This window comes from Pipistrellus hanaki (assembly GCF_964339955.1).
Source record: "Pipistrellus hanaki genome assembly, chromosome: 6".
In the NCBI taxonomy this organism is placed as follows: Eukaryota; Metazoa; Chordata; class Mammalia; order Chiroptera; family Vespertilionidae; genus Pipistrellus; species Pipistrellus hanaki.
The window spans coordinates 34,191,631-34,476,209 of NC_140508.1; the positions used below are offsets into that span (position 1 = coordinate 34,191,631).

The 284,579-nt window shown below is 47.6% G+C and overlaps 8 protein-coding genes and 1 long non-coding RNA gene across 16 annotated transcripts; 6 read left to right on the forward strand and 3 right to left on the reverse strand.

The window, feature by feature from the left end:
- Positions 1-14,116: 14,116 nt before the first annotated feature.
- XKR7 (XK related 7) lies at positions 14,117-39,779 on the forward strand (the record flags this gene model as incomplete). Its single annotated transcript, XM_084886975.1, has 3 exons — positions 14,117-14,700; positions 36,880-37,082; positions 38,292-39,779. 3 exons carry the CDS (start codon positions 14,117-14,119, stop codon positions 39,245-39,247), a joined length of 1,743 nt encoding a protein of 580 aa, XP_084743101.1. The 3' UTR covers positions 39,248-39,779.
- Positions 39,780-51,199: 11,420 nt separating this feature from the next.
- CCM2L (CCM2 like scaffold protein) lies at positions 51,200-66,844 on the forward strand (the record flags this gene model as incomplete). 3 transcript variants are annotated; one of them, XM_084887712.1, is made up of 10 exons in its annotated part: positions 51,200-51,270; positions 51,745-51,909; positions 54,703-54,786; positions 54,882-55,065; positions 56,092-56,540; positions 60,314-60,449; positions 62,100-62,163; positions 64,642-64,771; positions 65,290-65,428; positions 66,534-66,844. In XM_084887712.1, exons 1-10 carry the CDS (start codon positions 51,241-51,243, stop codon positions 66,842-66,844), a joined length of 1,692 nt encoding a protein of 563 aa, XP_084743838.1. In that variant the 5' UTR covers positions 51,200-51,240. The 3 variants fall into 3 exon arrangements, with proteins under 3 accessions (XP_084743838.1, XP_084743839.1, XP_084743840.1); XM_084887713.1 differs by having other exon boundaries at positions 54,885-55,065; XM_084887714.1 differs by having other exon boundaries at positions 51,223-51,270; positions 51,775-51,909.
- Positions 66,845-70,885: 4,041 nt separating this feature from the next.
- Positions 70,886-122,517, forward strand: HCK (HCK proto-oncogene, Src family tyrosine kinase). 2 transcript variants are annotated; one of them, XM_084887907.1, is made up of 13 exons: positions 70,886-71,258; positions 99,026-99,143; positions 102,755-102,797; positions 103,393-103,492; positions 104,449-104,547; positions 105,475-105,578; positions 106,017-106,166; positions 106,490-106,642; positions 108,234-108,413; positions 109,424-109,500; positions 115,719-115,872; positions 117,362-117,493; positions 120,639-122,517. In XM_084887907.1, the coding sequence occupies exons 2-13, from the start codon at positions 99,027-99,029 to the stop codon at positions 120,839-120,841; spliced, it is 1,512 nt and encodes a 503-aa protein (XP_084744033.1). In that variant the 5' UTR covers positions 70,886-71,258; position 99,026; the 3' UTR covers positions 120,842-122,517. The 2 variants fall into 2 exon arrangements, with proteins under 2 accessions (XP_084744033.1, XP_084744032.1); XM_084887906.1 differs by lacking the exon at positions 70,886-71,258 and adding an exon at positions 79,763-80,037.
- On the reverse strand, positions 121,361-127,349 carry LOC311624559. The gene is made up of 4 exons (XR_014795336.1): positions 127,259-127,349; positions 126,882-126,990; positions 122,754-122,910; positions 121,361-122,045 (listed from the first exon to the last, which is right to left on the reverse strand). It is a non-coding gene; the product is annotated as an uncharacterized lncRNA (long non-coding RNA).
- A 156-nt stretch (positions 127,350-127,505) lies between these two features.
- TM9SF4 (transmembrane 9 superfamily member 4) lies at positions 127,506-170,659 on the forward strand. Of its 3 annotated transcripts, XM_084887886.1 has the most exons (19): positions 127,576-127,628; positions 141,217-141,270; positions 144,709-144,819; positions 147,113-147,212; positions 151,352-151,520; positions 151,616-151,745; positions 152,529-152,652; positions 153,860-153,978; positions 154,080-154,191; positions 155,481-155,551; positions 157,297-157,429; positions 158,560-158,641; positions 158,736-158,811; positions 160,863-160,946; positions 162,796-162,971; positions 163,487-163,550; positions 165,027-165,146; positions 165,706-165,795; positions 168,721-170,659. In XM_084887886.1, exons 1-19 carry the CDS (start codon positions 127,614-127,616, stop codon positions 168,868-168,870), a joined length of 1,980 nt encoding a protein of 659 aa, XP_084744012.1. In that variant the 5' UTR covers positions 127,576-127,613; the 3' UTR covers positions 168,871-170,659. The 3 variants fall into 3 exon arrangements, with proteins under 3 accessions (XP_084744013.1, XP_084744012.1, XP_084744014.1); XM_084887887.1 differs by lacking the exon at positions 141,217-141,270 and having other exon boundaries at positions 127,506-127,628; XM_084887888.1 differs by lacking the exons at positions 127,576-127,628; positions 141,217-141,270 and adding an exon at positions 131,325-131,429.
- Positions 170,660-179,375: 8,716 nt separating this feature from the next.
- LOC311624702 (putative testis-specific Y-encoded-like protein 3) lies at positions 179,376-183,019 on the reverse strand (the record flags this gene model as incomplete). The annotated part of the gene is given in 5 exon segments (XM_084888274.1): positions 179,376-181,189; positions 181,192-181,338; positions 181,387-181,462; positions 182,369-182,455; positions 182,894-183,019. Coding segments are annotated over 5 exon segments (654 nt in total). The 3' UTR covers positions 179,376-180,971.
- A 2,336-nt stretch (positions 183,020-185,355) lies between these two features.
- On the reverse strand, positions 185,356-198,155 carry PLAGL2 (PLAG1 like zinc finger 2). 2 transcript variants are annotated; one of them, XM_084887908.1, is made up of 3 exons: positions 198,037-198,155; positions 192,189-192,558; positions 185,356-189,188 (listed from the first exon to the last, which is right to left on the reverse strand). In XM_084887908.1, the coding sequence occupies exons 2-3, from the start codon at positions 192,443-192,445 to the stop codon at positions 187,958-187,960; spliced, it is 1,488 nt and encodes a 495-aa protein (XP_084744034.1). In that variant the 5' UTR covers positions 192,446-192,558; positions 198,037-198,155; the 3' UTR covers positions 185,356-187,957. The 2 variants fall into 2 exon arrangements, with proteins under 2 accessions (XP_084744034.1, XP_084744035.1); XM_084887909.1 differs by lacking the exon at positions 192,189-192,558 and having other exon boundaries at positions 198,037-198,143.
- Positions 198,156-198,272: 117 nt separating this feature from the next.
- POFUT1 (protein O-fucosyltransferase 1) lies at positions 198,273-220,310 on the forward strand. Its single transcript, XM_084887930.1, has 7 exons — positions 198,273-198,474; positions 199,994-200,115; positions 203,656-203,838; positions 204,937-205,049; positions 214,174-214,366; positions 215,795-216,037; positions 219,063-220,310. The coding sequence occupies exons 1-7, from the start codon at positions 198,357-198,359 to the stop codon at positions 219,249-219,251; spliced, it is 1,161 nt and encodes a 386-aa protein (XP_084744056.1). The 5' UTR covers positions 198,273-198,356; the 3' UTR covers positions 219,252-220,310.
- A 19,306-nt stretch (positions 220,311-239,616) lies between these two features.
- On the forward strand, positions 239,617-284,286 carry KIF3B (kinesin family member 3B). 2 transcript variants are annotated; one of them, XM_084887882.1, is made up of 10 exons: positions 239,729-239,744; positions 242,642-242,749; positions 264,731-266,190; positions 269,433-269,534; positions 269,783-269,905; positions 270,011-270,129; positions 274,529-274,642; positions 275,258-275,363; positions 279,730-279,908; positions 280,561-284,286. In XM_084887882.1, exons 3-10 carry the CDS (start codon positions 264,787-264,789, stop codon positions 280,655-280,657), a joined length of 2,244 nt encoding a protein of 747 aa, XP_084744008.1. In that variant the 5' UTR covers positions 239,729-239,744; positions 242,642-242,749; positions 264,731-264,786; the 3' UTR covers positions 280,658-284,286. The 2 variants fall into 2 exon arrangements, with proteins under 2 accessions (XP_084744007.1, XP_084744008.1); XM_084887881.1 differs by lacking the exon at positions 242,642-242,749 and having other exon boundaries at positions 239,617-239,744.
- Positions 284,287-284,579: the final 293 nt, after the last annotated feature.

Below are 284,579 nucleotides of genomic sequence, written 5' to 3' on the forward strand. Positions count from 1 at the left end.
GACTTTTATTTAACCTCTGAGACCTCAAGTTTATAATTTATGAAATGGGAGTGAATAAAAATATTTCTCATGGTCTCTCTGCAGGATCAGAAGAGGCAGGAATCATTTTCAACTCAGTTTGACCAGTGTTTGTTGAGCCCCGTTGTTGGGACCAATGTCCGGAGTAGTTGACCTAGACCAGTGGTCGACGGTCTGCAAACCCAAATATCAACAGTACAACGATTGGCCGGGACCGGTTTGGCTCAATGGATAGAGCGTCGGCTTGGGGACTGAAAGGTTCCGGGTTCGATTCCGGTCAAGGGCATGTACCCTGGTTGCGGGCATATCCCCAATAGGGGGTGTGCAAGAGGCAGCTGATCGATGACTCTCTCTCATCGATGTTTCTAATTCTCTATCTCTCTCCCTTCCTCTCTGTACAAAATCAATAAAATATATTAAAAAACAAACAAACAAAAAAAAACAGTACAACGATTGGAATTTCTTTTGAGAGCCAAATTTTTTTTAAACTTAAACTATATAGATAGGTACATTGTTATTAACTTAATTAGGGTACTCTTAAGCTGGCCTTTGCTAAAAACTCAAGGGGCCAAACAGTCACATGTGGCTCGCGAGCCGCAGTTTGCCGACCACTGACGTAGACCCAAGGAAATGGCCAGAAAACCATGAAGTTCTGTCATTGCTGAAACGCTAATCAGTGTGGGCTGTAGGATCCAGCGGAACCTTCGAGAAGAGGCAGGTTGCTAGAGAGTGGCTGCCCTTTACAACCAGATGGTTCCCTAGAGATCACACCCCAGCCTTCATTGTAAAGCTGGAAACCCAGGCTCAGAGAGCATCCATGACTTTAAAAAGTCAACAGCAGGCCTGACATTAGAATTCTGACCTCCTGCCTGAGTCCAGCCTTTTGTTCCCTCCTTCTGGCCCCTGTGACCAAGTGCTTTCACACCCCTTCCCTCACTTGAACTTCACAACCTTTGTCTGGGTGGGTTATTCCTACCCCATTTCACAGCTGCAGACTGAGGCTGGAAGAGGGGTGATGCCTTGTCAGGCAGAAAGTCAGGAACAAAGGTGGGTCTAGAAGCTCTCTGGTGTTCATACCACGGCTGTCTCTAGACCCTGAATCTGTGGCCCCACAAGTCTCAGTGGCACCTCCTCTTGGCCTGGCCTTTGGCTGCCTTAACCTGCCAGAGGCAGAGCTAGTGTTCCCCGCAGCTGCCTGGTGTGGAGAACAGGAGACTCATTAAGGATTTCTCATTGAGGGTGAATTTGTTGCCAAACCCAGGATGTTTTGTGTAAACACCTTCTGGTTCAGAAACACACACACAAGCCCTGGGAAGGAAGGGGGGACATTTACCAAAGGAGGAAAAGGGCTCAGCAGGCCTGGCTGGGGTCTGGGTCCCAGACTGGGCCTCCTCCACCATGGGGCTCAAAGAGAGCTGGACCAGGCCGACCACTGAGCCCTGCCAGATGGGCCTAGACCGGGAAAGGCTGAGTTGTGAGAGGCTTCTAAATTGGCAGCTTGTTGGCTGTGACTGGCCCTCAGAGGGTAACCCTGCCACTGGAAGTGTTGGGGAGGTAATATCCAAGACAGACAGTCATAACTGGAAGGACTCTTGTTTCAGAACCACTTCTGTTTCAGAACCATTGATTTCACAAATATTTACTTGGCCCTATTTTAGGGATTCCACCATGAGCAAACCCAGACATGGTCATTGCCCTCAGAAGCTTCCAGTTTGGTGGGAGAGACAGAAAATAAACATATGAACAAGTAAATATGTCATATTAAGTGATGATAAGTACCCTGGAGAACAATAGAGCAGGGCAAGGCGGAGAGGAAATGGTGAATATATATTTAAGAATAGAAGAGTATGGTGGCTACATACCCCAGTTTCTTTGCCCCTCGGTAAGAGACCCAAGAGGAGACTGCTACAACCATCCAGGTAAGATAGGATGATCACTGAACCAGGGTGGCAGTGGGGATGGTGAGCACTGGTGGGATTCTCGGGGACTTTGCATACATTTCTCCATCAGCCTGGATTAATTTTTTACCCTTTGTACCCATGTAACTACTACATTGCTCCCATTTATCAGCTTGGTGTCACCTCCTCTCACAGTCAAGAGTCCCTCCGGCCTTGGCAGCATCTTGGGCTTCCCTACCACTGCACTCACCACACCGTCTTTTTTCTCTAGTCATCTCCCTCTCCAGTCAGGAGCTCCTCAAGGCTGGGAACCTTGCCCGTCGTGTTTGCTGCTGTGTCATCAGAACCTAGAATGGTACCTGACCCACAGCAGGTGCTCAGTCGATGTTTACTGAATGAGTGAGTGGACTCAACATGAAGCAGAACTTTCTGCAACCCAAACTGTCCAAAGGTGAACAGAGCTAAGGAGTACCTCATCCCAGAAGGTATGCAAGGCTGGACAGCCACAGGGTCAGGATCTTGCAGAATGTGAATCCCTCTGAGTCCTGGTTGGGAGGTGTGCCTACAGTCTTTTCTAACCAGAGAAACTCTACCTGGTCACATTGGGGTATGCCTCCCATCTTTACCCACCCGAGCCCGGGCCAAAAGGGCTGTGGTGCTGGGGCTCTGGTGTTTGGGGACTGGAGCCAACAAGAACGATGCTTCATCCATTCCCCTGAGACTCCTATTTACCACTTCTGTGAGCCTCCCTGGAGTAAGTGTTCAGCAACCAGCACTGGCTCCTCTCCTTGGGGAGGACTGCCCTCAGGCTTCTGGAGCCACGTGGGTGACTGACTATACCCCATCATTTCAGGGATTTGAAAGCCCACCATTTTGTTGTTGTTTTAATATATTTTGTTGATTTTTACAGAGAGGAGGGGAGAGGGATAGTTAGAAACATCGATGAGAGAGAAACATCGGTCAGCTGCCTCCTGCACACCCCCTACTGGTGATGTACCTGCAACCATGGTACATGCCCTTAACCGGAATCGAACCTGAGACCCTTCAGTCCACAGGCAGATGCTCTATGCACTGAGCCAAACTAATTGGAGCAAAAGCTCACTGTTTTGCCTGGGCTGCTGGCAGGCGTGTGGGTGGGTAACGCTGGGGTATAATTACACTCCAGAGTTCCCCTGTGGGATAAGGCTGAAGCAGCCACCTACAAGGCACCCTGCTTGGCTTCCTCTCCTTCCTGGTTCTGCCTCGCCTACTCCCTTATGGTCAAAACCTTCCAACACTCCCATCTCACTCAGTGAAAGCCAGACTCCTCACCGAGCCACACAAGGCTCCACATGAGCTGCCTACCTCTCTAGGCACCTTCTCCCACCTCTGTGCTGTTCCTCACACATACCAGGTGCGGTCCCACCTCAGGGCCTTTGCACTGGCTGCTCCCTCTGCCTGCACTTTCCCCTGGTGTCTACATGTCTTCCACCCTCACCTCCTACAAGTCTTTGCTTAAAAGTCACCTTCTCAATGAGGCTTATCCTGACCACCCTGTTTTGAAAATGCAAGCCCCCACTCCTCCCAGTACTCCTGATCAACTTCCTTTGCTTTAGTTTTTTTTTTTTTTTTTAATAACATTTGTCATTTTTGAGCATGCTATATAGTTTACTTATTTGTATTTTTTAAATTTTATTTCTTGATTTGAGAGAGAGAGAGAGAGATCAATTTGTTGTTCCAGAGAGAGAGAGAGAGAGAGAGATCAATTTGTTGTTCACTGAGAACATATTGATCTGAGAACAGATCAATATGTTCTCAGTGGTTGATTCTTTTATGTGCCCAGACCGGTGACTGAACCAAAGGCTTTGTCATACGGGGTCAATTCCCTAATCAACTGAGCTACCTGGCTAGGATACTTCTATTTATTGTTAACCTCCCTTTGCTATGAAGGAAGCTTCATGAGGCCAGCAACCTTTGTCTGGTTTGTTACTGATCTCTCCCAAATGCCTAGAACAGTACTTAGCCTCTATTAGGTGCTCAATAAACATTTTTGAATGAATAAAGTGTGGAGGGGCAGAATTCTATCCCAGACAGATTCTCTCTGAGGCCAGGATCTTTACCCCCATGCTGGAGGTGGATGATAATGGCAGATCATGTCTGACCTTGTTGGCTAGGGTAAAGGGGTGGGATGCCGGGACCTGATGTGGCAGGGGCCAGACATGGCGGGGATCTCCCTTTTCCGTTTCCCACACGGAGAGATAATGAACCGGTTCTAAGTGGAGGCGGCCAGGGATTGAGAAATAATAGAAATAAAGAGAGAAGATACAGAGATAGATTTCAAGCTGGGAGCTGGGTGGGCCACCATTCTTTCTGCTGGAGAGGCAGGAAGAAGACGACGATGGCCCCTCCCAGCGCATTTATTTTATACCCCCAATACCAGGAAGTTATCACCAACTTATTTGCATTCTTAAGTAGGCCCTAGCATGCCTGGATTTACATATCGAGTCCCGCCCCTGCCAACACCTTGGCTGATATGAAGGCCAAGCTGACAACATGTCCACCATCTTGGATGCGTCTTGAGTTCAGCTGATGATAATTAAGGATAATTGCCCATGTGCCTTCCCAGGGGCCCTCTACAGTTGGATTTTGTTTTTAGATCAGGGCATCTACTGAAGGGTTTGGAGTAAACTTGAGACATGATTGGATTTACTTTTGAAAGCCCCCTCTGGCTGTGGGGGTAGAATGGACTAAAAGGAATAAATGTGGTACAGTCCTGTGTGTGTGCGTGTGTGTGTGTGTGTGTGTGTGTGTGTGTGTGTGAGAGAGAGAGAGAGAGAGAGAGAGAGAGAGAGAGAGAGAGAGAGAGAGAGTGTGTGTGTTGTGGGTGGGAAGGCGATGATGGGGACTTGGAGAGGTGACAGAGCTGTGGCTGCAGGAGGCTGGGAGCAGCAAGAAGCATGTCATATCCATTTCTCAGGCAGCCCAGGTGGCTGCCCACAGGCTCTGACCTGTGTGCAGTCCAGGCCAGCTGCTGACAACATGCGCCTGGGTGGTCCCCAACCCCTCCCTCCGCTTCCTTTGTGTGCTTGTGGGCTTGGCAGGTGGAGAGGAGGCTGCACTCCCTGCCTCCTCTGACCCAGAGAATAATCCCTTATATTCATGGGGTTCTCTCCGTGCCCTCATTTCATCCTCCCACATCCCCTCCAACACAGAAAGCTAATTCCCATTGGGCGGATGAAGACATTGAGGCCCCGGGAAGGGGAAGGCACGTCCCAAGGTCATGAGCCAGATGGGGATGGCAGGTGGAGACCTGTCTCTCAACTCCCCATGCCTCAATTTCATTAGGCAACAGATGGTCCCAAGGCTTGACTTGAAAATTCTTAAATGACCCGAAAGAGAATACAAGCCCAGAATATTCCAGGCCTCCCTGAGCTGGTCTTTGCCACTACCTTCAACACTAATCCATTCCTTTTAAATTCCATGAATAGATTCTTATCAAAACTGAATTAAGTCTTATCAAGACTAAATTATAGAGAAGACTTAAAGTTCCTTTTGACACCCCCTTCCCCCCTACCCATCTCAGTTTTCTCCAGAGTCCTAACTGGGTGTGCCTTTTCAGAACTGTGATATTCATTTAAAGACGTAGTTAAGAATCCAGAGAACAGATTTGGACTATTCTGTGTGGCAGGGTAGGAAGGCAGAATGGAGGGCACGGCACACAAGTGTATCATTCTGCAGCCTGTTTGCTCTTGGGCGTCTTTAATTGGCATGTTTGATCTGTCTCCTGTTTTCTGATAGCTGCAGAGTATTCTGTAGTATAAGCACCATAGTTCCTTTGTTTATCTAACTTTCCAAGTTCAAGTTTACATGTATTTTTCATGCACTGAAATACAGAGGGTTCATTAATCCCACCCCTCAGCTCTTAGCAGATGGTCATGAGTTCACCTGCAAAGGCCCTCTCTTTTATATATATATTATTGATTTTTCTTACAGAGAGAAATGGAGAAGGATAGAGAGCTAGAAACGTCGATGGGAGAGAAACATCGACCAGCTGCCTCTTGCACACCCCCTACCGGGGATGTGCCCGCAACCGGAATCGAACCTGGGACCTTTCAGTCCGCAGACCGATGCTCTACTGCTGAGCCAACCCAGTTTCAGCAAGGCCCTCTCTTGTTTCTGTTGTTCTCTACTCCTCCCCAAACCCCCCTCATACCCTCTCTACTGTATTTCTTAAATATTTGAGATTTCTTCATAGTAATTGCATAGTAATTGCCTTATACATTTATATATTTTAAATTTTCTCATTGAAGTATAACACACAGAAGCATTAAACAAATCATAAGTGTCACAGTTCATGAACTTTCAAAAACTGAGTACACCATGTAACTAGCACTCGGATCGAGCAATAGCACTTCAGCCTCCCAACCACAACCGGAGGATAACCACTCCCCTGATTTCTAACTCCATACTTCGGCTTTGCTAGCTTTTGAACTTCCTACAAACAGAGTCACACAGTGCGAGCTCACTTGTGCCTGATTCCTTTCGCTCACCATTAATTCAGATGTATGTATCTCTATTGTTGTTTGTAGCGACAGATTGCTTACTCCACTAGATGACTACACTGCAATTAAACCTTTCTGCCTTTGGTGAACAAGTGGTGGTTTCCAGCTTAGAGCTGTTACACACAGTGCAATATGAACAGTTATCTATGTGTCTTTGGACACATACACCTATATATGTGTTTCTGTGTGTGGGATTGCTTGGAATAGTCAGCTTTAGTAGCTGATATGTACTGATAAATTGTGTATGTATTTTTAATCCATGTAAATAGGATTGTGCTGTTAAGTGGTGTTCATTTCCTACGTTGTTGCTTTCTGTTTGTGTGTTTGCTCATCTTGATGTTTCTTTGACTGATCCATGTGCTCTGTACACCTTTAGTTCCTTGCTCCTAGCTGCGGGTGCCTGAGCTCCATTTTCTCCCCATCAGCACACACAGTGCCACACTGCACACCCTGGTGAGCTAGTCCCTTGTCAGAGGACATGCATATACTTGTTTTTCCTAAATACTGCCACATTCCTCTCTGGAATGGCAGTTCTCAGTTACACTTCTACCAGGAATGCACATTCCCACCAACGTTAGGTGCTCTCTGTCTTCCTATGGCTTGCCGCGCGGTGGTGGTTAGTGTCACAGTTACTGAACGTTCTCTGGTGGATGGACATTTAAGCTGTTTTCCATCTTTCAGGATTAGAAGAAGCACTGCTGCGATGATCCCGCAGGGACACATCTCCTGGTTCCTGTCTGTGCGTTCAACTTCTCCACCTCATCTTCCTCCTCTTTTCTGGAACCCCAGTTCCTAGACACACCCTGACTTCCCCACCTCTCTGTCTGTGCTCTGGCTGTGCCCTCGGTCTGGAGTTGCCTTAGCTTTCTGTCTCCTCTCATTGAGTGCTTACTCCTCCCTTGTGGCCCCGCTTCATAAAGACCCTCCCTCCCTGGCCTGGCCCCCGGGAAGGTCACTGTCTCAGATTTTCCAGAGGGACTTTGGTCTTCTTTCTCTCTGGCATCAATCACTTTACTCTTTATATATATATTTGCCATGGTTTTGGCTTTTTTTTTTTAAAGTATATTTTATTGATTTTTTTACAGAGAGGAGGAGAGAGGGATAGAGAGTTAGAAATATCGATGAGAGAGAATCATCGATTAGCTGCCTCTTGCACATCCTCTACTGGGGATGTGCCTGCAACCCAGGTACATGCCTTTGACCAGAATCGAACCCAGGACCTTTCAGTCCGCAGGCTGACACTCTATCCATTGAGCCAAACCGGTTTCGGCCGGTTTTGGCTTTTTTATCACCCTGGTTGCCCATTGAGACCCAGGACCCTCAGAGAATGCTGAATGACTGAGTCAGGCCTTGACCTAAACATGCACTGGAGGAAACTAAGGGTCCTGTCTGTTTGTCTGTCTGTCTGTCTCTGTCCCTCTCCTTTTTTTGTCAGCCAGACCTTTCAGGAGTAACTCATTCCACTGGAAAGAGGGTAGAATATGGTATCAAGATTTCCCTTCTCTTGAGAGGGGGGAGTGACTTGACCCATCTGTAAAATGGTTGTTGGCAAGGTAGGAGAGACAACTGAGTCCCCATTGTACCTTTGAATTTTGAACCTTGTGGATATATTAACTATTCAATAAATAAATACATCCATGCTTGTTTAAAGGACTTTCAGATTCTATAGGGAAGAAAGTGACATCAGAACAGAGAAGACATCCAGGATTATTGAATTGAAAGTGTCTCGGTGACTTCCTTATTTTACAAATGGGAAAACTGAGGCCCAGAGAGGTGAGGTGACTTGCTCAAGGTCACCTGAGCAGGTAATGGCAGAATCAGGACTGGCTGTTACCTGAATTATAGAACTGGGCCTTTTCATGTGACAGCTGGCTCGGGATCACTAAGCATCTATGTGCCAAGCTCTGCTGGGTGCTGAGGACACAGTGGTGAACAATACAGGCATGATTGCTGCCTTAACAGATCCTATATTCTAGACAAGAAACCAATAAATGCATATTAAAGCATCATATAGTGGTAAGTGCTTTGGATAAAAAATAAGTAAGGCAGATGAGGGATAGAGTGTCACGGGAAAATTATCAGGAACACCCATCTGAGGAGGCAACATTTTAGAGAAGAAGATGGAGCCTGTGAATACCTGGGGAATAGCAGGAACAAAAGTCAGGTGGGAAAGAGAAGGCTGTAGTGTTAAAGGAATAGGAAAGTACCAGTGGCTGGATCAGAATGAGCAAGGGGAAGGCAGAATGAGGTGAGGTCAGAGAGAAGAGAGGGAGAGAGACTGTAGACAGCACTGAGGATTTTGGCTCAAAGTGAGGAAGGAAGTAGCCAGAAGGTTCTGAATAGACATGGGACCTGGTCAAATTTCCTCTTTCAAAAAGGCCCCTTTTACCAAAACTGGTTTGGCTCAGTGGATAGAGCGTCGGCTTGCGGACTGAAAAGTCCCAGGTTCGATTCCGGTCAAGGACATATACCTTGGTTGCGGGCACGTCCCCAGTAGGGGGTGTGCAAGAGGCAGCTGATGGATGTTTCTCTCTCATGGATGTTTCTAACTCTCTATCCCTCTCTCTTCCTCTCTGTGAAAAATCAATAAAATATATATACTTTTAAAAAGGCCTCTCTGGTCCTGGCCAGTATGGCTCAGTTGGTTGGAGTGTTGTCCTGTGCACTAAAAGATTGCCGGTTCAATTCCCAGTTAGGGCACATACCTAGGTTGCTGGTTCGATCCCCGGCTGATATTTCTGTTTCACACTGATGTCCCCCCCACCCCCCGTCTCTCTCTGTCTCTCTGTCTCTGTCTCTGTCTCTCTCTCTCTCTCTCTCTCTCTCTCTCTCTCGCCCTCTTTCTAAAAACCAATAAAAACATATATATTTTTAAAGGCCCCTCTGGGTAATGGTGGAGATGGAACATTAGGAAGAGAAAGAAGGGATGTGCAGTCCAGTTGTCCAGGAGAGAGGTGAAAAGACTATGGCCTGGGCGGTATGATGCAACAAAGGGGTTGGATAAGACAGTCCCTTAGGGCCTTTCCAGCCCTGGCATTTTTGTAATTTGGTGGATTCTCTCAGCACACACCTGGGAGGCGCAGCTAAGCCCCTGTTTTTCTTTTCTTGCAATTTCTCGGCTTCTTCTCTTGGATTCTGAGACTCAACAAAGCCCGATGATCTGAGGCTCAGAGTGGTGTCTCCTTCCCTCCTGCCAGCCCCATGCCTGTCCCCACCTCTCAGGGACAGATGGGTGGGCAGCGGGAGGCAGCTGGACCTCGATGCCTGCAGGGCCCCAGGAGAAGAAATTATCTGAGAGTTCATAACCCCTCTCTGCCTTCCAGATCTTGAGTTAAAAGCCCCAAGTGTCACAGCCCCAAGGGTGAGGGTTGAAAGGTGCCAGGAGAGGGGCCGGACAAGGCACAAGGTGCTTTTCTGTCTGCAGCTGCCCATGTGAGGGGCAGGGACCTGGGGTACTGAGAACTCCAGCCCTGGGAGCAGGAAGCCATTAGCACTGAGGCTGAAAACTGGTGGCCTTCAGGCCGCGGCTGACCCACTGACCTATTTATTTGGCCTGAAAAGTGTTTGACAGGGGAAAAAAATGAAGCCAATCTTTAAAAATGAAGAGATTTTAGAATACAATCCAGATTTCTGGCTTCTCTTGAATAATTAGAAAATTGGACCATACTGACTGTCTATTCCCATATGACAGCATTCGGCAGTAGCTGAGTAGCAGCTGTCCCCATTATTATATTATTTTACTAATAGGTAAATACAGTCACATGATTCCAAAAAAAAAAAAAAAAGTATAGATAGGCATATAATGAAGTCTCCCTCCCATCCTTGTGCCCCGTGTTGCCTTCAGTAATCTCGTTTTCTTATTATTACACTTCACAAGTACATATTATGCAAATACGGATTATGCCCCCTTTTCACTCAGCTTTTGTAACAGGACAAACAGTGTGTCTGTGCTGCCTGCCACTACTCTAGCCAATGAAGCAGAGGCAGGGTTGAATCATATATGAGCGTTGATTCCAATACTGCGGGCAGGATGAGAGAGCAGCAGGTCAGCCACAGAAATCTGCTCTGCACCCAGCATAGCCAGTTGCTTATATAGTAAAAGTACAGAGGAAATGTAGGAAAAAGGGCAGATTACAGATATGCAAAAGAGCTAGGGGTCTTTAAAGGGCTTAGTGATATGCAAGGGTTGGGTTACACGGGGAAATAGCCAAAGGAGTGCCAGATGGGCAGTTAACAGGGAAGCAGGCAGGAGGTCTACAAAGGCCTGCAGGGATGCAAAAGGGCTGGGGATCTTCAATGGGCTGGCGATTCTGGTTTCAAATCTTTGTTCATCTTTCCATGATAACAGGCAGCTCCAAATGGGGAGGAGGGGCTACACCTCCAGGTCAGCTCCAGCCAGAGTAGAATGTGCCTTTAACAGGATAAAACAATCACTGTTAACAGCAGATTGGGCCTAACCTAGGCATGTGCCTTAACCAAGAATCAAATGGGACCTCTCAGTGCATGGGACGATGTCCAACCAACGGAGCCATCAAAACTAGACGGGCCCTTTGAGATCTCATCCAGTTCCTCAAGCTCCTCCCTCGTTTTATAGATGGGGACACTGAGGCCCAGAGAGAAGTTCCATATCTAGCAAATGGCATAAGCAAATCTGGGAGCCTTTTCCTGGTCGCCAGGTGTATGGTCTCTGGGCTTCATTGGGAGTCAGTCTAGGGAACAGTTCTTGTCACATTTTCCCAGTTAATTGAGAGTTCAGTCCATGCCTACTGCACCCTCAGCGTGGACCAGTTTCTAATGATATTCCTTTAGTTCTTGTGCAAACAATGCACAAGATAATCGACACAGCATTGTTTATAACAGCAAATATTGGTAATGACCCAAATAGCCACCTGTAGGCGGCTGGCTAAATAACTCATGGACTTCCTGACAACGGAATAGCATGTGTCAGTAAAAGAGGCGATGAAGCTCTCTGTCTCCTAATACAGAGAGGCCTCCATGGGGAAAAGCAAGGGAGAGATTAGGAGACAAAGTGAAAGGGGGCAGCAATAGAATTTGGGGAACCAGCTAGTATTGTAAGAAATATTAATCATGCCACCACTGCAGCAGGCACCACCTCACCAAGCACCCCAACTTTGTGCAGGACATGATTTGAGAGGTGTGCAGCTTTGTGGAGACACATATCTGCACCAAGAAGAAGAGAAAGGAGCTGAGAAATGTCCTGATGGTCAGAAGGACTGAACCGCCTCCCCTCTGGGAGTAAAAAAAACCAAAACCTTTTCTGAAAAAGAAAAAAGATGAATTGTCTCAACTCTCACGGAGCTCCTAGGCAGTTCCAAACAAAACTAAAATAAATCGCCAGTGTACTGATGTTAATAAGGAAAGACTAATGTGTCATGGAAGCTCATAACAGGGGCGTGTCAGGGAGACTTCTCTGAGGGATAGAGAGCAGCGTAGAGCTGGGTGGGAGACCCAGGAGGGCTTCCTGTGAGAGACATCACCCCATCTAATAATTAACATTATTTATCCTCACCACACCCTTAGGAGGAAGGCACTAGCTACCCCCCGCCCTTCATTTTACTTTTTCCCCCTAAGCTAAGCGAAATTGTCTTTCCTAAGGTCATGGAGCCAGGAAGGGGAGAGTAGGTTTTGAACTTAGGTTTCCTGGCTCCAGAATCTCAGGCAGAAAAGTGTGTCTTGGACTGCCTGTCTGAATGGGCTGACCCTGAGCTTTAGAGAGACATGGGAGGTAGGGGGGCTCCCTCCTTGGGGTGGGGTGGGGGTGGGGCAGAGGGGAGAATCTAATCCTGTCAGGCCCCATCCAGGACCTGTGAGAGGGCAGAGATCCGGACACATGCAGAACTGTCCCGGGGCCATAAGACAGTCTGGAGGCAGACCTTCCCTCTACCCAGAGCGCTGTGCTCTCCATGAGTCTTCCTGCCTAGGATTGTAGGAGAGAAAGGAAAAAAAGATATTGTTCCCGCCTAAGTCACATTGGGTTTCAGACTCCCCTTTAGCCCAACCCACAGAAACTCCCACTAGTCTACACACGTCCTTGGATAGAGACTGTCAGCTTTGAATCCAGCCTGGGAAACTCCCTTAATCCCTAATTTTTCCTCCTCCATTTTCAGCTTTGGGCAACAGCTGCCACTCCAACCTCTTGAGCATTGCCAGGGCCAAATCAGTCCCTGGACATTAAAGGGATGCGGGCTACAGCACTGCAGATGGCTGCTCCTTCCTGACCCACGGCAGCTGTCTCCCTTCATCTCCCCCTTTCTGCCACTCTGAAGCAGGGTGGTCCTCACACTTCCGCTCCTCCCCTCTTCTTTCCGCCCCTTCTCACTCACCAGTAACTCTCCTCTCCCCTTGGAAGATAGAAAAACCTATTCTGGAGCCAGATTATGGGTTTGAATTTAGCTCTAGCTGTATGACCCCCGCAAATGAATTAACTTCTCTGGTTCAGTTTCTTTATCTGTAAAATGGGAAGGGAAAATGCAAATTACCTCACAAATTATCAGTAATTGTACAGTGCTTAGAACAGTCCTGAGCAAAGAGAGGCTGCTGTATATGAGTGTTGGCATAATAAACCCTGGTATAGACATCCAGGATGTCTGAAGGATCCTGCCCCCTCTCCTGGGTTACTGTTATGTTTTTCACCTGGTTTCTTCCTTCCCAGGCAGCTTCCCTGTGTGCACTTCTCTCCTCTGGCTGCAGGGTCTTCTTTCAAAATCCTGACTTGATCACATTACCCCCTGCTCAAATTCCGCAGTGGCTCCCCGTTGCTTCTTGGATAAAGCATATCTTCTGGCCCTTTAGCATCTCACCCCTCAGAACGCTCCGGCTCCAACTTTCTCAGCTTCCCACCTCCCTAGATGTGGGACCCAGACTTCCTTGAAAACATGTCCTCCAGTCTCAGGCCTTCAGGCCTTTGTACTAGCTCTTTCCTCCACCTGGTGTTCCCTTCCATCCCTTCCCTGCCCCTAGTTATGAGGGCTGTGGCCAGAGGAAGGCCGTTCCAGAGGAGGGAAAGGGGGGCGCGGGGAAGAGACAGCAACTCTCAGAGCTTCAGTTTTCTCAGCTTCAAAAGACAATAGCAAAAGGGGCCTCTCGAGATAAAAGAAGGGGGTGGAACAATATGTGAACACCCTGGAAACTAGGAAGTGGCCTGTCAGCATGGAATGATTGCTGAAGAGTTCCTGAGGTGCCCGCCTAAGCCGCCCCTTTCCAAGTTCCTGCCCGCCCCCACGCTCCTCAGACCCAGGCCGCCGGAGGTAAACACAGGACATAAATGAAAAGGGAAAGGGGCGCGGTGAAGAAAGGAGAAAGGAAGGAAGTGGAGCAGGGTGAGGGGTGAGAGGCAGAGAGCATGTGGCTGGAGCCCCCCACCTCCGAGGAAGGCAGAAGGTGACCTGGGATGCTCTCCCCCGTCCCCGGCTCCCTTCCCGGGGAGAGGAGTGCTCCCCTTGCGGCCACAGCCCGGCAGGTGGAGGAGGGGTGAGGGCGGCGCCAAGGGTAATGAATAATTGAAGTAGAGGGAGGAGGAAGACGAGGAGAAGGAGGAAGAGGGGGAGGCCGGAGCCGCCACAGCTCAGGGTCCTCCCCACTCCGCACCCCACCCCCTCCGCCTCCCGGAAGTCGCTCCCAGCCTCCCGCTCCGCCAACATGGCCGCGAAGTCTGATGGAGCGGCGGCCGCGGCCAGCCCGGCGCCGGAGGGGGCGGCTGGGGGAGCCCGGGGCAGCGCGGGCGCCCGCGGGGAGGCGGCGGCCGCCGAGGGCCCCGAGGTGGCCGGGCCGGGGGGCTCGGCGCCGCGCTACGGGCTGCGGGACTGCTGCTGGGTGCTGTGCGCGCTGCTCGTGTTCTTCTCCGACGGCGCCACGGACCTGTGGCTGGCGGCCTCCTACTACCTGCAGGGTCAGCCGACCTCCTTCGGCCTCACGCTGCTGTTTGTACTCCTGCCCTCGCTGGTGGTGCAACTGCTCAGCTTCCGCTGGTTCGTGTACGACTACACGGAGCCCGCGGGGACCCTGGGACCCGCCGTCAGCACCAAGGACAGCGGCGCCGGCGGGCTCTCCGTCAGCACTAAGGACAGCGCCACCGCCTTCCTGGCCAAAGAGGGCGGCTCCGAGCTGGGACCCCGGCCGCCCGCGCCCTCCTCGGCCAGCGCCCACCGCCGCCGCTGCTGTCGCTTCTGCGTCTGGCTGCTGCAGACTCTCGTCCACCTCCTGCAGCTCGGCCAGGTCTGGAGGTAGGAGAAGCGCAGGTGGAGGGAGCTGATTCCGAGGAGTCTGGGTTGCGAAGGGCCGCCTCCCACCCCAGCTTTCCTCTGATCTCTCTAGGTCCCCTCGTGTCCTGACCTCCACCACACCCCACCCTAATGTAGCTCTGATTTTTTTTTCTCTGCCAGCTCCTCCCTGCCCTCTGCTCTCAAACTCTGACCAACCCCAGAGCCATCCTCTTATCTGGCCATTGAGGGAGGAGGGGATGGAGCAAGAAGAGAGAGGAAGGGCCCTGGGTTAATGAACGTGAGTGTGAAGCTTGGAATAGAACTCCAGGGCTCCCCCCATCCCTGACCCACTCCTTTCTGCCCAAGTGCTGAGCCTGGGTGTAGGAAAGATCTCAGAAGTCCTCCTTTGCTCTCAAAGATTCTCAGTTCAGAATTGAAGTCCATTCTCAATCTCCCAGGAGAAGCATGGAATTTGAGGTAGCTAAATGAATATCCTGCTCAAACTTTTTAGACTTTTGGGAAAGGGTATGCCAGACCCAGCTGAGGAGCCATCTGGCTCCTGTTTCTTAGGACTTCTCCAGTGTCCACTTCCTGCCCACACCTCAACAGGCCCAAGGGGATTTTGGATCTTGAATCTGAGATTAGATGGCCACTAGCTATCCTGTAATCGCAGGGCAGTAAGACATAACTGACTTTGCACAAACAGCCTACTTCCAGGCTTACTCTGCCAGGACTAAGAGTGGCTGCTGAGCTGAGCTGAGCTGAGTTCATTGGAGAGGGGGGAATTCTGAACGGAGGGTTCTTCTTGAATCAGGATTGCTCCAGTAGCTTAGCCTGTCCTGTCCACTGAAAGAATTGAACTTGCTACTTATGTCATCTTAGACAAAACCTCTCTTCCTTCCAAGATTCAGTTTCCTCACCTGTGAAATATGGGAGAATTCCCTCCTCATCTCATTAATCTACCATCATAGTTTATTTACCTAGTGGGTTGGTCATGTGAGAGCTGGTCTGTGGGAGGCCCTGCAAACTTCAATATGTTTTAGTAATGTAGTAGATTACTAGGGTTATCACAGTTGTATGGAAAAAGTTAAAGTCACAGTAGCGATATAGAGGGTGATTATTGCTGATCTTATATTTATTCTATCTGCTACTTGTTAACACGTTCTGCCTAACTCAAGATTTAGTTCTTTGCTGAGGGTTGGAAACAGGACACCCACAGCTTGTTCCAGCTGCTCACTTGCTGTGTCACCCGTGTTGCATTGCCAAATCTCTCTCTGCCTTGGTTTCCCTCTCTATGCCTTGTCTGGAATGATGTGTATATTCCATTTATCTGTCTTGGGAGAGAAGGAGGGTGAAGTTGTATCCACCCAAGTTGGTGTTGTTATTATTATTAGCTTGACACATAAAAATATTCATGTCTACATCCAGGAACTAATCTGCAGTTATCATTCTGTGCCTGAGTGGACAGATGGTGAAAGATATTTTTAGATTTTGAAATGGTAACTTCCTATTCTTGATGGCCAAATCCTCACTGCCCTTTCCTTCAGCCTAAAGTGGGCCAGCTGCTCCTCAACTCACTGACGACCTAGAACCCTCCTCCCCTTGTTCAGAATCTACATGCAAGAAACTGATACTGCCTTCTTGAACAAACTGCATATCTCTCAAATACGGCAAAAAATGATCACGGAGTGTGGATGGGGGCCTCAGGGGCGTGGCTGGAGGTAGCTGACGGCCCATTGAGATCCATGGTTTCTTCGGTAAAAGGACTAGCTATTTCTCCTCTCCCCCATTTGTAAAGGGGGCTGGGGTTGCAAACTAATGGCCATTGAAAGCGTTTTGTTTGGCTTGAATAATATTTCAAAACTCTAGAAGTCCTAGCTTCTCTTTAAAAAAAAGATTAGATAGATAGATAGATAGATAGATAGATAGATATAAAGGAATCTAGCAGTGTCTGGCTTGTAACAATTTAGACAGAATATATGTGCTCCACTGTGTCCCGCTCCATTCTCTTTTGTCACCTTTGGGCCATTTCACATAAGCTTTAGGGGTACAGATCCTCTATAACAATTATTTTACTAAGCACTCACTTTGTGCCAAGCTTACTGCTTGCCTTTTTACCTGTTTCATTTCCTATATCCCTCCGAAGAAAACTCTGATGTGGTTGTATTATCATTCCTACTTGACAGGTGAGGAGATAGAGGCTCAAAAAGGGTACACCCTTGCCCAAGGTCACACCGCTAGGGAGTAGGAGAGCTGGGACTCAAGACTCTGCCTTCAAAGCCCACGTTGAATTTATCCACCTTGCAGTTCTGCCACTAATGTGTCCCTCACGCTCAAAGAATTATGAGTCTGAGATCCCAAGATTCTAGGATGATAGAAAGCCATGGCTCCTGCTGCACTGAGATAAGAATGTGAAAGAAGGGGGAGATAAGGATGTGGGTAAGGATGGGAGACAGTGTATATTGTGGGGAGAGTGCTGGGTTGGGGCACCTATGTCTTCACCCAGGTTTGTAACTAGCTTGTTAGGTATACTTGGGTGAGGCTCTCCCCACACCAGCCTTAGTTTCCCTGTCAAATGAGAATATTAGATTTGATGACTTTAACAACTTTCCTTTTCTGTAAATTCTAACGATGGTCTAGCTAGCAGAGCAAAAACCTCTGGGCACCTGTCCCAAACCTTTGGTTTCTGAAATGGCTGAGGGTCTGGCTAAATGGAGGAAAATCCAGACAAGATATAGAGAAGCCAGCAGGGCTGGTATTCCTAGAAGTTAAGCAATGTTGGCACAGCATGTTTGCTTACCACATGAAATGTTCCACAGTGAACAGTTTCTCTCTTCAGCAGGACTTGGTGCTGATGCTCTGAGTAGTGGGAACTGGAGTACTGAGGAAGGGATGCGTGTCTGAGCCCTCCAGGATCAAAGCTGACTTCTCTGAGCCTCACTTTTTTTCAAGAGGTGACAGGGTCAGAGAGGTCAGGGTTTGGACTTTAATTGGCTTGACAGCCCTAAGTGGCTTAACTGCTCAGAGGGTTGGGGTGGAGGGTGGGGAGGAATGAAAAAACAGGTTGGTGTCCAGCTCATGTCCCTCCAAAGGATCTGTGAGCTCTTCTCTTGGGGTTCAATCTGTACACAGCCAATGCTCTGAAACACCCTCCGTCTCCCTACTCAATGGAGTTATTCACCTCCTGATCTCATATCTCCAATTCTGAATATGAGAATTTAAGTCGTAAAGGTATCTTTCAACTCCTCATGTTGGTACAATACTGGATGAAAAGCTTAAATACTTTGAGAAGCAGGAAGCACAGACCTGTGTCTGTATGTGGCTGTCAGTCAAGAGGACATTTGGGGGTAAGCAGTGTCTTAGAGAAGGGGAAGCCACCGCCTAGCCCCACTGAGGGTGCCATGAGAAGTTGTGGACTCGGTATTGTCAATTCGTGATTTATCACGAGAAGTGGAAAATCGGGATTTTTGTGTGAATTCTTCCAATTTTCAATTATTAATTAATATTTTTTAAAACACGTCGACCAAAGTTAACACATTTGTGAGCTTGTCTTCTTTGTGACCTCTGTTCTAGCTCCACACGACTCATGAGGTGCTTTCTTATTCCAGTTCCAAACAACCTTGCAAATGGGTATTGGTATTATTATTTTAAACACAAAATGGGGCTCTGAGGAGGGAGGCGAGGGGGAGGAGTTCATGGATACCACGCACTCACTCTGTCCCAGTCGGCCCCATGTGAGGCACAGGATCTCTTTTTTTCCCCCTGAAACTGCCCCTATGTTGGCAAATGACACACGTTTACCAGACAAAAAAGTGAGGCTCAGAGAAGTCAAGTAACTTGTCCAAGGTCACCCACTAAGGAAATAGGAGGGAGGTGAGGTGCCAACCCAGTTTTGCCCAACTCGCAAGCCCAAGCTCTGTGCCTGGCACCCCCATGCTGATGGCATAGGGGGCAGAGGGAGGAGAGGTCTGACTATTGGCCGGGTGCAGATTGAACCCCAAGAGAAGAGCACACAGATCCTTTGGTGAAACATGAGCTGGCTGTGGGCTGGTCACCAGTCTGTGTTTTCATTCCTCACCACCCTCCACCTCAACCGTCTGAGCAGTTAAGCCACTCAGGGCTGTTAAGCCAATTAAAGTCCTAACCCGGTCTTCCTGACCCTGTGGGCAGCAGAGCAGTAAGCCATGACTCCTGCTTTCTCTAATCTTGAATTCACTGGGCTCCACGTCTGCCCGGATAAGCTTGGTTTGCTAAGCCAATTAGTGGGTGATGATCTGGCACAGTATTCCTTCTAGGCTGTCAGGATCTGGGGACCCCAGAATGGGGAGGGAGGGAGGCAGCCTGGGCTTTGAAGGCCCTCCCTCTGCTACCCACTCTGTGTCTAGGCCTGAGCACTGCTCCCTTTGACTCCTCAAGAGTCCTGCTTGGTGTGAAAATCAGGCCCTGTGTCTCTTCTCTGGGAAGCCATAGTCTTGGAATAATGGTTAAGTGCGTGGACTCTATCCCTAACTGGTTTGGCTCAGTGGGTAGAACATCAGCCTGTGGACTGAAGGGTCTCTGGTTCGATTCTGGTCAAGGGCACATACCTCAGTTGCAAGCAGGTCAGGGCAGGGGCGGGGTCGGGAGGCAACCAATTGATGTGTCTTTCTTTTTTTATTTATTTTTTTAAAAAAATATTTTATTGATTTTTTTAAAGAGAGGAAGGGAGAGGGATAGAGAGTTAGAAACATCGATGAGAGAGAAACATCAATCAGCTGCCTCCTGCACACCTCTTATTGGGGATGTGCCCGCAGCCAAGGTACATGCCCTTGACCGGAATCGAACCTGGGATCCTTCAGTCCGTAGGCCAACACTCTACACCGAGCCAAACTGGTTAGGGCTGATGTGTCTTTCACATCAATGTTTCTGTCTCTCCCCCTCCCTTCCACTCTCTCTAAAAATTAATGGAAAAATATCCTACAATTGAGGAGTAACAAAAAAAGAACATGGACTCTAATTCAAATGTCCTCAGTTCAAATCCTGGTCCTATCACTTCCTGTATGTGACCTTGATGAGCTATATAATCTCTGTGCCTGAGTTTGATCCCTTGTACCTAGAGACCATCAGGGTACACCTCTTGGGTTGTTTTGTGGTTTAATGAGATGATGTCTGTCCAGGGTTTGGCAAAGGGCTGGCCGCATTGTTAAGTGTTCAGAACCATTGGCAGTGCTTAGAGCCATCGGCCTGGGCTTTGTTCCCTGCAGAGGGAGGTTAGTTCATTGAGCAGGTGGCCAGGGAGGGGCCAGGAAGGCAAGAGGGCCTTCAAGGCCCCTGAAGCCATAAGGACATGGCAGCTGTTCATTTGATCTGCAATCATTCATTCAGAAAATATTTATGGAGCACTTGCTGTATACCAGGCACTGCGTTAAGTGCTGGAAATAGAGTAGTGAACAAAACTAAGGCCCCGCTCTCATGGACTCAGTAGTCAAATGGGGGCAACAACAAACAAAATATAGTGTGTATTATCTTGGGGGGGGGGGGCGGTGCAAAACTAATAACTCTCCTCCCAACTTCTAAGTTCTTCTAGCTGGGCTAATAATCAAGTTTAACAGACAGACTAACAGGAGAAAATGTCCAAAGTTTATTACAGATGTACATGCGGGGTGATGGGGATGTGCCATAGGATCTGAGACCCAAAGATGCATTGGGCAGCTGAGGTTTAAATGCCATTGTGAACAAAGGAGGCGGGCAGTGGCCTGGGATTTCAAAGGGAAGCAGGTAGTCCACAGGAAGACAGCAGGCGGTAAACAAGTTCCTGCTGGGCCATCCAGAAACAGTGGGACACAGCATCAGTGAACAGGTTTTTGTTTGGAGTCTCCTGGTCTGCAACACTTAATTCTTAGGTGTTAGGTGGATTCCCTTCCTGAAACAAATGCTTCTATCTGAATTCCTGCAGAAAGGCAAGGAGGAGGGTCAAAGTTTCTTTTTGAGCCTTTTGTTTCTTAATAATCAGCTTAAAATCAATATCCAAAATAGCATGTTTTGGGGTGACAAAACTTTGATCACCTTCACTATGCATAATATAGAATACTAGAGGCCCAGTGCATGAAATGTGTGCACTGGTAGGGTCCTAGCATCTGCCTGCTGCTGGCTGGGTACTCCCTCCCCCTGGCAGCCTGTGCGGGCCTCACCCCCCTGCATCTCTCTCACCCCTCCCGTTGTTGTCTGTGGGGGCCCGATTGCCCCCACCAATCACCCCACCACCACCCATTTCCCAGGAACTGAGAGAGCCAGGCAGCGCACCCCCCACCCCCCCGCCCTGCCTCTGGTCGCCTTGCAATTGGATCAGTGGGGCTTTCAGCCCCCGCCTGGCATCTGTCTTGGCCTGGCACCGCCCACTCCACCATCCCACCCCAGTCCTGCTCTCCTTGAGGCCCATTGGAGCCTGCAGCACCTCCACTGCTGTGTCACCAACGCCCGCCATGTTCTGTGCAGCCCCCTGGTGGTCAGTGCACATCATAGCAAGCGGTAGAACTCTCAGTTGAGGGGACAATTTGCATATTAGGCTTTTATTATATAGGTTAATGGATCAGCCCTGCCTGGGTAGCTCATCCTGATATGCCAAGGTTTCAGGTTTAGTCCCAAGTCAGGACACATGTAAGGATTAACCAAAGAATGCATAAGTAAGTGGAACAACAAATCTCTCTTTCCTTCCCTCTCTCTCTAAAAATCAATAAAAAATTTAATATAATGGATCAGATATCAGTAAGTGTATGGAAAAAGTGAAACAGGTAGGAAGCTACAGAGGCCCGGAAAGAAGGTGTGGGTCTTGGAGATAAGGTGGTCAGGGCAGGCCTCTGGGAGGCGGGGGCATGTGGGCAAAGGGCTGGATGAGGTGAGGTCTCGCTGGGTGATGGTCTCGGGAAGAGTGTTCCAGGCAAAGGGAAGGGAAGACTGAGGAGAAGACCCGTGTGGCCGAAGCAGAGAGGAAGGGGACAGCATGGTGGACAGGTTGGCTTGGTTAGATCACAAGGCCTCCGAGGCCACAGGGCTTTCACTCTGCAGGAAGCAGGAGTCCAAGAGGATGTGAGCAGGGGAGGAATAGGGCTTTACTCATGTTTACAGTGTGCACTCTGGCCGCTGGGTGGCAAATAGATTGGAGGGAGGCCAGGGTAAGCCCCAGGAGGAGGCTTCTCGGTGATCCGGGTGAGAGAAGATGGGGCGGGACCAGGGTAGTAGCAATGGGGTGAGGTCTGTTTCAGGCAGAGTGGACACGATATCTTTCCTTCTCTGGCCAGTTTCCCTATTGGAGCCAGATAGTCAATGGTTAAGAACCCCCATTCTGGAAGCAGCCACACTTAGTGTCACCACTTTCTGTGATTTTGGGCAAATGGCAAGATATGTGTGCCTTGATTTTCTCATCTCTGAAACAGACATCCTAATAATAATAATACCTATCATGTGGCTGGGGGGAGTAGTAAGTTAGATAATGTTTATAGAGTGTTTACCACAGTGCCTTGAATACAGAACATGCTCAAATCTCATCAGCCGTTACCATTTGTATTATTATTTATAAAATGGGACAAGGGTTGGATTCCATACCGGTTTCCAAATGTATTTCATGGCCCTCTCACCATCATTTCAACCTGAGTGTCTCTGAGCTCCTCTTTTTGCTTTGTCAGGTACCTGTCTAAGATTGTGGTCAGTCCCACCACTGAAGCATGTTTACAACCCCCTGCACTCGGTGACGTCCCAGACTCCTCCCTGCTCTCACTTTGCAGGCTTCTTCCTGCCCAGCCTCACCCCTCAGCTCCCGGGAGACACCTCAGGACGCCACCCACCACCCTCCTCTCCTTCCCCTGCCCATCTGCAGCCACCGGCCATTAGAGCTGCTCCCAACAGACCCGGTGGCGGCAGTGGGGCCCATCGTCCCCTGCTGGATGTATAAAGACCACACGGAAGCCTGGGGGGGAGGAGGGAGGCTGCCAGGAAATGGCTCCGAACCCAGCGCTAGGGCGAAGGTCCCTAGGGAGAGGAAGGAGGGTGTGTTGGGATCTACTCTGGCCTCTCCGTTCACTGCCCTGCCTTTGTTACAAGGGCCTCGTCATTCCTCCCCTGGGAAATCTTATCTGCCTCCGGTTCCCCCCCTCACCCACCCCATCCCATCTCCACTGGTGGCCAGAGGGTAGCTCTAAAGCTCGGGTCTGACCTGGCCACTCTGAAGCCAGAGGACTGGCACCGGCTCCCTCTGCCCCTCCAGCTAGTCCGAATGCTTTAGCCTGGCATCAGGCCCTTTGCCTCCTGCTCCTGAGTCTCCTTCCTGCTCCAATCCCCCTCTCCCCCAGTCCCCCCATCCCACCCCCCCACTCCACCCCTGAAATAAGCCACACACTCCTTCCCTCATCACATCTCTGCGCTCGGCCTACAGTCCTTCCTCCTTTCCCCTTCTCCTCCCAGTGAAATTCTGCACATCCTTCACGGCCAAGCTCAACGCCACCTCTTCTGAGAAGCTTTCCCTGAACAAACCCACATGTGCCGCCCTCTGCCCCTCCAATCCCACCTCCCACTCCCTCAATCAGGTCAACGTTGTGGCTTTTACCTAAAATGGAAATTGCTTAGTGGTTTTGTTTGTTTATAAAAGAGCTGTGCACTTTTTGTTGGAACCTCAGGCAGCACAGAAAGGAGCTAAAGAAGACGCCCCTCGGCTCTATCTCTGGGGATGGAGAGGGGAGGCGAGGGGAGAGTTCCACTTGCTAATTAGATCGTGTGTAGCTTGAAGATTTTACTCTGGTTTTTAATTAACCAAGAAATACATGCATGCATGCATTCACCTGTTATTGAAAAGTCAGATATTACTGAAAATTCTAGCTACCACGTATAGAGACTTAGGTGAGATCATTAGCCTTCACAGCAATCCTGTCGTGTAGGCTAGTGTGTTGAGGAAGGATAAGAACTGTGGAGCCCAAACTCTGGCTCTGCTACGTATGAGCTGTGTGGCTGTGAACAAGTCACTTTAACCTCTCTAGGCCTCAGTTTCCTCATCTGTGAAATGGGATAATAACATCCCTATACAAATGGCTATTGCGAAGGTTTATTGAATGAATATATGGAACATGCACTGCACATCTGTAATATGGGCCAATGCCGCTAGCTAACACTAGCTGAGTTGGTGGAAACTGAGACACAGAGAGGTTAACAGCCTCCTAGTTAGTAAATAGCCAAGTTCATGTTTGAAAGGACACAGTCCAGCTCCAATGGCCACATGGAAAACCACCAAGAGATACTGCCTTCTGCTAGTTAAGTGTATGAATCATGCATGTATTGCTTTGGGAAGAGAAAAAAAAAATCAGAAAAATAGTTCAAAAATTTGAGTTCAAGATGAAGGACCCACTGTTAACATTCTGGCTTCTCCTCTCAGACTCCCCCCCAGGCACAATTACTCATTCCTCTTCAGCCTCACAGCTCTGTTCAGATTCTCCTGTGATCGCCTGCTCACCTGCCTGGGTTTCCTACCAGATTACAAGCCCCTGGGGGTTGAGGCCTCGTCCTTTCCTCTCTCACGGTGACTGGCCCAGAGCGGACCCTCTGTTGCTGTTAGTGGCCTTGTACCCAGCCAGCTCTACAAGATCCATAGCAGGTTCTTAGGACGTGAAGCCTGTTGGAGCAGGCTTTGCATCTGTGCTGATGTAGGGGTGCTGAGGCAGTGTGGGAGCCCTTTACCTTGGTGGACATGGCACTGAGGTCTGCTAGGCCTACATCTGCAGCCTTCCACACGGTCATGGACAAATGCAGGTCAAGGGCAACGCATTTGTATTTGTATACCATGTAACGGGGCAAACCTGGGCTGAGTCTCCAGGAGGATGCAGGTGTGGCCTCACTTACGAGATGGAGGAAATAAAATTGCTTGCATGCAGTCGGTGCTCAATAAATGTTCGTGTGAACTGAATGGAATCGTTAAAATCAGAATCCTGAGCGAGACACACTTCATTGCCTGGAGTTCAGTTACCCCGTCTGTGAAGTCCAGCTGGGGGCTGGAGGATCCTGCATGAGTGTTGCCAGGACTCAGACAAGAGGGCAGAGTAGCTGAGGGCTGGGGCACTAGTGCAGCCCCTGGCTCCGTTACTTCCCAGCGGTGTGACCCTGGGCAAGTCACTTCACCAGCCGGCACTCTACCTCCTCTATGAAACAGGGATAATGACAGAACCTACATCTTCAGGTTCTTGTAGAGGTATCGGGAGATAATATAAATGCACAGGGCTTGTCACATACTGCAGGCTCAGAAAACGGTAACTACTCTTACTGTTATCATTGGCCCAAGTTGCAGCACAACCTACTTGCTTAGGAACAAGGGAGGGGGTGGGAGACGGGAATCAGGGATCCTAATGCTCACGAATGCTCCTCCACTGACACCCCACCCCCATCCCCTCTCCGGGAAGGAGACTTTTCTGGGCTCCAGAGATGGTGTGAGGACAGATAACAACCCAAGGTTAAAGGGAGGCAGAGTTCGCTTGAATAGAAACAAGAACGCCCTGACAATCAAGCTGCCCAGGAACAGCGGGCTGCTCCCCTGGGCGAGACTGCCACAGCACAGATGTGGGCAGACAGCCGTGGCTGGCTTTGGCAGGGAAGCTGTGGCAGGTCTCCCGGGTGGGACTGGGGGATAAACTAAATGGTCTCCGAAGCCCCTTACAGAGGAGGCTCCGTGGATCTAACTTGGGGGCCTTATGATGCTTGGAGGCCAGGCCACACGTGACACATCCGTAGCCAGTGGGGAAAGCCAGCCTGCGGATGTGTCTGGCCCACACAGGACCTTCCCCGCTACCGAAACTGTTGAAACGATTAATGGAACTATTTATTATGGAAAAATTTTAAATATATAGAAGTAGAGAGGACCTTTTATTTTCCATGTTCTGTTGAAATACATCTCAGACATCATATCATTGCATCCATAAATATTTCAGTACAGCTCTAAAGAGACAGACTTTTGAAAAATACAACTAATATTGTTATCACACCTTGAAAAAAGGAATAATTATTTCTTACAAATTCATATGGTATTTTTAAAATTAGTTGCCAACATTTCCAAATTGGGATAGTATCTTTTTGCATAAATATCCTAATTTCCAGCTATTCTTGGACAATTAAAATTCTAGCCCCTCCCTCATTCTCCAGTCCCTCATAATGATTTCAGCATGGCCCCTTTATCATCTAGGTCACAGGGGTCCTCAAACTTTTTAAAGTGGGGGCCAGATCACGGTCCCTCAGAGAGCTGGAGGGCCGGACAATACGAACTACTAATCCCTACTGTAACACCTTGGCTGCGCTCACTGCCCAAAAAACCTGGCGGGCATGATCAGACTCCCCTGGGGGCTGCATGTGGCCCGCGGGCCGTAGTTTGAAGACCCCTGATCTAGGATCTCACACCCAGGCCAGGGACAGATAGAAGTGGTGCTTCTTCCCAGCCCAAAGCCACCAGGAGAGTAGAATCTAGTTCCTTCTCCCCCAGCTAGCCCATGGCATCCAGCTCTGCACCAGATGGCAGGAAAAGAAAGAAGTGGCAGGTACAAAGACTCTTGATCTAGAGTATGGGGTCCTGGGTTTTAGTCTCTGCTCTGTACCCATTTCACAGATAGGGAAAGTGAGGCCAGAGAGGGGAGGAGATCTGGCTGCAGTAACACCGTTTAAGACCTAAGAGGTGAGAACCTGGTCCCAAAGCCTTTGCTGGAAAGGAACGGCCTGCTTAGCTGTTCAGCAAAAAGAGGACACTGGCTGGTGGCTGCTGGCAGTGGGTGGGATAGGAAAGGGTCTCAGCTTTTCAGCCGAGGCTAAAATTAGTGGTGGGGAAATATTTGGCTTCATCCCAGCAGAAAAAGAGGTGCTATGGCTCTCTAGGGGGCTGCTAAGGAGGAGGAAAATGGCCCAGCTCCCAGCACCACGCGAAATGGGATCCGAATGTGTAAAATCACTTTCTCTGCTGGCATTTATGACGCATTTGGCTGCCAACCCGGAGAAGGTCCTATTTTGAATCCGTGCAGGAGTGCTCGCGGCGGAGTGGGCAGGTAGGGAGGGGGCCTCATGGCCATTCCCACAGGGGCTCCTGGGCCACACGCAGGTGCTGTAGTGTATGCCTGGGGCCCGATGTTTCCCACAAGCAGCACCCGAGGCCCCAGGGCCCGGCTCAGCGTGGTGTGTGCCCTGTGGCGAAATGGGGGAGTTGGCCAGCCTAATTTAAGATGCAGCTCTGATATTCTGGCTGTTAACTTTGGGCAAGCCACTTCTCCAAATGCTCGCTAAATGTCTCTGGAGTCCATGGCCTTGCCTTCCGTCGTCATTCTCACCTCAGCTGGTACCTGGTCCGCCACCTCCCACCCCTGCCTCCCCCCAGCCTGTCTCCCGCAGCCAAGCACTCCCTCTACAACGCAGAAGGGCTGTCTCATCCCGTCTCCCCAGCAGGCTTACGATAAAGACCAAATGCTTCACCACGGTCACCTCATCTCTTGCTTTCTTACTTTCTCCTCTGAGCGACAGCCCTTTGACCACTTACTGCTTCTGGCCAACTCAGGACCTTCGCCCATGCTGTCCCTCTGCCAGAAACACCCTTCCCTCCTGCCTCCACCTGGCTAACTCCTGTGCCTGCTTCAGACCATGGCTCATAGCCACCTCCTCCAGAAAGCCTTCCCTGACTGCTACGCCCTTCCCATGCGGGGCCAGGCCCTTCTCCAGCAGCACCGCTTGCTCAGTGGGGGAGCATGGAGCCCTGGTGGCAGCACGTCTGGAACCCAAGGAATATGTTTGTGGTTCCGTATTTACATGATGACTTAATTAGGGTCCAAGCCCCCCACAGACAGTACCAGATAGCCTGGGTCTGTCTTTTGTTGTTGTTATTAATCCTCACCTGAGGGTGTTTTTCCCATTAAGAGAGAGTGGATGGAAAGGAGGGAGAGAGACAGACAGACACATAGACAGTTATCGATTGGTTGACCCCTACATGCCCCCAACCCAGCCTGGGAGCAAGCCCACAATCCAGTACATGTCCTTGACTGGGAATTGAACCCGAGACCCTTCAGTGCGCAGGCTGACACTCTAACCACTTAGCACACCGGCCAGGGATGTCTGGGTCTGTCTTGTTCACCGTTGTGTCCCAGCATTTCAGCACAGTACCTGGTGCGTTGAAGGTACTCAAAAATGCTGGGTGAATGAACCTCCTCTTTTCTGTGACTCAGTTTCCTCCTCTGGAAAATGGGGATCATGCCCCCAAAACCTCAGGGCTGCAGTGAGAATGTTAGCAAAGTACACACAGTAGGTCTTCAAAGGGTGGCAGCTATTTTCAGGGGGAAGACAAAGACCGCAAAGAAGACCCTGCCCTGTGAACTTGCCTCAGAGGGCCTTCTCTGTCCCCCTCTCTCCTCTGGACAGATTCAGTGAGCACCAGGGAAAGCCAGCCTAGGAGTGGGCCTCAGCTCCACCAGAAACCAGAAGGCCTCCTGTTCCTGCGGGAGCCTCGGAGTCAGAAGCCTTCCATTGGTCGAGGGCACAGCACCGGGCTGGACATTTTATATAAATCACCATTTTATTTCATAGCTACTTCAGAAGGTGGGCATTGAGCCAAGGGTTTCAGAGAGGGAAGAGCTTATCCAAGACCACACAGAGAGTAAATGATGGAGCCAGAACCTGAACTTGGGTCTCCCTGACTCCCCAGCCTGGGTTATTTCCCTCTGTATTTAACTGCCTTTACCTGGGGAGCTTACATAGCATATGCACACTCTTCATTCATTCATTCATTCATTCAGGAAACAAAACATATTGAGCATTAATTATGTGCCTGGCACTAGAGACATAGCAGAAAACAGGAGAGCCATGGTCCCCACTCCATCGCAGAGACGATAAATATGAAAGCAAGTAAATTAGGCCATTTCAGGTTGTGGTATGTGTTAAGAAAACAGGATAACATGACGCAGTGGCCAGAGAGGTGAGGAGCATGCTTTGGAAAGGGATCTGGGCGGGCCGCTCTGAGGAGATGACCCAGCTGAGGTGGAGAGGATAAGAATCTGCCAGAGATTGGTGGAGCCCTTTCCAGGCTGAGGACCAGAGGCTGGGATGAGTTTGGGGTGTTCAGGAAGCAGCAAGGCCAGCGTAGCCAGAGAGGTGCATGATGGGAAGGCAGAGGGAGGGAGGTCCTAGAGGCGGACAGAGCTAGGTTGCACTGGACCTCCAAGGTCCTGGTAAGAATTTTATTCTGGAGCAATGGGCAGTGGCATGACCGGGCCTAAGATTTTACAGCGTCCCTCAGGCTGCTGTGTGAAGAAGAAGCTCTTAGAGGGATGGGAGGAAGGACACTTAGCAGGGCGGATAGAGACTGCTTAAAGTTGGCTGACGTGGACCAGAGTGGGCGACATCAGAGTGGAGAGAAGTACCCGGGTTCGGGACACAGATGCTGGGCCTTACTGTTATAAGAATGGGATGGGTGGGGAGATGGGCCTGGTGGAAATTCCTTGGGGTAGGCAAGAATCAGGTCACCTGGGCCCATTTTATAGAAGAGGACTGAGGCCCACAGAGGGGTTGGACTTTTCCAGAAAGTCCAATGATTAAAAAATATATTATACTAATAATAGTTCAATGAAGGACTTGAGCCTGGGTCTCCTACTGTTGTCACCCCTCCCACATAATCCCAAGCAGAGCTTTGAGGTCCTCCCGGGCAGTGGTACCTCGGTGAGACTGAAGCACCTTCTCTGGGGCAGGGGCCCACGAGAGCCACCTCAAAGATTTGCTGTGAAGAATGGACAACACGGACCCAGCCAGTTTGGCTCAGTGGATAGAGCATCAGCTTGTGGACTGAAGGGTCCCAGGTTTGATTCTGGTCAAGGGCGTATGCCTGGGTTGCGGGCTCGATCCCCAGTAGGGGGTGTGCAGGAGGCAGCCGATCAGTGATTCTCATCACTGATGTTTCTCTCTCTCACTTCCTCTCTAAAATCAATTAAAAAAAATACTTAAAAAAATAATGGACAATATGTATAAAAAAGGTTTATTTAGCATAGCCTGTCATGCAGTGGGCGCTCAATAAATATGAGTTATTAACATTAGTATTAACACCTGCATGCTGTCCCCCTACAGAGCCGTAATGGGCCTGGTGGGGGGGGCCCTGCGCCTTCCCATCAGCCCTGCTTTCCCAGCTCCACCCTGCTCCTCTCCAGAGTTCTGGAGACCAGGAGCTAGCCGAGGCAGAGAGCGGGGTAGGGTGGGGGTTCCTGGATGGAGCGGGAGCGGGGGCGCCGCTGGAAGCTGCTGTGTTTTTGGCCCGGAGAATGAGGGGGAGTGGAGAGGGGGGGAACCACACTCAGAAACACGGAGACCGACAGATGGAGGAGCTGAGGATGTGAGAGACGCAGACAGACAGAGAGGGACCCAGTGTCGGGGAGAGGGGGGCAGGCAGGGGAGGACAGCCGGAAAACTGGCAGTCTCGCTGAGCCATGAGCTGAGCAACACACCAGCAGATGGACCCAGCAGCCAAGAGACTGACAGACAGCAGACCAACAGGCAGACCCGGTATCCAGGAGGACAGACAGGTTCTCCTGACATCCAAGCGACAGGCAGAGGGATGATCCCGGTCTCTAAGAGGGGACAGACCGGCTGACACATGAAGCCAGGTCAGGCGGCTAACAAATAGACCTAATATCTAAGGGACAGCCTGGGGGACTGACCCAGGGTCCCAGGGTGAGACTGGCTGACAGGCAAATAGATGGACTGACAACAGCAGAGGAACAGATAAATAGGCCGACCCTGCATTCAAGGGACAAACACAACAGGCTGATCTGAGCACAGAAGAGGCAGTGGCCCAGGACCTTAGGGCAGACAAAGGGACAGGTCCAGCGGGGACACAGGTCTGACCGTTTGCAGGAACCGAGGCCCTGGCCAGAAACCCTGACCCAGTGCCAGAGACTTGGGGCGACCCAGGAACAAAGAGTCGGAGAAAGAATGACCCAGACGCCGCACCCAGAAGCTTCCTGGCTACTCAACATGTGGCTCCCTCAGCCTTTCCCATTGGCTTCCTCATCCTTTCCCATCTAGGGGATGCTGGGAGGTTCCTGAAAAACCATCTCTGTCCATTTCTTGACCCTGCTGCCTGCTCACGGAGGCAGTGGGGCCCAGAAGAGACAGCTTTCTGGAGCCTGAGTGGAGGAACTGCCCATCCTAGCTGCTGGCTTCTCTCCTCTCCAGACTGGGTTTGATTTGCTCTCACTCATGCCCCTCCCACCCCCACCCCTTCAACAATACCCACTATCTGTTTTTCCATTTTTCTCCTGGACACAAGGCTGGGAGTTGGCAAATTAGATCCAAAATAGACCTCTGAGCTCCCCTGTTTCCTTGCCTGGAAAATGGGGGCTGGTAGAAGCTGTCTGTTAGGCTCTGGCTCACACTGGCCGTAGGCAGAGGCAGTGTAAGGCTGGGGCTGTCCACGCTGGCGAGGCCCAACCGGGCTGAGGAGCGCCAGGGAAAGCTCCCCGAAGGAGAAAGGACAGAAATCAGTCAGCTGGGTGTCCCGGCTCAGGGTAAGCTCAGGCAACAAAGCCCCAGGGCCTCCAAGGTCAGGAGAGAGAAGACATGCAAACACTCACATGTATTCATTCAACAAATATCTATCAAGTGCCTACTACATGTGCTGATGCTGGGGAAACCGTGGTGACCAAAACAAAGAAAGTCCCTAACCTACCAGAGCCTCGGCGGTAAAACAGAAGATAAATGTGTGAGTTGATAAATAAGGTTGTTTCATAGTGTACGTTAAGGAGATAGAGAGGGCAATGTGGGAGACCAGAGCCATGTGGTGAGAGCAGAGGGGCTGACATGGGAGGGGACTCTGAGAATGAGCTGAGCATAGGCCACCACAGGGTGTGTGGCAGCGGTGTTCCAGGCAGAGCAAGCAGCAAGGGCAAAGGCCCTGAGTGAGGAGCACGTGGGCTGGGTTTGAGCACGCCTGGGGGTACCGGAAGGCTGAGAACAAACGGCACGGGGGTGTGACAAACGGCACGGGGGTGTGAGAGGAGAAGGGAGAAATAGGCGGGGCCCGATGGTTTAGGGCCCGCAGACCAAGCGAGGAGCTTGGGTTTTGTTCCAAGTGTGGTGGGTGGCCCTTGAAAGGTTTTGAGGAGCGGAATGAGACATAATCTGACGGATTTTCAAAACACCCTGCTGGTTGCCATGTGGCTGCAGGGAGCCCACCGGGAAGACAAAAGCGACGGTGGCCTGGACCAGGGTGGTGGCCGTTGAGAGAATGGAGGGAAGGACTGGGGATGCGTTTTGGGGGAGAGCAGATACATCCCTTCCCACCCCCCACGACTAGGTTCCTTTCCCTGAGACGGAGCTTCCTTCTCTATGGGTGGCATCAGTCCCATTTGTGGTGAAGATTAATCTCTCCCAACTTCCTTTCAAGTAGAATGGGCTTCCTGGGGGAGGTTTTTATATATTATAAAATTATATAAAATTTTATATATATAAAATTGATTTTTTACAGAGAGGAAGGGAGAGGGATAGAGAGCTAGAAACATCAATGAGAGAAACATTGATTAGCTGGGGATGTGCCTGCAACCAAGGCACATGCCCCGGACCGTAATCAAACCCGGGACCCTTCAGTCCATCGGCCGATGCTCTATCCATTGAGCCAAACCAGTCAGGGTTGGGGGAGGTCTAAAGAGCAGCTGCTGCCGAAACCGGTTTGGCTCAGTGGATAGAGCGTCGGTCTGCGGACTGAAAGGTCCCAGGTTCGATTCCGGTCAAGGGCATGTACCTTGGTTGCGGGCACATCCCTGGTGGGGGGTGTGCAAGAGGCAGCTGGTCGATGTTTCTCTCCTTGACGTTTCTATCTCTCTATCCCTCTCTCCTCCTCTCTGTAAAAAATCAATAAAATATATTTAAAAAAAAAAAGAAAGAAAGAAAAAGTAAAGAGCGGCTGAAACCGGTTTGGCTCAGTGGTAGAGCGTTGGTCTGCGGACTGAAAGGTCCCGGGTTCGATTCCGGTCAAGGGCATGTACCTTGGTTGCGGGCACATCCCTGGTAGGGGGTGTGCAAGAGGCAGCTGGTCGATGTTTCTCTCATTGACGTTTCTAGCTCTCTATCTCTCTCCCTTCCTCCCTGTGAAAAATCAATAAAATATATTAAAAAAAAAAAAAGTAAAGAGCGGCTGCTGATGAGGGAGGAGCCAGCGGCCTCCACCTAGCTGGCATCCCTCCCCCTTATGTGCATATCCTCTGTGCTTTCCAAATGCTCACAGCGAGGATGAAAACGAGGCTCAGTGAGGCAGAGACTACCGAAGGCCACAGAGCATTCAGGGCGGGGCCGGGCAGCAAACCCACACACTCAGCGTATCGCCATCTTGCCTTTCTCATTCTCACCGTGGGAGCGGTGATGTAGACAAGGAGGGTGAGTGCTGACGCCGTTTCAGAGACAGTGAAACTGAGGTTCGGGGGAATTAGGACGCATGTCCTGGGCAGGGCTGTGTAAAGACCTCTGTGGGCCCCACACCTATGAAGCATATTAAAATGCAGCTATATCAAACATCAAGTGCAAATTACATACAGCCAGATAAAAGCCAAATTGCAGTTGACTGGCTGATATCATGTGCTGTTTCGCAGACGTTTAATTAAACATTTATTAATTTTGATTCTGCAGTTTTTCCCCTGTGTTATAGAGCCAATCTCACACCCCCCCTCCCCCCTCCCCCCCTCCCCCAGGCCTCACACATTGTCCTAGGCCCATAAAAACCTTGCAGGCCCTTGGCAGTGAGCATGCAGTGGGGCTGGCAGGAACAGCCACAGATCTTGCTTCTGTTGCCAAAGCAGGCAGAGGATTGCTGAACCTAAGCCTTTTCATCCCCCCAACTGTGACATGATCTCTCTACACTCCCTGCTGACCGCAAGTTTTGGGGTCTCAGAGGCCTTCTTTCTTCCCCTACCCCTTCCCTGATCTGGCCCGCTGTGGTCCTGGGCTGAGGGAGCCCTTTGTCTGTGGTTAGCTGGGGTGTGGGTGTTGGGAGCTGGCAGGAGTGGGCGGGGAGGGGGGCAGGCGGCCTGTCAGGTGGTGATGGATGCTGGCTGGGCTGGGGCCTCCCTCATGCTGACCAGGGCCAGGAAACAGATGGTCTTCCACCAGCCTGAGAGAAACTTCCAGGGTGTCGCCCTCCCCCAGCTCCCCAGGCCCCTTCATGTTGGACAGCTGGTCTCTCCTTCCTGCTCAAAGCCAGAGCCATGGGAACGGGGTCTGGAGGAGATGGGGGCTGAGAAAGGTGGTCTGTGTTCTGGGCCCTCAGAAGCTCTGGGGGCCAACCTGGTCTCTCCCCTAGGATCCCCACACGCCCCTCTGGCCATCCCCAGCTCTGTTCTCTGCCCCTCCTCTGTGCCCTGCCTGAGCGAGGCCCTGGCATTCCAGGCCTGGACCAAGCCCCAGCCTCTCCTGGCTTTCCTCCAAACCAGCCTCCAGACCAAGCTTTCTGAGCCACTGAGCTCATCCCATCACCCCTGATTCTGGGATAGAATTCAAATTTAGAATAAAATATGAACTCTTCAGTCCAGAATTTGATGCCCTTCGCAGTTCTAGTGTTCCTGTGCCCCCGTCCATAAACCCTCCTTCCTGACAAACCACCGGCCAGTCCCCTAAAAGGCCACATTCTCTCATGCCTCTGTGCCTTTGTTCAGCTGATTATTCCACCTAGAATGCCCTTCCATTGCCCTTGCCTGTTTGGCTCAGCGGATAGAGCGTCAGCCTGCAGACTGAAGGGTCCTGGGTTTGATTCCTGTCAAGGGCATATGCCCGGGTTGCCAGCTCCATCCCCAGTAGGGGGCATGCAGGAGACAGCCGATCAACAATTCTCTCACCATTAATGTTTCTTTCTCTCCCTCTCCTTTCCCTCTCCCTCTCTGAAATCAATAAAAATATATTTTAAAAAACAGAACACCCTTCCACCCGCTGTGTGCCTTAAAATACCTGCCCATGCTTTAAAACTGTTTCTTCCTCCAGGAAGTCTTCCCTGATCCCCTTAACCCCCCAGCCAGAGTCACCCATCTCTTCTCTGGGTTCCCCAGCTTCTCAGAGCATCTATTTCAGCTCTTACCATGTCTCTCCCACGGGAGTGAGAGACACTTAAAGGCACAGGACAGGGCACATAGCAAGTGGTCATGTTACACTTGCTATGTGAATGAGTGATTCTGGCTGCAGGGATCCTTATGTGAGGGTGTAGGTATAGAACAAAAGATACAGGGAGGAGACAAATGTCTGCTCATCAGAGAAACACAACCCGCCTGGAGCTGCTCAGAAGCAGGAGGCCCGCCTCTGGAAACAGGGACTCCCTACCACAAAGTGTGTGAGCAGAGCGTGTAAAGCACGCGGCCAAGAACTGCTAGAGGAAGGTCAATGTTGGGTGGGAGAGTTAGCTGAAGGATCGGGGATGGCAAGAACCCCAATTGGGATGTTTCTAGCCACATTTTCAGGGGAGAGTTTGGATCCGAGAACATTCGCTCTGAAAGGATCTCCAGAGTCATCAAACCCATCCCTATTGGAGAAACTGAGGCCCAGAGAGGGCCCACCATGCTAAGACCAGGATACTCACTGGAGAAGCTCTGGGTCTGTCAGTGGGTCCCTCATTTCAGGCAGCACTGCGGTTCCTCCCGTGGGTTGGCTGTACACAGTTGAGTGCTGTTGGCCTTTAAACAACACTCTGAAAATGCCAGCACTCCGTTTCTGGGAAATCCCTGGTTCCCCAACGTCTGATGGAGGCAACAAGGTCACTGACTATGTTGTGTTTTCCTCCCTGGTTTATGGAGAGATCACTTCTAAAGGAGTCCTCTCTGGTTTCAGCAAAGGGCATGGGTCAGAGAATTTGGGGGTTGGAGGGCCAGTGTCTATGGTTGCAACCGCCAGGGGTGGAGCTGCTGGGCCAGGCACCATCACGGAGAGGAGAGATCAGATGCAGAGACCTGTGTGGACAGTCCCTTGTCACCCAGTGGGCACTGCAGTTCACAGTGGCCAAGGATCTCACCCACTTAACCTCACAGGCAGGGCTCCGAGAGGGCCTTCTTGCTCAAGATGACACAACTAAGTGAGGAATTGATCTCAGGACTTTGGGATTCCCTCCATGCCCCCTACTGGGTTACCAGAGTTCCGTTCAGTTAAACTTTCAGTCACTCACACGTTCGTTCATTTATGCATTCAGGCAACACGCAGATCGAGCATCTCCGTGGTAAGAATTGGAAACACAGCAGTTAGCAAGCCGCCCCGATCATTCCCACAGAGATCACAGTGTGCGGGCGGTGGGTGCATAAGCAGACAGTTATACCCGCTGTGAAAAGTGCTGGGTGGGAGGGAAGCCTGGGAGAGGCCCCTACTCCAAGTGGAGAGTGGTCCGTGGAGGATCCAGGAAGAAATCATGCTTATGAGCTGAGCCTTGGAGCGGGGAGCAAGAGTTATCCTGTTTGGGGGCTGGCGTGGAGGTGTTACCAGGCAGAGAAAACAGCAGTTGCAAAAGCCCAGGGTGAGGAGGAGGACTGTGGGCTGGAGCCTGTGGCCTGTGCAGAGTAGCTGGAGGCATGACGTTTGTTGGGAGAAGTGAGAAGCAGCAGCAAAGTCTCCAAGGCCAGAGGGTCTCTAAGCAGCCTCCTCTAGCCCGTGGGAAGAACGGGCACTCAGAGGTGGGCTTGGCTACACGCCAGAAAGCTGCTGGTGGCCACAGAACTGGGGGTGGCACCAGGAGCTGCTCCTGCGTAGGCAAGCTTTTAGCGGCATGCAGGGAGAGGCCGAGTTGCTTAATGGTTAGAAGGTGAACCCTGAGCCAGGCTGCCTGGGTGTGAATGCTTCCTAGCTGTGTGACCTTGGACCAATGACATACCTCTCTGGGTCTCGGTTTTCTCATCTATACAATGGGGATAATAGCAGGGCTGTTGTAAGCCCAGGGTCCTGTAGGGAGCCAAGAATCCGGGGAAGAAAGCAGGCCCCCATGTGGCAGAGCAGCGTTGATGATGAGAATGCTGTGGGCTGGAGCCTGTGGCCTGTGCAGAGTAGCTGGAGCCTTTCCTTTGTGTCCCTGCTTTAAGCCGAAGAGCCCATCAGGAATTCCCCAACCACAGCCCGAGAACGGGGTCCTTTCCAAACGCCCCTTTTACGTTTGTGGTGTTAGGCTCTGAGTGGCACGGGCCAGGTTCGGTTCGGAGTGGGCGCCTCAGCACCGCGTCCCTCCGGCAGGTACCTGCGCACCATGTACCTGGGGCTGCAGAGCCGCTGGCGCGGGGAGCGGCTGCGGCGCCACTTCTACTGGCGGATGCTGTTCGAGAGCGCGGACGTGAGCATGCTGCGCCTGCTGGAGACCTTCCTGCGCAGCGCGCCGCAGCTCGTGCTGCAGCTCAGCCTGCTGGTGCACCGCGGCGGCCGCCCGGACCTGCTGCCCGGTGAGCCGCCCCTGGCCCTCCCGCCCGCCCGCCCGCCCGCCCTCTGTGCTCCGGGGATGCCCTGCGTCCCCGCCCCAGCCCCAGCACGGGCTCACTCCTCTCCAGTATTCCGTATTCTGACTGCTCCAGTGTCAGCTCTTCCTGCTGCAGGCCCCTCCCCGCTCCCTGCCGAGGTTTTGCAGCCCCTTCTGCTCTCACCCCGCTCCAGGCCGGTGAAGACCTCCATGTCCCCTGAGTTCGTCCCCCGTCGGACCCTCCTCCCTTCCCCATTGTCAGGGCAGACCAGACCCATTGCTGCCCAAGTCCAAAGAGGCCCTTGACCCCCTCGCCACACCTCAGGCCCTCCCCACCCACTTCATTCTCCAAACTATCCTGATCCCAGCGTGCACCTCTCCGGGGACTCCCTGACTCGCAGACCTGCCCAATCACGGTTTCCAGAGAGCCTGTCCATCCACCCTCTCCCTGCTCTTCGCCCCCTGGGAACCCGCTCCAGGCCCAGCTCAGGTCCTGTGCACCCAGCTCCTCCTTGCCCCTTCCCTAACGCCAACAGACAAAAACCCGTCCATGTCAGCAAAAAGCCACATCCCTCTCTCTGGGGCTCCCCATGCTCCTCCCACCAAGACTCTGCCCAGCCAGCCCTTAATGTCCTGAAAGACTATCACCTGGTCTCAGGCCCCCTGGGCATTCCCCGCTAGGGTTACGGGGCCCCCATCCAAACTCTGGCGGCTGTAGATTTTCTCTCCGTCCCCTCAGCTGTGCTCAGCGTGGATAGCCCTCTCCACACCTTAGTCTCAGCCTGGTGACCTCTAGCTTCTAATAGTCCTCTCCTGGCCTCTCCATGCCCTGACTGTGACACCCCCTCCCAACTCTGCACCTCCTTTCCCATTCCCAGAGCCCCAGACTCGAATTCCCCACCTTCCCACGAAGCCCCCGAACCCTAACCCTTACGGAGACCCAAACCACCCCCCTTCCCTCTCCTTTTATGCTCCCGCCCTGAAGACTGTACCCAACTCTATCCATCGCCACTCCCCACCATCACTCTTTAAGACCACCCACTGAGACCCTCCTCCCGCCCCCTGCCTGATGCACAGCCCCTCCCCTCACACCGCCTCAGAACCCAGCTCCTGACCCGCAACCCTCCCCTCCACCCAACCCCCACCCAGACCCACCCCTAACCCGGCCCGCCCCGCCCCCGCCCTGTCTCCGCAGCCCTCTCCACCTCCGCCTCCCTCGTGTCCCTGGCCTGGACGCTGGCCTCCTACCAGAAGGTGCTGCGGGACTCGCGAGACGACAAGCGGCCGCTGTCCTACAAGGGCGCCGTGGCGCAGGTGCTCTGGCACCTGTTCACCATCGCGGCCCGCGGCCTGGCCTTCGCGCTCTTCGCCAGCGTCTACAGGCTCTACTTCGGCATCTTCGTCGTGGCCCACTGGTGCGTCATGACCTTCTGGGTCATCCAGGGCGAGACGGACTTCTGCATGTCCAAGTGGGAGGAGATCATCTACAACATGGTGGTGGGCATCATCTACATCTTCTGCTGGTTCAACGTCAAGGAGGGCCGCAGCCGCCGCCGCATGACCCTCTACTACGGCATCGTCCTGCTGGAGAACGCGGCACTCACCGGCTTCTGGTACGCCAGCCGCAACTTCTCCACCGACCTGCACTCGCTCATCCTGGTCTGCGTGGTGGCCTCCAGCTTCGCGCTGGGCGTATTCTTCATGTGCGTCTACTACTGCCTCCTGCACCCCAACGGGCCCATGCTGGGCCCCCAGGCGCCCGGCTGCATCTGCCCGGAGGCCCCAGAGCCCCACGGCCCGCCTGCCGACGCCGTCACAAGCCCCCCGAGGTCCCTGCCGAGGACTACAGGCGCCGAGCGGGATCGGGTCTCGGTGGGGGGGGAGCGGGCGGGGACCCCCACGCCGCCTGTCTTCCAGGTGCGGCCCGGCCTGCCTCCCACACCAGTGGCCCGTGCCTTGCGGACAGAGGGGCCTGTCATTCGGATTGACCTGCCTCGTAAGAAGTACCCGGCGTGGGATGCGCATTTTATTGACCGCCGGCTCCGGAAGACCATTCTGGCGCTGGAGTACTCCTCGCCCGTCACGCCCCGGTTGCAGTACCGGAGCATGGGGACCTCGCAGGAGCTGCTGGAGTATGAGACCACAGTGTAGGCCACAGCTTCTCCCCCCAGAAAGGGATGGGCTTGGCTGACCTCACATCGACCACAGTGTTGAGCCTGGGATTTCAGGGCCGCCAGGCTAAGGGGAAGCGGATCTGCTGGTCCAAGGGTAGAGTGGCTCCACCACTGGGTTCTTTCAGGGGAGGGGGCAGCCTCATGGAGGCCCCAGCCCTCGGCCCTGTTTCCAGCCCTGTGGCCCATTTTCTAACACGCCCCCTCGACCCAGGGCCCAGGGGATTAACTGGTGCTACACGCCTCATGCGCTGCCCGCTTTCATGGAGGCCTCCATACCCCCTCTGGTGCTGGGGGCTCCACACCCTCTCCCCCACCTGGAGCTGCCCACGTATCACCCCGGTGGACTTGTCAGAGGAAGGGCCCCGTCTGAGGTCCGTGACTGAGGCCCTGTGCTCCTGAGGGGGTGTGGGGATGAAGGAGGCTATGGAAGATGGGGGTGAGGTGGGAGAGTCTGGTGGACGAGGTGGGTACAGTTCCTGTGGGGCCCAAGGTTTGGAGCTTGGGCCAGAGAGGAGGATTTAAGGGAGGAAGTTGGGGAGGGTGGGGAGTCGAGGGTGGGAGGTAGACAGTGCTAGAGCTGGAGGGGAGGGAGAACCCGAGACATCTGAGGGGTTCGAGCTAGCTGGAACGCCAAGGGTCGCAGATCCAGAGCATCGAGAATGCTCCCAGAGTGAACTCCTCCAGAGACTCCTGTGTCGTGGGCTGGGTTATGGGTGAGGTTCCAGACCCCTCAAGGGAAATGCTTCCTGGAGTCGTTCTTTGTTCTAGATGAGCGTCTAAAGCGTTCCTTGTAGAAAAAAAAGGGGTTTGAATGCAACAGGTAAAATGTCTAGGAAGATATCCTGTCTGGGTTCAATTATAGATGAGGTTCTAGCGCAGTTAGCAGAGGAACTGTTCTAGAGGGACATCCTTAGTTCTGGATGAAGTTCTAGATCACTTAGCTGGCCAGCTGTCCTAGGGCGTCACGGACCTGGATTCTGTGGTCAGGCTGAGTGCACTGGGGCCCTGTGCTGTGCTCCGGGGCATTGCAGCTCCTGCCATGGTGGTGGAGGAGCGGCCTCTGGAACCCATGTGAGCGGGAGATTGTAGGGATAGACACTCCAGTTCTAGACTTCTGGGGTTCATAGGAGTCTGTGCTCCTGTCCACTTTAGTCCATAGCCACCTTCCTAGGACATGGTCCTCGGGAACCCCTGGTACATTCCAACTTCCAGCTGGTTTCCAGCGAGAAAATATGAGCTCTAGGGACCTGACATAAACCTTGGCTCTCAGCCTCCCTGCAGAAGTGGCTCTCCTGGGCGGTGGCTAGAAAGCAGCTTTGTTTTGTCCAATCCTTGAGACGTGTGGTCGATTCCCATGTCCCAAATATCCCATGGTGCCAGGAGATCATTCCCCCTGGGCCTCTCCTCTCCACCTGGGACGGCCAGTCCTGGGGTGGGGAGTGCAGGAGTAGGCAGTCTGTGGGGTGAGGGGACAAAGCCTCCAGGCAGAGCTTGGAACCCCCCACCATGTCCCCACTCCCCCATGCAAACTAAGGCGTGTTCACTGCAAGGACACAGTGGGTGATGTTCAGGCAAGATGCAGGCCTGGGCTGGGCGTGAGGTACCCCGTGAGGATCCTAGACTATGCAAATGAGAGGAGCACTTAACCCTCTCTGGTTCAGCCTCCCTGGGGTTACAGATGGGAAACTGAGGCCCAGAGAGGCAGCTAGTCTCACAAGGTCCCAGACTCCTGCTGTTCCATCAGCTAGTGATGGGTGATAGGGAGTTTGCTGAGGATGAAGGGCGAGGGCCACACTGGGGGTGCAGGGTGACCCCAAAGGCAGACAGGACAGGACCACCCACATAAACACACACATATAAGCACACATGAAACCTGTGACACAAGTCACCTCACCCCCTGGCACACCAGCTGAGATGGTGTGTGCGTTCCTCCCACCAACACATGAAGAATGCTCCTCCCTCTTCCTTCTCCGCCCCTAATCCCTGAGAACGCTTGGGAACCAGGCCTCCAGGGGAGAGGTGGTGGGGAAGCCTGTGGCGGACCCAGCCTCCCTTTGGCTCGTTCACCCACCCTCCTGGATCTGCCCAGACCGATCTTTGGAGACGGAATTTCACGGCCAGTTACACACACTTTAGAGCCCTTTGTGAGGTGGCGCATTGAGGTTGTGGACCCAGATCCTCCTGACTGTTTCTCCAGGGCTGACCGTGCCAGTTTCCACCCCGCCTTGTTTCACTTAAACTTTCCCTGGCTTGCAGCTTCCCTAAAAAAAAAAAATAAGTGCTATCAACCCCTCTCACAGAGGAGGAAACTGAGGCTCAGAGATGTGACATGCGGTCACCCTTGGCAAGTTATTTTACCCCCCAGGGTCCTAGAATGGCTCATCTGGCATCCATTCTCCAGCATCCTAAAAGGAAACGTTAAAAAATAACCTCTCTAGGAGCTGGGAGTCCTTACGGCTCCGTGAGAGACCCAGCGAAGAGGGAGAACCAGAGCTGGCAGTGCTGAGGCAGGGCTAGAGGCTCTTGGGGAAGCCCTGGCCACAGTTTTGGACCTTACTCCATCCCCACCCCCTCAGCTCAACCCCACAAACCTTCCCTCTGAACCTCTGCTGCAAGACCTCTGACCAGCAGAAACGGCCCTCAGAGAGGGCCATGGCACCTCCTCCTGTTTCTCACCCTCAGGAAAAACCTTAGCCCCTTAAGGACTCCCCCGCCCTCACCCCCAGGAACTCAAGACCCCATCCCTCCAGGCCTGAGGTCCCTCTCCACCGGCCTGTCCTCCACTTCGTCTGGTCCTTGCCAGTCCTGTCTCAGTGGAGAAGGGCACAATCCCATCCCAGCTGTTGTTTTGTTTTTGTTTCTGTGACAATCTACCTCAGCCAGTCCCTTCCCTACCAGAATTGGATCCCCTGAGCCCCCGACTCCTGCTCCCCATTTTCTGCCCCCACCCCAGCCTAGCTGTTCAGTCCTCTCCCAGAAACCCTACAGGGTCCTTACAGTGAGAGCAGGTTCCAGAACCACAACCCAGTGGGGTCCTCATGATGAGCCATCCGCCCTCCACATCCAGGGTTCTGGTAAAGGAGAAAGGAGGCCCAGAGAGGGCTGGGGACTTGCTCAAGATCCCACAGGAAGTCAGTGGCATGGTAAGGCTTTTCCTGGAGCTGAGACAAAATTGGGTCTTTCCTCCCCTCCCCCCGCAGACAGGAAGGGAGAAGAGAGATAGATAAAAACATCAATGTTGAGAGAGAACCATCCATCAGCTGCCTCCTGCACGCCCCCTAGTGGGGATTGAGCGGGAAACCCAGTATGTGCCCTTGACCGGAATTGAACGTGGGACCCTTCAGGCTGTAGGCCGACACTCTATCCACAACCCAAACCGGCTAGGGCAGCTTAATTTTTCCAGGAATAGACGAGAACAGGATGCTCTGGGTACCCAATATGCCAGGCCCTGCCCTGTCCTCAGTATCTTCATCCCCAAGAGACAGGTGTCCCCATGTCCAGGACAGACTACTGTCTCCTAGTTTTCCGGAACCGACCCCTCAGGCTACTACTGACTGCTCCCCAGACCTCTCCAGGCACCACACATCCCTTGTCATACCTCCATGCACTGATGTACCATGTGCCTTCTAATCACCATCCCAGCCAAACACACAGGCCTCCACCCTCCACACAAGGGACTCCCAACAACAAAGTCTCTTCTGCTCCCCTCCTCTCATCTGCCTCATCCCCCAAATCTGCCTTTCCCCTAGCCAGCTCCCTGCTAAGCGTGTGTCCACAGAGTGTGTCACCCGTGAGAACTGGTGAAAGCGGAGTAGGGAAGGGAAGGCTGGGGAATGTCTGGGTCTCAGGTGAATCTCAAGGGACAGTACATCCAAGGAAGATCTTGCCTCGCAGCCCCGAAGTTCTGAAGGTCTTTTCCGTGGAGCTCACCTGGGCCTGGAGTGGACAGAAGCCTCAGACAGTGGGGAGAAGGTTTTCGGGAGTAGGGTGCATGGGTTGCAAATTCAAATGCCTTCAGGTGATGAAAATGATAACGTGGTGGTGCTAGACCAGAGGGTGTGGTGAGGACTCTGGCAAACAGGAGAGTGTATACCCTGCCTACAGGTACTAAAATTCAAATATTTGAAAAATCCTGAGCTGGCCAAACGAAACACTTGTATTTGGGCCATGGGTCACCAGTTTGGAATTCTGGGGAGCCCTACAGCTCCCGGATAGCCTCTGGGGGAGTTAAGGACAGAGGCCCTGGCTTCCTCTGAGACTTTTCTAGTCCAACCCTCAACTTTCACCGTCTGGCCACCTAAGAGTTGGCCCCTGAGTTAGGAATCACCATCTGCTAAGCCTAAGGGCTAGAGACCCCCCCAGTGCCTGATGAAGTTAGTTTGGGGGCCCCTGGTTAGGAAGAACCTGCATGGGGTGGGAGGAGAGTCCACGTTCAGGATGAGGACTGAAAGCCAGAACCCAATTGCCCTTTTCAGTGCTGGCCCCTGCCACCCTTTGACACCCATCTCCCTCCCAGGTAAAGCTGGAGGTCGGGCCCATGGGGAGAGGAACTACCCATTTTCATACTGAGGTGCTTTGTGATTTCTCAACAAAAGGGGCTGAGGGCCAAGCCATGTGGGCAGCAGTGGGGATGGGGCCTGAGTGCCCCCTTCCCAACCAGAGGGGCTTCTGAGACCCCGGGGCTGGCGGGGAAAGGAGTGGTGTGTGCCATTCTGTTTGGGGAGGAGCTGGGACATTCCCAGGTTCTTGGATGCTTCAGGCTGAGGCAAGGCGAGGAAGGGAAGTGGGAGAGGAAGGCTCTGTCTGGGATGGCCTGGTTCCTGGAAGCAGAAAACTCCCCAGGGAGAGAGGGGCAGTTCCCTCCTGCCTGCCACCTCCACCCTTCCCTTCTCACTGCAAGGAGGGGCTGCCTTCTCCCCAGGGATCCTGGCCTTTATTCTATGCACAATCATTGTAAGGGCACCGCCAGGCCAGGCCGGAGGGGTGAGGGCCTAGGGCACCCGCAATAACCCCAGAGTGGAGGGCAGCCTGAGGCACAAGGGGGTGAGAAAAGTACCAGGCAGGACAAGGATATTTCTTTGTGTCCCTCTCACCAAATCCCAGAATCCATCTCCATGGGGCTAACCCACCAAGCTTCGGGGGGCCTCGTACACAAAGCCCCCTAACCCCTTGGTTTCCCAAACGGTCAGAAGTAGCTGGAAAGGACCCAGCGATTCCCGGAGCCCCTGTTATTATTTTCACCCCTGAGGATCCTAGCATTTGGGAGATTCTTCTCCTGAACAAGCCTCGATTCTGGAAGCATAATTTATTTTCTCATATTCAATTAACGCAAGCTGAGCTTCTGAGTGCAAAGAAATGCTACCAAGACCTCAAGTTAGCTTCTGGGGCCTGGGGCTGGAGGGTTGGGGCATATCTGTGTTGTATCACAGTGTTTACACAATTCCCAAGAGCACTAGTGGGCCTGCATTCCTGCGTGCACACACCCACACACACACACCACCACCACCACCACCACCACCAGAGTTTCGGACCCCGAGGTGAGAATCGGCGTTTTAACCACCCAGCATCCTGATTTCCTGAAAGGATGAGCCCAGAGAGGCAGCCAGCCCAAGGCCACACAGTGAGTTGGGGGCAGGCTGGGGTTTTCAGGGTGCAAGGAGCACTCCCAGAGCTGACCCCGCCTCTCCAACCCAGCGTCTCCCCCCACCCCCTCCTCCAGGAACCACTAGCCATGCCCGAGGGGCTGATTTCCCTCCCTCAGCACAATTCCGGTGATTCTCGCCTCCCAAATTGGCCCCCACCCTGTCCATTTCTGTCTCCCATTCCTGTCCGACCTCCTGGTATTTACTACATCTGTGCCATCCTCAGTCCGCACCCCCTACCCCCCACGCCCGCGCCGGCTCACCCCTCTGCGCTTCCCCCGGAGGGGGAGGGGCCCCAAGCCGGGGCTTCTGTACTGAGACTCTTTTGTACACCACGAACTTTTTGTATATTTTTAATTTTGCTGCGACATGAGATATTAAAAGTCATTTCAGTACGTGTTGTCTGTGTCCCATTGTCTCAGCTGTTCTGGGTCAGAGGAAGGAGACGGGAGGCGGGACGGGGAGGAAGGACACCCTCTGCCACAGACAGTTTGCTGGGAGGGTTAGGCTCTCACACAAAGCTCCCTTCATTGGCCAGAGCCTCCATCCGTCAACCAGAATGGAGGGGGTGAGCAAAGGTCCTAGGAATTGGCTCCAAATGCTTCATTTTACAGATAAAGGGGGAAAAGAGATGGGGTGGGGGCTGACTTGCCAGAGGTCAGAGAATGAGTCCATGACAAGCTCAGGACCCAGGCTGAAGTTTCTAACAAATTTTATTGAGTACCTACTATATGCCAGGCACCTCTCTCTCTCTCTCTCTCTCTCTCTCTCAAAGGACATATCATCAAGTGAGGATTACAAAAAATAAAAGGAGGATTGTGCTCTCCCCTGGCTCTGTTTACCCTTCGCTGGCGAGACTATAGCTGTGTGGAGAGCCGCCTTGAAGCTGGGAGCAGCCCTAGAGCATGGAGCCAACTAGGAAGCCCCTGGCCCTGCACACCTGGGGCTCCCACACCGTCCTGGGCCACTATATATATATATATATCCCTTTATAGAGAGGAAGGGAGAGGGATAGAGAGTTAGAAACATTGATCAGCTGTCTCCTGCACACCCCCTGCTGGGGATGTGCCTGCAACCAAGGTACATGGAATTGAACCTGGGACCTTTCAGTCCGCAGGCTGACCTCTATCCACTGAGCCAAACCGGTTAGGGTCTGGGCCACTTTAATGATAGAAGAGATAAGCTTCCATCAGGTGTAGGCCACTGCTCTTTAGGTCTCTGTCACAGCCAAAATATATTCTGGCTGATCTAGCTGGTCCTTCGGTCCCTGAGAGGTCTTCTGAAGGATCTCTGCGGAAGGTTTTCCCTCACTGAGAAACACACAGGAAGGGGGAAGCCCTGGCAGGATCGTGGTGGATGTATCACTCCGAAAGCCGCAGCAGCCATCTTACCAGCCGTCCGGGTGTTCTAGAGCTGCCAAAACAAACGACGGCACGCCGGGGGACTTCCACAACAGACACCCAGGTCCTCATAGTTCTGGAGGCCGGGAATCCCAGGCCCAAAGGCCGGGGGGATCGGCGTCTTCCGAGACCTCTCGCCTTGGCGGGCTGATGGCTGCCTTCGTGCATTGTCCTCACACGGTCTTTCCTGTGTGTGTGCGCGCTCCGCTGGTGTCTGTCTGTGTGTACCAATTTCCTCTTCCTGTCAGGACACCGGTCAGATTAGGTTAGAGCCCCCTCTATGGCCTCATTTTAACTTATCTCCATAAACAGTTACACTCTGAGGTACTGGGTGTTAGTGCTTCAACATATACATTTTGGGGGACACAATTCAGCCCACAAGGCCAGCAAAGTGGAAATGTAAGGAGCTTGCTGCCATTTTTGAGCTGCTCAATTAGTCAGCCCTGAAATCACTTACCATTGAACTTCCTGCCTTAACAGAGTGTCCTTATGCCTAAGCCGCCTCTGGTAGAGCAGTCTGCTCTTTGCAGCCAAAAGCACCACAATCCAGGCTCTGTGTGTTCGTTCAAGCTGTTCCCTCTGCCAGAGTGACCTTCCTTCCCTGTGCCCTTCAAGGCTTGGCTTGGTGAATGGCTCCTGATTGCCTTCCCCCAACTAGTCGCTTGCCTTATATCGGAGTTCTTTACCTGTGTGAGTCTCTCTCTCTAACCAGGTCAGGGTCAGCATATGCACTGAACACCAGCTGCCACCTTCCCCCCTCCTGCCCCATGGCAGGCATTGATAATCAATCCCCTCTTCACGCTGGGAGTCGATCTGGTGTTTATAATCCTCTACACACACACACACACACACACACAGCCCCTGCCAATCAGCTGGAGGTGGCTCAGAAGTGGTGGATTCTATTTGCCACAACTGCTAAGTCTTTGAGAGCAAGGACTTTGTTTCACTCGCCTCCTTTATGATTCACGAGCTAATTTTAATAATAAGTATTACCATTGTGTGCTTCTGTTCCCATTTAATCCCTGCAGCTGCCTTCTGAGGCAAGCGCCAGCATTATCCTGCTGTGGACACGTGAGGACTCTGAGCTCCCAGAGAAGAACCAACTACCTGTTCAAGGTCATTAACATTTGAATGCAGGTGCACCTGTCTCCACCCACTTTCAGTGACATTTTCTAAGCACTTGATCTGTTTATGGCCCTGGGAGGGTGCCCAGGGGCCACTGCAGGGAATACACAGATGGCTCCCTGTTTCTAGTGGCACTCAGAGCATGTCTTTTCCTATCTGCGATTCCCAACAGTTCAGTGATGTTTGGAGTTAGTTCAGAAATAGCGGAAGTCCTAATTCTACAGAGAAAGGAAAAGGTTTGCAAAAGCCAGCCATGGGGCTGCCAGAGCAAGAAATCACCTTTTGCCCTAACAGGTTTGGCTCAGTGGGTAGAGCGTCGGTCTGCGGACTGAAGGGTCCCCAGGTTCAATTCCGGTCAAGGGCATGTATTGGGTCGGCAGCTAAGTAATTGCGGGTTTCACACATATATGGCTTCAGTTGAATTTTTAGTTTGCAGACGTAGTACAAATGTAAAACACATTTTGTTATTTGATAGTTGGCTATTCAGCTGTTAATCAGTAAAAAAAGTTTTTTGATCTGTTTTGTAGTTTTCGTTTGGCGTTCGTTGAAAAATGGAAAATCAAAAGGAACATTTTCGTCATATTTTGCTTTTTTATTTCTGCAAAGGGAAAACGCATCGCAAGCTCATAAAAAGTTATGTGCTGTTTATGGTGACAAAGCCTTAAAAGAACGGCAGTGTCAAAATTGGTTTGCCAAATTTCGTTCTGGTGATTTTTCACTCAAAGATGAAAAACGCTCTGGTCGTCCAGTTGAAGTTGATGACGCCCTAATCAAAGCAATAATCAATTCAGACTGTCACAGTACAACACGTGAGATTGCAGAGAAGCTTCATGTATCACATACATGCATTGAAAATCACTTAAAACAACTTAGCTATGTTCAAAAACTCGATACATGGGTTCCTCACGAACTGAAAGAATCACAGTTAACGCAACGCATTAGCAGCTGCGATTTGCTAAAGAAACGTAATGAAAATGATCCATTTTTAAAACGACTGATAACTGGCGATGAAAAATGGGTTGTTTACAACAATATCAAGCGGAAAAGATCGTGGAGCAGGCCAGGTGAACCAACTCAAACAACATCAAAAGCTGATATTCATCAAAAGAAGGTTTTGTTATCAGTTTGGTGGGATTATAAAGGAATTGTCTACTTTGAACTCTTACCACCCAACCGAACGATCAATTCTGATGTCTACATTGAACAACTAACGAAATTAAACAATGCAGTTGAAGAAAAGCGGCCCGAATTGACAAATCGAAAAGGTGTTGTATTCCATCATGACAATGCAAGGCCACACACATCTTTGGTCACTCGGCAAAAATTAATGGAGCTTGGTTGGGATGTTTTGCCACATCCACCATATAGTCCTGACCTTGCACCATCTGATTACTTTTTGTTTCGATCTTTACAAAACTCCTTGAATGGTAAAAATTTCAATAATGATGATGATGTCAAATCGTACCTGATTCAGTTTTTTGCTAATAAAAACCAGAAGTTTTTTGAACGTGGGATTATGATGCTGCCTGAAAGATGGCAAAAGGTCATTGATCAAAATGGGCAATACATTACAGAATAAAGTTATTTAGTTCCATGAAAAAATTGTCTTTGATTTTCTTTAAAAAATCCGCAATTACTTAGCTGCCGACCCAATAGCTTGAATGCGGACACATCCCCAGTAGGGGGTGTGCAAGAGGCAGCTGATAGATGTTTCTCTCTCATCGATGTTTCTAACTCTTTATCCCTCTCTGTAAAAAAAAAAAAAAAATCAATAAAAATAAAAAATAAAAGAAATCACCTTTCACTTCCTGTGCTGCTGGGAGTCCAAGGCTTACTCCGGGGGCTACGTGGGAGTTTTGATGTCAGGAGTAGGGATTGGTAGATAGTCTGGCCTCTTCCTGTGGGCGGGCAGGCCAGGCCAGTGGAGATCTTTCTTCCTGCTACTGGGAGATGACTGGCAGGATGTAGGGGAGCAGGAGGGTGTGGCTGTGTGAGCTTGCACTAAGCCAGTGTTTTTCAACCTTTTTTGGGCAAAGGCACACTTGTTTCATGAAAAAAATCACGAGGCACACCACCATTAGAAAATGTTAAAAAATTTAACTCTGTGCCTATATTGACTATATATAAAGTAATTCTCTTGAATAGGAATCAAATAAACACAAAGAAAGTATTTTATAATTACTTTATTATGAAATATTAAGTAAACAAAATAGTGAAAAATTATAAAATTCTTGTCTTGTCTGCACCTATGGCACACCAGGCAACATCTCGCGGCACACTAGTGTGCGGCGGAACAGCGGTTGAAAAACGCTGCACTAAGCAGTCTGGGCTGTTCCCCTCCCTGGAAAAGGGGAGGGAAGCAAGAAGGAAGGCAGGCTGGTAGCTGACAGTCTCCTGTTGCCCTCTCCCCCAGAGGCAGGGGGAGCTCCGACCCTCATTCCAACAGGCACTGACCCGGCACACCCATGCTTCCAGAAAACCTTCCAAAACAATCCTGTGCTTTGTTTGGCGCCCACACTTCACCATCTCCAGCCGCTTCCTCCGTCCGGAGCCTGATATCTTTCTTGGCACCCCTCTGTCCACAGGGCAGGGCTTTGGGGTTACTGTTCCCATTGGGAAGACCAGAAGCTGAGGCCCAGAGAGGTTATAATGAGCAACCTGCCTGGATCCTACAGCAACTCAGGTGCAGAGCTTGAGTCTCCAGAACCCAAATGTCAGGACTGGGCCAATCAGAGCCTTTCCAATAGTCGTGGGTGCGGCATGCAGAGTGGATAGGCCCTAGAGGTAAGTGACCAGGCTTCGGATCCAGACCAGGCAGAATTCCCCCCTCTTGGTCACTGTGACTTCCTTGGCCAGCCTCTCAGTTGAACCTTTAAAAAAAAAAAAAAAAAAAAAAAAAAAAAAAAAAAAGTCTGTATAATATTGTAACCCAGTGTTGTGAGGAATAAGTGAGACAAAATACTTAGTCCTCAGCACAGAACCACAAAGGGGGCTTTATCCAGGCCAGGACACAGACAGAGAGATGGGTAGTTAGTATTTACTGACCACTTCATGTGCCAGGAACTCTCCTAAATGCATTTAATCCTTACCAGGGCACTACGAAGCCAAACTGCCTAGGCCCATTTTATGGATGAGGAAACGGAGTCACGGAAGGTTCAAGGATTTGCCCAAGGTCATAACCCTAGTAAGGGGCAAAGGCAGGATTCAACTCAGGCAGCCTGTCTCTGAAGCCCATTCCATACCGCCTCCCTCAGGAATGATGATAAGATTTAATGATCATAACCTGCTTGGACACAGGGTTGTGTAGTTGACGAAGCACTTTCTCACCAACTCTTTCATGTGGTTCTCACCCCAGCAGCCCAGAGAGGGAGACAATATAATCCCATTTATAGTGGGGAGGGGGAAACCGAGGCTGTCAAAGGGGGAACTGACTGGCCTTGCCAAAGTCACACGGCAAGGTCAGTAGTAGGAGTAGGGGTACAATTTGGGACTTTCTGACTCCAAATTTAGGGGACCCCTAGCTTCACTCAACTCCCAAGCCCCCTCCACAGCAAGCCTCTGGCTGGAGGCCCTGAAGCTGTCTCCCAGGTCCGCGGCTCTGGCTGGCCTTCCACAGTTGAGCTGAAGGGTCGGTCCCAAGGCTACATCCCGCCCCCTCCACTCTGCTCCTATCGCTCAGGAGGGGCAGGAACTCGGGGCTGGTGGAGTTTCCGACCAGGCAGGAAAAAGAACAAAGGGAAACTTTCGGGGGGGAGGAGAGGGGGGAGCAGTAGTTACGAGGGCAGCAGAAGGGACGCTTCACCATGGACTATGAAGTCAAGAAAGGGAAAAAGGTAGGTGGGAGGCTGGGAGGGGCGCAGGATGAGAAATGTCCCTGGAGCTGGGGCAGTGGGAGGCCAGGGTGGGGCTGAGGGGCAGTGAGGGGCAGAAGCAGGGCCTCCCTTCTCATCTGGAAGGACTTTTCTCCTCACCCCTGAGCAGTCAGACATTTGGGTTCCAATCTCCCTAGCCTGCTCTCCCTGTTCTCGGTGGCCTCTGCAGTCCCTGGAATATGGACAGACAGACACCGTCCAGGGAAACCCAGACAGACAGATTCCAACCTCTTTCCCTGGTATCCTGGGGGAATCCCTACTGTAGCTTCTCAGGCCAAGGACCATGCATAGGCCCTTCCCCTGCTCCCTGCCTCCCAGGACAGAAGGCACTCTGCAGAGCAGTTCTGCGCTCTGGGCTTCCAACCTGGCTTGAGACACCTACCTGCTCCCCTGCTGGGCTCCACTCTACTGCCCTCCCCCCACGTGTTCACACAGGGCCCCCTGCTAAGGCTGATGTTCCCAAAGGCTACCCGCCGCGCAGGAACAGCCGTCCGGAGCAGCGTGAGCCGCCGGCCCCTGCACTCCATGCCCCTGTACCCCCCCGACTACCTCATCGACCCCCAGATCCTGCTCTGTGACTACCTGGAGAAAGAGGTCAAGGTGGGTGCGGAGTGAGGAGGAAGGGTGGGCCGTGCCCGGGGTGAGGGGTGTAGGGGGGTAGAAAGCGTTCCTCCGCCCTCTCGGGGTCTGGCTGGTCTGAATATGACACTGATAAACACAGAGTCCCAGGAGAAAAGCACCCGCGTTCTGTTCAAGTGCTGCACGTCCACAGGAGAATGAAGACCCCCGAGGAGTGCCCAGAGCAGGGAGCTTTTGTGCCTCTTGGACAAAGAAGCAGTAACTGTGTGAAGACTTGACAAGGCCGAGGAGGGTTTCGGCTAGGGCTAGGGACGGGGAAGAAGTGACAGGGTTTGTTTGTACAGCCTGCTCGGGCCCACGTCCCGTCTCTGGCAAGAAGGATGCCTGCCTTCCTCCTGTGCAGAGAGGAACCTTTCACACAGGTTTGTCTCCTGCTTTCAGGGAAGGGGAGGTCAGGTGTTTTCTCAAACTCCTTTGGCTTAAGATATTTCTTTTTAAAATATATTTTTATTGATTTCAGAGAGAGAGAGAGAGAGAGAGAGAGAGAGAGAGAGAGAGAGAGAGAGAGAGAGAGAGAACACCAATGATGAGAGATGCCTCCTGCATGCCCCACTCTGGAGATCAAGTCCAAACCTGGGCATGTGCCCTGACCAGGAATCAAACTGAGACCTCCAGGTTCATAGGTCAAAGCTCAACCACTGAGCCACGCCAGCAGGACAAGATATTCTTAATAAGGTGCCCTATTTGGGGGTACCATGTCCTGGACCCATCAAGAGAGACCTTACCTACCTCTCCCCACACCTACCCCTCAACAGCCCTGTCTCACACAAAGGAGACTCAGAGAAAGGATCCGGGGGGCCTTGCCCCTGCCTCATACTGTGGACCCTCAGCAAGCGACCTCCATGTGCTCGGTCTCAGTGCTTCCATCTCAACATGAGGCTCAGAACCTGCCCACCGGGGAGAGCGATGGGAGAGGGTTCTGTGTACTCAGAAGCAGCACCTTCCACTGAGATCTCACTGTAGGGGCGTTGTTGCTATTCAGTGTCCAAGTCCAAGGAATCCAGTTCAGCGAACCACAGGGGACTGAGACCACGCAAAGGCTTGCCTTCTATCTCAGGAACACCATGAAGGAGCAGCGAAGAATCCTCATTACCCAAGGAAGATTGATATGGGGTTAAGAGTGTCAGATTTAGCAAAAACAGTTAAATTTGAATTTCCGGTAAACAAGTAATACTCTTAAAATATACATTTTTTAAAAATTGATTTCAGAGAGGAAGGGAAAGGGAGAGAAGATAGAAACATCAATGATGAGAGAGAATCATTGATTGGCTGCCTCCTGCACATTCGATACTGGGGATTGAGCCCACAACCTGGGCATGTGCCCTTGACTGAATCGAACCTGGGACCCTTTAGTCTGTAGGCTGATGCTTTATTCACTGAGCCAAACTGGTTAGGGTAGTAATACGTTTTTAGCAATAATGTATGTCCCAAATACTGCATGGGACTAAAAAATACTAAAGCAACAACAACAAACATTTATTGTTTATGTGAAATTTTAATTTAACTGGAATCTTGTATTTTATCTGGCAATCCCATATGGAGGAAAAAGCTAACAAATAAATCCACTTAAAATTTGGGAACTGAAATAAAAAGAAAATTCAGAATAAGAAGAAAAGGTTTGATTACTTAATCCACCTAGAAGAATAAAACTAAAAGTAATAAAAGACTTCCTTCTTATATTGATGGAATAACATATAAGTAAACTGATAGCATTAAGTTATAACTAAGAATGAATGAAGAATCAATTTATTGATTTGGGCCATCATTTTTCTCACAAAATGATGTCTGAGTTGGACACAACATTCCTTCCTTCCTATTTGATTTCTGCAACAAGATCACATAGAGGGTGGGTGACTTGCACAGTCAGTTGATCCTGGTGTTTGGGGTGGACAAATCTACTCAGGTCAGTTCTTTCAAGCTTTTTAAAAAATATATATTTTTATTGATTTTTTTTACAGAGGGGAAGGGAGAAAGATAGAGAGTTATAAAAATTGATGAGAGAGAATCATCGATCAGCTGCCTCCCACACACACACACACACACACACACACACACACTGGGTATGTTCCTGCAACGAAGGTACATGCCCTTGCCCGGAATCGAACCTGGGACCCTTGAGTCCACAGGCCGACGCTCTATCCACTGAGCCAAACCGGTTAGGGCTATTATAGTGACTTTTGATTCCATCGCAACTAAATAACTGTGTTCAGGCAATATAAGCTAGCAGTGATAGGGTGAGCTGAGGTGGGTGGAGTCCAGTTTTGTCCTTTCTGGTGATATAAATTGGACATGTTTTTTACCTTTGCTGTGCCTTAGTTTTCTCGTGCTTAAAGTGAGGACGAGTCCTGGCCAGTGTGGCTCTCAGTTGGTTGAACATTGTCCAGTGCATTGAAAGGTCTCCAATTTGATTCCCAGTCAGGGCACATGCTTCTCTCTTTCTCTTTCTCTCTCTCTCTCTCTCTCTCTCTCTCTCTCTCTCTCTCTCTCTCCCCCCCCCTCCCTCTCAAAACAAACAAACAAACTAATAAAACAGATTTAAATAAATAAATGAGGATGCATGTGCACAAAACTCTCAGGACTGTGCTGTGTCTGGCTCAATAACAGTTACCATCAGGTTCTTATTATTAATTCAGATATTTCTGTCTGTCTATCTTCACTGTATCAGTGAGGAGGTCAGGGTCCTCCAAGGCTTCAGTGTGTCTCTTTCTGCCCTTCTCCCACCAATCCCCGCTCCCATCCCTTTTTGCTATCCAGTTCCTGGGCCACCTCACCTGGGTCACCTCCTCACTGAATCCCTCCAGCCGAGATGAGCTCCTGCAGCTGCTGGACACCGCCAGGGTAAGGCTCTGGAGAGGGGAGAGGCAAGGTCTGTCCCCTTCTCCGTCTCCCACCCAAGGCCCCGGGGGACTCAGGAGATCCGACCCACCACACAGCAGCTGAAGGAGCTGCCGCTGAAAACCACGGCGGAGCAGGACAGCATCCTGAGCCTGTCGGCCCGCTGCCTGCTGCTCACCTGGCGCGACAACGAGGAGCTCATCCTGCGAATCCCCACGCACGAGATCGCCGCCGCCTCCTACCTACAGGACGACGCCCTGCACTTGCTGGTGCTTAAGACAGGTACAGCGGGTGGGCCTGCCCCGGTGGGGCCTAAGGGAGGGCCAGGAGGCCAAGGGATAGAAAAGCCTCAACTGCTTGTTTTGGGAATGAGTGTGACCCGGGGCGTGAGCAGGCCTGAGGCTGTGTGACCGGGTGATGGCAAAGGCCTGACCACCCTATCCAGAGAGTAGGGTCCGGTTCTGGCCCTATGCCGTAAGACCGAGCCCAAGGCTGAGGCCAAAGAGTGGGCGGCCTGACCCACAATATGGTGGTGAAGGCAGGAGAAGCCGGAATCCTGAGGCCCCGGAAGAGCATGAAGTTGAAGGGCCGGTGAAGGGGGGCGTGGCCGCAGCGCTCCGAGGATAGGATAGGGCGGGACTTCGATGAGGAGCGGGGTCTGATCGAGGGGAGGAGTCTGATCGAGGGGAGGAGTCTGATCCAGAGGAGGAGTCTGATCGTGGGGAGGAGTCTGATCATGGGGAGGGGTTTAATTGAGGGGAGGAGTCTGATCGTGGGGAGGAGTCTGGCTGAGGGGAGGAGTCTGGCTGAGGGGAGGAGTCTGATCGAGGGGAGGAGTCTGGTCGAGGGGCCTGGCCAAACGCAGGGGGCGGAGCTCAAAGCTAAGGTAGCCAGTGGGAGATGTCAGACCTTGCAAATTAAGGCGGAGCCTGAGGCCGGGGGCGGGGTGAAGGGAAGACTGAATCCTAGGGGGCCCTGAAACCAGGGACAAGGTCCGAGTTAAGGGTACAGAGAAGGGACAGTCTGACCACCCCTAGGACCTTGGGCAAAGAGAGGAGCACTGGGGTGGGGTGAGGCGGGGCGGGTGGGAACGGCCTGCGGAGGCTGAGGCGGGGGATGGTGCCCCATAGTGAGCACCCGAGGGAGAGGGGGTCTGGCCTCAGGACCTTTCCGCTGAGGGCGGGCCTGAAGCCAGGGGCGGGGCCCGGTGCGGGGGACACCTGCGAGGCGCCCTCAGGCCCCCAGACGGCCTCCGGGGGGCGCTCTCAGCCCAGTCTCTCATGGCTGAAGTCCGCCCGCCTCTCCCAGGTCTGGGCGTGGACCCGGTGCCAGCCGGCGTGGACGCCAGCCCCGGGGGAGCCGGGCGCGACCCGGGCCCGCCGGGCGCCGCCCCCGAGAAGCGGCGGGTGGGCACCACGGAGCGGCGCCACACCATCTGCAGCCTGGACTGGCGGGTGGCGTGGGGCGGCGCGGCGGGCGCCGAAGCCCGGGCGGGCGGCGGCGGCAGCCTGGAGCGCCAGCGCGCCGGGCCGCGGGCGTCGGGCAGCTGGGAGCGGCGGCAGACCTTCAGCGGCGGCGCGGAGCGGCGGCCCGGCGGCGGCGGCGGCGGCCCCGGCAAGCCCGGCGGCAGCTGGGAGCGGCGGCAGGCGGGCGGCGGCGGCAGCTGGGAGCGGCGCCACCCGGGCTCCAACCCCCTGGACCCGGCCCCCAGCCCCGACGCCTACTGCAACCTCGTCATCCTGGCCGTGCCCAACAAGGTGAGCCCGGGGCACCCCGCGCCGCTGCCCCTGCCTCCCTGGCGCGTCGGGGCTGGGCTGGTGCCGCTTTCCCCCCTCCCCTCTATCCTGCCCCACCCACGAGGGTCCTGGGTACCTTCTCCCTCCTTCTGACTTCAGTTACTACCTGTGAGCCCGTGACACCAAACGGCTTCTAAACTCTAGCCCCGGACCCTTCCAGGACATTTCCCCCAGCTGTCCCAATAGGATGCAACTCAAAATAGACTTGACTTAATCCCTCCTCCAACCCTGCTCTTTCTCCAAGATCGTCAGTGTGCGAACTACATACCATAGTAACAACCATGAGGACTCGAATCCCCAGCATGAATCCAGTGTAAGGTGACTAGCCGTCCCACTTTTTGGCGGGACAGTCCCGATTTCTAACAAGTTCCAAAAAATCGGGACTTTTTTTAAAACACCGCGGGACAAATTGTTAAAAATCGGGACGTCTGGTCACCTTAATCCAGTGCCACCCAGTGCCAGACACAGAATCAGCATTAACTTATTTCATCCTAACAGTACCCGGTAGAGGGAAATACCTCAGTCATATCCATTCCATAGAGAAGGAAACCGTGACCCAGGACTAAGTAACTTGGGCAAGGCCACACAGGAATCAGGCGGTGATGTCAGCCTTGGTACCCAGGAAGCTCAGGGCCTGTTCTCACCGGGACTATGTTGTCACCCAAAGCCTTCTTGCCATTCTTTCCTTGCCTACCCTGCCCCACCCATTCTCCACAATCCCCCTTGCTTTCAGTCATTTGACCATATTTATTGAGTGCCAGCTTGTGCTGGGTATTGGGAGAGGTGCTGTGGGTACAGAGATAAAGGAGACATACTTGGTGACCTCCCTGAGGGAGCTAACAGTCTAGCAGACACCGTCAAGCCCTGTGGCTTCTAAGCTTTTCCTCTGGCCCAGGGTCCCCTGCTGAACAAAGCAGACACGTTGCCTGTCCAAAAGGAGGGATGGATAATAATCAGAAAACTTTCGCTCTTCCTTGAAACACTTTCTCACTTGCTTCCAGCTCTCCCCATTCTCCTGGTTCCCTCCAACCCCCCATGTCCCTGGCTGCTCCTTCTCTATTGCTGCTTCCCCCTCTTCTCTTCAGCTTCTTAAGGCTGGAGTGCTCCAGGCTTAGTCCTTGATCCTCCTCTCCCTTTTACCCATTTCCAGATGGTCTCTTCCAGTCTTGGGGCATTTAAAACCCTGAGATGTCCCCCAAAGTTTCTCTCTCATCATCAAATCTGCAGACACGTTTTTCCACTCTGCCCCTGCATTCGAAGGTCTAAATGACATACAAGTTGAGCTCCCAGTCTTCTCCCCCAAACCTGCGCCTGCCTTGGTCTCCCCATCTTGATTGATGGCAGCTCTGTCCTTCTGTTGCTTTTACCAAAACCTTGCAGTGATCCTTGGCTCCCCATTCTCTTCCACACAAACCATATCCACTCTCTCAACAAATCCTCTTGCCCTATTTTTAAAAATATAACCAAAACCCATCCATTTCCCCACTCTCCACAGTCCCTGCCCAGGTTCATGCATCTGTAGTCTGAATCATGCAGTCCCCCTCACTGGTCTGGCCCTTACTTACAATCTCTTCCCCCACGGATCAGAGCAGTCCTGTCAACCATTAAGTCACATTATGTCACTGCTCAAAATCTTTCAGTGACTCTCCATTTCACGCAGAATAAAAGCGAATGTCCCTACAATTGCGTATAAAGCCATCTGCCTTATATTAGTAGCCCCAGCCACCATCCCCATTACCTCTCTGGCCTCATCTTCTTCTACTCTCTCTCCCCCCTCTTCACTCCACTCTGTACAGACTGGCCTCCTTGTAGAGTGCAAGAGACCTGGGGGTCCTGGGTGGTTCACCGTGGTGTTTGCAGCTCCTAGAACAGTGTTTGGAGCATAGTGGTTACTCAATAAATATCGAATGACAGGATCAATTAAGTCACATTATATTATTATACCTTGTGAGAGGGACCAATAAGAAAATAAGCAGGTTGCAGTGATAATTAGGTAGGAAAATCTATTTCCAAATCCATAGGGAAAATGAGTTTGTGCCCTATGTGTCCCCGTGGACTGTGAGGGCTTTAGCATACAGACCTCATCTCATTCACTCTGAGACCAGAGCCTGGCCCAGTACCTGCCACACAATAGAACTAAGTGAGAATTTATGGACCAAATAAATAAATGAAAAGTTGTTTTCTAGGAGTTTCTTAGCCTCTGGCCTCCTGTCTGAAACATTGTGGTCCCAAGGAGGGTAAAGGACTTAGAGTAAAAACACCTGGTGTGGCTGGTGTGGCTCAGTGATAAACCAGGAAGTCATGGTTCGATTCCTGGTCAGAGCGCATGCACAGGTTGCAGGCTTAACCCCCAGGGGGGATGGTACAGAGACAGTCAATCAATGCCTCTCATCATTAATGTTTCTATCTCCCTCTCCCTCTCTCTGAAATCAATAAAAACATTTTTAAAAAATCTGGGTGCTAATGTTAACCAATGTATGAGCCTGCTGTGAGCCCAGGCGAGCCATTTAAGCACTCCAAGCCTCAGATTCTTAACTATAAAATAAGGATCCTCTCTTCCCTGTCCATTTCGTAGGGTTATTGTAGGGCTCAATCTGGTTTAATAGTACATTGCCCATCCCAAAATGCCTATCCTGAGTCACATTTTTACACCTGAGCTTTTTTTTTTTTTTTGAGAGAGAGAGATACAAAATAGAAAATGCCTTCATGGAGTTAATCTCTTCATCATTTCTGTGTCTTTTGCTTGAAGGCATAACAAGATCAATTAAAGAATCAAATTCTGCCCTAGCTGGTTTGGCTCCGCGGATAAAGTGTCGGCCTGTGGACTAAAGGGTCCTGGGTTTGATTATAGTAAAGGAGCATGCCAGGGTTGTGGGACTTGATTCCCAGTAGGGAGCATGCAAGAAGCAGCCAATCAAAGATTCCCTCTCATCATTGATGTTTTTGTCTCTCTCTCCCTCTCTCACTCTGAAATCAATAAAAAAAATTTTTTTTTAAAAGAAGCAAATTCTTCTTTATATTTTTAATCTCCAAAGAATTTCACCCAAGGACTTAAGTTCACTCCTTCTACCAGAGTCTGAACTTTATGTATTCATCCTGCTTCCATTTTTGCCCTGAATTCAAGGAAGCTCATATCTAACTAAGTAGTAACTATGTCGAACCTAACACTTTTATCCACTTCATTCTTGCTCCTCCTACTAAGTATTGGGAGACCTGGCTCCAGTCCTGGCCAATCACTTTACTTCTCTGGGTTTCACCTTCCTACCTGTAAACTAAAACAAATTGGGGCTTATTTAATTTTCAAAATATATATATATATTTTTTATTTCAGAGAGGAGAGGGAGAGAGAGACAGAAACATCAATGATGAGAATCATTGATTGCTGCCTCCTGCATATCCCACACTGGGGATTGAGCCTGCAACTCAGGTATGTGCCCTTGAATGGAATCGAACTGGGACCCGTTAGTCCACATGCTGATGCTCTATCCACTGAGCCAAACTGGCTAGGGTGAGGTCTTTCTTTTAGATAAGCTTCAGGAGGGCTAATGGCTCCCCCAGAAATTAGGTTGCATGTGTGCATTTTTCAGGGAAGAAGGGTTAGAATCATCATTGGATTCTATTATATAAAGGCGTCCAAAACCCAAAGATGGGACATATCCTCAAAGCCCTTTTGTTAAAAGGTATGTGTGTCTCTGAGAGCCTCCTCACACTGTGCCTCCTCCTCCCCCGGCCAGGATGCTGCCGAGGAGTCCTGCGCCCTCATCTGTCAGGTCTTCCAGATCATCTATGGGGACCAGAGCATCGAGTGCGTGGACCGGGCTGGCTACCACTACACATCCACGCCCGAAAGGCCGTGGCTCTGCAGCCGCAGTGAGTAGTCGAACCCCTGGCCTCCTCTCTTATGAAACATCTGAAAGGTCAGGGGAGGGAGGCTGCCCCAAGACTTAGGGCCAGTGGAAGCCTTTAGTGTACCCCAATATGTGGTTTTGTTTTGTTTTAATGTCCATTTTCATGATCTCAAACCTAGCTGCTTCCTAGATGTTCTGGTTGTCAGATTCAGAACAGCTGAACTTCCCTCTCCCTTTTGTTTTTGTGTTCCTTCTTTTGCAGAAACTTAAGATAGTGCATTGTCTGTTTATGAAGCTGGCTAGCCCCACTAGGACAGTAGGTCAAAGCTAAAATTTCAAGACTGGTCCTTGAATGCACTCAAGGGCTGGAATGAGAATGAGGCCCATAGAATATTCACTGAGCACCAGCCATGTGCCAAGCAACCTTGTCCGTCCTGTTTGCCACTAGATTCTGTGCGCTTCGCACAGGACCATGGACATCACAGATGCTCAATTTTATTTTTTGAATGAATGAAAGAACTCTCTATGAGGCCTTATGATTCCAGTTTTACAGATGAGGACATTAAGGTTCAGAATAGTCAATAAAGTAATCAAGTATACACAGCTACTAAGTATCAAAGTTAGGATTCAAACCCAGGTATGTGTGATTCTAAAGCTTCTATCTGCACCAGCTTCGCTCCCCTTGCTGCCTTCAAGACCACTAGGTGAATTTCCTCAGGCCCAGCCCCCTCCACATGATCCCTGTTTGCATAGTTCCAGCCACAGGGAGATGGCTCTTTACTTCTGGAGGCACTCCCATCTGTAGAAACTGGCTTGAGGAAGCTGGGATCATTCATTAACGGTCGCAGATATGACAGGCAAATAAATGAGGTAAGGCAATAAATATTTCAAGCAATTCATTCGACCAATATTTGTTGAGCACCTACTATGTGCTGGGCTCTGCAAATCGCCAGGATATATTGCTGAGCAAAACCAGATGTGGCCCTCCCTTATGAGGCTTGCATTGCCGAGGTAATGTGACAGTAAGTAGTTAAAGAGCTACAAAAACACAGTGTAACCACATGCTGCACTGTGAGAACATGTAATGAGGAAGCAGCCTGCCTGGGGCGTCAGGGAGGTCCTGAGGAAGTGGCACTGAGTGAGCCAAGGTCTGAAGGTGAGGCCAGTCCCTGGCTTCGATGACATAACAGGGCCAGGCACAGAGCCAGTTCTCTGTAAGCAGTGCTTCTTTACTCTCAAGACTGAGTTCCTTCCCCAAAAAAGTTCTTTCTTGTGCCAACTCCAACACATCCAGTTTACATAATGCTCCCTCACCTGTTCCCGCATCTGTTATACCCAAGACCCTCTGAGGTAGATAGGAACGTGATGTCCCCATGTTGAGGAAGTTGAGGGCCAGTTGACAGGAGGTGAGTTGCCCAAGATCATCTGTGCGTCAGGGGGTGAGGTGTGTGTGTGTGTGTGTGTGTGTGTGTGTGTGTGTGTGTGTAGGGGGGCCAGGAACCATGGTTAGAAGCTTCCAGTAGCTGCCCATTTCCAAGCAAAGCTAACATCCTTACAATTGCTTACAAAGCCAACTGTTCCAGCCACCATCCCAACCCCAGAGAGGGGCTGAGGTGGAGGCCTCAGAAGCTGGGGATGCTGATTCCTGACAGCCCCTCTGTCTGTATCCCAGGTGACAGCTGCCGAACCGATGGGACTTACGCCTATGATGCCGACTTCAGCTGCTGCAGCTCTTTGTGGGTACCACCCTTGCTGGGGACCCTACTCTCCACCCTCCACCCCCCCACACACACCTGTTCATAAACAGGGTTGTGCTTCTAGGCATTCTTGAGCCCCCTATGGATAAGACAGGTGGGAGAAAGTGACCCAACTTTGATTTGTGCCGAGGCAGTGGGCATTGAGGGTGAGAGGTAAACTGAACGCTGATGAGCTCAGAGGATCCATACCCCTGAGAGACCTAGGTGTGACCAGAGCCCAGAAGTGGGCCCACGTGGGCCTGTGGTCCTCTCCCAGTCATCCAGACTGAGTGGCCTGAGAGGTCCAAAATCACAGCTGACGCCAAAAAGTCGTTTTGGGTTATTTTAGTTGAAATAGAAAAAAAGGAAGAGCTTAAACAAGATGGGGCATTCTCCCGTCTTTTACATAAAAGATTAGACCAGTTTTTCATGTATGGTCTTGTGGTTGTTAGGGGCCCAGGCTTCTCTTTTCCTCCCTCCTCAGCACTTACTTCCATCCTGAAGGCCACCTCATGTCCCAGAGATGGTCAGAGCTCCAGCCATCGGGGCAGCACGCCAGGGGCCTCTTTAAAGAGCGTTGCTGGATTTCCCACTGGCATTGTTTGCTTACATCTCATTGGCCAGATTTGGTCACATGGCTACAAGTAGGAAGACTGGAAAATGTAGGATTAAAAAAAAAACAACACACACACCTCACCACCATGTTATAGAAATGTGAAGACCAGGAGGCAGGCTGGCTTTTTTTTTTTTTTTTTTTTTTTTTTTTTAATTATATATTTTTTTATTGATTTTTTACAGAGAGGAAGGGAGAGAGAGAGAGAGAGCTAGAAACGTCGATGAGAGAGAAACATCGACCAGCTGCCCCTTGCACACCCCCTACCGGGGATGTGCCCGCAACCAGTGTACATGCCTTTGACCGGAATCGAACCTGGGACCTTTCAGTTCGCAGACCAACGCTCTACCACTGAGCCAAACTGGGTTCAGCCAGGCTGGCTTTTTATTAAGCAATATTTATTGAGCACCTACCCAGGCACTGGGCTGTGTGCTAGGAATACAGTGGGGAGCAAGACAAGGACAAGACCCATGGCTAACACACAGTAGGTACACAACAAGTGAAGAAACACAAGTTCCCTGCTCTTGCATGGTTTACAGCGTAGCACAGGAGACAATGAAGTCATTATTTAATAGTGATGAGCATTAATGAGAATAAGCACTAAAGAGAAGTTCAGAATGCCGAGAGAGGCTGTGCGATCAGGAGGACCTCTCGGAGGCGATGGCACTTGACCTGAGAGACCCGGAGAAGGAGCATTCTGGGAGAGGGCACAGCAAGTGCAAGGATTCTGAAGCGGGATAGAGCTGGGTGTGTCTGAGGATCAGCCAGGAGGCCAAAGTGGCTGTGGCAGTGACTGTGGTGGGAGAGAATGTTCGGTGAGATCTGGGAAGCCCTTGCCTGTCATGAGTAGACTTTGTGACCTCATTGGACAGAGAGTCTGACCCAGTCTGGGGGGATCAGGGAAAGTTTTCCTGAAAAGATGACATTTAAAATCTAGGTACTCTCCCTCCCTGGAGCAGGCCCATGTGTCTCCTAAACTCTAAGGGACCCCAGGAGGCTTGCAACCAGGGAGCAATGGGCAGGGGCAACTTGTCCCAGGTTAACCCCCCGAGCCTGTCTCCAAGGCCTCTTTTCTCGTGACTCCAGTGAGTGGACAGCAGCCCCACCGTGGCTCACTTTTTTCTCATAAGATTTCTAGAGAGCCAAAGCAGCCCCTCCTAGTCTCTCTCCTGTTGCTTCTACCCTAGGCCCTTTCTTGTTTCACTGCCCCCAGCGTTAATAAATGTACTCTCACCCTAATCGGTTTAGCTCAGTGGATAGAGCATCGGCCTGCGGACTCAAGGGTCCCAGATTCGATTCTGATCAAGGGCATGTACCTTGGTTGTGGGCATATACCCATTAGGGAGTGTGCAGGAGGCAGCTGATCGATGTTTCTCTCTCATCAATGTTTCTAACTCTCTCTCCCTCTCCCTTCCTCTCTGTAAAAAAAAAAATCAATAAAATATATATTTTCAAATAGAAATTAAAAATAAATAATTAAATAATTAAATTTACTCTAAAAAGAAAACACACACATAAAATAAAATCCAATGATGAATAAGAATTAGCTGAGCAAAAGATAGGGGGAGAGAGCCGTTCCAGGATGATGGAACAGAATGTGCAAAGGCCCAGAGGTGAAGAGGCACTTACAGTATTAGAGGAAAAGAAGGCAGGGTGGCCTGAGCACAGACAGAAAGAGTGAGAAGAGGCTGGAGAGGCAGCCAGACAATGTGGAGCCAGGGAGTGTAAGGCCTTGGAAGAGAAGATGGGACCTAGGAGGAGGCCTCAGCCCAGAGCACGAGTAGCTATGCCTCCCACGTTCCACCCACGGCCGGGGAGGAGCTGGAGAGAGGTGAGTGAGGACCCCTTTCTGCTTATCCCTGCAGCAACGGCTCCCAGGACACATTTGAAGCGTGTTACAGCGGCACATCCACACCCTCTTTCCACGACTCCTGCTGCAGCGGCAGCGACCACAGCGCCGTGGGCCTGGAGCAGCTGCAGGATTACATGGTCACGGTGAGCTGGGCACCGGTGCAGGCAGCGCCAGCAAAGGCCTAGAGATGGGAGGAAACAGGTCATTTCAGGAACCGAAAGTAATATTGGACATCATGACTGAAGCATAAGGCCCAGAGTGGGACCTGAAGTGAGGAGAGTATACTGAGGCCAGCTTGTGGAAAGGCCTACACCAGGGGTCGTCAAACTCATTAGTCAACAGAGCCAAATATCAACAGTACAACGATTGAAATTTCTTTGGAGAAACAAATTTTTTTAAAACTGAAACTTCTTCTAACGCCACTTCTTTAAGGTAGACTCGCCCAGGGTGTGGTGTTTTGTGGAAGAGCCACACTGAAGGGGCCAAAGAGCTGCATGTGGCTTGCGAGCCACAGTTTGCCGACCAGGGGCCTAAACTAATGTCAGCAAGCATTTTCAGAGGAGGGCTGGGCCAAGGATGCCCTGCGAGAGGGCTCTGGGCCTTTCAGGCAGGGGCTGGGTCGGGTGCTTCCTGGGATTGATCTCCAACGGTGTCCCCGCAGTTGCGGAGTAAGCTGGGCCCCCTGGAGATCCAGCAGTTTGCGCTGCTGCTGCGGGAGTACCGGCTGGGGCTGCCCATCCAGGACTATTGCTCGGGCTTGCTGAAGCTCTACGGAGACCGGCGCAAGTTCTTCCTCCTCGGTGAGCCCCTCCCCCACCCCCCAAAGGTCAGCCCAGGCCCCTGCGCGGTCATGGCAGTCCTGGTCAGTCTCCAGGCAGGGAGTGTTTGTTCCTTATCTCTCAGCCTCTGATAAGGCCCAGAGAATGAGACCTGTGGAGCTTGTGAGAAGACCAAGGTGTAGAGAGGAGAAGGGACTTGCCTTCAGTCACAAAGTCAATAAGAACAAAGCGCTGGTATAACCATCCCATCTTCACGGCAAACCTGGGAGAGGAGCCTACCTTCCCATCCGACCCCAGGAGGAAGCTAAGGCTCAGAGAGGCCAAGGAGCTGGTTCAAGGTCACACAGCGAGTGAGGAAGGCTAGTGAAACAATCGTGGGAATGATAGTATTACTCAGTTAACATGCATTTGGCCATTACCATGTGCCAAGCATTCACCTCATTGAATGGCCTCAGCTCTGGGAAGTGGGGGCAATTATTTACCCCCGATTTTGCAGATGAGCAAACTGGGGCTCAGAGAAGCAAAGGGCAGAAGTCACAGAGTAGTTACTGAGGTGAAATGAGCGCCCTTTTATGGGGCACCCGGTGTGTGCTAAGTACTGTATTTAACCCTAACATGCCTACCAGGAGGAGATGGGTACTTACCTCCGTTTTCCCCGGGAGGAAAGTAAAGCTCAGAAGAGTTGTTCTTTTTTTTTCCTTTTTCTTTTTTTTTTTTTAATTTATTGATTTTAAACAGGGAGAGAGAGAAAGAGGGAGAAACATGGACTTCACAAATTCACTGGTTGACTCCTGCAGACGCCTTGATCAGGGATGGAACCTGCAACCCTGGCCTCTGGAAAACTCTCCAACCCACGGAGCCAGCAGCCAGGGCCCAGAGTAGTTACTTCATGAGGGTCACACAGCTCTGTAATGGGGATGTGACACTAACAAGCTAACCCTAATGCGCATGTGCCATGAACCCCGAGATCTGTCATTATTCTCTGGCTCAGCGTCAAGGCCGCACAGCAGCGCACAGTGCGTGAGTGGTGGGCGGGGATCTGAACCCTGATTTCCAACGGAGGCGATCCCCCTGTGGGAGGGGAAGGGGCCGGACCCCCGGGAGTCACCTGCCCCTCGGCCCGCAGGGATGCGGCCCTTCATCCAGGACCAGGACATCGGCTACTTCGAGGGCTTCCTGGAGGGCGTGGGCATCCGCGAGGGCGGCATCCTCACCGACAGCTTCGGCCGCATCAAGCGCAGCATGAGCTCCACGTCGGCGTCCGCGGTGCGCAGCTACGACGGCGCGGCCCAGCGGCCCGAGGAGCAGACCTTCCACCGGCTGCTGGCCGACATCACGCATGACATCGAGGCGCTGGCCCCCGACGAGGACAGCACGGACGAGGAGGCGCGGGGCTCCCCGGGCGGCAACGAGGCGTCGGAAGACAACTACCTGTAGCCGGAGGCTGCCGCCGGGGCGGAGGGCGGAGGGCGGAGCGCGTGGCCCTGCAGCCTGGCCTTGGACCCATCCTCTGGGCCCCTCCTCACCAGGCCACCACCCCCAATCCAGCCTGCATTCCCCGTCTCAGATCCTGCCCTTAGGGCTCCGGTTCCTACTGAAGTCCGAGGCAGGGGCTTGGGGCTCAGCTAGCCACTCTGCACGCCTTCCCGGGATGGGCAGCGGCCCCCTGGTCCCCTCCCCCTCCCAGGGTCCGCAGCAGGACACCCCCTCCTCCCTGGCTGCGCGGCTTTCTGAAGGCCCCGCGAGGGGTGATGAGTGGGCTCCACCTTCTGGCCGACTGAGAAAAGAATCCCCACAGCCCGCGAGACCGCAGTTCCTCCTCCTCCTCTACAGCCCGAGGAACCCAGGCTGAAAGAGGGAAAGGGACTTGAGGGAATCTCCTGATTCTCCTGCGATGTTATCTCAAACCGACCAGGCTTTTAAAGGCGTTTTAAGGCTCTAAATAGCAGGGACTCCCCCTACCCTCACCCCCACCTTCCCACCACCACTGAATCAGATCATCAGTGTGGAGTAGAGGTTTTTCTCTGCTGGGAGTTGACTCGGAGGAGGGTGATCTGGATCCCAGTCCTAAGGCTCCAAACAAGTTGCTTTTTCAGATCTTTGATTTGGAGCCGGACAGACTTAGGGCTGCCCTCTCCAACCTGCCTTTGGATCTCTTTGGCTACCCAAGACCCCTGAGAGGGGGTCTGGTTAGCGTCCTAGCCCCTGTGCCCCCATCTCCTCGCGTGTCAGATGACGGGGCCCCACCTCCCTCAGGGGGAGGTCACGGAGATTAACCAAGGTCAAGACCTTAGTGCTGAGTCTGCCACAGGATGAGTCCTCAGAAAACGCTGTTCCCTTCCGCATCTAACACGTCCTAACTCAGTTTACCTGTCTTGACCGCAGGTGCACTGGGATGGGAACTGAGGTGGGAGTGAGGTCTAAGAAGACCCTGAGGGAGCACCGTTTGGGAAGGGGAAATAGGACTTGCCCCTCACAGCTCCACCGCAGCCTGGCTTCATGCTGGAGCCAGAAAAGTACCCAAGACTCACAGAGCCATCCCAGGGGTCTTGGGCAGCCAAAGGAATCTAAAGGAAGGGTAGAGAGGGCAGCATTAGTACAGCGTGTGGCCCAGTCCAAGGACAGGCTTGGAGGCTAAAAGAAGTAAGTCCTGAAAGGAAACCAGACACTGACCTAGAACTGTGGTCAGCAAACTACGGTTCTCAAGACACATGCGGCTCTTTGGCCCCTTGAGTGTGACTCTTCCACAAAATACCACGGCCTGGGCAAGTCTATTTTGAAGAAGTGGTGTTAGAAGAAGTTTAAGTTTAAAAAATTTGACTCTCAAAAGAAATCTCAATCGTTGTACTGTTGGTATTTGGCTCTGTTGACAAATGAGTTTGCCGAGCACTGGCCTAGAAGAACTAGTAAGTTTATTTATAATAACATTACAGAGCCCTTCATGGCAAGACACATGGTTCTTACTAGGAGGTAGGTGTTATCACCCGTTTTAAAAATTGACTGAGAGAGAGAAAGAAACTGATTTTTGTTGTTCCACTTACGTATGCATTCATTGGTTGATTCTTATATGTGCCCTGACTGGGGATCAAACCCACAACCTTAGCATATTGAATGATGCTCTAACCAACAGAGGTACCCAGCCAGGGCTACTATTACCCATTTTTAAATAATAACATTATTGTTAGGGCTTCAGGTCCAGAGAGTTCCATGATTCATACTCAATTTGTAGCAAGTGACCATCTCAGCAAAATTGGTCTGTGCAAGACACTTCTGCTATTTTGTTCTGTTTTATTTTCCTCTTATACCTACACATTCCCATACTCCTCCTCCCCAACATGGGCACCCACTCCTATGTGTTGATATATGTCTTTGGACATAAAATATACAATGCTTTGTGTATGTGTGTGTGTTTACACTTCATAAATAGTATTGGGTAAGGATCTCATTTTGTTGCTTTTTCTTTTCTTTTTTTTTTCTTCTTTTTTTTTAAAAAATATATTTTATTGATTTTTTACAGAAAGGAGGAGAGAGGGATAGAGAGCCAGAAACGTCGATGAGAGAGAAACATCGACCAGCTGCCTCTTGCATACCCCCTACCAGGGATGTGCCCACAACCAATGTACATACCCTTGACCGGAATCGAACCTGGGACCCTTCAGTCCGCAGACCGACACTCTACCACTGAGCCAAGCTGGTTTCTGCTTGTTGCTTCTTTTTCACTTCATAACATGTTTTCAAGATCTACCCATCTAGCTTGTTGCAAAATATTCCAAGCTGAGCATCCGCTGTTTTATGTATCCTTTCCCCCAGTGATGGACACTCAAGGCTGTTTCCAACTCCCTCTTACCACAAACAACACTGCGATTGGCATCTCTGTGTATGTCTCTTATGGAGCTGCATGAAATTTTCTTTGGGCTCTATACTCAAGAGTAGAATTACTAGATCACAGGTCAGATAGGGTTTTAAGTGTCACTAAATTCTGCTAAAGTGACTCCACTAGCAACCTGAGAAGGATGCTCTCTCCCCACGCTTTCATCAGCTTTTACATGATGGGACTTTATAATTTAGCCTAGAGATTGGGAGATAAGGTGGCATCTCATTGTTTTAACTTGTGTTTCTCTATTAATCCTGAAGTTCAGAACCTCCTCCTATTCTTGTCAGGCATTTGGGCTTCCCATGCAGTGAATTGCCTGTTCAGATCTTTTGCCCATTATTTATTGGGTCTCTTGCCTTTTTCTTGTTGATTTGCAGGGGTAACTTATACATTTTAGATATTAACCTCTTGTTGGCTGTTGATGTTCTAGATACCTTCTCCCATATGCTGCCCATACGTCATCTATGGCAGTGGCTCTCAGCGTTAGCATGGGTTAGAATCTCCTGGAAGGTTTGCTAACACAGATTGAAAACTCCACCCCGAGGTTCTGGCTCAATAGAGCAAGCACGGGTCCCAAGAATTTGCATTTTTTTAAAAAATATATATTTTATTGATTTTTGTACAGAGAGGAAGGGAGAGAGATAGAGAGTTAGAAACATCGATGAGAGAGAGTCATCGATCAGCTGCCTCTTGCACACCCCCCACTGGGGATATGCCCGCAACCAAGGTACATGCCCTTGACCGGAATCGAACCCGGGACCTTCAGTCCCCAAGCCAACGCTCTATCCATTGAGCCAAACCGGTCTTGGCAGAATTTGCATTTTTAATAAGTATTTAGGTGATGGTGATGGTCCAGGGATCACACTTTGAGAACCACTGGTCTAGGGTGCTTTGCTTGGAGCAAATTTGTTCCATTGAACAAATCCGTAATTTTGATCTTTTCAAGTCTATATATCCTCGTTTTATGGATGAAGAAACTGGAACTCAAGGAATTGAAGCGAATGGCCCAAGGTCACACAGTGAGCTGGGATTTGGACCCACATCTGGCTAACCCCAGAGCCCATGCTCCTAGTTGCCCAGATATCCTGTCTACCAGACTTAGGGATGTAGTGGTCTCAGGCTGAAGCACTGGGACCTGAGACTACAAAAGGCCTTAGAGGGCTCCTAAGTGAGACAGCCTTAGAGGGAGGAGTCAGTTGGCTAGAAGTTGGGGCCAAAGACCTAGAAGACTCTCTTAAAGGCCTGTGGCTTTTGCAAGCTCCGAAATTGCCCAGTCCTAGCCAGGGCACAGTGTCGGGCTGCTGAGAGGCACTGGAACACTTCTTACCCCACAGCTCTGACAATGGAGCAATTTCCCTCCACCCCGAGGAAGTCCCCACCACCCCGGAACTGCCCTGTTACCAAAGCCACGTAACCTCTAGTTGCTGAAGTCCAAAGAGCTCTGACTGGGGTGGCACAGGCACTGAGCATGAGGACTCTGGCCACACTTCCTCCTATCATGTTCACAGACCCAGCCAGGATCACTTCCCACCATGGTCCAGTTCCTGGCACTGCAAGAGGGGAAACCCCCTGGGAGTAAACAGCTGATTCCCAAAGATTTATAGGGATGGTGTAAGAATGGAACTTCCCTACCAGCTGGATCCCCTGGGGAAAGAACTGCCCCATGCATGAGTGATGAAGTCAATGAAATTACCTTTACTCCCTACATTAAGCTCCTCCTACTTTGGGACCCTGCAACTTCCTACTCCCTTCTGGCATCCGACTGGAGACGCCTAGCAGTTCCTCACCACCGTGTGTTGGGGAGGAGTCCTGGGGCCAGTCATTTGGTCACCAAACATTTAGAGGGCACTCACTCTGTGCCAGGCACTGTGCCAAACAGCTCTCTCTGGAGAAGATGGAAAATGCTTTGCAGAGAAAGTGACTATGAGCAAAACTTTGAAGGAAGAGCAAGATTTGGGGCAGGTATACTGTACAAAGGTAAGCCTTCCAGGTGGGGTCAACATAAAGCAAAGGTCAGGGAGTTCAAAGGAGCACGGCACACTCTAAGACTAGTGGCCAGTTAGCACTAGAGCGTGGTTAGACCCTCTGCCTCCCGGGTCAGACTGAGTGAGTTTTGAATACCAGCTCTGACATCTGCTAGTCGGGTGACTTTGGGTAAGGCCCTAAATATCTCTGGGTCTTAGTTTTCTTATCTGTAAAATGGGAATAATAATAGTATCCCCTTTAAAGACCTCATAGATGATTGTGACACTTAAGATCATTCGTGTAAAAGTACATATAGTAAGTGTTCAATAAATGTGGCCATATTATTGCTGCTGGAGGAATGTGGGGTGAGTGAGGTGGGGGACAGGGCATCAGAGAGGAAGCTAGAGGAGTGGGGAAATGGAGAAGACCCTTTAGGAACAAGGAAGAGAAGGCAATGGGGATTGACGTCACGGCTTACATCTTCTGAAATGAACCTAGCTACCTGCTGAGGGAGGTTTGCTGGAGAATAGAGGTTGGCCTGGGTGCTGGGGGGTGGGACAGGAGGCTGGGACAACGCCCAGATAAGAGATGCTAAGACCTGACTCAGATGGGGTAAGAGGAAGTAAGAGGAGAGGGCAGGTCCCAAGAGGAGGGGAGGGGAAGAGGGCTCCCTCCTGGCTCAAAAACAGCAGCCTCTCACATCCTTTGATTAGACTCATTCATTCATTCCACCATTATTCATTTATTCATTAATTCATTCCACAACTGGGTGTTTTTTTTTAGCACTTGAACCCTGGGCACATGAAGCTTACTTTCTAGGGAGTTTATATAGCTACTAGAGGCCCGATGCATGAAAATTCATGCACTGGAGAGGGGTCTCTCAGCCTGGCTTGCCCCCTCTCACAGTTTGGGAGCCATCAGGGATGGGAGGCGACCAAGTAGAATATAGGTGGTGAGGGTGGGAGTTTCATTGTAAAGGTCTTTAAATTTTGCTGTATGTTTGGAAATTTTCATAATAAAATGGAGAAAAGCATCCTTGATAACAATATGTAACAATCCTCTCTGTTATTATTACTTTAATCACACAAATAAAAATGAGTGTAGTTTAGAGGGACAGGGTAGGTGAGAAGAGGTCAATGGGGGGAAGTGAATATAGCCTACCTGGCATTGCTCAGTGGTTGAGCTTTGACCTATGAACCAGGAGGTCATGGTTGGAGCCTGGGTTGCAGGCTCGTTCCCCAGTGTGGGGTGTGCAAAAGGCAGCCTTTCAGTGATTCTCTCTCATCATTGATGTTTCTCTCTCTCCCTTCTTTTCTCTGAAATCAATAAAATATATTTTAAAAAATGAATATAGTCTAATTAAATTTTTTTTAAACAAATAGAGAAAAAGTCACCATATCTTTCTTCCACATTATAATGCTCCTTTCTTCTTCAGTGGCAGCCTCTAAGACATGACCCAGATGGGGTAAGATGTGGGCTGTGTAGTTTCCAGACATTTTTCTATGCACTTGTTGTAGGTGGGGTCAGACCAAACCTGGGTTCAACAACCTTGGTACTTGGATTCTGGGTAGGAAAGAATTAGAGCCCAGACCCAAACTATAAGAGAACAGTTGTTGGGTAAATTACAGAGGAAGAAAAAGTAAATCCTAGAAGGAATGGGCTTACGTAAGACATAGAGGTAGTGGAAGGGCCCTTGGAGCTGGGGGGAGGGGGAAGGCATGGGCCTGCTCATGGGAGGGAGAGCATACTCCATCCTAAAGGTTTTAAGAGTAGAGACTTTAGGGGAGGTCCCGGAAAAATATCTTAATAGAATATTCCGCAGTTTTCCCGGCGAGTCCTGGAAACCTTTCAGAGTTGTGGCCTCTACTGATTGGCCAGCATCAGGTAGGGGCTCATCATTCAATGCAGCTGGTCCTGCTGTCAGCCAAAGCCATGGTCTGTTTAGTTCAGTGTTCCCCAACCTTCTCTCATGATGAGAATCACCTGGTGGAGTTGTTAAAACACAGATTCCTGAATCCCAACTAAGAAGTGCTAAACTAGGATTTTTGGGAACATATAGGTAAAATTGTATACTTAACTAGTGCTCTAAGACAGATGTTATATACAGAGCACTAAGTTAGGTATGCAATTTTACCTATATGTTCTCAAAAATTCTAGTTTAGCACTTCTTAGTTGGGATTCAGGAATCTGTGTTTTAACAACTCCACCAGGTGATTCTCATCATGAGAGAAGTTTGGGAAACACTTTAGTTGCTTACCTGGGCCTGGAGCTGAAATACAACTGAAGCATAGATGTTATCTCTAGGAAGGAAAGGTCAGGGGGGCCAAGCCATGTGACTATCCATAAGCTAGGGGAGGAAAAGTCACCCTGGGGCAAGGTCCCACCCTACAGATGATTGTCTGTTGCTAGGCACCTGGTGCTTTCCACCCTGGGGACCTTCTGTACCGGCCCGTCATCCTTGCTCTGCTCGTGTCTGTCTTAACTGCCTAAACACGTTTATACACAAACCATTGGCCCGGTGCATGAAATTCATGCACATTAAAAGAGGATTAATTAGAGGAAATAATTTAATGCTGCTATTTGCCCTTTCTCCATAATAGAGGTGTCAGAGATAAAAGAAAATTAGTAAAATGTATATGAAAACCTTCCTCCTGTCAGAGTCTGGGGCGCACCACGGGACCCAGAGTCAAGTCCCTGCCCACCCAGATGCACCTCAAAATTGCCTGAGACCCAGACCCGGCCTGCCAGCCCCCCATTAAGCTAGATCCAGACCCAGCCAGTCCTACCCTCGTCAAGCCCTGCTGGGCAGGAGGCATAGCCTCAGATCCCCTGGCCCTATGCCATGACAGGGGCGTGGCCTGAGGTTGCCCAGCCCAGACCTGGGCAGGGGGCGTGCCTTGAGGTTATCCATCAGACCCCACCAGGTGAGGGACACAGCCTGAGATCCCCTGTCAAGACCTACTGGGTGAAAGGCATGGCCTGAGGTCCCCCAACAACCCCCACCAGGAGGGGGGGGGGTGCAGGGTCAGGCCCCCTCGTCAAGCCCTGCTGGGCAGGGGTGCAGCCTGAGTTCCCCTGACCCTGCACTGGGGGTGCACCTTGAGGTCCCCTGTCAAGCCCAACCAGGCAGGGGTCGCAGCCTCAGGTCCCCTAGCCTGATGCTGGGGTTGGAGGCGTGGCCTGAAGTCCCCTGTCAAGCTCCACCTGGTTGGGGGTGTGGCCTGAGGTCCCCTGACCTGAGGTCTCCTAGCCCAGCATCAGAATGGGAAGCGCACCTTGAGGTCCCCTGTCAAGCCCTGCTGGGTGGGGGGCATGGCCTCAGATCCTTTGTCCTGGCACTGGGGTGGGGTGCAGCCTGAGGTCCCCCAGTGTGATGCCAGGTCAGGGGGCAAAGCCTGAGGTCCCATGTTAAGCCCTGCCAGGTGGGGGACACGGCCTGAAGTCCTCTGTCAAACCCCACAGGGGTGGGAGAAGGTGTAGCCTCAGGTCCCTGCTGATTGTTCGTTAAGGTTCCTTAGGGAACTTGGCCTCAGTGGGTGCAGCCATTATGTGACAGAGTGATGGTCAATTAGCACATTCCCTCTTTATTAGATAGGGAATATCACATTATTTTAAAAAATGAATCTACCCTCTCTACTATTGTGCATGTAATCTTAGGGATCTCTCCCTGTCAATTCATGCACATCGCCTCAGTTTTAAATCGCTGAGTAAGTTATGTGCCTCCTCATTCAAGATGCAAGGCTCAGAGAGGAGGTCTTGTGCAAGAAGGGACAGTAACTTAGAACTGCTGAGTGGAGAACCCATTCTCTTAGCACCCAGGCCTGGGCACACTCTGCAGGAGCTTGGACAACTCTGAATGGGGGTGTGGCTGAGGACCAGGCCTTTTTATTTCGGCGGGGGGCGGGGGGGGGGAATGCCAGAGGGTGGGCAGGTCCCTTCCCCGTTACTCCTCCCCCACCTGCCTGGGGTCCAGCGCACCAGGACCCAAGAGGAAGTCCTCTAAGCGCTTCCTCTTTTCTTGGCCTCTGGGGACACTGGGGGAGGGGAGGAGTTGTGAAACTGAGTCCTTTCCTCCCCCTCCCCCCCCCCTGCCCGGGAGGGGGGACCTGTCAGCTGGAGATGGCCACGCAGCTGGGGTCAGAAAAACAACTTCGTTAGCATCCCCAGAATCCCCATCTCTGCCCTGTGCCACCAAACCCCTGAGCTGGACGTTAACTGCCTTTAGGATGGCAAATCTCCCAGGTCACCGAAATGAGAAAACTCCACCCCTCATCAGCTGGTGCGGCCATCGCCAGCCTCATCTTCCTCCTGTCTGTGCCCCGGCTTCAGGCACCAGCCACACAGAAGTGTTTATGGTTCATCAGACAAGCCAGGCTGATCCTTCCTCAAGACTTTGTTAAGCTGTCCCTTCTATTTGGAATGCCTTTTGCCATGATCTTCTACCAGCATCCTTTAAACCTCAATGGATCACCTCTTTCAAGAAGTCCTCCTTGATGCCCTCCAGGCTGGGCCAGTGTCCCTCCTACATGGTCCTAGGCCTCTCTCTACCACAGCATTTCTCACTCTGTATCTAAGTTATTGGTTTAAGTTTTTGTCTCCTTAATTGGATTGGATGTTGCTTGAAGGCCAAGACTATCTTGTTCATTGTGTGTGTTTGTGTGTGTGTGTGTGTGTGTGTGTGTGTGTGCTCCCTAGCAGAGATGCACATAGTAAGTTCTCAATAAATATTAATAGAATGAATCAAAGAATGAATGGCTTGGCTCTCAGTGCTATCATTCATAAACCGTGGGCTTCAGTTTCTTCTTCATCTATAGAATGAGCAGGTGAATAGCACCTGCATAGAACTTGAAAAATGTAGAATAGAGAGATAATAAGCAGATTAATGAATACAGTGCCTGGTGGTGACAAGTTCTCTGGAGAAAAATAAGGCAGGAGGAAGGGGCAGAGAAGATGGAGGAGGGAGGGGCTTTTGAAGAAGCGGGTTAGGGTGGAGGACCTGCTGGGGCTGTTGGGAGTGTTTCAGGGGCTCGTCTCCTCAGATTGTCAGTTGCCTCTTGGAAAACGAGGGCAGTGGTGACCTCCTGTCTGGGAGGGGGTAGCTGTGAAATGAGCACTGGCTACTTTGCAAACAAAAGGGGAAATATCTGAGCCCTGAAGATCGTGGCCCTCTTCCCTATCCCCCATCCTGTTTTGAATATAGAATAATCATCAGTCGTCCCTCTGAACTTGAAATATGAAATGCAAATGCCCCTGAAAATAGGAAAATATAATTTTGAAAGAGCCAGCCTCTGGTCCCCTGTGAAGTGAAGTCTGCATTGTTTCTTCGCTCCTGCCCCCCTTCCAGGGCTGAACCCTGGGTCATGTCCTCACTCTCTCCTCCTCAACGTCCAGAACACACTCACTGAGTTTGTGTCGTCATTGCAAGCATAGCCTTTGGAGACTCACTGGGAACTCAAAGTCATGGGTTTGGTTCCCAGCTCTACTGCGTGCTGTCTGTGTGACCTTGGGCAAGTATCTTTACCTCTCTAAGCTATCCATTTGTAGTGACTCCTTTCTCAAAGAGATTAAATGCATTGATGTGAGGGCACAATAATAAGAGCTTTTCATGCAATAGTTCAGTGACCTGGTGAGGAATTTTCACTTTGCACATGAGAAAAAAAAGTCACAGTCCAACCTCGATGCCTTTGCTTCCATGGTTCCTCCCACCCCTGCACCCCTGTCCAGTGCACACCCAGAATATTTCTTGACTCCTTTCACCCTCTAAACACCCTACAATTCTATCTTGTCCATGAAGTTTCTGATTTAAAAAAATATATATTTTTATTGATTTCAGAGAGGAAGGGAGAGGGAGAGATAGAAACATCAACGATGAGAATTATTGATCAGCCGCCTTCTGCATGCCCCACACTGGGGATCAAGCCTTTAACACAGCCATATGCCGGTGACCTGGTTCATAGGTTGATGCTCTAACACTGAGCCATGCCAGCCAGCTCTGATTTTTTTAAAAACTGACTTTATTTTTGAATAGTTAATATATCCAGGTGGCTCAAAGTTCAAGAGTACAAAGGGTGTACTAGGACCAATCAGCCTCCCTCCCTCCTCTGTCATCCTGCTACACAGTTCCGCTCCACTGGGGCCGCGTCAGGGGAGACCACTCTGTGTGCCCCTCCTGATTCACACCAGGCTGTGCTGGTGAATTCCCACACGTGTTTGTGCTCTTGTTCTATGCAAATAGTAAGATACACTAGAAGCTATTGTACACCCTGACCCACCTCCACTTACCAACTTGTTCCCTATAGGGAGTTCCTTCATTCTTTTTAAGAAAACATTTTTATTGAATTATAATTCATATGGCATACATTCATCATTTCAAATGTACAATTCAGTGATTTGCAATAGATTCACAGAGTTGTGCAATATACCCACTACCTCTGCTTTGCTTTTCTTATAATACTCATCATCCTTGGGTGTAAGATGCTAGTTGATTCTCACAATGACTCATTGAGGTAAATACTATCATTATTCCCATTTGACAGATGAGGAAACTGAGGTCAGAGAGGTGCAATATCACTCAGTTGCAATATAGTGGTAGTTTGAACGCTAATCTGACTCCAAAGAGACAGCATTTAGCACCACCTCTTGTGATCAGCTTTATTCCCCACGACAATGAATGAATGAATGAATGAATGAATAGACAAATGTTTGCCACCTCAAATACTGGTAAGGCAGTGTTTTAGGATAAAATTTGTAATTGTATAAATATTCTTTGATGCTAACATATGGTGGTCATTACCCAGGGGTATACATTTGCCAAAACATATCAAGCTGAATACTTATAATGGTGTGTGTTGTTTATAAAAACATTCCAGAGTCCGTTGTTAAGAACGTTGGGAACATGTACAAGGATTTCTATCGCAGCATTACTTTAATAGGAAAAATCAATGGGCAGGGGGCCGGGGGGAGTTGGCTGTTAACAGGAGAATGTTCCCACTATGAACATTCACTATGTCATTATCACAATGACAAACTTATGGGAAAAGACACAGCTGATGCTGGGGATGACCCCCTTATGTCCCCGGAACCTGCATCTCTCTTCCTGCCAGCCGACTCCCCGCCCCCTCAGTGTCCAAAGTCCTCTGAACTGCCGGAAGCCCGCCAGAATGAATCAGGGCGGTTCCTGCAGGCGAGGAACTTTGCATGGCCTTTGTCTAGCCGGGGTCCTGTGCCAGAACCCGAGGGCCTGGAAGGCTTGGGAATGGGTGAGGAGATGGGATTGGAATTGGGGAGGAGGGGGAGAGGGGAATGATCAGACTGCTGGGGGAAGGGGAGACTAGAATCCTGTCAGGGTCGGGTTAGAATCTGGGATTCCTGGAGAACAGAGCTGGAATCTTCCAACGGGCTGGGTTAGAATCCTGAGGGGCGGATTCAAATCCCTTGGAGCGAGGTGGGGATCAGTTAGGAGCGGGTAGAGAATTCTGGGGTTAGGGTTATAAATCTTTTTCTTCTAATATATTTTTATTGATTTCCTAGAGGAAGGGAGAGGGAAAGAGAGAAATTGAAACTTCAATGATGAAATGCCCTAGCTCTGTGGTCGGCAAACTGCAGCTCGCGAGCCACATGCGGCTCTTTGGCCCCTTGAGTGTGGCTCTTCCACAAAATACCATGGCCTGGGCGAGTCTATTTTGAAGAAATGGCGTTAGAAGAAGTTGAAGTTTAAAAAATTTGGCTCTCAAAAAAATTTCAATCGTACTGTTGATATTTGGCTCTGTTGACTAATGAGTTTGCCGACCACTGCCCTAGCTGGTATGGCTCAGTGGATAGAGCATCGGCTTATGGACTGAAGGGTCCCAGGTTCCATTCCAGCCAAGGGCACATGCCCGGGTTGTGGGCTCGATCCCCAGGAGGGTGCGTGTCGGAGGCAGCCGATCAATGATCCATCTCTCCCTCTCCCTTCCTCTCGGAAATCAACATATACAGTATATATAAAACATCAATGGGCTGCCTGCTACCTCCCCACAACTGGGAACCGAGCCCGCAAACCGGGCTTGTGTCCAGACCAGGAATCGAAACCCTGACCTTCTGGTTCATCGGTTGACACTTCGAGTGGGATTCAAAATCATAGGGGGCAGAGCTAGGGTTTTGGGGTGCAGAGACGGGGTTGGGTGTTGGGGTTCTTGGGGACGGGTTGACATCCTGGAGATGGGTTTAAAATCTTTGGGGACAAGGTTAGCGGGTCGGGAGGCGGAAATAGACTCATTAGGAGAGGGGTTAGGATCTTTGGGGGAGGGAGATGGGCTCAGGATCTTTGGGGGAGAGGTAAGAACCCTTGGGGGCGGGGTTGTTATCCTCCAGGGCCTAGGGTAGACTCCTGGGGGGTAGGGTTAGAAACCTAGGGTGGATGGGGTTAAATCCTTGGGCGGCCAGATTCGGGTCCTGGAGGTGGGGTGGAGATTAGCATCCCGGGGCGGGGTTAGGACCTTCGGGGCGGGGTTAGGAGATTCGGGGCGGGGTTAGGAGATTCGGGGCGGGGTTAGCATCGCTCCAGTGCGGCTGGCTCGCCCAGATGGCCTGTGGGCGCCTCGGTGTCCCTGGTTCTAGCCCCGGCGGACCGCCCGGGCCCAGAGGCTAGTGGCGGGCCCGGACAGTTCGGATCCAGAGGAGCTCCCGAGGGCCGCCCTCCCGCTCCCCAAAGTCCGCCGCTTCCCTCCTGGCCCCCGGAGGCTGCGGAGCTGGGGGGGCGCTCGAGCTGTGAGGACCCGGGCTGCCCGCGGGAGGAGGAGCGGGCGCCCAGGTGAGTGCGCGGCGGGGGTCGGGGGCTGGGGACCCCAGGGAGGCGGCCTGAGGGTCCGGGGCTGCGGAGGGAGCGGGTGGGGGCTGGCAGGCTCTGTGCAGCGGGAGGGAGGGCCGTCCGGGAGCCGCGGACGGGCCGTGGGACGAGGGCAGACCGGGCAGCGGGCACCCAGGTGAGGGGGGCAGGCTCAGGGCCACCCCGGGAAAGGTGGACGAGGGGCGCTCGGGCCGCCCAGCGCCTTTATGCTGGAGCTGCCACTTCTCTTGGCCGTCCAGGTTCCCCTTCTGCAAAAGAAAAAACTTAAAAAACGAGAAGGAGGGAACGGGCTCAGCGAAGCCCGGGCCGGGAGCCCTCACGGTTCCCACTGGGGGTGGGTGACGGTCACGGAGGGTGGGCAGCGGTCGTGGGGAATGGGGACCGCTGGGCAGAGGCGTGACGTGCCAGCCACACCCAGGCGGAGTGCAGCTGGGAGCCCTCACTGCACCCTCCTTCTCCTCCTCCTCCTCCTCTCACCTCTCCCCCCCCCTCCTCCTGGGTGCTCCTCTCCTCCTCTACCTCCTCCTCCTCCTCTTCCCCCTCCCCCACCCCTTCCCCTCTCCTCCTCCTTTTTCTCCTTCTTCTCCGCCTCTCCTCATCTTCCTCCTCCCACCTCTCTCCCCTCCACCCCTCTTCCTCCTCCTCCCCCCCCTCCACCTCCTCCTCCTGGGTCCTCCTCCTGGCCATCCTCCTCCTTCTCCTCCTCCTCCCCTCCCCCTCTCCCTCCTCCTCCTGGGTCCTCCTTCTCCTCCCCCCCTCCACCTCCTCCTCCTGGGTCCTCCTCCTCCTCCTGGGTCCTCCTCCTGGTCATCCTCCTCCTTTTCCTCCTCCCTTCCCCCTCTCCCTCCTCCTCCTGGGTCCTCCTCCTCCTCCTCCCCTCCTCCTTCTCCTCCTCATCGTCCTCTTTTTCTCCTCTTCTTCTTCTTCCTCCTCCTCCCCCTCCCCCTCCCCCTTCCCCTCTCCTTCTCCTTTTTCTCCTTCTCCCTCTCCTCTCCTCCTCTTCCTCCTCCCACCTCTCTCCCCCCCCTCCTTCTTCCCCCTCCTCCACCTCCTCCTCCTGGGTCTTCCTCCTCCTCCTCCCCTCCTCCTTCTCCTCCTTATCCTCTTCTTTTTCTCCTCTTCTTCTTCCTCCTCCTCCCCTCCTCTCCTCCTCCTCCCCTCATCTCATCCTTCTCCTCCTCCCTCTCCCTCCTCCTCCTCCTCCTCCTCCTCCTCCTCCTCCTCCTCCTCCTCCTCTGTTGGGCCCTGATCCCTCCCAGGTCTCGGTCAAACCCCAAAACCTCATGGACTGACCGCAAGGTGCCTGCCCCTACACTTTCCTCACTCTTATCTCCGAATTCCAGTTTCTTCATCTGTCAAATGGGGCTGTTCATCCTCTCTCCCGAGGCTGCAGTGAGCTGGCTGTGCCAGGCCCACAGGTGAATCCAGTTTAGCGTCCTGGTTAAGGAAGCGGCGCGGGGAGCCACCTGCCAGGGGACTTGGGGCTGGGATATGGCCTTCCAGTGCCTCCGTTTCCAGAACTGTAGGATGGGGGTAATAACAATGGCTCCTGCCAGGGTTGTTTTCATTGATTTGAGAGAGAGAGAGAGGAGGGAGAGAGAGAGGAGGGAGGGAGAGAGAGAGGAGGGAGAGGAGAGAAACATCGGCTGCCTGCCTCCTGCAAGTCCCTCGCCGGGGACCCAGCCTGCAATGCAGGCACGCGCTCTGACTGGGAATCAAGCGCCGGCCTCGGGGTGGATGGGGCAAGGCCCAGCCCGCAGCTAGGGCTAACAGGGCTGTTGTGGAGATTAGACTGAGTCCCTGAAGGAAAGCTCTTCAAGCACCGCCTGCCAGGTTTATATGCTTGAAACATGCTAATTGCTGTCGCAGCTCTTACGGCCAAGCCTGTGGTCCTCAGCGCGAGGGGCACACCAGCATCTCCTGGAAGGCTGGCCAGAACACACTTCTGGGTCTGACCCCAGAGTTTCTGACTCAGTAGTTACGGAGCAGAACCCCGAGAATTTGCATTTCTAGTAAGTTCCTGGGGAAGCTGAGGCTGCTGGTCCAGGGACCACGCTGTGAGAACCACAGACAGAGGCCTCCATAAATATCAGTTCCCTATCGCGTGGCTTTCTCCTCGCCGATCGTTTGTGGGGGCTGGGAGGGTAGAATACAGACAAGGTGAAAAGAATAATGTATTAACTATCCCAGCGACCCACCACCTGGAATTAACAAATGTTAGCATCTTGCCATGTTTGTTTCAGATTAAATATGAAATAAGAGGTAAAATGGAAGCCTCTCCACCTTGGATCCCCTCTCCCTCCCTAGAGGACTGTCGGGAATTTCAGTCCTTCCAGCCTGTGCCTTTATAAATGTACTGCATGTAATGGATTCACATACAGTACATAGAATTGTTTTGTGTAGTTTAAAGATCTACATAAATGCCATCTAACTGTTAGATTCTTCTGCAACTTCCCCCCCACACACACACTTCTTTAAAAAAAAAAAAAAAAATATATATATATATATATATATATATATATATATATATATATATATTTCTTTATTGATTTCAGAGAGGAAGGGAGAGGGAGAGAGAGAGCAAAACATCAATGATGAGAAAGAATCATTGATTGGCTGCCTCCAGCACATCCCCCACTAGGGACCAAGCCCACAACCCAGGCATGCGCCCTCGGCCAGAATTGAACCCGGGTCTCCTCAGTCCGCAGGCCAGCGCTCTACCCACTGAGCCAAACCAACCAGGGCCACACACACACTTCTTATCATTAAGTGATCAGGGGCTGGCCAGGACGAGAAAGAGAGGTCCAGGTCATTCTAAGTGGAGTCCGTGCGGGTGGCCACCTCCCCTGTTTCTCACTCCCCGCTGAGGGACAGGCAGGTGGTGGCAGGTGTTCACCGCAGCAAACAGCGCTGTGGGGACCAGCCTGGAGGTGTGGCCTCGGGCTCCTGGGCAGCTGTTTCTTAGGGAAAATGCCAAGACCCTGGGTGGCTCCCCGGAAGGCGCACCTCTAGCCCTCTCCTTTTGTGGGAGAGGAGGATTGAGGCCTGGAGGGGTCACCCAGGGAGTCTGGGGCAGAGGAGAGAGAAGACTCTAGCTCTGCTGACCTCCCTGCTCTCTCTAGGCCCAGGGCCACTGTCCCTAGTCCCCTGTGCTCAGCTGCAGGAGAGCAAAGATCTTCATCTGCCTCTTTCATTGTTCTGACGCTTAGTAGACTATGGGTGCATACTTAAAAAAAATTTTTTTTGAATAATAAGCGTTTTAGTTTATTTTTATATAGTCTTCTTTCCTGTGCACTTTCTATTTAACGTAGTTAGTAAAATGCTGCATATACAATGTTTATCATACTTATTCACTTAGCATTGCATTGTAAGCATTTTTTCCATGTCATTAAAATACCCTTGAATTTTTTAAGGCTGCATAATATTTCACGGTTTGGATGTACCATATTTTGTTTAACCATCCTAGCAAAGCACTTTTACGTAGTAATATTTTTAGGCGAAATTTACATAGCATTATAAAATTAACCATTTTACAGTGAATAGAACAGTGGCACTTAGTACATTCACAGTGTTGTGCAAGCACTGTCTCTATGGAGTTCCAGAACATCTTCAGCCCCCAAAAGGAGACACCATTCCCAGTAAGCAGTTATTCCATGCCTTCCGCTCCCAGCTATCGGCAACCACCAACCTGCTGTTGCTACCTATGGATTACTTTCTCTTGGGCACTTCATAAGCGGGATTATACAAATGTGATCTTTGGTGTCTGGCTTCTTTCACTTAGTAGAATGTTTCAAAGGTCAACCATACCATAGCGTGTGTCAGTATTTCATTCCACTTTATGGTTGAATAATGCTTCATTGTATGTGTACACCACATTTTGTTTACCCACTCATCTGCAGATGGAAATTTGCATGTTTTCGCCTTTTGGCTAGTGTGAAAAATGCTGTGAGCACTCTTTCAGTTCTCATGGGTAGATACCTAGCACTGGAATTGCTGGGTCATGTGGCAATTCTGTGTTTAACTTTCTGAGGAATCTCCAAATTGCTTTCCACCGTTTTACAGTCCCATCAGCAATGTACAAGAGTTCCAATGTCTCCACATCCTCACCAACACTCACTATTTTCCTCTTAAAAATATTATTATTATTTTATTGATTTCAGAGACAGGGAAGGGGAGAGAGAGAGACAGATAGAAACATCAATAATGAGAGAGTCATCCCCTACTGGGGATCAAGCTCACAACCTAGACATGTGCCTTGACCAGGAATCAAACCACAACCTCCTGGTTCATAGGTCGGCACTCAGCCACTGAGCCACACCAGCTGGGCTAAAACTATCTCAGTGATTATAGGCACCTAGTGACAAAATGGCAGAGAAGCATGCAGACTGGGGCCTGGTCCCAGGAACGCTTAGTCTTCCAGGCTGCTGTCTGGGGTCCTTACCCCAGAGATAGGGGAGAAGGTCATTTGCATTCAGGGGACTGACCAGGGCTTGGACTGTAAACTCTTCTAGAAATTGAGTCCCACCGGGGCACAGACATGTTGTCTCCTGAACCACTGTATCTTTAACACCCGACACCTGGCACATAGTAGGGCCTCAAAAAGATTGAACACAGGAATGTTAACAACCTCTCCCCTTCCTTGACTGAGATGTCTCAGCACACAGGCATGTTTTAGTTGGTCCTACACAATGATTCTTTTTAATTCGTTGCTAACATTTAAAGGTGAGACAGCCCACATAAAGGCTTTCTGTCTTCTCTTGAAAACCTGGGAGAATTATCAGTCCTGAGACTATGGCCTCTGTCTCCATGCTGCTCTGCCATTCTCTCAGGACAGCATTGGTGAGGCTGAGGAGGGACTGCCCTGTACACTGCCCTGAGCTGTCCAGTGGGCACCACCCTTGCCTGGGGTGCTTTCCTCATGTAGCCCTGTGGGCTCCCACACCCATTTGAATTTTCAAGCTCTGCCCTCCAATCATGCCAGGGCATCCCTTTCTATAGAAAAGTCATGTCAGGCCCAGAGAGGGTCAGTGAGTTTCCCAAAGCCACACAGCAAATACATGGTACAATCTCTCTTAGGCATCTTTCTCAACAAACCCCCACAGCACTTTGATCTTTACCCCATTTCTACAGTGTTCTCTACCCCAGGAGTGGAGGTTCCGGTATTCTTTCAGAGGCTTGGGGGTTGAGGCAGGAGAGCCCTTGCTTGGATGTAAAATGCGCCCTTTTTCTTGGCCAGTGTCCATGGCCACCCATGCTGCACCCTCAGGATGACTCTTGCTCCCCTAATTCTGCCCTGAGACACCTGCCTGAGCTCCCACCAGCAGGCTTAGGCCCAGGAGACCTAGGGGCAGCCCAGAGAATAGGAGAGAGACCCTCCCTCATCACCACCAGAAAAATGAAGCACAGGAGACAGAGCACAGGCGACTTGAGTCTGATGCCTCCCTTGCCTCATTCGAGTTGTGATGCATCAGACACATTCCTTCCCTCTCTGAGTCTCAGCTCTCTCACCTGCAGAGCGGGACTAGAAGGGCCTCACGATTCACGCAGCACAGTTCTTGACGTGAACACACAAAAACCATGCTCCACATTTCCCAAGGCCATACATGTCTGAGCTTGAGGTTCCCCAGAAGCACACCCTAGAAAAGACTTCAAATGCAGTCCCTAGTCAACTTGGGAACTGACACTATTAGAAAACCCGAGTAGGGGAGTGGGGAGGCGAGACAGAGAGAGAAGGCAGCCCTAGAGGTCTGAGCAGGACTCTCCCCTGCAGGCACCGGGAGCTCTGGGAGGCCGTGAGCACACTCACACGGTGAGGGAACAGCTCTTCACAGCCCCTGGCTGAGGGCTCCTCCTGGGGCTGGGCTGATATTTCTCTAGCATTTCAGCTTGCCAGGCTCATGGGCAGAGCGGGTACCAGTGGCCACAGAGAAACCACATGGGCAAAGAGATGTGGGCACTGGCAGTTGGAAATCCAGTTACAGTGGCCTGAAATGGTAAAGGGCAGAGAGAGGGGTGGGCTTCCGTACAGGGTATGCCAGTGCAGAGGGAGAGGCTACCGGAGCGGGGCGGGGCAGCCGTGGAGGGCGCTTTCAGGGGAGAGTCCGAGGGAGCCTTAGATTTATCTGTAATGTCTTCATTTTTAACAAGGATGATGTACTGTTTTACTAGGTGATGAAAACTCATTTTAAAAACCACGCACACCCTCCAAACAATAAAGGAAATGGAGGCTTTATTACTTTCCAACTATTAAAAAGTAATTAAGGCCTGGCTGGTGTTGCTCAGTGGTTGAGCATCAACCTATGAACCGGAGGTCCCAGTTCGATTCCCGGTCAGGGCACATGTCTGGATTGTGGGCTCGATCCCTGGTGCGGGGCATGCAGGAGGCAGCCAATCGATGATTCTCTCTCATCATTGATGTTTCTATCTCTCTCTCTCTCTCTCCCTTCTTCTCTGAAACCAATAAAAATATTGGGTCGGGAGAAGTAACTGTAAAAGGGTCAGAGCATGAGTTACTGTGGCTTTGAGGTTTCCATTTGTGGAGGACAGATTGGGGGGGCAGCTGAGCTTGGAGCACAGTGGGAGGTTAGAGTGAAAAGAAGTGGCCACCACGTCTTGTCCGAAGGGACCACCTCCACTCAGATTCAGTCAGGGGTTCCTCTCAGAGCTGTTCTCAGTGTAAACACACACTCATCACTGTTGGTGAGGCAGGGACACTGGGGCACCCAGGAAGGTAAAAGGAGACTTCATTCAATCACTCAAGAATTTATTGAGCACCTACAGGGTTCTGCTAAGTCTGTATCCCAGAAGGACTGGGATCTCGCATTCTCTGGGGAGAGGGGTGATAAACAAACCTATGGGCAAAATATGAGGTGCGTTACCGCAGGTCCTTTGAAGGCAGACTCTCAGAGACATTAAATATACAAGAAACTTACTAGAAAGGATGCCTGTGGGAGAAAATAGGGGAGCTGTCAGGTGGCAAGGTGTTTGACTCCAGGTGAAGAAGAAGAGAAGGAAGGAAGGAAGGAAGGAAGGAAGGAAGGAAGGAAGGAAGGAAGGAAGGAAAGCTGGAAGTATCCTGGACTTCAGTGCTATTCTAAGGAAGCTTGAGAAGCGCTGCCCAGGACTCCTAGCCAAGTCTCCTGTCAGGCCCTCCATACTCAGTCACTGGCTGGGAGCGGCCGGAGGTAAAGGGATGAACTTCAAAGCGCAGCAGCTGGGACCATGGGTCAATTCTGCTCTCTGCTGGTGAGATGTGAGAAGCCCGAGCCTGGGGGCCACATTCGGTGGGGGTTGAAGCCGTGAGAGATGGAGCTGGGAAGGGGCTAGAGTAGGGGTGTCGAACTCAATCAGAGAAGGGGCCAAAATCTAAAATCCAGCCTAAATCGCGGGCCGAATGGTTTACTGAACAGTCATAAACTGACAATGTCATAAACTGACAGCGGAGTGCAGTGATGACAGCGCGGTGCGGGCCACATTGCAAGGCCTGGCGGGCTGGATTTGGCCCGCGGGCCTTGTGTTTGACACATGTGGGCTAGAGTGTGATGGAAGCCGGGGGCCATGTTCCTATCTTAGCTCTTAGCCAGGGGGGATGAGGGAAGGTGACTCTGAGAGAGTGGGGTCTGTGAAGAGACCTGGGCAGAGTGAAAAGGCTTCTGGGTGAAGAACACTCCAGAAAGCAGCAAGCGCAGTGGCCCTGAGGTGAGAGCATGGTTGGTGAGTTGAGGAATAACCAGAGGCTAGCGAGGCTGGAGTGGAAACATCAAGGGAGGGCCGTGAGAGACAGGACTGGGCAGCTGAGCCTTGCCCGCCACGGAGGGAACGTGAGCTTTTATTCCAAGTGGACGGGAGCCCCAGGAGGTTTTGAGCAGAGAAAGGATGTGACCCGGGGTGTGTGTGTGTGTGTGTGTGTGTGTGTGTGTGTGTATAGTTTAAAAAAATATATTTTATTGATTTTTCACAGAGAGGAAGAGAGAGGGATAGAGAGTTAGAAACATCCATGAGAGAGAAACATCGATCAACTGCCTCTTGCACACCCCCTACTGGGGACTTATATTGCCTTTATTTATTTATTTGTTTGTTTGTTTGTTTGTTTATTATTTGTTAATCACCTGAGGATGTTTTTCCCATTGATTTTGAATATAAGGGAGGGTAGGAAAGGAGAAAGGAAGGAAAGGAGGGAGAGAGAGAAACACAGATGAGAGAGACACATCAATTGGTTGCCTTCCGCAGATGCCCTGACTTGGGCCAGGGATCGAACCTGCAACCCAGGGAATTGAAACTGTGACCCTTCAGTTCATGGGCCAATGCTCTAACCACTTAGTAACACCAGCCAGTATCTCAGTTTTATTTTTAGTTTTTAATTTATCTTTATTGTTGAAAGTATTACAGATGTCCCCTCTCCCCCCCCCCCCCCATTGACCCCTCTACCTCACACCCTTTACCCACCAGGCCTTCACCACACTATCTGTGTCCGTGGATTATGCATAAATGCATATTAATTATTTGGTTAATCTCTTCTCATCCCCCTCCCCACTTCCCTCTGAGATTCGTCAGTCTGACCTGGTTTATATTTTGAAGGCTTACTTGTTTATCTGTAAAAGGCAGAATGAGGATTCAAACCCACGCCTTTCTGACTTCAAATTCCATTTTACATTTCCCCCCAAACTTCCCTGTCCCCTGCCTGCCTTAGAGATAAAACGGTTCTCGGGAGGTTCATAATTGCCCCGAATTCTGGAGCTGACCAGGTGACCCAGAGGAGACACTGAACATGAATTTACTACATGTCTGAAACAAGTTGTTGGTTATTGTTTGCTATCAAAGAGATATTTAAGTTTAAAAACTAATGTTTACATATTTGTATTCTGGAAAACATTTAACGGCTAGTTATCAATACTTTTGTATTAATTTCCAATTTGAAATAATACTAGTGAAGCCCTAACTCACAAACAAAACAAAACAAAAAGACACAAGTCTTTTCCTGGAACACAGGCATCTCAGCGCTAACCCAGGGGAGTCAGCGCCTGCAGCTGGAGAATGGCCAGAGGCCCCAGTTCCTCTCCAGCGGTGGCTCCGCCCCCTGCTGTTGTGACCCTCAGTAAGACAGCACCCGCCCTCTCCGGGCTGCTCCCATCTGTATGACGATGGTCTCTCCAGTCCCTTCCTGTTTGCAAAGTCAGAGTTTTGAGCTCTTGGATCAGAAAGAAGCTGAGGGTCAGAAAAGAAGAGAGATAAGGAAGTCAGGGGAGACCCTCCAGGGCAGGGGTCTTCAAACTACGGCCCGCGGGCTACATGCGGCCCGCAGAGGAGTCTGATCCGGCCCGCCAGGTTTTTTGGGCAGTGAGCGCAGCCGAGGTGTTACAGTAGGAATTAGTAGTTCATATAGTCCGGCCCTCCAGCTCTCTGAGGGACCGTGATCTGGCCCCCACTTTAAAAAGTTTGAGGACCCCTGCTCCAGGGGCCCTGACCAACGGTTTGGCTCAGTGGATAGAGTGTTGGCCTGGGGACTGAAGGGTCCCAGGTTCAATTCCAGTTAAGGGCACGTACCTTGGTTGCAAGCACATCCTCAGTGGGAGGTGTGCAGAAGGTGGCTGATGGATATTTCTCTCTCATCCATGTTTCTGACTCTCTGTCCCTCTCCCTTCCTCTCTGAAAAAATCAATAATATATATTTAAAAAAATTTTTTTTTAATGTACCTGAGGGACAACAGTCATGTGGAGGTTCGGGTGGCTCTCTCAGAAGACAGCTGGGAACAGGAAGAGAGGAAGCTGTAGGATTCTGCAGCCCTGGAAACTCCTCAGGGAATTGGCCCTTCATTGGGGAAGGCTTTCTCCCCACCCCCTAGGCTGAGCTGTTCTAAGAAGAGCAAGTTCCTCTAACTGGACAGCCTTGAGCTCTGGGCCCCTAGCAGCCTGCCTTCCGGGGCTTCCTGTTTGGGTTCCTCATGCCGCCTCCCCCTCCCCACCTTCCCTGCAGCCTCTGAGACTGAGCCCAGTGCAGGATGAGAGGCAGGACAACTGGGTTCTCATTCTACCCGCCACTGACCACTTGGGAACTCTCTCTGCCATGGGCCTCCATTTTCCCATCTGAAAAATGGGCTCATAATTCTGGTCCTCCTGACTTCAGCTAAATATGGTAAGGCTTGTAGAGGGTTGAACATAACGCATTCACTCCACAAATGTATGAGAAGGGCCTAATACATGCCAGGCACTTTCCAGGCATGGCTTCGATGCCGCCAGCTCAATGAGCCTTATACTCAATGCATCCTCGCCTACTCTAATGGGTCTAGCACCTCCTACTGCTCTTCTTCCAAAACCCACTATCAAGGGAGTCCTCGCCATAGCCATTTACACTTGGGTATACATTGCAATCAATCCCTTGTAAGAATTCCTTCCATACCAGGCAGGGCTCTTTGAGGTTAAAGGGGACAAAAAGGCAGCTCAAACTGACTCAAGCAGAAGGAAAAGCTTATTGGAAAGTCAGCGAGCACATCAGCTTCAGGGCTGGATTCAAGGCCTCGAGAATCTGTGTTTCTACATTTCTTGGCTCTGCTTTGCAACTGCAAGACTCTTCCAACCAAAAGGTAATATTTCCTTCTCATTGGCCAGGATTGACTCACATGCTCATCTCTGCTTCTATTTCTGCAACTCTGATTGGCCAGGCTTGGTCACAGACCCACCCCTGTTGTCAGGGTTGAAGTCAGCTCTACCACAGCCCATGAATTGAGAATGAGGGAGAAATGGTCCCCATAAGAAGCTTGGGGAGTTGTCAGAATAAAGAGAAACAGATGCTATGCAGAGAAAGGGTACAGCTGTCCCCTTCAGAGAACTTACCATCCTACATTTCACTTCGTATTTGGAGAGAGGTTGGGACTTGCCTGCAGTCACATAAGGAGCTTGTGGCGGCAGCGGGACCAGAATCCCAGGGCTCCTCATCCCCAGCCCTCGCAGGCCTCTGCGTGAACCTCCCATAAGTCATCTGCTGCCCACGGCACAGGATGCTCAGGCAGGGCCCGGCTCTCTGCCCCTTGGGAGTGCGGAGGAATCTCTGAGCCCATGCAGCTGGCATGGTGGCGTGGGAAGCAAGCTGACCTTTCTCATTTCCCTCCATGTGGCCCCAGCAGGAGCTGCGGGGGGTAAATAGAGGTTTCGGGTTCCAGGAGTTCGGCAGGGACTTGGGGAAGTGTCTTTGCCAGATGTCAGCAGTTCTAGGCTAGACTGAAGCAGAGGGGGTCACTTCTGCTCTTGCAGCCTGGTTTTGAACCGCACTGGTCAGGAACATGCTGTGCTCTCATTGGCTTTAAAAGCCTTTCACATCCCTGTCACACAGGACCTCAGGCCAAGCCCGAGAAGCAAGTGCCTTCTGTTTTATAAGGAAGAAAATGAGGCTTAGAGAGGGGAAGTACCTTACCTAAGGTCACATAGCCAGCCCATGTTAGAACCAGGAAGCAAATCCTAGGTCTGACCCCAAGTCTGGCCCTTGTTCCATCACATTGGTGGGTCTCAGATTTTAATGCTAGGAATTTCCTGAAGAATTGTTAGAAATGCAGATTGTAGGCCCTCGGCCCCAGAGACTGGTTCATTCCATCCAGTGTGGCCTAGGAATAGTCAGGAATCAGTGAGGACTGTTGGGTGTATGTGGCAGAAATCCAGCTCACACTGGCTTAGGCAACATTGGAAATTTATTTGCTTATGAACTGGAAAAATCCTGAATCTGGAAAACTCCAGGCATAGCTGGATCCAGCGTTCAAACATGACCAGGAATCAATTGGCCTCCCTTGCTCAGTTCTCGGTCCCCTGCGGTGGCTTCCCTCTGAGGCAGCCCCTTCCTTCATGATTCAGGATGGCTCCCAAGAGCTCCAGGTTTCTACATCTGCATCAACAGCCCTCTTGGAAAAAGAGTGCCTTTCCCATCATTTTCCCAGCAAAATCCCAAGGCAGATTCTGACAGCCTCAGCTCCTCGGATCATACCAGGGCAGCAACCGAACAAACCACTGTTGGCTGCCAGGGGGACATGGCCAGACCGGCACCAAGCTGTCAGTCCCTCAGCTTGAGGGTGGCGTTAGGCCTTGGTACCTGCCGCACCGAGGGGGAGAGGGCTGGCTTACGAGGAAGATCCCGGTGCCGTTATCAGGAGAGGAATGGATGCTGAGGAAACAGGTGCCAAAGGTGTTCCCTATATAAGTGCATCCCAGCTAGAACGAGCACAGGAATCGCCCGGGCCTTGTTAAAACACTCATTCTGACCTGGGAGGTGGGGCCTGAGATTCTGTATTTCTAAATGCTGCCGGTCCTCACCCTGGCCACACTTGGAGTAGCTAGGCATGCTGTCACATTTCTCAATTCACTTCAAGCCACCCCATCACAGAGCTTCTGCAGTCTCCATCCTGCAGAGAGGTCCTGGACTATGTAAACCTCTTTCCTCATCCCCTCCCACCTTCACCCCCTCTCATTGTTTTGAATGCACCAAACATCAGCACCATCTATTTGGGAACCACTCATCAGCCTATTAGACTCTGCTCCCATTTCACAGCTGAGGAAACTGTCCACTGTGACCTTTACATGAAGACACACATAATAAATTTGATTTTAAACTAGAAGGCCGGTGCATGAAATTCATGCACGGGTGGGGTCCCTAGGCCTAGCTGGTGATCAGGGCCTATCAGGCCATCTCACCTGTTGGATAGGGGGAGGGACAGGGGGAGGTTGGCTGTGGGAACGCATTGACCACCAGGAGGCAGCTCCTGCATTGAGCATATACCCCCTGGTGGTCAGTGTGCATTATAGCAACTGGTCGACTGGTCGTTTGGTTGTAACAGTTGCTTTTATCCTATCTAATAAGAGAGTAATAAGCAAATTGACCACACGTCCACTACACCCACAAGCCATGCCCACCAGCCAATCAGGAGCGAGTATGCAAATTAACCCAACCAAGATGGCTGTGGCAACAGAGCAGGCAGGAGACTTGGGTTTTCCTGGCGATGGAGGAAGACAAGCTTCCTGGCCTGCCCTGGCCTCCACTCAAGGCTACAAAGTTTCAATTATAGAAGATAAATAAATCCCAGATCCCAGGGCCTCTGTTTGGGTGACTAGGGGGTGTGGCTGGCCTGCAAACCACCACAGGTCCCTCGCCCAGGCCGCCCCACACCCCAAGGAAACCTCCAGGACAACCTTCAGGGCAAACCAGCTGGCTCCCACCTGTGCACCAGGTTTCTATCCTATCTAATAAAGGAGTAATATACAAATTGACCATCATTCCAACACACAAGATGGCTGCCCCCATGTGGACACAAGATGGCCACTACAAGATGGCCAGCAGGGGAGGGCAGTTGGGAGGAATCAGGCCTGCAGGGAAGGGCAGTGAGGGAAGTTGGGGACAACCGGGCCTGCAGGGAAGGGCAGTTAGGGGCATTCAAACTGGCAGGAGAGTAGTTAGACATAAATCAGGCCACCAGGGGAGTGGTTAGGGGTGATCAGGCTGGAAGATTTCAATAAAGATTTGGGGAAAGTCAAGAATGTTCCAAAGAAGCACTGACTTCCAAAAAGGATTTGAGGGAAGGCAGAAGTGGTTAGGAGCAATCAGGAAAGCAGCCAGGTGAGCAGTTGGGAGCCAGCAGTCCTGGATTGTAAGAGGGATGTCCGGCTGCTCATTTAGGCCCAATCCTACTGGGATCAGGCTTAAATGGGCAGTTGGACATCCCTCGAGGGATCCCAGATTGGAGAGGCTACAGACTGGGCTGATGGACACACACACACACACACACACAGACACACACGCACACACACATATGCATGAATTTCATGCACCGGGCCTCTAGTATATATGGATTAGAGCTCAAAAAATATTTTTGTTAACAAATTGCCATACTTCCTGGAATTTTATGGGGTGACAATGTACAAGTTCCCTTTTACCTTGGCTACTAGGAAGCTCAGAGATAAATCTAGTACACAGTGACTGTAGCAGTCACACACTAGGCTTCTGGTTCAGAAATCTTTCCTTTCCAACTGCTGTACCCTAACCTTTTGTGAGTTTTGAAGTGCTCTGTATGTGGTTTAATATTTTAAGTGCCCTCAAATCCTTTTTGGAAGTCAGTGCTTCTTTAAAACATTCTTGACTTTCCCCAAATCTTTATTGAAATCCTCCGCAGTCTTCAAAACCCAATTCGCCATTATCCTGCTGCTCAATTACTATAAACGGGTTGTTTTTTCTATCTATACTGACATACACAGTACCAGGATATAAATACATGGGACAAAAAGGACTTGATAACATATATGTTTTGCAAGTTGCTTTTTTCCGCTCACTAAGTATCTTAGCAATTTCTGCATGGCTCTGACTGTGCCAATCCCTACCAGCTTCTTTGCACGTGGCTTTGGAATGTAATTCCTTTCTCAACTTGGTTCCTGGATCAGGACCCACGTCTTGACGTCTGTGTTGGACCAACTACATAGAGCCCACGCTCTGGGCATGCATTTATTCACTAACTATGCATTATGTCCTACCATGTGCCAGGGAGGCCCTGAGTTAAACACTGAGGGACATAGACATAAGCAAGATCAGCATCTTGTGTGCAAGGATGGATACATACTGTATTTGTACCACTGAGTACAGTAGCTTTAACTACAGGCAGCGTTTGAACTCCTGAAACATGGCTAGTCCTCACTGAGGGGTGCTGACCATGTAAAACACACACTGGGATGGGAAAACTTAACATGAAAAAACAAAAGTACCCAACTGATGATTTTTATTTATTTATTTATTTATTTATTTTTTCCAACTGATGATTTTTATATTGATAAGCTGTTAATATGAATTTTGAGCCGAGACCGGTTTGGCTCAGTGGATAGAGTGTCAGCCTGCGGACTGAAAGGTCCCAGGTTCGATTCTGGTCAGGAGTATGTACCTTGGTTGCAGGCACATCCCCAGTGAGGGGTGTGCAAGAGGCGGCTGATCGATTATTCTCTCTCATCGATGTTTCTAACTCTCTATCCCTCTCTCTTCCTCTCTGTAAAAAATCAATAAAATATATATATATATATATTTTATTTTTAAAAAATATATATATATGAATTTTGACATTTTGGGAAAAATAAATATGTCTAAAAGTTAATCCACTTGTTTATTTTTACTTTGAAAAATATGGGTGGAGAAAATTTTAAGTTATATGCATGGCTCACATTACATTTCTAGGTCTAGCAGTCATGAAAATGAGCGTTTCTGAGGCCACTCCACCCTGGGCAGTGGGCTGGTTCTCTTGGTTTAAGCACATGTGTCAAACACAAGGCCCGCGGGCCAAATCCAGCCCGCCAGGCCTTGCAATGTGGCCCGCACCGCGCTGTCATCACTGCACTCCGCTGTCAGTTTATGACATTGTCAGTTTATGACTGTTCAGTAAACCATTCGGCCCGCGATTTAGGCTGGATTTTAGATTTTGGCCCCTTCTCTGATTGAGTTCGACACCCCTAGTTTAAGGGGACAATTTTATGCAAACTGGACTCCTGCTGGTATATCACTTTTTTTAAAGCACACTTTATTGTGCAAAAAAAAAAAAAAGAATTAATGGGAATTCTTTATTTCAAAAAGTTAAAATCTTAAATGTTGTGGTATCTCTAAGCTTATGGGCCAAAGGATTTTCAACCTGTGCTTGCTTTTGCTCCAGGCCAGGGCCATTATGCGAGTTAACAGAGATGGTTATGGTTAAGGTTTCTGAGCACCTACTGTGTGCCAGACACCTTTACACTTACAACTCACTCGGTGCTCACTAGCATCCTCTGAGGTAAAACCCCACCATCCTTTCTCAACGGTGGCCTTGAATCGTGCATGAACCGGGGCTTTCAGAGACCCATCCCTCAGGACCCCGTGGCCATCTTTATGTAAATTGTGATGAAATGATGCTTAATAGGTGCTCAGAGAGGTGGAAGGAGCTGCCCTATATCACACAGCAGTGCTCTTCCCAGAACACCCCCATTAATCAAAATATATTAAATGCAATACAATGCTATGCCATATAAAACCACACAGTATGCTGCTTTATTTCCCAGAACTGTGATACTTATCACCAATCAAAGAGGTGTTGGTTTGGTTTCTGTTTTAAATGAACACCAGCACAGTGGAAAGCAGTGAGTCTGAATTCCTTACTTTATTCACAAAAGGCAACTGAAACACAAACCCCTTAAGTGCTGGGGTGGTAAATTGTCCCCAATTCCCACCAGGACAGACAACACAGCATCCTTGTGAATGAAAATTTTTTTCAAATAACTCCCCTAAGCCTAAGAATTAGGATTTTTCCCCCCCTCCTTAAACCACTAACACATGCTTATTTTAACAAGTATAACTGCGTTCTGTGTTAGGAGAAAATTTCAATCGTGCACAGATGAGGAAAACAATGACTTCCTTATGTGGCTGCTCACAGCCCACCTCCCCAGCAAACACATGTGTGCATGTTGAGAAAAGAAGTGAAATATTTCTGCCACTTTTACAATGAACCTTGACTCTGATCGGGTGAATGTGTTTTCTTTAAGTGTCTTGAAATTAATTAACCAATCCATCAGCACAGCCTGTCATCTCTCCCTCCAAAATGGCCCTGGATCTGTGCCTGCTTCTGATCTCCTCAGTAGCCACCACCCTGGGCCGGGCCACCGTGATCTCCGGGCTGGACAATTGCAGTGGGCAGTGTTCCCTGCCCTGATCTTACAGTCCATCCTCAACCCAGAAGCCGGTGGGATCGTTTAAATGGAATCCTATCATTGTCCTGCCTAAAACTTCCCAATGTTTCCCATCACCCTTAGAATCTAACCCAAGTTCCTCACTTAGAATCTATAATCTAAATTCCCCACTGACTGTTCAGGATGTGGCAACGTCATTGCATACCATCCTTTCTCCTACCTGCGACCTCCAGTCCCACTGGCTGTCTTTCAAGGGACTCATTCTCTCCAAACACAGTCCAACCGCAGGACCTTTGCACCTGCTGCTCCCTCTGCCTGGAACACTGCTTCCTCAGAGTGTTTCATGCCTGGCTCCTTTGTGTCATTCGGACCCCAGGTCCATTATCACCTCCTCTGAAAGGCCTCCCCCAACTACCCTGTCTGAAGAGGCCCCATAGAGCCCCGTGTGGCTCAGTTGGTTGGGCAATGTCTCATGAACTGAAATGTTGCTGGTTCAATTCCTGGTCAGGGCACATGCCCAGGGTGCAGGCTCTATCCCTGTAGGGGTCATGCAGGAGGCGGCTAATTGATGTTCCACTCTCAGGTCGATTTTTCTCTCTCCCTCCTTCCCTTTCCCTTCCTCTCTCTAAAAATCAATTTTAAAATCTTAAAATAATTTTTTTAAAAAGCCCAGCTGGTGTGGCTCAGTGGCTGAATGTTGACCTATGAACCAGGAGGTCATGGTTCGATTCCTGGCTAGGACACATACCTAAGTTGTGGGCTCAATCCCCAACTTGGGGGAAGCTTGGAGTGTGCAGGAGGCAGCTGATCCATGATTCTCTCTCATTATTGATGTTTCTATCTCTCTGCCCCTCTCCCTTCCTCTCTGAAATAAGTAAAAATATATTTTAAATAAAATAAAGAAGCTGCACAGAGAAGTTCCCTATCATATCCTCTTTTATTATCCTCACACTTTTCAATAACTAAATCTCCCTTTTTATTTATTTGTTTATTGCCTGTGTCTCCCATTCATCCCAGTGTGAGCTCCATAAGGGCACGAACTTGCTTGTCTTATTCGTGGTTTTTGAAAAGTGCTCAGTAAATATTTGCTGAGTGCCCTAGCCAGTTTGGCTCAGTGGATAAAGCATAACCTGTGGATGAAAGGTTCCTAGCAATTCTGGCCAAGGGCACATGCCTGGTTTGCAATCCCCAGTAGGGGGCGTGCAGGAGGCAACCGATCAATGATTCTGATGTTTCTGTCTCTCATTGTCCCTTCCTCTCTGAAATCAATAAAGAAATATATAGAGCCCTAACTGGTTTGGCTCAGTGGATAGAGTGTCGGCCTGCGGACTCAAGGGTCCCAGGTTTGATTCTGGTCAAGGGCATGTACCGTGGTTGCGGGCACATCCCTAGTAGGAGGTGTGCAAGAGGCAGCTGATCGATGTTTCCCTCTCCACGATGTTTCTAACTTTCTACCCCTCTCCCTTCCTCTCTGTAAATATATTTTAAAAGAAAGAAATATATATAAATTTGCTGAGTAAATGAATGCATGAATGATCAGATTAAATCAATGAAACAAAAGAAGAGAGACCTATTATGAAGCGATTATAAAATAACCATAGGAACCTGTTATAAAACAATCATAAAATGGTGCCTTAAATATTACTTAGCTGGAATGTATGAGCCACATTACATGATCTATCTTTAGATAGAAAATGGTAATGTATTAGATAATAACAGTATAGTTTTACTTTCCTGTTTGCCTGAGCCTGATGCTGTGCTGAGTGTCTGTCTGCCCACATGCTTTCTCTCCTCCTTCCAACCCCCTGCAGTAGGTGGTGTTATCGGCTCCCTCTGCTGATAGGGAACTGAGACGGGAGCAGCGGGAGTGAGGAGTGAGGTGAGGGTAGTGTTGAGCAGTCTTGGGTCACCTCAGTCTTTCTGAGCCCTGAGCTGGCTGTGCCTACCACCCACTCTGTCCCCACACTCTACTCATTGAATTTCAACGATCCTCACGATTTTGTCTCTAAATATACTCGCCATAGTAAGGGTCCCTCGTAGCATGACTGTAAAAACGTGTCCGCTCTGTGTTGTGCATGGTTGACATGGACATGAAGAAGCCCAGAGATGGCAAGGACAGAGCGAGCTCCGTGTGGCAAGTGGGGGGGGGGGGGAGGGCCTGACAAGGGAGGGGTGATGGGGAAGGAGAGGAGAAGCCAGCCTGGGGGCAGAGTGCCTGGGACCCAGCATCAGAGACTCCCCTGCCTGGCCTCAGGGCCAGCAGGGCTCACCTCCCTTCTCTCTGCCGCAGGATGGGGTGCGTGAAGTCCAAGTTCCTCCGGGACAGAGGCAAGGTCTCGAAAAGCGAGGCCTGTGCCAACCCACACAGCCCGTTGTATGTGCCAGATCCCACGTCCACAGGCAAGAGGGTGAGTGGGGGAGGAGGGGGGTGGGGGGGCTGCCCTGTGCTGCTACAACAGCCTCCTGTTTTCCCAAGTGTGAGCAGGCATGTATGGGGTGAAATGGAACTGACCAGTCACCAGAAGCCTCCTCCCTAACTCTCCAGCACACGTCTGCTCTGAGCACCCAGCGCAAGGACTGGCCTCTTTTGTTTTCTTTTTTTAATCCTCACCCGGGGGTATTTTCCTATTGATTTTTCATCCATTGATTTTTTTTTTAGAGAGAGAGAGAAAGTCAGAGAAATATTGATGTGAGAGAACACATCGATTTGTTGCCTCTTATACGAGCCCTGACCAGGGCCTGGGCCAGGGAGGAGCCTGCAACCAAGGTATATGCCCTTGATTAGAATTGAACCCAGGACCCTTCAGTCTGCAGGCCGATCCTCTATCCACTGAGCCAAACCAGCTAGGGCCAAGGACGTCACTTCTTCTTCTTCTTCTTCTTTTATTTATTTTTTTTTTAAATATATTTTTATTGATTTTTGTACAGAGAGGAAAGGAGAGAGATAGTCAGAAACATCAATGAGAGAGAGTCATCGATCAGCTGCCTCTTGCACACCCCCCACTGGGGATATGCCCGCAACCAAGGTACATGCCCTTGACCGGAATCGAACCCGGGGCACTTCAGTCCCCAAGCCGACGCTCTATCCATTGAGCCAAACCGGTCCCGGCCTTTTTTTTTTTTTTTTAAATATATTTTATTAATTTTCCACAGAGAGGAAGGGAGAGAAATAGAGAGCTAGAAACGTCGATGAGAGAAACATCGACCAGCTGCCTCTTGCACACCCCCAACTGGGAATGTGCCCGCAACCAATGTACATGCCCTTGACCGGAATCGAACCTGGGACCTTTCAGTCCCCAGACCGACGCTCTATCCACTGAGCCAAACCGGTTTTGGCGGACGTCACTTCTTATCCTGCCACACGGCCTGGGCTGCAGTGACCAGATCCCAGGGAACAGGCCAGGCCTCAAGCCCAGGAAGTAGCAGAAACTGAACACAATGAGTGACCAGCAAGTAACAACAGCGGCTGAAGTAATGGCAGTGAGGATACTATCAAGGTTCCTAGAAATGGCTGTAGGAACAGTAACCGCTCTCCTCCCATTGCTAAATACCCGTGGGAGGGTAGCAGCAAAAAGACAGGTGTCACACTGGCAGAGGTATGGACCTACATTTGTCCAGAGCTTACCTGGAGCCGAGCACTCTCCTGAGTGCTTTATAGTTATTATTATAACACCTTTACTCCCCACAATAATCTCATTGTGGGTCACGGTTTTCATCACACCCATTTTACAGAGGAGCCGCAGGTTAAACCATCTGCCAAAAGCCACGTGGTGAGTAAGAAGGAGGACTAGGATTTAGACTTGGCTCATGCCACTTCCAAAGTGTCAGCAGTAGGAGCGGAAGTAACAGAGGCAGAAGCTGAGTGCTAACGATCGGAGCAGCAGCAATGGCGGCAATAGTGTGGGCAATGGAGGCAGAAGTAGTTATGGTAACAGCACCACTAGGAAGGGTAGTTGCCACAGTGATATCAGAGGGAGGTAACAGTAGTGATCGTGGTGGCAACCATAACAATACTGGTGATGAGATGACAGTAGTAATAGCAGCAGCAACAGTTATACTAACGGAGACTATTTTTGAACACCTACTGTGTTCCAGGCACCGAGTGAGGTGTTTCCACATCACTAATCCTCGCCAAAAGCTGTGAGGAAGGAGTTCTGACACTTCACAGCCAGGGTGACTAGGGCTTACAGTGGTTCAATGACTCCTTAGGCCCTAAGGGTCACAGGGCTGGGCAGAGGGAGCGCCAGGCCTTTCTACCCTGAAGGCTGGGTTCTCTCTCCTTCCGGGCTCCTTGAGTCCAACCCCTTCCCGGAGGCTGCCTAAGAAAGCTCAGAGGCAGAGGTGTCCGCCTTCACCTGCACCCTTAGAAGGACAGTCTAGCCGAAGCTGGTTTGGCTCAGTGGATAGAGCGTCAGCCTACAGACTGAAAGGTCCCAGGTTCGATTCCGGTCAAGGGCATGTACCTTGGTTGCAGGCACATCCCCAGTAGTGGGGGTGCAAGAGGCAGCTGATCGATGATTCTCTCTCACTGATGTTTCTAACTCTCTATCACTCTCTCTTTCTCTCTGTAAAAAATCAATAAAATATATTTTTTAGAAAAGGACAGTCTATTACCCCACACCCCCCTACTCCTTGTTCCCAAACCTGCCCCTCAGCCCGCTCCAAACACACCCACCCCCTTTGCCATGCCAGCCTGTGGAGATTGAAGGCAAAGATCTTACCCTAACCCACTTGTTTCTTCCACATCTTCTTGCTTATACCATGGCTTCCTGGCCTCTCTCCACCCCGCTGGCCCTTTGCTGGGCATGATGTCTGGACATGGGAGAGTCATAGAAGAGTCGCCTCCCTCCCTCTGGCACGACCTCTTTTGAAACAGCCTGAGGTGACATGAGCTTCTCACACGGGTGACGTCCTAAGCTGACATCCTAGACCCTGATCGCTCCTGGGTCTGCTCCTCTCCGACCTCCCTCACCGGGGCCCGTGCTGTGGCTCTCCGAGGCCCTCCAGCTTGTCCCCAGTGGGAAGTGGAGGGTTTTCTCCCCCCCGTTTTTGGTTGTCCTCTCTGAGCATCAGATTTAAGGGATTCTATATTCAGCCACTCAGGGTTCCCAGGTCAAATCAGTTTGGGAAACTGACGAGATCAGGCTCCTCCCCTGGAAAAGTCGGGGCTTTTATGACTCTTGGCAGCGGGCCTGGGGCTCTCCCAGAAGAGGGTTATACTTCACCGTGCTTCCCAAACCCGGTTCTTTAAATGACTGTTTATCTAAGCACGTGACACACAAAGGCATTCCCCTCGGAAAGAAAAGTCACACGTTACAGTTAACGCTACAGCTGCCTCTGACCAAAGACCCCTCCCCAGTGGTCTCATCCCTCTCCCCAGCGGCATCCACGGTGGCCAGCGTGGTGAGGACCCTCGCGAACCTTTGCCGTGAACATGCACTCACACGTACATAGTATGTGTCCTCAGGAAGTGTTTAGGGAGGGTGTGTATGCATTTCACGTCAGTGTATCCTGTTCTGAAGAACTAGCTTTGTTCACTCAACAATACATCGTTCAGGCTTAGTTGTGTCAGGAAGGAGGCTCGGCCTCCCTCTGACAAGGGCTGCTTAGAGCGCGGCTGTGTGGCTGCCAATTCCCCTTGAGACAGACACCGAGCTTCCTTCACTTACATCAGGGAGCCTTTCCTCACAGAGCATGTTGGTGGGCCAGGGTTTCTTCAAACACGCCTTGGAAAACATGGGCCTGGACCAACCCCCTCACTGTACGTCGAGGGGAAGAGCCAGGCCAGTGCCCCCCAGGATGTCCACAGCCAAGGGCAGAGCCCACAGCTCCAGATCTTTGTCGTGGCTATAGCCCATGTGCCATGGGACCTCAGGCATGTCCTCTGCCCTCACTTGGCCTCCTCCCAGGACACACAGGGCTGGGCGAAGAGGCCTGGGGGTATCCTTTTGGACACAGGCCTTCTGTGGCTCCCCACACATTATTGGCTTCATCCCCTTCTCTTATTTCTTCCCCACAGCGGCCTGACACCAACAACGGCAACCCCCCAGGGTCCACGGAGGGTAAGTATCTGGCGAAGGCGTGCGGTGCACTCTGGTGTTCTGTAGAGGTTGAGGTTAGGTTCTCAGTCAGAGCTTGAGGCAAAGGTTCATCAAAACCCACCCTTGAGCCCTGACCGGTTTGGCTCAGTGGATAGAGCATCGGCCTGCGGACTCAAGGGTCCCAGGTTCGATTCCGGTCACGGGCATGTACCTTGGTTGCGGGCACATCCCTAGTAGGGGGTGTGCAGGAGGCAGCTGGTCGATGTTTCTCTCTCATCGATGTTTCTAACTCTCTATTCTTCTCCCTTCATCTCTGTAAAAAATCAATAAAATACATTTAAAAAAAAAACAAAACACCCTTGAAAATCTCCTAAATTGCCACCCACATCCTTCGTACAGGCTGTTTTGTTTCTATATAGCACTGTTTGATAACATGAACAAACCACTGTTAGCTTTAAACTGTAGAATCGCACCCAGCATGGAAAGATGCTTCCTTATACAGACAGACACATCAGGGGGTCCAGGGCTGGGTGCCAGGGGTTGGAGGGGAAACCCCCAGGGCGGTTGGGGTGCTCGGATAAAGCCTCCCTGCCCCACGTGTCTCTCGTCCCCGCAGGTTCTAAGGACACCATCGTGGTTGCCCTGTATGACTACGAGGCCATTCACCATGAGGACCTCAGCTTCCAGAAGGGAGACCAGATGGTGGTCCTGGAGGAGTGAGTCCTCACCCCCTCCCCCGAGACATCCCTGCCCCCAACACCCAGCACACTCTATTCTGTCCTTCAGTCAAGACCCTTAGGCTAGGGCAGTGGTCGGCAAACTCATTAGTCAACAGAGCCAAATGTCAACAGTACAACGATTGAAATTTCTTTTGAGAGCCACATTTCTTAAACTTCTTCTAATGCCACTTCTTCAAATAGACTCGCCCAGGCCATGGTATTTTGTGGAAGAGCCACACTCAAGGAGCCAAAGAGCCGCATGTGGCTCGCGAGCCGCCGTTTGCCGACCACTGGACTAGGGTATATGTGACTGATGAGAATAGACCTGATTGTAAAAGAGGAGGAAGGGCTGAAGGCACAATAAAGGGGCTTGTGCACTTACTAACGGCGCCCTCCCGGGCAAGGAGGAACGGCTCGGAGAGCTTCCCGGGGAAGCCTTCCTCAGGCTCCTGTGACCCAGCTGCAAGCTGACCTGTGGGCCAGACCCTGAGGAGGTGACTTCGCACGCAGAAATCTTTGGATCTCTGAGTTTGCTGCCTTGAATCTCCTCCAGTTTTCACCATCAGCGAGTGTAGTGTCCAGTATGTGGGGAGGCGGGGCCCAAAAATGGCAGTGGTTATGCTTGGTCAGACTCCTGAGCCCACTCCCTCTGGCTCTTGGCCACAGCTGAACCCGTAGAGCCTGCCGTGGGCACAGGGCCCCACCGTAGGTGTGGCTAGGAAGGCCGAGGCCGCAAGACCAGGGAGCAATAGTGGGGCCACAGACCCAGGTCTGTAGGCTGTGAGTGCAGGGACAAACCTTGATTTCAGGCCGTCAGATGCGCAGTGGGGACTGTTGTAAAGATCCCTACCCCTAACCACGGGTATGCAGGGGGTACTCCAGGCCAAAGCTGAGGGCCCAAGAGGACTAGGGCAGTCCTGCCCACTGACCCCTTTGCTCCCTCCTGCTCTTAGGTCTGGGGAATGGTGGAAGGCTCGGTCCCTGGCCACCCGGAAAGAGGGCTACATCCCAAGCAACTACGTTGCCCGCGTTGACTCTCTGGAGACAGAGGAGTAAGTCTTCTATTTCCCTGCCCTCCAGAAGGAAGCGTGAGCAAGGCCGGCCTTGTTCCTGCCTCAGGGCCTTTGCACGGCCTACCTCACCTACCTGGCATTCTTTCCCTGGGGTTCTTTGGGTGGCTGGCTCCTTCTCATCTTTCGGGACTCAGAGGGGCCTTCTCTGGCCACCATGTCCAAAGCAGGTCCCCTTTGTGACTTTCCCTCTCATTCCCCTTTCCTCGCTTCTCACTAGCATTTCTTCCTTGTGCAAGATCTGCGAGGTAACTTCCCAGGGGCGGGATTGCCGGGGAAATGGTTCTTACTAAATATCCTGCTTGACTCTGTCACCGCGCGGCAGGAATCATTTTACAAAATGGAATCAAAGGAGGTTGGGGGAGGGAGCACAGCATAGCACGGTGGTTTAGAGTGTGGGCTCTGGAGTCAGACTGCCTGGATTGGAAGTGTGGCTCCATCACTTTCCAGCTGTGTGATGCCAGGCAAGTTCCTTGCTCTCTCTGTTCCTCAGTTTCCTTATCTATAAAATGGGGATAATAAGGCCCTGACAGGAATGTTGCGTGTTCTTGTGAAATTTGCAGAAGATTTTGACCGCAGTTGGGTTAAGACGTCTGTATTTTCACACTCAGCCTCTCTGTCCGTCACCTTACCGCTCTCACTGGGTACTTTTGGAATGACCTCTGGGCATTTTGTATTTGTAAGGCTGTGTTCCCCAATGTTCGTAAGTTTCTGTCAGTCTCAGCAAGCTGGATTCAACCCTGGTCAAATGTCTATATTAATATGAAAAGAATCATTGTTTTCCCCAAAAGAGTCTCTGAGGAAAGTCAGCGCTGCAGGAAACCAGGCCCTCGGTACCCTGGTGGCCCTGTCAGTGGGACAGGACTGCCCACCCAGGGCTCACACGCCGTCTCTTCCCCTTCCCACCAGGTGGTTCTTCAAGGGCGTCAGCCGGAAGGATGCAGAGCGCCAGCTTCTGGCCCCTGGCAACGTGCTGGGCTCCTTCATGATCCGCGACAGCGAGACCACCAAAGGTGACCCAGCAATCCCTATCTATCTATCTATCTATCTATCTGGATGATGATGATGATGATGATGATGATGAAGACAGCCAGCGTTTGCTGAGCGTTTACATCCTGACTGCTTCACAGGCATTACTTCTTTCAATTATCAGGCAATGTGATGAGATAGGGAGGTCTCACAACCAATCCCATTTTACAGATGAGGAAACTGAGGCACAGAGAAGTGATGCATTCACTTGTCCAAGGTCTCACAGCTGGACATGGAGGAGCCTGGACAAGAACCTGGCAGCCTGATTCCACAGCTCACTCTTACCCTTGTGCTCCACTGCCCGGCTGCCAGAATGGCGCTGGGGGTGGCTTTATAGGGGTGGCTTTGTCCGGAAGGGGTGCCTCGGGAGTGGCCGGACTCTGAAGTCCCACTCCTGAGCAGTTTCTCTCTGACCGATGCAGGGAGCTACTCTTTGTCGGTGCGAGACTACGACCCCCAGCATCGGGACGCAGTGAAACATTATAAGATCCGGACCCTGGACAACGGGGGCTTCTACATCTCCCCACGGAACACCTTCAGCACGCTGCAGGAGCTGGTGGCCCACTACAAGAGTAAGTCCTGCCCCGGGCCTCACCCCGAGCAGGGTGGACCTGCCTCCCGGGAACCCGGGTCATGGTGCACTGCGCCCTCTGAGGCCTGCTGAGCTCTTTCTGACTCTCCCCGAATAGTTGCTGTGGATTGTCCTGGAATCCTAGGCCTGTTGAGGAGGGCAGAGGTGGCATCTGGTCATGCTCTGCTCTCTGGGAATGTCCCTGATCATGGCAACCCCCCGGAGCAGTGGCCAACGCCGCCAACCGGGCAGGGAAGCCTCTGAGCGGAAGCCTCTGGCTGGCCGAGAGCTGGCCGCCCTCGCTGACACGCAGCTCTGTTCCAGAGGGGAGTGACGGGCTCTGCCAGAAGCTGACGGTGCCCTGCGTGTCCGCCAAGCCCCAGAAGCCGTGGGAGAAAGATGCCTGGGAGATCCCGCGGGAGTCCCTCGAGCTGGAGAAAAAGCTTGGCGCCGGGCAGTTTGGGGAAGTCTGGATGGGTAAGGACCCCAGGCCAGAGGGTGGTGGGAAGGAGGGAGCAGGGAGGGCATCACTTCCGGGAAGAGCCTGAGACCGAGTGGGAATGCCACCAAGGGTCGAAGGGGAGGTCTGAGTAACAACCACAAAGGAGCAATTCCTCTGAGAGCAAACCAAAGTGTCCCGCCATGCAAACACCCATGTACCTCTGCGGCCATTCACCTGGTGGAGTTAACAAGGTCCTCCTGGGAAGCAGGAGTCCTAGATGAGGAATCTGCTCCCTGACGCAGAGCCACGAGGCCTACCACTTGGGGGTGAGATCACCAAGGCCTCTTAGGATGATGGGAATTAAGAATGGGGAAATACAGCCTGGAGAACTCCAGGGGAGTTCAGTGTTGGTAACTGTGTGCCTAGCACCATGCCAAGGCATTGTGGGGCGCCCATAAGGCACGGTCCACCCCTGCTGTCCTGCCGCTAATAACTGGAGAACATCAATGCCTGGCCCAGTGCCTGGTGCAGCCGATTGTGTTTCCACCCAGCATGTTTTAAATGAGATTGAAGACAACTTACAGAGTCGCAAACAAGTTAGTCCAAAGAAAAAAATGTTTAAATAGACATATTCCAACTATCCTTGGTATATGCCAGGCATCTAATAGGAGGTTGTGGCAGGGAAAGTATGGAGAAGAAGGGAAGACAGGTCTGAGTAATGAGTTAGAAAACAAAACTATATTATATAAGGGTTTCTTCTTACTAAAGAAAGACCTCAGACTCGGATTAAAACTTCCTGGCAGCCAAGGCAAAAAGGGAAACACAAGCAATTTAGCGATTTATGCCCCGGAGTAGAAATGGGGTGAGGGAACATCACGCGGGACGTTCCTGGGTGGGAGGGGTGGCCGGGTCCCTGAGGAGCTGAGTGACATGCAGGCTGACTGTACACAAAAGTCAAGGGGAGTTTGGTGGATGGTGAAGCTGGCAAGGCGGGCAAGGCCAGATCATGCCGGCCTTGTAGACCATGATGAAACTGGTATTTATTTTAAGAGCCGTGTTAAGGTTAAAGCATTTTAAGAAGCGATGGTATATGTGAGAGGGAGAGACAAGGCAAAGTGGTCTGCGTGTATGAGGGACAGGATCTAAATCTCTTACAACAGCCGGGGCCGGTTTGGTTCAATGGATAGAGCGTCTGCCTGCGGACTGAAGGGTCCCGGGTTCGATTTCGGTCAAGGGCATGTACCTTGGTTGTGGGCATATCCCCAGTAGGGGGTGTGCAAGAGGCAGCTGATCGATGACTCTCTCTCATCGATGTTTCTATCTCCCTTCCTCTCTGTACAAAATCAATAAAATATATTTAATAAATAAATAAATAAATCTCTTACAACAGCCCTTCAAAAGCAGGGCTTATCATTCCTACTTGGCAGAGGAGGAAACCAGAGATGAGGGAGGATAAGTGACTTGCCCAAGGGCGTACCGCTAGGAAGGCGTGGACCATCCCTCCCAAGGGGCCGCGTTGGACACGGAAGACTTTGTGGAGGAGGCAGTTCTGCAGCTGGGCCTGCCTGGGCGGTGGGGGAAGGGCAGGGGCTCTGACCATCTTTCCTGCCTTCTCGCCCTCTCCAGCCACCTACAACAAGCACACCAAGGTGGCCGTGAAGACCATGAAGCCAGGGAGCATGTCTGTGGAGGCCTTCCTGGCCGAGGCCAACCTGATGAAAACGCTGCAGCACGACAAGCTGGTGAAGCTGCATGCCGTGGTCACGGAGGAGCCTATCTACATCATCACGGAGTTCATGGCCAAGGGTGCGGTGTCTGGGGGCCGGGGGTGCAGGCTGGGGGTGCAGGCTGTGGCCCATACAAGTTCACTGAACACTCAGAGGTCACTTTGACCTGGTTCTTGCCCTCGAGATGCCCCACGTCTGGCCAGGAGCTCTTCCCACAGGGATAAGCAGCCATTGCCCAGTCCTCTTGGTTAATGTGGTGAAATCATGTGAAGGGGATGCCGGTAGGAGGGGAGCACAGGAAGCTACCAGGAGAGGGGAGTAGGGCAGACCCCCATTGGGTGTTGGAAGAAGAGATGGATTTACGGTGTGCCTTAAAGACCAGGGGAGATTCTCCCTGTCGGCCATGTTCCCTGCATGGGCCAATGCTCTGGAAAAGAGACTCCACAAAGCACCCGCTCCAGGCTGTCCCCATCCTGCGCACCCATGATCCAGAATTTCTCAGGGACCTTTTTAAGCCACCATTTCACAAACATTTTCAATCCCTGCCCATTTAAAAAAAATATATTTTTATTGATTTCAGAGAAGAAGGGAGAGGGAGGGAGGGAGACAGAAACATCAATGATGAGACTCATTAATTGGCTGCCTCCTGCACACCCCTCCCCCAACCCCACCTCAACTGGGGATAGAGCCTGCAACCCAGGCATGGGCTCTGACAGAGAATTGAACTGTGACCTCCTGGTCTAGAGGTCAATGCTCTACCACTGAGCCACAGGCCGGTCAATACCTTCCCATTTTTTATTAATAGAAACATATCACCCAACCTCATTTAGTGTGATTTAAAAATCTCAAAAACTTTTTTTTCATTTTCTAATTACACAGTTACACCACCAGCCTTATAAGACCATAGCCCAAGTCACCTGGGCTCAGAAAGCTGTCTCAGTCAAAGAACCAGTCACAAAGTCACCTAAAAACACTATTTTTTTCTCAAACACTAGGCATGGTAAATAGATGTTTTATTGAAATCCCTGACTCTGAACAATTTTACCCCAAGTAGTGAGAGCGCTCATTGTTGCTTCCCCTCCCCCACAGGAAGCCTGCTGGACTTCCTAAAAAGTAATGAAGGCAGCAAGCAGCCATTGCCAAAACTCATTGACTTCTCAGCCCAGGTGAGAGGCTAGTGGGGAAGCTGCGGGGAGGTGAGGGGAGGGTAATTATTTATTCAGCACAAACTTATTGACATGCTATAATAACAGCAGCAATACTGGATAACATTATGCTGTTGTTGTTGTTGTTAACCCTCGTCTGAGAATATTTCCCCCCACTAATTATTAGAGAGAGTGGAAGGGAGGGAGAGAAAAACATCAATGTGAGAGAGACCCATAGACTGGTTGCCTCCTACATGTGTCCCAATGGGAGCTGGGGATTGAACCTGCAACCCAAGAATTTGCCCTTGACCAGGAATCGAAATCGCAATCCTTTGGTGTACAGGCTGACCTCTAACCACTTAGAAACACTGGCCTAAGCACATTTATTGAGCACTCGGTATAAAAGGATACTTTTAAAATGTGTCTTACATGTACTAGCTCATTAAGTCCTCACCTCAACTTTCTAGGATGGGATTTTTGTTATCTGTTCTTTTTTTAAAAATATGTTTTTATTGATTTTAGAAAGAGAGGAAGTGAGAGGGAGAGAGAAACATCTATGTGAGAGAGAAATATCAAGATGCCGCCTCCTGCATGAATCCCTGACTGAGGGGTGGAGGGGTGGGTGGTGAGCCTGCCACCTGGGCATGTGACCCCACCGGGAATTGAACTGGTGACCTTCCAGTGCTTGAGACAGTGCTCAACCAACTGAGCAACACCAGCCAGGCTATTTACTATTCTTATGTAACAAAGCTTAGGAGCTTGAAACAATAATTTATTTCTCATTATTCTGTGGGTTGACTGGAGTTGGCTTTGTGGTTGTCCTGCTCCATGTGTTGAAACTGAGGTCACTTACATGCCTGCATTCTGCTGGCGGCTTGCCAAGGGCGAGACTGTCCATGGTGATGTCTCATCCTCTGGATTTTATTTTTTCCATGTGGCACCACTCAGTAGTCCAGCCAGAGTTTGTGGCTTGGTGGCGAGGTCCCAATACAGAGTACACCAAGGGGCCAAACCCTAATGTGCAAATGCCAATTGATTTAGCCTGCATGATGCTTGCTAATGTCTCATTGGCTAAGGTAAGTCATAGGGCTCAGCCCAGAGCCAGTGTGGAATGGGACTGTCACCAATGTAACAGTGTAGCCACAGGATGGTAATTGTCATTACCTAAGAGAACCTTAAAGCATCGAGAAGATACATACAGATGAGGAAACTGAGGCCCAGCGGGGTTCAGTAGCTTGCCTAAGTTACTGTGTTCTTTCGATGGGTATGGCAGTGAACAAAATGGAAAGAATTGCTGTCCTCACAGAGTGAACAGTCCAGATGGGAAGACAGATATTAAATAACTGAATCTCTTCAAGAGCCATGACCCAGGAGGGATGGCTCAATGTCAAAAGGCTCATGTGCAGCAAAATAATCATGTGCATAAGTCACAGGAACACTTCTTAAAACCCCATCGTTCTCATCTTCCCTTCACGCTCTGCAGCTCCTCTCACCCTCAGTTGAGTGCTTTTTATTTCTGTCCTCTTTCATTCTTTCCTATTTGAGGGAAAACAGATAGGAAAGGGGAGCTATGGGAGTACAAGCTGGACTAGGAGCAACCCAAGGAGACTTCCCGGAGGAATTGGCCTCTCCGTTGAGTCCTGAAGAAGGAATAGAAGTGAGTTTGATGAAGAGAAGAAGAAAGGGTGTTCTAGACCAAGGAAATGGCCTGGGCCAAAGCTCAAAGGGAAAACACAAGAACTGGGCCTGGTTAGCTGGGGCCTGGGGCTGGGAAAGATGAAGGGAGTGTGGTTTGCAGCCTGGAGCATATTAAGGGAGACCTGCACCAGGGCCTAGACCTGAGTCTTCTGATGATGCCTAAGGCAGAGCCCATTTGAGTAGGCAAATCCTAGGTGTTGGGGGGAGGACAGAGGTATTAAAAAAGTCTTGCATTTCAGAGCCTGGAATGCCAGAGACATAAAGACATATGACTTTAATGGGCCTTGTCCCTAGAGAAACAGTAGTCCAGTGTGTGTTGCTAAATTATAGCCATCAAACTGGCAGAAACCTTGCTGGGTAAGGTCATCAACAGGTTCTTTGACTGAGACAGATTTCTGAGTCCAGGTGACTTGGGTTATGGTCTTATAAGGCTTGTATAACTGTGTAACCTTTCACAGATGGGAAAACAAACTAAGGAAGGAAAAGGGGCGCCAAGCCCTATGCATCCAGGAACAGAGGTGACCTCAGGGTCCAGGGACAAGAAGGAGCCAACCTGGTCTTTGCCTCCAGTCCCAGAGTCAGATGAGCACAATGCTGGTTACCCCAGGCCTGCTGCCACCTGGCCGATGGCTTTGGATCCACTGTGGGTCTCAGTCTCTCCATTTGTACTGGACCACACCTGTGGTTTTCAAGTTCAGAAGCTTTTTTTATTTTATTTTTTAAGGCAGAATTCTGTTGGTCAATGAAATCGTATACAGTAGCTGAGTATTTCAAAATAGGTCAAAACAGCTGTTTGATTGTAAGGTGGGACCTCATATGTAGCCTTTCTTCCCCCCCCCCCCCCCTTCCCTATACATACTCCTACCCACCTGGCTACCTTAAAGTATCAGTAGGATTCAGTTTGAAGGGCTAGAATATCCTACAGGTGCTTCCCACTCTGATTCTGTGATTCCTTGAAAGAAACCCAAGTTCCAATGCCTGACATCATGGCAGCCCATTTGTTGGTCATGAAATCTCACCACCTAATCCACCCCCAATTCTTAGACCAGCCCTGAGCCCAGTAAACCTATCCCTTAATTCATTCCATTAACAAAACCTTGAAAAGCAACACTTTGTGTATTGGGCTTAGGAGTTGCATAGCATTTTGATTTTGATCTTAGCTCTGCCTGTGTAGCTTTGAGCAAGTTGGGTAACCTTTCTGAGTGCCAGTTTCCTCAACAAAGAGCACTAATTGTCACCACTGAAGTAAATACTTAACATGCTAGAGACCATTTTTAGTTCTTGATGTAGGCTTGCAGACTTAATCCTTACTGAAGCCCTCAGAGGCAGGTTCTATTGTTGTCACATTTTACAGAGAAGAAATGTGAGGCATAGAGGTTGAAATAGCTTGATGGGGCTCAAAAAGAACTGGCCCAATTCCAGAGGCACGCAGGCATCATCCCCGACTGTTCTATGTGGGTTTTGTCCTACCTGCCCCACTGAGCTCATGTGAAAATCAATAGCATGACGGTCCGCCAGTGGTAACTACCAGCATTAGTGCCTGCTCTGTGCTAAACAGATGGCCAAAACTTCCAGTAGATTAATGGCTAAGTGCATGGACCCTGAGCATGGTTGTTGGAGTTCTAGTCCTGTTACTTATTTCTCTGGCTTCCAGCATTCTCACCTGTGAAACACAGCTGATCAGAATAGTGCCTCCCCTAAAGCAGAGAGTACTATTTGTTAAGTATCATCTTATAATCTATGTAGAAGGCTAATATGCTAAGTCCATTCAGCTAATGACATCACGTACGGATGCCTGGCTTCCTCTCCCTAGGGACTAGCCTCCTTGCAGTTTCTTCATCCCAGGAACACGACTTGTTTTATAGCCAGATGCAAACATTTTACACTTTTTAAAATATATTTTATTATTTTTTTACAGAGAGAAAGGGAGAGGGATACAGAGTTAAAAACATCGATGAGAGAGAAACATTGATCAGCTGCCTCCTGCACACTCCCTACTGGGTATGTGCCTGTAACCAAGGTACACAACCTTGACCAGAATCAAACCTGGGACCCTAGAGTCCACAGACCAACGCTCTATCCACTGAGCCAAACCAGCTAGGGCCAAATATTTTACATGTTAACCAAATGTCTGTGAAGCGTTTTCCTGTGCCTCATCTCATTTGATCCTCACAGAAGTCCTGGAGTAGGTAGATAGGAGACTCGGTGGAATTCTATTTTTATTAGCCAGAAAACGGAGATTGAGAAAGCTTAGACTCCTGATTCAACTGAAAAGAAGTAAGAAATGGTGGACCTTGAAAATGACTTCAGGTTTTCTCACTGCACAGAATATAATCAAATATTGCTGCAGTTAAATATTTTACTCTTTGTTCTCCCTGCGTGATCTACAATAATAATGTGCTGTGTTGCTGACAATTACCTGAAAGAGAAGTTGGGGTGCATAACTGGGCTGGAAAAAGTTCAGCTAAATCAGAAAGCAGGTCTAATTAAGCAAGTATATTCTATATATATATAAAAGGTTAAGTTGACTCACACACGCAAGATTCATATAAAGCTCTCACTGGGGCCAATCACACACGTGTGTTTCAATCTGTCATTGTCAATCATGAATTTGGTTGAGACTTCTATTATAGAGAAAGGGCGAATCGCAATATTAAAATATTTCTTCTAATTAATTTCCTTTCAATGTGCATGAATTTGTGCACCAGGCCACTAGTACATGAATAAACTATGATGTCTGCCATTAAGGTAATAACTGTTGTTAACTGTGCCTCTTAGGGCTCCTTATACATTTCCCACACACACACTCAGGCAAGACCTGTCTTACCTGACTCCCTGACAGGCTATCCCAAACAAAATTTAAAAGTCTGGAGTTTTTGTTGGAAGGTCTGCAGCCTCAGACCTCAGTTTCAATAGTCATGGGTGCCCCCTCCTGTCCACTTCCGGTAAGTGCACTGCCCACTTTTCCTCCAACCTTGAGCAGGCTGGTGCACTGGTTTGGTCTGTCTGGCGAGGCCCCCTATCCCTTCCAAATAATCTCACCAGATTACACCAGCTGCAGTCCTCCAGGACACTGGGGATCTGCAGTAATTAGAGGCAGCATGGTGCACTGGGATTGAGCACCCACAGACTGGTTTGAGTCTGACATTCAAAATTTTCTTGGTGCTATGATCTGGAAAACACAGATTGTGAAAGCACCTGACTCAAGGAGCATGAAGACCAATTTGTAAATTACAAGTGCTGTTTAGTGGGTGTCTAAGAGTTAATAATAAACCTCTTTCTAAGGGTGAATGCACAACCATTCTATGTAAAAGATGTCTCTAAGGAAAAGTACTACATTTTCCCATTAGAAACATCCAGGCCCCATTATGAATAAGAATCCTTAACACAGTCTAATTATTCACTTGGCAGCCATGATGACATTAAAATATATATCAGACAACATCACATTCCTCCTCGAAGCCTTCTACTATCTTCACATCACACTCGGAATACAGTCCAACCTCCTCTCCAAGCCTACAAGGTCCTTCACAATCAGCCACTTCTCTCTCAACTCCCCCCATGGTCCCTGTGGCAACTTCTTCTCAGCGACCTGTTCCACAAACATCCATACTCATTCCTACCCCCAGGCCTTTGCACATGATGTTATTTCTGCCAAGAACATTCTTATTTGACACACTATCATCACTGAGATCTTCACATAAATTTCACCTCCTCAAAGCAGCCTTCCATGACCACTCATTCCAAAAGCCCTCTAGGTTACCTCTCCTGTTACCCTCTTTATCCTTTCTTATGGTGCTTAATACCACCTACAGGGGTTTTGCCTGACTTAGCACATATTCAAGTAACATGTCTGGCACCCCCAAGGCACTCAGTAGATATCTGTGAACAAATGAATTTTCCCTTGTGAGGTTTGGGGATAAAGATGGCATAAGAGATACAGCAGAGCCCAGCTAGCATGGCTCAGTGATTAAGCATCAACTATAAACCTTAGATCACAGTTCGATTTCCAGTCAGGGCACATGCCCGGGTTGTGGGCTTGATCCCCAGTGGGAGGCATGCAGGAGGTGGCCAATCAATGATTCTCTCTCATCATTGATATTTCTCTCTCTCTCCTTCTCCCTTCCTCTCTGAAATCAATAAAAATGTATTTTTTAAAAAGAGAGAAACAGCATAATATGATGTGGGCCTAGATTGTCCCCAGAAAGAGAGTGGGGGAGGAAAGCTCTTCATAGTATCTGGTGTGAGTGGGTATACAGGTCCCGGGGAACAATGCCATTGCTTCTCCTCAAAGTGCTCTCCGGAACTCCCAGAACCCTAGAGAAGCCCCACACTAACTCAGGCCCTGTGGATCCTCCCAACCTGGAAGGGTAGACAGGGAAACGCCAGTCTGAGCTTAGGACTCTCCCACACAAAAAGAAGGAGCTGGAACCCATGTTTTCCTGTTTCCTCACACTTGGACACTCCTCTTCTGCCTTTGGGTGGAACTCATCTTGGGCTGGGCCAGATCTGAGGACAGGATATCTCTGTTTTGGTTGTAGATTTCCGAAGGCATGGCCTTCATCGAGCAGAGGAACTACATTCACCGAGACCTCCGAGCCGCCAACATCCTGGTCTCTGCGACCCTGGTGTGTAAGATTGCTGACTTCGGCCTGGCGAGGGTCATCGAGGACAACGAGTACACGGCCCGGGAAGGTAGGGGATGCTGCCAAGGGACTCGTGGGGCCCACTTGGGTTAGTGGTGAGTGGTGAGAGCTGAGCCTGTGAAAGTGATCAGTAAAATGCAAAAATCCACCCCAGTATTCGCTATGTGTTATTCAACTTGACAGAGTCTTTCTGGATATAGTGTCCCCGCCCCGAACCCCCCAGAGACTCTGATTTAGATTAAGTTAGGTGTGTACATGTTGAAATTAAGCGTAAGGTCAACTTTACGGATAATAGGCAAAAACAGAGGAGTCCAAATGTCTATAAATAGGAGAATGAATATGTAACTTGTGGTATATTCATACAATATAATGTATGCAGCAATGAAAAATTACAAACCAATGCTACATGCAACAAAGTGGTTGACTCTCATAAACATAATATCAAAATGAAAGACATCAGACCAGGAAAGTAGATGTTGGCGGTTCCATTTATATAAAATTCTGAAACAAGCAAATCGTGTATGAAAGTTCATAGAATCATTATTTGTAACAGCCAAAAAGCAGAAGCAAACCAAATGTCCATCAACTGATAAACAGATAAACAAAATGTGGTCTATCCATACAATGGAATATCATTCATAAAGGAATGAGGGACATGCTACTCATGGGTAAACTTTCCAAGCATCATGTTAGTGAAAGAAGGCAGATACAAAGGTAACATATTACATGATTCCATCTATATGAAATGTTCAGAACAAGCAAATCTATAAAGAAAGTAGATTAATGATTGCCGAGGGCTGGGGTGGGAAAAAATTTCATGTTTGTTAGGACATGACAAAAACAATCTAAATTAAGGGCACCCACTAAAAGACTTAAGAGTAGACCGTATAATCTCTAAAACAGGAGAGGAGAACCAGAAATAAAGAAAATTCTCTCAATGTCAAAGAGGGATGAAATGAAAAGAAAAAACAACAGAGCATTTTCAAAACTTGACCATGTACTCAGCTATAAAGTAGGCTCATAAAACTTCAGAGGACATGTATTCTTATAGAGCATATTCTCCAACCACAATGGAATTAAGATGGAAATCAGTAACCAAGGATTAACTAAACCCATCCCAGACGAGGTGGAAGGAGAGAAAGAGGAGAATGGAGACACCCAGCGCCAGGGTGCTAAGGCATTCGCTGCAACCTGGACTCAAGGCCCTGAAGTCCTGCTGTCCTGAACATTTTGTGACCTCTAGGACGCCACTCCTCAGGAGGTGTAGGTTGCTGGGGTAACCGCTGAATTAACAAGGTGGCCTTGGGCAGTTGGCTACCCAGCCACACCCAGACCCTCTGCCCACTCCTCCCCACTTTAGCCATCTGTCCTCAGCATGGGCGTTCCTTGCTTCTAGAGGCCAGCTGTAGATTTAGGGAAATTGCAGGTCTGCAGGGGGCTGATGTGGGCAACTGTGCTGTCCTGTTCCCTCACCCGAGCAGAGACCCAGCCCACTGCTCCCCAGACCCTCCCCGACTCTGCTCTTTCCAACTCCGCAGGGGCCAAGTTCCCCATCAAGTGGACAGCTCCGGAAGCCATCAACTTTGGCTCCTTCACCATCAAATCAGACGTCTGGTCCTTCGGTATCCTGCTGATGGAGATCGTCACCTACGGCCGCATCCCATACCCAGGTAGTGAAGGGGCCTCCGCGCGGGGCTGCTTCCAAGGCCCAGGCTGGCTTTCTTCTCTTGTCCGTGTCCATTCAGACTGAGTTCTTTGTCCTCCTCCCCAACCTGCCCGCACCTGCTCCATCTCAGTTCAAGGCACCACCATCCACCCGGTTTCTTAAGCCTGAAATATGGGGGTTTCCTCCGTCTTTCCTTTTCTCTCACTCCTCACCACATCCAAGCAGTCACAGGTTCTGGTATTTGACTCCAGAACACATCCCAAGTCTTCCCCTTCTAACTCCACGGTCTCCACTGCTCATCCCGGCCAACATCACCTCTCACCTCGATAACCAGCCTGCCTACCCAGCACCCTGCTTCTCCCCTCTCTCCTATAGGCCATTCTCTACGTGCAGCCAGAACGAGTTTTCTAAAATTGTGACTCAGATCTTGTCCCTTCTCCATCTCTAACTCTTTCATGCTCTCCCACAATTAGGACAAAATCCCAAACTTCTAATTATGCCTGCAGGTCTTGCATGATCCAGCCCCTGTCTACCTCTCCAGCTTCACTTTATGTGGCATCCCACCATCCAGTCATCCAAAGTACCACATATGTCCCCCATGCTTCTCATTCAAAACACGCTACCCTGTTTCCATCACACTTGGTAACCACGTGTTTGTTTAATATTTTCCCCATCAGACTCTGATCTCCGTGAGGCCAGAAATCATGTCTGTGTTCTTCACTGGTGTGTCTGCACTGCCTACCTCTGTGTCCGCCACATTTGTAGGTGCTGAGTGTTCTCTCTCTTGATCTGAGTGGGATTATAAGGTCTACCCATGTCAACAATGCATCGAGTTGTATAGGAAGGGTTTGTGCACTTTATTTCATGTTTGTTAGGACATGTGAATGCTTCCTAGCTGCTTGTGGAATAGACGAGTTTACCTACACGCCTGGGGGCAGCACCCTAGACTGAGTAGAACACAGGGGTATATAAAGATACACGCAACATACAGATTGCCTAGCACTCAGTAAATACTGCTGTGCTCTGTTCCTTTTTGGTTGGAACGTCTCCATGGGTATCCCTAGCCAAAACACTGGGAAGAGAGGACAAAGCAGATATAGTCTCATTTTTTTATAAACCGTCCTGAATTTGAATGGTGTCCTCATCAACTATTACGTTTTGACAAATTCACTTCACTTTTATCCCAGAGTTTTCACCTGTAAAAAAAATCATATGTGTCCTATCCGGTAATGATATTTATCTTACACAAGTGGTTGTGAAGGTTAGGAACAAGAGATATAGACATACCTTCCATGTGTGAGGCTCCAGGATACAGTAAGAGACAAGGTCCCTGCTTGTAAGGAGCTCACGGTCTAGCCTGAGCACACACCAACCAGACACACACTCCCAAAGAGATCACTGCTGAGAAGAAAATGAAGTGGAGGCATTTAAGAGTGAGTGACCTGGAGCTCCTGTGGACAGGGAGTACCTGTCAGAGCAGGTCACATTTGAGATGAGGAACAGCTGAGTGAGGATCTAGGGAAAAGATTTCAGGCAGAAGGCACTGCTAGTTTATAGGGCCTGAAGGACAGCAAGGAAGCCAGGCAGCTGGAGGCCAGGGATGGCAGCAGATGGGAGATGATGAGGTTGGCAGGGGCCAGATCCGGCAGGGCCCATGGTCATGGAGAAGAGTGAGTGGGTGTTAGTGTAAGCACGCGGAAGCTGGGAGGTGGCATCATCTCATGTTTAAGTGGTGCATGGCTCAGCATGGAGAGTGGATTTGGGGACAGGTGGGAGCTGCGGCAGTGGCATGGGCACAGGTGGTGATAGCAACAGAGATGTAAGTTGATGGATTGATGCTACATTTCAAAAGAAGAAAGGATGTGAGTTGCTGATGTGGAAGGTGAGGGAGAGAGAAGAATCAAGTATGATTCTCCTGGTTTTATTTGAGCAACTAGGTGGGCAATGGTCTATGGCAGTGGTCGGCAAACTCATTAGTCAACAGAGCCAAATATCAACAGTACAATGATTAAAATTTCTTTTGAGAGCCATTTTTTAAACTTAAATTCTTCTAATGCCACTTCTTAAAAACAGATTTGCCCAGGCCGTGTTATTGTGTGAGCCACACTCAAGGGGCCAAAGAGCTGCATGTGGCTCGCGAGCTGCAGTTTGCCAACTACGGGGCTATAGATAGAAATTAAAGAATTCTGTCTTAGCCCCATTAAATTTGAGGTGACTAGTAGACATCCAAGTAAACATGTTCAAGAAAGCATTTGGATATATAAGTTTGATATAAAATTGGGGCCATAGACAGTTAAATAGTTGTTCTTAAAATTAACAAATTCAGCCGGGACCGGTTTGGCTCAATGGATAGAGCGTCGGCTTGGGGACTGAAGGGTCCCGGGTTCGATTCTGGTCAAGGGCATGTACCTTGGTTGCGGGCATATCCCCGGTGGGGGGTGTGCAGGAGGCAGCTGATGGATGACTCTCTCTCATCGATGTTTCTAACTCTCTATCCCTCTCTCTTCCTCTCTGTACAAAATAAATAAAATATATTTATAAAAAAAATTAACAAATTCAATTAAATAAGGAAATGGTCCCATTCACACATAGGGTGTATCGAGTCTGGCCTTCTAACTGTTTTGTCTTGAGGATAGGCAAGGAAAAACCAGGAATGGCTCTGGCACTCTGTATCCATTAGGATGCGTTACCAAAAATAAAGATGGAGTGATAGAAACAAGTTATGGTTCCCCATAAGGAGTCTGACATTGGTGACTGATTAGTTCAGCCACTCAGCAGCTCTCAGGACTCTGGGTTAGTTTGGCTGTGGCCGTGGCCGTTTTCCTCACATAGTCCGATGGCTGCTGCAGCTCCAAGGACCACAAGGTCTCACAGTGCCCAAAGGAGTAAGTGACTGTCTTCTACAGTCCCTCTCAGGGAGGAAAACCTTGCCTGGAAGTCTCCCTGGAGATTCCCCCTGGGTGTCCATTGGCCAACCTTGGGTGCCATGCCCCTGACCTCACTCAGGGGAGTCTATGGATTTCACAGTCAGAGAGGCGGAGCTCCCACAGGAGGTGGGGAGTGATAGCTGCTGGGGAGGCAACTTTGCCTGCCTCCCCAGGACTGCCATTGCCAGTCCCTTCCTTGTTAATCCCATGGCTCCTTCTCAGGGATGACAAACCCGGAGGTGATCCGGGCGCTGGAACGTGGATACCGCATGCCCCGGCCAGAGCACTGCCCCGAGGAGCTCTACAACATCATGACTCGCTGCTGGAAGAACCGCCCCGAGGAGCGGCCCACCTTCGAGTACATCCAGAGTGTGCTGGACGACTTCTACACGGCCACTGAGAGCCAGTACCAGCAGCAGCCGTGATGGGTGGACCAGGGCAGGGCCAGGTGCTGAGGCGATGCCTGTGAGGTGTCTCCAGCGCCATCTGCTAGATGTCCGCTCACCCCCCTCACTCCCAGACACCCACCCTCACTCCAGCCACAGCTCTTCATTTGTCAGGTGGGTGGGCTGGACTGGACAATCTCTCTCTCTGACTCTTAGCAATCCACAGTCTGCCATCCTCAGGAGACCCCAAGTTCTATTTCTGTTGCCTGGGACATTTGGATACCAGTTACAGCTATGGTTTGAATAGGAAACTTTAAAAATAATGAAATAAATATTTAAATAAAAGATACAAGTGCTAAAGGCTTACTGACAGGCTAGCTTTTCTTCTAGCTCCTGACTATCTATTTACCTTTTTGCTGGACAAGTCAGAAATGGGGAAGGCCCCTCCTTGAGACCAGGAGGACAAAGAGAAGTGGAGTATGATATTCAAATTGCCCCAAATAGCTGCTGACTGTGTTAGTTTCCTCTTGTTGCTGCAACAAATCACCACAAACTTGGTGGCTTAAAAACAACACAAATTTATTGCCTTACAGTTCCAGAAGCGTGAACCGGGTGGGCAGGGCCACGTGCCTTTTGCAGGCACCGGGGGAGAATCCATTTCCTTGCCTTTTCCAGCTTCTAGAGGCTGCCCAGTTCCTTCCTGTTCTTCACTCCAAACGACTTCAGTCATCATATCTCTGCCTCTGAGTCTCCTGCCTCCCTCTCTCACTTATAAGGGCCCCTGTAATGACACTGGACCCACTTGAATAATCCAGACTAATCTCCCATTGCAAGATCCTTATCACATCTGTAAAGTCCCTTTGGCCATATAAGATGACATCTTCACCAGTGCAGAGGATGAGGATATGGACCTTTGTGTGTGGGGACCTCTGTGCCTATCACACTGGCACTGGGATGGGTTTCTGCCTGGGACTCTGGATGGGTTTCTGCCTCCAAGAAGCTGGGTCTGCCAGGTGACAGGAATGACTTTTCATGCTCTGGGACCCTGACTCTCTGGTCAACCCACACTGCTACACGAGCTGGTGGATCTCTACCAGCACTGGGGGCATTTCCCATGGCCAAGGAGCTACTATGGCTGCGAAGATGGTATCCACCATTGCAGGAATCCTGGGGTCTGGAGATGTGGCTGCTGCGAAGTATCTGGTTCCCTGCATGGGAAGCTCTCAGTGGAAGGGAGGGAGGCCTGGGAAGGAAGCAGACAAGACATGGAGGCAGGTTGTGACAGTTGAAAGTCAGCTTTTGCTGTGAGGGAAGCAATGAGAAGAGATAACAGGGATGGGCACAAATGATACCTTTCTATATTATTGCATTCCTTGAAGCAGGGGTCTTCAAACTACGGCCCGCGGGCCACATGCGGCCTGCAGAGGAGTCTGATCCGGCCCGCCAGGTTTTTTGGGCAGTGAGCGCAGCCGAGGTGTTACAGTAGGAATTAGTAGTTCATATAGTCCGGCCCTCCAGCTCTCTGAGGGACCGTGATCTGGCCCCCACTTTAAAAAGTTTGAGGACCCCTGCGAAGGATCCACATCACAGCACCCACCAGGGTCCCATGGAACCTTATACGGAACTGATTCTGTACCCCTGTGTAGCACAGAGCCTTAACCTTAGAAACTGGATATAAAAACAGTGTATAATAAAGCTATCAGTGTTTCAATTTACCTAGTTGGTAATTCCATTTTTCTCTTGTTTTCTGGTTTGGGATGCATCTTTGGGTATCTGAAGCAGAGCACAGGGCTCCGTGATAGGAATCTGCACTCATGATTGTGGTACGTTGAATTGCTGTTCAGTAATCCATAGGAGGAGTACCCTTCTCTACACCACTAATGTTGAGCTAGGCATGAGACTTGCTTTAGCCAATGGGATATTAGAAGATGTGTTGTAAGCAGAGACTTACAATGTGCTTGTGGGGCTGGCTTCCCCTCCAGCCTTTTGCCCTGAAAAGAACATGGTCCAAGAAAGATAAATGACATGTGGTGCAGATCTGAACCCAACCTGCAGCTTGGAGTTAAATCCAGCTGATCCCAGCTTCAATCAACTGAACTCCAGCTGACCTGTGGACATGTGAGAGAGGAATACATGCTTAATATTATAAGTCTTTAAGTTTTAGGATTGTTTTGTTACATAGCATTATTACAGAAATAGCTGACTGAAACATGATCTCAAGAATTTGCCCTAACCAGTTTGGCTTAGTGGATAGAGTGTTGGCCTGCGGACTGAAGGGCCCCAGGTTTGATTCCAGTCAAGGGCATGTACCTTGGTTGCAGGCACATCCCCAGAGGGGGTGTATGGGAGGCAGCTAATTGATGTTTTTCTCTCATCAATGTTTCTGACTCTCTATCCCTCTCCCTTCCTCTCTGTAAAAAAATCAATAAAATATTTTTTTTAAATAAAAGAATTAGAGCCCATTGCTAAATGGACAAGACCCAGGAGTCAACTCATGCCCTCCTGCTCTATCAGTTTACACTGCCCTACACTCTGATATTTCCCTCTGGTCACAGGAAAGACAGGTGAAAACATGGGGATAGAACACCAACAGCATGATCCATGAAAGAAAAAACTGACAAATTGGACTTCATTAAAATTTAAAAAACTGATCTAAGAGAGACAGAGAAATGAAAATGAAAAGACCAGTTCTGACATAAGAGAACTTATTTGCAAAACACCTATCTGATAAAGGACTGATATCCAAAATATACAAAGAAGTCTTAAAATTCAATCATAGAAAACAACCCAACTAACAAATGGGTAAATGAGCTGAACAGATGCCTCACAAAAGAAGATATATACATGTGGCAAATAAGCATATGAAGTGATGCTCCACATCTATGTCATCAGAGAAATGCAAATTAAAACAACAATGGGTATCACTACCCACCTATGAGAATAGCCAAAATCTAAAACACTGAGGACACCAAATACTGGTAAGGATGTGGGGGAAAAAACAGGACATCTCATTCATTGCTGGTGAGAATGCAAAATGGAGCAGTCACTTTGGAAAATATTTGACAGTTTCTTATAAAACTAAATATACTCTTACTATACAGTTCAGCAATGCAAATACCCACACAAAAACCTACACACTAATGTTTGTAGTAGCTTTATTTATAATTGTCAAAACTTATAAGTACCGGTAACTAAGATATCCTTCAATAGGTGCATGGATAGCCCTGGCCCGGTAGCTCAGTGGGCTAGAGCATCATCTGGATAAGCCAAGGTTGTGGGTTCTATCGCAGTCAGTATTCAAAACAAGAATCAACCAATGAATGCATAAATAAGTGGAATAACAAACCAATGTTTCTCTCCCACTGCCCTTCCTATCTCTCTCAAATTAATAAATAAAATTAATTTTTAAAAAAACAACAGGTGAATGGATAAACAAACTGTGGTACATTCATATAAGGGAATATTGTTCAATGATAAAAATAAATAAGCTATCAAGACATGGAAGTCTGGCCAGTGTGGCTCAGTGATTGATCATCAACCCATGCGCCTAAGAGATCACTAGTTCGAATCCTGATCAGGACACATGGCCGGGTTGCAGGCTCAATCTCCAATAGGGGGCATGCAGGAGGCAACCAATTGATGTTTCACTCTCACATCGATGTTTCTATCTCTCCCTCTCTTTTTCCCTCTCTCTAAAAATCAATAAAAACATATATATATATATATATATATATATATATATATATATATATATTTTTTTTTTTTTTTTTTTTTTTTAATGGAAGAACTTTAAATGCATATCGCTGAGTGAAAGAAGCCAATCTGAAAAGGCTGCATGCTGTACATTCCAAATATCTGACATTCTGGACAAAGTAAAACTATAGAGACCATTAAAAATCAGCAATTGCCACGGATTTGGTGGGGAGGGAGGATGGGATGAATAGGTAGAGCATAAGGAATTTTCAGGGCAGTGCAACTATTCTGTACTCTTAATGGCAGGTACATATCACTATATATCTGTTAGAACTTACCGAATGTACAGCACAAAGTGAACACTAATATAAACTATGGACTTTGGTCAATAATAATGCATCAATATTGGCTCATTAATTGTACCATATATACCATATTAAGGCAAGATGTTAATAATACGGGAAACTAGGGACTGGATGAGGGGGGATATGAGAACTTTGTACTTTCCACTCATTTTTCTGTAAATCTAAAACTGCTCTAAAACATAAGGTCTAGTAAATAAATAAATAAATAAATAAATAAATAAATAAAACAAAACATGGGGATAAATTCTGTGTTACCAATTCTTTGGGGCTCTATGTGCCCCATTGTTAATGACTTGCTTCAATCTAGCCTCTAGCTGTGGCTTTCATTATAAATATAGAGAAAGCACAGTTTTCCCCCGATTTGAAAAAACTGCCTCCTTATTCTCCAACCTGGGCCCTCAATTTTGTCATGGGTCTGTCCTCATCACAGTATATCTGACATAAGGCTATATTAACTTACATTCTGTTTGCATCCCTTCCCTTTTGAAGGTTGGCAATGACTACTAGCTATCCCCACCCCCATGTTTCCCCTTCTCCTGGAGAAAGAGAATTTTTATCAGGGACATGTGACCATCTAGAAAGAATGCTACATTTCCCTCTCCCTTTTGCAGCAAAGTGTGGTCATGTGCTTACATTCTGATCAATGGGTTGTAAAGGGAAGTGTGGTATAACACCTTCTAGGATCCTTTTTTAAAAGATGTGGACTCTTTGCCCCTTATTTTTCATCTCTTCCTCCATCATGCTGTCTAGAATGTGCATGTGAAGGCTGGAGCTCTACCTGCCATCTTGGACCCTGAGGGAAATGAATTAACTCTAGGGATGACAAAGCAGGACGGTGCCTGGATCTCAAGATATTTGAGGCATTGCCACCATACAGCTAGGACAATCCTTCAGACTTGTACTTCAGAGGGTGTGGCATGCATTGTCAGTATCCCTTAAAGTAGCCTAGACTTTTAGCTGTTATCATCTGTATCACTGTGCCTGAGGGCTCTTTTTCTAAAACTGCAAACACACACACACACACACACACACACACACACACACCTAACCCTCAGCTGCCAGCATTCCAAGGTGACTTCATTCACAATTCTACTGCTCAGCTGAAGTTTCTAGATGTCTTGAGGAGTTGCCTGGCTCCCTCCTTTTCCTTGTGGCTCTCCAGCAGGGTAGCCAGACTTCTTTAGACCCAATATGATAGAAGCAGAAGCTTCCAAGCCTCTTAACGCTAAGACCCAGAACTGGCAGTCGTTTGTACCATATTTTATTGGTCAAAACAAGTGATATGACCAGTCAGATTCAAAGGGAGGATAAATAAAATCTGCCTCTTTAAGGGAAAAACAGCATGCTCATGAAAAAATGGGAGGACTTGTTGGCAGCCATCTTTCTGGACAATCTACCACAATGGTGCTCATTTCTACTCAGGGAGATAGCAGAAATCCAAGTGCCATTTATTTGCCAACCATACCCAAGGGCAGATGGACTTAAGGGAATAAATCTCATTTTGGCACATCAGCCTAAACTAAGGAATAATCTATGAGACCTCCCCTTAACTCCCAGCCTTTAAAAAAATAAAAACCCTCAAACTGAAGGTCCCAGTGCACACCCTCTCTCTCCCAGGAGCATGTCCAGCCTTTCCCAGCCCCTTCGTGTTTCCCACAGACATGCATCTCCTACACTGTAAGGGACTCCAGAAGGCTTGCAACCAGGAAGCCAAGGGCAGCGACAGCTCCTCCCCAGCTAACCCTTGAGCTTGTCCCAAATGCCCCCTTTTCTCTGACTTCCTAGTGAGCTAAAGCAGCCCAGCCCAGGCTCATTTCCCCACCTAGTTACTCCCTCTACTGTTGCTTCTTCTATTCTAGGTCCTTCCCTGTTTTACTGTTGCCAGCTTTAATAAACATTCTTTAAAAATCACCTGGATTCCTGCTGTGAAATCTTTCCTGTGCAAAGTCAAGAACCCATGCAAAGTCAAGAACCCACGCAGGGCCAGGTCACGTTTGCGGTAACAAGAGTCACACACTTACCTAACACATGGTGAAGTGCACATGCAAAGATGTCTTCCTCCACTAAATATGGTGCTTTTCATTCATTCCTTTAACAAATAGTGCATTGTATTGGGCAACTTCCATATGCCTGAAGGAAAATACGAAAGAGTACAATGATAACTATGTGACCTTATGTCATTAAATCTTCATCACAAAATAATGATGACGGTATTACCATAATCCCTTCCCATTTTACAGATGAAAATGGGAGTGAGGTTAAATAATAAAACAGGACCCTACCTTACAGATATTAGTCTATTGGAGAGGATATAGAATAATTAAGTAATTAAATACATAATTACAAATTATTTTCAGAGTAGATCTCTGCTATTGGAATCTTGGTATCCGCCTCTCACCTATATCAAGGCCTCAGGTAACCCTGGCAACGGTTCTCTGGCCATTAGTAAAGATGGTGCCCAGAGAACCCTTGCGTTTAGGCACCACCCTTATTACCCACAATGCAGTGGGGAAGAGGGAGTAGCTGTCTGCCAGGAGCTAACATGGCTCCGAAAGTTACGCCGAACTCTCTCCCCCTAAGCAGCGACTTGACTGCCCAGACCAGGCTACGGATCAGGAGCTGAGTCTACTTCGATCCTCCATCCCGCAACTACAGGAGCGACTGAAGTTGAGCGGCGCCTCACAGAATCGAACTCCGAAACTGGGGGAAACACCACTTCCGCTGACGTCATCACGCCGACACGTGGACCCAAGATGGCGGCAGCGATGGTGAGTGAAGGAGACTCCGGGAGCCGGAGCTGGAGCCGGGTTCTCCGGGGGATCCCAAGATCTTCCGGCACTCCATGCCTGCCCCGAGCCGTCTCCGGAACCCCTGGCTCCGGCTTGAGGGGTGTCCCTGACTGGGCTTGTCTCTCCCAAAGTTCCCCTTCCGCGGCCCTGGCTCGCACTCAGGCTTGTCAGGGCCTGGGGTTTTGAGGGAGGCATTGGGTCGGAGGGAAGGTCTCGGGCTACCGCCTCTGCTGGTTCCTATTCCTGCTCTGGTCTCCGCTGTCTGTGACCCCCATTTTCCGATGTTCACTTCCCAGCTCTCTGAAGAGCCCCCCATTATTCGCGCCTTTGCTCCTCCCTCTTACGTCCAGATCCTGCTGTCTCCGCCTCCCCACTCTCCGGACCAGTCCGTGGGAGCGAGCTCGCCTTTGACCAGCCTCCCAGCCTCAAACCGGGGTCAGCTCCTGTCCTGAGCCCCGTCCGCACCTCTGCTCCCCCTGCTCCTCCGCGCACCCATCTCGACTGTGCTTACCCCGAACATGCCCTTTCCCATCCCCACCCCCATCTCCCGCCCCCAGACCCTTCCCTGATTATTTTTCCTGTCTTCTTTCTGCCAACTCTGCTTTTCCTGGGGAGCTTTTATCCCGTTGTTTGGGGGGAGGGGGTTGAGGAGAGGAAGGCCTGTTGAAAGTAGTTTCCGGGGCCCCACTCCTGAAGATTCTAATCTCTTACTGCTAGGCGATGCCCAGGAATTCTCAGTTTTATAAGCACTGATTATGAGGGAGGTGGTCTGGACTACGTTTAAAAATAAACGGAAACACTATACTAACCCCGCTTGTCTGTGCGCCTGCAGGGGCCACACAGCTGTTAGGGATGAAGGTGGTTAGGATGGAGGGAGCTCGTTGAGATGAAGCCTGTGTGTGGTTAAGGGTGCGGTGTGCCTGGAGAGTGGGTCAGGCCTTGGCTCCTGGTACAAAATCCTGGAAGTAGATCTGGGAAGCAATGGCCTTTCCTCCAAAGGCTCAGTTCACACTCTGCTTGTCAAGACAGAACCAAAATTTGAGTCGTTCAATCCAGAGTGACTTTCTGGGTCGTCTTGTATGTTGCTTCCTTAGCTAATAATCCGCTGAGAGTGAATGCAAAGGAAGACCCGGAGAAAAGGGTGTGATATTTGACTCTGACAAAGGAAAGTTCTTGTTTAAATTCTTTGGTGTTGGTTTTCTCCTAACAAGGGTAGGTTATTGGCTGATAACAAGTTTCCTTCCTTCTGTTAACCAATGGATAATTTATCTTTCTGTTTAATGAGAGATTCCTTATTGAGAACCTCAGAGACCAGGTAAAAAGGATTTCACAGCCTTGTTGCTGTCTAATTTCAGTCTGAATCAAGAGTGGAGGAAAATCCCCAAAGTGGCGTGTTAAAACCCATTTTTTCCCTGGACCGAGTTCAGATCAAGCGTGGCGTAAGAACTTAACCGGAAAAGGCACACCCTCTCTTGCCATAGGGAAAAAGTTCAATAAAGTGGCATTTATAAAATTGCATGGGAGACTCCTGCCCTGTTCAGAGGTTTTAAAGAGGTAATAAGTTAGCAATACATATTTCTGAAACACATTTATATAATCAACAAATATTTGTGTGCCTGCTCTGTGCCACGGCCTAGGGATGTAGCTGTGAGTTAGAGGTTCAAGGTCCACTCTTGTGGAGCTTTTCTAGTCTGAGGAGAAAGAGAACAAATAAACAAATACATGAACATGATAATGCCAGATGGTTTTAAGTGCTGTGAATATACCCTGTTTCCCCGAAAATAAGACAGGGTCTTATATTAATTTTTTGCTCCCAAAGATGCGCTAGGTCTTATTTTCAGGGGATGTCTTATTTTTCTATGAAGAAGAATACGGTACACATTTATTGTTAAAAGAAAAGAAAGGAAATTTATTACCTGTCTACGGTACGGTAGTACGGTAGTTGTCAACACAAACCAGACAAACTGTGAATCCTATAGTATCAAGAATTTACTCATTTATTCAATGACAATCATGTCATCATCTTCTGGAACATCATCATAACAATCCAATTCCTGAATTTCCTGGTGAATTTCTTGTGACTCCATTTCTTTCAGAATCAGTGGACCGAATCTCTCATGTTTAGCCTGGGGGGGGGGAGGGTGGGCTTATATTTCACTCAGAAGGAAACCTGTAAGTAGGTCTTATTTTCGGAGAATGTCTTATTTTCAGGGAAACACGGTAGTAACTGATTTAAAGAAACTGAGGATGTAATAATGTACACAGTGACCCCCAGAGGCCAGTGTGAAAGGGTGCACACGATTCAATAGTGAAAAGGCGTGGTAATGAGGTTGTTAAGGGTGCCTGTGTAATAGGCCAAGTGGAGTCACAGATAGACCTGAGTTTCCTATGTGTCAACTGTGAAGTCAACAGTCCCCACACCCTCTGATACACAGGGTGTTTCATAACCATTGGGGCTGTAAGCAAGTGGGTCTGCTTTGGGGTGTATGGGTTTCTGAGGCAAGTGGTACAACCAAAGAGGAACTGAGCTGGTGGGCTCAGTGACCGTGGGAACAGGCTTGTCCTTTTGTTTTGGATGTTAGGGTTGTAGGTACAAGTTTGAAATGGTAGCATTTAGGGCCTTTTCCCTCCCTTTTTTCAGTGAATGGCTCTTCCCCAAGGAGGCTGCCACCTCCCAGTTCTGCGTTAGCACAGTGGGTTCTCCCACCACAGGGGATGGTTGGTATAAACTGAAGTGCCCTCTGGTGTTCCTGCCTTCCTCCTGCCCTGGGTTTAGACTCTAAAGTTACAGGATACCAAGGTGAGCTAGCTGGGTCTGAGATGAGAGGCAGGCTCATCTCACTATGGAAATATTGCGCATATGGAATCTGCTTTTGGGAACATTATTATGGCGGAACTTGTGAAATATCCATTGAGTACATTTGTAGGCATCTCAGGAGTCTAGAAACCTCTATTTGGAGAATAAAATTCTTTGTACTTCTCTCACATATATCATTGTTCATGCTGTTTTGGGTTTTATCTTTTTCCTTTTTTATTGGATATCATTCATTTACCATAAAATTTTCCCTTCTAAAGTCTACAGTTTGGTGGTTTTTAGTGTATTCACAAAGTTGTGCAACCTTTACCACTATCTTCTAGAACATTTTCATCACCAAAAAAACCCATTAGCAGTCCCTTCCCACACAACCCCTCCCTGTTCTCCACAACCACTAATTTACTTTCTGTCCGTATAGATTTGCCTATTTTGGTTATTCTCTATAAATGAAATCATACAATATGTGGTGTTTAGTATCTGGCTTTTTAAAAAATATATATATACATATTTTTATTTCAGAGAGGGAGGAAGAGGGAAAGAGAGATAGAAACATTACTGATGAGAGAGAACCATTGATTGGCTGCCTCCTGCAGGTCCCCTTCTGAGGATCGAGCCCACAACCTGGGCATGTGCCCTTGATCAGGGAATCGAACCAAGAACTCCACAGTCCCCAGGCCGGCACTCTGGCACTCTGTCCACTGAGCCAAACCCAGCCAGGGCTAGTATCTGGCTTTTTTTTAAAAACATAGCATAATGTTTTCAAAAGGTAATTAATGTTGAAGCATTTATTAGTACCATTTCTTTTCTTTTTTTAATCCTCACCTGAGGATATTTTTCCATTGATTTTAGAGAGAGTAGAAGAGAGAGGGAAAGACAGAAACATCGATGTGAGTGAAACATCACTTGGTTGACTCCTGCATGATCCCTGACCAGGGCCCCGGCCCAGGGAGGAGCCTCCAACCAAGGTACGTGCCCTTGACAGGACCCTTCAATATGCAAGGCTGTGCTCCATCCACTGAACCAAACCGGCTGAGGCAGTACTTCATTCCTTTTTATAGCCAAATAATATTTCATTGTATGGCTAGACCACATTCTTTTTGTCCTTTTCTTTATCCTCTAGTAGCCCTGCACACGAATCTGTGTACCAGCAGCTCTCTGCCCACTGCTCCGCCCTCCTGTAGCTCCCCCTACCCTCCTGCCACCCGCCCCCTCCCCTCATAGCTTGCTGCTCTGCCCCTTCCTGTAGCTCTCCGCCACCCACTTGTAGCCAGGAGCTCCCTGTAGTTCTCTCCGCCCCCTCAATAGCTTGCTGTACTGCCCTCTCCTGTAGCTCTCTGCTGCTGCTTGTAGCTCGCTGCCCCACCCTCCTGCTGATCGGTGATCTGGTCGTTATGCGGTCGGTCATTAACGCTTCATGGTGTAATGACTATTTGCATATTACATCTTTATTATATAGGATTGATGGTTATTAGGGTTGTTTCCACTTTTTGGCTATTATGAATAACATTGCTGTAAACATAAGGGTGCAAGTTTTTGTGTTTTCCATTTTCTTGGATTTTTATCTAGTAGTGGAATTGGGCAGGAGGGGTAGACTCTGCCACCAGTCCCATGTGTTGGAAAATTGCTGTCTCCTCTGGGCCTCACATGTGGGGTGGGCGTTGGGGAAGGAGCACAGAACAGGAGTCAGCAGCCTATGCTTAGTCCTAACACTGCCACTGATCCACCGTGTGGCCTGGGTGGAAATCACTTTGGCTTTATTGGTTTGTTTCTACATATGGGTTTGGACTTGATGCTTTCTGAATTCCAGGTTGAAAATCTTGTGGTGTAGAATACTTGGATTTAAGGCGACTTTTGCCAACCTATATATATCAAAGGCTAATATGCAAAGTGAGTTCCACCAGGAGTTTGATCGCTCGCTATAATGGGTACTGACCACCAGGGGGTAGCGTGGAGCAAAGGAAGGCCCCAGCCCTGATCACTGGCCAGGCCTAGGGATCTTACCCGTGCACGAATTTCATGCACCGGCCCTCTAGTACACCTATTAAATCAGATGGATCCCCTCCCCCCCCCCCCCCCCCCCCCCATGATCATAGTTTCTGTAGTCTTTCCAAGCTCTTGTTATTTGGTCGTATTGTCTTTCTGATCTTGAGTTGCTCCACTGGCACATATTCTGCAGGAACCACTGTGCCCTTGGAGCTGATGCAGACACCAGGCCTTGGCTCAAATGTGTTTCTCTGAGGAATCCTTTTAAAGGAGTGCCCTTAATCCCCTCAGGAAGTACTGAGGAGGCAGAGATAGTGTTAAGTTGCCTCTTGGTTTCCCTTTTACAGCTTGGATAAAAGTTCCCCTTCGATCTTGGCATTAAAGATGTAGGTCACAGAATGCTGGAGAGGGTTGAGTTTGATCCCTGGCACTGGCAGGAGTGTGGGAAGGACCCAAGATGAGCAGGGCCATCTGGCACAGACAGTGATAGGAGCCACCTACCACCCCCCTACCTGCTTTGATCTCTGACCCATTTGCTGACACTAGTGTTTCCCAAATGGGGCATGGTTAAGTACTTCTGTTTCAGTCCTTCTCATTGCTTCCTTCTCTGCCTTCCTAACATGATGTCTCACCTATGCCTGAGCATTAAATTGACAGACCTCCCAGGGTTTGGGATCCCAAGGTTTTATATTCAAAAGGAATGCTAAGTTCAACTAGCAGTTACTAGACTTATTGGGGTGATCACATTGTAAGGTATAAAAATATCGAATCACGACGCACCTGAAACTAATATAGCCAATATAATGTTATATACCAACTATACTTTAATAAAAAAAATAATTTATAAAAAAAATCAAATCGCAAGTTGGAACTGAATTTCTTTTTTAAATAAATAATATATATATGTTTAAAATAATTTTATTAATTTCAGAGTGGAAAGGAGAGGAAGAGAGAGATGGAAACATCATCAATGATGAGAGAGAATCATTGATTGGGAGCCTCATACATGCCCAACTCCTGGGAATAGTTCCCCCAACCTGGGCATGTTTCCTTATTTATTTTTTTTAAATATATTTTATTGATTTTTCACAGAGCGGAAGGGAGAGGGAGAGTTAGAAACATCGATGAGAGAGTCATCAATCAGCTGCCTCTTGCACACCCCCTACCGGGGATGTGCCCGCAACCAAGGTACATGCCCTTGACCGGAATCGAACCTGGGACCTTTCAGTCCGCAGACCGACGTTCTATCCACTGAGCCAAACCGGTTTTGGCATGTTTCCTTATTTTTAAAGTAAGGATAATATTTTCTTCGAAAGGGTCATTGTGATGATTAAATGAAACATGAAAGTGCCCTGCACAAAGAGAGCGCTCTGTAACTTTTCCATTTCAAGGTTTGAATTCTTTCAGAGGTGAACCATGTAAACCTGTTGCTTGGACTGAGTTTCTTTTATAAATACTCAAGGCAAAGAGGGAAGGCCAATGCATTTAAGTTTTATTTCTGTACTTTCTGGCCTCATGATTTAGGTGTGGTGTCTGTTGCTGGGTCAGGATAGTCATTTATTTCATATTTCCACTGGCTGGTGCGGATTTTCCCTACCCCAAGAAACAGTTTTGAGTCTTTTTATGTATCTGTTCACAGCTACTCTGTGTCCGTGGGCTCTGAAATAAAGGCTATATTTTCAGTCTTTTGTGGCTAATTCAATTCTGGTTTGTTTGATTTTGTTGTTGTTGTTTTTCTCTGTGAGTTCTTTAGCTCCATGGGGCTGCTTGGTAAGTGTTCTTTAGCTGTCATTAACCATCCTTTGTGTGTTGCTGAATTCTTAGGGAGCTTTAGCGGATTGGGTAATTGATTTCAGTTAACTGTTGGCAAACTGTGCCCCAAAGCCTTTTTCTTTGTGCTTTTTCCCTTATTCTGGGGAGCAATTATTGTACTAAGTGACCTTAAAATGGTGACTGTATCTTAGAGAAGAAAAAGGAAGAATCTAGCTTACTGTTAAGGAAGGGCCTGCTTTCACAGCAGGAAAGACATGAAATGGGAACTAGAAAAGCTGTACGGATTGGCCACTGTATTGTTAGATGATAGGAAAGAAGACTGCGAGGCAGAGGACTCCAGAAAAGAGAAGTTAGCTTCTGGCCCAGAGAAATGTGAATGAATGAAATAATTTTCAGTTCTCAGAGGAAACTTCCTATTTTCTTTGGAAGTTAATTGTTCACACCTTTCAAATTGGGTGCTGCAAATTTGGGGGAGTGATGGGTCTCTTTAGTCCTAGCAGTCCTTCACAGGGGTGTTTGGGAGAGGTTTTTTTACACGCCTGCCTCCTGAAAGTAAAATAGTTTTTAGGAAGGCAAAAACCTTGATTCTTTTAAATTATAACTTTTCAGGTCACCCATATCTTTGCTAGTGGTGGGTGTTAGGTTACAGCACAAACGGCTTCTAGATTACCATCACCTTGTTCCTTGACATGCTACCTTTGCCATCACGTGACACGGAAACCAAATAAAGCAAATTACGTTGAATTGGCTGGTTCACAACTCTTAGGATTTCCGCTCCTTTCAGGACTCTGAACATACAAAGGATGTTTGCTTAAATACTTAATTGACTTTTCAGACTGAATCTCACATGAGAAGTCCTGTGGTGGTCAATTAAAAATTAAAGGAAAATACAATGGAATTTCCCAAGAAGCAAGTACTTTGCTATTCCCTAAGTTCCTTACAGAATAGAACTGTGGGTGGAACGTCATCATCGGTCAGGCTGTCAGGGCTGCAGAGGTAAAGAATTACAAAAGTTGGGCAACCCACCAGGGAGCTTTTCTGTAATAAAACTGCTTTCACTCACTTAAAAAAAAAAAAAAAAAAAAGGAATTACAAAAATTGAAATGGTGTCTGGTACCATGAACTTCTCAGTCATTAATCCTTCTGGAATTGTACATCAGATTCTGCATTTTGTGGCATTCTTTTCCTGGGAGCAGACTCTGCGGGTTTTATAAGATTCTCAGAGGGTGTTGCAACACCCTACCTGAGGTTAAGAATTCCTGATCTGGGCTGGTTACCCACACACCTGGTTATAGAACCCCTCTGCATTGTTCTTACTTTATAATTCCTATTTTCTGTATTTCTTCAGAAGTGCTTGCCCAAGTGTTTTCAGAGGCAACCAATTTCCTTCACCTTAAAATATAAATGTATTTATTTTGAATATGGGTGACTCATATATATGGCAAAAAGTTAGTATAAAAAATAGTTTTCGTTAAAACACAACATTTCTTCAGCCTTGGTCAGTGTGGCGTAGTTGGCTGGGGTAGACCATGCACCACGGGTTGCCTGCTCGTTCCCAGGGGAGGGACGGTGTGGAGTAGGGGAGGCTCTCACATTGATGTTTCTTTCTCTCTCCCTCTCTAAACGTCAACTTAAAAAAGTCTTTAAAAAATTTTCTCCAGGACATTTTTATGCATATAGAAATGCCTATTTTTAAAAACTTATATTAAAAATTACTAACATACACGAGAGTAGAAGAAATGGTATGATGAACCCCCACAACCCATTACCCAACTCTACCATTACCATTATAATGCCAAACTTGTTTCATCTGTACATCCCTCAGGTGTTTTTTGTTTTTGTTTTTTCCCTTCAGGGTTATGAAGGTACCATTTTTAATACCATAAATTTACAGTACAACGATTTTTAGTAAATGTGTAGACTTGTGCAGCCATCATAACAATGACACAAACTTTTAGAACATTTTTATTAACTTAACCCATTTCCTCACAAAGGATTGAAACTTGAAGTCAATCTCTGTTCCCACAACCAGCTAAACACTGATCTCCTTTCTGTCTATAGATTTGCCTTTTCTAGACATTTCACATAAATAGGATCATACAACATACAGACTTTTACACCTAGCTTTTACTTAGCATAATGTTTTTGAGGGCCATTGTGTTGTAACATGAGTTGGTAGTTTACTCTTTTTAAAAAAGTATATTACCTAAATTTACTTTTATATTTGATTTTGTTTTAAAATATATTTTTATTTTTTTTAATATATTTTTATTGATTTCAGAGAGGAAGAGAGAGGGAGAGAGAGATAGAAACATCAATGATGAGAAAATCATTGATTGGCTGCCTCCTGCACTCCCCCCACTGATCGAGCCCACAACCCGGGCATGTGGTATTGAACCTGAGACCCTTCAGTCCTCAGGCCAAACTCTATCCACTGAGCCAAACCAGCCATGCTGGTGGTTTGCTCCTTTTCATTGCTGAATAGTATTCCATTCTATGACTACACTATATTTTGTTTAGCTATTCACCAATTGATGGGTGTTCAGATTGTTTCCAATTTTGGACTGTTATGATCAAAGCTGTTAGGAACATTTATGTATAAGTCTTTCTCTTGGATAAATGCCTAAGATTGGAATTGCTCCATAGTGTGGTAATTTCTATTTAACATTTTAAAGATACTGCCAAACTTTCCAAAGTGGCTATACCATTTTACATTCCCACCAATATGTGAGGGCTTAGTTTCTCCACATCTTCGTTCACACTTGTTAGTGTCTGTGCTTCTGAGGTTAGCCATTCTAGAGGGTGTGCAGTGATATTTCGTTGTGGTTTTGGTTTGCATTTCCCTTATGACAAATGATTCTGAACATCTTATGTGCTTATTAGCCATTCCTATATCTTTGGTGAAATGTCTGTACAAATCTTTTGCCCATTTTAAAGTTGAATTGTTTGCCTTCTTATTATTAAGTTGTAAGAGGGTTTTTTTGTTTTGTTTGTTTTGTTTTGTTTTGTTTTGTTTTGTTTTGTTTTGTTTTGTTTTGTTTTAGATATTCTGGATACAAATCCCCTGTTCCCTATCAGATATATGATTTACAAAGGTTGTTGTTTTTTTCTAATTTGTGTCCTTTCATTTTCTTAATATCTTTTGAATTGTGAAGTGTTGAAATTTGGTGAAATCTATTTTCAAAATGTAGTTTGTGCTTTTGGTGGTATATCAAAGACATCTTTACCTAACCCAAGGTCACAAATATTTCTTCTAGAAATGTTATAGTTTTAGTTCTTCTGTCTCGGTCTATGATACATTTTGAGTTAATTTTTGTGTATGGTATGAGGTTCCTTTTCCATATGGCTACCAGTTGTCCAAGCACCATTTGTTAAAAGACTATCCTTTCCCTATTGAATTGCCTTGGCAACTTTGTTGAAAGTCAATTTACTTTACATGTAAAGATTTATTTCTGGACTTTTAATTCTATTCCCTTGATATTTATGGCTATCCTTACCGTACTATCTTGATTACTATCTATATATATAAAGTCCTAATACACAAATAGACCAAATGGTGGGATAACTGAACAGCGGGTCACTGTGACGTGGACTGATCACCAGGGAGCACGCGTAGAACATGGCAGGTGTCAGCAGTAGGCAGTAGGCAGCAGAGCGTGGTTCATGGTGGGCATCGGCTGCAGCAGGATTGTGGAGAAGGTGAGCGGGAGCATCAGACTGAGGTGGGGTGCCAGTCGCTGTCATCGGGGTGAGCTTCTGGTGGTTACTGAAAATTCTTTGCTCCCACGCACCATGGTCCCACCTAACACTCATACGTGCTGCCTGAGCCTGGCATCAGTCCTGATTGTGGTGCCATCAGTGGGTGTGAGCAGCTGCTGCTGGCCCAAATCACCCCTGAGGACATCTCCACCTCCCCCTGCTCCTGAGGGGCGATTAGGGCTAGCAGCTGCCGCTCACACCTGCTGCCAGCGCCTGCCATACAAGTGGGGCTGGCACTGTCAGCGCGTGGGAGTGGCAGCAACAGCGACAGCAGGGCTGCCCGCAAATAGGGGATGGGGGTAAGAGGCAGGGGGAGGACTAGAGGGTAAGGACCACGGTGGGAGGGGCCAGGCGGGGGCACGGAGAATGGGCCGAGGCCTGCCCCTGTGCCTACCACAGCCTCGAGTCTCACAATTCCTTTCAAGAAAGGTGCACAAATTCATGCACTGAGCCCCTAGTAACTTTTCTAATAAGCTTAGAAATTGGGAAGCATAAATCCTCCAATCTTGTTCTTTTTTAAAGTTGTTTTGTATGTTTGGGGTTCTTTGAATTTACATATAAATTTTAGAGTCATCTTGTCAGTTTCTACAAAAAAAAAACAGGCTGGGATTTTGATAGGGATTGCATTGAAACTGTAGATCAATTTGGGAGAATTATTATCCTAACAATATTGACTCTTCCAATTTTTTTAATATATTTTATTGATTTTTTACAGAGAGTAAGGGAGAGAGATAGAGAGCTAGAAATGTCGATGAGAGAGTAACATTGACTAGCAACCAAGGTACATGCCCTTGACTGGAATCGAACCTGGGACCTTTCAGTCCGCAGACCGACGCTGTACCACTGAGCCAAACCAGTTTCGGCGACTCTTCCAATTTTTTAAAGTAGGATGTCTCTCTTTCATTTCTCTTCAGAATGTTTTGTAATTTTCAGTATGCAAGTCCTTTTAAAAGTTCTATTTTATTCTATTTCATTCAAAAGTTTCATTTCATTCTAAAACTATTATAAATGAAACTATTTTCTTGTGGGTTTTTTTGTATTGTTAGTATGAAGAAATACAATTAATTTTTATATATTGCTCTAGTAGTCTGTAACCTTGCTCAGCTTATTAGTTCTAGTAATTCCTTAGGCTTTTCTAGATATGATATGTAATCTGCAGATAAAAGCACCTTCACTTCACCTGGCTAGTGTGACTCAGTCATTAAGTGTCAACCTATGAACCAGGAGGTCAGGATTCGATTCCGGTCATGGCACATGCCCAGGTTGTAGGCTCAACCCCCAGTGGGTGGTGTGGAGGAGGCAGCCAATTGATGATTCTCGTCATTTATGTTTCTAATTTCTCTGAAATCAATTAAAAAAAAAATATATATATATATATATATATATATATATATATAGACAGAGAGAGAGAGAGAGAAAGAGAGAGAGAGAGCACTTTTACTTCTTTTTAATCGGGATGTCTTTAATTAATTACTTGGTTTTATACACATTAGTTGCATTTATAAGCAATGTTGAATAGAATAGCAAGAGTGGACATCTTGTTCTGTTCCTCATCTTAGGAGGAAGCATTCCATCTCTTACCATCAAGTGTGATGTTGGCTGTGTTTTTCATAGCTGCCCTTTTTCTGATTGAGGAAGTTCTTTCTATTCCTAGTTTGTTGATTTTTTTTTTTTTATTACAAATGTGTGTTGGATTTTTTTCAAGTGCTTTTTCTACATCAGTTGTGATAATTATGTGGTTTTTCCTTTTTTTACTTATATGCTATATTACATTAATGGATTAAGCCAACCTTGCATTCCTGGGATAAATCCCACTTGGTCACTTTTCATATATTGTTGGATTTGATTTGCTAATCTTTTGTTAAGGATTTTTAAATCTGTGTTCATGAGCAATATTCGTTTATAGTTTTCTTTTCTTGTGATGTCTTTTTCTGGCTTTAGTACATGCTTTAAAAAATTATTTAGACAAATGAGATTGTGCTCTTCATTTATTGCTGTGCATCTTACTTTTTTCTACTTAATAACTTATGTTGGCAGTCCTTTAATAATAGTTTTGCCGAAACCGGTTTGGCTCAGTGGATAGAGCGTCGGTCTGCAGACTGAAAGGTCCCAGGTTCGATTCCGGTCAAGGGCATATACTACATTGGTTGCGGGCACATCCCCGGTAGGGGGTGTGCAGGAGGCAGCTGGTCAATGTTTCTCTCTCGACGTTTCTAGCTCTCTATCCCTCTTCCTTCCTCTCTGTGGAAAATCAATAAAATATATATTTTTTAAAATAATAGTTTTACCTCCCTTTTTTGTGTTAATAAAATAAATATTTAGAGAGAGAGCACTTTTTAAAAACTGCCTATTTATGTTCTTTTGGGTTATTTGTCCTTCATTGTTTTGTGTGAGCTCTTGGTATATTGAAGAAATTATTCCTTTTCAGGGGTGTGGTAAATATTTTTTATCCAAATTATCTTTTTCTTTTTCTATGGTGTTTATATATTTTTATTTTCTTCCATTCTACATTCCTTTTTATTTTATAGCTTCTGGGTTTTTTAAAAAACATATCTATATTTTCTTTTAGTACTATTTCTATTTCAATTTTTACATTTCAGTTTTGTCTATTTTCTTCAGAACCAGTTTGGATAGCTCTATGCACCCCTCCCCAATACGCTGTCCTTCGCTTCTTAATCCATAATAGCATCTGAAACCTAGTACTGTAATAGGCTGATGACCTGTCCCCTAACTGGCTGAAAATTAGTGGGCATGCATTCTATGAGGCTGGCATAATGCCAGGCACATAGTAGGTGCTCAGTAAATAGTGAACTAATTTCTGTACTGGTTAGAGAATGGACTGCCTGTATTATGTCACCTCTCTGAATCTCAGTTTTCTGATCTTTGAAATGAAAATAATGTCTCTACCTCACAAAATTGTTGTGAAAATTAATTGGATTATTGCATGAAAAGAACCTAGAACTGTACCTGGCAGACAATCAGCATTCAGTAAATATTAGCTGCAGATGTTATCAATATCATCCTTGAATGCTCATCATTGTTTAATGCAACTCACCTGCCTAAAAAGAGCACACCTGTTTTTCTACATTCTGATCTTGGGCAAGTTATTTATCTTTGAGTCTCGAGTTAACTAGCAATCATCTGAAATGATGACAAAAATTCCCAGTGTAGTTGTGAGGATGGCACAAATCAGTATTTGTAAAATGTCTGCCACAGTGCCTTGTACTTACTTTGTAGGTGCTCAGTGACACTGTGGCTTCCTGTTGCTTTTTAGTGTTGACTTCCACCAGGGTAAGTATTACCCTCACTGTTGGGTCCTTTTTGTTTGTTTTTATTTTTGTGTGTGTGTACTTGCTCCATTGGTTTGAGACTTTGGAATAAGTGTATTGACGTCTTTGAGTATTTGCATTTTATTCCTCTGCAACCTGAGCTCTCTGGAAGCCTCTGAGTTCCCAAGGGTGGTGTCTCTCTGCTAAGATTGGAGGATTCTAGTTGCAAAAGAAGGTAGGCCCTAGCCAGTTTGGCTCAATGGATAGAGCATTGGCCTGTGGACTGAAAGGTCCTGGGATGGATTCCGATCAAGGGCACATGCCTGGGTTTAGGGCTTGATCTCCAGTAGGAGGCATGCAGGAGGTAACTGATCAATGGACCGATGATGTTTCTCTATCATCAATGTTTCTATCTCTCTATTCCTCTCCTTTCCTCTCTAAAAATCAATAAAAATATAAAAATAAATAAATAAAACATACATGTGCAATTTAATTATAAAGAAAATGAAGTTTTTTTTAAAAGAGAAGATAGAACTTGGGTGACTTCTTAGATTTAATTGGCTTGATAACCCAGGAGATTGTAATCCTCTACTCTGGCTTCAAATCACATATCAGATAAGTTTTAAAAAGGGGAGGGGGGAGATTCTGATATCTTTCTTCTCAGGAGGGGAAATACTAATGTTTATATTATTAACCAGTGTCTCCCCAATAAGTTCCGTTAAAAAAGGAAATAATATTAACGGTGTACTTTTCATATAATATATGGCCTTTATTGTGTTGAGATAAGTTCCTTTTACACCTATTTTGTTGAGAATTTGAATCATAAATGGATGTTGAACTTTGTCAAAAGCATTTTCTGTATCCATTGAAATGATATGGGAGTTTTCTCTCATTTATTGTGGTTTATCACTCACATTGGTTGATTTGCATATGTAAGCCATTCTTATACCCCATTGATAAAGCCCACTCCATCTTGCTATATGATCTTTTTAATGTGCTGCTAAATTTGGTTTACTAGTATTTTATTGAGGACTAGAGGGCTGGTGCACTCGAGGGAGGGTCTCTCAGCCTGGCCTGCACCCTCTGGTAGTCCAGGTTCTCTTCCTGCATTGGGGGGGGGCGGGGGGGGGCGTAACTTGAAGGAAGGATGGAGCAGCTGCCAAGGCAAGGTGCTCAGGAGGCTGTGGCCAGTGTCCAGGTGGGAGGAAACGAAGGTCTGAAATGCTGCTGCAGTAAAAGGGGTGGAGAGAGAAGGCAATTGCAAAACCAAGATTGAGTTGGTCTGCAGCCATGTCAAATTCGGTGCCTGCCCTATCCATGGCAGACATTGGCCCAAACGGCTGCCATAGAAACACTGTGACTCATGGGCCCTGATCCCCTCTGCTGGGCCTCAGGGATAAATTTGGTTACAGACACCAAGAAAATAAATACAAAGAAGTATTGAGTTGGTGATTGAGGTATGGATGACAAAAGTTCCCTGTTCAGACCATGCAGAGAGAGTATCATGAAGCTCTAGTTCCTTAAGGGAGAAAAGGATGGTATTAGTGAAGGGAAAGCCATGCTTGCATGGGATGAATTTCTTGGGACTAATAGTTGATCTTTCTTGCCTTTGATTCTCAGATGACTACCCTGCATGCAGAAGTGCCTACTTTGTGCCAGGCACTGGGAATAGGAATGAGATGAACCAGGCAGACACCTGTGGGGAGGGCATTCTGTCAGAGGGGACAGTAAAGGTGATGGCCCTGAGGTGTGGAGAAGGGCTTGCAGTCAGGAGACAAGAAGACCAGTGTAGCTAGAGCTGAGTAACGAGGAGAGTGGGAGGTGATGAGGTCAGTACAACTTTGAAGAAGGCTTATAGGAAAATATGTTGGTAATAGAGGAGCTTCCTGACAAAGTGAGCCTGTTACTATATAGAGAAATAGGAATGAATGGAACACTGGAGCTTTATTCCCTTCTAGCTCTACAGGAGAGTAATCTTGTCTAGTAAAAGCATAATATGCAAATTGACCATCACTCCATCACAAAGATGGCTGCTCCCACAGCTGAGGCCAAGTTCCCAAAAGGAGCCTTAACGAGCGAGCAATCAGCAGGGACCTGAGGCTATGCCTTCTCCCGTCCCTGTGGGGGTTGATAGGGGACCTCATGCCATTTCCCCCTCCCAGCAGGGCTTGACAGGGGACCTCAGGCCGTGCCCCCCGCCTTGGCGTCAGGCGGGGGATCTCAGGCCACACCACCCACCCGCCCCCAGTGCTAGACCAGGTGACCTGAGGCCACGCCCCCCACTTGGTGGGGCTTGACGGGGGACCTCAGAGTGTGCTTTCCATCCTGGTGCTGGGCTAGAGGACCTCAGGCTGCTCCCACTGCCCCAGTACCAGGCCTGGGGACCTCAGGCCACACCCTCCACCAGGTGGGGCTTGACAGGGGACCTCAGACTGCACCCCCTGCCCAGTAGGGCTTGACAGGGGACCTCAAGGTGCACCCCCAGTGCTGGGTCGGGGAACTCAGGCCACACCCCCGCCCAGCGGGACTTGACAGGGGACCCGAGGCTGCGCCCCCTCCTGTTGCTGGGCCAGGGAATCTGAGGCTGTGCCCCTAGCCTAGTGGGGCTTGATAGGGGACCTCAGGCCATGCCCCTCACCCAGTGAGGCTTGATGGGATCTCAGGCCATGTCCCCACCTGGCAGGGCTTGACAGAGGACCTCAGGGCACGCCCCCTGCTCCGATCTGGGCTGGGGAACCTCAGGCCATGCCCCCTGTCCTGGGGCTGGGCCAGGGGACCTGAGGCTACACCCCCTGCCCAGCAGGACTTGACAAGGGTGGGACCTGAGGCTACACCCCCTGCCCAGCAGGACTTGACAAGGGTGGGACTGGCCAGGTCTGGATCTAGCCCACTGGGGGAGGTGGGGGGGCCATGGCCAGGTCTGGGTCTCACACGATTTTGAGGTGCATGTGGGTGGGTGGGGACTTGACCCTGGATCCCGTGGTGCGCCCCAGACTTTGACAGGAGGAAGTTTTTCATATACATTTTACTAATTTTCTTTCATCTCTGATACCTCTATTATAGAGAAAGGGCAAATAGCAATATTAAATTATTTCCTCTAATTATTCCCCTTTGAATGTGCATGAATTTCATGCACCAGGTCACTAGTGTATGTGTGTGTGTGTGTGTATAGCCAGTGACCAAAATGCTGTAACCATCAAAAAGACCGGAAGCTATGATGCCCATTGCAGCCAGCAAACAGGCCTGATGTGTGCGTGGGGGGGAGCAGGGGGAGGAGGGCCACAGGCCAACTTCCCTCAGACCCTCCCCCGCAGCTGGCCCTGCCCCTGATCAGCCTCTCCAACCCCAATTGAGGGTGGGGCTGGCCGTGGGGAGGCTGTGGAGACCCACCAACCCTCGCAACGTTTCCCCCAGGCTTCTTTCCCTCATTCCAACCTAGGCCTCTCTTTTTTCCAAACAGGCTTGGTTGCCGTGGTCCCTGCTGCTTCTCTCCATGTGTAGAACAAGAGCCTTCTATGTCCCTGGGGTCGCACCAATCAACTTCCACCAGAACGACCCTGTAGAAATCAAGGTAAGTATTCCTGGACCATTGGAGCCTCTGGGCAGTGTGGTTGAAGACCATGGTGAGCTGGTCTTATCCCTCCTGTGGTTGCAGAGAACAACGACCAGTGCCGGTTAGGAACTCTGCCCCTCCCCTCTTCATTTTTTTCTGTCTCTTTTCATTCTTATCTTCATTTTTTTCTGTCTCTCAGTCTGCCTCTTCTATGACATCTCTACCTTACTCTTTTATCTACTCCATCTCCTCTCTTACCAGCTTTCCTGCCTAACTTATATCGTTTGTACATACACAGCCTATTGTGACCTCTGTTTTTTCAATGTTAGCTTCTGCTACCAGCTGACTTCTCCAGTTCAGTATCTCCAAAATGTGTGCTGCATATCTGAGTGGTGGTATATGAGATGATTTTAAGTGGTTGACAAATATATTTTAATAACTTTTGTTTTAACATATATTAGAAAACATAGCTATTACTTCAACTCATGGTTTTATGGCTATCGATTTTCTGTCCTTAATACTGATATATAATGTTTGCTTCTTAAGTGTATTTATGAAAAATGAGTCAGATGCAATAGTAGAATAAGAGGTAAGTAGATAGGGCAAGTTGATATGTGAACAATTAGGATTTGAGGAGCATTGCCCTAAGCCAGGATCCAGAGAGAGGCTTTCCAACTGGGCTACCTCACATTTTCAGGCTGGATGCCAGCCTGAGGGTCAGTCAACTGTGGTAGGGTGGAGAGTGGAAGGGAGTCACTTAATAAATGGTTGACCAGGGGCAGTGGGCAGGTTGACATCTTGATTACGTCTCTAAAACAGTGGACTCTTGGTGGCATTCTCAGAGCCCCAAGCAGGGCTGAGGGTTGGTGGTGGATTTTCTTGGATATGGTTTCCTAAGAAACAAACTGAAAGGTGGAGATTTGGTGCAGGAGATGTTCCCGGGAGACTCTCAGGGTCAGCATTTGGTGGGAGTGAGGGAAGTGGGCTAGGCAGAGGGAATGTTGAGCTATGGTAAACTGAGGTGTGTGGGAAGCACTGGAATGGGAATGGCTGGTCCTTCAAAGTTGCTCTAAATTGAGGCAAGAGAACCAACCACCTCTTCAAACCTCCCAATGAGCCAGTCATCGGATACAGACAGCAACCAAGGAAGGGGTGTAACCTTGTATAAGGCTCCCACCTAACCGGACTCTCCTCTATCATCACCCAAATAAACATTCTTAATACTTTGGTCTGTTTTTCTTAGTCTTTTTTTCTGTGCAGTGTTTACAGTATAGGATATTTAGCATTCTCACACCTCTGTCAGTCCCCCATAGACAAAATAATGTGTAGTTGAAATTTGAGTCATCCTTCAGATTCTTTTTTTTTTTTTTTTTTTTTTTAATATATTTTTATTGAAATCAGAGAGGAAGAAAGAGGGAGAGATAGAAACATCCATGATGAGAGAGAATCATGGATTGGCTACCTCCTGCAAGTCCCCCACTGGGAATCGAGCCCACAACCCAGGCATGTGCCCTTGACCTGAATTGAACCTGGGACCTTTCAGTTCACAGGCCAGCACTCTATCCACTGAGCCAAACCGGCTAGGGCATCCTTCAGAGTCTTAGTGATCCTATGAAACAAAGCTAGCAGAACTTACAAAGTTAAAATAAATTCTACTTCTAAAATAAATGTATATTTCTTGCTTCATTGCCATGTTGATGTGAACCACATCTTTACTGCTCTGTACAAAAGCAAGCAGTGAGATTGTGTGAAAATAACATTTTTATTATGTCCTAAGCATCCCAGTGTTCAAAAGGAGAAGCAGAATATAAGAATGTCACAAAGGGCTGTCCACATGACTTGCTTTCATGAATATGTCCCTTACTTTGCCACCAAATTTTAGGTATTATCAAAATTTCAAATTGCTACCCATCATGCTCATTTGGGATCAAGAAACTAGAAGTAGAGACCACTATGGTTATGACAAAGGAGTAAAACCTCTTTGTTCCTGAAGATTTGTCCTCATTTGGAGTTATTTCCTTAGGAAAGATGCCCAGAAGTGAAATTCCAGGGTCAGAGGATAATCAGTATGTTAAAGACTTTCAATTTATATTGAATTTGTTTGTGATTTTTAAACCAAGTCTGTAATGTAATCTAATAAACAATGAAATATGAAATAACTCAGAATTGTGGGCAGTAGAGTATATAGAACACTGTAGCAGTTCATTTGCCTTCTAGATAATACTGTCAAGTATGCCAAAGATGGTGGGTACCAGGGAGGATTATTGAAACTGTCTGAACTGAAGAATAATGGCCTCTCTTCTCCCATTAGGCTGTGAAGCTCACCAGCTCTCGAACCCAGTTACCTTATGAATACTACTCCCTGCCCTTCTGCCAGCCCTTAAAAATAACGTACAAGGCAGAGAACCTGGGTAAGTTCTCTCTCACTGTTGTCAGCCTGTCCCAATGGGAACCCAGATCTTTTCATAATGATAATAGCAGTTAACTCTTATGTAGCACTCACTGTGTCCTGGACACTGTCTACATCGTTTACATACATATTAGCTTAGTAAATCTTCATAACAGCTCTAGGGCGGTAGCTGTTATTTTTATACCCCTTTTCCAGGTGAAGTGACTTGCCTCTGGTTATACTGTTAATCAACAGGTAAGCTAGGCAGTCAGGCTTCAGACTTGGAGCCTTTGGCTACTGTTCAGATTGGTTCTCCCTTGATTTCTAAATAGCGTACCTTTCTCCCTCCCCCCCCTCTCGGTGGCTTCTGTAACCTGCTCTACTTTTTTTTTTTTTTAATATATTTTATTGATTTTTTACAGAGAGGAAGAGAGAGGGATAGAAAGCTAGAAACATCGATGAGAGAGAGACATTGATCAGCTGCCTCTTGCACACCCCCTACTGGGGATATGCCCGCAACCAAGGTACATGCCCTTGACCGGAATCGAACCCGGGACCCTTCAGTCCCCAAGCCGACGCTCTATCCATTGAGCCAAACCGGTCTTGGCAACCTGCTCTACTTTTAATTAAAAGAAAGTGATCACCTCTGGCCCTAAGGAAGCAGGGACATCACTGTAGTTCTTGTTATGCTGTGCAAGACTCACCTCAAGTAATGTGTGAGGCACCAGGGCAATGTTTGGCACAAATATTCCATAAATAGCAGTCGTTTTATTCTAATTCAAATAATTCTCTCTATTTGGCAGAATTTCAAGCTTAAAGGAAAAGACATTTGGAGGCATCTATTCAGGACACAGCTATTAGTACTTATTTTTATGCCTGTCTCAGTGTTAAGGCCTGGAGATGAAAATGTGGAAAGATCGAAGGCTCTGCAGTTGGGCAGACTTCTGAGTGATCCTGGGTGATCTTAATTGAATGTGGACCCTTGAAGCTGGGGAATGGTCCTGCTTCCTAGAAATAGAAACTTGTGTGTACAAAAGTTATCCTGCCATAATGTATGTCTTCCTGCCTTTGTGTAGTGCTTCTCTTCATGGACTAGGGGCTATTTGAGCAGAGGGATCATGTCTTACATTCCCATCTCTCTCTCCACCACTTCTGACGCAATGCCCAACACACAGTAGACATTCTGTAAATGTTAATGTCCTACTGAGCGGAGCAGAAATATACTTGATTGCATGCCTATTGGATTGTAATCCCTGTACTTTACATTATCTTCATCATCACTGTTAATACAGGGCTTTTTCTATGAGCCAGCCACTCTTCTAAGCACTTCTATGCATTAACTTGTTAATTCTCACAACAGCCCAATGAGGCAGCTATTCTTATATCCTCTTATCAAGGGGACTGAGGCACAAGGAGATGAAGTCTCTTGCCCCAGGTCACTCACCTAGTAGAATACAGGAACTCTGGCCATATCCTTAAACACTTTACTCTGCAGAGTATCTTAGCTGATTCTTATAGTAACTCTGCAAAGCCAAATATGATTTCCCTATTTCATAGGAGAGGGAATAGCAGCTTCAAGGGTTTGAAAGACTTGCCCAGTGTCATATGGTCAGTAGGTAGATAAATGGAGATATTAGCCCAAGTTTTCTAAGGCCAGATTCTTTCTGATGTCCAGCTGCCTTCTCCAGAAAGGCTCAATTGGGCTGTCTGAAAGCTGTGCTCACGATTGTCATACTGATGGAGATTCAGCTCATGGTCTGTGTGTGGCAGATGTGCTGGAGTACAACCTCAGACTCTTAGAGGGGCGTGTTGCTCATTTAGCCTGGCTGACGACCTTCTCCCAGCTTTAAAGAGTTAAAAGGGCCCTAACTGGTTTGGCTCAGTGGATAGAGCGTTGGCCTGTGGACTGAAGGGTCCCAGGTTCGATTCCGGTCAAGAGCATGTACCTTGGTTGCGGGCACATCCCCAGTAGGGAGTGTGCACGAGACAGCTGATCGATGTTTCTAACTCTCTATCCCTCTCCCTTCATTTCTGTAAAAAATCAATAAAATATATATATATATATATATATTTTTTTTTTAAGTTAAAAGGAATACAAATGAGCCATTCCAGACCATTATGTCCCCTTTCTTGGTTTAAATTTAATTTCTAAATATCAAGAAGTGATACCCACCTTACTTGGAACCCTGTTGCTCTCTCAGCTTATGGCCCTGTCATCTGTGTACCAACAACTCACAGCTTTCCATCAGTCCTGATCTCTCCTCTGATTCTTATGTCTGGATATCTGACTATTTCTAGATATATCAAGTCAAACTAACAAGCTGAAAAAATGCCCTTAGTCTAAATTTGCTATAGGTTCTTCCTAACTAGAACCTGGTTATAGAAACTCAGTCTTCCTAATATGCACCCCTCTTCACTCCAGTCAGGACCGGGTCTCTAGATTTCACCTCCTTAGTAGCTCCTGGATCTGAATACTTGTTTCCATCCTCATCACACCCTCCCGTTCAGCCATCATTGCTCACTTGTATGACAGACCGCCATCATCCCTAGTGATCTTTCCGTAACAGAATCAGATGAAGTCTTCTGCTACCCCTATTCATAGAAACCTTTCATTGGCTTTTTTTTCCTTCTGGATAAAGTTGTAACTTCCAGTATGGCCCACAGACCCTGAGTTCCAGCTCCAGCCCCATCTCTCCAGCTCACCTCAAGTTGCTCTCTGCATCAAAACTGCACAGGCCTCTCAGTTTTACCTTGCTTCCCCCACCCTCAAAGGACCTTTGCACATACCGTTCCTTCTGTCTAGAACATTCTTCCCCTATCTGTTTGCTAGTTAACATTTCTCTCTTCCTTTATAGCTCATTTCAAGCATCACTTGTCTAGAGCAAGTTCCTCTTGTTGAGCAATATATTCTCATGTAATTAAAGTTTGCATTCTCATTAGACCATAAGCTTCGTGTGTATTGAACATTGAACATCCATTCAACATTGTATCGTTAAGGCCTAGGAGATAGCTAGAACCTGGTACATGTTTTGGGAATGAATGAGCGAGCGAATAAATGACTAGGCAGAGAGTGTCACATCACATAGGCCACAATGGTAGGCAAATGCTAGACCAAGTGTGTGTTCAGGGGTCAGTCTTGCCTGTTTGTTTGGTCAGTCTCCTTTGGCTTGTCCCAGCTTCACGTCATCACAGTAGCATTGTTAGTATTAGAATACTCAATACGAAAGCACTACTGAGTTTAGTTGTCAGTCCCTAACTGCTTGGTGCCTGCTGCATGACATCTGCTAGCAGGTTACTCTGAGGCACGCATGCAAGAGGTGTGCCAGTTTATTAATTAAAAATATATTTTGGCTAAAAATTTCAAATGCTGGATTTTATCCCACTTCCCTCCTAGCCTGAATCAGGATCTGAAGACACAGATAAATAGGAAACACTGTCTGCCTTTGAAGAGCTCATAGTCAAGGGAGTCAGAAACGTAATATGCCAACACTGTGCAAAGTCACATCATTGACATAAAAGGTGCAGAAGTGATTCTGATGATGAAAATATTATTTGTTGCCTGCCTACTCTGTGACTGGTACTTTATTTCTCACTTTAACCCTGTGAAGTGGGTGCTATTGTTATCCTCGTTTTATAAATGAGGAAAATGAGGCTCAGTGAGGTTAAATGACTTGCCAAAGCTGCCAAGTGAGTAAGTGGCAGAGCCAGCATTCAGCAGCAGGCAGCCCTCTCTCCTCACCACTGTATGATGCTGCCTCAGTGCAGAGGGAAACCAAAGGGGGAAGTGAAGAGGTCAGGAAGGGCTTCCCAAGGGTGAAATAGAAGCTGAGCTGGGAGTGTGAGGAGGAGTTTCTCAAAAACGTGGGGCAGGCAATAGCCCTCCGACGCAAAGCAAAACGACCTGAGGCCCAGAGGCGTGGAATGAAATGGCATGTCTGATGAGCTCTGAAAGGTCCGATGGTGCTAGAGCACAGAGGGGGAGGAGAGGGCAAAGGTAGGATGGAAGGGTAAGCTGAGCCTGAAGAGGTCGGGTAGAGTATGGAGTGCCAGGCTGCAGAACTGATGATAGCCCTGCAAGTCAGCCCTGGGTCTCCGTGGCTCAGCTGGCCTCAGCAGCCTCAGGGCTGAAGCACTGAGCTCCATCTGTCTCTCTCACGGCAGGAGAGGTGCTGAGAGGGGACCGGATTGTCAACACCCCTTTCCAGGTTCTCATGAATAGCGAAAAGAAGTGTGAGGTTCTGTGCAGTGAGTCCCACAAGCCAGTGACCCTGTCCGTGAAAGAGAGCCGGCTGGTGGCGGAGCGGATCACGGAGGACTACTATGTCCACCTGTAAGTCCTCTGCTGCCCGCCTCCTCGAACACGCTGGGGAGGGCGCTGGTGGGAGCGGCGGTTCAGAGGGACTGAGCGGGGCCTTGGATTTCCAGCATTGCCGACAACTTGCCTGTGGCCACCCGGCTGGAGCTCTACTCCAACCGCGACGGCGATGACAAGAAGAAGGAAAAAGATGTGCAGTTTGAACACGGCTACCGGCTTGGCTTCATAGAAGGCAACAAGGTAGAGTGTCTTGGTGTGCTCAAAGGGCTAGAGAAGCCACAACCCAAAGTCACAAGCACTTGGGACCACTGAGGCGGAAATATTTAGCCCTGAGGCTGGCTGAGGCAGATTCCTCCAGGGGCTCTTGGGCAAGGCTCTTGCAGATGCTACTGTGAAAGGCACAGTCGCTAAAAACCTCAGTTTCTAAAAAAAAATTCTGAGGACAAAAACATTTCTTTTGCGCTACAGTCCCTGTCCTCAAAGAGCTTTTATCCTAATTGGGGAAAGACTGACAGTGTAAGACCCTGCATCTTAAAATCCCATATCTTTCTGACCATGTGCCACTGCCATAATGGTTAATGCCAAAGCTGTTCAGAGGAAGCTTTGAAATTGTCACTGGGGTGGTGGACCTTAAAAAACAGGTAGGCTTGAGCTCAGTGGAGTCAGGGGCAGCATTCTGATGGGAGTGAATGTCATGAACAGAGCTGCAGAATGGAGACTGTTCATAGGGAAAGGAGGAGTTCGGAGAGTTAAGGTGAACTAATGCGTCTTAGAAGATGGTGACAATCAGGTGATGGAAGGCCTTGAATGCCAGGCTTAGCGATGGGCTTTTGTCTTAAACCCTAGGGAGCCCTGGAAGGTTTCTGAGCCTAGGAGAGCTCTGAGAGCGTGTTTTGGGAAGGTTAGGATAGCTGGTCTGTTGGACAAGGGGAGTGACCTATTACCTAGGGTGGTCCCCCAGAGTGATTTTCTGGTTGTTTCTTGGCTATTAGTTACTTTGTTTTCTCTGTTGGTCTGTTTTAGATCTACCTGCACAATCACCTCTCCTTCATCCTGTACTACCACCGAGAGGACTTGGAAGAGGACCAGGAGCACACGTACCGTGTCGTCCGCTTCGAGGTGATTCCCCAGAGCATCAGGCTGGAGGGTGAGTGGGGAGGTATGACCAGAGGGGCAGGGCTGGTGGATGGGCCTAGGCTATTACTCCTGGGTTTTCTCACACTTGATTCCTGAAATAGCTAAAAGGCCCCAATGTGGCATATGGGCCCAGCCACAGTAAGGTCACTGCATTCTCATTAGAGAAGGTAGGGGTCCAAGGGAGAGCTGGCATCTGTTGTGTCCTGGCCTAGTACCTTACAGGTTTACCACCTCTGGCAACCTCCAGATATATTTGATTATATATGAGGAAGCAGAAGCTCCGAGAGGTTGGTGGCTTAGCCAAGATCAAACAGCAACTAGGGGCTTGCCCGTGCCTCTTATAAGAACCAGCCAGCTCCCTCTGGGTTGAAGGGAAAGGGGCAGTGTACAGACAGCTATCAGGCAACCAGTTTCTGTATTTCTTGTATTCTGTGTGAGTGAGTGGTCTAGACTAAAATTGGCCCAAGCTCAGCAGACCTGGTCCAGTCTCACCTTGCTTATTAGCACAGGGCACTCTTTAATTTAGGAGATGGCCTTTTGTCCACAGTGGGACTGGGTTTCAGGGCGGGTGAGGAATTGTTGGTTTGTTTTATTTTTAAGCTATGGAACCTAGTTTTCAAACAAAATCATACACAGAAGGCCTCAAATAAAACATCCTATTCTTTCTGAACACCGTACTGCCTCTCCTTTGTGAGTGTCATGAGCACAGCTGGGCATTTTTATCTGATTACTTTGACATCATCTGTCCCCCATTGCCTGTTGGAGGTTAGAGACCTGTCTCCTTTTCTCTTCATTTTATCCCCAGCACAGTACCTGGGATATAGTAGGTGCTTGTGGTATGTTTTTTGGTTGATTAAATGGATAGATAACAGAATAAATGAAAGAGGCATTCTTTGTGGATTACTGATTTGGGGACTAAGTGAATGAGTAAACATATGATAGACTGCGTCCATGTTGAAAATCCTGAAAATTGAATGAGTAAATGAATGTTTGAATTGCTTGAAGAAAGGTTAATTGATTAAATGAGGGGCTCAGACCCATCCACACATACACCTAAGGCCCTTTGGAAGGTGAGAGCTGTTCTTCCAGCCTCCACTCAGACCTGGGTCCCAGCAGCATGCCACCCCCGCAGGCAGCTTCTGAAGACACCCCCCAGACAGCCCTTGGGTAGTAGAACGGCCTCCCACAGAAACAGACTGAGTCTCTATCTCTCACAGACCTCAAAGTAGATGAGAAGAGTTCGTGCACTCTGCCTGAGGGTACCAGCTCCTTGGCCCAAGAAATTGATCCCACCAAGGAAAATCGGCTGTACTTCACCTACTCTGTACACTGGGAGGTGAGAAGGGGCTGGAGCCCACAACAGGGGAGGAGGGTCTGGTCTGGGCAGGAGTTGTTTAGCAGGAGGCTTGACTCTTAAGTGCTTACTCCCCCCACCAGGAAAGTGACATCAAATGGGCCTCTCGCTGGGACACTTACCTGACCATGAGTGATGTGCAGATCCACTGGTTTTCTATCATTAACTCCGTGGTTGTGGTCTTCTTCCTATCAGGTGAGAGTTCTATAGGTCAGAGGGTTGAGAAGATAAGGAGGTGAGGGATAAGGGGTTGAGAGCATCACATCACTTAAGGGGGACTTCTGGGGTGTTATTGGGGCCAACCGTGGATCAAAAATGGGCCTCAGGGCTCTGTGCTAGGCATCAGGTACACAAAGGTGAACAAGATTCAATCTCTAATCTGGAGAGCTCCTAGAGGGATGGATACATCTCATGTACATTCAGTTAGTAAGACTGTTGCACATTCTGTGCAAGTGCTGTGCCAGGTGCTGGGGATATGGTGGTGAGCAAACCCAACCCAGTCTCAGGCCACAGAGTCCATATTCTGGTGGTGGAAGAGGCAAAAAAGCAAAGAAATAGTAATCAGTGACATGAAGCATATAAACAAGGTGATCATACACACAGCTGTAAGGAAAAGGTGAAGGCTGCTTCAGAGAATACCTCTCTCAAGGAGGAGTCACCATTGGAAGAACTCGGGAAAGGCTGGTCCAGCAGCTGCAATGGGACAAGCCTGGCGAGAAACCGGATGGCAAGAGGGTAGTAAGCAGGGGGCAAAGTGATGGGCAGAGGTGAAATGAAACTGATCATTTTAAAATTATATGAGAAGTAAAAATAATGCTAGCTATCAACTCAGGCCTCATCTACTGTGCTTATAAGCATCTTGGTTCTTGAAGTCCTGTGAGTTAAGTTAGTTCAAGTCATACAACCTATTGTCTTGACCACTATACTAGTGTGAGTAGGAGTTAATCTGGGCAGAATAGGATTTTCAGGATAGAGGATAGCCTGCATAAAGGCATGGAGGTGAGAGAGCAGTGCAGTGTGAAATGATAATAAAAGCAGCAAAGAACCAGGGGCGAGCCCTGAATGGGTTTCCTCAGTGTTTAGACCATTGGCCCATGGACCAAAGGGTCATGAGTTCAAGTTCCAGATTTAAAAAAAAAAAAAATAGAGCCAGTGGTGAGTGAGAAGAGGGGAGCCCGGGAGGAGGTGAGGCTGGAGAAGCTGGTAGGACCAGGCCATGCAGTAGCTGCGGTGCCGTTCTGCCCGTACCTATCCCAGCAGCTCTTTCCTTCCCTTGTCTGGGGGGTAGCCCTCTGTTCACTCCTGCCCGAATACCTGGGGTGGACTCTACCCAAAAGAGGACCTGAGGCAGCAGCATAGCCACTTCTCCCTGGAGGAAGCCACACATGCCAGTCACCCCTCAGTGCAACACCAAGCCCAGGGAGGCGTGCAGCTCAGAAGACTTGGTTGGCAATGCTGACAACTTTCTCTCCTATTTGTTTCAGGCATCCTCAGCATGATTATCATTCGGACCCTCCGGAAAGACATTGCCAACTATAACAAAGAGGATGACATTGTACGAGGTCTTGGCTGGGGAGGGATGGAGTTGCAGAGGGAAACCAGAGTAGCCTGCCAGACCAAAAGAGGGGTGTGTGTGTGTGTGTGTGTGTGTGTGTGTGTGTGTGTGTGTGTGAGAGAGAGAGAGATCATTAATAGAGTAAGCCTTAAAAATAGTGAAAAGCAAAAAAATGTTTATGACCCAAAATGGGGATAGACTGATTTCTAAGCATAAAAGCAATGGCAGAAATCACAGGAGAAAAACTTGATGAATTTGACATTAAAAAATTTTAAACCAGAAAAAGATGATACAGTTAAAAAACTGGTATAAAATCTCTTTTAAAAAATCTAAAATCCTTAATGTGATAATGGATGAAGAGTTTACAGACAAGGAGTTATACATAGCTAGTAAGCATGTGAAAAACTGCTTTCACCTGAGAGATATTTCTCAAAACCGCAGATTCAAACAATCATGAGAAATAGTTTAGGTCCTTCAAAATATCACATATTTTTGTTTCCATAAAACTAATTTTTGGCAAGATTAACATGAGATAGGCACCTTCTTGTACCACCCATGCCAATGTAAATTGGTAGCTTTCTGAAAAGTAATTACTTGGAAGAACATATAATACTATAAAATAGTTGACTTGTTTTGATCCAGTAGTTCTTTTAGAATTTTTCTAAAGAAAGCATCAGAAATACAAAGACCTAGTCTAAAAATATTTATTGCAGCTTTATTTATAATTTAAATAAACTGGACATTTTCTACTGTTCCATAATAATGGATTGGTTATATTATGGTATAGCTGTACAGTGAAAATATATACAGACATTAAAATAATATTTTTAAGAATATTTATCGGCATGAGGAAATGTTCACAAACATCAACTGAAAATAGCAAGTACACAGTAAATATACTATGATCCCCAATTTCAAATTATATACACATATACATAGATACATAAAGGATTAAAGGAAATATATCAAAACAATAGTATCATTAAATTATAAATCATTTTATTTTCTGTATCTTTTTAACTCTGAGTATGAGTTTTATATCTTTTGTTCAGTTTTTCTAGATTTTAAAAATTTTTCTATAGTACACATTACTTTTTTTTTTTTTTTTTTTAATCTTTGTATATTTTCTCCATTGATTTTCAGAGAGCATGGAAAGGAAGGGAGAAAGAAACACCTATGTGAGAGAGACACATTGGTTGGTTGCCTTCTGCTCCCTGACTTGGGCCAGGGTTCAAACCTGCAACCCAGGTTCATGCCCTTGACCAGAATCAAACCCTCAGTTCTTTGGCTCTAACCACTGAGTCAAGCCAGCCAGGGCTTTTTGATCATTTGATTACCATGCCATATACCAACATTTTTTTACATTTTTATTGTACAAGTCAGAGCACATATTATTTTTATAATCATTAAAAAATTGCTTCTAAATCTCACCACCCAAAAGTTATCACAGTTCACAGTTTTGTATGTTGATGATTACATGTTTTCCCATGCATAAGGTTTGTGGAATTTAGGGAGATTTTTCTCTTGGTGTAGCTTAGGCTTTATGTTTGTGACCTCCTTATACCCTGTGACATTTCCCTGGGAAGCACTGTATCGTGTCACTTACACTCCTGCGTAAGAGTGGAGCTAAATGACACTGAGGGACCCTCATCCCTAGTCAGGGTGGGTCCTTGGGGGTGATCCCAACAGGAGCTACCTATACCAGAGCCAAAGACGCAGCCTCACTTCCTGGCCCTTTGCTGTAGGAAGACACCATGGAAGAGTCTGGGTGGAAGTTGGTGCACGGTGACGTCTTCAGGCCACCCCAGTACCCCATGATCCTCAGCTCCCTCTTGGGCTCAGGCATTCAACTCTTCTGTATGATCCTCATCGTCATCTGTGAGTGGGCCTGGTGTGGGAGGCTGTCACCAGAGCAGCATGGGCTGAGTCTGAGAGAAGGGTAGGCTTTTCATTCTGTCCATCCCAGCAGAAAGGCTAGGTTCTCTCAACCCCAGGCCCTGGTAATTTGATGCTCGGCAGAGCTTTTCAGCACTGTTTATAGCCCACCACGTCCACTATGTCAGTGCTCTAAGGTTGGCATCCTTTTGCAGTCAGACATGAAGTGATTTACCAAGTCAGCACCAAAATGAGGGCTGGCATCAGATCTTTTTTCCCCCCCTCAAAAATAACCCCCGAAAACTAATAGATAGTAGATATAGACAGTTCCTGAAGTCAATCTGCCTAAAATTTTTTAAAAGATTTTACCCAACTTTTTTTTTTCTTTTAGAGGAATGGAGCGGGAGAGAGAGAAAAAGAGAAACATCGATGTCAGAGTGAACATCGATTGGCTGCCTCCTACACAACTGTACCGGGGATTGAGCCCAAAAACCCAGAATGTGCCCTGACCGGAAATCAAACTGGCAACCTTTTGGTTGATGACACCCAACCAACTGAGCCACACCGGCCACGGCTATCTATCTTATAATTGACATAAAACATTATAGTTTAAGATGTATGACAATGATTTGATATGTGTATGTGTTGTGAAATGATCACCACTGAGTTTAGTTAATATTTAATATCTATCACCTCTCATGGTTCTTTTTTTTTTTTTTTTTTTTTTTTTTCTTGTGATGAGAACTTTTAAAATCTAAGCTCTTGGCAATTAATCTGCCTAAATTTGTATCTCAACTCTAAGCTTTGTGACCGTGGACAAGCTTTGTGATCTTAACTTCTGTGAGCCTCAGTTTTCCCAGCTAAGAAATTGGGAAACTAGCCTCCACCTCACAGGGTTGATAAGGCGGATTTAGTAGCTAGCATTCATAATGCTCTCAGCTCAGTGCCTGGTTGGTTGCACGTCCCCTGTGGCTGAAGCTGCAGCCCTCTGAAGCCCAGCTAAGTAAAGAGGAAGGGAGTATACTTGTCTTGCTCCATCTGCCCAAGTCCCTGTCAGCCTGCCTGGGATGGGGGTGGGGGCCTGGCCATCGGTCAGTCACTGACTTTCTCTCCTCCGCCCACTCCCTCCATAGTTGTGGCCATGCTTGGGATGCTGTCGCCCTCCAGCCGGGGAGCTCTCATGACCACTGCCTGCTTCCTCTTCATGTTCATGGGGTAGGTGTGTCTGAGCGGGCTCCGGGGGCTGGCACACGCTAGCTGCGCTCCAGCTCATAGGTCCCTTGGTGTGGATCCCTGCTGTTTCCCACAGAGTTTTCGGTGGATTTTCCGCTGGCCGTCTGTACCGCACTCTAAAAGGCCATCGGTGGAAGAAAGGAGCCTTCTGTGTAAGTGTCCTCAGCCGCCTCCTGGTATTGGTGGGGAACTGAGAAGTTTCCTCCTGGTTTCCTCAGGAGCAGTGTCAGCAGGCCCTGGGAAGGTTTTAGGGCCAGAGGCTGAGCAGCAGCATGATGGAGCAGAAAGAGTGTATCCTGAGACTCAGGAATGCTGGGCTCGTACCCACAGGTGCAGCAGATCCTAGGGCTTTAGTTGCCATATAAAATGAGAGGATTAAATGATTTTTAGCCTATTTAGTATGATGTCTCAAGCAAGAGAAGAAATAGAGGATTCAGAGTAACTGCATTTAGCCATCAAGCCTAAGTGTGAAAGTTTAAGGGCAAACACTGGTCGGGGCTGCGGGGAGTGGTGCACCCTGCCCGCTGGTGCAGAGGGGCAGAAGAAGCCAGGCCCCTTGTCACCATTAGTCTGTTTTCCAGATTTTGGTTCTTTGTTCCCTTCAGTGAGGACAGCTCCTGCCCTCTCTGTCCTCCACCAGGACACAGAAATTGAAGGATGCCTAGGAGCCAACTGCAGCTCTCAGGGAGCGCTGAGCCCTTCCAGAGCTAAGGAGGTCTTTAGGGACCAGGAGGAGCCGTGGTGTCAAACTCTGAGAAGCCTTTAATCCCGGCATTCTGAAGTCACATAGAAAGCCGGGACACACACACACACACACACGACTACACGACTCCAATTGCCTCAGAGCTCTGGCTGCCACACCCTGGCACATAGTAAACCCTGAGGATAGCAGAGCTGTGATGATTATTCTAGAAGGATCAAAAAAGGTCCAGAATTCTTAGTAGCCTCAAGTGTTTTTCTCAGGATACTGCGTGATCTACAGAAGCGTAAACCCTGCCCTCTCGCTCCCTGGTGAGGTCTCCCACCAGATACCCTCGAGGATCTCCCTCAGTGGGTCTCACACCAAACCCAGTCTCTTCCCCCAAACCCATTGCTTGCATCTTTGTATCTGGTGGCAACACCATTCACCCTGGTGACCACTTTCTCCTCAAATATCAAAAGTGTTGGGGGGTTTCCTGCCAAATAGCCCATGAGTTCCCTCCCATCTCCATCTCCAGGTTTCTTGCCCAAGTTTAGACATCTTTGCCTCTGGCCTCTACCCTTGACTATCTGTGAGGCCTCCCTGTCTCCCTGTGACTTTCTGAGCTTTCTCTGATGTTCTAACGTGTTTGCAGATGATCAGTGCGGGTATATGATTGCTTATTTCTCCTCCAGCTTCTGCCATCACCTCTCCCTAGGTACACCACCCTCTCACCTCATCCTTTAAATTTTTTTTTTTAAAGAATAGTTTGTTGACTTTTTTTTTTTAGAGAGAGGGGAAGAGAGAAAGAGAAACATCGATGTGAGCGCAACATTGATTGGCTGCCTCCTGCACCGGGGATCAAGCCTGAAACCATGACCTCCTGATCCATGGTCAGCATTCAACCACTGAACCACACTGGCTGGGCTAGACATGTATATTTTGTAAAAGTTTTATTCATTTATTTTTTTTAAATGATTGATTTCAGAGAGAAGGGAGGAGGAGAGGGGAGAGAGTGAGAGAGCGCACAAATCATTGATCGGATGCCTCCTGTACACCCCCTACTGGGGATTGAGCCCACTACCTGGCATGTGCCCTTGAATGGGATCTGACTTGGAATCCTTCAGTCCACAGACCAACATTATCCACTGAACCAAACCAATCTGGGCTATTCGTTCTTTATTCAACAAATGTTTATTGAGCAGCTGCTGTGTTCTAAGTGCTAGGATTACATCAGTGAACAGGAGGGCACACTCCTCAGCCTATGGTGAAGGCAGACTGATTAGGTTACAACAATATGGAATTACAAACTGGTATGAGGACAAGGAAGGGGCTGTGCAGGAATCTAAAGGACAAAGAACATGAGTCTTGCCTAGTCTGGGAATCGGGAAGTGCTTTCTGGGGGGAATGATTCTTGAGTCTTAGAAGACATGGAGGACTGAGGACCTGTAGTCTGGGGGCCCCACTGGGACAGCTGGGAGCTCCCTAGATGAAGCTCCCCAGCCTGGCTCCTCTTGCTTCCAGACAGCGACACTGTACCCTGGCGTGGTTTTTGGCATTTGCTTCGTATTGAATTGCTTCATCTGGGGAAAGCACTCATCAGGAGCGGTAAGTGCCCTCCCAGCAAGGGGGGGTTGGGCAGCTGTGCTCAGCTCTACTCCCATAAGTCACTTCCTGCTCTTCCCTTCCCTTTTCTGAGTCTTCACAAAGTTCTATTTCCAGCTCTAGGGGCTGAGGGCTAGCTGGGGTTTCCCCAGCCCTGCCCATGTTTTTGCCTGGGCCCTGGCCTTCCTGTGGGCTTTTTCAGACAGCTGACCAAAACTTACTTCTCTACAGGGAGGTGTCCCTGGTCCAGGGGCCAGCTGGGGAATTCCCCTTTGTCCCAACCAAGGGAAAGCTGCTTGGTATCAGTGTCCCAAAACAAGGCTTTCCTCCCCTGCAGGTTGTTCTGTCCGAAGGGGGAGGGGTGATCCTGCGGCCCCCGTTGTTTCTAGCAGCTGCCCAGGACTCAATGAGTAGGATTGTGAACTCTGTTGAGGGTTGGGAGACGGGGCCTTGATCCAGTAGCAGGACTGTGGTAGAGGTAGGCAGGCATTTGCACTCAGCCACAGCAGGTGGAGCCCCCGCCCCTCCCCGTGCAGGTGCTCACTGCAGGTCCTCGGTGAGGCTTCCAGCCCCGGGCGCTAGGGAACCGGCTTCTTTCCAGCATCCAGGAAGCGGCCCGGGAAGCACAGCGGTGCTCCTCCTCTCCCTTCCTCTCTTTTATTCCTGGGTTCCTTCTCTCTTTCCACATTTTTCTCCCAATAACCAACTGCTCATTACAAATACTCATTGTAGAAAATTTGGAAAGTACAGAGAAGTTAAAGAATTCAGAAATAACCCAGAATCCAACCACCCAGAGATAAATACTGTGTAGATCTTTACTATGTATTTTTCAGTCTTTTTCCTCTTTTTAGATTCATTTAAAATCGAAGAGTTTAATTTAAAAATTATAAAATAATAATAGCAAACACTTATAAGATACTTACTTTGGAATAAGTTCTGTTTTAAATAGTTGACATATATTAATTTATTTTTGCATGATTCCTTTTTTAAGTTAATTTTTAAAAGATATTTTTTATTAATTTTTAGAGAAAGAGGAATGGAGAGGGAGAGAAAAAGAGAGAGACATCCATGAGAACAAAGCATCAATCAGCTGCCTCCAGCACACCCTTGACCTGGGATCAACCTCGCCACCCGATCACCGGTGCATGGGACAACTCCCAACCCACTGAGCCACAAGAGCCAGGGCTCTTTTTGCATAATTCTTATCAAAGCATAATACTTTAGAGAAGAGGATAGAGAAGAAAGTGAAAAATCCGTTTTCATCCTCCCGTCCCAGCCGAGGAAGCACTAATAACTTTTTGATATAGGTCTTTTTATAGGCTCTTAAACAGATAAATATTGGGTATTTTTATTAAAATGGAGTGCTAGCCATTCAGTTTTATAACCTGCTTCATTTAGTTAGTATTATAGTGTAGGGTTCTATTTTGACAAAATAGGGAACACACTATTTGTGCAGTGTCCCTCCCTCCCCCCCCTTTTTTCCCTTCACTTAACATACCAAACCCATAATGTCCCTTCATTCTGGCCTCTTCATCTTCCTTCATGTCCTCAGTTTCCTCCGTCCCTGTTCTTTCTCCACTTCCTCCCTGAATGACAAACTCTGGGATGCTGTGGTTCCATCTTCATAGCCCAAGTGGGTTTACCATGTGCACTCCACTTTTCCCCAGGGCTGGGGTCAGCTCCAGAGCTTCTGGCCAGGAGCCCTCTGGGGTGTGTCTGTAGGGCCTTCCACATGATGGTGGCCCTGCTCTACACACCCCTTTCCCTGACACCCCAGAAGGTCCCCTTCCCTTTGCACAGTCTCAGCCTAGGCATCAGGGCCTTATGGGGCCTCATGATGGTGTGTCCTCAGGTGCCCTTCCCCACTATGGTGGCCTTGCTGTGCATGTGGTTCGGGATCTCCCTGCCCCTCGTCTACCTGGGCTACTACTTCGGCTTCAGAAAGCAGCCATATGACAACCCTGTGCGCACCAATCAGATTCCCCGGCAGATCCCTGAACAGCGATGGTACATGAACCGATTTGTGGGGTGAGTCTTCATCTGGGGCCTTCTGGAATGGGTGTTGTGGGGTGAGTCTCCATCTGGGGCCTTCTGGAATGGGTGAGGTTAACACTACTCTTAGGAGAACATGGAAGAAGGTGCCTTCCCCCAAGGATGCTGTGACTGGTGTTTTGCAGCTCAGCAGCTTAGCTGGGCCTAGTAGACTTCGTGAAACTTAGCTTTGCTCTAAGATAAAGAGGACCGAATTATAGCCAGATTTGGTGTTGGCCTAGGAACCAGGTTTGGGGGGGGAGATGCGGTGACAGAGGTTAAAACCATTGCTTGGACCTTAAGCAAGTCAGCCCGCCTCTCTGTACTTCAGTTTCCCAGAGAGAATGATGCCCACCGGCTTACCTCTCAAGAGGCTGTAATGGTACAGAGTCATGCTGAAAGAATTAGAACCACCCCACCGTGTAAGCTTTCTCAGTCAGCTTGGCTAGGGAGGGACCCTGGGCTTCCAGTGGCTGGTCTCCCCCAGTGTTAACCCTCCTGTTCTGCTGCAGCATTCTCATGGCTGGGATCCTGCCCTTCGGTGCCATGTTCATCGAGCTTTTCTTCATCTTCAGTGTGAGTAGTGCTGTCTGCTCCCCCTCCCTCCACACCACATAGCCTTTATCGCCGCTCGCCTGGTCCCTTCCCCTTCACTTAGGTGCTCTGCCTCTTGCTACCTCTGAAGTTTCAGGTGGGCCATTTAACCTCTTAGAGCCCCCATTTTCCACCCCGACAGGATAGTAGTCCTTCCTCCTAGGATGGCTTGGAAGGTCAAATGAGATATGGCATGTGTGCTGGGTCTAGTGTGGGAGGACTCAGTGCATAGAGGCTGCTTCGATAATACTGCAGTCAGTCACCACTATTTTTAATATTGTTGCATCTGCTTTGATTTCTGGGTTCCTATACATATTTACCTAAGTTACTCAAAAGACTCAGGAAGTGGAGGGAATGAGGCCTGTTTTCAGGATCATTGTAAAAACTGTAACTGTGGCTGTGACGACGATTGCTCTTGTCCCAGGCGTGCGGAAATGAAAATTGGCCGTAGAACTCCTCACAGCATTGAAATCTGTCTCACGAACTTGCTGCCCAGCACAGAGGGTGCCTTGCACCAAGTCAGTGCTGGACAAGTATTTGCTGCTCTGGAGTGGCCCAGCCCCTCCCTGCTGAGATCCCCTTGCTCACCCAGCCCTACCTAGGAAAAGGGTCAGAGAATGGGCTCCCTGCCAGCGCAGCCCTTCAGTTCTCTTTGTGTGACCTTGGGCCAATCACCAGCCTCACTGAGCCTTGACTTCTTTAACTGTAAAAGGCCACACTTTCATAGGTTCATATGTGAAGATGTCCTTGAAGCTTGTAGCTTGCCTGCCATGTGGTAAGCTACCCCTGAGAAGTGGTGGCTGCTATGTAATTTTTCAAAAAATATATTTTTTTTGATTTCAGAGAGGAAGGGGGAAAGAGAGAGAGAAGGAGGGAGGGAGGGAGGGAGGGAGAGAGAGAGAGAGAGAGAGAGAGAGGGAGAGGGAGGGAGGGAGAGAGAGAGAGAGAGAGAGAGAGAGAGAGAGAGAGAAAGAGAAATATCAATAATGAGAAAGAATCATTGATTGCTGCCTTCTGCATGCACCACACTGGGATTGAGCCCACAACCTGGACGTTACCCTGACCAGGATTCGAACCCTGGCCTGCTGGCTCATAGGTTGACACTCAACCACTGAGCCATGTCGGCCGGGCTGCTATATACTTTGACAAGGGTGTGATGCAGCTTTCTACAAGCTGCAGTGTTCAGGGTAAAGCCCACCCATCGCAGGGTCAGCCATGCCCCAGGCACTCCTGAAGAATAGGCTGGCTCACTCTGCTCCAGGGAGGAGGGCCAGTGAGAGCCATATGCCAGGCACATAGGCCCCGATGGCATTGTGATGATATCTCCATTCCTGCCCTGGTGACAAGTGCCATGCATGCCAGTCCTAACTGAGAGCAGGCAGGGTAAGCCAGGGGAAGGGGCCATTGGGTGGAGGCAGGCCATTTAACCTCTGAAGGCTGGCTTTGATGTGTCTGCAGGCAATCTGGGAGAATCAGTTCTATTACCTCTTTGGCTTCCTATTCCTCGTCTTCATCATCCTGGTGGTGTCCTGCTCACAAATCAGCATCGTCATGGTGTACTTTCAGCTGTGTGCAGAGGTAAGGGGCATGGGGCCAGGAGTTGGGGGTGGGGAACCTGGGTCCAACGTTGAATGGGTCACAGGGGCTGTCTGGGTTTCCCATGTTCCCCCTTCTGGCCACGAGGTTCGGGCAGATACATCACGCCCTCTCTCTGAGCCTCCATCTGTTCCGTGGGCTCCTTCATGAGCAGCTCTGGTTGCAGTTGCTTAGCCTCTCTGTGCTTTCCTAACGTAACAAGGATCGTTAGGAAAGGACTGGCTCAGGGCCGCTACAATGATTAAACTGGGCTGACTCACGTGCACCACTTAGAATTGTACCTGGCACATGGGGAGCATTTGCTCACATCATGTTAGTTGTTATTACTATTCTTTTATTGTTGTTGGTTTTTAAAAATTAAGGTATATTTTATAAACAAGGAAGTTCACCCTTTTCGGTGTACCTTTGAAAATGCATACAGTTGTGAAACCACCATTTCAGTCAAGATATAAAACATTCCCATCGCCCCAGATATTACTGTTCTTACCCAGAGTCTTGAGCTCCTTGGGGAAGAGTTCTGACCACTCTGTTTCCTCCTCAGGATTACCGCTGGTGGTGGAGGAATTTCCTGGTCTCCGGGGGATCTGCCTTCTACGTCCTGGTCTATGCCATCTTTTATTTTGTTAACAAGGTACCACCCTTATTTTGTTAACAAGTTCTCGTAGCCCTTTTAGGGCAGGATAGTGGAGAAGAGGGTGTTGGGAAAAACTCAAGTGTCTGAATCTTCTTTCCCATCAGCAGTGGGACCAATGCCAGTATAGAACTGTCTCTGTTCTAGAACATGTATCTTTTTAGAAAAGAGAATCTATGTTCTGCATTTTTGGAAGACAAAAGCTTTGAGAATATATGACCCTGAGATTATTGCATGAAAAACCTGTGAAATATATCACCTTACAATGCTTTTAATAGTAAAAAGAAACTCTGATGATAACAGTATTCACCTCAAGAAGCTAGAGAAAAAAAGAACGTGAAAGAGGATAAAGAGGATAAATGAAAAGAGTTAGTCAAGATAAAAACAGAAAATGATGAAATAGCCTTGAGCTCCCAAATTTACGACCTCAGGTGTCCTGTCTCTGGATGCTTCCTTCCCTTCTTCGTTCAAGTCCAGTTCAGTCCTTCATAATAAGGTCAGGACGAGCCACGGCTTCGTCTGCATCTCAGATCGTCTTTGCTGTGTGAGCCACATAGGTAGAGTGTGGGCGAATGAAAGGGAGCCTGGCTTACCTGACTCGGGTACATTGTGTTTGCTTGGCTTCAGTCTGCTGGCAGGATCTTTCCACAGAGTAGAAAGTTGACCCTTGGCAGTCCTAGAGGCTCCTTTTTTTTTCAGCTTTGCAGCCCTAGAGCTAAAGAAAGTCTGTCTTCTACCATCATATTATCAATCCCTCAGGGAAAACTGTTGTTGGCCCAGGTTACATGCCATCCTTTATTGTTCCTCAGGTCCAATAGGATGGCTTACACTGACTAGCTTAGGTTTTGTACTAGGAATGACAGGCCCAACAGGACCATAAGTGAGGAGTGGCTACTCCAGAACACTGGGCAGAAGGAAGACAGGAGGCAGTGTTGGGCAAGCAAATCATAACTATCATAGCCTCCTACCAGGCCCCCTGGAGTCACATCACAGTCTCCTGTCCTTCCTTCCTCTGCCTCGTTCTTTCTTCTCTGTTCTAAAAACCTCCTTCTCCATCCCCAGGGCCTTTCTCATCTGTAAAATGATGGCCTTGAGCTGTCTGAATTTCAAAGGACACTGCCAGTACTGCCTTTTTGCCTCGTCCCTTTCCTGGATTTACCCCTGGATTTACCGCTGCCCTGTCCCCTGCCCCCACCTCCCGTCACCCTCATCCTTTCTCCAGCCACAAGAAATGTATAAAAGGAGAGGTGTGGGTGGAGCCTGAGAACATGGACTTCACTTCACCTTAGGAAGGTCAAATATTCTCAACTGAGCCTCTCTGACCTTTTGAGAGTCAGAGAGGCTCAGTTGGTTTAGCATACTATACACAGAAAGGTTGCCAGTTCAACTCCTGGTCAGGGCACATACCTGGGTTGCCAATTCCATCTCCAGTTGGGGAACATATAGAAGACAACTGATTAATATTTCTCTCTCCTCTCTCTCTCTCTCTCTCTCTCTCTCTCTCTCTCTCTCTCTCTCTCTCTTTCTCTCTTCCCTTTTCTCTCTTTCTTCCCCCTCTCTCACTTTCTCCCTCCCTCCCTTTCTCTCTCTCCAAACATGTCGGTACATGATTAAAAATTTTTTTAAAATAGTCCCTAGCTGGTGTGGCTCAGTTGGTTGTGTGTTGTCCTGTGCACTTCAATCCATCAGAATTGAAGGTCATCCATTCAATTCTGATGGGTGTTTCTCTCACACCAATCTTTCTCTTTCTCTCTTCCTCTTCCTCTTTCTCTTTTAAAAATAAATAAATCTTTAAAAAACAGAAAAACAAAAACAAACAATGACTTTATTGTTTTCTTCTGGGCTCCTGGCATTCTGTGACCATGTGTCTGTCCATGAGGCCTAGAGCAGGCCCCATGCAGGTCCTACCTAGTGTCTGGGCAGATCTTGATACCAAGGTTCCAGATTAGCTCCACTTGGCCTAGCACATACCAGCACAACACAGATCCTTGGCCTTCCTGCCCAAGCCTCGAAACTCTACAGAGAAGTCCAAAATGCTCCAAGATAAAATCCCTGTGAGGTGTTAGAAAAGTGACAGTAGCCCTAGCTGGTTTGGCTCAGTGGATAGAGCATTGGCCTGGGACTGATGAGTCTCAGGTTCGATTCCGGTTAAGGACATATGTCCAGGTTTTGGGCTCGATCCCCAGTAGGGAGCATGCAGGAGGCAGCCGATGGATGATTCTCATCATTGATGTTTCTATCTCTCCCTCTCCTTTCTCCTCTGAAATCAATAAAAATATATATATTTAAAAGTGACAGCATTCTGAGGAAGAGAGGGCTGGAGGCTGGGGCAGGCATATGGTGGCTCCCTGGTCCTTAAGCTGGGACTCTGAAATACCTCTTCCCTATTCCCTGTCTGCTACTCCGGCCATTCGGGAATTTCACCGTACTGTTCTGGGAACTGTGGAGGGTAAAGTATCTATTTGTACTGCATCTGGTCCTTGACCCTGAGTCACACCTGTCTTCCCAGTGAGCTCCTAGGCCTTTCCCTGAGAGACTCCTGGCCCCTCTTACCCCAGCCAGAAATGGCCTGGGTCGACAGAGTTGGACCTTTGACTCCTAGCACTCTGGCCCCAGGTTCAAATCCCAGTTCCCTCTATTTCTTGGCTGTGTCACTGTGGGCATTGTTTAACCCCTCACTGCCCCATCTGTAACATGAGCTAACAACCCACCATGGTGTCGTGAGGATCCAAGGCCATGCACAGGCCGTAGCGTGGAAGAAGGTTCACTGTGGCTGTGGGCCCGTCTGCCCCTTGCTGCCTATCTGGAGCAAGCGCCTTTTCCTGCCAGGCTTTGCCATGAAATCATGGGGGCAGGGGACAGTTGGCCGTGGCAGGCTGGCACTAAGCATCCATCCCTTTCTTTTCTCCCCTGCTAATGCCCCAGCTGGACATCGTCGAGTTCATCCCCTCTCTCCTCTACTTTGGCTACACGGCCCTCATGGTCCTGTCCTTCTGGCTCCTCACGGGCACCATCGGCTTCTATGCAGCCTACATGTTTGTCCGCAAGATCTACGCTGCTGTGAAGATAGACTGATGGGGTGGACCGTAGCCATGCCCACTCCGTCCATGGACAGGAAGCACCTGCGTGGGGACCTGCAGGCACGCAAAATAAAGTAACTCCTGCTTGTTTGGAATGTAACTCCTGGCACAGTGTTCCTGGATCCCAGGGCTGCGTGGGGCGGGAGGACCTGTAGATAAATCTTGCATTTTTCTCCATCATCTTATTTCAATTCTGTGGGGGATGAGGTTTTTTGTGGGTCATTTTTCTTCAGTGCTAAGAACGTTCCCTTCAGGAGGAACTCTGGGACCCGTTCAGGTTTATTTTTGGTTAGGATTTTTTTTTTTCTTTTTAAACAATGGATCCAGCATGGATAAATCCACCAAGACACTGGGTTTTGGTCACTGTCTCCACCTCAGTTCCTCAGGGCTGTTGGCCGCCCCACAACTAACTGGAAAAGGAAACACCAGGCCTCCTGGGACTTCAGTGAGGTTCCAAGCCTCTCACCGTCCATCCTCGCCGTTGATGCCGTGACAAGCACAGCTCTAGCCCGGACATGCATCCTCAGTGCCAACCTGCCTCTACCAGCCACTTTCCCTCCCTCGTCTCACCTCTCCAGCCTTCTGGGGCTGCCCAAGGCAGGGCCTCTAGCCAGGCCTCTGGGTCGTCTTGTCACCAGGAGCAAGTCCAATCCTGGTTGCTACAAGGAACTCCCTGGAAGTCCTAGTGAGCAGTGGGAATTTGCTGGAGCAGAGAAGAGACTTGCAGCGAACTATTTCTGTGCCAAGAAATCCTGGATCCAGGGCCAGGTGTTTCCAAAGCCAAACCAAGTATATCTATGTCTGTGCCTGGGCTGAGGGTCTTCACCCTTTAGGATTTCTCCCAGTCCCTTCCTCAGGGGGTTGCTGTTCTTACAAAGTGTGCTGGCGGTGGGGTCTCTCTTCCCCCACTTGGAGCACAACAAAGCCTGGAGACTTCAGATCTCTTCCTTTCGTGGCTGGGGAGAGGCATTCCCTCCCTGACATCCCCCAGCCTTCGTGCCCATGCACAGCTTTTAGCCAGACCCATTCCCCTCCCCCTCCCATTTGAGTTCTAGCCTCCTTTGAGGGAAACCTAGAAAACTGATGGTGAAAAAAAAATGGAAGGTAAATTCTGTCATTTCTTCCCCAATTCCCAGGAATAGGCAAGGAGCCAGTTACCCCAAGTTAGAGGTAACTAACATGGCAGGTCTGGCTCCTTTATCAACACCCACTCTTGGGGCCAAGTCTTCCCTCCACCCCCCACTGCCCATCCACTCTGCATGTCACTTTCTCTTAAATTGCAGGAGACCAAACCCACCCTGGGATTAGGGTTTAAATAGTAGCCACTCACCCTTGCTCCAGCCCCTTCAGGACTCCCATCACAAGACAAAGCTCAGGATGCTGGTTAAGCTAGGAACACACTCTACCCCTTCCCCTCCCAGGTTATTCTCAGAACGGCCCCTACCAGCTCCACCAATCAAACCAGTGAACTTCTCAGCCTTGCCTCACAGTGACTCCACAGTGCCAAGTGGCAGCCACCAAGAATCAGGTTGAAGAAAAGGGAACTCAAGCAGTAGAGAATGATAATGGAATCTTGTTTATTCAAATCTTGGATTTCTTTTTCCCTAAGCTATTCTCTTTTGGGGGGAGTAGGGAAATGGACTCCTCATAAAGGATTTAAACATCATCAATTTTTCTGACTTTTTTAATCATCATCATTATTATTTTTAATTAAAAATGCCTGTATGCCTTTTTTTTTTCTTTTTTTTTTGTCCAATTGTAAATAAATATGCCATTGTCCTGTTGTCATGCCTCTTGAATATCTTGCAAGCATTTAGGGGTCTGAGGTGAGGCAACTTCTCCAAGTGGGTTGAGCTGAGTGGTTTCCCTCAAAGCTCAGTTCATGTCAGGCTATCTAGAGTTAAGGCCACTGTTGTTCCCCTACTTGGTATAAGTTCATAGCTTCTCCCATCTGCTCATCTCCTCCATTCTAAATCACAAGTATTTGCCCCTCTGATCCCACAAGTAGGAAATGGTATTTAACTGTGAGCTTTGATAGCAATGAGACCTGATTTTCGATTCCCAGCTCTAATATTTTACTGTCAACTCACTTCACCTGTCTGTCATGTAAGACTCCTTCAATTGCAGACAGTGCAAACAAGTCAAATTGGCTTAAGCCCAAGGGGAATACGTTGGCTCATAAGTCACCAAGTAAAAGGATAATTTGGCTTCAGGTTTGTAGATCCAAGGGCTCAAAGGATAGCCTTAGGATGCTCCCTTTTCCACTCTGCTTCTCTCTGGTCTATTCTGTCCCATTGTCAAGAGTTTTTCTCTGTGGGGACGGTATGGAGGACATGGCACAGATTGCTCTAGGCTTACATTAGCCAGTTTGGAAACAAAACCTTCCCTACCCTACTTAAGTATCTATAATAATCTGTAATAATAAAAGCATAATATGCTAATTAGACCAAACAGCTGGACAACCTTCCACAGGAAGCTGTGGCAGTGGGGGCTATCAGGCAGGCAGAGTAGTTGGGGGCGATCAGGCAGGCAGGCGAGCAGTTAGAAACCAGTGGTCCTGGACTGCAAGAGGTATGTCTGCAGGGAAAGAGCCTAAATTGGCAATCAGACATCCCCTTAGGGGTCTCAGATTGTGAGCAGGTGCAGGCTGAGCTGAGGGGACCCCCCCCCTCCCGCCCCATGCATGAATTTCATGCACCGGACCTCTAGTATTTAATATAAATAAATCCCAGAAAAGCTCTCTGGTGGGCCCAGTTTGGATTACTACTTGCACATATTGGACCATTCAATAAACCCAGGGGAATAGAGTATTATTATGGGCTGCATACACCAAGGGTATTGGCTATTGTGAATTTTAACCTCACTGGAACCCCTTGGAGTGGGTGATGAAGGAAGAATGACTTCCCAAGGTTAGGAATGTAGAGTAACAAAAACAATAGTTGCCTATAAAACCCCATCCCTTTCAACTCAGTTAATTTGCACTATTCTGATATCTTAAGGTGGAAGCTGAGGTAATTTATTTGTGGCCTCTTTTTTTCTCTAATATAGATGTTCAATGCTATGAATTGCTTCCTAAGTTCTGCTTTAGCAGCATCCTAGAAATTCTGATATGTTGTTTTTCATTGTCATTCAATTCAAGATACTTTGTAATATCTGATTTCTTTTTTGATTCATGTGTTATTTAGTTTCCAAATATTGGGGGATTTTTTTTCTTCTCTTCCCAGGATCTTTCTGTTACTAATTCTGTTTTGGGCAGAGACTTTGTAAGACTTGAACCTTTTGAATTTATTGAGACTTGTTTTATGGTCCAAAATATATCTTGGTAAATGTACAGTGTACACATGAAAAAACGTATTCTGCTGTTTGGGGGTGGAGTATTCTATAAAGATCAATCAGGTTAAGTTGGTTGATAGTATTGTTCAAGTCTATTATATCCTCACTAATTTTTATGCTTGCTTGTTAAATTAATTAAAAGGGGAATTGAAATCTTTGACTACAATTATAGATTTGTATATTTTGTCCCTTTGTGGGTTGCCTGTTCATTCTGTTAGTAGTGTCCTTTGACATAATTTTGATGAAGCTCATTTCTTTTGTTGCCTGTGCTTTTGGTGTCATATCTGATAAATCATTGCCAAGCCAATGTCCTGAAGCTTTTCCCCTGTTTTCTTCTAAGAATTCCATAGTTTTAGATATTACACTTAAGTTTTAGATATTACACTTTGATCTACTTTGAGTTCATTTTTGTATGTGGTATAAGGTAAGAGTCTGACTTTTTAAAATATATTTTTTATTTATTAATATCAGAGAGGGAGAGAGAGAGAGAGAGAGAGAGAGAGAGAGAGAGAGAGAGAAAGAGAAACATCAATGATGAGAATAATTGATTGGCTGCCTCCTGTACACCCCCTACTGGGGATCAAGCGTACCACTTGGGCACATGCCCCAATCGGGAATCAAATCGTGACCTCCTGGTTCATAGGTCAACACTCAAGCACTGTACCACACTGGCCAAGCCCAACTTTATTCTTTTCTATGTAGAAATCCAGTTTTCCCAGCACTATTTGTTGAAAAGATTGTCCTTTTCCCCATTGAATGGTTTTGGCACGTTTGTAAAAAATCATTTGACCATATATGTGAGGCTCAATTTAACTTTTTAAAGCTGTGGAATACAGTAGTAACTTTTAATGTTTTTATCTGCTCATTTCAACCTGTTTCAGTTGTGGGTTGGTGTTTATTGCTTATTTCCTCATTGTGGATTATGTTGCTTGGAATTTTATAGGACTGACTGTCTTTTATTGCATGCCAAATGTTGTGAGTTTTACCTTGTTAGGTGCTGAATGTTTTTGTAATCCTGTAAATCCCCTTGAGCTTTGTTCTGGGACAGTTAAGTTACTGGGAATAGTTTGATCTTTTTGAGTATTGCTCATAAGATTTTTAAAGGCAATTTCATTGTGATGACGGACATAACACTCTGGTACCCGAATTGGCTGCATTGCTCCTTCTTTCCTTTTATTTTGAACCCAGGGTTCGACCCCACAACACTCCGGGCCTGACTGCTCCGGGCTAAAGGCAATTTCAGAACAGTGCTCATTCTAGAGCTAGTTATTGGCCAATACTGAGACCTTTCTAAGTACTCTCCTCAATGCTCTCATGACATTGTCCACAGTTCCATGGCTGGTGGGAATAGAGACGATTCTATTTCCTTTCATCTTTCCTGATGGTTCTTTAGCTGGCCTCAGATAGTTTCCCCACAGGCTTGTGCTGATCAGTTTTCTGCTGAATATTCAGGAGACCCTCTGCAGATCTCTAGGAGTTTCTCTCTGCAGCTCTCGTTCATTCTCTAGTGTTTTGTCCTAGGACTCATTGCTTTGGTCTGCCTGAACTCTCTGCATTGTTTCCTCACTCGGTGCACTGGCTTCACTTCAGTCACCCGTCCTTATGCTAAAAACTCTCCTAGGGCAGTAAGCTAGGGCAACCATAGAGCTTACTTGTTTACCTGCCTGGGATCACTGTCCTTTTTGGTCAATGTCCAGAACCTGGAAAACCACTGTTTCATGTATTTGATCTGTTTTTTTCTGGTTGCTTCAGGTGGAATGATAAATATGATCCCTGTAATTCCATCTTGGCTAAAAATTGAAGTCTCTACTGCCAGCTTTTTTACCTGTAAGATCACAGGTTGTCTGTGAAGGAATGTATGAGTTCTGTTAAGTCAAGGGTCACTCACACTAGGTCCTCAGTTATTCCCTCCTCACCAAAGACAAGTCTACAGGGCCTGACTCCCAAGAATCTTAGCTTGGCAATGACTTGCTGGACTTAAGCAGCTCTCTAAGACCAGAAACCTTGCCATTGGACCTATGCTAGCCAGAAGTCAGTACCCTCTCACCCTGAGGGCCATTACAGCATGAAAGTGTCATCTTGGGGGACCCGTGGAAAGGCCAAATTATGGTCCAGCGGGTGTGGCTCAGCAGTTGAGCATTGGCCCAGAAACCAGGAGGTCACCAGTTCGATTCTCAGTCAGGGCACATGCCCGGGTTGCAGGCTTGATCCCCAGTGTGGGGTGTGCAGGAGGCAGCCAATCAGTGATTCTCTGTCATCATTGATGTTTCTATATCTCTCTCCCTCTCCCTTCCTCTCTGAAATCAAATATATATATATATATATATTTAAAAGGCCAAATTATGACTGTGAGCTCCTAGAGATGATGGTCCTAGTAATCCCACTAGACATGGTGGGTACACTTCATTTCATCGATGCTTGGTCCAAGCAAGTCATGGTACCATGCTCCCTCTCGCTAATACTTGCTAATAACTAATTCAAGAGTAGACATGTTACCCTGTTCTAGCCAATTACATACAAGATCTTGAAAGTCTGGAGTGGCTTCTGGGAAAGGTTCCCTCCATTTTAAGGGTGTTGTGAGAAGACAAATCAGCCTTCTCTGGAGTTGCTGTACCCCAAGTGCCCCTTGGAGCTACTGCCACCATCTTGGTACCAACCTGAGAGTGGAACCAACAGAAAGGAAGGTGGATCAGAGAAGGCCCAAGTCCTTGAAGACATCATTGAGCTGCTGAATCAAACAGCCCCAAAGCCCATCTTACCTCTGGATGTTCAGGTAAGAAAAAAAAAAAAAATGGTTAAGTCGAAGTTAAAGCTTCTGTTAGATGCAACCAAAAGTATTGTAACTGAGCCAGCCACCTGGAGAGCTGGAAATCTTATGTGGAGGGGAAGGCTTCTTAAAGGTATTTTTCCTCCCTTTAAGGAATTCCAAGTTCTTGAGGGCTGTCAAAAGACATGTCCAAAGCCATGCTGCAGCATCGGGAGCTCACAGTCTATCAGCCTTCCAGCTGGTGCCTGCTACACCACAGCCACATGCTCTTGAGATCTTCAATCAGCTCTGATGCTGGGGGCCTCAAAGGTCACTGACCCAAGTCAATATTTAGTTCTCCTGCCAGGACCGGTTTGGCTCAGTGGATAGAGCATCGGCTTGGGGACTGAAGGGTCCCAGGTTCGGTTCCGGTCAGGGGCATGTGCCTTGGTTGCGGGCATATCCCCAGTGGGGGGTGTGCAAGAGGCAGCTGATCGATGACTCACTCTCATCGATGTTTCTAACTATCTCTCTCCCTTCCTCTCTGTATAAAATCAATAAAAATAAAAATATATATTAAAAAAAAAAATTTAGTTCTCCTGTTGAGCCAGGGCAAGCAGATACCAGAGACTTCCTTTAATTTTTGCGCTGAAATCATGTCCATGGAGCAAAATATCAAAGTCCCCCAAGCTGTAATCAGCACAGGTAACGACTAGTTGCTATCTATAGTTTCTGGACATATTTTTCTGATTGAAAATAACTTGTTCAAAGGTCCTTCCCAGGCCAGTAGAACAGGGCTGATCTCTTAGAGCAGAGGTGAGCACAACCCTGGTGTCAGAGGCTTGTGTTTGCTCTTCACCCCGAAGCAGGAAGCCCCTCCTCACCATCCTGGGAGCACGTGTAAGCCAAGTGGCCGCCTCTCAGTAGGAGGGACTGGGAAGGGGCCCAAAGACATCACTTCAACTCCAGAGACTGCCTGGAAAAGAGTTGCCTTGGGCCATACAGAGTTCCTATCTGTAACTATAGTTTTCTCCTGGCCCACCTGAGAGACCCTGAACCTAGAGGATGTGCAGCATTCATTCATTCCACAGTTTCTGAGCCCACCCCCACCCCACCCCCCACCCCCCTGTGCTGGATGATATTCTAGGTGAACACCCCTCACGTCGAATAGCGCCCAGCAGTGAGTAAAAACAAAGTCCCCATGAGGGTAGAGGAAAAGGTAGATAAATAAATGTACAATATAATGTCAGGTGGTTGTAAGTCTTATAATACCGGTAAAACCCAAATCGGAAAGGGGAAGGAGAGTGATGGCGTTTTTTTTTCAGAAAGGGTAGTCAGGAAAGACTTTCCTAAAGAGATGAAATTGCAATGGATGAGCTTAAACCTTAATGAATCGAGAAGCCTGCCATGCAAATATCTAGAGAAGGTTCCAAGTGGAGGGAAGAGCAAGCAAGGTCTTAGGACAGGTTTGAAGACTCGCAGAAGGCTGGTGTCACTGGAAGGAGGAAAAGCATGGGGAATGAAGTTAGAGATGGCCAGGTCAGATCATAAGGGTCTTACAGACTATAAGAAGCATGTTGTCTTTTCCTCCTGCATCCAATCAGACCCCTTGGAGGGTTTGGAGCAGAAGAAGGACATGGCCAACACATGGTTTAGAGAGCCACTCTGGCTGCTATACCTTTGTAAGCACCTGGTACATAATGAGTGCTCACTGAGTGTTATCACTGTTTTCAGCCTCATTGGACTCTTGAGTTCACTGAGGGCTGAGACCTGAATAGAGCCATCTTATGTCCCCAGTGCCCAGTACAGAGGCGGTGCTACAATGAATGGATGAACAAATGAATGGCTCTGGACCTGAATGAGTGAGCAAGCAGGAGTGGGTTCTGAGAATGAGACTCATGCTCCAGAAGTGCAGCTGAGACACACACTTGGCGAGGTCAGGTTCAGTGTGAAGGCAGCATGCAGCAGAAAGATCAGGTAAGCACTTGTTTTGGTAAGCGCCATTGTCTTGAGCCTACAGATATAAAGGATTCAGCTTGGCCTAAATTTGAGCCACAGGAACCAAAGTGCATCTACCCACCAGGTATGTTCAGGGCAGATAACCAGCTTCCAGGATTGCCAGGACACTTGGAGGGTTATCCTGGGAGCATTAAGGACAGGTATTTGGCACAAGAGAGACCCAGAGGGTGCAGCCCACATGGGCACTGGTGTCCAAAATTAAGGTACTGGTCTGTAGTTGGGAGGCGACAGAGATTGGGGGCAGTCATAGAGAGCTTCAGTAAGACTCAAACTGAAGATAATACAGAGCTGGTATCTTTTCTTGCCTCCAGCTGCCCTGTGAGCTCTCCCATCTCTGAACCACGTTTGATCCTCTGTCCATGAGATAATACCTTCGTTTTTGCATTCAGTTTCTATTTCCAGAAAATGGCCTTAACCTACTCATCTAGCCTGCCTCTCCCAAGCAGCCACACTCCAGGCCCTGAACACATCATGCATTTTTCTATCTCAGTGCCTTTGGTTATGCTGTTTACTGTCAGGAATTCCCTTTTCCTGCCCCACTTTCTAAACTACTGCCCTTTTTTTTTTTTTTTTTTAATATATATTCTATTGATTTTTTACAGAGAGGAAGAGAGAGGGATAGAGTTGGAAACATCGATGGGAGAGAATCACCGATCAGCCGCCTCTTGCACACCCCCCACTAGGGATGTGCCCGCAACCAGGGTACATGCCCTTGACTGGAATCGAACCTGGGACCTTTTAGTCCCCAGGCCGATGCTCTATCCACTGGGCCAAACTGGTTTCGGCTACTGCCCATTCTTAAAAGCCCAGCGTTAGTGTCTGACTTCAGAGGAGCCTCCACCCTCTGACCACACACATCACACACAGTTGGGGCGAGCTGTATGCCAAGCTGGACTTAAGCTGGGTTCCATCTCTTTGAGATGACCATTGTGTGCCAGTTAGGCCTCTTGTCCCAGGGTAATTAGTAGTGTCCCTTTCATTTCCAGATGTGTTCCAGCTAAATGACAAATTATATGGTCACCCTTCATTGCCCCCACATTTCTCTGCCCTACTGAAATCCTTGGGTAGGAACCATGTTGACAGAGCTCAGCATAACACTCTGACACATCTGAATAGTCCTTCACTCACAGTAATTTTTGAGGTGCTCATGCGGTAAAGCAGCAGACAGATAGGGCTGGGGAGAAGAGATGAGAAAGGGGTGGAGGATGACTTCAGACAGCCTGGACAGGTAAGGCTCTAAAGAAGTGTTTGAGGCCTAAAATAATTGAGGGAGCCAGAAATGAGAATATCTGCAGAAAGTAAATTCCAGAGAGAGAGAGGCAAGTGCAAAAACCTTGAGGTTGGAATGTGCTTAGTATATTTAAGGAGTAGGAAGGCGAGTGTTAGGGAATTGTAGAAGCAACTGATGGACGATGTCAGCAGGGAACCGAAAATGCTGGGCTTTATCAACCACAATAAGGAATTAGGATTTTTTTTTTTTTTCTCCCAATGGAGGGTTTTGGACAGGGCAAGAATATGACAAGTTTATTTTTCACCCAGACTGAAAGGTATTTATTTTTTCATCATGCACACAGAAGATGAAAGTGCCATGAGTCCTGTTCTGACTGGACAAAGCCAATTTGTTTAGAATCAGAGATCAGAGTGATGTCTATTACAGCATGGCCACTGGGACACAGAATCATAACCATCAGAGTTACAGATTTCTTTTTGAGGCTAAACTCACAAAACACAGTGACAGTTTCCATTCTGAAGTCCTGCAAAACCACCATTATTCAAACTACTTCTAAGGGCAGGGTTATAATTAACAGGCCATAAAAACTTGATAACACTGAAACCGGTTTGGCTCAATGGATAGAGCGTCGGCTTGGGGACTCAAAGGACCCGGGTTCGATTCCGGTCAAGGGCATGTACCTTGGTTGCGGGTATATCCCCAGTAGGGGGTGTGCAAGAGGCAGCTGATCGATGACTCTCATCGATGTTTCTAACTCTGTATCTCTCTTCCTTCCTCTCTGTACAAAATCAATAAAATATATATTAAAAAAAACAAAAAACTTGATAACAATCAGGAATAGCCACATTAAGTTCCCAGTGGCATAAAATAATTACAATGACATTCTTGTAAATGTTCTCAACTAAAAGCAACAAGAAGGCCTCAACAACTCAATTACCCCAGTGGGTGGAAATGGAGAAGGGGATGCATACTTAAAAGCGGTGAAATGGAAAACACAGCATTTACTTTCTATACAACGTTTTTACCTGGACCAAGAGAACCCCTAAAGTTGTCATGTTCTGGTAATAGTTCTTCTAATTAAAACATATATATATATATATATATTAGTGAACCAAAAAAGTTAAGAAGTCAGAGGGCTCTCTCCCTTTCACTCCATAGGTTCTCAGGTGTCCCTGCCTTCCCAGCTGGCTTTGGCTTCTGAGAGTACCTCTCTCCCCCCCGCCAGCCCTCCTCATTTTGTGTCAAGAGCTCCCCAAGTCCTGGGAAGCAGAAGACATACCCTTCCACGGGAAGGGGCCGGGGTATTATTACCCCAAAATAAGATGGAAACAGCCATGAAAGCCTGGGAGGGGAACTCGGGGCGGAGGATCCCACAAGGGGGATTGGATCTGGTGGGAGAAAGAGTTGGACTGAGGTTAGTCTACAAGAACAGCATAAGCAAAACCATGAGCTACCCCTACGCCTCAGACCTCCTGGTCTCTGTTCAGCAGCCCTGCCCTCCCACTTTGAAGACTCTAGACCTTGGTGAAGAGGGGAGGGAATGGTAGCAGCCTGGACAAAGCCCAGCAGTCTATGAGCCAGCCCATCCTCTCTGGAGACAAAGAGGTAAATTAAACCACAAAGCCTGCTCCTCTTTATTAAAAAAAAACAAAAAACTTGCTCCTTCACTTATTTATTTTCTGTTTCTGAGCTGTCACTTTAAAGAAAATAAATAGATGTGAGCTCTGAGCAGGTGTAGGCCTCATGACCAGAAACACCTCTTCCCCAGAACCCTCAACCGGGAAGCTAAAACAGGTGGAGGCGAGGAGAGCTGGGTTCTATGGTAGTCCAGTGACGGGGGCTCAGGAAGGGAGGCTTCTGGGAGAGACCAGTCATGGCCCCTGCCTTGAGCTCATACCCAGATGTGCCAGAAGCAGAGTTCCAGGGGGTTTGGGAGATCTCGTGCATTGGCAGGTGGCCCACCTGACTCGAAAGGCAGTCCTTGCGGTCCTTATAGACCTGGGAGCAGGCAAAAGGACAGGTGGCAACCTGGGCAGAGCTCATGAGACAGGTGAGGGCCACACATGGTAAGGTACTTCACAGCAGGCTGTGAGATAGCACCAACATGGATAAGATCAGCGTGATCACAAAGAATGTGGTACCCACTGCTTCATGTCCTTGACCTCACCCATGCCCGACAGCGGTCTGCTGTCGGTGTGCCCATGCTGCCAGATGCTGAACAGCCCAGCAGTGTGGGGTAGCCTGGCCTGTGCTCCCGAAGCTCTGAAGCCCTGGAATGTCCACGTCTGATTGATAGCCAGCACAATGCACCCACTTCATTGTGGTTGATAAGATTCAGCTTGCCACAGCCAATGTGCATGGCCAGCATAAATGTGAAGCTCAGCATATTATGGCCTTGAAGAGGCATTGGTCCTCCTAGCTATGACTTGTGGGTACCCATCTCAGAAATGGGTAGTGATGGCAGTACATGTCTACAGCATCGGGTCTATAGACACTGTAGCATATGAGTCCCATGATGCATGAAGGCTACATGGAAATGAACTTGACCATGGAGGTTACAGTCTTGGAGCTGCATCCACTAAATGTCTATAGAGAGGCCAGAGTGTGTGGAGGAGAAAGCAGATGGCAGAGTGCCATTGTTGGCATAAGCAGAGGTCCACAGGAGGCAGAAGTCTTATGTAGGTAGGGGCCAGGTCCCAGAGTGGACTTAGCCACATTGGAACCCATAGGGCCTAGGAGGGGGCTTTGGGGGCCGCCTTACCAGGCCTCACCTGGCTGTGTGTGGCCTATTCCCCAGTAAGTAGTACTGCACTGGGTTGGGCCACAGATCCTCTTTAATAATCTGGGCAACCCTGTCAGCTTCTGGAAGGCTGTGCTGAGAGAACCTGATAAAGAAGCTTTGGACAGTCTCCTGGTTCCCATGCACCAGAGCAGATGGTTCCTGGCCTGGGTGCCATGGAATGTGAATCGCAGTTGACACCACTGGCCTGAGGATCTGCATTCATACTCCTTCACTATCACCTGGTTCCGGAAGTAGGGGTTGCCCCCAAAGCAGAACTTGAACTTGCAGCCTATCCTGGCATTCCTAGGCTCCCTCATCTCCCAGTTGATCAGGTAGCAGAGCATATCTTCATCTCAACGGGTGCCAGAAAGAACTGGCCCGAGATTGGTAGGGCGCTGGCGGTGAAATGCGGGGCTAATCGCGGCTGACAGCTGTGGGTGGCTCAGGAAGGTAGTGACCCAGAAGCCAGGAATATTCTGGATGCAGATAGGCCCAGTCGGCCTGGGCACTCATGGCCTCCAGTGGGTCCATAACTGGGCCATCAGGTTTAGGGGGACCGGTCCTTCCTGCGCCTCCGTCCTTACCTCCAGCTTCTCAGCCACCTGCTGCTCTTGCACCTCCCAATGGGCTTCCTCCAAGAAGATGGCGCCCTCCTAAAATTACTTCTTCCGCCTTCCCGCCCCACTTCAGCACTCAGCACGAGCCCCTCACCCCATCCCCCACCCCTCTATGCCACGGGTTTCTGGGGCCTCGGCCCCAACAAGGCCGTTTTCCAGGTTATGAGCAGTCGCTGCGGAGGCCGCTTCCCGGCTCCCAGGACCTGGCGAGGTGGTCCTGGGCCGGCTTCTCGGAGCCCAAGCCGCCAAGGCCAGGCGTGAGCCCCGCTCTTGGGCGGGGCCGGGCGACGGACGCGCGGTGGTTTCCAGGACCTCAGCTCCCTCCTCCGCCTTCACCTGCGGAAGCCTCTGGCCTGAAGGGGCGGGGCCCCCTGGTAACTTAGGGGACTCCGCGAGGGTGGCAGCTGGCGGAACGTATGGTCTCCAACTATCGATACTTGGTGCACTCCGCCACCTCGCGCCCTCTTATTGGGATGTGACTCGTTAGGATCGCCCGGCTGGGGGCTGGGGGCTAGGAGCTGGGAGCTGGGGGGATAGGGGTGGCGAGCAGGGTCTCGAGAGGCCAGATTTGGCCAAAGAGCAGGAAATTTCCCGGTGGGGATGAAACATCAGGTGCCAGACAGAACTGGCCTGATAGTAGGGCGCTGGTGGTGAATTGCAGGGTTGTACCAAGCAAGGAGCAGCTCTGAGTAAGCATCAGGGGCCAAGCCCAACCCCTGGTTATAGACAGAATTTTCCATCGCAGCTACCACGCCAGGCGATTACCGTTCCCCCCATCTGCGGTGGGCAGGTGGGAGTCTCCAGGTGCCCCCAGTCCTCTGCCGCTTTGGGGTAGCTGTAGGACACCTGCAGCTTTGCACAGGATAAATTACTCAGGCATATGCAGAGGGGCTCAAGAGGTATCCTTTGCAACCAAACTGCGTGCTGCAGTTGACAGTAATAGACAATTCATCAGCACGTGGAGATGCTCCGACTATGTGAAGAAAGGAGAAACAAGGTCCAAGGATCTGGGGCAAGGGAGGGTCTCAAGTACTGCCAACCAGGGAACAGTGGCATCTGCCTGGTTTCATCCCTGCCAGCTGGGCCCTTGTGGCCAGTAGGCTGAAAGGTAGACAATTTGACTTAGACTCTGGGGCTACCCCTTGGCTCTGTACCAAACATTTCACAAATGTGAACTTGAGTCTGAAGTGCAGGGTCTGTGTGCTTGAATAGGTAAGAGATTGGATGGACACCAGTCCCTGCAGCCCAGATCCCACAAATGCATGTGTTCCTGTGGTCTTGGCTTCAAACTGTGTAGCCTGTGGAGGTCACTATACCGATGTCCCTGTTCTGACTTGAAGTTCTTGCCACCACCTCCAGAAAGCCTTCATCCTCCCCTGGCACAACGGATAAGATGGTCTGAGCCCGCAGGCCCATCCTCGGGCACAAACCCCCTAGAGGGCAAGGTGGATTTCACTGGGGCCCTAGCCAGAGACCTGACCCATTGAGATGGACAGTGAACATTTGTCAAGCGGAAGGCCAAAGAGACGAAGGGCCAGCCCACTGCCCTCTTTATACAGAACACCTGTTACACACATTAGTTCATTAATGCCCCTTGGCTCCTGGGTTGGACTCCAGAGTTGCATTACTTGGCTAAGGACACTGGCTCCTGACCGCAGAAAAGCAAGCTCAGTCTGAGCCCTGGATGGGAGGATTTCAGCACAAGTGATGGGACCCAGGAGAGTGACAACTACCTTTATTAGCAACTGACCAAGACATGTCAGCCTCTCAAGTTTGTTTGAATCTGATGGGTCAGCTCAAATGAGCAACGTCAGGTCCTAGCTGTTACCAGATGTGCACTGTGAGCAGTGGATAACATTTTCCTTGGACAACCAATATCCATTCATTCTTCTTCATAATAGTGCCCCAAATTTCCTTTAAGAAACAAAATTTTCCCGTGTCATCACTGGCTTTTAGTCACTGGTTGGGGGATAGCAAAGAATCCCCTCAAAGCCAATGAGACAGGAGATGCTTACTGGAGCTTTTGTGAATAAAAGGACTCTCTCTTCATATTCAGCACTGTGTGAGAATAACAGGTCTGGAATCATAGCAGCAGTCTACTCCTATATAAAGGGACAAGCCACTTTGTAGGCCCTGAGGATGCAGTCACAACTGTGCAAGATAGGGCAGAAAGAAATCAGAATGTTCAGACCAACCTTTTGAATACCTGGATCAATCCTAACCTAAAGACTAGTCTACATCTGGCATTTTCAGTTTCATGAAATCATTAGACCAATATGATTTTCCTGATTTTTGCATCTAAGATTAAGTGATAATATGATGCCACTTTCCTCACAGGCATCCTAGATCTTTTATTTCAAGTTGCATTTTCTAGGTGCCAAAGTGTAGGTCGTTCCTGTCTGTTCTATACTCATCATCTCCTTAGATGCTAAAGATGTTTGGAGGTCCCAATTCTTCCCCAGACTCTCCCAACCCTTTCCCAATCAGATAGGTTCACAACTTCCAAACACATTCAGAAGTTTTTAATAAACAACTTCATTATAAAAACTTTTTTTTGAAAATGTAATTCTGTAAAACATTGAAAATCTACTTTAACAAAGATATGCCCTGTGCATTTTCTAATGGCACTTATATTTTACAATTAAAAACCTTGTTTTATATAAAGCCAAAAATATTCCAAGAGGTTTTTCACTGTTTACAAAGTGCTAGGTTTTTGTCTTGTATTTTCTCTTTAAATAATCTGGCATTACGAAGGAGAGGCTCCAAAGCCTTGACCACTGGGAGGGAGGGGGGGTGTGTGTATGAGAAGAAGTGGTATTTCAGGAGCTCTAGTGCCAAATATGTAGAGGTGGAGATGTGCATATGGGGAGAATCTGCTAAGAAAATCAGCTTATATCTGAAGAAATCAGAATAGAATACTTCTTCCAAACACCTCAACAGAGGCACTAGATTATTATGGTGAAACCTCCTGTCAGAACCACAACACCCTCCCCCCCCGAGCCACAGCCCCTACTCTCCAGTGGTGAAGGTCATAGCCAACTCCTTCCACAGCAGGTTCAGAGCTCCAGGAGAGGCCAGGGTGGGGTCCCAGTTGAATCTGGATTTTTCTGGCCAACACCTGCCTAAGGCAAAGTTTATTACATAAATATCCTTGTTAAAAGCAAAATATTGATCCTGTACAATATAAATTGTGTGTTTTTTTTAATCGTGTTTACAAACAGCTCCTAGATAAAGAGGGGAGATGGACAGGGGGGTGGAAAAATAACTACCAAAATGGGGGGGGGGGCGGGCATGGACTTAAAGGGCTACTAGGGGTAGTTTAGGGTAGTGGGAGAATTTCAACTTAGGACAATAACTACGAGCAAAAAAGTAATCACACCTGCTGCCCAGATTTCCATGAACAAAATGCCATTTGTAAAAGGTTGGGGAGAAAAACCTCATTGGTGCTCCTTTCCCTCTCACGCCTTTACGACGGGCACAGATCCTTGGTGCTGACAGAGCTGGGCATGCTGTCCTCTGGCCCCCAGGACTGCACTCACCGTGACCAGCTCCTGTGCAGGGTGGGAGGCGCCTGCCCCCATTCAGGGCAGCTCATCGCTGACTTAAGTTAGAGGAGATGGTGGGGAGAGGGGGCATTACCCCTTTTTCCTGGTCCCTGTTTGGTGTCTGCCACATGCCCCTCAGGCTCGCCTGGCCTCAGTAAGGGTACTGAAGTGGGTTTGGTACTGAGTGTAGGAACCAGGTCAATAAAGCTTTTTTTTTGCTTTTTTTTTATTATGAAAAGGGAGTTTAAGGAACAGCTAGGTGGCTATGGTTAAAAAAAAAAAAAAAGAAAAGGTAAAGGCAGATGTTCCTCTGCATTTGCAAAGTTCACAGTGATAGGGAAATTCCTGTGGGTGGTGAGGGCACTGAAGGAAGAGGAGAGGGAGCAGGAGGGAAAGAAGGGGAGGAGGCAAGGCTCCAATTACAAGGTTTTAAATAGTTGCTCTGCCTGTCCTATGAGTTTCCCAGCATCACTAATGGCGGAGAGGATTCAAGGAAGGGACAGGAAAGAGCAGGCGGAAAGGAGGGGTCTCCCCCCACAGCTTGAGACTATATTCTGTGGCCAGAGGCCCATTTGCCTCTGTAAACGATGGGTGCAGGGAAGTGGTAAAGGGTGACTGGGTCTAGCGACGAAGACCAGAGACAAGGAGAATGGCAGCACTGAGTCCTGCTTGGATCCTCACATACCATTTCCTGTAATACGAGTCCCAATAACATGCACAGCATGCAGGAGGTGGCTGCGTACCAAGTGGACGCTTTTTTAAAATAAACCTTAATCAGTCCCTGGGACTCACTGAAACTAATTTTTAGAAGCAAATTACCTAGTCTGATTTCAACCTTGCCAGATATTTATATCTGGTTTTATTTTTTAAAGGTATTCCAAGATACCCTGCCTAAATCAAAACATGCTTAGTCACTCCACAGTGCTTCCAATCAAGGGCTAGAGAGCTACATTTTAAGGCTTTCACCTCAAACAGAGAGTACTGGCCTGGGCTGAAGCAGAAGCCTGGGTCCTGGGCCTGCTCAGTTTCCGATAATAAACCAAAGTTATTTCTAGACGGAAGGGGAAGAGGGGGGAGACTGGGAGGAGGCTGAGGCAGTTCCTCGGTAGTTTGTCCTGAAATCCTAGTGGAGAGGCCAGCATGAGGCACCTGCTATGAGAAGTGCCCAGAAACTGCTGGCTGCATCTGTTTGAGTCAACAGTAAAGAGGTAGAAGTGTGTTTCTGAATCAGTGGAGGTGTCTCAGGAGAGTCCCACATTGGTGGTCCCTGAGCTATCTCCCTTCCATGAGTGGGAAGAGTGCCCACGCAGAACTGAGATGAAGCAGGGATGGGGTTCGGCTGGGCAAGCTGTGCTGTCTGTGGCAGAGAGCCCCACAGTCAGAAGAACTAATCATTTGTTGCAAGTAATCTTGCTGAGTATTGGGGGCAAAATGGAGGGGGCCACAAGAGGAAGGTGGAAGTTCTTGGATAGAGAGCAGAAAAGCCTATGTACAGTGGCCCTGAGTCCAAGGGAACTGCAAAGGAGAGGAGAGAGGGGGACACGGTGGGTAAGAAAAGTTTGGTGTGGGAAGGAAGCAACGATGCACCCATAGATTAGGACTCAACTATCTGCCCAGTCCTAACTTTCTGAAAACTCCTCTTCCCACAGCTTCCTGGAAAGGAGACAGGTACGAGACAAATGAGGGGTTCACACCCTCTCCTTTGCTATTCACACCAGCCTAGAACCGAAGCCCCTCCTAAGACTCATGATAACAGCTCATGATGCTCATGGTAGGGGTTAGGGGATGGGGAGGTGATGGAAGTGGGCATTCCTTTTATTTCTTCCCCTTTCCAGTTCAAGAGGAGAATGAGGGGGTCATGATGTATACTTGGAGAGAAGTAGAATTGCAGACCTGTGAGAAAACTGCTCCAATCTTCTTGCCTGTCTCCCGCAGACACTGCTGAGGAAGCCAGGAACAGACAGTCACGGAAGATGGCAGAGACTGAAGCAGTCCAAAGTCAGTTTATTTCCCCACAGGGGAAAAATGTGACCTCAAGTGAAGAGAAGTCAGTGAGACCCGACTCCGCCTTGTAAACAGGGCTCCGGTTAACACCAGGTACCAAAAGGCTCCAGCTGGTGCCAACTGGAATGGACTGGTGGGAATGAATTCACGGTGTGTAAACAATGTTCACTGCAATCATTCTAAGGCTAACAGCTCGGCAAGGGAGGTGAAATGGTGTGTCTGAAGCGACTGTGTAAACAGCACTGTTGCTGGACAACACTGACGGAAAACGGAGGTGCTGGCGCAGGAAGGATGGGATAATGGGGAACAGAGGCCCTCGCTCCTGCCCGCTGGTTGGAAGCAGGTGATGGAGCCCAGTGACCCTCTGCCATCAGGGCCTGACCAACTGTTGGGTCTGCAGGTGGGGACCAGAAGGCGGGCTTCTTCGGCTATTTTTCTCGAGGTCATCCAAAGTGAAAGCCTCTGTGTCTCCAACAGGTCACCCCTTCTCCAAAGAGAATGAGGTTCTGACACTTTGGAGAAAGAGAGGACTAAGTGTGGCTCCCGATTCAGATTTAAAAAAATAAAAGTAAAAATACCTGAAGTCCTATAGTATGTAATCTTTTCATGGGGTTGGGGCTCAAAGCTCCTCTTGGAACTGATCCTGGAGCCTGAGCCCCGAACCAAGTGCTCCATACAGATACTGGGGGTTTTTCTGTCTGAACCCAGCTCTGAAAGCTCAGCTGCCGTTATGGGGGGTGCAGATAGGATGGGTACTGAAGCACCCTGACAGAGTTCAAGACTGAACTGAGGGCCTCCTTGGGGGCTACTGGAATGCCTGGTGGAAACGAGGCAGGGTGGTGGTGCTCAGGCCGGAGGTGAAAACAGGAGGCAAGGAGTGCAGAGGCCCGAAGTTCAGAGGTCCCCCAGCTCCCGGGGAATCTTGAGGCTGAGCTTGCAATGTGGTGAGCAGGGGCTGGGCCTCAGCCTGGGAGTAGCCCATGACCAGGCCTCCTGTGGCCCCAGGAGGGTTACAGGAGGGCAGGTTGAGTGGAAGAAAGCCCAGTAAGTGGGAGAAGTCCACATTAGCAGCGCAGAGGGCCTCAGAGAGGTTGGCGGGGCTCTTGGTGAGCAGTGCTTCGTCTAGGAGGGCCGCAGCTGCCGCCGGCTGAGGTGAGGCGGGCTGGGGTTCTGCGGATGAGAGAGACAGGCTTCCAGGAAGTTCCGCCATAAAACTATCCACCTCCACTTTGGGCAATTTGTCGGGCAAGTATGAGGTAGATCCAAGCTGGTATTTTGGAGGAAGCTGAGCTGGAGAAGAGATAGGTGAAGATTCCAGAGGATAGCTCATACCCATGGGCAGTGTGTTGTGCACCAGGGAGTGTGGCATGCCTGCACTGGGCATGGTAGGGATGTGGGCGCCATACATGCCCATGGGTAACATACTAGGGAAGGCCTTGGCCCCCATCATGTCCCGAGAAGCCATGCACAGCACAGGGCTCAGCTCTTCCTTCACACTGACGGTGGAGCTGCAGCTGAGTAGGCCTAACATGTCCACTGGCTCTGTCTTAATTTTGAGCAACTCCTGCGAGTGGCTCTTCTTGACATGCCGTGTCAGGTGGTCCTTGCGGCCAAACCGCTGGGCACAGTACTGGCAGAGGAAGTCCTTCCGGCCTGTGTGCACCACTAGGTGCCTCCGCACATCCTTACGAGTATAGAAACGCCGGTCACAGTGGTCACAGGGGTGCTTCTTTTCCTTGGCACCCCCTGCTACCCGGCGCGAGTGAGCCTTCAGGTGCTCTAGCAGGGCCTGGGTACTCTCAAAGTTCTGCAGGCACACCTTACAGCTGAGGTCACCGTTGCTAGCGGCATGCATGGCCAGATGGCGTCGGTAGCCCAGCTTTGTATTGTAATTCTTACCGCACTCGGAACAGTGAAGAGCCTCTTTGTTGGGGTCGTGGGTCTGTAGGTGGTTCCGGAGATGGTCCTTGCGGTGAAACATTTTATCACAGTACATGCACTGGTGTGGTTTTTGGGCTGAGTGGGTAGCCATGTGCCTGGAATAGGGATGAAGGAAAAGAAAGACGAGATCACAGGGCTAGCCAGACAACTGAGGTGCCTATTATCAGGGAACCAGGTATAAAAATTATGGTAGGACCATGCAATGGAATGGATGGAATACCATGCCAACTATACACTGAGTGGCCAGATTATGATGATCTCTGAACGCATAATAATCTGGCCACTCAGTGTATATCCTATATAATAAAAGGCTAATATGAAAATTGTCCCCTCAACCAGGAGTTAGACCAGCAGGCAGGCCGTCCAACCGCCCATGTCCCCTCCCCCTGGCCAGGCTGGCGGGACCCCACCCATGCACGAATTCATGTACTGAGTCTCTAATATATATCTCAAACACACACACACACACACACACACACACACACACACACACACACAACTGAGTGGCCAGATTATTATGCGTTCAGAGATCATCATAATCTGGCCATTCAGTGTATTCTAGATATCCTTGCCCACCTGAAGAATCATATATAGGATGGGGGGGCAAAAGTAGGTTACAGCTGTCTGTAGAAAAAACAATAATAAATAATAATACAAAAAACTATTTCATATCCTCACACTGTAAACCTACTTTGCTCCACCCTATATGTACTATTTTCTTTCAGCCTGTGTATTTAGTAGCAAAACATCAGGAACAACCTAAATATTCATCAATAGGGGACTGGTTAAATAAATTATGACAAATTCATAAAATAACTCAACTTTTAAAAATAAGGCAGTTTCCCATGTACCCACAGGGAAAAGCTCCTAAAATACAGTAAATGGGAAAGCAATGAGACAGAAGACTACATATAGACTGGCACTATGCATACAAAAAGAGAAAAATATGTGTAAGTTTGGTTATATGTGCTTAAAATATTTCTGGAAGGACATAAAAGAAACTGACAACATTGGTTGCCTTTGGGGAGAAGACACATGTGGCTTATGGGTGTGATGGAGCATTTTCATTCTACCTTTTAGTACCTTTTGAATTATGTGAATGTATTTCCTTTTTAATAAATTATATTTAAAAAATTTTAATCACACAATAAAGGGAAAATGAAGTTTAGATAAACTTCCTGATCTGGGGCTGAGTCAAAAAAGGAAGTTCAATATAATGTATGCAATACAATCCCTTGTGAAAATAAAGAAGGAATACATGTTTGAATGCCTCAGCAAAGACACCTAAGAAACTGACCTTCCCCTCACCTCTCTGGGTGCCTTTGGGGAGAAGAATAGTGACTTCAAATGTGAAGACCATTCATTTTTCACTGCATGTCCATTTGTATCACTTAAATTGTTTGCCATGTAAACCAGCAACATATTTTAAATGTTTTCCTGGTACAGCAGTGTCCGCTGGTTTACCTGCTCCCTGCTGGCTGGAAAACAGCTGAGAGTCTAGGAATTACAATCCAGAGCTCCATAATACATTCAGAATCAACTCAGCAAGACTTTTAGGGCCCACCATTTGCTAGGCCCAGTGTGAGCTGAGTCATTGACCTTGTTCCTCATAAGAGGCTGAAAGCATAGAGCAGTCCCACCTATCAGTAAATAAGTGGCAGAAACTAAATTTAAACACAGACCTTCCTGAGAACTGGGTTCTTAGGTATGCCACCACTGTTTCTAGTATGGCACCCAGTGATCTTTTCTACCTAACGAGCATCAAACCTCCCCACTCCTCTCATGCTCCTCTCTTGCTCACGCGTATGAGGGTTACCATTGACCTCCTATGACATAACTGACATGATAATGTATGAGAAGTGCTGAGTGACCCACAGCCTACTTCCCTCATTTAGCAAGTAAAGAAACTGAAGCTCAAAGAGGTTCAGAAACTAACCTAAGATCACACAATAGGTGGAGTCAGAGGTCATGCCTCCTGGACTAGGACCTTTATTACAGCCTCCCCTTGTCACCTAGACTGTCACTATGACGGTTTAAGAGGGAAGCATTTGAGATCATGCTCCCCAGCATATATCATCAATTTGGTTCAAATAAACACATAAAAATTCTAAAAAAAAAAAAAAAAGATGGTTTAACAGGACAGCTCCAACAGGCATCTACCTAAGACAATGGAGCACACAGAATCAAAGCATTCCTGAGGCCCACAGAACTGTCATGAGGGCAATTCTGGGCCCCTACTCCCGTTACCTGTTTTAGTTCCTTCCTATCAACCGTTTTCCAGAGAAGGAACTGGGGCTTTCTGTGGTCACCTTGTTCATATATTTACATATTTGCTCTCTGTCTACATTAAGACAGTAAACTCAAGGAGGACCAGCACTCCCATCTATCTGTGCAGGTATGTAGCAGGAGCTCAGTAAATCATGATAGATGAATAGATAAAAGACTGCATCAGGCAGCTCATCTCATTTGTGAGCATATTCATGTTCCTTTAACAGAAAAGCAAGGATAAAATCAAAACTGCTTTTAGTTGGCCCTTTTCTCTTCACAGCCGCTCTGCTTACATTCAATTTCACTTCAGCAGGGGTTATTGGGCTGACAAGTTTCAGGAAAGCCACCGACCCAGAGGACACCAGGGGCTCTACAGACACAGAAGCAATCATCTGGAGGACAGGCTGGTTCAGCAGAAGAGGCACTGTGGTACCAAAGAAGCTATGTGACCGTGTGTAAGTTACTTTCCTACTCTGAGCCTCCACTTTAAAATTTGTAGATTAGATCACAGCATCTCTTTTTCCTTCTAAAGTTCTAAGATGGATTCCTAATTTCTGGCCAAGATTTTCACTGTTACCTTACAGGAAACCGGTATAGAAAAAAAATGTTCAATCTAGTTTGTTCATGGCTATGATATTGTACCCACACATTCTAGTGTTTGAATAAAAAAAAAAAAAACACCATTATTTTTTAGTGGGTGACCCCAAATGGTTGGAATTCAGGGTAAATTTATGAGACAAATTAACCTCTACTCTTCTCTCACACACCAATCTGGCTTTGTCCTCTGGGAACCCCAGGACAGAAAGAGGTATGGGATTGTCACCTACCTATACAGCTTATACTTGGAGGCAAAAGACTTGCCACAGTGCAGCTGAGGGCAGCTATATGGTCTCTGCTCTGGATGGGGAAGGCTGTGAGGCCTCAGCTTCTCCCCATTTGAGAAGGGTGGCCCCGAGATTTCACATTGGCACTTCACTTGACTCTCCGCCTCCCGGACCCGAGGCCTGGGAACTATTTTCCAGCCCACTTCCTCCTGCTTTGCATCTTGAATCCAGGGGGGGACGCTGGTGAAAAATGTGGTCATGGCAAGGCTAATGGCGAAGGGCCATGTTACTCAGATAGCCTCCCCATCGGCTTCACACGGCTCTCTGCTCTGTCACAGCTTCCACCGCAGCCTTCAGAAAACAATCTCTTCACCTGAAACATTAGAACACCTGGTGTTAGGGAGCCCAATACCATGGAAATATGGGTTCTGGAGGCAGACAGAGCCCGTCCCAACCCCAGCCCTTCCAATCACTTCCCTGAACGGCTTCCTCACATACAAAATAAGCTTAATAACCTCTTAAATCATAAGAATGTTTTGAAGACTAAATCGGATAATATAAAACACTCAGGGAACCTACTAAGAGCTTAGTGGTAACCATTATTCACTAATATCACCTAGACTACTGGAAACAAGATAATCTGAGGAAATAAAAGCCCTAAATTCCAAACTTTCTCTCCTACATCCTTCCCACTAAACTTAAGAGATAGCAGCATATTCTCTTCCTCCTCGTTACCCTAACTCCCCCTCACCCACTATTTTCTAGAATTCTCCTCCTCATGGAGGTGCTAAGGAGCAATAAAACGCCCAAAAGGCAACAGAGAAGAAGGAAAAGGAAAAGGAAAAGCCTTTACTTAGGAAATTTACACCCTGAAAAGTCAGCCCCTGTGCCAGATGTGTTGTTGTTTTTTTGTTTTAAATATGCCTCCTGCATGCCCCCTACTGGGATCAAGCCCACAACCTGAGCTTGTGCTCTGACTGGGAATCGAACTGGGGACCTCTTGGTCCATAGGATGAAGCTCAATCCACTGAGCCACACCAGCCAGGCCAAATATATTTCTTAGCAGCACATCCACATCAAGAGATTCTGTCTAAGGAGGCAACAGCACACTCAGGATTTCCACTAAACCAGTGTTGGTCCCATCCTGCCCTTCACTGCTTCTCTGAGTCTTTTTGTCTCAGGACCAGACCATTCTTCTTCAGCAAAGCCTGTCCAATGCCCCAAGCTGCTGGTGGCCCCTCCTATAGAACTTCACAGTGCACATTCATTTCTCCATTACAAGCAGGTTAACAACATACTTGCATTAGAACTTAGTCTCCTCCACCAAACTCTGATTCTTTGAGGGCTCAGGACATCTCTTTCATCTCCATACACCTAGCATCTAGAAAAGGACCCTCAACTTTCTTTTAGGTGAGTAAATTAATCGTTGAATATAAGTTGATTCTCATAGGCTTAACTTAGATCAGGAAGTTCTGGTTTAAACTAGAACATTACAGCACTTCCAAAGTGTGAAGCCATTACCCTGAAGTATGACCCTTTCTTTTATTAAGTAGGAGGATTGGGGAGAGGTGAGGCTGGAGAAGTGTCAGTACTTCTTTCCTGACATCAACTCAGACGAGGAGGATAGGAGTTACCAAACTGACTCAAAAGGGGGACAACAGATCCACATTCACACTCACAAGCTCATCACAGATTACCAATTGCAATGCAACTTGCTACAACAGGGATTCCCTTTGAAGAGGTCGTGCCAAAATATGGTCATGAGACCTTTTCCATGAGGGAGCAGAGAGGGTATCTGGGGGTTGTCCACGAGAATCTGGGGAGGGAGCCAACCATACACACTAGCTGTGAGCCACAGGATGCTTGCTCAGCTCGTTAGCAACTGCTGCTTACAGTGACCATTCATTCAACAGACTGGCCTTGAACGAGATGATAGGATCAGCGGGTTCATGCCCTAGAGAGCTTTGCTCATCATTAACATGAGCTATGTCCTGTTCAGGAACCATTCCACTTGTTGAAGAAACGTTGCAATGTAATATGATAAACATTTCCCCATCATGAGTGAAGATTTGCCTAGAATGATTTGCACAAAGGTGGCCGCACTTTCCATGAATCACATGCTGGTGAGGTATAGGTAGCACCAAAAACTAGTCCCACTTGAACCTTCAAGTCAAGGCCCATTTACCTACTTCATTATAAACCTCAAAGGTCCCTGACGCCTTGCTTTCAATGTTTAAGTATCCTTCTTCACAAGGGTAGAATTACCTGTTTATAATACCAGCAATTACTATGCACCTTGGAATTGGGTAGATAGGAAGCTCAAGTTTGAGGGGATTTCCTTTACCTTCAAAGTCAAATTCTGCTTCCTCTTGATATCTGAAATCATGCACCTCAACCTCTGGAAAGTTGGGAATGACAGCCAGAGGGAAGCAAGTTGCACCACTCTGGCTAATGTGAGAGGGGAGCCCGCCCTGGAAATTCCGCACAAACTCAGAAAGAGAGCAGTACATCCCCCACCTCCCACACGTCCACCTCATCTGTTCTGAACAAGCACAAACAAGACACAGCAATTTAGTATGAGTAATGGGCTTCTAGGAAACAGGCTCACAAGGTTGTACTCAGAGAACCAAAGGAGGAAGCCAGCAGCCATGTGCTTGCCTTGATCTGCATTTAATGGGGCTATGGCTTTCAAAAGAAAACAGCCAACACCCTGATCCTTCTTACCCTAGCTTTTAAAAAGGCACAGCGGAAGTCCTTACCTATAGTCACTGAAAAGCTGTTGGATAACCAAAGCTGCTAGGGTTACCTTAAGTAGTTTTTTTGGGAATCTAGTCTCTCTCCCTTTATCCTTTGTCTGCAAACTCCTCTCCTCCAGAAAGAGTCCTGAGCTTTTCTCACATCATCAGGCCGACTCCTTCAGTTCTTCCTTGGCAAAACTGTCAAAGAATTCTGCTTCTCTTTCAAAGCTACTCTTCTGGTCTCACATGCTAACTTTAACTACAGAGAAGCTGACAGAACCTGTTCCCATAAAACAAACACAATCACTCCCAGTTACTGGTATAGCTCAGTATATTTTCATCCTAAGATTCCTTCTGGCACCTGATCTGAAGAGGGAGGTAGCGTGGAAAGAACCTTGGACTTGCTATCAGAAGAGCTGCCACTCACTGACTGTGAGACTATGAGCAGGTTATTTTGTTTCTCTGAACCTCCGTTTCCTCAATTTCTAAGATAGAGATTTATTGAGAACATTTGAGATCTTGCTTTCTGACCTCAGTCTGGCTGAAATAAATGGTTATAAATTTTTTTTAAATAAAATTGAGATATATTATACTTAACTACAATATTCTCATGGAGGATTAAATGAAATAATACTCCTGAAAGCACCTGACATATAAAATGTGTGAATACACAGTGTCATCTCTGACATGTAATTTGTGTCTGCCTCTTTTCCACATGGGGCCTGAGTAGGGCTCCTTTTTTCCCTCCCCTTTAATGTTACTTTTCAGACCTCAGCTTCCTTCCCTTCCCAGCATCTCCCCAGAATGCAACCTTCCTCTTTTCCCCTCACAATTAACCCTCAGTGATCCCTTCTAACCAGTCCCTCTTTACTTCGCCTTCCTGGGCCAGGGTTCTCTCCCTTTAGGCATCTCTTCTGTTATTAAGTCTCTGTGCCACAAACACAAGTGCCTGCTAAAAACTCGATGGCCCTCTTTGGAAGTTGAAAGGAGACCAGTTGCTGCCTAGTCTGTCTGTCCTCTGTTGTGAGCTACCATACCCGCTGCCTTCTGATGAAACTAGTTTTTATGATGTTACATCATCTCTATAGAAACTGTGTTCTTTCTCCATTATTAGCCTATTTCCTCATCTGTAAAGCTAAAAATACTAACCTCACAGGCTCGCTGTAAGGATTATGATAGTCAGGTATGCAAAGAGCTCAGCATAGGGCCTCTCTTGCAGTAAGTGCCCAACAAAAGGAAGCTATTATCTTTGTCTTTGTATTGAGTTGCCTGTTCCCACCTTCTGCTGCCACATTAGAATTCTCCCAACCCTCTCAAAACGCTGTTGAGAAACAGCCCTCCTACAGCAGGGAAAGGGTTAATCTCTAAGTGTTCTTAACTAGAGAGACCCACCGAGGATTAACAGCTCCACTTCAGTGACTACCCTAAAATAGCTTTTATCCCTCCTGCCTAAGAGCTACTTGGGGATCTGAAGAACTCAATTCAACACCTGCCGGGGAGGAAACACACCCTGGAACCCATTCCTTGGGGTGGATAGGATCTTCCCTTAAGCAGAACCCAAAATAGCAACTGGGAAAGTATAAATAGACTTAAAGGGGGGGGGAACCTCAACAACAAACAACAGATCCTGACCTGGGCACCAGAAATGAATCCAAAGGACACAGTGACTGGCTGGAAAACAGTGGGGAGCGGAGGATGAGAGTAGCTGCCCCCCTCACTCCTCACTCCCTCACACTGGGGAGTGGTGGGAGAGTTAAATTACAGGGGCAGGAGAGTCTCCGTGGCTTGCATCATTCATTCCAGGAGACATCAAACTGGATCTGCAGGGGTTGGATCTACTCTGGGGCTGCTAGTTCTGTCAGTTTAGACGGGCCCCTCTCCGGAGTCCCTTCGACTCGCCATTTCCTCTCATTCCCGCTGCCTCCCCCTCCGGAGGAAGCCTTGAGAAAAGGGCTGTAACTCACTACAGCCCCACTTTCACCAAGACGAAAGCTGCTTAGACACCCACCCCCACCCCCACCCCGGTCCCAATCTGGTGGCCTTACCTAGGGGATGGGGGTGGGGGATTAGAAACCCAAGGCCAGCCTCTATCAGAGCCCTGAACTGACAGGTGGAAAAACACACAAGCCAGAAGACAAGCTACACTGGCAGGTGAAAGCACCAACAGCTCCCCCACACCAGTTGTCCCCACTTCGTCCACCTTACGGGTCCCTTCCCCCACCGCGCTGGGGCCACAGCGTGGGGCTGGAACCGCAGGGAACAACGCGGCTCCCCCGGCAGCTTCCAGACTCTAGAGTCTAGAAGGTTTCATTCTTCTGGGGCTGGGAGAGATGGGAGTGGACGCGGGGAGGCTGCCGGGGGAAGGATCGGCTGCTGGGTTTGGAGATCTCAGGAGTAGGAAAAAAGGGCAAGTATGGCAAGGAATCATGAGCAAGCTCACTGGATCTCTAAGGGACCCCCCCCCCCCCAAAAAAAAAAAGGCATTGGGGAATTATGAGGACTGGAAAGTTCCAGATAGTCACAAGTGAATTCCCCGAATTTCAAGAGTCCGGACATGAGTGTTCGGATAGAAGTTACTTAAATTTAGGGAATAGGGTCACTGCGGAGGGAACTACAGGAGGTCCTATCTGGGTTTCTAAAACCAAAACCAAGTATTTGAGGGAAGCCTCGAAAAGGGTTGTGAGGTTTTGGAAAATGAAACAGAGGGTAAAGAGCGGGCTCTGGAGCGGGGAGGGGGGTCTGTCGGTCTGAGTAGGCGTGTCCGCGGGGAGGGAGCAGGTGCAGCTTCTCTGGGTCTCCAGGGACCCCGGGGCCGGGGCGGTGGACCCTTCGGGCTGCGTCTCCAAGTCTCGGGAGGGGAGTGGGGGGTGCCGTGGAGTTTCTTCGCGCCCCCCAGACCCAGGTATCCGGTCCGGGGAGAGTTTTCGTCACCACGGGGCCTATCTGGGCCCGGGCTGACGCAGAGGGGCCCCGGTCGGGGGTGTGGACGGCCGCGCTGAGGGGCCCAAGAAGAGGGGCGCCGTCGCCCCGGGTGCCGGGCGCGCGCGCGGGCGCAACGAGACGGCCTCCCGCCCCGCTCCCCGCCGCCCCCTGGGGCCCTCGCCGGCACTCACCGCGCTCGGGGCCCCGCACTGCGGGCCGGGCCGCGCTCGGGCTCCGCCGGGCCCGCTCAGGCCCCGGTAGTGGCGGCGGTCGGGCCATTGTACGGTGCATTGTGGGAGCCGCGCGAGCGGGCGCTCGGGCAGTGGAGGGGGCGGTGCCGCGGGGTCTCTATGGTCCCGCCCGCCCGCCGGCTAGAGCGGCCGGGGCGGTGCGCGGGCGGCGCGCGCGGGGGCCGCCGGGAGCGGGGCGGGCGCGCACGCCCCTCCTCCTCCCTCCGCCTCCGCGCCTCGCGCGCCGGGGCTCGGGAGCCGACCTGGTCGCCGCCGCTGCAATGGCGTGGCGGGCCTTGCCGCTGCGTGCGTTTCTCCTGCCGCTCCTGTTGCCGCTCCCGGGGCTGCCCGCGGGCTCCTGGGATCCGGCCGGCTACCTGCTCTACTGCCCATGCATGGGTAAGGCCTCCCTGCCCGAACGAGGAAGCGGAGCCCCGAAAAGCGAAGCCACTCCTCGGAAGCGCCCCGCGCCTCCTTGGCTGGTCCAGGAGAGAACCCAGCCGTGGGCACCGAGGGGCCTCCGTGCCCAGCCTTCTGTTTGGCAGCAGATGAGGAAACTGAGGCCAGGAGAGCTTACATGCCTTGCGCAAGGTCTAAGCCAGCCTGGAGCCCAGTAAATGGAGTTAGTGGGGCCAGAACTTGATGCCACTGGCTCAACGAGGACTCTGGGCGATGCTTTCATTCATTCGACAAATATTTACCCGGCGCTTACTCTGTGCCCAGCCCTGTGCTCTGCTCTAGGGATATGGCAATAAGACCGAAAACCCCATGGCCTTGGAGAGCTTCCATTTTAGTGGGAAAAGACAGTCAGTAAAAGAGAAACATTTAAAATAATAAGTAATTGCATATTACTTAGGGAAAACAATGTAGAGAAAGGTAAGGAAGAATCTGATGGCCAGCTGAGGGATGCAATTTAAATGGGATGGTGGACCATCGCTGTAAAAGTCAAGCCTTAATCCTCCAGACCATGATCATTTGGACCTCTGCCCATCTTCATCACACCCTTCTCCTTTCCCAGATCCTCCAACGGCACACTCACCCCTTTCTATTCCTCACACATACTCAGGTCTTGCAGCCTGTGCTGTTCCCTACACCTGGTTCGCCCTCTTCACTCTGCCAGACCAACTCCTTCCCATCCTCAGGGCACAGTTTAAATGTCACCAGAAATAGCTTCACTAACCTCAACCAAAATAATCTACTTCTTACTGTTCATCACCACATTTTTTTCCATTCCTTCTTGAAATTACAAAAGTTTATTACTATATATTTATTTACATATCTAATGTCTCCCTACCTGGACTGTGAGCACCTTAAGGGTAGAGACCTTGCCCTTCTTGCTCACTCCTGTATTCTGTCACTTAGCAGACAGCCTGGCACATGGTAGCGTCTCAATAATATTTGTGGGATGAATGAATGGATGCCATGCTAGGAATAACAAACAACAACAAAAAAAGTCAGAGAGGGTCCTTGCTGAGGAAACGGCCACTATGAAGGTCAGAAAATGGGAAAGGACCTTCTAGGATAAGTAAAGAACTGGTAACTCAAATCCAAGATGGGAAGCAGAGGAGGGGGCTCAGTGATGGCAGCAGGTAGGTGAAAGGATCCCGGTGAATGAAGCATTGGAGTTGCCCCTTTCGTAGGTAAAGATAGAGGTGAAAAGGCACTCTTGGAGGGAATAGCAAAAAACAAAGGCTTGGGTTGAGGCTGTGGAGAGCATGTTTGGGAAACAGAAGGGAACAGGAGGGGCTGAGGCAGAAGGGACAGGGTCTGAAGGGCCTTAACTGTTAGGCATCTAGACTTGATCCCACACTCCCAGCACCCTTGGCCTTCCCCAACCCTGGCTCTGCATCCTTTATGAGCCCTGCATTCACCATGCCCTCGATGTGCCAGGCCTCACCTCTCACAATATACCAACCAGGGCGCTTCGGGAACCAGGCTGATCACTTCTTGGGCTCCCTTGCATTTGCAAAGCTGTTGAACCGCACCCTAGCTGTACCCCCCTGGATTGAGTACCAACATCACAAACCTCCATTTACCAATGTGAGTACCTCCCGCTGACCTTGGCCCTTGTCCACCCTTTCCCAATCCCGTTCGCCTCTGCTCCATTCCCAAGTCCTTTGGGCTTTACCTCCCACCCCTCTGTGCTTGCCCTACCGCCACCCAGAACTGTCTTCTCTGGAATACAATAATATTGATCCTGCACCTGCTGTCTGCCAGGTACTGTGCTGAGCACTTGCATAAAGATTAGCTCTTTTCTCCTTCATCTCATTCCTATGAGGAAACTGACTTAGAGAGATTAGGTGAATTGCCTGAGGTGACACAAGTGAATAGTAGAACTGGAATTCTCGGGTGTCTGATTCTAGAGCCTGTGACCCGAACCTAAAGCTCCATTCATTTCCAGGCCTTGTTGATCCCACTCTTTGTGCATCCCATAGTCAAAGATGATGGATGCGCTGGGACCGGTTTGGCTCAGTGGATAGAGCGTCGGCCTGCGGACTGAAGGGTCCCAGGTTCGATTCCGGTCAGGGGCATGTACCTTGGTTGCGGGCACATCCCCAGTGGGGTGTGTGCAAGAGGCGGCTGATCGATGATTCTCTCTCATCGATGTTTCTAACTCTCTGTCCCTCTCAATTCTTCTCTGTGTAAAATCAATAAAATATATTTTTTTAAAAAAGATGATGGATGCTATCATCTGTTTAGAAAGATAAACTGAAGCACAGGCTCGTTAAATAACGGGTCCAAGGCCACAAACCCAGACTCCAACACCACCTTTCATCCCATCAGGGGATCCCTGAGCTTAGTCATGCTCAGCATCTTCTAATTCCTTATTCTTTGTGTCTTCCACTGTCCGGTGTCTGTCTTTGTTCACACTGCATTCCCCAAGGGTCTGGCAGTAGTAACTGAATTAATATTTAATGAATTGACTTTACAAGTTTTCAATAAACTTTAAAAATTATATTTAGGCTCTAGCTGGTTTGGCTCAGTGGATTGAACGTCAGCCTGCAGATTGAGGGGTCCCAGGTTTGATTCCGGTCGGGTGCATGTACCTTGGTTGCAGGGACATCCCCAGGAGGCAGCTGATCAATGTTTCTCTCTCATCGATGTTTCTAGCTCTCTATCCATCTCCCTTCCTCTCTGCAAAACATCAGTGAAATGCATTTTTTAAAAATTATACTTGGTATGTATAAAACATTATATTTCATTTTTATAGTCTTTTCTTTGCATAGGAATTATTTTTTTCCTTTGCATGCTTGTAGTTAGAGGGTTGGTTTTTTGTTTTTGTTTTTTTAATAAAGGTTAAAAGCCAGAATACCCGAGATCATAACCTGGCATGGCCACGTACTGGCTGTGCAGACTAGGCAGGGTACTTGATCTCTCTGTGTCTTGGCTTCCTCATCTTTAAAATGGGCTGTTAATAATGGCTGCTACCTTCCTAATTTGAGTTAGAGATTGTGGCATGCCTTGAATGTTGTATGTGTCTCTCTTAGAATCATCCCCCTCTTTTTCTCACCTTTTCTTCTCAGCCAAGTCTTTTGGAGTCTTCACTTCTTGCTTTCTACAGGTTACTTACCCTGCCCCAGTTAGGCTCCCCTTACCTACTGAGACCGTTCTCACAGAGGTCCCAGGATCCCAGAATTGCCAAATTCAGTCTTTATCTCAACCTGGTGGTGTCAGCCTTGTGAGCCTCTCTCCTTCCTGAACTTTACTCCCCTGGCTTGCAAGATACAGTTTGTTTTTGCTTCAATCCTGACCTCTCAGTGTTTTTCTCTTTGCACTATATCGGGGGCTGCTGAGTCTCTGCCCACTGTTTAAATGCTGGTGAGGAGTCTTCTCTTTCTGTTTTCTTGTTAACTATGTGACTGCAGATGAGTTCACCCGGGTTTCTTCATAAGTGACCGGGAGATGGTTGTATTCCTCTTCTTAGAATTAGATGGGCAAATCCATGAAATTGTAATGAGTTACAGCACCTGGTGCGAAGTCAGCACTCAGTAAATCTTAAGTTGCTATTATTACTGTTATTTGCTTTGCTGTAAATTTCTGTTGACTCTTGTGGCTTTCACTATTATCCACGTACCTTCCAAGTTTATCTGTGGCCCAGACTCTCCTCTGACCATTGGCCTCTGTTTCCAGCTCCTAGGCCTTTGAGTCTGACTGTTCCAACGATATCTCAGATTTTCAAAGCCAGATCTTGGCATCTTTCCCCTTAAACTTGTGTTACCTCCTATACCCCAAGCCTTAATGTGTGTCATCTTCATTCATCTGGATACCAAGCCAGGAATCTATAGGTTATCCTAAATGCTTTGCTCTCTACTTCACTTTCTTCTAGAATTTCTGTGCCTCTCCACCTTCACTTGGACTTATGTGTGATGCTCAGAAATATATGTTGAATGAATATTTGAACAAACAGAGGGACCATTTTAGTAGTCTCTTAACTCCCCCCTTTATTTTACCATAGATACGCTCTCTCCTCCGCCACCAGAGTGATCTTTCAAAAAGGCAAATCTCATATTATTTCTGCTTAAAATCGTCCAGCAAGATCTTGTTGCTAATAGTTAGAGTTTCCAAAATCTGTTCCTTGGAACGCCAATGACTCATACAAGAAGTGTGCAGTGGTTAAAACACGTTGGAAATTTTTATTATCAAGTTCCCATCTCCCCAAAACTGGGGATTCAGAATGTACACTAGCATATTTAAGGCCCTGAAAAGGCCTATAGTAAGGAAACCAGCTTAATGCAGTATTTCCTAAGCCTGTTTAACTCTGGTGTCTTTTTATTGCAGAATCTTGTACCCACCTAAATTAGTGGAACATGCTTGGGAACCCTGACCTATAGGATAAAGTCAAAATTTTATTCCCTGGTGTTTTAAGAAATTCTTTTTAATCCAGAAAAAAAAATCAACACAGATTAATATCACCATCTATGTTTCCACCACTAGAAGTGATAATCGTTAACAGTTGCTTATCTTTGCTACAGATAAAAGATAAAATCTCTCTTGGCGCTTGAGGCTAATCCCAACCCCTCTCTCCACCCTTAAGGCAACCACTATCTTGGATTTAGTGTCTTTGGTGTGACTCTTCCAAGTTCTTTCCTGTATTGGAGAGTCCCTGTACCCATCTCCTGGTGCAAAGTGTGAGAATTTCTTTAGGGCAAATACCTGAGGTGGTGGAAGGAGCCATTTAAACTCGATTAGATGCTTCAAGATTACATTCCAAAGTGGTTGTTCCAAAATGTACACTGCTACTCCAGCCAAGTTCGAAAATGCCCCTTTCCTCACATCTCTCCCAATAATTAGAGTTAAGCTTCTACATTTCTCCTAATCTCCTGGGTGAGAAATAATGCCGTATTGTTGTAATTTGCCTTTCCCCAATTACTAGTGAAGTTGACCATCTTTTGAGTGTATTGGCTAATTGGGTTTTCTTTGCTGTGAGTTGTTCACTCCTGTCCTCTGCCCATGTTTTCTCTTGAATCATTTCTCTTTTTTTCTTAGAGTTCAGTAGGCATTTTCTAACCCAAGGGAAATTACCCTTTGTTCCTTCCAGATATCTTATCCCTGCCCTTCTGTTTCCTCCTTTTTCTATAGATCCATGTGCCCTTCCGGAAGTACTTCAAACTGGAGCCCCTCAAAGCCTACCATCGGGTCATCAGCCTGGAGGACTTCATGGAGAAGCTGGCCCCCACCCATTGGCCCCCCGAGAAGCGGGTAGCATACTGCTTTGAAGTGGCGGCCCAGAGAAGTCCTGATAAGAAGACATGCCCGATGAAGGTGAGTCCTAGGGACCTGGGGGCCCTTTCTGCCTGATCGGTGTTCTCTAGGCCCACGAGACACTGCGTGATGGCTCTTGTTGGGAAAGGCACCAGAAGAGCACAAAATAGAAAGATGGAAATGTAAGTCTCATTTCTGGCATATGTCAGTGGTGTCACTTTGGGCAGTGGACTTGTCAACTGTAAAGTTTGAGCGCTTGTAAACCGTAAAGTGCCACATCAGTAATAACAACTAATGCTCACATAGCACTAATATATGCCATGCCACGCTAAGAGCTTTACACATATTAACCCACTTAATCTTCGGACTGCTCCATGAGGAAAGTACTATTAACATCCCGTTTTATAGAGAGGACACTGAGTGCTACAGAGAGATTCAATATTTTGACCAAGATCACATAGCAAACAAGTGGTGGAGCCACGATTCAACCCTAGGGAAACTGACCCCATTGTCCACTCTCCTGAGTTGTATATTTTCCCATCTTCAGCAGGTTAATGAGAAGCTGTTATATTCTATCAGTACAAATTGTAAACCTGCAAATTCCTGGCACTTTGGGAATAAGACAATCCTCAATATGTCTTTCAGTGCTTAAGCTAAAGTCTGGGGAGGGTGGTTAGCGGAGCCTTGAAATGTGAGAAAGGAGACGGATTATAGTCCGAACACTGCCCTCACTTGCTGTATGAGTTTGGGCAAGTGTCTTATGCTGTCTGGGCCCTAGTTTCCATATTGAAAGTAGCAACAATGGATTAGCTGATCTTAAAAGTCTCTTGAAGCTCTAATTCATGGTCCCATAGCCACAGTCCACTTCCTCCCCAGATCCACATCAATGCTACAGGGTCAACGGATGTAGCACGTGAGCAGGAAAGACTCCTTCAGACACTGGTGAATGTCTCCTGCTAGAAACCAGACTGAAGGTGGAACTGCCCTTCTTGGGGCCCCCGGCCAGGAATTACAAACTGACATTCCTATGGGCCATCCTACGAGGGTGTTTCAGCTTGAGTAAAATCACCCAGAGTTCCCCAGCCACAATTCCTTGGCCCCATCCCCAGTTGGCTTTCCTTCCCCTTCAGTAAACCTTTGACCACTCTGTTTCTGCAGGAAGGAAACCCCTTTGGCCCATTTTGGGATCAGTTTCATGTGAGTTTCAACAAGTCGGTGCTTTTTTCGGGCATCTCCTACAGCGCCTCCTACAAAGACCAGTGGATCCAGAGGTACTTGGAGGGTATGCATTGCTGGGTTTGGGGAGAGGTATGGAGCCCCTGGGCATTCAGCACCTTCCTGGCCCTCTCTCCCTCTACCACACCCTGATATATGAGACCAAAGGTGCAGCTGTTCTGTCTGCTGAACTCAGGATCCTGTGTGATCTGTTCCCCTCTCAGTGCCTGACACAGTGGAACGTTGACCTGCCACGAGGTTGAGCAAGAGTTTATCAGCCGATAAAGAATGTCATAAAAAGAATATTGTGCAGTCACATGAGTCTTGATTTCCTCCTCTAGGCGTGAGAATCACTCCCCTGTTACCTTCTTCTTAACAAGGTGAAAATTGGTAGCAGCTTCTAGAGAAGAAGAACAACTTTAGGTGCAGACTGAGGAATGAAGTCATCCTGATAATAATTGGATGTGTTTTATTAGTTGCTCTCCAGTAGGCCCTATTTTAAAAAATAGGTTAGCAGGGCATAGGCACAGGCCATGAGGTATTTATTAGAGTGTCTGTCATGTATGAGACATAGTACTCAAGGGCCAGAGGTGACCTATAAAAATGAGGAAGACCCAGCCTCAGCCTTCAGCTAGCTACTGTCTGGTTATAATGATAACTAACATAGTGTACTTGCCCTTGATGCTATGGTGTGGCAAGAAAGAGCACAGGCTTAGAAGTCAGACGTGGGGTAGGAGCTATAAGAAGCTTATGAATTCATGCGTGGTCACAGCACTTGGCATTTAGTGGGCTAAAGGTAGACTGACGTAGGGAAACAAGCATAGGCTCAGGATAAGACAGACTTGAGCTCCGACCCAGCCCTGCTTCTTAAGTGATTGAGCATATCACTCTAGCTGTCTCGCCTGCGTTTTTCCTCCTTGGTTTAATGGAAGGAGCACGACGGTATTTGCCTTATAGTGTGTAGAGTGTATGGCACGTTGTAGAGAGCCAACCAGTTTTAGCTATTACAATTCTTATTCACAAGTTTTATTTTATGTAAGCCTTTGAGAAATTTCATGAAATGGTATTATGGTCAATTTTCATGTGACAGGTGAGAAAGCTGAACCCAGGGAGGTTAAATAACTTGCCCATGGCAATGCAGCTGTTAATGGACATACAGTCTGTATGTAAGCCTTTAATAGGTAATAAGCACTAATATTTATTTAGTTCCCACTATATGCCAGATACTCTTCTAAGACTTGTAAGGTAATAATTCACTTAATCCTTCCATAATCCTCTTGGGACAGGCGTGATTGTCATGTGTGCTTTGCAGGTAAGGAAATTGAAGGAGAGAGGAGTCAAGTCACTTGCCCAGGATCACACAGCCTGAAGTGACAGTCTGGGATTTGAATCCAGGCAGCCTGACTCCGTGGGGAAAACAGCTATGCCCTTTTTTTTAAATATATATATTTTATTGATTTTTTACAGAGAGGAAGAGAGAGGGATAGAGAGTTAGAAACATCCATGAGAGAGAATCATCGATCAGCTGCCACTTGCACACCCCCTACTGGGGATGTGCCCGCAACTAAGGTACATGCCCTTGACTGGAATCGAACCCTGGACCTTCAGTCCGCAGGCCGACACTCTATCCACTGATCCAAACCAGTTTCGGCAACAGCTTTGCCTTTAACAGCTGTCAATTCCTATTTGGAACTTCCCTTCAGAGCTAGTTCGTGAGCTACTCAGTCATGGCAGATTCTAATCCCCCTCATTGTTAATCCAGGTAGTGCAGTCCCATTCAATCACCTACTTGGTTCTCCCCATTCCACTCTGAAGAACTTGGAGCTATTACCAGAAGGTAGACCTGCCCTGAATGGATAGAGATTTGTCCCTTATCATAAAATGCCAGGGGGGAAAAAAGAAAATGTGACACCAGCTCTAAAAGCGGCTCCAAAAGCACATTCCAGAAAGCCAGGAAAAGCACACCGTCCCGGTTGGAAAGGAAGGGACAGTGCTGCGTGAATGCATTAGTTGAGGAATGTTGCTGAAACACCTTTTTATTGCCCCACAGTCTTGTTGTAGTTCACTGAGTTGTGTAGGAATTGTGTGACGGCTTGAGGAAGCCAAATTTTTAGGAAAATGAGACTAATAGAGAAGATGAGATCCCTGGAGGCAATGTGAGAATCACCTCCTGAGTGTCGAACACTGGTATGGATACTGGGCATTCAGGCAAGAACAAGGCAGTTAAGGCCCTTGCCCTGATGGAGGTGAGTCTAATGTTGAGACAGTGAATACTTTTACATAAGATCGCCCCAAAAGACGTGGTGCTATGAAGGACATAAACGGGGTGTGTGATTGGCAGAGCTGAGACCTTATCTAACAAAATGCCACAAATGTGGGGGCTTGAGCAGCAGACGTTTATTTCTCATAGATCTAGAGCACATGTGTCAAACACAAGGCCCGCTGGCCAAATCCAGCCCGCCAGGCCTTGCAATGTGGCCCGCACCGCGCTGTCATCCCTGCACTCCGCTGTCAGTTTATGACATTGTCAGTTTATGACTGTTCAGTAAACCATTCAGCCCGCAATTTAGGCTGGATTTTAGATTTTGGCCCCTTCTCTGATTGAGTTCGACACCCCTAATCTAGAGGCTGGGAAGTCTGAGATCGGGGTGCCAATATGGTCGAATGCTGGTGAGGACTTTGTGGCTTGCAGGCGCTGCCTTCCTGCGGTATCCAAACATGCTGGAGAGAGAGCAAGCCCTCTGTCTCTTGTAAGAGCACAGATCCCATTGGGAGGACTCCACCCTCATGAGCTCATCTAAACCTAACCACCTCCCAAAGGCTGGAGCAGTCAGCTGGCATTCATACACTTGACCTTTCCATGTGGCTTGGACTCGGAGAGCATGGCATGGTAGCTGGCTTCTGAGAGGGTGCACCCCAGGAGTGAGTGTCCCAAGGGACAAAAGATGGAAGCTGCCTGGCAAAAATGGGTGTTAGTTAAGTGTCATTCCCAAGAACCGAAAGGTTGCCAGTTCGATTCCCGATCAAGGGCACATACTTGAACTGTAGGTTTGATTCCCCGTCAGAGAGCCTACAGAAGGCAGCCAAATGATGTTTCTCCCATTGATTCTCTCCCCCCGCCCCCCCCCCCCGCCCCATCCTTCCTTTTCTGTCTCTAAAAATATCAATTAAATTTTTTTAAACAAAATAAAACAGTGGACACTTGCTCGCTATAGAAAATTGTCCTTTGGGGGTAAGAATATGAGTTCCCTGGCTCACTGTGCGACTCAGCAGATTGTTGCCCTTCTCTGGCTGCAGTCCTCCATCTGTGAAATGACGGGGTGAGCAAGGTCAGTGGTTTTTCAAACCATTCCTCGGAGTTCTTGAAAAGAGCCCCTAGTGCCGTGGGAGCGGCAATGGGGGCCTAGCTGGAGGGGCTCAGTTCTTCCCCCTGACCTCCTTCAACCAGGAACCCTCTTGCATATCACCCAAAAGTTTGGATGGCCACAGGGCTAGATTTTTCAGGCTACATGTAACAAAATCCAAAATAACAGCAAGTTTAAAGGATGAGAGAGAAAACATCAATCTGTTGTTCCACTTATTTATGCATTCATCGGTTGACTTTATATGCCCTGGCCTGACTTTATATACCACAACCTTTGCATATCAGAACGACGCTCTAACCAACTGAGCTTTCCAGCCAGGGCAAAGTTTATTCTTTTCTTTGGTAAAAAAAAAACAAAAAAAAACCCTCCCTCCCCTCCCCCCCACACACACACACTCACACTCACACAAACACTGAGATAGTCTTGGCAAGTGTGGCTCAGTTGGTTGGGTGTCATCCCATGGCACCAGGAGGTCTCCAGTTGGATTCCGGGCCAGGACACATGCCAGGGTTGTAGGCTCAATCCCCCAGTAGGAGGCATGTGGGAGGCAGCTGATCAATGTTTCCCTTTCATCAGTGTTTCTCTCCCTTCCTCTCTAAAATCAATAGAAACATTATTTTTAAGTGCTGGGGTATGCAACCCTGGCTGGATGGCAGCACCACTGTGTCATCAGGAATTAGGCTCCAGCCATCCCAGCACTGGCTTTTATCCTTAGAGTCACCTCTTGGGCAAACATGACTGACAGAGCTTCAGCCATCACATCCTTGCCCTCGTTAGCTGGAAAGACAAAAGGAGCAGAAGATGGCCACATCTTCACCTTGAGTACAACTTGTTTACAACTCATTGGCCGGTAGTCAGGGACATGGCCATACCAGCTACAGAAAGTACTGTGAAGTGTCTTTGTTTTGGGCTGCCGTGTGTCCGGGCACAGTTGGGTACAGACTTTTGGGTAACATACAAAAGGGTTACTGGTTGAAGTTGGGTTCTGGAAGAAGAGGGTAAAGGTATTTCTTCACCATTATGTGGTTTCTGGGCTCTGTTGGTTCTGAGTCTGTGAATACCTTGGTGTAGATTTAATTCCACTGACATTTTGCACATTTGCTGTTTGTTGTTGGAAGGCTATGTTCCATCATGCTGGCCCATTCTTGGGGCATGAAGATAACAGGTATTGGAGCATGTAGCTTATCATTCTCTCCAGCCACAGCCTCCCTGAGAGAAGATAAACAGGTGATATATAATTTTCAGGGAGGGATGAGACCTGAAAAATGGGAAGGAGCTAGCCATACTAATAGCTGAAAGAAAAGGTCATTCTTCATAGCAGGGACATTGAAAGCAAGGCTCTGCCTTGTTCGTATCCCTGCACCCTCTGCACTCAGCATGGTGAACATCTGCTGGTCTACACACACAGATGTACACTGAGGACATGAGTGGATGCTGTGCATAGAGAAACCCCAGTTTTCCGGGGTTCTCAGTAGAGTAGGCGTGGTAGTGAAGAACCCCATAGGTTCACTGCACCTAGCCAGCAGGAAAACAAACCTCCTTTAGCTGGACAGAGGCCAGGCTAAGGGCCTGACCTCGGGTGAACAGTCAGGGGGCAGATGGAGCTGGGGAAGCTCTTTCGAAGCAACACTCCCCGCCCTCACGGGGAGCAAACGAGCACATCAGTCTTGGTCTCTTGCTGTTTGTCAGGTCAGAGGTGACACCCCACTGGGACAGCTGGGAGCTGTTGAGGAGATGGAATTCACCAAGGGTCAGCAGCAGGGCCTTTCCAAGAGGGCAGGGAGGGTGCAGATCCTGATTTAATCCTCACGTTTCAGCTCTCTGGGAGATCACAGACTTTTGCTTTCCTTTTATAATCCTTTGAGGTGGCATCGGAAAGGAGATTAGCTGAGACCCTGGCCCAGAGTAGGTGCTCAGTTCTTATTCACTTCTAACACGTGATCTGGTCTCTCTAGTGAGATCCCTGAATTCTTCTCATTCATTCATTCATTCCAAAAATATTTATTGTACCTACTGTGTGTTGAGGCCTGTACTAGGGGCTGGGAATCAAAAGCCCTAGCCAGTTTTCTCAATGGTTAAAGCATTGGGCCTTGGACTGACCGGTCTTGGGTTTGATCCCTGGTCCCAGTTGGGGCATGTGTGGGAGGCAACCAATCAATATGTCTGTCTCACATTGATGTTTCTGTCTTTCCCCTTCCCTTCCACTATCTCTAAAAGTCAATGGAAAAAATATCCTTGGGCTAGGATTAACAACAACAAAAGAAGAATATGCCACAAACGCAGCTTTTAAAAATTTTTCATATATTTTTAATGATTTTGAGAGAGAGAGGAAGGGAAAAGAAGAAGGGAGAGAGAGAAAAACATCGCTGAGAGAGAAACATTAATCAGATGCCTCCTGAACGTTTCCTACTGGGGTTCGAGCCCACAATCCAAGCATATGCCCTGATGAGGAATGGAACCAGCGACCTCTTGGGTCCATTTCAACCCCTGAGCCATGCTGGCTGCGCCAGACTCAGCTTTTGAGGTGCTCTTTGAACACAGTGGGAATGAGTTGTAGTAGTTAATAGTATAGTTTCTGGAACAGACTGCCTGCATTTAAATTCCAGCTGTGTGACCATGGGCATGTTATTTAACCTTCCTGTGCCTCAATTTTCTCATCTGTAAAATAAGAACAATACTACTTACCTCACAGGGCTCATATGAGAATCAAATGAATTAACATACACAAAGCAGTGGGAATATTGTCAGATAATACGGCTTACTAAAGGATTCACATGTATGCATGGTCTCCAGTTACCATGGTTTGACTTAGGATTTTTTTACTTTACAATGGTGTGAAGGTGATATGCATAATAAATTACATGAGATATTCAATACTTATTTGACGAGTGTTACATAGCTCCAGGCTGTCGATGAACACTGTGTGTTACTTCCTCAGCACTGGCCCTGGAGGAGAGTGTGTGGGAAGCATGCTGAATAAGACTGCTTGTGCCCCTGCCCTCATGGGCTGATGGCAGAGCAGTAAATGGTTGTTGAGCACATCAGTGTGCAGAAGGCATCAAAGGAGAAGAGGGAGCAGGGAGCCCTCCTGAGGAGCTGAAGCGTGGGAGTGGCGACAAGTCTTGGAAGTTTGGTATTTGAGGTGTTTGGGTTGGGCATGAAGAAAGTAGCATGTTCGTTGCAGCACTTTGTAGGAGTGAAAGATGGGAGCAGCCTCCCTGTCCAGCAGGAGGGGACTAGATGGGTACCCCACAGTTTATTCGTGCAAAATAGAAAACTTCAAGAGAAGCTAACAGGATCACATGATCTACATGATCAATATGGCCAAATCTCTAAAACATAAAGTTGAAGTTTGAAAAAGTTAAAATAGGTTACCTGCAATGTGGTGAGATGATGATGATGATGATGATGATGATGATGATGATGACAGAATTTTCTTGCAACTTTTTATGTGCCAAGCACTGTTTTAAATGCTTTGTTTGTATTAGTCCATTTAATCGTCTGAACAGCCCTATGAGGTAGGCACTATTATCAGCTCTATTATCAGCTCTAACTTGGTTAAATCACCTGCTCAAGTTAACGAGTGACATAGTCAGCACTCTAGAACAAGGCCGTCAGGCTCAACAGCTCATGCTTTTACCATTACACTTCATAAAAAGCACACAATATGATGCCTTTTTATATCAGTAGTAAAAGTGTAATCATGCATAAAACAACATTATCTTCTGGGAAGAATTAGAAGGGAAAGACATGATAAAATAGAGCTTTTATTTAGATGTATGTATATATATATTTTTTATATAAATATTTTATTGATTTTTCACAGAGAGGAAGGGAGAGGGATAGAGAGCTAGAAACATTGATGAGAGAGATACATTGACCAGCTGCCTCCTGCACACCCCCCACGGGGATGTGCCCGCAACCAATGTACATGCCTTTGACTAGAATCGAACCTGGGACCCTTGAGTCCGCAGACCGACGCTCTACCACTGAGCCAAACCGGTTTTCGGCTGTATGTATATTCTTAATCTGAAGCAAAGTATTAATAGCTGCTAATTTGGATTCTAGGTATATGGTTTATTTTCTGTTCTTTTCCTGTATTGTTTGAAATATTTTGTAATTTTTAAGTGAAGTTTTTGTTGAGGTAATTGTAGATTCATATGTAGTTATAAGAAATAATATAGAGGGATCCCATGTACCCTTTGCCTATTTCTCCAATGATAACTTTTGGCAGAACTATATATAGTACAGTATTACAACCAGGATATTGACATTGACACAATCCACCCATCTTATTCAGATTTCTCATTTTGTACTCACTTCTGTGTGTGTGTGTGTGTGTGTGTGTGTATTCCAATTTTATCATGAGTGTAGGCTCATGTATCTACCACCACAATCACGATATCAAACAGTTCTACATAAGATCATTATGTGGCCAGTTTATAACAATACCTCCCTCCCTAAATATTCATAAACACATGCACACACACCCTAACCCCTGGCAATCACTAATCTAGTCTTTATTTCTGTTCTCTTCTCCATTTTGTCATTTTAAAAATGTTATATAAATGGAGTCATACAGTATGTATTCTTTTGAGATTGGATTTTTTCAGCATAATTCCCTTGAGATCCGTCCAAGTTGTTGCCTGAATCAGTAGTTTGTTGCCTGAATCAGTAGTTTGTTCCTTTTTATCGCTATAGTGTTCCTTTGGTTGGATGCAGCACAGTGTGTGTAAGCATTCACTTACTGAACAACATCTGAGTTTCCAGTTTTTGGCTTTTATGACTAAAGCTGCTCTGAACATTCATCTGCTGGTTCCTGTGTGAACATAGGTTTTCATTTCTGGGTTGTATAGTGGTTGCATGTCTAGTTTTATAAGAAACTGCCAAACGCTTTTCCAGAGTACTGTTCCTGCTTCATGATTTTAAGAACAGGGTTTTGGCTAGTGAAGGAAGGCATTGCAGGCAGAGGGCAGAAGTCTGCAGGGAGCTGGCCTGTGACAGTTTATGGAAGAGCAGAGTGTTTCATGTTGCTGGGATAGGTCTGGGCTTAGCTCAGGAGGGAACACAGGTTCGCTCCTCATCCATTCAGTCAGCAAGTCTTATGTGTTCCATTCACTGCTCTGAGCACATGGAGGCATTTCCTTCAGAAGCGTGAGTCCGGCAGAAAAGACAGGTTGAAGTAATTACACGGCGCGCCGTGTGCAGAGGGGAGGGGAGCTTTGAGGGAGGCTGATGAGGGGCATCGGTAGAACTCTGGTGCTTTCCATGGGGGCAGGACCATGCCTGTCTTGTTCTCCCCGGGGCTCCAGCACACAGTAGGCAATCAGCAAATATGTGTGTAGTGTTGAGTAAATGAGCTTATTCAGGGTACATATTCCCTGTGAGGGTGGCCTGTGCATTGCCCTCTGGAAGCAGTTGCACATCCCAGTCCCGCCATGTGGGCAAAAGGGCAAGGCTCCGTCCAGACACCACACCCTGGAGTGAATTGCCACACCGCAGATTGGAAGCCAGTATGATATACAAAAGATTGGAATGCTCTACTGGAAATTTTTAATTGTTAAACAAGCAATGAAGGTTGTAAATTCCAGGCGGCGGGACAGTATTGCATTTTGTGCCTGTTGCCGCCGCCGCCGCCGCAGTGTCTTATCAGCCCGTTGGGATTTCACAATCTCTCACGCTTCTTGCATGTTAAAGGGGCCTCTGAACAGAGTCTCTAGGACATGGTGCAACACCATCCTTTTTCCCGTGGGGGTGATGGCCAGGCTCTCTGTGCATTCTGCCTGACTTCCCCTCATTGTGTTTTGGGTCTTAGATTTTCTCCAAAGGAACATCCAGTGCTGGCCCTGCCAGGGGCCCCAGCCCAGTTCCCCGTCCGGGAAGAGCATAGGCCACTGCAGCAGTACATGGTATGGTCAGATGAGATGGTGAAGACAGGAGAGGACCTGATCAGCACCCACCTCATCCGTCCCTATGTCGCTGTTCACCTCCGCATTGGCTCCGACTGGGTAACTTTCTCCTTCCTCTCCTGGATGGGTTGGCAGGGCCCAGGCCTTGGGGTTTGAACACTGAACCCATTGCACAAGTTTCAGCCAAGACCATGGAGTCCCCACATGAGAGTTACCACTATATCTCATGATCCTGCCATAGACACGTCAAACACGTGGCTCCAAAGAGCTTGCTTGCCAGCTCTTGTGCTAAGTTGCCATTTTTATCCTGGTTTTGAAGATGGGTAAACTGAAGCATCAAGCGAGACTCTGGGTCAGGCAGCAAGCCAGAGAGCTCAGACTCATAGTTCAGTAGTGCTCTGTCCCAGCTCAGTGTTTAGTCAATAGTCTACTTGTTAAAAAACAAGTTCTGGAGATTGGGTGGGGCTCCCAAGAAATGAAGATGTCATCCTCTGAATTTGGAGGCTGTTTAAATGTGCAGAAGCCTCAACAGATTATCCTCTGTGTGAAAATAGCAGGAGTAATATAGTCTCTTTAATTTATGTAAGCAGATAAACATATGTATATGTGTTAGAAATACTCATTATTTAAGACTTGAAAACGATAGAAATTAGGTCAAAATTCATTCAGAGTCAATTGAGAATATTTCCCCTCCAGACTCCCTTCCTGCCCCACTTCCACAAAGAATTTAAGCCAGACCCAGAAGACGTTATGGGTAGTTTCAGCCAAACCTTCAAGAACAGATAGTTCTCATCTGTACTTTCTTAGAACATAAAAAGATAGAAGATACTATTTTTTTTTTATAAAGCTAGCATAGCACTAATACTAAACTCAGATAAAGTCAACTCAGAAAAGCATATAGCCCATTCTCACTTATGAACATAGATGCACAGATCCTAAGTAAGAGATCAGCAAGTAAAATCCATACGACACAAGTAAAATTTATCCTAGGAATGCAATTAAATATTAACTATATTAACACCCAAAGAAGAAAAATCATATAATCATCTCAACAGAGGCCAAGAAAGCATTTGAGAAAAGTCAACACTCATTTATGATTTAAAAAAACTCTTAACCAAGCAGGAATAGAAGGGACCCACCTTAACTTGATAAAGGCTATCTCTCTGAAACCCACAGCAAACACGTACTTCATGGGAGCTATCAGAACTGTTCCCACTGAAGCCAGAAATCAGACAAGGCTGCCCATTATCACCACCCTGGTTCAGAATTCGACTGGAAGTCCCAGATAATGCAGTAAAACCAGTAGAAAAGAAAAACCAACTTTATAAAAAGCCAATATCCCACAACCCAGAAACAACTGTTACTGTTTTGATGCATTTCCCTCTTCCCTCAATGCTTTAAAAAAACACCTAGTTGAGCCTGCCTTTTTCTACTTTCCACCTTTGGCTTCTGGGGTTCCAGGCTGGTTGCTGTTTCTAACTCTGTCCCCCTGTGCCCCCCCCCCACCACCACCACCACCACCCGTAGAAGAATGCCTGTGCCATGCTGAAGGATGGGACCGCGGACTCCCACTTCATGGCCTCTCCGCAGTGTGTGGGCTACAACCGCGACTCAGCAGCCCCTCTCACCATGACTATGTGCCTCCCAGACCTGAAGGAAATCAAGCGGGCCGTGGAGCTCTGGGTGTGGTCTCAGAACGCCCGGTCTGTCTACATCGCCACGGACTCTGAGAGTTATGTGCCAGAGATCCGGCAGCATTTCAAAGGGAAGGTATGTGTGGGCCCTGTGGGAGCGCAGCAGGAAGGGGACCTGGGAAAGTGCCCTGCGTACCCACTGCTCCCCATACATGCCAATTTAGGGCACCTACCTTGGTTGCAGGCTCCTCCCCAACCTAGGCCCTGGTTGGGTGCATGCAGGAGGCAACCAGTTCATGTGTTTATCTCACATCCATGTTTCTCTCTGTCTTTCCCTCTCTCACTCTCTCTAAAAATCAATGGGAAAATATCCTCAGGTAAGGATTAACAATACAAAACAAAAAAAAAGTGCCGAGTCAGTGCATTCTGGTCTCCCACCCACCCACTTTATAGAAGAACTAGAGGCCCGGTACATAAAATTGGGGGTTGAGGCAGGTGTCCCTCAGTCCAGCCTGCACCCTCTCCAATCTGGGACCCCTCGAGGGTTGTCCTACTGGGATCGGGCCTAAATGGGCAGTCAGACATCCCTCTCACAATCCAGGACTGCTGGCTCCCAACTGCTCACCTGCTTGCCTTCCTGATTGCCCCTAACCGCTTCTGCCTGCCAGCCTGATCACCTCCTAACCACTTCCCTGCCAACCTGTTTGCCACTAACTGCCCTCCCCTGCAGGCCTGGTCACCCCTAACTGCCCTCCCCTGCCAGCTTCATCACCCCTAACTCAGCTCACCTTCCCTGTCAGCCATCACCCCCAACTTCCCTCCTTTGAAGGCCTGGTCACTCCTAACTGCCTTTCCCTGCCAGCCTCATTGCCCCTAACTGCTCTCCCCTGTTGGTCTGGTCCCCCTGCTCTTCAACTGTCCTCCCTTGCAGGGCTGGTCCCACCCAACAGGCCTCCCCTGCAAGCTTGATCACCCCTAACTGCCCTTCCCTGCAGGCTGGATCACCCCCAACTGTCCTCCCTTGCAGGTCTGGTGCCTCCCAACTGCCCTCTCCTGCTGGCCATCTTGTGGTGGCCATCTTGTGTCCACACGGGGGTAGCCATCTTTGATCACATGGGGGCAGCCATCTTGTGTGTTGGGGTGACAGTCAATTTGCGTATTACTCTTTTATTAGATAGGATATCAGAGCTGGGAGACCTCGGAGCACCACTAACCCAATCCTGTGTTTTATCGCTGAGAAAACCAAAGTCCCAGCAAGGGATAGAATTTACCCAAAAGGTGCCAGAGCTAATTATGGGTGTAACACAGAGGGGAGAAGTTTCAAGGCGTGGATGGAATTGTTCAGGGGTTTTTGAGCTATGATTAAACTCATATTATTTCTTTGCTACCATCCAAATAGCAAGATGATGATTTTTGTTACATCAGAAATCTCTGTGTGACACCAAAGCACTTTCCGCCCAGCTCTGCCCACACTGACATCTCAGTACTAAGTTGAAGCAGGTGGAGAGTCCCAGGGAGTTTTTTGTGAGTTTTTCGTTAATGTGCTTGTTATGCCCTGAGCCTTTTGCCATTTTCTATTTCCTGTTTCTGCACCATTGTTCTTACCCTTCCCTACTCCTCAGCTCCCCTTTCTCCTGGACTGTCTTGCTTCTCGGTTAAGCCTGGCCAGTGCTGAGCTGGAGATACGGATAAATAAGAGGTGATGTGACCCTCCAGGGCTCACAGTCTAGACTCAAGAAAAGAAACTTTGCAGAGAACTATACTATGTGCCATGGGTGGGAAGAGGGGGGAGAGTCTCATTCATTCAGTGCCATGAGTGGGGGGAGGGGGGAGTCTCATTCATTCAGTGCCATGAGTGGGGGGAGGGGGGAGAGTCTCGTTCATTCACTTGCCCAGGCAACAGATGCTTCTTGAGGAGGGCTCCAGCCAGCGGTGACAAGCAGACTGACACAGCCCAGCCGCCATCAGGTGCAGGAGGCTGACATTAATCAGAGTCATTGAGGAGTAAAAACTGCAAATAGACATGTACTCCAAAGCAAAGGAACATGGTTCTGTCCGAGTGTAGAACAGAGGACCCTTGCCTAGACGGGGGGCGAGGGAGGACTTCCCCAGGGAGTGAAGGTAAGTAGGAGTTAACCAAGCAAAGAGAAGCACCCAAATGGGAGGAAGAGCATATGTCAAGGTCCTGAGGAAGGTGGGCGTCTGGACTGTAGTGGTTGGAGGTATGAGAGGAAGTGGAAAGGGAGCCTAAACAAGACTTTATTGGCCACAATCAAGATTTGCCATCTTGCCTGGCCAATATGGCTCAGTGGTTGAGTGTTGACCTATGAACTAGAAGGTCATGGTTTGATGGGGTGTGCAAGGGGCAGCCAATCAATGATTCTCTCTCATCATCGATGTTTCTCTCTCTCTCTCCTTCTCCCTTCCTCTCTGAAATCAATAAAAACATACTTTAAAATAAGTTTTGCCGCCTTTACCAGAAGAGCTATAGGGCACCATTTGAGGTGGACATGATGGGGTTAGAGGTATCTAAAAGCATTTTCTCTGGCTGCACTGTGGTGAGGAGGGCAGGAGGAGAGGCAGTGAGGAGACAGTGAAGAGGTAAGAGAGGATGGTGGCTGGCCAGGAAGTGGTATTCCATCAAGAGAAGGGTTCACCTTTGGGAATATTGTGGGAATAAATTGGATAAGGTTTTAGGCTCTAGAGGCATCGGGCAACTTAAGAGGATGGGTGGAGCGCTCTTCGGTCAGATCACAGTTTGGTGAGGGAAGCCAAGCCTGTCATCTAGGGCTTCATGAGAAAGGTAGAAGTTGAGCTGAGACTTGAGAGTATGGTAGGAATTTCAATGGGCAGAGAAAAGGTATTCCAGGCAAAGGAAACTAGCCAGCGGAGGTGAGTGTGAGTGAGTGGTGTGTTTGGAGCTAAGGCTGGCCGTGGGAAAGAGTGCTGGGGCTGGTATTCCATATGGGGATAGGCCAGGGCAGCTGCTGGGCAACCCTTCTCTTAGATGCCGGCCCTACCTCTTAATCCTCTCTGCACCTCCTGTTGAGTCTGTAACTTCAACACAGGGGAAGAATACTGGGAATACGGCTGCAGGCCTTGGCTGAGCTGGCCACCTTGGACTTCACCCTGGCTAAAATGCCCTGCCCTTCTTCCTGCAGGTGAAAGTGGTGAGCCTGCAGCCTGAGGTGGCCCAGATCGACCTGTACATCCTTGGCCAAGCTGACCACTTTATTGGCAACTGTGTCTCCTCCTTCTCCGCGTTCGTGAAACGGGACCGAGACCTCAAAGGGAAGCCATCCTCTTTCTTTGGCATGGACTGGCTCCCACAGTCTCGGGACGAGTTCTGATCTAGGCTGGAGCACATCACCAGCCCAGCTGGCCCCTCCAGCCGGGCCTGGCACCCAGAGCTGCTCCCAGGATTGACCCCAAAGGAGCAGGCCAAAAAGAGAAGCAGCTGCCAAGGATAGAGAAAAGTACCAGGAACTTCCTGGGGCGGAAGATGGACCATCTCCCAGGGTACAGGACTTCCAAGTTCCTAGGAGCCAGACCATCTTCCCTGCTCCCGTGCTTCTGGGAGTTTCTCACACCAACAAAACAGTCCAACCACTGCCTTTTGGTCTACCCTGCTCTTATAAGGAATACAGGAGGCCCGGTGCATGGATTCGTGTACTGGTGGAGTCCCTCGCCTGGCCTTCTCCCTCTCAAAGCGGCAGGCGGCCAGGGAGGAGCCTGAGCCTGGGCTGGACCCACCGCCCTCCCAGCAGCTCCTGCTCATCCCAGCCACTACCATTGCTCAGCAGGGTACTGCTGCAGCAGCTGCAATCACCAGCCTTGAGCCTGGCATCTGGCATCCATCAGTCAGCTGAGTGGCGGTCCCACTGTGGGAGTGCACTGCCCACCGGGAGTACTCCTGCGTTAAGTGTCTGTCCTCTGATGGTCAGTGCACGTCATAGCAACTGGTCAAACAGTCGTTCGGTCACTTAGGCTTTTATATATTTAGATTAATCATGCTCTGTTAGCCGTCATTGTTTCGTTCTGATTAAAGAAAGTACATTCCCACTTGGCTGGGAGTTGCACCCGGGACCTGGGAGCTCACCTGGAATTCCATCCCATCCTCCACATCCGGGAGCTGCCTCTTATCACGGAAAGATTAACAACCTTGCTGCAGAAACCAGAGGTGCCAGCCCTTTACAAGCTCCCAGGTCTTTGCAAACCCCCAGCCCACATTACCTGTAAGCTGCCCATTTTGTATACCTATTCTTATCCCTCTTGTAACCTTTGTCCTTCTACCCAATACAGCAGCTGGCTTATGGGGGAGGAAAGGATAGAGAGCAGATTCTTGTGGATGACCTGCTGCTGTCTCATACTGCCGGCAGTATTGGAATAAACACTCATATATGATTCAACCCTGCCTCTGCTTAATTGGCTCAAGTAGTGACAAGGCAGCCCATACCCATTGAATGTCCAGTTTCACTCTGAGCAGTCTAGTTTTGATACAAGGTCATGACTACCCTACAATTCTCTCATTTTATTTTATTTTTAAAAAAATATATTTTATTGATTTTGTACAGAGAGGAAGGGAGAGAGATAGAGAGTTAGAAACATGGATGAGAGAGAGTCATCGATCAGCTGCCTCTTGCACACCCCCTACTGGGGATATGCCTGCAACCAAGGTACATGCCCTTGACCGGAATCGAACCCGGGACCCTTCAGTCCCCAAGCTGACGCTCTATCCATTGAGCCAAACCGGTCGGCTCTCTCTCATTAAAAAAAAAAAATCAATGACCTTCATTAACATAGGCACTTAAAGTGACCTTAACTGAATGTAGATGAGGCCAGGGGTGGGGTGAGGGTGTTCACTACTTTTCCAAATGACCCCAGACTGGCCCTCAGTCTTATCCCCACTGCCTCACCAGAGCCACTGTCGACTCCACTTCTTTTTCTTTCTTTCTTTTTCTTTTTTTTTTAAATATATTTTTATCGATTTTTTACAGAGAGGAAGGGAGAGAGATAGAGAGCTAGAAATGTCGATGAGAAAGAAACATCGACCAGCTGCCTCTTGCACACCCCCTACCGGGGATGTGCCTGCAACCAACATACATGCCCCTGACCGGAATCGAACCTGGGACCTTTCAGTCCGCAGACCGATGCTCTACCACTGAGCCAAACTGGTTTTGGCTCTACACCACTTCTTGACCCCTTTCCAAGGTTTGGGGTATGAACACTGTCCTGCATTGTAAACACTGCAAATGCAAGTTCTCAGTCATGGTGCCACACAGAGTTCCACAGATGGCTGAGTGCTGCTCACAGGGCACATCCCTGCATGGAGCCCATGCCATCTCACCAAGCCATCGTGGCATTGGTCTCCATCACTTGGTAGTTGGTGGCCTGTCACACCTGGCACCATCAGGGTCTTATAAACACATCCCTGGCTGTCTAGCCTGGTGGGATCCTTCCGAAGGCTGCCATCTCCTCTCCTGCTCTCTTGCCTCAGGGGCCTGGTTGTAGAATTTTGCCTTCAAGTTGGTATCCAGGATCTGTCCTCCCAGCCTTTCTCCTGCAGCTGGAACCCTCGGACCATATTCTCACAAGGGAGTGTTTGCTAAGCCTCTGACCAGACAGAAGATGCCCCAAACCTGGGATCCATTGGAGTCCCTGTTTCGAAGCAACTTTTGTCCCTTTCTAGCCAATGTTATCTCTGATCCCATGAGACTTAAAGGGTTATAGTTGTAAGTTTCTTTGTCTCCCGGATACTGTGCTCCCATGACTCCCGAGAGTCTGACTTTTGGTTTTTTGGTTCAAAAATTCAGGTCTAATTAATACTGCAGATCTCTCACCATCTTGGGATTTCTCTGGTCTTTGATCCTGAGAAGATGAAGGATATTCTCATGAGAGCCAGGCCCAGATCTTCAGTCAGGGACTTTTCCTCAGGTCACCTTTGGAAGAGTTTTTTTGTTTGTTTATTTGTTGTTGTTTTGTTTGTTTGTTGTTTTTGTCAGGGCAGACTGATCAGAGGTGTTTGGGCAGCAACGGTGTCAAACACACAAAGGTGACATTTATTGCTTAGCGCTGCCGCCCAACTCCAAGCAGGAGAGACTATACAGAAAGGGCTTTTGTATTTTTGCTCTTGGGAAAAGAGTGAAATGTTTTACATGCTAGATGGACTCGGAGAGGTAGTTTATCTATTCAGACTTGTTCACGAGCCTCATTCAGAGACACAGAGCCCATGTGTGCAGTCCTGCCTCCATCAGCTAGTTGGGAAGGCTGATTTCGTTTGTTGGATTCATTTGCCCATCACTGTCTCACACGAGACACATGTCTGGGCTCTGAAGGGCCATCCAGATCATGTTGGTTAGCATCGGCTGTGATAATAGCTTATATTTCTGGGGGAGAGGGCACCAGAGTTGTAGTCAGTTGTGTGTTCTTAGGCAAGCACTTTATTCCTCTTTGACCCAGTTTTCTCAGCTATAAAATGGTGATAAAACTGGTGGAGTTGTTGAAGGGCTCAAATCAGATAAAGGGCTCAAATCAGAGCACATTGTAAATGTGAAAGAGACAAAGGCTCATCTGTGGCTGTTCGTTCGTTTGACTGCCTCTTGCCGCACGCCTACTCTGTGCCAGGCACTGTGCTTGTTAAGTGGTTTATGGGCAGTCTCTGATTTAGTCCCCACACCAGCCCTGGTAAGTAGGAACTGTTATTACCCACTTCCTGCACAAGGAAAATGAATGCTCAGAAAATGCTCATAATTTTCCCAAGGCCACCACAGGTAGTGGCTGTAAGGCAGGATTTGACCTCCCAAAGCCAGTCCTGGTAACCACATGCTCAGCTGCCCCGGTTCATAGGATGCACTTGACTCCCATTTGGGCCACTGCCAGGGGGTTTGGGGGAGATCACCCGAGAAACAGAAAGCCACAGGAAGCTTATACTTCCCTTGGGTGGTTATCCAACATCCTTTTAGTAACAGGTATTTATTGATCAACTACCATGTGCCAGGCTCTGTGCTAGGTCCTAGGGATTCAGCTCAGTGGTTGAGCGTAGACCTAAGAACCAGGAGGTCGTGGTTCGATTCCCGGTCAGGGCACCATGTATTTCTTTATTGTCTTCTTACTAGAATGAAAATTCCTTGAGAACAATATATATTATTGATTTGATTTTTTACAGAGAGGGAGAGAGATAGAGAGTTAGAAACATCAATGAGAGAGAGAGTTATCAATCAGCTGCCTCTTGCACGCCCCCCACTGGGGACATGCCTACAACCAAGGTACATGCCCTTGATCAGAATCGAACCCGGGACCTTTCAGTCTGCAGGCCCTACGCTCTATCCACTGAGCCAAACCGGTTTCAGCTATAACTAGATATTTTTAAGAGGTTAACATTGGATTTCAGATTTATAAGGGTCTGGATTCAATTTCCTGTGGTCATTTCTCAATAACTCTTTGTCTTCTCAAGTTACTCAAGTTTTCTGATCCCAGTTTGTCTATTATGAAAAATAAATGTATACGAGAATCTTAAAAAAAAGAAAAAGAAAAGCAGAGTCCCAGACACCCCATTCCCCTGGCCCTGCTGAATCAGAAGCTCTGGAAATCTTAAGCTTTCTAGGAATCTTAAGTTCTCCAGGAGCTGGCGCTTGAGCACTGCAGGTCGGAGACTGTGGGTGAACCAGAAAGCACCTGTGGAAGCCCCGAAGCTTTCCCTCACCTGTGAGCAATGGGAGAGCTTTGGGAGGTGTCCCCCAGAACAGCAGTGACTGGTTATGCACTGGGGGAAGTAGACAACCAGATAGTCAAACCCTTGATTTAATTGATTTTATTGTTTTAGAAGTGGGTCCACATTTTTATAAGCAAAACGATGGGAATTACATTTTTTAAAAAATTAAGTAACTTCCAATAGAAGCAGATTGTGGATTAAACAGAAATGGTGTTCACAGGAACCAAGGCTGGGAAACACTGTCCTGATACATCACAGATCCTCCGAAAATATGGAAGAAAGTGGAGAGTAAGAGAGGAAGGACAGGATAGAGGGGAAAAGAAAGAGCTGAGATCTCATTTCCATGTTCTGTGCACTTCAGAAAAGCCTAGAGAGTAATAATAAAGCATTCCCAGGCCCAGAAATAAAGATCCCTTCTCCATTTTTTTCTCTATCCTTAGAGGAGTTGATAGGAAAACCCCCACAGCCTAAAGGCAAATCATGCAATATGGATTATATTCTCAGAGTTCATTCAGATTCGTACTTGAAACCTGGCTTATTTCAGGGTTGGGATCTTTCCGTTGAAATAACATTGTTTGAGGGCAAGCAGGTTTGATTTGTTCTTACGTCTAATCCTTTATTGAGCACCAGCCTAGGACTCCGAGCCCAACCAAGTAAACAGGAAGGGAAGGGACAAAAGGCATTTTCCAGAAACCACCTCTTTCCTCACATTCAGTGACTCAGCAGAAGCGGAGAACAGTGCCCACCCAAGGGTGGCAGAGGGAAAGCCTGGGAGGAGACCCCACCCCAGTCTAAAAATCCCCCCTCTTAAAAAAAATTTGGAGTGGCCGAAGAGAGGTCAATGGGGGTGAAAAGGAGACACATGTAAAATACTTTAAATAATAAAGAATTTTTTTAAAAAAAGTTGGTAGCATACCTTCATTCTCTCCAATATGGGAGCTGTTTTCCTTCTCTTACAGTGTCCACGAGGTACAGGGCACTCGCAGGAGAAGACAGTGAGCTTTCCAGTCGCCTCAGTCGTACTAACAATCCCAAAGAGAAAGTCTCAGTTCTGTGTCAGCATGTCATTAAGGAGAGCAGACCTCAGCGTCAAACATCAGTTTTGCTTTCATTATACTTATTTTTGAATACTTTGTATTTGCATATTTTCATTTACAGATGTGGTTTAGAGTTTCCTCCTAATTTAGGTTACAAAAAGTGAGTCGATTTAGAGAACAACGGTAAGTAAACAATGGCATGTGAATTGTGAAGACTAAGTTAGGGAGGCCCTCACTCAGCCTTATTGTTATGCCAGGCCCTGAAGACCCACAGAGCCAGACCCTGGGACTCTCCACGGGGAGGGCAGGCATTGAAATTCCTGTGGAAGAGAAACTAGTCATGGTCTACTCACTCTTCACAGCTCCATGCTAGAGTCAAGACTTTCCTCATCAATGTTTCAAGATTTTATTCTAAAAATTTCCTCTTCTGAGCTCTTGCAGCACCTTGAAGTTGTAATAATAACCAATGTGTTTTGTTTCCCATGTGCCAAGACTGTTCAAGGCACTTTACGTAAGCTAACTCAATGAAGTCACAGGACAGCCTTACGAGTTTGCCTTCTTATTAACTCCGTTTTAAAGATAAGGGCTCTGAGGCACAGAAAGGTGAAGCAACTAAGTCAAGGTCATACAGCTGAAACCCTAAAAGTATAGGATGAGTGTCAATGTCCTTAGCCCCATGCTGCGTTGCCTCTCCTGTCACCAATCAGAAGACATTTGCTTCTTGGTCTCCCCATCTAGATCAGAACTTCCCAGGAGCGAGGACCATGTCTGATATATCTCCCTGTTCTAGCACCTAGCCCATGGCTTGGCTTATAAGAATGCCCCCTGGCCCTGGCCGGGATGGCTTGGTTGGTCGGAGTGTTGTCCCATACACCAAAAAGTCAAGGGTTTGATTCCCAGTCAGGGCACATACCTAGGTTGTGGGCTTAATCCCCAGGCCTGGTTGGGAGCATGTGGGAGACAACCGATCAATGATTTTCTCTCATATCAATGTTTCTCTCTCTTTTCCTCTCCTTTCCTCTCTCTCTAAAATCAATAAAACGTATCCTCAAGTGAGGATTAAAAAACAAAAGGACTGTGAAAGAGATTGTCTGGGGTGGTCAGAGAAGGCCTCTGCATCAGGTGACATTTGAGCAGAGGCCTGCAGGAGGTGAGGGGGTAAGCTGTGTGGTACCTGGGGAAGAGCATGCCAGGCAGAAGGAACAGCAAGTACAGAAGGGCTGGAGTGGAAGTAGGTATGTGAGGGGCAGGGAGGAGGGGAAATGGTGAAGTATGAGAGGGAGCAGGAGCCAGATCAGAGTGGGCCTTGGCTCTGGCATTTATGAGATTGATGTGAGAAGCCATGGGGAGGTCTTGAGCAGGGGAGTGACATGATCTGACTTAGGTTTTATATTATCTATTTTATACCATTTGTATCTTGGTATTATAGTGATCTATTGCTGCATAACAAGTAACCCCAAAATGTAGTTTCTTAAAGCAAGTATAGCCGCATATTTCTCAGAGCTTCTGTGTGGGTCAGGAATTTGGGAGCAGCTTGCCTGAGCAGTTCTGGTCTCTCACAAGGTTGTAGTCAGTTATTGGCCAGGGCTGTACTCATCTGAAGGCTTGACTGTGGCTGGAGGTACCATTCCCAAGGCAGCTGGCAAGCTGGAGTTGGCTGTTGGTGAGAGGCCTCGGCTCCTCTCACAGGATTGCTTGGGGTGACCTCTGAACTTTATGGCTGGCTTCCCCCAGTGGGAGTGATTCAAGAGACCAAGACAGAAGCTGTGATGCATGTTATGACTTAGCCTCAGAAGTCATACACCCTCACTTCTGCCATTTCTATTGGTCAGACAGGCCATTCTTATTCAATGTGAGAGGGGACTACAGAAGGGCATAAGCACAGGAGGTGAGGATCACTGTGGGCCATCTTGGAGAGTGACTACCACAAGCTTTTTGTTTGCTTGGTGGGGTTTTGTGGGTTGTTTTTTTTGGGGGGTGGGATTGGTGTTTTGTTGTTGTTTTTATTTCAAAGAGGGAGAGAGAGATCGAAATATCAATGTTGAGAATCATTGATCAGTGGCCCCACATTAGGAATAGAGCCTGCAACCTAGGCCTGTTCCTTGACTGGGAATCTAACTGTGACTTCCTGGTTCATAGGTCTATGCTCAACCACTGAGCCACACCAGCCAGGCTTTTTCTTTTTTTTTTTTAGAGAGACATTTTATTTAGAAAGTCACAGAGGCCCTGGCCAATTTGGCTCAGTAGATAGAGCGTCAGCCTGAAGACAGAAGGGTCTCAGGTTCTATTCCAACCAAGGGCATGAACTGCAGTTGCAGGCCCCATCCCCAGTCCTTATCAGGGTGCATGCAGGAGGCAACTAATTGTTGTTGCCTCTGACATCGATGTTTCTCTCTCTCTGTCGCTCCCTCTCTCTTCCACTCTCCCTAAAAATCAATGGGAAAAAATCTCCTGGGGTGAAGATTAATAAGAAAGAGAGAAAGAAAGAAAGAAAGAAAGAAAGAAAGAAAGAAAGAAAGAAAGAAAGAAAGAAAGAAAGGAAGGAAGGAAGGAAGGAAGGAAGGAAGGAAGGAAGGAAGGAAGGAAGGAAGGAAGGAAGGAAGGAAGGAAGAAAGAAAGAGAAAGAAAGAAAGAAAGAAAGAAAGAAAGAAAGAAAGAAAGAAAGAAAGAGAGAAAGAAAGAAAGAAAGAGAGAAAGAGAAAGAAAGAGAGAAAGAAAGAGAAAGCAAGCAAGAAAGAAAGTCACAGAGATAGAAGTGAGTGGTAGAAGAAATGGACTCAGGAAATAAGTTACAGCGGCAAAAGAAGGGCCCTTGAAGTTCAGGAGAGAGAAGGGTAAAGGTAGTATGAGGGGGGCGGAGGGAGGAGAGAAGAGGAGGGGAAAGATTGTTTGCTTGTTTTAACTTATAGTAAATGTGTGTGTAGTTGTATGAAGTTTAGCATGGGTAGATTTGCGTAACCACCACCACAAACAGGATGCAGTACAGTTTCATCACTCCTCCAAAAGCCCTCATGTTTCCCTTTGTAGTGACATGCTCTTCCCGCCCTTAACCTGTGGTAGCCACCAGTCTGTCACTGTAGTTTCTATAGTTTTGTCTTTTTGAGAATGTCATGGAATCATAGAGTGCGTCACCTTTTGAAACAGGCTTTTTTTTTCCACTGAGACTCATCTAGGTGGCTGCAGGTATCAACAGTCCATTCCTTTTTTTTCTTTTTTTTTTCTTAAATCCTCACCCAAGGAGTGAGGGTATTTTTCTATTGATTTTTTTAGAGAGTATAAGGGAAAGGAGAGGGGGAAAATGAGAGAGAAACATTGATGTGAGAGAGACAAGCCCATCAGTTGCCTCCTGCGAGCACCCTGACTGACCGGGGGTGGGAAACCAACCCACAAACCCAGGTACCTGCCCTTGACCTGGAATCAAACCCGAGACTCTCCAGTGTGCAGACCAACACTCTAACCACAGAGCCATGCTAGCCAGGGTTAGTCCGTTCCTTTTAAAATCCTGTGCAGATATACATAGTTTGCTTATGGGTTTACCCATTGAAGGGGTTAGTTCCTATTTGGGGGAATTATGAATAGAGCTGCTGTAAACATTTGTGCACTGCATTCTTTCTCTTGTAATTTCTGCTACTCTGATGATATATATGTCAGATCTTTTGATATTGTACCATAGGTCCCTTATTTTATTTTATACTACCCTGTTTCCCCAAAAATAAGACAGTGTCTTATATTAATTTTTTCTCCCAAAGTTGCGCTAGGTCTTATTTTCAGGGCATGTCTTATCTTTCCATGCGCTAGGTCTTATTTTCGGAGGATGTCTTATTTTCGGGGAAACATGGTAGTAGCCCAGTGCACAAAATTCACGCACAGGGAGTGTCCCTCAGCCCAGCCTGTATCCTCTCCAATCTGGGACCCCTTGGAGGATGTCAGACATCCCTCTCACAATCCAGGACTGCCGGTTCCTAACCACTCACCTGCCTGCCTGATTGCCCCTAACCACTCTCCCTGCTGACCTGCTTGCCCCCAACTGTCCATCCCTACTGGCCTGCTCACCTCCAACTGGCCCTCCCTGCCAGCCTGATCACCCCCACTGCTCTTCCCTTTTGCCTGATTGCCCCTAACGCCTCTGGCTCTGTCCCACCACTATGGTTTTGTCTGAAAGGACATCAGGAAGATCTCCCGATCTAATTAGCATTTTACCCTTTTATTAGTATAGATTTCCCTCTGTTGTTCAGACTGGATAATTTCTATGTATCTTTCTTCAAGTTCACAGATTCTTTCCTGTGACCATTTTAATGTTAAGCCCCTCCATTCAGGTTTTTTAAATGTTCAATTATTGTATTTTTCACTTCTAAAATTTCCATTTGGTATATGTATATTTTCTATTTACAAAAAAGCTGAAAAAAGATCAGGTTCTTCATTCTTACTTGGAGTATTTTTTTAAATTGTGGTAAAACATAATGGCATAAAATCTACTATTTAAATCAATCTTTAATGTACTAAATACACTAAGTACATTCACATTGTTTTGCAATCATCACCACATCCAGAACAAGTTCTTCTTTCTCAACTAAAACTCTGTACCCAGTAAACACTAACTCCCATTCTCTCCTTAGAATATTTTTAATTAAAAAAATACATACATTTTTTTTATTGATTTCAGAGAGGAAGGGAGAGATAGAAACATCAATGATGAGAGAGAATCATCATCGATTGGCTGCCTCCTGCACACCTCTTACTGAGGATCAAGCCTGCAACCAGACATGTGCCCTTGACCGGAATTGAACCTGGGACCCTTCAGTCCTCAGACTGACATTCTATCCACTGAGCCAAACCGGCTAGGGCTAGAGTATTTTTATGACAGCTGCTTAAAGGCCATATTCAGATCATTCCAACTTCTTGGTGTTGGCCTCTTTTCATTGTCTTTTCCTGGGCAAGCTGAGGTTTTCCTGCTTCTTTGTGTTGTAAGTAATTTGTCCTGGACATTTTTAATATTATGGTAAGAGCTCGGGTCTCGTTTAAATCTGTGGAGAAATACAGATGTTTTTCTCTTAGCAGGCCATTGGCAAAGTGGGCTCAGGTGGCAAACTCCGTGTGCCTTCTGTGGTTGTGGTTCCAATGTCAATCCTGTTTTCAAATCCTCTGGGATGCCATGTGTGGGCCCCATGTGCATGTCTCTCAGGGGTCAGTCCGGAACTCTCACAGTGGCCTACCTCCTTATTCATTTCTGGTGAGCTGTTTAGGGTCGATCTACCCATACACTGCTCGGAGCTGAGCCCAGGAGTCCGTAAATAACTTTGTGGGGTCACTTTCCCAAACTCCCCCTCACTGAGCCTTCCCTGGGACTTTCCAGTTCCCTGGAGCTTTACTTACCTGACTCTGGTGTGCATTTCTCACAACTGCAACCACATCAGGGCCAAAGCCTTAGGGGCCCATCCCACAGCTCCTCCAGTTAGAGAGGAAGGTTCCTTTTCCTCACAGTTTCAGGCTCCTGTGGGCACTGGCCACCCCGTCTGCTATGGGATAGCCTGGGGGCTGGAACACAAGACAATGGACAAAAGAAAACAAATAGGTGAACAACATGCCCTGATGAACAAAAACAGATCCAGAGACAGAGAAGCATCCATCAGGCCGCTAAACCTCAGAGGGAAGGTAGGGGATGGTGGGGAAAAGGGGAGAGATCAACCAAAGGACTCACATGCATGCATATAAGCCTGACCAATGGCACACAGACAGTAGGGAGATGAGGGCATGTGCTGGGGGGTAGGAGCGGCTGGGGAGAGATCAATGGGGGGAAAAGGAGACTCATGTAATACTTTAATCAATAAAGAATTTAAATTGCTAAAACCGGTTTGGCTCAGTGGATAGAGCTTCGGCCTGTGGACTGAAAGGTCCCAGGTTCAATTCCAGTCAAGGGCATGTACATTGGTTGTGGGGACATCCCCAGTAGGGGGTGTGCAGGAGGCAGCTGGTCATTGTTTCTAGCTCTTTATCCCTCTCCCTTCCTCTTTGTAAAAAGTCAATAAAATATATTTTTTTAAAAAATAAGTAGGGCTTTCTCTTAGCCCAGAGAGGGTCCAGTTAAAAAAAAAAAAAAAAAAAAAAAAAAGAATTTAAATTTTCTTGTTTTTTAAAAAGGTGGGCTTTCTAAAGGGACCGCATTCAGGGCACAGGGGTAGCATGAGCAATGTCTTGGAGGGATATCAGAGCAGATGGGAAGGTTGGGGTGATAGGTGCAGGGCTGGGGCAGGATGGCAGGTGAGTACTATGGGCGGGAAGGCCAGGAACTTCAGAGGCGAGTAGCTGGTTTCTGATTTCTATGGGCCAAAGAAAAAGACCAGGTAATGTTTTCCACTAGCGTGTGAGGAGGGGAAGCCCCCGCCCCCAGACCTGTGACAGGATGTGGGGGAGGCTTTGGCAAGGAAAGGTAGCATCTAGGTTACAAAAGGCTGGTGGCCCAGGTCCTGAGGCGAGAGACGGGGAGTTTTACAGCTGCAGAAAGGGAACGCCTTGCTGCTGCAGCCTCTCTTGGGTCTGATGATCTAGGAGAGGGCCAAGGGCTTGGCTGCTTTTGTACCCCAGAGAGTCAATCTAACATCTCCCAAGGGCTTTTGTAAGTCAGGTGGGGAGGAGGTAGAGGCTGGGTGACCACATGTTTAGAGGCAGAAGTGACAAAGTGCTTTTGCTATATTCTTCTTCGCTTTTTGTTGTTGTAGTTATGGCTTTTGCTGTATTCTTTAAAATTTTTTTGTTTTTTCATTTCAAATCGTGCATTTGAATAAATGACCCCAAAACTCAGAAGGTGAAAACAACAAACATTTATTGCCTCATGCAGTTTCTGAGAGTCATGAATCTGGAATCAGCTTAGCTGGGTAATTCAGGCTCAGAGTTCTTAGTGAAGGTACAGTTACAATGTTTGCCAGTGCTGCAGTCCATCTGAAGGCTTGACTGGGGCTGGAGGGTCTGCTTTCAAGATGGCTCACTTATATGGCTGTTGGCAGGAGCTTCAATTATTCCCCATGCAGGCATCTCCGCAGGGCAGCTCTTGATATGGCAGCTATTTCCCCCCATAACAAGGGATCCAAGAGAGAGAGTAAGAGGCCAAGATGAAAGCTCTAGTGTCTTTTTTGTTGTTGTTAATCCTTACCCTAGGATATTTTTCCATTGATTTTGAGAGAATAGAAGGGAGGGAGAGAGACACAGAGAGAGAAATATGGACGTGAAAGAGACACATCGATTGGTTGCCTCCTGCACGGGCTGATCTGGCCTGGGGATCAAGCCTGCAGCCAAGGTACGTGCCCTTGACCGGAATTGAACCCAGGACCCTTCAGTCCGTGGGCCGATGCTCTATCCATTGAGCCCCCAGTGTCTTTTTAAAAAATACGTATTTTTTGTTGATTTCAGAGAGGAAGGGAGAGGGAGAGAGAAACAGAAACATGATGAGAGAGAACTATATATTGGCTGCCTCCTGCACGCCCCCCACTGGGGATCGGCTTGCAACCTGTGCATGTGCCCTGACCAGGAATAGAACCATGACCTCCTGGTTCATAGGTCGACACTCAACCATTGAGCCACACCATTGATCCAGTACCTTTTATAACATAATCTCAAAAATGGCATACCAACATTTCTGCCATATTCTATTGGTCACTGAGATATTATGATTTACAAAAATATGTAAACTTGGTCATTCAGATAATCAAAAAATATTTTCCAGGTGTATTTGGTCTTTATCTACAGTTGCTGGCTCAGAATTCCCCAAATCCCTGGAATTTCCTGAGGGATAAGAGCAATGGGAGCATCTTTAAAAAAAAAAAAAAAATGTTTTCATTGATTTTTTTAGAGAGAGAGGAAGAGAATAGGGAGAGAGATATACAAACATTGATGGGAGAGAAACATCAGTTGTTTGCCTCTTGCACGCCCCTATTGGGGATCAAGCCCGCAACCCTGGCATGTGCTCTGACCCAGAATCGAACCAGTGACCTCTTGTTGCATGGGTGGACACTTAGGCAATGGGATCATCTTTTGATATAATACTTGGTCTCTTGTCCTCAGTTCCTTAAATCTCTTCAAAGCTTAAAGGTGAAACTGGTGTCTTGATATTCATCACAAGCCCCCTTCCATGTTCATATTAATGAGAGATGATTTTTGGAAAGTGCCTTAGGATGAGGGCTTGTTGCCAGGGGAACCAATGGTCAGTAGATTGGTCCCACTCCCGAGTCCACAGAGGGAAGGAAAGGTTAGCGGTTGAACCAATCACCAATGGCCATTGAGTTAATCCTGCATATGTAATGAAGCCTCCACAATGAACCCAAAAGGAAGGCGTTCAGGGCCCTTCTAGTTTGGGGAACCAGAATGGCTTCCTGGGCCCCAAGCTCCATGGGGACAAAAGGTCCTTTATTTGGGATCTGAGTTCATCTGGCTGTTGATCGATGCCCTTTAACATCCTTTGTAATAAGTTGGTAATCTAATGAGCAAACAGGTTTTCCTGGGTTCTGTGAACTGTCCTAGCAAATTAATTGAACCTAAGGAGAGGGTCATTGGAGCCTCCCATTAGTAGCAAATCTGAAGTGGAGGGCGATTGTGTGGGACTGGGCCCTTTACCTGTGGACTCTATCTCTGCAGTTAGTGTCAGAATTGAGTTGAATTTTTGGACATGTCCTGATATTTGAGAATTGCTTGTTGGCGTAAAGGAGCCCCTCTCCCTCTCCACCCGCCTTCCCCTTCCCTTCCCCCCCCCCCCCCCCCCCCGCAACTTGAAATTGGGTTCAGGAACCCTTTCAGTCACATAGCCATTGCTGACTTAGTGTGAGAGGGGCCTGTACAAGGGTTTGAATGCAGTGGGGGTCATTGAGGGTCATCTGGAAGCTGGCTACCACATCATGGATTACCAATACAAGTTATTTTGTAAATTTAAAGAGATCACAGAGACATATTATTAATAGCAAGAAGCTATTAATACCTTTTTTCTAGAAACTCACTTTAATAAAAAAAGAAACACAAAACATATATTTCTATTATACATACAGATGTAAATGTATAGCAAAAGGCCCAAAAGGATAAAATTAGAACTGTTACCTCTGGGGAGGGAAATGGAATGAAATGTTGTGGAAAAAACTAACCACTTTTACACTGTATCTTCTTTATGGTTTGAATCATTGGGTCACTGTTCTAATTTTCAGGTGCTTGATAGCAAACCACCCCAAACTTAGTGTAAAACAACAATTCTTTTTTAAATTGTGTTCACAGATTTTTTTAAATATATTTTATTGATTTTTTACAGAGAGGAAGAGAGAGGGATAGAGAGCTAGAAACGTCGATGAGAGAGAAATATCGACCAGCTGCCTCTTGCACACCCCCTACCAGGGATGTGCCCGCAATCAATGTACATGCCCATGACCGGAATCGAACCCGGGACCTTTCAGTCCGCAGACCAACGCTCTATCCACTGAGCCAAACCGGTTTCGGCTGTGTTCACAGATTTGATGAGCTGGGAATTTGGACAGGACATGGTAGAACTGATTTGTCTTTGCTCCATGATGTCTGGGGCCTAAACTGGGAGATGAAAATAGCTTAGGTGACTACATTCGTGGCATTGACGGGAACACCTGACTCTCAGTGTGGCTTGATCTTCCTCACAGCATGGAAGCGGTATTCCAAGAGGAAGTGTCCCGGGAGGAAACATCAGGAGAGAGGATATTCTAAGAGAACCAGGCAAAGCTGCATAGTTTTTATGACCAATATCGGAAGTCACATAGCATCACGTTTGCCAAATTCTGTTCGTTAAACCTGCTACCAGCCTCCTCAAATTTAAGGAAAGAGGACGTCAATTCTCCCTCCCTTGGGAAGTGTGGCAAAGAGTCCGTGGCCATTAGGAAAGAATCTGCCGCCCTCGCTGGTTTGGCTCAGACTGAAGGGTCCCAGGTTCTGATTCCGGTCAAGGGCACATGCCCGGGTTGCAGACTTGGTCCCCAGAAACGGGCTTGTAGGAGGCAGCCGATCAATGATTCTCATTATTGATGTTTCTATCTCTCTTTCTCTCTCCCTTACTCAACATATTTTATTGATTTTTTACAGAGAGGAAGGGAGAAGAATAGAGAGAAACATCGATCAGCTGCCTCCTGCACACTCCCCACTGGGGATGCACCCGCAACCAAGGTACATGCCCTTGACTGGAATCAAACCGGAGACCCCTGAGTCTGCAGGCTGATGCTCTCTCCACTGAGCCAAACCAGCCAGGGCAATAAAAATATATTTAATAAATAAAAATGGAAAAACAACTGCGCAGTTAGTTATATGATTTTAAAATCTATTTTAAATAAGACTTTGAGCTGCCTTTCCTGAGACCGTAGAGTGGGGGCAGCGAGACACATGCTCACAGCTGCTGCCTCCCAGACTCTCAGGTCCTTCTGCTCTTTATCTCCCTGAGCCCGACCATCTCAGGGACACTGAGATAACTTGGCAGTTACAACTTAGAATTCTCTTTTATTTCTTTTCTTTACCTGGAACCAAGCCCTTTATGTAAATGTTTATGTATGGATTTATTTGTTCCTCATGCTTTGTTCCAAAAAGGATTTGAGGGAGCTTATAAGAATTTATACAGCATAACCATGTGACTAAAATATATATAAATAGATCCTATAAACCAAGGGGAAGGGGAAGGAAAGGCTGAAGTAGTAAGTTGAGACCAGAGGGGAAGTTAATTCTTAACAACATATACTGCAAAGGCTTAGGTAAATATTTGTCACTGCAGGGCTGGAAGAGGTTATATGTGCCATCGGATCCAGCTCCCCAACTGCCTCTTGAAATCCCCTTCCAACACCCTACCCCGTGTCCAGCCAGCCTCAGCCTGCACAGCTCCAGTGATGAGCTCACTACATTGCAGGGCAATTCCAACCATTAGAAAGTATGGATGGACCAGGAGTCGTAAACGCAAATGCTTCCAGGGGTCAGGGAGGCAAGGAAAATGAACGGACCAGGTCGGTGTGGAGCTGGGGAGCATGTGGCAGAGTAAAACTCACATCCAGTCTAACAGGGGCACCTGCTCTCCTGCCAGGCAGTGATTGCCATGTGGGAACCCAGGGGACCAAGTCTTTGACTATCTCAGAAGAGACTGGAAATCCCGTTTTATATGGAAAATTTCCTGCTTTTTTATTTTTATTTATTATCTATTTACTTATTTTTAATTTAATAAATCTTTATTGTTCAGATTATTACAGCTGTTCCTCTTTTTCCCTCCCATAGCTCCCCTGCTTTTTTTTATTTTTAAAAAAAATCTTTTTTATTGATTTCAGAGAGGAAGGGAGAGGGAGAGAGAGAAAAAAAATCAATGAGCTGAAACCTGTTTGGCTCAGTGGATAGAGCGTCGGTCTGCAGACTGAAAGGTCCAGGGTTCGATTCCGGTCAAGGGCATGTACCTTGGTTGCGGGCACGTCCCCAGTGGGAGGTGTGCAGGAGGCAGCTGGTTGATGTTTCCCTCTCATCGATGTTTCTGGCTCTCTATCTCTATCCTTTCCTCTCTGTAAAAAATCAATAAAATATATATATTAAAACAAAACAAAACACATCAATGATGAGAATCATGGATCAGCTGCGTTCTACATGCCCCACACCAGGACTGAGCCTGCAGCCTGGGCACGTGCCCTGATCAGGAGTGGAACTGTGACCTCCTGGTTCACAGGTTGACATTCAACGACTGAGCCATGCTGGCTAGGGAATTGCTTTTTTAAAATGTTGGCAATTAATTCTCTTTTTTGATAAACATAGAAGGCCAAATAGAACACAACTGCCAGTAGATGCTGCTCATGGTCCACCAGTTTGTGAGCTCAGAAGAGGCTTTGAAGTTGAGTTAGAACAGACTTGGACTCTGGCTCTGTCGCTTACGCATTGAGTAATTGTTTAGAGCCTCAGTTCTCCTCTGTGAAATGGGGATAATAATAGTTTTATCTCTTAAAGAGGTAGCTATGTGATAGGTAAGGTAGGTTGTCAAGCACTTACCACAGTGCCTGGCACATAGGATGTACCAATAAATACAGTGCTATAAATAAAGGAATAATTTATAAATAATAAATAAATAAAGGACTAATGTTTATCAATAAATATGCAGTGCTAAATAAATGCAATAAATAAAATCTATCATGAGGGCTTCCATGCACTGATGCCTTGCCTACAACTACAAAGGTAACTTTTGTTTTATTTTGTATTTTAGAGAGAGAGAGAGAGAGAGAGAGAGAGAGGGAGACAACGATCACATGCACCCCAACTGGGGGTGGAATCTGCATCCTGGGTATGTGCTCTGACGGGGAATCAAACCTGCCACCTACTGGTGTACGGGGCAATGTTCCAACCAGCTGAGCCACACTGGCCAGAGCCATGGAGATAACGTTTGATAAGAGTGGTTGAAGTACATTCCAAGGTTTGGGGGACCTTGTTTTTAATTGACAGAAGTACAGGTCACATTGTCAACTTAGGTGCCAGGACACACAGCATTTTCCTTAGTTCAGAGCTGAGACAAAACAGCTGACAAAGGAAGTCTGCAGGATACTGCTTTTGAGGAGGGAGTAGTGAGCAGATATGAACACAGATCTGTCGTGCTTGTGAGGAGAGAGGGGTGCAGGGGAGAGAGCGTCCCTGGCGGGGAGAACCGCTGGAACGAAGGCGCAGAGAGACTGGCAAGCTCATGGAGCCCAGCCAGAGAGAAAAGGGAAACACTGTACAGCCAGCAGCGAGGTGGGCCCATGTTGGCAGGAGCCTCTGGCCTACTCCTCTGGGCGATGGGGGGCTAGCAGAGTTGTGGACAGGGACAGGGATGACCAGGAATTTTCAGTTTGCCAGTCACTGAAGGGCTGAACAGACATCCACAGGCCTCAAGTCAGAGTTGTGAGTTTGTGTTCTCTCTTCATGAGTCTGGGAGCCTCCAGAGAGATGGGGAAGAGAGGAGGCCTCTTGTTTGTTTGTTTGTTTGCTGTGTCTCACTGCTTTGAGACACACCCACTATTTGCAGAGGACTTGAGGGAGGTGAAGAGACTGTGCGGGGCACCTGACCGGAAGCAGAGCTAAGAGTGTGGGCTCTGGATTCATGTAATGATGAGACATAATCATGGCCAGTTTTCCCATCTCTAGGATGGGGATGATCATAGTACCTGCATCATCAGTGATTATAAGGATCGATGTGCTTAACTCATTGTAAGTACTCTGAAAATGTCCTTTCTGTGACTTTCAATTCTCCTTGGTTTACTTACCTAGACCAACACCTTGTACCGGTAGAATATCTGTCTCCTTCCTAAATCCATGTGCTCTCTCTCTTTTCATTCTCTAATCAGACTTTCCTACTGGTCAGGAATGTGCCTTTGTCCTGGCTTCAGTGGGTTGGGCGTGCTGGGTGTCATCCAGTGCACCAGTGGTTCGATTCCCAGCGCATGATGGGGCTTCAGGTTGATCCTCAGTAGGGGTCATGCAAGAGGCAGCAGATCGATGTTTCTCCCTCTCACGTTTCTCTCATTGATGTTTCTCTCTTCCTTCCTCTCTCCATAAAAATCAATAAAAACATATTTTTCAAAAAGAATGTGCCTTTGAATTTCTTCATTTTTGATGCTCCTTGGAAAAAGTCAAAAGGTCAAAACGGATAGATGGCAGAGTTGGATCTCTCAAGTTTATGAACCTTGTACCCACACTGTGTTCCCTGGGCTCAATACTCACTGGCTGTGTCTTGCCCAAGACCCCACAGCTATTAGGGGCAGAGCTGAGATCTAAATCCAGATCTGCCCGGCTCCCTTACCCCGCACTCCCCAACCCCGTATGGAATCTTTAGTTGCCCGTTAGTATAATCACCGTGCTTCTACATTTTACTCTATTCCGCTGCATTATCAACTCTCCCACAAGAATTGTGAGATCTGCCAAAACCGGTTTGGCTCAGTGGATAGAGTGTCGGCCTGTGGACTGAAGGGTCCCAGGTTTGATTCCGGTCAAGGGCATGTATCTTGGTTGTGGGCACATCCCCAGTAGGGGGGTGTGCAAGAAGCAGCTGATTGATAATTCTCTCTTATCGGTATTTCTAACTCTCTGTCCCTCTCCCTTCCTCTCTGTAAAAAATTAATAAAATATATTTTAAAAAAAAGAATTGTGAGATCATCCAGCAGGAGTCATGCCAAATTTGTGGATGAAAAACCTGAGGCTCAGAGAGGGAAAGTGACTTGACCAAGGCCCTTAGAATTGGTTGATATTGCAGGCAGTCCAGCGTTGAGGGCAGCCTGGTCTGGCCTGGTGTGGTGGCAGTGACGATGGAGAAAGATGGATAAACAGGAGCAATATTTGAGAAGCAGACTAAGGGATATGCTGACTGACTGCATGCGGGGGTGAAGGAGAAAGAATGATTCCTAAATTTTTGGCTTGACTGAGGACCAGGTGGACCCTAAATGGGATCTCAGTAGCAGCTTGAGATGCAGGTCAGGTGACTGATATGAATGCTCTTTAGGAAAGGTCAACCGGTGGGAGGGACCAAAGCAATGCGTCCCATTGTTGAGATGGGGAAACTGAGGCACCAGGTACCACCGCGGGTGGAGTCAGGCCACATTGCTCTCTTCTCACACTCCTTAGCTGGTGAAAGACCAAGTGTGTTGGGCATCTTTTTTTTTTTTTTTTTAAATATATTTTATTGATTTTTTTACAGTAAGAGAGGGATAGAGAGCTAGAAACCTCAATGAGAGAAACATCCATCAGCTGCCTCCTGCACACACCCCCGTGTGCCTGCAACCAAGGTACATGCCCTTGACCAGAATCGAACCTGGGACCTTTCAGTCCGCAGGCCGATGCTCTATCCACTGAGCCAAACCGGTCAGGTCGGGCACCTACCTCACTAGGCGCCAATACCCAGCCCCGCACCGCCCGGCCGGGCAGGCTCTCCCTGTCCGCCGGCCGGATACCAATAAAGTTATTGAAATTGACAGCGGTTGCTAAGGAAGTAGGTCGCGGAGCCGCGTTGCCAAGGAAGTGAGCGGCCGCCGTCTCTCCCCATCCGGGGCAGTGGGGAATGGCTGAGCCCGGGATTTGCCGCCTCCGCCGCCGCCGCCGCCGCCGCCCGCTCTCGGCCGCCGCAGGTGAGCGGGGAGGAGCCGGGAGGAGCCGCCGCCGCGGGCCGGGCGGGGCCGCCGCCGCCGGGACCTTCGCGGAGGCCGCGCTGCCGGCGCCGCCGCCGGCTCGGCACTCCCCGCGGGAGCATCCTCTGCCCTGCCTCCCGGGCATCCTCCGGCCGTTGGGTGGCCTCGCCCCTCCATCCATCCCTGGGCGGAGGTGTGGCCAGACCCCCAGATCCTGCAGCCAGCTGTTGGGGTCCGCTCCGGCGTTGGGCTGCGATGGGGACCCAGCGTCGCGGGGAGGCGGGGAAGCGAACTCCTGGGGTCCGCGCTCGGCGCTGCTCCCGCTCACCGTGTGACCTTGGACGAGTCCCCTTCCCCTCTGGCCTCAGTGGACCTGTTTGGCCAAGGGGGTCCCAACGCGTGCTGCTCAGAGGGACTAAGATGATGAGGCGTGCATGTTGAAAGTGCCCTAAACGAGGAGAGGGAGAATTCTTAAGGCGCCCTCACCTGCGGGCCAAGAATCCAGTTTGAAGTCTGAGTGTCTTTGAGCTTGAGACTGAATCTCCACTTAGTAATAATTGTGTGTAGCTTTGTCCTTTTCTTTCTCTGTAAAGTGGGTTAATGAACCACGGTGGGAATCCAGAGTACCTCAAGCACCCTGGCACCACAGTCAGTGCTCAAACCCTCTTATGAGGCATGTGAGATAGTTTGGGCAAGGCTGCCGGGAAATGACTTTGAGGCAGGGAGGATTTAGATCTGTGGAGTGCCAGCCATATGGATCTTCCTATCCCCAGTTTTACTTCTCCACTCGGTTCCCAGAAAGGGAGGTGGTGTGGACTTTGCAGGTAGCCCTGGCGGCCAAGATTTATGGGGCCTTACTTTCACCTTGGGTCTTGTTGACCCTTCAGAAGAAAAAGGGTATCTAACATCTTTTGGGAAGTGCTTAACATGTAATACCTGTTTACAAGTATATGATGAAGAAGCATTTTCAGGTACACCATCTCTTTTAATCTTCACATAGACTTTTCCAGGTAGGTGGTGATTTTTTTTTTTAAATATATATTTTATTGATTTTTCACAGAGAGGAAGAGAGAGGGATAGAGAGTTAGAAACATGGATGAGAGAGAATCATCGATCAGCTGCCTCTTGCACACCCCCTACTGGGGATGTGCCCGCAACTAAGGTACATTCCCTTAACCGGAATCGAACCCAGGACCTTTCAGTCCCCAGGCCGACGCTCTATCCACTGAGCCAAACCGGTCCTGGCAAGGTAGGTGGTGATTTTTATCTCCATTTCACAAATGAGGAAACTGAGGCACAGAAAAGGGAGTGACTTGCCTAAGAATCCCTTACCTATTGAGTGATGGAACAGGACGCCCAGGTAAATCCTCTATTTTCTCCCCCCTACCCTGATGTCTCTGATTTCTCAGTGGTAGCTGTTACCAAGCCACAAGGGTGTTCTTTTGTTACTCTCACTGCTGTGTCTGCCAGTGGCAAAGAAATCAGATCTTCCATAAAGCTTCTCTTAAACGGATACGCTCCAAAGTGTGAACCTCCAAATGAGCTGGAATGTTTAAAAGAGGGCTTCTCTGACCCCCAGGCCCCTCCTCTTTCATGAGAGGAGCAGGCTAGATGATCTCGGCAGGCCCTTTCAGGGCTGTTCTGCAATTCTGGTTGCATGCTTGTGGCGTAAAAGCATGGCATCAGGCTGCCTGGGCTTAATTCTTGGCTCTGCTGCTTCCAGGCTCTGTGCCACTGAGCAGTTTACTTCACCTCTCTGTGCTGCAGTTTCCTCATCTGTAAAACGGGAATAATAACAGTATGCTATTGTGAGGATATATTTGAGCCTAATACAGGCAAAATGCCTGGAAATTTTGGTAAACGTTAGCAATTGTTATGTAGGCTTAACATAGCTCCTGTATATTCTAATTGATTGGTGAATAAAGCAGTAGCTGTCACAATGTTATACAAATATCAGCATGATGACAGGGTTGTTCCAGGAACCTGCAATCTCATTGTGACCTGACTCCACCTGCTGGTATCTGGTGCCTCGGTTTCCCCACCTTAACCTTCCTGGGTTGCAAAGGAAGATGAGAGTTGTTGATAGGATGCCATCATGGGTTGGTAGCTTGACTAGCAGTTCAGTAAATGTTTATTTAATCCCTCTATGCCAACCAGAGTGGAGGATGTGGAGATCAGACACATCTTCCTATTCCTCGAGGACCTCAGAGCTTAATTTATAAATGACTAGTTAGGAAGCAAGGTGAGAAATGACAGTGGCCTTCCAGGGCAAGTGGAGATGGTGTGAGTCAGTGGTTTTCAACCTTCCTAATGCCGTGACCCTTTAATACAGTTCCTCATGTTGTGGTGACCCCCAATCATGAAATTATTTTCGTTGTTACTTCATAACTAATTTTGCTACTGTAATGAACCGTAATATAAATATCAGTGTTTTCCAATGGTCTTAGGCGACCCACAAGTTGAGAACCGCTAGCAGGGTGGCCTAAGACCATCAGAAAACAAATATTTACATTATGATTCATAACAGTAGCAAAATTACAGTTATGAAGTAGCAACAAAAATAATTCTATGGTTGGGGGTCACCACAACATGAGGAACTGTATTAAAGGGTTGCGGCATTAGGAAGGTTGAGAACCACTGGTGTAAGTGGATGGTTTTGGAGGTAGAACCAGCAGGAGGATGGTTGGGGGATGAGCTAAAGAAATCATGACTCCTGGGGTTTTGGCCTGAGCAATTAGGGAGGTGATGGTGGTGCCATCTGCCTCTAAAATGATGAAAGCACTGTTTGGTAAAGTGCCCTGTGAGGAAGAATTAGCGATGATTCACTCTGAACCCCTTGGAGGAGATGCATAAGATATAAACATCATATCTTTTAGTCTGTGGGGTGGAAATCCCAGATTTCATTGCAGGAGGACAGCCAGGTGCTTCTAACTGAAGGCTCCACCGTGGACGTCCATAAAGCCTTCGTTTGAAGGCCGGCTCTTCGCCAGCTTGTGGAGTGGCAGGTACGGGCTTTGCCTGGGTAGTGTCCATCTGTCTCGTGCTTTGGTGTTGCTGTGCTAACTCGAGATCTTGGCTGATAAAGGCTGGAAGGAGGCTGGCCAGGTCTGGGAGAGCGAATCACAAGTGAAGCTCACTGTTCCTGCCAGAGTGGTTCTTTCCTTGGCATCGAATGACATTTCTAAAGTTTCAGAGCTCTTGATTTGAGAATACCTTGAAAAGCTGTTGTGTTCTGCCAGAATTCCTAGAGGATTTTTGAATGAAGCAAGGGAATTCAAGCTTCCTTTTCATAAATGGTAATACTTGCATGTGTAAATTTAGGGGTTACAGTGTTGGAAATTCAACATTGTGAATGTTAAGACTAATAATCTTACCACCTCCACTTGTATAGTTTTGTTTGCAGTTTAGAATGCTCTTTTGTCTGCATTTTCATTTACTAATGTTCAGTCAGTTGAGACCATGCGGGATATGTATTATCCTCAGTTAACAGATGAAGCATTGAGATGCTGAGAGATTATATGTTTTTTTTGTGTGTGTGTTTTTTTAAAGGCACCATTATTGTTATTATTTTTTATTGATTTTTTACAGAGAGGAAGGGAGAGAGATAGAGAGCCAGTAACGTCGATGAGAGAGAAACATCGGCCAGCCGTCTCCTGCACATCCCCCACTGGGGATGTGCCCGCAGCCAACGTACATGCCCTTAACCGGAATCGAACCCGGGACCTTTCAGTCCACAGATCAATGCTCTACCACTGAGCCAAACCGGTGGTTTCGGCGAGATTATACGTTTTTATCAACAGTATTAAATACCTGCTAGGTGTTGGGTTAGGTAGATCCTTGCTGCTCAAAGTGTGTTCTGCATTAATGGCCTCAGAGAGCTTTTATTTTAAAAACTAGAGGCCCGGTGCACAGGTCCTGGCCTGTGAGGATTGGGCTGAAACTGGCTCTCTGACATCCCCTGAGAGGTCCTGGATTGTGAGAGGGCGCGGGCCAGGGGTTCCACCTGTGCACGATTGATCGGGGAGGGAGGAACCGCAGGAGGGCTCAGGGCATGTCTGACCAGTCTCGCCCAGTCCCTATTGGCTGGACCCCAGCAGCAAGCTAACCTACCAGTCAGAGCGTCTGCTCCCTGGTGGTCAGTGCACGTCATAGCAACTGATCCAAAGGTTGGACACAGCATATTAGGCTTTTATTATATAGGATAGGATATTTTTTAAAAGTTGACTTTATAAAGAGAAGATGGGAGGAGGAGAGATTTATAGAAACATCAATCAACTGTCTCCTACATGCCTCCTACTTGGGATCAAACCCTGACTGGAAATAGAACTGGTGACCTCTTGGTGCATGGGACGATGCTCAACCAACTGAGCCATACCAGCCGGGCCCCTGACTCTAAGCCTAGATTAATAAATCAGTCTGCATTTTACCAAGATCCGACCCTTCCGCTCCGAGTGTTTCCTGTGCACATTAAAGCTTGAGATGCACTCAACTGGTAGTAAGTAGCAAATCCAGTGATAATGACAATAAAAGTAGTAGGAATAGCTAACGTTTATTGAGCCAAGCACTGTTCTAAGCACTTTACATATGTTGTCTCACTTAGTCCTCACAGCAACCCTCTGGATCCTATTGTGATCCCCACTTTCCAGAAGAGGGAAGTAGAGGCACAATGAAGTCAAATAACTTCCCCAGACCTGCTGACCCCGAGCGCATTGCTCTTTCTGCCGCTCATTTGTTCACCTGTTTTTCATGTGGGCAGTTCATTCCTGATGTTTTGTTAAAGGCCTTTCTCTTCGGTACCTGGGTAATGAACTTTAAATGCTGGTGAAAAAGTGGCTTCAAAGAATGAAAAAACCAGGGGGAAAACCCTTGAGTTATTTCAGTGTAACTGTGGGTGTCAGTTACTTGACTGATAGGTAACAAACAGATACCAACTGTGTAAGATGGACTACCTCTCACACTTCTTAGCTTAGCGGTCTCACTCAGGGCAGAAACAGCTGAAGCAGGTAGGAACTGTGGGCTTGTCTTCTGAATCATTCAGTGCTAAACTGCTTTTTTTATTCTGGCGATAATATCTACATTGGGTGAGAAGAGGGTGGCTAAAGTCCTATACCACGCTCTGACTAATTGCAAAAGATTCAATTTTATAGTGCCTTGCTTTTTCCTCTCTGCCCTGTGGACTCCTTTATTTTCCTTTCAACATCTCCTTATCTCCCCAAAGTCTTAGAATTTCTTGATCAGGGCCTATGCCATCCAGGAAATTTTGGTTTGAAAAGGCAGTGGGATCTGGGTGGAAGCATGAATTCTAATAGCAATTCTGCCACTGGCTGTGTGACCTGGAGCCAGTAACTCAACCTCTCTGGTCCTGGTCTCTCTATATGTAAAATGAGGGCATGAGCCAGCCTTCCAGTGTCTTTCAGCCCTTCCTGAAGACAGCTTTGAATTGGGTGATACTGTCTTCTTCCTTGGTGGCTGCATGCTGGGCTTTCTCCAAGACCTTCAGGGGTGAGGGTTTCAGAGCATATTTCTTGGCAGTCCGAGATAATCTTATCAGCATCACACATCTGCACTGAAGCTGGGGATGTTAGAGTGTAAGGCTTCGTTCATCATGGTGACACAGTGTGTCTCCCCACTTTGTCACACTGATTGCAGACATTGAGCTCCTCGCACACAGGCAGAGCTATGTTTAGCATGCTGATTTATTTAAATGACAGTTTGCATTAGAAAGCACCAGTGATCCTTGTGGTAGGTGTGGTTTTATTTTTAAACTTGTTGGCAAGATATTTGCAGCACTTGCATTTTGTCATATTTGAACATAGTGTGTGAATGGAAGTGAGTCCAAGTGAAACAGAAATTGTAATAGGTTATTGGGAGTTGAGAGTTGACCATCTGTTACCTATTCTGGGATCTTTCATGTCACATTCAGCAGTGGTTTCAGGAAGAACTTGCACTGGGGCTTTTGTGGGTGACATAAACAGAAACTGAATGCTCAGAGCACAGGCTGCAGCAGCTCAGTGGATTGCAGTAATCATTACTTTATAGCACATTTCAGTAACCTAAGCAAAAACACCTAGCTAGTAAATCATAAAAGATTCCATTCCGGTAAGATAAAATATCAGCTCAAGTTAAGATAACCACATAGTTCTTAGAAATACTTAACTGGTTTTGCAAGATCTGCAATAATGAGTCAGATTCTAGCCTAAGAAATAGAAGGTGTTTCTCCCCCCTCCCCCCCCCTTATTTCTTCAATTGCCAGCATTAAAAAAAAAAAAGATTATTATTATATTTGTTGTGTTAATCCTCACCCAGGGATATTTTTTTCATTAATTTTTTAGAGAGACTAGAAAGGAGGAGGAGAGACACACAGAGAGAAACATCAATGTGAGAGAGACACATTAATTGGTTGCCTCCTGCACACGCTCTGATCTGTAGCCGGGGATAGAGCCTACGACCAAGGTATGTACCCCGGAAGGCTGAGCCTATATTGCCACATGAGATCAATAAAGTGCAAATAGCCATAAGTGACCGAAGTGACATTTTTAAAAAGTATATTTTTATTTATTTCAGAGAAAGGAAGGGAGAGGGAGAAAGAGAGAGAAACATCAATGATGAGAGAATCATTGATCGGCTGCCTCCTGCACGCCCCACACTGGGGATCGAGCCCACCACCCGACACAAGCCCTGACCAGAAATCAAACTGTGACCTCCTGGCTCATAGGTCCACACTCAACCACTGAGCCACATGGCTGGGCAAGAGCTATTGCCTTTTAAATTATTTTGGTTCTTCTGACTATGTTTGGAGAGAATATTTGTTTAGATCTAGCCTATTTTTTTTTTTAACACTTGCTAAGCTGGCTTTTTAGCCAAGAGAGATCAGGTCTCAATGTTAGGGAAATTACAGCGTCGAGATAGGGTTTAGTGACTGTGTTGTGTGTCCTTATATTTATTTTTTCAGTTACCTTCTACTTGCACTGTGATACTGATTTCCCATTCATGGTAGGGATATAAAGTTACTTTTAAAAAATAAATTTGTATTAAAAGAAAGTAGCTTTCAAGGAAATAATAGTACAGGTGGTGCCCATATATGGCAAACTGTGAAGAGACAGCCCGATGACTGACGTTTAGGACATGCTGGTGTAGAAAAAAGCCGTGAACTTTGGAGCCAGTTAGGTCTGGTTTCTGCTTACTTTGCCGCTTATTAACTCGGTGTGCCTTGCTACTTCCCCCTCCACGTCCGGGTTTTCCCTCCCGTAAACTGAGCCAGGACAGAAGCACCTCCTGTGGGCCGGGCGCTGCAATGCTGTCCCCCTCTGATCCTCACACTGCTCCGAGGTGCGGGCGGTGGTGCTCCCACTTCACAGCGGAGGAAACGGGCCCCGAGGGTGGGCTTGCATGGAGCCCTAGAACTAGGAATGGTAGGCCTGGGCTTCATTCCCAGGTGTGTCTGAATCTCTTTTTGTTATTCCAGGTCACCTCCCTCTTTTATTTATTTAAAAAATATATATATTTTATTGATTTTTTTACAGAGAGGAAGGGAGAGGGATAGAGAGCTAGAAACAACGACCAGCTGCCTCCTGCACACCCCCTACTGGGGATGTCCACTCAACCAATGTACATGCCCTTGACCAGAATCGAACCTGGGACCCTTCAGTCCCCAGACCAACGCTCTATCCACTGAGCCAAACCAGTTTCGGCCCACCTCCCTCTTTTAAATACAGATTTTGCTTAGGCTCTCTACTGAGGTGAGTAGCAGTCTGAAATGAAAAGTCATTTGCCTAAGTGGTGTGGCTTGGTGGTTGAGCATCGACCTATGAACCAGCGTGACATGCCTGGGTTTTGGGCTCAATTCCCAATAAGGGACATGCAGGAAGCAGCCAATCAATGATTCTCTTTTACCCTTTGTTTCTATATCTCCCTCTCCCTTCCTCTCTGAAATCAATAAAAATATATTATTTTAAAATGAAAAGTCATTATACACACCCATGTTCACTATAGCATAATTTACAGTAGCCCAGAGATGGAAGCAGCCCAAATGTTTATGGGCAGATGAATGGATAAAGAAAATGGTATTTTGCCGAAACCGGTTTGGCTCAGGGGATAGAGCGTCGGTCTGCGGACTGAAAGGTCCCGGGTTTGATTCCGGTCAAGGGCATGTACATTGGTTGCGGGCATCCCCAGTAGGGGATGTGCAAGAGGCAGCTGGTCGATGTTTCTTTCTCATCGACGTTTCTAGCTCTCTATCCCTCTCTCCTCCTCTCTGTAAAAAATCAATAAAATATATTTTTTTAAAAAGAAAAAGAAAAAAGAAAATGGTATTTACTAGTTTCCAGTCAATGGCACGTCGTACCTTGGTTGCAGGTTTGATCCTGAGCCCTGGTTGGAGCATGTATAGGGAGGCAATAATTGATGTGTCTCTCTCATGTTGATATCTCTCTTCCTCCCCCTTCCTCCTTATCCTCCTCTTACTCTCTCTTAAAATCAATGGAAAAATAGCCTCGGGTAAGGATTTTAAAAAGCATATTACCATAGTCATTAAAATATTATTTTTTAAAAGTTCTAGATTTCTATTATACAACAATGTTGATATAGTTAACAATACTGAATTGTATACTTAAAAATGATTAAGAGGGTACATTTTATATTATGTGGGTTTCTAACTACAATTAAAAATTTTAAAAGTTAACAGAAAAAAGAGAAGCCATTGGCCAGGACAACTTTTTATTATGGAAAATCTGAAGCATACATAAAAGTAGAATAGTAGTATGAACCATGGACCCATTACCCTGCTCCAGCAGTTATCAACCTCCCAACAACCCCACCCTTCTCCTGATTATGTTATATTATATTATATTTTCACTTTATCTGAAAATTCTATTGCCTGGATCTTAAAGTAAGAATATTTTTTAAAAAATACAACTTCACATCCAAAAAGGTAACAATAATTCCTTAACACCTTCTAAAATCCAGTGTTCAGATTTCCTTGATTGTCTCATACGTTTTTTAACAATTGGTTTGTTTGAACCAAGATCCAAAAAGCGTCCCAATCTAGGGTCAGATGTTGTATTTGATTGATTAAGCCTTTTAATCAGAATGTGTATATATATATATATATATATATATATATATATATATATATATATATGTTAATATGTTTTTATTGATTTCAGAGAGAGAAAGGGAGAGAGAGAGAAAAACATCAATAATAAGTTTTATTTTTTTTAAATCCTCACCTGAGGATGCTTTTCCATTGATTTTTTTAGAGACAATGGAAGAAAGAGGAAAGAGAGAAATATCAGTGTGAAAGAAACACATTGATTGGTTGCCTCCTGTACGTGCCCTGACCAGGGCCCACGCTAGGGAGGAGCCTGCAACTGAAGTATGTCCTCTCGACCAGAATTGAACCCAGGATCCTTTGGCCTGCAGGCCCATCCTCTATCCACTGAGTCAAACTGGCTAGGGCAATGATGAGAATTATTGATTGGTTGCCTCTTGCAACGTCCCCTATTGGGGATTAAGCCTGCAACCTAGGGATGTGCCCTGACTGGGAATGGAACCAGTGAACTCCTGGTGCATGCTCAACTACTGAGCCACACCGGCCAGGCAATCAGATTGTATATTTTTGTTGTTGTTAATACTTATCCTGAGAATATTTTCCCATTGATTTTTAGAGAAAGTGGAAGGGAGGGAGAGAGACAGACAGAGAGAGAAACTGATGTGAGAGAGACACATCGATTGATTGCCTCCCACACCCACCCTGACCAGGGCCAGGGGTCGACCCTGCAACCGAGATATGTGCTCTTAATCTTGGCCAGAATCTAACCCAGGACTTTTCAGTCTGCAGGCCATCGCTCCACCCACTGAGCCAAACCGGCGAGGGCCAGTGTGTATATTTTTAGCAGAGAAACAGCTTCATTTCTTTCCTGGATTAGTACATGGAATGAGAAGTTCCCGGCAGGAAGGCTTTTCCAGCTTCGTACCCTCATGGTGGTCAGAGCATGAGCTGTGTGTGTCAGGGCTCCGTGGACAGGGGTGCACTGTCAGTGAAAGCATGAGCGGTACAGCCCGGGGGAAAGGCAAGATGGTGCCCTTTGTGAAAAAGGAACTTGTAAGTATTTAAATGTCTAGGAATGGGTCCTACTAATTACTTCCACTGGTAGCTAAAGGTGTAAGTTTAAAATATTCACTGCAGCATTGTTTGCAGTAGTAAAAAAACTAGAAACCATCAGAAGGTCCCTTAGTAGGAGACTAATCAAATATATTATAAGACAACCATACTATGGCATCTGGGCAGCTGTTTTAAAGGGGAGTGGCTTGTCTCCAAGATCTATCAAGTGAGATAGAGAATGGTGCTGTCGTGACAGGTTTGCCCAGTGGATAGAGCATTAGTCCTCAGACTGCAGGGTCCTGGGTTTAGTTCCAGTCAAGGGCACATACCTTGGTTGCAGGCTTGATTCGGCTCTGGTTGGGACACATGCAGGAGGCAAGATATTTCTCTTTTGGTGTCTCTCCCCCTCCCTTCCACTCTCTCTCTCTCTCTCTCTCTCTCTCTCTCTCTCTCTCTCTCAAAAAACAAACAACAACAAAAAAAACTGAAGGAACAATACAGATATATTAATGCTTGCTTATGCAATGACTTTCTCCCAGGGATAATGGGAATATTTACTTACTTGTTCACTGTATACTCACACATACAGCTAGAATTGTTTTTATTATTTTAATTATGCATACTGTATATTGATGCACAGTGCATATATGCATATGTGTGTGTTTTAATGTTTTTATTGATTTTAGAGAAAGAGGAAGGGAGAGAGGGAGAGGGAGACGGAAACATCGATGGGAGAGCAAAACATCGATAGGCTGCCTCCTGCATGCCCCCGTCTGAGGATCAAACCTGCAGCCCCGCCATGTGCCCTGACAATAATCAAACGGGCAACCTCCTGGTGCATGGGACGGTGCTCAGCCAACTGGGACACACTAGCCAGGGCACATATATGCTTTAAAATAAGTGTATATGTGGGTTTTATTAAGACAAACCTGCTTTTGAATCCTCACTGTTCCACTTAATTGCTGCGTGACCTTGGCTAAATTAATTTCTCTTAGCCTCCCATGCTTATTTTTAAAATAGGGCTAATACCTATTCCTCATTAGGTGATTTGAGGATTAGAAGAGGAAAACACATTAAGCTCTTGATATACTGTGAGTTGTGACTATTGAATACAACAAAACCCCAGGCTCACATTGATTGTGAATGAGAATTGTTCTCTAGACTTGAATATATTTTTTATGGATGTATTCTGTGAATGTTTCACAATTGGATACAAAAAAAGGATTCTTTCCCTCTTTTTCCTCTTTGATAAATGCTTTCTTTGTTTGCCTTTTTCAGTCATCAATGTGAATTCAGGGCAGGCATTTATTTGTTCATGTTTCTTGTCTGTGACCTTCTAGGGTTCTTTCCAGATAAGTATCCCAAGACACGCAAGCTGAAATCAAGCTGTTAGACATTATCCCCAAAGAAAAAAAATGGCTTTAGTGCCATCTCCCCACTTGATATTAAAAAACAAAATACAGGCACTTCTTAGCACGGCCAGAGAAAACCAAAAAATCACTTGCAAGTTCACTTCCAGAGATTAATATTGCTTGCATTTCCTGAGTTTTGTTACACATTTTGTGCTAACTAAGCATTTAACATTTATTAGCTTACTTATTCCTTAGAATGATTCTTTAATGTAGGTGTTTTCAGCCCCATTTTATAGAAGAGGTTATGATTTAAGTAACTTTCTCAAAATTTTATAGCTAAGTGGCAGAGCAGAAATTAAAACCCTGACCTGTTGGACACCAAAGCTCCTGCTTTCACGCTGACTTCACACTGTCTCCCCACATCCTTCTCTGCACTTGCTCATGTATCCATGTAAGCAAATCTCACCATGGTAACTCTTCTGTGGTTTTTTTGTTCTTTGTTTTTTTCACTCAACAAGATGTCATGAACATCTTCCCATATGTAAATACCTAGATGCATGTTGCTATCATTTTTGTTGGTTTTAATCCTCACCTAAGGATATTTCCCATTGATTATTACAGTGGAAGGGAGGGGGGGCCACATTGATGTGAGACAGGCACATTGATTGGTTGCCTTCCTCATGTGCCCCAAACTAAGGCCAGTGATCAAGCCTGCAACCGAGGTACATGCCCTTGACTGGAATTGAACCTGGGACCCTTTAGTCCCGTGGCTGATGTTCTATCCATTGAGCTAGGGCTGCTATTCTTTTTTTTTTTTTTTCTTTTAATTTTTCTTTTTTAAAATATATTTTATTGATTTTTACAGAGAGGAAGAGAGAAAGATAGAGAGTAAGAAACATCGATGAGAGAGAGACATCGATCAGCTGCCTCCTGCATACCCCTCACTGGGGATGTGCCCCCAACCAAGGCACATGCCCTTGACTGGAATCGAACCCGGGACCCTTCTGTCCGCAGGCTGACGCTCTATCCACTGAGCTAAACCGGTTTCGGCAGGGGTTGCTATTCTTAATAAATTCATAATTTTCCATTGTAGAGATATGTCATAATCTAACTCACATGTGTCAAACACAAGGCCCGCGGGCCAAATCCAGCCCGCCAGGCCTTGCAATGTGGCCCACACTGCGCTGTCATCACTGCACTCCGCTGTCAGTTTATGACATTGTCAGTTTATGACTGTTCAGTAAACCATTCAGCCCGCGATTTAGGCTGGATTTTAGATTTTGGCCCCTTCTCTGATTGAGTTCGACACCCCTAATCTAACTGGTCTTTTAATAATGAGTATTTAAGTGGTGAGAGATGGTGCTGTGATAAACATAAACATGTACATACATTTTGCACATTGTCAGTTATTTAATGATGTTCTTAAAATAATTCCAAGAAATGGAGTTGCTTTTTCAAGGGAGTATTACATTTCCAGTATTATACTTTACAGATAATTTGTGCCAGTTTGAGATGCTGTGGCTCTTATATGTATAAGGGACAGTTTTAAATTTCTAGACAGTTCACACAACTGTTTGGCTTATAAAAAAAGATGACTTTATGTTTATAAACAGTGCCTGTAATAACAACAGAATATATTTTTTTAGTCTGTTTTAAAAATATATATATATATATATTTTTTATTAATTTCACAGAGGAAGCAGGAGAGAGAGAAAAACATCAATGATGAGAGAGAATCGTTGATTGGTTGCTTTCTGTCCACCCTATTGAGGATTGAGCCTTCAACCCAGCATGTGCCCAGACCAGGAATAAAACCGTGACTGCCTGGCTCATAGGCCGCCACTCAACTACTGGGCCACACCGCCCCGGTTAGCCTGTTATTTTGACATCATTGCTCTGAGCATCTTTTCAGGCTGAGGCTACCTGACATGCTACCCTGTTTCCCCGAAAATAAGACAGTGTCTTATATTAATTTTTGCTCCCAAAGATGCGCTAGGTCTTATTTTTAGGGGATGTCTTATTTTTCCATGAAGAAGAATACGGTACACATTTATTGTTAAATGAAAATAAAGGAAATTTATTACCTGTATACGGTATGGTAGTTGTCAACACAAACCCGACAAACTGTGAATCCTACAGTATCAAGAATTTACTCATTTATTCAATGACAATCATGTCATCATCTTCTGGAACATCATCATAACAATCCAATTCCTGTATTACCTGGTGAATTTCTTGTGACTCCATTTCTTTCAGAATAAGTGGACCAAATCTCTCATGTTTAGCCTAAGGGGCCTTATTTTCGGGGGATGCCTTATAGTTCACTCAGAAGGAAACCTGTAAGTAGGTCTTATTTTTGGAGGATGTCTTATTTTCGGGGAAACACGGTATATTAATGTCAGAAAGTTAAAGATTGCATTGCTGTAGGCCTCATTGGAGCTCTTTTATGAAGCTTCACCACAAAGTTTTGCTTTTGGGACCCTTTCTTCATCGGTTATATTCATGGTGGTAAAAATGGATAGATGAAAAGAGGAAAATGACACCCCCCCCAATATATTCTATTGATTTTTTACAGAAAGGAAGGGAGAGGGATAGAGTGTCAGAAGCATCAATGAGAGAGAAACATTGATCAGCTGCCTCCTGCACACCCCCTACTGGGGATGTGCCTGCAACCAAGGTACATGCTCTTGATTGGAATCAAACCTGGGACCCTTGAATCCACAGGCTAACGCTTTATCTACTTAGCCAAATCGATTAGGACAGGAAAATGACTTTTAACACCTAGATATCTATCTATCTATCTATCTATCTATCTATCTATCTATCTATCATTCATCTATCTATCATCTATCTATCTATCTATCTATCTATCTATCTATCTATCTATCTATCTATCTATGGCTAATATGCTAAGTGTCTGACCATCAGACCAGTCGCTATGATGTGCACTGACCACCAGGGGGCAGACACTCAATGCAGGAGCTGCTGAGCTGCAGTGACTTGGCAGTGGTGGTTCTCGGGTAACACACCCTGAAACCAGAGAGAAGGGAGCCCGATTCCTCGCGAGGCTGTGCGATGATTCCACCTTAGGCTGTGGGTTATGTTGTTGCTGGGCACTGTCGGCCTGAATCTGGTTAACTGCACACTTGTGTTTGTGTTCCACTCCCTGTATGACAGCAATTTTGCAGAGTGCCCTCTTGCACTCCAGGACCCCTCGAGGAATGTCAGAAATCCGGTTTTGGCCGATCTGCACAGACCAGGCTGAGGGACCCGCTCACTCCACAGACCCTGGGGAGGGACTGATGGAGGTTGGCTGCAGGGTGTGTCCAGCCCATCTCACCCAGTCCTGCCCCTCTGGCCACCTTCTAATTAATTTCCTTTCAATCCGTGCACTGGGTCACTAGTTAGTTTATAATTTCACAAAACTTCCATCACTTTCTTCTAATTTTATTTTACTGACTAGGTAATATATTCATGATTCAAAATTCAAGAAGGTGCAAAGAGTATACAATGAAAAGTCTCTTCCACTTTTGACCCTCAGCCACCCAGCCCTTCTCCCTACAGGCCACCATTGCTGTTATCTGGCTCTTGTGCATCCCTCCAGATAGATGCATTTCTTGCACATATGGAACTATTCCCTCAACACAAATCTTAAATCCTCTTGAAGTTCTACAGGGCAGTGATGTTATTTTTTAACTAGAGATGAATAATCTTGTTTTGAAAATTGTGATAATTCCCATTGTGATAACTGGCCATCTTGGGACCCAGGGAGCCAGAGTTGACTTGTCATGGTGTGGTTCATGGGTTGCAAACAAGGAGTCCTGATGCTTCAAAGCAAATAGCAGCCGTTCTGAAAGAGAGCAGCGTGGCTGGTGATGAGGTGGATGGAGACTAGAAGCAGCTGTTTTCCCTAGGAGAAACCTGCGAGGGCGTTGTTGGGACTGGGCGTTGCTTTTCTCTCCTTGCCCCAGTGTTGCAGTGTTTTTTGATTGCCCAGGTGATCTATGGCGTGGGCTGCCTTTCAGACACTCCGAGTCCTTAAACGCCAAGCCGGGGAGTTGGCAGGCGGTTGCCTGGCCTGATCTTAGAGGACATTGCATGGGAACGCATTGATTAAAGATGCATGAGTGTGCACTCTGTGTGCCCACAGATGGCTCCTTCTGGCAGGGTTGTTTCTGGTGAACTGCCAGGCCTTTATTCTTTCCCGTTTGATGACGCCACATGCTCATTAAAGAATATTTAGAAAATACAGAAATGTTGAAGAGCAGGGGAAATCACCTGTAGATCCATCATCCAGAGTGGACTACTATTGATGTTTTGATGTCTTATTTTTATTTTATATAGACATATTATTGATTTCAAAGAGGAAGGGAAAGGGAGAGAGAGATAGAAACATCAATGATAAGAGATAATCATTAATCGGCAGCTTCCTGCACACCCCTCACTAGGGATCGAGCCTGCAGCCCAGGCATGTGCCCTTGAACCGGACTCTTCAGTGGAGGGTTTGTTCTGTTTTTTAGAGAGAGGAAGCCAGGAATGGGGAGAGGGAGAGAGAGAAACATCGATGTGAGAGAGAAATATTGATTGGTTGCCTCCCACGAACACCCTGATGGATCCGACTCTCAACCTGGGTATGTGCCCTTGTCAGGAATTGAACCTGCCTCCTTTTTGTGTATGGGATGATATTCTAAGCAACTGAGCCACACAAGCAGTTTTTTTGTCTTGTTTTTTAATGTAAGACATGGTTGTATGGCTCAGTTGGTTGGAGCATTTTCCCATACACCAAAAAGTTGAGGGTTTGATTCCTGGTTAGGGCTCATACCCAGGTTCCATCCTGGTTGGGGTACATAGGTTTAAGAACCATTGATGTTTCTCTCACATGGATGTTTCTCTCTCTCTTTTCCTTCACCCCTCCCTTTCTATCTTTAAAAACTAATTAAAACATATCCTTGGGTGAGGATTAAAAAAAACAAAACAAAACTAAAATGGGTGGGATTTTGTTTTAGAAAATTTATTCTTTAAAAAAATATTTTTTTATTGATTTCATAGAGAAGCATCAATGATGAGAGAGAATTATTGATCAGCTGCCTTCTGCAAGCCCCCTCCTGGGGATTGAGCCCACAACCCAAACATGTACCCTGATGGGAAACTGAACCCTGACCTCTTGGTTTATGGATTGATGCTCAACCACTGAGCCACACCAGCCTGGCAATTTTGAACATTCAGAGAATAAATAGGAAACAACTGGAATTGACCGTTAACATTTTCTTTTATTTACTTGCAGCCTCATTTCCCTTTTTTATTCTCTTGGAAGAAAAATGATAAGTTATTATTTATAAGATGGAAATATTCTTGCCATTTATAATTCCATTCTCTACACTTCATCCTGTCCAATATAATAAATCATTATATATCCTTCTATTCCATTTTTTTAAAACTTATATGGACATGAACACAGTAGTGTTTTATGTTTTTCTTTTTTGGTTATTGTCTTATGTTTTTAATCATAATTAATTCTCTACGAGAGGCCCAGTGTATTAGTGCATGGGTGGGGTCCCTTGGGGATCGGCCTGAAACCCGCAGTCCAACACCAACCTGCAGCTCCTACTTGCCGCTCCCACTCATCCCAACCCCACTGTGCCTGCTGCCCATACCAGTACAGAAGTGTGAGCCCTTGACTGGCACCCTCCCTAGGGGAGTGGCCTGTGGGATCAGGCCGAAACTGGCTCTCCGACATCCCCCATGGGGCCCCAGATTGCGAGAGGGCACAGGCCAAGCCGAAGGACCCAATCAGTGCAAAATCAGGTTGGAGAGGGACGTGGGAGGGCTCCAGGGCGTGTCCAGCCCATCTCACTCATTGGACTCCAGCAGCAAGCTAACTTACTGGTCAGAGCGTCTGTCCCCTGGCAGTCAGTGCATGTCATAACAAGCAGTTGAGCAGCCTTAGTATATCATTAGCATAGTATGCTTTGATTGGTTGAACAGTCGACCAGATGACTGGACACTTAGCATAGTAGGCTTTTATTATATAGGATAGCTTGCTTCTTTTACTCAACTTGTTTATTTATCCACTAGAAGCCTGGTGCAAAAATTTGTGCACATTGAAAGGAAATTAATTAGAAGAAATATTTTAATATCACTATTTGCCCTTTCTCTATAATAGAAGTGTTAACCAAATTCATGAGTAACAATGATAGATCAAAACACACACATGATTGGCACCATCAAGAGCTTTATATGTATTTCGCATGTGTGAATCAACTTGGCCTTTTATAGATATAGAATAAACTTGTTTAATTAGACCTGCTTTCTGAATTAACTAAACTTTTTCCAGCCCAGTGAAGCACCCCAACTTCTCTTTCAGGTAATTGTTAGCAACACAGCAGTAAATATCAACACTAAGCAGATTATTATTGTAGATCACACAGGGAAAACAAAGGGTAAGATATTTAACTGCAGCAGTATTTGCTATATTCTGCGCAGTGAGAAAACGTGAAGTCATTTTCAAGGTCCATCATTTCTTACTTATTTTCAGTTGGGTCAACTGCTCACCTGCCTGCCTGCCTGCCTGCCTGATTGCCCCTAACTGCTTCTGCCTGCCAGCCTGATCACCCCCTAACTGCTCCCCTGCCGACCCAATCGCCCCCAACTGCTCTCCCCTGTAGGCCTGGTTGCCCCCAACTGCTCTCTCCTGCAGGCCTAATCCCCCCCAACTGCCCTCCCCTGCTGGCCTGATTGCCCACAACTGCCCTCCCCTGCCGGCCATCTTGTGGTGGCCATCTTGTGACCACATGGGGGCAGCCATCTTGTACAAGGGCATGACAGTCAATTTGCATATTACCTCTTTATTATATATAGGATGTAAATATATATAGGGTATGGCAAAAGTAGATTTATAGTTGTTCAAATGAAAAATAGTACAATAATTAATAATTTAAGAATTATCACCCCTAGCTGGTTTGCTCAGTGGATAGAGTGTCGGCCTGCAGATGAAGGGTCCTGTGTTCGATTCCAGTCAAGGTCATATGCCCAGGTTGGTTACAGGCTCAATCCCCAGTAGGGGTGTGCAGGAGGCAGCCAATCAATGATTCTCTCTTATCATTGATGTTTCTATCTCTCCCTCTCCTTTCCTCTCTAAAATCAATAAAAATATATATTTTTAAAAAAAAGAAAGAAAAAAATAAACAGTGTTTTGCATACTCACTATTGTAAACCTACTTTTGCCCCACCTGCCATCACTAATTCAGTGTTGGCAGACTTTCTGTAAAAGATCAGGTAGTAAGTATTTTAGGTTTTGGGGCCATACTGTCTCTGCTGCGCAGTTATTCTATTTTATAGCTAATGCAGCCATAGATAATATATAAGTAAAGGGTTATAGCTATGTTACAGTAGAACTTTCTTTACATAACAGGATGTGGGCCAGATTTGGCCTGTGGGCTGTAGTTTACTGACCCCTGCTCTTAATTTATTTCTTTTAACTACTGAATAGTATTCTGTCTGTATTTGAATATACAATGTTTTGTTTTTTTGATTCCCCTATAATGGATGCTTAGGTTGCTTCCCTTTTTCTACTATTTTAGGAGTGCTTCAGAAAGCATCCTTAACGCGCCTTTGCAAAGGATTTCCATCAAGATAAACACAGCTGTAAAAGTGGAATTGCTAAAGGTTTTTTCTTTTCTCTATTTTAGTTAGAGGTGGGCCAAATAAAATACTTCAGGTAAAATGTGACCAGTTTTTAACCTCTAACCTAGAATATCTATAGGAAGCCATTAGTTTTGAGATATCAATCCACACCTAGTTCTAGGATTTGAGGTAAGACTCCACGAGAGAGGCTATGAATCTGAACAGAATAGAGTTGGAGAACGGTCTGGGAGAATGTGGCTTCCCTGAGAAATGTGTAACTGATTTCCTCTGAGGACCAAAGAGATGAAGTTAGCAATTTTTCACGTGCAGGAGCCATTTAAAACAGTACTTGTTCACATCAGATTGACAAGTTCTAGCAGAAAAAGTATTTAGGATGAAGGTGATGAGCTGCTGACCTGTGATTCTGTCTTTCCTGGCAATTCTGTGAGTTCCTTTAAAGATTTATCACTGTAATTAGAGTGGCTAGAAGAAGAATAAGGAAGGTAATAAAGTAAAGAAAGAGTATCAGGGCATTCTTCCAAGAAAAGCCTCTTCTTTGAGGTGGATCCAGAGCAAGATTTTAAGCCCTAGTGACAGGAAATTAAATTAGTCCATCTTCCTGAAATAATACATCAATAAAACATGACTAGTTGAGCTGAGCTCAGTGAGCTCAGAAAAGAAATGGTGTTCTGTGTTCTGAGTTGAGATTTAATTAAGGGGACTGGGGCTTTGGGAATTCCTTCTTTTTAAGAGATTTTTAAGATTATTGTAGGTCATTAACATGCCTTTGTTTCTTATTGTTTTGGAGAGCTCAAAAAATATATGAAGCAGCTGAACATCAGTCACCCTGCTACAGGCTTTTTTTTTTTTTTAAGTCTTGGGGGATACATTGTTTTTTAAAATATATTTTATTGATTTTTTTTTTTTTACAGAGAGGAAGGAAGAGGGATAGAGAGTTAGAAACATCGATCAGCTGCCTCCTGCACACCCCCCACTGGAGAGGTACCTGCAACCAAGGTACATGCCCTTGACCGGAATCGAACCTTGGACCTTTCAGTCCACTTGCCGACGCTCTATCCCCTGAGCCAAACCGGTTTCGGCGAGGATACATTGTTGTTGTTTTTTTAATATATATTTTATTGATTTTTCACAGAGAAGAAGAGAAAGGGATAGAGAGTTAGAAACATCGATGAGAGAGAGTCATCGATCAGCTGTCTCTTGCACACCTCCCTACTGGGGATGTGCCCGCAACCAATGTACATGCCCTTGATCGGAATCGAACCCGGGACCTTTCAGTCTGCAGGCCGACGCTCTATCCACTGAGCCAAACCGGTTTTGGCGAGGATACATTGTTTTGATAGGTAAAAGCTGGACAGCCCTGCCTCTTCAGAGGTATATAATGCAGAAGAACGGGTCATCTTCATTGACCCATTGCCCATCTACCCCGTTACTTTTCTCTTACTCCTTCAAGTGTGGATTCTGTCTAACTGTCCCACGCACTGCAGAAGAGACCTCCCGAAAAGAGGCTTAAGGGTTTGAGATTGGCACTAGACATTTTGTTAAAATGGAGGGAGAGACAGGCAAGGGATCAGCCACAGCAGTAATCTGGGGGCCATCCCCAGGAAAAGAAAAGGAGGTGCAGTAAACAGTCTGGCCATTCTAACATCTGGTTCCTTCTCATCTGGCAAAATTTTAATAGCATCTAGAACAGGGGTCCTCAAACTTTTTAAAGTGGGGGCCAGATCACGGTCCCTCAGAGAGCTGGAGGGCCGGACTATATGAACTACTAATTCCTACTGTAACACCTCGGCTGCGCTCACTGCCCAAAAAACCTGGCGGGCCGGATCAGACTCCTCTGCGGGCCGCATGTGGCCCGTGGGCCGTAGTTTGAAGACCCCTGATAGAAGATGATGAATGAAAGGGCTGCCTTTTACATAGTTTTCTTTCTTTTTTTTGTAATATTTTTCAATGTGCTTTATTTTCTTTTTTCTAATCCTTTATTGTTGAAAGTATTACATATGTTTCCCTCTCCCCACCCCCCACCCTGCCCCAGGCCTTACCACCCTATTGCCTGTGTCCATGGGTTATGCATATTTGAATACAAGGTTTTTGGTTGGTTACCTTTTGCCCACCCATCCTCCCCTGTTTCTCTCCAAGATTCTGCACCCTGTTCCATGCTTCTATGTCTCTGGATCCACTCCATTCATCAGTTTATTTTGTTAATTAGATTCCACTTATGAGTGAGATCATGTGATACGTGTCTTTCTCTGACTGGCTTATTTCATTTAGCATGATACTCTCCAGGTCCCTCCATCTGTCTCAAACTGTAAGAGATTCTTCTTTTTTACTGCTGCATAGTATTCCGTGGTATAAATGTACCACGGCTTTTTTATCCACCCATCTACTTGGCACTTGTGCCGTTTCCAGGCCTTAGCTATGGTAAATGTTCTGCTGTGACATAGTTTTCTTTAAACGGCTTGAGATTTGTTCTGTTGGGGTGGCTCAGTTGATGCGTACTGCCCTGTGCACCAAAATGTTGCTGGTTCGCTTTTTGGTCAGGGCACTTACCTGGTTGTGGGTTTGATCTCCGGTTGGGGCACGTACAGAAGGCAGCCAATCATTGATGTTTCCCTCCCCCCCTCCTTCCCCTCATGTCCTGGGGTGAGGATTAAAACAAGGGGGTGGCTTGCCTTGGCTGGTGTGCTGGTGGTTAGAGTGTTATGTCTGCCTATGCGCCAAAGGGTCGAGGGTTTGATTCCCAGTCAAGGGCACATACCTTGGTTGCAGGTTGTATCCCGGGCCCTAGTCAGGACACGTGCGGGAGGCAGCCAATTGATATGTCTCTCTCTCTTTCTTTCCTTCCCTTCCACTCTCTGTAAAAACAAAAACAAAACAAAAAACCAACAGAAAAATTATTCTCTGGTGAGGATTAACAAAAAAACAAAAAATTGGCTTGAGATTTACTTCTAATTGAACATTGGTTAGATATTTGGATCTCAGTTTAATCTAATTTATTTTTTTTTAGGATGATGGTTCCCAAAGGAAGAATAGAAAATGTTAGTCTAGCCAAAACCGTTTTGGCTCAGTGGATAGAGCGTCGGCCTGCGGACTGAAAGGTCCCGGGTTCGATTCCAGTCAAGGGCTCGTACCTTGGTTGTGGGCACATCCCAATAGGGGTGTGCGGGAGACAGCTGATCGATGTTTCTCTCTCATCGATGTTTCTAGCTCTCTATCCCTCTCCCTTCCTCTCTGTTAAAAAAATCAATAAAATATATTTTTTTAAAAAGAAAGAAAATGTTAGTCTAATGATGTTTAATACCTAACATTAGTGCTGACTTGTAATCTCTGGAATGACCCTTTGACGGGTCTTTTGGATGAATCTGTATTAATTATTTTTTAACCCAGCTTTATGTTAGTTCACAAAACATTTCTGTCAAAGTGCCTGTTAGTCTCACAATTATTATTATTATTTTTTTTTTAGAGAGAGAGACAGAGAGAGAAATATTGAAGTAAGAGAGACACGTCAACTGGTTGCCTTTGCACATGCCCAGGGACTGAGCCTGCAACCAAGGTGCATGCCCTTAACCTGAATTGAACCGGGACCCTTCAGTCCACAGGGCGATGCTCTATCCACTGAGTCAAACGGGCGAGGGCAGTCTCACAATCATTTAAAGGAAGGACAGTGGTTCCTGTTGTGTAGATTTTACAGCAAAGGGGTTCAGAGAGGGTCAGAAGTCTTTGGTTAGCCCTGACCCATTTGGCTCAGTGGATAAAGTGTCGGCCTGTGGAATGAAGGGGCCCAGGTTCGATTCCGGTCAAGGGCATGTACCTTGGTTGCGGGTACATCCGCAGTAGGTGGTGTGCAGGAGGCAGCTCATCGATGTTTCTAACTCTCTATCCCTCTCCCTTCCTCTCTGTAAAAAATCAATAAAATATGTTAAAAAAAAAATTGAAGTCTTCGGTTCTTCATGCTAGACAACATAATTTTATTACATGTAGCAACTAGAAGAAGTATGGGAATAACTTTTTATGTTTTCATATGCTTAGCAGCAGAATAGGTTTTTGGTTTGTTGTTTTTTGTTAATCTTCACCTGAGGATATTTTTCCATTGATTTTTAGAGAGAGTGGAAGGGAGGGGGAGAGTCAGAGAAACATAGATGTGAGAGAGAGACATTTATTGGTTGCCTCATGCATTGGGCCCCCAACCAGGTCCGGTGATCGACCCTGCAACCAAGGTACATGCCTTTGACCAGAATCGAACCCGGGACCCTTCAGACCACAGGCCAGTGCTCTATCCATTGAGCCAAACCAGCTAGGGCAGAATTATTATTTTTTTAGTGAAAGACCATTGGGAGACATTGACATTCTATATTTATTAAACTTCAGCATCTATGCTTAGAGTGGCCCGTCACTGCTTCACATTCTCCAGCCCCTTAGTTGGCAGAGAATAGGTCATTCTCACAAATAAAAAGTATATTGTTTTCACTGCTCTCAGTATCTAATGTGTATGTCCTGTGATCCAGGAATTGCACTTCTAGAAATTTATCCTTGCAGGTATACTTTCCCACACATGAAAGGATGTGGTCCTAGGTTTTTCATAGTAAAAATCAGATACAGCTTAAGTGCTAGGGTAGTGGTTAAATAAATTATGATGTTTCCATATAGTGGGATGTGTAGCTGCTTTCATAAAGAATGAGACAGCTCTATATTTCCTGAAGGAACAAACTCCAAGATACATGGTTTAATGAGAAAAAGAAGATGCAGGATACTGTGTTTTACTGTGTATAACATACTATGCTTGTGTACAAAGGGAGAGGGTAAGTATATATTAACACCTACTTGCTTGTTATACATTAGCTAGTTCAGGAAGATTAAAATTTAATAACACTTGCCTTGTGGGAAGGGAATTAGGTTGTTGGAGAACAGGTGGCATAGAGGGAACTGTCACCAAAGGGCCTTTTGAATCAAGAACTATGTGAGTTACCTATTTTAAAAAATATATTTTATTAATTTCAGAGAGGGAAAGAGAGAAACATCAATGATGAGAGAGTATCATTGCTTGACTGCCTCCTGCATGCCCCCTTTTGGGGATGGAGCCCACAACTCAGGCATGTGCCCTTGTCTGGAATTGAACTCAGGACCTTTCAGACCATAGGCCAACGCTTTACCCACTGAGCCAAACGGGCTAGGCCTCAGCTACTTTTTTCACTTAACATATCTTGGTTTAGGACTACATTTAGGTCAGCACATTTCTTTGTAGTAACTACATAGGATTCCACTACATATGTGAAATATATTTAATTTATTTAATCAGCCCCCTCTTGATGGGAATTGAGGTTGTTCAATCTATTGCTGCCATAACAGCTATCCTTGTATCTGTAAGATAAATTCTTAGAAGTACAGCTGCTAGATCAAAAGTATGTACATTTAAAATTTTGATAGATAGTTCCAAATTACTCTATGCAGAGGTTTTTATTTTTAATTTCTTTATCGATTAAGGTATATTTGTCCTCGCTATGCAGAGGTTTTAGTAGTTCAATAGGATATAAGATTACTTAGGTTTTTAAAAGGTTTCCAGCTGCCTCAACCTGTAACATAAGCTAAAACATTGGTTGAAGGGAGGGCAAGCCAGTTAACACTATTGGTAGACTAGAGTTTTTATTTTTTCCACTGAAGCTGGTTAAGGTCCTGTGGAAAATATACAGTGTAGTAACGTTATTAAATGTAGCTGTCTGCGTTTGTTGGTTTACTTTTAGTATAGAAAAAGTAAATAAAAAAATGTTTTAAGTAAAAGAAATGCAGCTGTCAGAGGGTTAGCAAGATGAAAGTGACTTGGGTGTGTCAGTTGCTGTTGGGCAGCCTTCAATGACAACTGTCCTGTCCTTACTTACTTTTGCTTTTTTTTCTAGGACCTTAGCATCCTGAGACATCATAGCCTTCAGGGTTGACCTGGTCAGAGTTCATCATGTCCAAGTTAAAAAGCTCCGAGTCAGTCAGGGTGGTGGTTCGCTGTCGGCCCATGAATGGCAAGGAAAAGGCCGCCTCATATGACAAGGTGGTAGATGTGGACGTGAAGCTGGGGCAGGTGTCTGTGAAGAACCCCAGAGGCGTGGCTCATGAAATGCCCAAGACCTTCACCTTTGATGCAGTGTATGACTCGAATGCCAAGCAGTTTGAACTCTATGATGAGACGTTCCGACCGCTTGTGGATTCTGTTCTGCAGGGTTTCAATGGGACGATTTTTGCCTATGGACAAACAGGGACTGGGAAAACCTACACAATGGAAGGAGTCCGTGGTGACCCTGAAAAAAGAGGGGTCATCCCTAACTCATTTGATCACATCTTCACCCATATCTCTCGATCTCAAAATCAACAGTACCTGGTCAGGGCTTCTTACTTAGAGATCTACCAGGAGGAGATCCGAGATTTGCTCTCCAAGGATCAGACCAAAAGGCTTGAGCTCAAAGAGAGGCCTGACACTGGAGTGTATGTGAAAGACCTGTCTTCCTTTGTCACCAAGAGCGTGAAGGAAATAGAGCACGTGATGAATGTGGGGAACCAGAACCGTTCTGTCGGTGCTACTAACATGAATGAGCACAGTTCGCGTTCTCATGCAATTTTTGTCATCACCATCGAGTGCAGTGAGGTGGGCCTTGATGGAGAAAACCACATCCGTGTAGGGAAACTGAACCTGGTAGATCTTGCTGGCAGTGAACGGCAAGCCAAGACCGGTGCACAAGGGGAAAGACTGAAGGAAGCGACCAAGATCAACCTGTCCCTTTCAGCCTTGGGCAATGTCATCTCTGCCCTGGTGGATGGCAAAAGCACTCACATTCCATATCGGGACTCAAAGCTTACCAGGCTCCTCCAAGATTCTCTTGGTGGCAACGCTAAAACTGTGATGGTGGCCAACGTGGGGCCTGCCTCTTACAATGTAGAAGAAACTCTGACCACTCTGAGATATGCCAACCGTGCCAAAAACATTAAGAACAAGCCAAGGGTCAACGAGGACCCTAAGGATGCCCTCCTTCGAGAATTCCAGGAAGAGATTGCTCGGCTCAAGGCCCAGCTAGAGAAACGGTCCATTGGCAGGAAAAAGAGGCGAGAGAAGCGGAGGGAAGGTGGCAGCAGCAGTGGGGGTGGGGAAGACGAGGAGGATGAGGGAGAAGAGGGTGAGGAAGAAGGGGATGATAAGGATGATTATTGGCGGGAACAGCAAGAAAAACTGGAGATTGAGAAGCGGGCCATTGTCGAGGACCACAGCTTGGTTGCAGAGGAGAAGATGAAGCTGCTGAAAGAGAAGGAGAAGAAGATGGAGGACCTGAGGCGGGAGAAGGATGCTGCTGAGATGCTGGGCGCCAAAATCAAGGTAATGGACTCCTCTTGGGCCTTTGTTCTCCTTCAAATCTTTTTTTGTTTTTATAAAAAAAAAAATGACATGAGGGATGATGTTTCTTTTGGTTTTTCATTCCTTGTAGCTCCATGATATCCAGTGCCCAATAAACATTTGTCAACTTGTATTGAATGAGGAAGAATAATTTTTAAAATTTTAAAAATTTAAATATTGAATTCATAGTAAGAATAATTATTACATATGTGCAAGGTATAAAAAGCAGCATTAAAACTAACACCCATATTATCCTCCATCCACCTAGTATAAGAGATAGAACAACAGCTTTATCTTTATAAATTCTTTGTGTCTTTCCCCACCCACCAGGTAATCATCTTGGATTTGTTGGTTAATTTCCTTTATAGTTTCCCATATATGTATATGTCTCTAAATAAAAGATAGTTTTAGTTTCACATCGTTTTTGACTTTCATATAAATGGATTCTCACTGCTGCAATTTGCTTTTATTCACTTAACGTTATGATAGTGAGATTTATCCACATTGATGCCTGTAGCTGTGATCCATTCATTCATTCATTCATTATTACTGTTCTGAGACTTGCACGGTATTCCATTCTTCTGAGAGAATGGGTTGTTTCCGTTCTCTGCTATAAACGTTCTTGTACTTGGCTCCAGGAGAACAGGTACATACAAGAATTTCTTGTCTGACACTGCTAGATCCTAGAATATGTACAGCTTCAACTTTACTAGATGATGAGACATTGTTTTCTAAAGTGGCCCTGTGAATTGAAACTTCTACCAGGAGCATGAGTTCAGGTGGTTCCTCATCCTCACCAACACTTAGATTACAGACTATAGTTTTTTGTACATCTAGTGAATATAAAATGGAAATTGGTATATATATATGTGTGTGTGTGTGTGTGTGTGTGTGTGTGTGTGTGTGTATATATATATTTGTGTGTGTGTGTGTGTGTGTGTGTGTATGTATGTGTTTTAATTGATTTTTAGAGAAAGAGAAAGGGAAAGGGGCAAGATGGAAACATTGATGTAAGGAGAGAAACACATTGGCTGTCTCCTGCACACCGCATACGGGGGATAGAGCCCACAGCCCAGGCATGTGTCCAGACTGGGAATCAAACAGACAACTCTTCGGTGCACAGGATGACACCTAACCACCTGAGCCTCTCCATCCGGGCTCATTGTGGTTTTAAGATGCAGTGCAGTGATCACACAATATACAGGACTGTTTCATCACCTCCCAAATGCTCCCTGTAGTCAGTCACTCCCCCCAGCCTCCAGCTGTGCAGTTGCTGACCAGTATTCTAGAGCAAGGAGGCTCCCTGTGTTGAATCTTCTTTCTGGTGGCAGGACATGGGCTGTCACAGGGCGTTAAAGCCAGAGGAGGGTGCAGGGCTCGCCCTGGAATCCCAGGATGACCACTGCCTGACCACAAGCCAGAATTCCTTTGACATGTTGGGTTCTATCTCATTGAATTTATGCAAACTTTTTATTTCTACTCTAAAATGTATGTATGTTTATTAATTTAAAAAGGACAAGTGACCTCTCTCTCACCCCCCTTCCCCTGCTATATGAAGTCATACTTTATCTGTGGCTCAGAGTAGCCCTCACACCGAGTTGGGTACTAATTTACTTCAGAGACAGGGGACCTTTCTAGGACTTTCGAAACCTAATGTGAAAATGGATTCATGTACAACAGTTAGGAGATTACTCTGTTTCAGGGAGGGGCTTTCTAGGGGTTCCAAACACTGCCCCACCCTCCTCACTCCTGCACTTGAAGTGTGACTGGGAGTGCCCATGTTTGATTTGCATGCTGTGTTTTAGGATCACACCTGTTATCCAGGCCCAGGAACACCTAGGGTCTCTAAACTACCTGGTGTGTTTAGGCAACTCTCAGAAGCCAAATGTGGCAGGACTCAGCATTCCCTCAAGGTCACTGAATCTCTTAGCACACTTTGTCTATGGGAGAATGACATTCCTTCTGTCTTTCCAACCCCTCACTGCTGTAAAAGCATAGGGCAAAGGATTTAGAGCTGGAAGGGGTGTGGGTGTGGATGTGAATGGCAGGGGTTTGGTAGCACTCACCCCTTTGTTTTAAGAAGAGAGGACATAGTCTCAGGGACTCACTGAGAGATGGCAGCAGAGCGACAGATAATGTTTGTTTCTTAAAAGCAAGGTTGTGGAGCTTTTAGATTCCATGCTTTCCAGTGAAAATCATTCCAGTGGCTTCAACCATCATCTAAATGTTGAAGACTCCCAGTCTGTCTCCTGACCCCCAAGCTGATAGCCTCTGGCTATTGGACATTTCCATGGAGATGCCCCCAGCCACCCAGCACCTCTCCTGCCTTCCTTTTCTCAGTCCGATCCGACTCCTAGGAGCTGCCTCTCCCTCTCCCTTTGGCTCAGTCAGTCCCACCTCTGACTCCCTTCTCATCAGGATCTCTTGGACTCATCATCCCTTTGCTCTCCTCCTCCACTGCTGCCCTAGCCCAGGCCTGGACCCTCAAAACAGCTGCCTGGCTGGTCTCCCTGCCTTCAGCCTGCCCTTTTCCAGGCGCTCTCCTGTGGCATGGGAGCAGTGTTTCTAAAACACAAATCTCATTGTGTACCGTCATGCTCAGAGAACATGTCCATGTTTGCTGCAGTTCTCAGGATCAAGTTTAGTCTCCCATAACAGAGCTTTGAGGTTGTTGAACTGACTGACCCTGATTGCTTTGCCAGCTTCATGTATCACCACTCCCTACCCTACCCTCTCACACAAAATTTTTTTCTTGGCTGATTTCTATTTTTACCTCAGCACTCGTGTAGATGTCTCTGAGACAGGGAGCTTTTCCTGACTCCTTCCAAAAGCCTGAATTCTCTCCCTCCTGTGTGCCTCTGCCCATTATTACTTATTTTTTCCCCTCATGATGGCTTCTGACCCATAAGTAAGAATGGGCTTACTTGTCTGTGGCCCTCGGTGGACTCTCAGTGTTGCTATTCACACTGAAACATTTTATTTTGTTAAAAGAAAGCCAAAGTTCGTGTATCTGGAGAAGATGTATCTTCTGTATTTCCAAAGTGGAGTCCCCTCAGCCCCATCGCAGTGATGAGCAAGACACAGCTGAACACAATATATTTTTCTCCGGAGTCCACCCCCTTTGCCTCAGTCCAGGAAGAGGGAGAGGCAGCTCCTAGGAGTCTCCTCTGAGAAGATACATTCTGAGGGAGCCATTCACAAGATGGATTCTACTTTTTTTGCAGGCCATGGAGAGTAAGCTGCTTGTGGGAGGAAAAAATATAGTAGATCATACCAACGAACAGCAGAAAATCTTGGAGCAAAAACGGCAGGAAATTGCAGAGCAGGTAACTTTTCATTCCTGTTTGGGGAGAATGTGGAGGGTAAGGCACGTTAATGCTATAAAGCAAATATCTCTTGTATTAGACTCTCCAAAGGGAATGGAAATGAGCTGTGGTAGCCTCTTCCTAGGGAATGGAAATGAGCTGTGGTAGCCTCTTCCTAGTGGGAGACTGTGATCTGGAGCAGCCCTGCCCTGTATTCTTGTGTAGAAATTGTCTCTAGGCAAGCTGATGAATTTTGGAATGTTGCTCAGAAACGTCGAGAAAGAGAAATCCAGCAACAGATGGAAAGTCGAGATGAGGAGACCTTAGAACTTAAAGAGACCTACAGCTCGTTGCAGCAAGAGGTGGACATCAAGACCAAAAAACTCAAAAAGGTATAAAAGGGACCAGGCCAGCAGAGGTGTCTTGATACTTGGGGGAAAGGGAGAGTGGGTTGTCCGGAGGGCCACCCTCCTCATCTGCTTCTCCCTGGGTTCCAGCTCTTCTCCAAGCTCCAGGCCGTGAAGGCAGAGATCCATGACCTCCAAGAAGAGCACATCAAGGAGCGGCAGGAGCTGGAGCAGACTCAGAATGAGCTCACCAGGGAGCTGAAGCTCAAGTAAGTTCTGGGCCCTCCATGGCGCCCCCAGCCACTTGCTAAGAAATACTTCCCCGAGGACAGGGTCCTTTCTCTCTAGCTCATCTCCTGTCACTTTGTCCTCATTGTTGAGAAAGTCACTTTCTGTCTATGGACTTCATCTGTGAACTGAATGATTTCACTACATGATCTCCAAGTTTCCCCCCACTCTGCCTTCCTAAAGCCTTCTGGCCTCACCTTTATCTATTGATAAGAAGGAATCTTTTATTAACTAGAATTTTCTGAATGGTATAGAGAACACCCAAATACCCATCACCCAAATTCAATGATAAACCATCTTTTGTCATTTTTCATAAACATATTTGAAAGTAAACCTTACCTCATGTTATGCTGCTACTCCTGCATACTTACATACCTGACCACAATGAAATTTTTTTTTTTAAATAATATTTTATTGATTTTCTACAGAGAAGAAGGAAGAGGGATAGAGAGCTAGAAATGTCGATGAGAGAGAAACATCGACCAGCTGCCTCCTGCACACCCCCTGCTAGGGATGACCAGCTGCCTCCTGCACACCCCCTGCTGGGGATGTACCCGCAACCAATGCACATGCCCTTGACCAGAATCGAACCTGGGACCTTTCAGTCCGCAGACCGACACTCCATCCACTGAGCCAAACCGGTTTCGGCCACAATGAAATTTTTAAAAAGCTTTATTGAAATATAATTCACATATTTTACAGTTCACCTATTTAAAATATACAAGTGAGTTTTTAAAAAATATATATTTACTACCCCAGGCCAGGTAGCTCAGTTGGTTAGAGCAGTGGTCAACAAACCTTGGCTCTCGAGCCACATGCAGCTCTTTGGCCCCTTGAGTGTGGCTCTTCCACAAAATACCACATGTGAGTGCGCATATACAGTGTGATTGAAACTTCGTGGCCCATGCACAGAAGTCGGTTTTCGGCCTGGGTGAGTCTATTTGGAAGAAGGGGCATTAGAACACTCAAGGGGCCAAAGAGCCGCATGTGGCTTGCGAGCCTTGGTTTGCCGACCACTGGGTTAGAGCGTTGTCCTGATACACCAACACTGTGGGTTTGATCCCCAGTCAGGGAACATACAAGAAGCAACCAGTGAATGCATTAATGAGTGGAACAACAAATTGATATCTCCTCTCCCCCTTCTCTCTGCTTCCTTCACTCTTTTGCTCTCTTCCTCTCAAATAAATTAAAAATATATATATTTAACCTGGCCAGTGTGGTTCAGTGGTTGAGCATCAACCCAGGCACCAAGAGGTCACTGGTTCAATTCCCAGTCAGAGCACATATCTGGCTATGTGCTCAATCCCCAGTAGGAGCCATGCAGGAGGCAGCCAGTCAATGTTTCTCTTTCATTGTTGTTTCTATCTCTCTCCTTTCCTCTATCTGAAATCAATTTAAAATGTGTGTGTGTGTGTGTGTGTGTATATATCAATATATATATATATCAATATATATATATATCAAATATATATATATATATATTTTTTTTTTTTTCCAGAAAGGGAGAAAGAAGGAACATTTATGTGAGAGAGAAACATCCACTAGTGCATCATGCACACAACATGACCGGGAATCAAACCGGTGACTTTTCTGTTTTTTTTATAAATATATTTTTATTTATTTCAGAGAGGAAGGGAGAGGGAGAGATGGAAACATTAATGATGAGAGAGAGTCATTGATTGGCTGCCTTCTGTATGCCCCACATTGGGGATCAAGCCCACAACCTGACTGGGAATTGAACCATGACCTCGTAGTTCATAGCTGACAATCAATCACTGAGCCACGTCAGCCAGGCCCAAACCAGTGACCTTTTGATGCATGGGAAAATGTTCAACCAACTGAGCCCTACTGGCCAGGGCCATTTACTTATAAATTTTAAGATCAGCTTGTCAATTTCTGAAAAAAAGCCAGCTGTAATTTTAATAAGGATTGTGTTGAATGTGTAGATCAATTTGGAAAATATTGTCATCTTATCAATACTGTGTTCTGATCCATGAATATAGGATATCTTTCTATTTATTTAGAATTCTTTTTCTGTCAAAACTGTTTTATAGTTTTCAGTGCACAGCTACTTGCACTTCTTTTGTTATGTCTAAACCTAAATATTCTATTTTTGATGCTATTTATATGGAATTGTTTTCTTAATTTTCTTTCGGGGTACTACAATTGATTTTTTATAGAATATATTGTCTTTCCACCTAACAAAATTAACATTAAGTTTCTTAGTATTTTCTCATACCTTGTTCATATTCAGATCTATATGTGGACCACATATTGCATTTGATAATTATGTCTCTTAACTGTATCTTAACGTGGAGCAATCCATTTTTTTGTTAAGAATTTATTTCCTAAAAAAAAGAACTTGTCTCCTAGCTAACTTTTTGAAAAAGTTGGGTCAGGTAGCCTGTAGAAATAGCTCACATTCTGGATTGGTTGATCTGCTTCTTCATGGAATTGTCTAATTTGTGTCCCTGTCTCCCCTATTTTCCTATAACTGAAAGCTAGCTCCGAAACACTGGTTCTCAACATAGAATCATCTCAGGAGTCTGTAATATGATTCTTGGGCCCCACCCCAGAGATTTTTATTTAATTGCTCTAGGACAGGGTCCTTAAACTTCACCTGAAGGGCTTGTTAAACACGAATGGCTGGGCCCCATACCCAGAAAGTTTCATTCAGTGTCTGGGATGGGGCCTGAGAATTTTCCTTTCTAACAAGGTCTAGTTGTTGCTCCTGCTGGTTCGGTGAACATACTTTGAGAACCATTGATCTGTCATGAGATCTGGGCAAGATATTTTTTAGAACTCTCTAAATGATAATGTGCAGCTTGGCTTGAAAACCATGGAACTAATGGTTTTAACCAATAATGATTTTTGTCTGGATCTTTTATTTCATTAGGGGTTACAAAATGGTGTTTTTCTGTATCAGTCCTTCCACCACAGCATTAGCTGGAGTTTTTCTTTAAAGAAGAACTTTTCAAAGGGATTATTTTAATAACCACACTTTAAATTTTGAAAGGAGCCCTTAAAATTAAATGAATGGCCTTGACCACCGTGGCTCAGTTGGTTACAGTGTCATCCCATACACCGAAGGTGCAGGTTAGATTCCTGTAAAGACACATGCTGGTTCGATCCCCAGTCGGGGAGCATACGGTAGGCAACTGACTTATGTTTCTTTTCACATTGATGTTTCTCTCTCTTTCTCTCTTCCTCTCTCTAAAGTCAATAATTTTTTGAAGGGTTGAATTTAAAAAATATTAAATGTATGTATCAGCCCTCTTTCGAGGTATGCACACCTGGAAAAAAGATCAGAACAAAATATGCCAAAATATTAATAATAGCTATTTCTGAATAGTGAAATTGTGTGTAATATTTTTTCAAAATTTCCGATGTGTAAATAGGCCCTTTAAAATCAGAAAAAAAAGCCAAATATATGTTATGAAAAATAATATCTTAAATGTCAAGTAAAATGAAGAGAAAATGTCATCTCTCTAGAGTACTGTTTTTGTGTTATTTTTCCCCCCTAATGAAGGCATTCTTAGCTCTTACTTCTTTTGAATAAACAGTGAGCCAATCTGTTTTTTCCAGCCAGTACCCTTCACCTCTGGTATTTGTTGTGTGTCTCTCTCTCTGGTGTTTGTTGTGTGTCTCTCTCGTTAACACCCCTTTGGCATTGTTCTGTCCTGAGGTTCTGAAGGAGTGAATGCAAAAATGTGGCAGGAGATGGTCATCTCCTTGGTGAGATACAACCCAGTGGGCTCCTCTCTCATTGTTTGCCATGTTCCCTGGCTTCTGACACAAGCTCTTCTCAGGAATGGTCTTTATTCTGAGAAGTCTAAGGGACTGAAACATTTGGTCCTACTCTTTGTCCTATGATTAAAATGTGAAAATTTCCATCTCTGGCAACAATCCAGGGGATTGGAGGAAGGCAGTTTAATTTCTAATCTGTTTTCAGCATGTTGGAAGTTAATGAGTTGGGTTAGCAGTACCAGTGTTCCTCCAAAAGATACTTCAAATAGCACTTCAAATATACAGGTTCACTCCAGCATAGCCCAGGCATCATCCCCCTCTTCAGTTCTTTCAGCTCCTCAAGCTACTTCTCCTTTGGTAGAAGTGACCTCTCCATATTCCTAGGGCAGACCACTGCCAGCACCTGTTACACCTAAGAGTGCTGTACCGTTACCTCTCTGTCTCAGGCAGGGACCACGTGTCATTCATGTCTGTATCCCAGTCCTTTGTATGATGGCAGGCTCATAGTACCTGCTTAGTGAATGTTTGCTGAGTAACATATCTAATTACTCACTACACGTGGGACCAGGTAACCAACACTCCATCTGTATTCTTCCTCTATCTGTATTCACCCCTGTATGTGTGCTCTTACAGGCATCTTATTATAGAAAACTTCATCCCTCTGGAAGAAAAAAGTAAAATTATGAATAGATCCTTCTTTGATGAAGAGGAAGATCATTGGAAACTACATCCTATAACCAGACTGGAGTAAGTCACTGTTGACTGTAAGTAGACTTTAAGGTGGGCAGGAGGGAAGGAATGTTGATAAGCTGGACTTGGCCGGAGGGGTGTGGTAAGAATGCAGTTTCATTCATTTAAAGTTGGAACCAGCTACATCTCTGCTTTTGTGATGGCCATAGTTCCACAAGATGAAAGTTTAATGAGTATGGTGTTAGGAACTGGGAGACTTTGTCATAGTCAACTGATGACCTTTCCTAAGTTCCTCATGTCAGCTCACCTACCTATCAAGTGAAGCAAGATAGACCAGGTGAGGGGCGGTACGCAGGTGCTCTGTGTGTCAGTCTGACACCGTTTTGAGAAGGACTCTAAGTCTGGGTCCTGCTGGAAAAATGGAAGATGTCCGCCAAGGATGAGGGGTGGGGAGTGTTGACAGCTATGCTTCATGCCTACCATCTCAGAAAGCAACTCAAGCAGAAAGTAGAGGCAGCTCCTGTGTCATTTCCATGTCAGCCCTCAATCCAGGGAGTCAGTTGGTTCTCTGTAAGCAGGCGCAGAGGCTTCTGAGTGCTGGTTCCACAGGGCCGACCCTGGGCTGTGGACCACACGCCAGCCAGGTCTTTAACCACTGCAGTGCATTTCCAGGAACCAGCAGATGATGAAGCGGCCCGTCTCCGCTGTGGGATATAAGAGACCACTGAGCCAGCACGCAAGGATGTCCATGATGATTCGTCCAGAGGCCCGATATAGGGTGAGAAGATTGTTCTCGTCTTCCTCTCCTCTCTTTTAGAGGAGTTTAGACTCATGTAAACACTTAGGCACCATTCTGCAAAGTCACAGAGTTTTTATCCTGACTCTTTCCAGAAGCACCTGAGGAAATTAATATAACACAATTTAAAAATATATATATATTTTATTGATTTTAGAGAGGATGAGAGAGGGAGAGAGATAGAAACATCAATGATGAGAGAGAAAATAAATGAATTAGCTGCCTCTTGCATGCCCCACAGTGGGGATCAAGCCCACAAACTAGGCATATGCCCTGACTGGGAATAAAATTGTGACCTCCTGATTCATAGGTCAATGCTCAACCACTGAGCCACGCTGGCTGGGCAATTTTAATAAATACTAATAACAAATAACAAATAAATAATTATAAATAAAAAGGAAAAATAGAATGAGATTTAGAAAATCAAGACTAGGGAAGGAGTAGAGTATATGCATCCTGTCCATAATGGCCAATAAATATTAACAATAAGTTTTGTTTATTTTTTTAAAATATATATTTTATTGATTTTTTTTACAGAGAGGAAGGGAGAGGGATAGAAAGCTAGAAACATCGATGAGAGAGAAACATCGACCAGCCGCCTCCTGCACCCCCCCCACTGGGGATGTGCCCACAACCAAGGCACATGCCCTTGACCTGAATTGAACCTGGGACCTTTCAGTCCACAGGCCAACGCTCTATCCACTGAGCCAAACCGGTTTTGGCAATAAGTTTTTAAAAAAATATATTTTATTGATTTTTCACAGAGAGGAAGGGAGGGGGACAGAGAGCTAGAAATATCTACAAGAGAGAAATACCAACCAGCTGCCTCCTGCACACCCCTTACCTTGATGTGCCCACAACCAAAGTACATGCCCTTGACTGGAACTGAACCCTGAACCCTTCAGTTCGCAGGCCGACTCTCCATCCATTGAGCCAAACCGGCTCGGCTTAATGATAAGTTTTTAAATGACTTCCTGGGCCCAACTGGTGTGGCTCAGTGGTTGAGCATAGACCCATGAATCAGTGGTCATAGTTTGGTTCCCGGTTGGGGCATATGCCCTCGTTATGGGCTAGATCACCAGTAGGGGGCGTGCAGGAGGCAGCCAATTGATGATTCTCATTATTGATGTTTCTATCTCTCCTTCTCCCTCTCTCTGAAATCTAAAAAATAAAAACAAAACAAACAAAAAATTTAAATGGCTCTGTGAGGCCATAGCCAGTTTGGCTCAGTGGATAGTGCATCAGCCTGCAGACCAAAGGGTCCGGGTTCGATTCTGGTCAAGGGCACATTGGCTGCAGGCTTCTCTTCCTGGACCGACATGTGCAGGAGGCAATCATTGTGTTTCTCTCACATCTATGTTTCTCTCTGTCATTTTCTATCTGTTCCACTCTCTAAAAAGTCAATGGAAAAAATACTCTCAGGTGAGGATTGACAAAAATGGCTCTTTGGGAAAACTGGGAAGAATGTTGGTGTCAGTGATAGGAGATTGAAATGGATTAAAGAAGTTATGGGACTTCCATTTAACATAATGTGGGTCAGTCAGGAAGTAATTTAAAGTGCCATAATTAAGACCTGTTTAATGACACAAACATATAATATTGGATGAGCTATTTATAAGCATTTACTGTGTACCACGCACTATACTCAGTGCTTTATTGCTTTCTCTACTAAACCTTCCCACCTTACTCTATGCAGTAGTCCTTAGTAGATAGCTGGAAGTGGATGAACCAGGAAACATGATGTATTGTTGTTATAAAACAACTAGTGGTCCAGTGCATGAAATTCATGTGTGTGTGTGGGGGGGTGTTATGTGTCCCTCAGCCTGGCCTACACCCTCTCCAATCTGGGACCCCTCAAAGGATGTCCTAGTGCCAGTTTATAAAGATTGGGCCTAAACCAGCAGTTGGACATCCCTCTTGTAATCTGGGACTGCTGGCTCCTAACCACTCACCTGCCTGCCTGCCTGATTGCCCCTAACTACTCTGCCTGCCGGCGTGCTCGCTCCCAAATGCCCGCCTGCCCCCCTGCTGGCTTGCTCACCCCAAACTGCCCCTCCTCACTGTCCTGATCACCCCCAACTGACCCCCACTGACAGCCTGCTCGCCCCCAACCGGTGCCCTACTGGTCTGCTCAGCCCCAATTGCCCCCCTCCCGCCCTTGCGTGTGTGTCCCCCTCCCCCCCCCCTCCCCCCCCGTCCCTTCACCGGCCTGATCACCCACAACTGCCCTCCCCTCTTGGCCTCTAACCGCCTCTACCTCAGCCCGCCACTATGGGTTTATCCAGAAGAATGTCCGGAAGGTCTCCTGGAGGTCTCCCAGTGTAATTAGCATATTACCCTTTTATTAGTATAAATTGGTACTGCAAGTGTATATATGAATAAAAAAATCTGGGGCAAGCCGGCACCGGTTTGGCTCAGTGGTAGAGCGTCGGTCTGCGGACTGAAAGGTCCCGGGTTTGATTCCGGTCAAGGGCATGTACATCCCCGGTAGGGGGTGTGCAAGAGTGCACATTGCGGGCACATCCCCTGTAGGGGGTGTGCAAGAGGCAGCTGGTCGATGATTCTCTCTCATCGATGTTTCTAACTCTCTGTCCCTCTCTCTTCCTCTCTGTGAAAAATCAATAAAATATATTAAAAAAAAAAAATCTGGGGCAAAATATATCAAAATGTGAACTGGTTATCCCTGGTTATTAGAAGTACACTCAATTTTAAATTTTCTTCTTTTTGCTTTTCTGTATTTTATAACTATCAGTGGGAAAACTGTATTATTTTGTTAATGAAAGGTTTCCATTTAAAATATATTTGAGTCTCCCTTGGCAGCTAGAGTGAAACAGATTAGAATTAGTTAGCTCCTCAGGTGCTGTTCTTCCTGGCACTGAGTTATTTAAAATAAAGAAAACAAAAGCAAAAAAGATCTATTAGAAGGAGTTCTATATGGTGGAAGATGAGTGATGTGTCAGACAGAATCTTCAGAAACATTTTTCTAGCAGTTTCAGAGGGTGCATATCTTGTTGGTTATTTCATGTCTTAAGTCAAAAACATGCTTTTGAAGCCTGCAGATCAAATATGTAGATTTCCAGGAAGCAAACCTGATCCAAAGGTAGAATTTAAAGCAGTGGCACGCAGGTGTTTTTAGCAGTAGACCCAATCCAATAAGAGAAATTTTATTTATTTATTTTTAATATATTTTATTGATTTTATACAGAGAGGAAGGGAGAGAGATAGAGAGTTAGAAACATCGATGAGAGAGTCATCAATCGGCTGCCTCTTGCACCCCCCTACTGGGGATATACCCGCAACCAAGGTACATGCCCTTGACCGGAATCGAACCCAGGACCCTTCAGTCCCCAAGCCGACGCTCTATCCATTGAGCCAAACCGGTCCCCGCCATTAAGAGAAATTTTAAGCAGTATCTTAATATATAAAATTGAGAAACAGAGCCATTCCCTCTCTTCACCTTCTCCTCCCAGGGGCCCCTCCCACCTGCTCTGGAGTGCTGGGGCCTGAACTCTGCTGAGTGGGAGGAGCTAAGGACAGGATGTGCTCTTCTGACAAGCATCTGCCTGGGTTTGTGGAGCTCAGAAAAGGCCCACCGGGTAGCAGGTGAAGAAACCCCTCCACAAGGCCAATTATGAAGCAGGCCCTGACTGATTATTCTTTTTATTATTTATTTTTCCAAACTGATTTTTTCAAATGTGGTTACATGCACATACACTACCACACACACCCTCCACACACATACACCATACCTGTCTCCTCCCCGTGGCAACCAGAACATTCATCACAGCTGCTGTAGGTGGTGAGATTATTGGTGATTACTCTGTTCTTCTTTATACCTTTTTGTATTTTTACATTTTCTTCAACAAATGGGTTTTACCTAATTTATTATTATTCCCCTTAGGGCAGGGGTCTTCAAACTACGGCCCGCGGGCCACATGCAGCCCCCAGGGGAGTCTGATCCTGCCCGCCAGGTTTTTTGGGCAGTGAGCGCAGCCAAGGTGTTACAGTAGGAATTAGTAGTTCATATAGTCCGGCCCTCCAGCTCTCTGAGGGACCGTGATCTGGCCCCCACTTTAAAAAGTTTGAGGACCCCTGCCTTAGGGTATATGTTCATTGTTTAAAAAAAAAATTTTTAAAGGAAAATAGCAAAATGCCTATAGAAGAAAATAAAAAGCATCTGTAATCCCACCAGGAAAAATGTTATAAAACTACATCACTTCTAGGCAGGTACTTGGTAGGCTCTGAGTAGCCAGCAATTTGCAGTTCTGCTTTTGGAAGGGGTCTACTTTGCTTGTTCTCTGTGTCTGATTGGGAACCAACCTTGCTGGTTGTGGCTGTGCTTCTGCAGGCAGAAAACATTGTGCTGCTAGAGCTGGACATGCCCAGCCGGACCACCAGGGACTATGAGGGCCCTGCCATTGCCCCCAAAGTCCAGGCGGCACTGGATGCCGCTCTGCAGGACGAGGATGAAATACAGGTGGATGCGTCATCCTTCGAAAGTACTGCAAATAAGAAATCCAAGACCAGGTGAGTGGCTTTGATGACCTATGTTTGAACAAGGACAAATGAAAGCAGCGGGTGGCAAGAGTGCTTGTTTATCATAAAATGCTTTACAGGACACACCAGAAAATAGTGCCATATTACTCCTGGGTTTATTCATTTATTACATAAATGTTTATGGTTCAGGCATTATGCCAGGTAGACTGAACACCAGAATGCCGAATGTTTCTGGTTCCTATTCTAAGGAGCATGTGTTCTAGAGAAACAGGGGACAGTTCTTTGGTTCCCACCAGGTACCAGGGACTTAATTTGTGGCTAAATTAGAAATTCTACCACATTAAATTTTGGATTAGAAGTTTAAGGAAACAACTGGGTGTGAAACCAAAAATGGAAGAAATTCTTCCTGGAAACTTAATATTTTTTGGCACTTTGGAGAAGACAGTCAAGATTTTATTTAAATGGAAGAACAATGGCTGAGAATCAGAGTCCCTTCCGTGAGGTTTCACTCCTTGGTTGGCAGTTGGGTGGGACTGTGCCAGCCTCATGGTTTTATAGCTGAGAGGCCGTTGGCGAAAGGGCACCTGGAAATGTTGATGGCACCTGGTGGGGAAGGAGTCTGATCTGTGCGGTGACAGAGATGGGACGTATAATAATGTGAACATGTGCTTGACCTTTGCAGGCCTAAAAGCGGAAGGAAGTCGGGATCCTCCTCCTCTTCCTCAGGAACCCCTGCATCTCAGCTTTATCCGCAGTCTCGGGGGCTGGTTCCAAAGTAAAGCCAGTTCCTGCTCTCCTGGGGTTTATACAGCATTGCCTTCTGAGAAAAGAGATGAGCAAATACCTGCAGAGACGACTCCAGCCCAAACTCAGAACATTCCCCTGGGGAGAAGCGATGGTGGCTTTGCAGATGAACCAACTTAATCTGGCTGAAAGGTGCTGGCCCTAGCCTGGCATTCCGCTCTGGGCAACGTCCCTTAGTTAGCATCTCAGACATGCATGGGTAAGGTGACGGGCGGCAGTCGAAGTGGAAAGCAAGAGGATGACCAGTGACCTTGCTTCCCTTCTCCCTTGCCTTCTCCCCCTTCCTCTCCCTTCCCTTCTCCCTCTCCTTTTCTAGCCTGTTCTTTACACTGGGCTCCCTTCCTGTTGAACAATAGGGCAGAATCCGGAGTCACCTTAGCAGGACCAAGTCTTCGGAGCCTCAGGATAAAATAACAGTGAGGTTGAAAAGTGAAAGCCCTAGAACTTGAATACGTGCTTGTTCTTGTAGGTTGAAATGAGAAATCTCATTTGGACCCAGACCCCCAGTGGGCATGATCCATAAGAAGGGGATCTGTCTTTGGGATCTGCCGAATGAGGAAATGTTTTCCGAGGGAGCTACCAATTTCGCTCCTGAGGGGTTAATGTTGGAAGCAATAGAAATCACATTCCCTTTGCCTCCTTGGAGAGTTTAGAGGCATCTTTAAAACCTCAAAACCATGACCATCCTGTCAAAGACATAATCTGATGCCATGTCCATACACCGTGTCATTTTACTCTTCATTTGTCACCATCTTTAGCCAAGTGTGTGTACTCTGAGCGTCCTTCCCAGGCCCATCTGCCTCCTGAGCATGCTCTACAGTGGGCCTGTTTTGTGGGAGAAGGGAGGCTGGCTCTGCCTTCTCTGTTTGGACAAAAGTAGGGGGAATGAGGCATATGGTGGCACATCTGAATTCCCCGTTTTGTCCCATATTTACGTAGAGAGCTAAGGGTACTGGGTAGATGCGGAGACAGTGACATGCGGCTCAGCGCAGTGTGAAGCGAAGACAAAGGTGGGAGCAAATGAACCTGCCTGCCTTCAGCTGAAACTCGCCAAAATCCTAAGATGGTGGCTCTCCCAGGCAGAGCCTAAAGTGGTGGCTAGGAGGTGCTGTGTGACCGCATAGGCTCAGAGGAGTTAGAGATTCCCCGTTTACATATACTAGTTTGGTTTATAAGTTTTAGTTCTTTGTATTATTGAAATTCAAAGCTTCATTTTATGTTGGTCATTAGGTGACTGTTAGTCCTTTTGCCCCCAAGAGACACTCTTAAGAGTGTGTGGATGTGCAGGCACAATGGTGCCTGTGTTCTTTGAGTGTGTCCACGTGTGTCTGTAAGAGAGAAAGATAGAGACCAAGAACTTGCCCAGTTTTAGAAATACACTAATGTACAGTTGTTGCCTTTGTCTGTATTAAAGGCCCACTGAATGACTAATCCAGGTCGGAAACACTCCCGTGTGGGTGTCGGAGTCCACGAGCCGAGCCTGAGGGGCGGTGAGTCCCGGGCCTGCCTCCCTGGTGCACCCTGCTGGCATGGTGCCCAGGAAGGTGGCGGCTCAGGTGGGCCTTGAGTTATATTTTAACTCAGCTGCTCAGTTCCCAGGGCACATTTCTGGATCAACCTGTGGGAAAGAGGAGGTACCAAGTGCAATGTCACAGCATTCTGCAAATGGAGATCTGTCATCTGGCAGCTTATCTCCTTTCTAGTTACTATTCTTTCTGAGCCCACGGTCCTTTTCAGTAATTCCCAGAGCCTAAAGGAGCCTTCCCTCATCTTCCTTGGGATCCAACCCTGCTTCTCTCTTATTTACTAAGACTTGACCTGTTTGAATAGGAACCGAATGACCAGGTTGTAGCCTAAGATGGTTTTTTGCCAGTTACACCTGTCTGTTGCCCCCAATTTTTTCAAAGCTCGTATGAATTCCACAGACTGAAAATATTCACCTGGCAAATTTGAACACTGCAGATAACACGATACCTTAATACTGATGTCTCAAGGTGGCTATTCTGACCAAGGGTGGTTGCGTGACCATAGAGCTTTTCTAAGAAGGCAAAAGAAGAAAGCTAAGTTGACAAGCAGGGTCAGTAAAACAGCCTGCCTTGCACTCATCTGATGGTCTGTGAACAAAGAGGAAGAACACCTGAGTGGAGGTGAAGCTGCCCCCTCCCAAGCAGTCTCCGGTGCTTTTCTTCTCTCAAAGCGGATCCGATAAATATTTGAATAGAGCAGATAGCAGAACCTAAGCTGCTGTGTTGGACTCTGAATTGAGCAAAATGTGTGGAGGACCTCCCAGGCCCACTGAGGGACCAGGTTTCCCTGTCGGTAGTCAAGCTAGAATGTTCCAAGCCATCTGAGGGCCAGCAGCTGTTAGTGAAGTCTGGAAGCCAACCTAACACCATCTAAGAAGATCATCCGAGAGAAGGAGTTTGAGACTGCAGCCTTCATCAGGCACCTTTTTGCTCTGATCAGTAGGAATGTATCTGGCTTTGTATTTTAAAGTCACCTGTCTCCCAAACCCCTGGATCCAGAACCCAAGGCCGGAAATCAGAGGCATGAAGCACTTTCTTAAGACTGACTTAGCGTTGGACTGTTCCCTATCGAATGCCTGCCTGCATGCTGCTTGAATTGCACCACTCACACCTCCATGACCAAGGGCATCAGAGCTCTGCAGCTCAGGCGTGGGTCGGGGGCTGCTCTCTGCTTTTCCTGTCTGACTCTTGTAAGTCCTCCCTCACTGAATGTAAAATTGTTGCCAAGTTGCTGAGAAGTGTCAATTCCCTGTTGTTAACGTGGGATATCAGTTCTGCCTCACATTTCCCACTAGAGGTCAAGGCTCACTGCAAGTAACACCTTGGGCCATCATGAACACCATCAGTGGGCGAAAATGGGGCTATTAATATACTCTAAAAGCCATAATGAAAACGCTCAGAGGGAACTGGATAAGAACAGTGGGCCTGGCTAGTGTCTATCTCACAAGGTTTTGTCTTGTGCTGTTCAGAAATCTGCCACCTTTCTCCTTGCCCTTGTTTCTTCAGTGAAATGCTTTTGAGGTTATTTATGAAGTGAGTAATCCTGGTGCAGGAAGGAGGCAGTGGGCTTTATGGCTCTTTAGAGTTAATATTGATCTTGACCTTCTCTTTGGCTACCTTTAGACAAAGAACACGCCAATACTTGGGGCTCTAAGTTTTACAATTAATATTTATTTGTATCATCTCTTTGTCTAGGAATGTAAAAGTGATTCTAAACTAAGATGTGTAATAAAATCAATCAGATTTATTGTGCCTACAGAAAAGTGTCCTCATAAATGACTAATGCTTTTGAAGATGATATTTCTGTGGCGGATACACTGCCACTTCCTCTAAACATTTTAATTTTTTAGTGAAAAGAGGGTGGGAGTGGAAATGAAGATTGAGTTGGAATGCTGGTATTTAAAAAAAGAGAGCAACAAGATAAAGGGACATAAAATGAAGCAAGACAGAGTGACAAGTAAGTGCTTCTCATGTTTTTCCAAGGAGGGTCCTGAGACCAGCCTAGGCAACAGCCATGAAATGTCTTTGTAATGATTGTGTTTGCTTTTTAAAATTTCTTTAAATGTATTACATATTATACTTTAAAATACGGGTTTTTTTTTTACACAATAATATTTTATGTTATTAACCATTGGGCGGGGGGGGGGGGGGGGGGGGAGAAATACCAGAAATGGGCCATATGTTGGTCTTGTGGCTTCTCATATTCTCAGCCTGCTGAAGTATATCCTGGGGGTTGTGTCTCCTGGTTGAGATGTAGAGACTGAGTAGAGAGACAGAACCTGGCCTCTGTCTTGGTCTGAATTCTGGTTGTGTCTACTTATTAACCATATGACTATGAGGAATTGAATTTATCTCTGTGAATCTCGGGGTT

What these genes read in the sequence shown, in the direction of transcription:
- HCK (XM_084887907.1), top strand. Translation starts at nt 99,027, where the DNA reads ATGGGGTGCGTGAAGTCCAAGTTCCTCCGGGACAGAGGCAAGGTCTCG. An exon ending in CCCCCCAGGGTCCACGGAGG is followed by an intron (nt 102,798 to 103,392) that starts GTAAGTATCTGG and finishes TCGTCCCCGCAG; the next exon opens with GTTCTAAGGACACCATCGTG. An exon ending in CGGCCGCATCCCATACCCAG is followed by an intron (nt 117,494 to 120,638) that starts GTAGTGAAGGGG and finishes GCTCCTTCTCAG; the next exon opens with GGATGACAAACCCGGAGGTG.
- KIF3B (XM_084887881.1), top strand. Translation starts at nt 264,787, where the DNA reads ATGTCCAAGTTAAAAAGCTCCGAGTCAGTCAGGGTGGTGGTTCGCTGT. An exon ending in AGACCAAAAAACTCAAAAAG is followed by an intron (nt 269,906 to 270,010) that starts GTATAAAAGGGA and finishes CCTGGGTTCCAG; the next exon opens with CTCTTCTCCAAGCTCCAGGC. An exon ending in GTCCAGAGGCCCGATATAGG is followed by an intron (nt 275,364 to 279,729) that starts GTGAGAAGATTG and finishes GTGCTTCTGCAG; the next exon opens with GCAGAAAACATTGTGCTGCT.
- PLAGL2 (XM_084887908.1), bottom strand. Translation starts at nt 192,445, where the DNA reads ATGACCACATTTTTCACCAGCGTCCCCCCCTGGATTCAAGATGCAAAG. An exon ending in TCCAAGTATAAGCTGTATAG is followed by an intron (nt 189,189 to 192,188) that starts GTAGGTGACAAT and finishes TCCCTATTCCAG; the next exon opens with GCACATGGCTACCCACTCAG.
- POFUT1 (XM_084887930.1), top strand. Translation starts at nt 198,357, where the DNA reads ATGGCGTGGCGGGCCTTGCCGCTGCGTGCGTTTCTCCTGCCGCTCCTG. An exon ending in AGAAGACATGCCCGATGAAG is followed by an intron (nt 203,839 to 204,936) that starts GTGAGTCCTAGG and finishes CTGTTTCTGCAG; the next exon opens with GAAGGAAACCCCTTTGGCCC. An exon ending in TCCGCATTGGCTCCGACTGG is followed by an intron (nt 214,367 to 215,794) that starts GTAACTTTCTCC and finishes CACCACCCGTAG; the next exon opens with AAGAATGCCTGTGCCATGCT.
- TM9SF4 (XM_084887886.1), top strand. An exon ending in ATAACAAAGAGGATGACATT is followed by an intron (nt 155,552 to 157,296) that starts GTACGAGGTCTT and finishes CCTTTGCTGTAG; the next exon opens with GAAGACACCATGGAAGAGTC. An exon ending in GAAAGCACTCATCAGGAGCG is followed by an intron (nt 160,947 to 162,795) that starts GTAAGTGCCCTC and finishes GTGTGTCCTCAG; the next exon opens with GTGCCCTTCCCCACTATGGT.